The following is a 273,710-nucleotide window of genomic DNA, read 5'->3' as shown; positions in this document are numbered from 1 at the left end:
AGCCGGTAGGAGACAAAGAGCCCTTTGAAGTGCCTGGAGCTGTGAGTCAAGGGCTGTGGCCAGGGGGTGAGCTGTGCTCCTCAATCAGTGGCTTTATCCTCTATTTTCTGCCTTGTCTGGAGCTCCTCAGCTGGAAGCCAAGCCAGATGCCTGGCATTTTGGCTGACCAAGGGCTGCCACCCCTCCTTTCTTGGCATCGTGGCCCTCACCAGCAGCTCCCCCAGGGCCCTTTGTGTGGTGTGGGGCTCGGTTGGCATCTCGGCTTGGCCACGGGGGTGTTGTGTGGCTTGTCCTCCTCTGGCTGGATCCAGGGATTTCATCCTCCCTTGGCTGCAGGAAGGCAAGCAGGTCACTTCTTGTGACCTTCTTGCTGAGCCAAATATCAGGGCTTGGCTCCCACTGTGGCTGAGCACATCCAACCATTTCCTTCCCAGCTGAAAAAGACTTTCTGGGAATGAGTGGGGGGGGGGAAGAGAGAGAGATGCTTTCCACCTTCTCCTTCCCCAGAGCTCTAGGGAGTAGGTGGGTCTGGAAATACACCCCAAGGCCAGTGCCCCTACGTGGGTGCAGCCAGTTGATGCTGATCATGGATCCCACCCCCTGCTTCTGCTGTTGGAGCTTCATGGCCCTCCTGAGGGAAGCAGGAATCTGGGAGAAGGTGGTTTGCAAAGTGGGATGGCTTGGTGTTTCCAGGGTCAAGCATGTCACCACCCCAGGACAACAGACATGAGGTTCCTCTTGATGTAATTTCACAAGACAGGTCTCCAGGGAGAGCCCTGCCTTTTTGCTGAATGGTTCCTGATGGGAGCTGCCTGTTTACCAGGAAAAGGGGGAATGGAGAGCACACCCAGCCCTGCTCCCTCCTGGCTGCCTGGTACTGACCTCTTTGGTCTCATGGCCCATCTGGAGGGTGATGGGAGAAGGGAGCACTGGGAGGCTGGTGCTGAGCTGCTCCATGGGGTGGTGGGGAGGTGGGGAGGAACCCCAGGGAGATGGCAGGGACAGGAGGGGTTTTGGCTTTGGAGCAGAAGTTGGAATGAGGGTCCTGCTCTGAAGCAGCACGTGTTGTGGAAGCTCTCGGGCAAGCTGGGCTGGCGTTTGGCCACCGTGCCCGGGTGGCTGTGGCTGCTCCTGGCCAGATGTCCTGGAATTCCAGGCTGTTTGGTTCCCAGTGTCTGCTCCTGCCATCAGCCTGGCCTCCCAGCCTTGCTCTCCGTGGGCGGCAGATTCTCCTCCTGCTTCCACCGATGGGGGCCAAGAACAACACGTGCTGGTGGCAAAATGCCCAGGACTTCTCTGAACCCCCCCCTGGAGCCTCCCCACTGGTGATGGGCTCTGGGAGGATGGGAGCTCCAAGGCCTTCTGGAGGTGGGGACACAGAGGGAGAAGCAAAGAACGGGGCTGGGGAAGGCAAGCAGGAGGTAGGGCTGCTGGAAAGATGCAGGGTGGTAGGGAACAATCCAGGGGATTTATAGGATTTCCATCCCTGTGTGTCCAGCATCTCTCCAGCTCAAGCAGATTGTCCCCAGGGACCCCAGGACACAGTGAGGTTAAACACCAAGTTGGTGCCTTTGGAGCTGCAAGGGAAAGGCAGAGTCAAAAGCAGGATCTGCAGGGCCAGGGTGGGAGAAATGAGGAGAAATGGTCTTACAAAAATAAATAGTGTGGGTCACGTGAGTTACTGGGTTTCTTTCTGGAGGGCCTGAGTGTTTACATGAGGGTTTGGAGGATTGGCTGGGCTTCTTGCTCATGGAAAGGGTCCTGGAGGAGAGGCTGAGGTTGAGCTTGAGTTCATTAGGAGTTAGGTTGTCATTTGGGAGGCCCAGGGCTGTGATGTTCCTCTTGGATACATGGGGAGAGAGCAGACTCAGGACAAGAGGGTTTGTGGGGCTGCTTGGCTGATGACTTTGTGCCGTTAATTGGGTGTCTCTGGGTACTCTCTGCATCCTGAGACCCTGTGAGAGCTGCTGGTGGTTGGATCCAGCCTGAAGCTGTGCCCAGAGACTGGCCAGGCATCTTGAAGGATGTCTGGAGGTCCTGGCACAGGATGGTCCTTGCCCAGAGCTGGGGCTGTCACTGGTGGTGGAATTAAATGGAGGAAAAAAAGTACAACCGTGGCCCTGCTGGGGTGCAGACACTGCCTGCTGGAACACTCACTAAGGGGCTTTCAGAAAAAACCCTTCCTGCTTTTGGGATCCGGGCCCCAAAACCCCTTGAACATGGTTACCTTTGTCCAGGATACGTTGTGGAAGATCCCACCTGGATGCAGGTCATGTTGGTCTCTTTTTGTTATTAAAGTATGACCGACTGGACTGTTCTCAGTCTCCTCTTATCCCCTTCTCTCCCTGTTGGAATAAACCTCCTGCATTCCAGGAGCAGCCCCTGGCTCTGGGGAGCAGCTGGATTCCCACCCCCCACCCCCCACCTTCCCCGCACAGGGACCATCATCAGACACAACCAAACAAACAAACAGAAGTGATGGAGGAAACCAAAGCCCAGAGGGCAGAGACAGAAGGGATGGGGCACGGGCTGTGCTGCCAGGATATGGATTTCCTTCTCACATCTCCCAGGGGTGGTTGCTTGGTCAGTGGTAGCAAATGATCCCAAAGGGACTCTCGGTTTTCCAGAGGTTGCCAGGGAGGATCTGCCTGGGATCCACGGTTGCTCCTGGTTGTTGCATTGCTCCAGAAGGCTGAAGCCACAGGGCATGTCCCACACCCGTGGGCAGGTCTGGTTTGATGACCTCCCACCTCCAGCAGCATCTTTCCTTTTTGCTGTTGTTTTCTTGCCTGTCACTGGAAGCAAAGGTCTGGGCTGCTGCCTTTAATCTCCCAGGGGCAGACAGATTTATTGCTGACCTGTCCTCTGGTCTTGCCTCCTAACATCTGTGTTAACTCTTCCCTGGGCCATCAGGAGCAGACTTCCTGGTCCTGTGGAGCTGCAGCCCCGGGCAGATGGTTCTGAGCTGAGCTCAGAGGGGAGTGGATGGAGCTGAGTGTTTTGTCACGCTGGGTGGGAGGTCCCTGTTGTGGGGCAGGAGGGATTTATGGGCTGCTCCTCCAAGGATGTCCAGCACACGTGTCTGGTACTTTACACATCAGATTTGCCCACATTGTTGTCCCATTCACCCTGTCCCCTCCATATTTGCTTGTCAAGTCCCCAGGCTGGGTCTTCTGCCAAGAAGAAAGGAGATACTGCCCAGGGAAGCTGTGGCTGCCCCATCCCTGGCAGTGTTGAAGGGCAGGTTGGATGGGGCTTGGAGCAGCCTGGGCTGGTGGGAGGTGTCCCTGCCCATGCAGGGGGGTTGGAACTGGATTAACTTTCAGGTCCCTCTAACCCAAACCTGCTTCTATGTTATTCATGTTGCCACTATGAGAGCATGGATGGGTGGAGTAGATCAGCTCAGGTTTGGTCTCCAGAAGCCAACACAGCTGCTGAGTCCAAACACAATGTCAGCATCTCCCCAGGGAGGGTTTGCCTTGACAGTTTCTAGCTGATGCTCCTCCATGTGCAGGCAGGGAGGTGTTTCCATGGCTCTGGGAAGCCAGGCTGCCTCCTAGCAAAGCCCAGCTTTCCAGATGGAAAAACCCTGGGCTGCTCCCCAGTGATGCAGCTTTACTGGTTTTGGATACTGGGGGCACCTTCAAAGATCCCCACGAGTCCTGCCTGGGCTCATACACTCATTTCTCACCAGGTTTCTCCTTCTGCTGTGGAGGAGGGAGGGGAGCTTTCCCTTTACCCTGCTCGTTAGGTGACTGGTGTGATAATTGGGTCTAAATTGATTTGAACAATTTCCTGTAAGTCTCTAGGGAATAAATTTCCCTGATCAATGGATGCCACAAACAGTGGCTGGAAATCCTGCTGCCCTAAGCAGGGCTGGGAGGAGCTTCCTATTGACTCTGCCAAGCTTCTCTCTTGTCCCAGTTAATCCTCATCTGACCCAGGACCCTTGTTTTCCTGGTGGGAATGCTCCAGGCCATGGATCCCCATGATCTCATGAGTAGATCTAATGAGTAGTCTGGTTTTTGGGGAGAGGGGCTGGGGCTGGACACAAGAAATGGATCACACACTGGCTGTGCAACAGGAGTTTTTCCATCCTGCCTCTCCCATTGAAGGTAAAATCCAGAAAATCTCCCTTATGCAAAGCAAAAAGTGCAAGGAAAGATGTTTTTGGTACCTTTGTGGTTACTCCACACCCCAGAATGTCTCCCTGACCTTCCCCCCAGATCCCCTCTCCTTTTGGCTTGGCTTGCTGCTTTTTTTGCCCAGTCCCACGTGCAGGTTTGGGGAGTTTTCTCCCCCCTCAACTGTGGTCCTGGGGGGCTGAAGGGTTGCAAACCAGCCCTGAGATTTCCCAAGGATGTTTCCTGCCACCTCCAAGGTCCCCGTTTAAATCATTTAGAAACCAGAGACGGTTTTGGCTGCAAAATTCCCTTAGGACTCCCAAGTGCATCCCCACTGTCCCCAGCCTCTGCCAAACGAAGCCTTTTCTGAGCTCACTAGATCAGGGAGAGGATCTGGGGAAACATCCCTCCTGCAAAGCAAATGAATCCTATTCCATTTGCTGCTTTCAAACCCTGCCCCACTCAATCCAAACCTGCTCCCACCCCAGCTCAGACCCACAGCTGGAGATTTATTGGCTCTTGGGTGCAGCTCTCTCCTGTTCTGTGTCTTCCAGGGGTCCTTTTGCAATGATTTCTTGCCTTCACTTTCTCACCAGCTCTGCGGGTGGTGTTTACTAAGTGTATTTTAATGTCTTCACCTTTCACCTCCTGACTAGACAGGTATTGATCCGATATAGATCCTAGAAAAGGGGACAGGGAGCTGCCCTGGGCTGGGGAAAGGGGCTGGTGGCAGCTGGGGACGAGCCTGTGGCAAGGCTCAGAGAGGAGAAGACAACCAGCTCCTACACCTCATCCATGCATGGAAATGGTTCCAGGAGCCTGGAATTACAGAGGATGGCAGTGCTGCTGCTGGGGGCAGAAACCTGGGAGAGGAACTGGGTGCTTGGCTTCCCCCGTGGTGTCCAGCAGGACATGGCAGGGACGTTGATCCACAGAATAAATTTTGGATCCCATGGAAGCCCAGAGGTTGTGGCAAGCAAGTCCTTTGGGCTGCTGTGCTAATCCAACAGCAGCTCCTGGTGTTCATGGGATCCTGCACCGTCCCCTCCCTCCCCAGGCATGAACACTTGGGAAAACACACCCATGGAGCTGGTTTCTCTAAGTTTTTCCTGGGACCAGGGCCAACGTGTTACTGTGCCTCCAGGGAGCTCCTGGAGTTGTTCTCATGATTCCTTGGGCAGCTTTTCTAGGTGATTTTTTGGGCTGATGTGGGACGAAGGCTCCACATCCAGTGAGGCACTGGGACACAACCAGGAAGCACAGCCTGGGGAGGGGGGCTGTGCTGAGCCCAGGCCTGAAACTGGGAGCAAAGGGAGGTAAGAGGTAAAAGCTGAGATGGCCCAGCTGTTGCCTGCCATGCAGGGCTAATGTCACGGGGAAAAGGCATTTCTGGAGGGTCATGGGAGTGATTTTGTATCTGGACTCCTCAAGGGACAGGTGGAGGGGATGGGGACAGGCTCTTGGCAGCAGATTTTCACCTCCAGGTCCCCCCCAGCCCTCCCCCGTGTCTGACCAGCCAGCACAGCTGGGCTGTAGCCCCCAACACCCTTCCCACAACTTGTCAGAGCTAGGGAAACCTCCTGGCTCCTTTTCTGAGCGGTCTCAGCCCTTTCAGAGGTTCCTGTGGCCTCAGGACCCATCCTGGCTGCAGGGAGCTGGCAGGGAACGTGGAGAGCAAAGGGGCTGTGTGTCCCAAACCTGCATGATAACCCCCCCCCAAATAAATAGGATGCAGAAACCCAACGGAGCCAGGGTGGCAGAATGATGCTCCAGCAGGGACAGGACAGGCTGTCACCCCCTGGGTGTCCACGAGGCAGTTTCCCAAGGGGGTTAGATGGGGAGGGGGCCAGGGCAGCATCTCTGCAGACCCCTCAGGGAGCAGAGGGAGGGAGCACGACCTTCTCCAAAGAGCCTCCAAGCAGGAAAGAATCCCTGAAGCAAGCCCAGAGCTCCTATGGGGTTGCCTGCACCAAGATCCCCGTGGTCACCAGATCACCAAGATCACCATTTGTCCCCAGCTCCATTTCCCTCCCACCCCTTGCTCCAGATTTTCTCTCTTGTTGGGTGGGGGGTGGTGGGACAGACAAAGCAAAGCCCTGAGGTGGTGTGGGTGCACAGGCAGGGATGGAGGGTGGCCTGGCTTCAAGATCATCAAGAATGTTCTCCCTCTCGTTTATTTTTTTGGTAAACAGGATGCTGGGTTTCCATTTCACCCCCAAATCTTCCCAGAATGTGGCTGGTTGTTTTTTTTTATGGCAGCTTTTCTTTATTTGTGTCTTCCTTTCGTTGGGAACCAGAGAGTTTGCAGCTGACAGAAAACAGGGGAAGTGTCAGCTGCTAAAAACTGGAATTAGAAGTTGATGCAGGGACTTTTGCTGAAAACCTAAAACCTCCTCTCAAGGGAAAGTGAGGGGGGGGGGGGGGTGGAGGGAGCAGAGATGGAAAATGGGATAATATTTCCTCTTGTTCCCACTTGTGCTGGTGCTGGGCTTTGTGTGAGGGGAGGTGATGATTTACCCAGGGTGATCCCCAGGCTTGGGGGCCTGAGGGCTGATTTATGGAGCAGTAAAACTGAGCAGCCTTGTCTTCATCACGGGTCGGTGTTGGTTTAGTTGTTGATTATTTTTTTGCCCCCCCCCCCGAAAAGCCCATGGATGTTATCTGCCTTCCAGTAAACGTCCCAGCCCAGCAGAAAACTCCTCCTGGCTTCTTAGAGGCTTTGTCTTCCTGCAACATGTCATCCTGAACCCCCATTCCCACCATCCAACATCCAGCACAGACCCAGCCAGGGCCACGTTGCCAAAACCCACGTCCTGTCTGCAGGTCCCTGGGGATCCCCTGCCTGGGATGGGGTGTCCTGACACCCCCCTTGCAAATCCCAGGGGATGGGGAACGGATCCACATCCGTTCTCCTGCTCCAACCCCCCTCACCTGCATCCCCCCAGGACTCCCTCCAGTCCAGCCGGGAGCCAGCCAGGTGTGGCCAGAGCTTAATTGGTTTTAAATTGATGTGGGAGGTGGGGATGGGGAGAAGCTGGAAGGTTGAAAGGAATATTTTCTGGGAAGAAAAAGAGGGGAAAAAAAACCACAAAACGACCTTCTTGGTTTCTTTGGGAAACTCTTGCTGCATCCGGGGGGGAGAGGTGGGAAAGATCACATCAGTGAGGGGTAATAAAGCTGCTTTCCTCTCCTCCCCAGCCCAGGGAGGTGTGGCATTGATGAGGTGATGGGTTTAACCTGCTGCTTGCTCAGGTGAACCTTCTCCCATCCCAAATATCCCAAGAGAGCTGGTGGTTTTGGGCGGCAGGAGCAGGACTTGAGGAAGCCCCCTGGAGCTGCAGGCAGGTAGGGTGCAAAGCCCTGGGGTGTGGGTTCCTTGGGTCCTGTGCTAGTCAAGAGGGAAGGAAAGGCCAAAAAACCCCTCTGTAAAATCCTCCCCCAGCTGTGTGAGCACAGAGATGTCCTGGGGATGAGGTCCCACTCCTGGATTTTCCCGGGCTAAGTCCCTGCTGCTGGGGGTGGGGATGTGTGTTGCTGTTTATCACTTGAAGGCTCCTGGAGATGCTGCTTTGGGAAAAGCTGGGAATGCCAAGGAGCATCCCCACGGGGGCAGCAGGCAGCTGCTCTGCCGGGAAAGTGAAGGGAGCAGCAATTTTTGGGGGGTGCCACGAAGGTGTGGGGCAGGGGGAGGCTCCCAGGCTTTCCTGTGCTCCAGAGGAAAAGCAGGACTTGGCAGAAGGTGGGTCTTGCTCCCGTGGGGTGAGGAGGTATCTTGACTTGGATTAGAAATAGTGTGACCAGCAGAAGCTGAGAGGTGATTGTCCCCCTGTGCTCAGCACTGGTGAGGCCACAGCTGGAGTGTTGTGTCCAGTTTTGGGCACCTCAATTCCAGAGAGATCTCAAGGTGCTGGAGCGAGGACAGAGGAGGAGCTGGTGAAGGGCCTGGAGAACCAATCTGGTGAAGAACTCTTGAAGGAGCTGGGGATGTTTAGTCTGAGAAAGAGGAGGCTGAGGGGAGACCTTGTCTGAAAGGACGTGGTAGAGAGGTTGGTGCTGGTCCCTTCTCACAGGTCATTAGTGACAGAACAAGAGGGAAGGGCTTCAAGCTGCACCAGGGCAGGTTGAGGCTGGACATTGGGGAAAAGTTTTCAGAGGAAGAGTGGTCAGACCCTGGAACAGGCTGCCCAGGGAGGTGGTGGAGTCACCATCCCTGGGTGTGTTGAAGGGTCATTTGGATGTGGTGTTGGTGGAGCTGGTTTAGGGGAGAACTTTGTAGAGCAGGGGTGATGGTTGGACTGGGTGATCCCAAGGGGCTTTTCCAACCTGAAGAGTCTCATGATTCTCTGAGGGGTTTGTTTGACCAGAGCCAAGAGCCCAGCCCCAGCACCACGCTCACTTCCCAGCTGCTCTGGCCCCTTCCCTGGGGTGGCCCCAAAGGTTGGGATAAATCCCAACTCTGCTTCTCCTTGAGGGCTGATCCTGCTGCCAGCCAGGGCCTGAGCCCTGCCCAGCATCACCCCTTTTTTTCCACATGGCAACAAGACCCCGTGGGGACCTGGTGCCATCACCTCCCCGTGCACATCAAGCAAACGGAGAGGTTTTTAACTAACCCCATTGTGACAAAAATCTCAGGCTTGCCTCTGAAGGGAAGAGGCAGCTCTGGGGTGTGGGGGGGGAAGCCACCACTTCCCCATCCTCCCTAGAAATGCAGGAGCAGGTCGGGATCGTGATCCCCAACCCACCCCGCAGCCTCTTCCATGGCTGGAGGGGGTTTGGGGACAGGGATTTCTGTCACTTGAGCCATTTCTGAAGGGAGAAGAAGAGTGGCAGGGGACAAGAGGGCAGCAGGGCCGTGCCCTGGCCCAGGCTGGGAAGGATTTCTGTCAGAAGCATCACTGGCTTCGGGCGCACGTGTGTGAAACAACCCCCCCCAGCTGCTCCGTGCTCTGGCCGTTCAAGGCTGGGATGAGTCAGAGGGGAGAGATCTCTCCATTTAGATTAAAAAAAAAAAGAAGAAGATGAAGAAGGGGGGGGGGGGGGGGCGGAAAGGAGGTCGTTTTTCAAGTCCCTGCTTTTGTGGCCGCGGAAAACGCGGCGGGAGAAACACAAAACCATGTGAAAGTCGTTGAGGTTTCAGCTTTGTTATGAGCACGAAACTCAGACCAGATTTCTGCAGGGGTTGTTGCTGGGTTTGCTCCCCCCACCCCCGCAGCCTGGAAGCCACAGTTAGACCCTATTTATTTCTTTCCCCCCCCCCCCCTATTTATTCACCACAGCCTCCTCGCCTCCCTTCTATTTTTGGTGCCTTTCATTTAGCCAAAGAGCCAACTGAGTCACCTGACGGATGAAATATTTTCTTGATAAGACACTTTTTTCCCCTTTGTTTTGCTCCCTGAGGCTCCCACAAGGCTGGTCTGTCCCAGCCAGCTGCTGGTCCTCACAGAAACCTTTTCCTCCAACCAAACATTAGACAGCTGCTTCTCACTAGGGAATTCTTCAGAGGTGGATTATTTGTCATTCCTCAGCTTAATAATAATAAGCCATTAATGCATTTTTGTCATCCAATAAAGGAACAAAATGCTCCCATGTGTTTTGATAGTAAAGCTGATTTTCTGCACACATGCAGAGGGGGTTTGGGCTCTCCCTGGCCCAACTCAACACGCTCAACAGCTCCCACAGTGCCAAGTATTAAGTCTTATAATATGAGAGGGAGGGCCAGAAGTGTATTAAAACCACTGACTAACAAGCATATAAAGAAGATGTAAAAGGGAAAGGGAAAAGTGAACGTTTCCGACACGCCGGTGGCCGTGGGGATCCCCTCCTTTCCCCTCCTTAACCCCCCCTCTGACTTGTGCTTCCTGGGAATATTGCAAAAATATTTGGTTTTAATTCAGATGCTGTCCCAGGGGTGGGGGGATTTGTGGCTCTCAGTGCACGCTCGATGCTTTGCAGCCGTTGGGCTGGGGGCAGATGTGCTGCCCCAGATCCAGATGTGCTGCAGGGAGCTCTCCTCAGCTCTGGGGAATGTCTCTTGGGAACATCCTGAGGATCTCTGGGGAACAAACTTGTTCTTTGAGTCAGCTGTCCGGGCTCTGATGGGAAGAGACTGCTCTGCTGTGGTTCTGGAATCGCAGAATCATTGAAGTTGGAAAAGCACTCTGAGACCCAACCCAACCCCACATCTGAAGTGCCACATCTCTATGTTTTTTTGAACACCCCCAGGGATGGTGTCAATGCTTGACCACTCTTTTCAGTGAAGAAATTGTTCCCAATGTCCAATCTGAACCTTCGCTGGCACAACTTGAGGCTGTTTCCTCTTGTCCCATCATTTGTTCCTTGGGAGAAGAGACCAACCCCCCCCGGCTCCAACCTCATCTCAGGCAGTTGCAGAGCCAGAAGGTCTCCCCTCAGCCTCCTTGTCTCCAGGCTGAACACCCCTATATCCTTCAGCTGCTCTTCATAAGACTTGTGCTCCAGCCCCCCAGCACTGTTGCCCTTCCCTGGACATTCTCCAGCCCTTCAGCATCCTTCTTATCATGAGGCAGGAGTGGTGCGAGCCCAGTGCCAGCTCTTGGCAGCAGAAGTGGGACATTTTCCCCTTTGATGTTGTTGTTTCCAGGGCCCTGGAGCCAGGCAGGGGCTGAAGATGAGGGTTCACCCCACAGCTTGGTGTGAGGATGCACCTACAGCTGCTGTCAGCCCTGGACTGCAACACCATGGAACAGCTACAGCAGCCAGGATGGAGCCCAGAAGAGTCGCAGATCCCAGGTCAGCAGCTTTGCCAGGATGGAGGAGCCAGGGGTCAGGAGCCTGGAGGAGGGGTTTTGGAAGCCCCATCTTGAGTTCTTGCTCTGCCAGAAGTTTTTCTGCTTGACCTCATGTAAACCTCCCCAGGGCAGGAGCCCATCTCACAAGTTGGGGCGACGCGAAGACGCAGGTGAAAGTTCTGGGGGCAGAGCAGCCCCCTGAGTGCTGGCAGCTGAGCCTGTCTCCGTGATGCAGAACTTCAAACCAGAGGTCAAATTCACCCACACCACAACTGCTGGGCTGGAGGCAGCGTGTGAACTCAGCCCAGAGCCAGCACGGATGCCAAAATTCAGGCGACTCACTGCGCTTCAAGGAAATGAAAACTCCCTTTCTCCTGTCCTTGCTTATCCAAAGGCTCAGCTGGCTCTGTCTGCTGGGGGAATCAGCATTTGGAGCAGCCTTGGACCTTTGATTTGTTTCTTGCGGCTTCCTGTCCTGATGAGAAAGGCAAAGTTATTTTGGGAACCTCCTGAGTGAAACCCAAGAGGTGACCCGACCTCAGCAGGGTGGGCAGGAGCAGCAGGGGCAGCCAGAGACAATATTTCTCCTACCCGCAGGAGAGATGTTCTGGGGGCTCTTTTGCCTTTGATTCCTTCTCCCCGCTGCCTCTGGGTGCCACGAAGAGCAATTATCCTCTGCCATAAAAGCCTCCTTATTTCAGGGGACTTTCAGGAACTTCAAAGAAGGGGAATGTTTCTCTCGGGAACAAAGTGGTGGCTTCAGTGGGTTGTCAGGACTCTGATGAAAAGCCCCACCCGATGGACACTGCTGGGTGCTGGACTCTGCTCTGTCCTCAGCCCCTGGCTTCATTCAAAGCCCACATCCCCGGAGGAAGATGCTCCCTGGGCACTAATCCCACTCTGTGGGATTCCCTCCCCAACTGGGCTGAGACTGGGAGCATCAAAACTCACCTTGCATGGAGTGATGGAGGAGCCTGCAGGGATCTGCCATGTCTCCCAGTCCTCTGCCATGGCAGGGGCTGGTGGGGAGAGCACAGGAACACTCAGCTTTCCAGCTCCCTCTTCCCAGACAAACATTGCTCCTCCTGAGGAAAAAGCAGTGTGACCACAGCTGAGTTTGGCCAGGGCTCGGGATGTCAGAGCTCCCAGAGCTCCCTTGGGTCGATGCTTTTCCTTCCCTCCCCAGCCCCTGTTCTGAGCCTCCAACCCTGTGAAGAAATGACCTTTCCCAAAAGCCAAGGAATGTTGCTGTGGCCAGGGGATGCTTTTCATCCCATCCTGGCACCAAACCGGCCCTGGGCTGCTGCTGCAAAGCCTGAGCAGCACTTTTGGGCTGGTTTCTTGCAAACAGGAGGCTCTTCCCAGGTGCTGCAGGACTGCCAGGGGCAGGCAGAGCTCAGGGCTGGAGGGCACTGCTTGGCAGGGACAGAGCCATGGAGGAATGAGGGGTTTCACCACCACAGCAAACTCTCTGGGATGCAACCTGGGCTCCCAGGGCTCCCCCATTGCCAGGATCACCCAGATTTGGGCTGCTTGGCAAAGCCACTGAGCCCATTGTGGGGTGTAACCTCCCAAAGGAGCTCCCAGTTCATCCCCCAAATACAAAAGGGCAGCACAACTTGGAAAAGCTGTGCAAGGACCAGGTGAAGGGGAACAGCTTTGATTTTACTGAGTCTGGAGCTGCCTGGGTCTGTGCTGCCCCATACAATGACAGGAGGGAGTGGGTTGAGCTGCAAAGAGGCAGAAGGTACCAGAGGAACCCCCGGGTGCTGAAGGGCTGAGCCTTGTCTACCTGCTGGCTCTGATCTTATCGCACCAGGCAGCCTGCTTGGGGCAGGGGTTATCTCTGCTCTCCAGGCCCCTGGGGAGGAGATGAAAGGGCCGTGGGATGGGCTGTGGCCCTGCTCAGGGACCCCCAGCCCCCTGTCTCCAGCACCTTTGTCCATGGGGTAACTGTAGCCGGTGGGGGGGGCAGCCGGTGAGGGACGAGGCGGGTGGGATGGGTGTGATTTGGTAACTCAACCTCCCTGCTTTTCATCCAGACAAAGGAAGGAGGGGGGGGGATTCCAGCTGCCCAGGCTGGGATGACGGAGGGGAGGTGTGGAAAGGTGGGTGACTCACCTGGCCTCCCCTTCCTTCCCTTGGCATCCCCCCCTTTGGGTCCAGAGTGTCTCTGCTCCCACCACAGATGCCAGCAGGACCAGTAACCCCTGCGTGCGGCAGGGAAGGGGATGGAGCAGGGTTTTGTGCTGAGGCTCTGCAGCTTCCACCAGCCCAGACTCCCTGGACTCAGCCATCACTACTCCCCCAACCTCCAGAGTTTGGTCTCTACCCCCACATTCCCAAGCTGGACACCCTGTATTTTCCCAACATCCCTTTTTTCTCCCACATCTTGACTGGGGATTCACATCCGCTCCGAGGCTGAGCCCGGCGTGCTGGTCTTGGGGGTGGGGGAGACAGGGATGGGAAGGAGGTCTTGGCAGAAGCCCACAGACCCTTGTCGAGGATTTCTGGCACCTTTAACAAAGCTGCAATCTGCTAGTTGTCTGCATGCAGCCCCTGCTGAGCATCAGCTCCCAGCTCGTGCCTCGCTCGCCCAGACACACAGATGAGTGTGGGAACGGGGTGGGGGGTCCCCCATGTCCTGTTCTCCAGGGACAAAGGGGCTGCTGAGCAAAGCAAACCCTGCATGGAGAGACCATGGGCGTCTGCCCCGTTGCCCTCCCTGGCAACCAGACTGGTCTTAGCAAAGCCCTGGTGATGGCCATGTCTCCCCCCCCCCACTGTGATTTAACCTCTTGCAACTTGTTTTGGCCAAAAAGGCCCAGAGTTGATGACCCTGCAACAGATTTCCATAGCACAGGGTGCTCCCCAGATCTCCATATCCCTCTCTCCTGGTTTAAGCAGCTCCAAGACCTTCTGTCCTCCCTTAGAGGTGGAGATGTGTCCCTTTGGTTTCTCCATCCTGCCCTGTTCCAGCCCAGGGAGGGGGGACCCCAGGACCCACCTCAGGTTTTGCAGCAATCTGAGCTGCAAGAACCTCCCCTTAGGCTTGAGCAGAAGAGAAAGGTAACATAAGCAGGGGGGTGATGGGGGATCCCCCCCTGGAGCTGGTGATGGAGCCCAGCTGGCCCTGCTTGCTGCCCAGCCTGGGCAGGAGGCTGGTGGGGGAATGGGAAGGAAAAGGGGAGAGGGAAGAGGTGATAAGGTCAGGGACTGCTTGCTGGAGGGGATTAAAGGCTCAATTTTGAGTCAAGAGAAGGAAATTAGAATCAAATCAGCTTCTAGCGCCTGCTGGCAATCAGGGCAGGATTTATGGCTGGGGTGAGGTGGGTCAGAGTGTCCCACAGCTTCCCCTGAGGGTCCTGGTGGGTGACAAAGGGGGGGTGGGGTCCCCTCTTGCTCCTCTCCCACTGCTGTGGAAGGTGAGGGGACCCAAGGAAGGGTCTGTGCTGAAGGTGACCCCCAACTGTGAGGACTGATGGCTCCCTGCCACCTCTGGGCTTTGCAGAGCTCTTCAAGGATGGACCAACACGTCCTCGGCAGCACCTGGAGCTGTGGAAGGGGCAGGAGGTGGGGAAGGGAGGGTTGGAGGGTCTCAGATCTGGGCTGGGCATGGCCACCCCCAGCCCACCCTGTCCTGCAGGAGCTGGGTATGGCCATTGTGGGGGAGGTGGGGACCCCCTGAGACAGCAGGTGGGTGCTGAGAGCTGAATCCTGGCAGCTGAGGGTCGGTGGGAGAAATAAAACACCTCACCTTGCTGCTCCCATCTTGCCTCCTCTGACCTTCACACCTTCCCTCTCACCAAGCAGGCAGCTGTGCAAGCCCAGCACCACAGCCCCCCCCCCCCATCCCCCTTCTTCCCTGCTCCCTCCCTCCCCAAATCCCACATTTCCAAACCTTTCCTGACCCCATCCATCACTTCCCTCAACCTCCATCCTCTTCCTCCTCCCTCATTCCCCTCCCTTTCACTTTTTCCTCCCCGCAGCTTCAGCATCCCACCCAGAGGCTCCGGTCACTGCAGCATCCTCACCCCAGCAGGGGGGGGTCCTGTGGTTTTACCCTGCACCCCCCCCGGCCATGCTGTCCCCCCAGCACTACCACAGCGGGGTGGAAACGGGGGGCCTGGCAGGAACCGCCTGTAAAACGAGGAAAGTTAATCACGGAGATAATTGAAACCAGCGGCGGGGGCTGGAGAGCGAGCGGCTCCTTTCTGAGCCGGGGGGAGGGAGGGAGAGGGTGGGAAGCTGGGAGGCGGGGGGACACACACACACACACACGTCTTTAGGGGTTTGTGCTTTTTAAGCCAAGGAACAAACCCATCTGGTTGCACGGGCAGTTCCCAGGGAGCTTTTAGCCTGGGCTCCATCATCAAGGTTTCAATCCTTTCACTTCAAGTGTAAAATTGAGGCTCTCGGGAAGGAAACGGGTTGGTTGGCAGCTCACGGCTGGGGTGGTGCAGGCAGCCCTGCCCGGGGGGGGGGTCCCAGAGGCATTTGGCTGTGATTGACACCCCCCCCCCTCAGGGCAGTGTCTGCAGGGGCCAAATTTCTTTCTCCCCCAGCCCCGGGGAGCAGGATGGTGATGATTGCCCAGCTCACCCACCCTGGGTGCCCTTAACCTGGGTCCTCTTCAGAGAAGGGAGCTGGGGTGGAGGCAGCACATCAACCCCCCACCCCCAAAGACACTCCTGGGCACGGTACAGGACCATGACACCCATTGACACCCCCCTCACTTTTTATTCCTCTTCCAGCAGCACTTGTGGGAGCAGCAAAGGTGAAGGGGGGAGAGCAAAGGAGCATCTGGAGGGACCCCAGAGCCTGGGGTGGGGGGTGTGTGACAATGGGTTGTGTTCTCTCTCTCTCTCTCTCTCTGAGGGGGGGTCTGTGGGTGCTGATATCCCACCTCAGCTGGACATTTCCAGGGTGACTTTCTTCCCCTTCTCACTCATTTTCCCACCACCTCATTCCCTGGATTAACCCCCACCCAGCCCAGGTTTCCCCCACCCTGCTGGGGACCCTTGTGTGTGTCCCCCCCCCCCAACATCCAGCACCTGGTCCATCCCGTGAACGCTTCAGGTTTGCACCCAGTTTGAGCCCCTCCAAAAAAGATGTCATTTCAGTGCCTCTGACCTTGGGTCACTGGGGTGGGAGAGGGGCAGGAAGGACACACGTGTCCAGCGTGTCCTGGCACGTGCCTGGGATGCTGCTTCCCTGGGGCTGGTTTGGAAACACTCAGCTGGGGTTTGGGCTGGGGCTGCTGGTGGAATTTATCCACCCTCAGCTTCTGCCACTGGTTTACGCCTCTGGTTTTTCTGACCTTGTGTGCAAGTTGCCTTGGGTATTTTCCAGGGTTGGAGCTGAAAAGTGTCTCTCCAGGAAAAAAACAACAACCTGATTATTCCAGGCTGAAAAACAGGAGCAATCCAGAGATGGAACAAAAACCCTTCCAGCTATGGAGCCACACAAGGGAAATGGGGGGTGGGAGAATATGTGTGGGATGGATTTGAGCTTAAAGACAGGCTGGACCTGCAGGGAAGGAGCTTTTTCCTCCCTGCTCAGGAGCTGAGCAAACCCCTTGCAGCAGCTACTTCATTTTCACTCTTCAAGCTTGATGAATATTAGTGAGAATTGAGGGGTTTATTTTTCAGGAGGTTGGCGTGGTGGTCACCCAGCCCTGGGGGCAGAGGGGTCACAGAGTGATGGGGAGAGCTGGGAAGATGTGGCTGCACCAAGGTTTGCTCTGGTTTTGGAGGCCAGGCTGCAAAATGAACCAGGTCCTTCCTCAGCATCTGTCCAACGAGGGGATGTGTCCAGGGCTGGGAAGGGAGAAGATGCAGGAGGGTTTGGCCACTGTTTGCTGCCTTCCCACGGTTTGCCTGGCACCTGGCCCAGCCTCCCTAGTTAGAAAACCAGAAATCTGTATTTCTAAGGACCTAATCTGGCAGTTTTTGCAAACCTTGCTTTGTTCAGAACAGTCTCGTTTAGCATCTAATGAAAATTTTACTCCCTTTTTTTTGTTGTTGTTGTTTCTAAAACAAAGAGACACTTCCAACACCCAGCAGCTGGAGATGAAAAACAGAGCAACATAAAGCAACAATTAAATATTTATTTTCAAAATGAGTAATAAGCCAAACCTGGGAGCACAGATCTGAGGAGGATTTGTGTTCCTTCTGTTTTTCAGATGGGGAAAATGAGTCACCAACCAATGGCCAAGGGGAACTGATGAACTGGGAGGAATTGCATGGGGGGTTTTTTTTCACCTTTCAAGGGAATTAAAACCTCTTTACCATCCTTCTCAGCTTGGTTTTGCTCCCAAGTGGAGCAGGTTTCCCAAGACAAGGTTTACATGTTGACAAAGGGAGCAAAGGACCCTGGAAGCCTCCTCTGAAGCAGCAGTGTCCTGGCTGAAACCCATCTCTGGTGTGCCTGGGAATGAAAATGTCCCACATCTGCCCCATCCTCCCTTGGAAACAGGAGAAAGTCGATTCTTCCAGACCCCTTGGAGGCTTTTTCCTGCTCTCAGTGATTTTGTCTTCAGCTGCGTTTGGAAGGAAACCAACCCGACCACTTTCTCCCAGCCTCTCAAAATCATTCCCCCTTCCCCTTTCATATTCAAAGAAAGGAAATCATTAAAAGAGCAGGAAAATGAGCCTTTGGCAAGTTTCCTACTCAATTGCTCAGCACCACAGGGCTGTGCAGGACCTGAAGCCCTTCATGGGAGCAGGGTGGACTCTCAGGGAGCTGCTCTGACGTCTCCATGGGGGGAACTGGCCACTCCTGCTGCTCCCAGCTGGCAGTTTGATGTCTCTTTTCAAGAACAAACCCACAGCTCCAGACCCAGGTGGCTTCTTTTCAGCTTCAGATGAAGCCAAGCCCTCCACAGGAGCCTGCCTGGTGGCACTTTGCATCTGAGAGTGATGCTTGGAGGGAAACCCTGAGTGTTTTCCCTCATTTATCCTGCAGCTCACCTAGCTGGGGGGGGGGGGGGGGAGGTGTTCTTTTGGGGTTCCCTTTGCACCCTCATTCTTGTGTTGCTGTTGGAGATGAGTTTTCTCAGTATATTTGGGGCAACATCTCATCCCCCTGTGCCAGACCCGCTGTGCTGGGTCTTGCTGAGATGATTTAGTAGCAGTGACAGGAATTGCAGGTGCTTGGGGTGGGGGGACACACACCCACTGCCTTGTCCTGGCCACTGTGTCCCCTCTCACATTGTTCCCCTCGCTATCTTCCCCCCCCCCCCAACAGATGCAACCATTTGGGGCTGCTTGACCTCTCCCTGCTCCACCCAAGGAGGTCCCACCCATTAAAGCAAAGCCCCAGCAGCAGCTCTCAGGGGTTGCACCCAGCTCTGGTGAAGCAGCTTCACCTGGGGGAGACCTGGGGGGGGGGGAGGAGGAAGAAGAAGAGGAAGGAGAAGTAGAAGAAAAGGAGGAGGAAGGGCAGGGTTTTCCCTTCCCTCTCCTCCCCTGCCTGTCCCTGCTGGTGGTGGCAGAGCTGTCCCTCTGTCCCAGGTAAGTGAGGTGTGATCTCTCTCAGATGCATGAATTAGGGGTGGCTTTGAGTGAGGTGGCTGCAGGGGTTGGCTCTGGCACTGCTCAGGCATACTTGTCCCATGACAACCTGTGCCAGGACACCTGTGTCCCACTCCTCTGTGTCCCCTACCCCACATCGAGGTGTGGGGACACCCTGAGATGCAGGGACCTTTCTTCTCACCCCTGCCCTGCCTTGCCAGGCACCTGGATGTGTGGCCTCTGCCCTTTCCTCACCCTCTGGCTTGTCCCCTTGCCTTTTGGGCAAGGTTTATCCTGAGCCTGGGCCAGGTTGATGCTGAGCTTGGTTTATCCTGCCCCAAGCACAGCCCTGGTTTCTGCTCGAGCTCCTGGGTGCTGCAAGAGCATCCAAAGTTACTCAGGGTTTGGACCAAGCAGGTTTTCCCAGAGCCTGGTCAGCAGGGAAGTGTTACTGGGTTAAACCAGCACCTCCCAATCCTGGTTCAGCCCTAGCTCCTGGTCTGGGCCGTGGGGCTGGAAAAGGAGAAGAGCCAGGAGCAGGTGAACTGAGAATCACTGCCCTGCTGCTCTCCTGGGGGCTGTTACCTCCCACCTCCACCCCACGGGGCTCCGAGCAGCCCTTGTGCCCACACGGCAACCTCAGGGAAGGGCTGTTCCCCTCCCTGGCTCGTGGCCACCTCCCCAAGGCTCCTGGCTTTGCTCCTGACCTGCTTTCCATTATCTGGGAATGTGGCTCTCACCAGCATATGGGAGGCAGATTTTGCCTGGGGGGAGCAGAGGGGGGAGATGGGGCTGCTGGTGCTGCCCCCGTGTCTGGCTCAGGGCAGGTACCAGGGGGCTGCTTGTGGATCAGGGTCGTCTCCACGGGGTTTGGGAGTGAAGCATCTCCAAATCCCCCCTCCCTGCAGCCAGCTGTCCCCCTAAATCCAGGCCACATCACCAGGAGAACCTGCAAGAATGCTTTCTTGACTCTCTTCTGGAGGCAGACAGGGATGGGGCAGAAATCCAGGTGGGATTTGAGTTTGAGAGCTGCAGTTGGGCACTGTGAGCTGCTGGTTCCCTTGCAAAGCCCTTGCTGTTCCCAGCTTTATCCCTCCATGAAGGGAAGGTTCCAGCTCCCCAAAGGTGAACCAAAACCTTCTCAGTGCATCGTGGGGTTTGTTGTGCTTTTTTTTTTTTTTTTTTAATGTATTTTTCCTTTTTCTTGCTGACTGGTGAGTTGGTCTGAGACCTCCTGCTGGGGGTGGTGAGGGCTTTAGCAAATTGGTGGCTCTTTGCTGGAGGTGACAGTGGCCAGAGCGGGTGTGTGGGTCCAGCAGGGGTCTGTCCTCATGCTCCAGGCTGTCCCCCTTCCAACTCCCACCCCCCAGCCTGGGGGAGCCCCTCCAGAGCTCCTTACAGCAGATTCCAGATGAAGCAGGAGGCCACTCTCTCCCTCCCCAGGCTCCCATAAGGAAGGGGAAGGAAGTTTTCCAGGGCCCTTTCCTCAGCTCTGCTCTTCAGCAAACATCAGCCTCTTTTCCAGATCTTATTGCTCTTTATTCCCCTCCTTCTCCTGCACTGACCATAAATCAGGTTGTTCTCCCAAGGACCATCTAGTGCAGCTGATCCCACACATGAAGATCACCTCCCAAAGCTCCTTCTTTCCCTCTCCTCCCAGTCTGGGATGGGGGGGGGGGGGTGTGATGGGGAGGGGGGAGAAGATGCTCATTCCCACCCTTCCAGGTCCCTTCCTGGGTGCTGCAGGTAGGAACCCTTCAGCTCATCCTCACTGCCCAGCTCTGCTCCTCTTCTCCATCCCAGCTTCCCAAGGGAGGCTGAGGATCAAGAGGAAGCAGATTAACCCTAATGGATTGATTGCAGTTCTTTTCCCTTCTTTATTCTCACTGCTGTGCAGGAGCCTGGAAAAAAAAATAGGGAACGCTCCTCCTGTGTGTGCACACTCCTGGTCCTCATTATGTTTCCTGCTTGGAGGGACCCAGGCTGGCCTGAAATAAAAGCAGCTACATTTGAGCATCCTATTTCAGTCTCTTACAAGCTGTGATGTGTAAATACTTCTGTGTGCAAACCCACAGGCAAAATCCTGTGTGAAGCACCTTCAGCACCAGGTCCCTCACGTGTCCCTGAGGACATGGACCCTCCTCGGAGCCATCAGAAGCTCCTCGGGACAAGAGCCAACCTCTGCTTTGAGGGAAGCTTCACCTGTCACTGTTCCGGGGGGCTTTTCCCCTCAAATTGGGTTCCCCTTGTGACAATTTAGCATCAGAAATCCACTCTTTGTCTGAGCCCTCCAAGCCCTTCCTGGACTTGTCCTCACCTGAGTAAATCTCCCTGCATCTGGAGGTTCTTTTTGGGGTTTGGGAGGTTGATCCTGCACCTTGGGGTGCTGAGGGCAGCACCAGGGTGCAGAAACAGGGACCTTGTGCCCCAAACAGGAAATGCTTCAAAATAAGGGGATTTGAGCTTTTTAATGTTCTTCTACAGCAGTTGAAGGAACTTGGGGGGGCAGGAGGAAGAAGCTACCCTCCCTTCCTGGGTTTTTTCCCCAGCACAGAAGGTCTCTCCTGGGGTGCTATCCCAGGAAGCACATCAGGAGCATTGTGGGGGATGATCCCAGGAGCTGGGATGCTTCCCAGCACCACATCCCCTTGTGCAACCTCTGTCCCCAGCTGGGATGACTCCTGCCAAGCTCCCGACGCCGTGTTCCTGGCCGAGAGCTGAGTCTCCCAAGAAAATCCTCCCCCAACCAGATAAGCTCAGACTTCACATTCCTACCATGTATAAGGCTAAAATAGGAGGATGGGATGGGATGGGATGGGATGGGATGGGATGGGATGGGAGGAAGGAAGGAAGGGAGGGAGGGAGGAAGGGAGGGAGGGAGGGAGGAAGGGAGGGAGGGAGGAAGGAAGGGAGGGAGGGAGGAAGGAAGGGAGGGAGAGAGGAAGAGAGGAAGAGAAGAAGGAAGAGAGGAAGGAAGGGAGGGAGAGAGGAAGGGAGGAAGGAAGAGAGGAAGGAAGGGAGGGAGAGAGGAAGGGAGGAAGGAAGAGAGGAAGGAAGGGAGGGAGAGAGGAAGAAAGGAAGTGAAGAAGGAAGGAAGGAAGAGAGGAAGGAAGGGAGGGAGAGAGGAAGAGAGGAAGAGAAGAAGGAAGAGAGGAAGGAAGGGAGGGAGAGAGGGAGAGAGGAAGGAAGGAAGGAAGGAAGGAAGGAAGGAAGGAAGGAAGGAAGGAAGGAAGGAAGGAAGGAAGGAAGGAAGGAAGGAAGGAAGGAAGGAAGGAAGGAAGGAAGGAAGGAAGGAAGGAAGGAAGGAAGGAAGGAAGGAAGGAAGGAAGGAAGGAAGGAAAACCCACCCTTGAAGGCTTCAGGCCATCTTTCCAACCACGGAGTCACAAACCAAGCACACACCAACGTAGTGATGCTCTTTATTGGCATCCAACAGCTACACAGGACAGTGACCCCTCGCCCCCCACCTCATGCTGCTCACACCCCACCCACAAAGCCCCCAAACTTCCTTCTACGACGGTTATTTCTTCACCGTGAGACTTCCTAATCAATCAACACTGCTATGACAGGGGGGAGTGGAGAAACACACCTTCTTCACACAACAGAAACGTTAGAAAAGGACACACAACGTACCGACGAGCACTAACTTTGGCTTGGTTTTCCCTCCTTTTTTGTTTGTTTTTGTTTTTTTTACTTTGAATTTTCCTTCATTTCCTGCACCCAGGGATTTGAGGCATCCCCTGGCTTCTCTTTGGATGCTGAGTTTGTCTCCGTTCTCCTCAGCCCTGAGGAAATCCCTTTACTCTGGCAATTGAAACCTGAGACCGTAGCAATATTGTCCTGAAGAAAAAAACAATTCCCAGCTGGAAAGGTCCAGCCAGGTTGGCTTGTCAGGCTGAAGGGGGCAGTTTGGTTTGCTTTTCAGCTGGCCACTTTATTCCTGTTGCCCTTAGTTTGTATTTGAGTCACTTCCCCAAAAAAACCCAAAAGACTGATGGGAACAACCTGACAATAACCAACATTTAAAGTTATCCAAAAGGATCCCTGTGGATGGTTTGGTTTGGCAGGAGCTGGAGGCCCAGGTAGAGGTTTGCAAGCTGGAGTTGCCCACTGCAAGTGGGGTTGCAAATTTGGGGCAGTTTCCTTGGATTTTAGTGATGGGATTGGTTCAGGAGTTGGATGTTGGATTTGCAGCCCTGTCAAGGCCAAGTGTTTCTAACCAAGGGGTTTGGCCTGGGCAGCCAGTGGCCAAAGTTGCTCCTCCACAGGGATCTTTGCTCTTTCATTGCACTAGAGCAGGAGGCATCAAATATCCCGTCCTGGAGATCCAGATTCCACCTCTGCAGCACAGGAGGCAAAATTCCCAAAAGCTTTTGAAGGACCTGGGCACTCCAATCCTAGTGACACAGGCTCCAGTCCCTTGGGAAGTGCTGAGCTCTTCCTCCCAGCAGCTCCACTGGGAACAGCCAAATCCCTCCGTGTTCCCAGGTTCCTCCTGGACCTGCTGCAGTGATTTTGGGGTGTGCATCTGCATCCCCCTTGAGTCTTTAAGGCCAGAAACGAGGTGGGACCGAAGGCTTGGACCCCCAAATTGAGAGGAAGAGCAGAGGATCCAGGGTGGGCACCATCACCCCCCCCCAGATGTAGGAACATGGAGCAGTTAGTAAAATGACACAATATTATTTACAAGTCTTGCTTCTCTCCAGAAAGAGGGGAGGAAAATCACCTTCTGCCTGCAGGAAAAAGTTTCTGGCTGAATCCAGAGGCGAAGGGGGAGTCCAGAGCTGCAGAGGGATGTGGTCCTGGTGCTGAGCACCACCTCGCCTTGTGGTCCTGCCTCTGCAAACAGCTCGTGGTGCTCCAGGCAAGTGAGATGTCAAAGCTGTAGCTGAGTTGGGGAACGTCCCTCCAGGACTATGGTGGCAGCTCCTGGGGGGAACGGGGTGCTCAGCCACCCAGTGCTGCTCTCCAGCCATCACCCTTGGGTGAGCTGGGTGCTGGGTGAGGAGCTGATATGGCAAGGAAATGTACTTATAGCTCTGGAGGCATGGAGGTGCTGGGTGATGTCTTCTCCCCAGGGTTGCAGGAGGTGCTGGGGCCACCCAAGGTTGTCCATGGGGAGGCAGCTGGTGCACCAAGGGTGAGCAGCACTCACTCTGCACCCAGGTGGAGGTGAAGAGCCCGCAGGGGAGTTGGCAGGGGTGCTTCTGAGCCCCTCTTCACAGTGCTGGAGGAGAAGGAGCCCTTACAAGCAGGTTGTGGGGACCTCCAGCCCCGGCCAGGTCTGAGGGTGAGCAGGGACAGTGCCATGGTGGCAGGGTGGCTTTGCTCCTGGGTTGGTGCAGTGTGGGGACACTGGGACAAGGACAAGCAGAGCCCTTTTGCCGTGTCCCCACTGCGGGCAGGCACTTCTTCAGCCCTTGAGACCTCCAGAGTTCCCCCTGGAGCTCCAGCACTGGGGAGGTGGTGGCACCCGGACACCTGGTCCCCAGCATTTGGGTGGTCCCAGCCACTCCTCACCAGCTGCTGGCAGCCCTGGGGAGCATGCAGGGGAGGGGCTGCACCCCAAAAATTTCACAGTGTGGGTTGGGCTGCTGGAAGCCAAGTCCTTTCCCCCAGCTCGCCCACCCCCTTGGCACAGCCCAGCTGTAGGACCAGCCCCCTCCCCAGCTCCCAGTACAGCAACTCCAGTTCTCTCTCTGCCCAGCCCAGTCCTGCCCTGAGCCTGCAGATTTGGGGGAAGCAGCTGGATTTTTTTAGGGTGTTGGAGGGGAGCAGGAGACAGTGGCAGGGAGGGCCAAGGAGGAAGGGTGGGAGCAAGAGAAGAACTAGAGCCTCGAGGAGGAAGGAGAAGAAGCTGGAAGGGAGAGAGGACTGAGAGGTGCTGATCCCTGCGTCTGTCTGTCCGTCCTGGTGGGGCTGCCGAGGACCCCCCAGCAGCAGGTGGGCTTTGGGTGGCACTGAGCCCTGCACCCACCCTGCTCAGGGGCTGCTGGGGGCAGGCGTGGGGAGGGGGTGATACCCAAGCCGGGAGCTCAGTGCATACAGGACCGGGAACCGGGGGGACCTGGGGAGCCCCCGCTTCCTGCCCACCCTCCCCTGCAGGGCTCTCGGTGCCAGGGACGGGAGAGGCGAGGGGGTGAAGGGGAAGGGGGACCCAGGGGGGCCACCCCGGGCCACCCTTCAGACGGGGGAGGTGGCCGTGGACTCGCTGTACAAGCTCTCGGCGATGTCCCCGCGCTGGATCTTGCGCAGGGCGGCCAGCAGGACATCCAGGGTGGCCGTGTCCTTGGAGGACCAGTCAGCCAGGAGAGCCCGGGCAGGAGATTCCTCCCGGGTGAAGGAGTCTATGAGATCTTCTTTGTAGCCCAGCTCCCCAGCCAGCTGCCTCCACGTCTCCTCGACGGAGCTGCCCAGCAGCTTCTCCACCTCCTCCTGCTTGCTGGCTGGCAGGTTGGTGTAGAGGTTCCCATCTCCCTTGGGTGCTGGGAAGGAGGAAGAGGTGTTAAGCCCACCCTCTGGGCTGCCCCTTGCCCACCCTGCAGCAGCCAGCCGGCCCTACCTGGCCCCTGGGTGCTCTGGCTGGGTGGCTGCTGGTCGTGCAGGCTCTGGCTGTCCACCGAGATGCCACTGTCACTGTGCAGCTTCTCCCCCTCGGGTGAAGGTGTCTGGTTCACCGGGCGGTTGTTGGCCCCTTGCTTGTTCTGTTTGCAGTTGTTCCACCTGCAGGGAGAGCAGAGGGGAGGTGGCAGCCGGAGGTGACATCCCCCAGGCTGAGAGCAGGCGTGCTGCTTCGTCCCCTTTTCTTAGGGCCACTTTTCCCAGGAAGAAGCATTTCTCGTGCAGCCTCAACCTCCCCACGTGGCAGCTGGATCCATGGAGATCAGCATTCCCAGCTGCTGAGTGTGCCAAGCTCCTGAATTTTGCAAGAGAGCCGGGCAGGGTTCCCTCCTCCACGGAGCTGCTACAGAAATCACAGCTGTGCTGCCAGAGCTTGCAGGGGTTCCCGGGGCTGCCTGTGGGTGCCCCCCCACACCCTTGGGGTGCTTGGGGAGATGCTGAGCCAGCCCTGGCCTGCCCGGGGCCAGGTGCAATCCCAGGGATGAGCCGCTGAGCCTGATCAGCCACGATGGCTGCCCGGGGCGTGCCAGAACGAGCAGGGACCAGGGATTGCAGCGAGGGCTCCCCCACCCCGCTGCCATCTCCCTCTTCCACCCTTCACCACCTCATTTCTCAGGCATTTCTTGAAATCCACCCAACCCACCCACCCTTCCCCCCCTCCCCTTGTTGGTGACGGCTCCGGATGCAGGATCTCCAAGGGGGTGGGGGCACAGCCTGTTTCCCCCTACCCAAATCCTCTGCTGTGGTGTTACCTCGGGGGGTGTGTGTGTGTGTGTGTGTCCCCTCACCTTTTGAAAGCAATGTAGGCCACCAGCCCCACCACCACGGCTGCCAGGATGGAGCAGTAGACAGGGATGAGGTTGTCGGCCGTGCCGCGGCTGACGACGGGCTGGGAGCTGCCCATGATGGTGGTGACAGTGTCTGCCAGGGTGCTGGGCACCACGTCGGTGTTGAGGGGGTCCCTGGTGATGGGCTCGGGGCTGTCAGAGCCCACCAGAGATGGTGTGTGTGTTGTCCAGCGAGGGTGAAGGTCTGCCAGGCAGATGGGGGGGGAAGAAGGGAGGGTAATTAGCCACGCAGCTGGTGTGCTTTGTAAGGGGCTGTGGCAGTGAGCTGGTGCAGGGACAACGGTCTCTGCAAGGAACTTCTTCCAAAGGCTGTGGGGCTTGTGGAGGTGCCAGCTCTGCCCCATCCCCTTGTCCTTGCAACCCACCTTGTCCCCTGGCTCCAGACAGCACTGCCCTGCCTGGTCCCCAGGACAAGATGAAGCCATCCTCAACCCCAACACCTGATGGTGCCTGGTGGTGGCTGGACATGGATGTGGTAGATTCTGCTTTGCCAGCACGGGGGGCTGCTTGAGTCCTGCAGCTCTTCCCACAACCTTCAAGCTGCAGACCCAGCCCTGGGCTCCCATCCCAGGCACCAAAGCCCTGAGACATGGTCCGAGCTGCCTCCCACCCACGTCACATCTGCCCTGGGACCTGTGCAAGCCACCCCCAAACCTGGGTTTGTCCCTTTCCTGGCCCCTGCCTGTGCCCCCCAGCCCGGCCCCACTTGGGAGTCACCCTGTTCCCGCCGCACCCAGGCGTGTCCCGCCGATCCAGCAGATCTGTCTCATCTTGTCCCGGGAAAACGCTCTCCTGGCCCCTCCCTGGCTGCTTGCCTCCTCCCAACTCCCCCCGTGCCCCTCTCCAGGGGCTGTGCCGTGTCCCCCAGGGACGGAGCAGGTGGCAGGGCAGGGAGCTGGCACCTTGTGTCCCCCCAAACAGACCCCGCTGCCCTTCGGGCTGGCGCTGCCACGGCCGGCGGGGGCTGACAAAGCTGGCCCTGTGCTTCCCTGACTTCTGGCTCCATTTACTCAACCCTTTCCCGGGAGCTGTGCTGGCTGCCCCTGCGCTGTGACTCAGTGGTGGCCAGGACAAAGATCTTTTCTCCCTGGCTGGGCTCGGGGTCAGGGAACTGTGCTGCTGGTGCCACGGAGGGATGGGGGTGAGGGCTGGCGTGGTGGGGGGCTGCTCCCAGGAGAGATGGTCTCCCCTTTCCCTCGGGTACAGAACTCTCCTGGGCTGCAGGACCAGCTTTCCCCTGGCTCTTAAGGGGGGTGAATTCCCATCAGCTGCCAGGTTCCCCCTGGTTGAAGGCAGGGTGGTGGTGAGCATGGCATCTGAGACTGGTGAACCTCTTGGCTCCACTCGGTGTCCTTGGACACCAAAAGGAGGGCCCTGAAAAGGGCTGGGCAGGCTCTGGGGATGGACAAGGGAGACGAGGGCAAAGCCAAGTGCTCGCCCGGGGTCCTCTCCTCCGAGCAAAGGGGAACTGAGGCAGGAAGAATGACAGGAGCCCCAGCCATCCCGACAAGGCGCCGTTACCTCTGCACTCGGCGTCCGAGGTGGCCGTGCACTCCTTGACCAGCACCTCGTTGTCCTCGCAGGTGGTGCAGGGCAGGCAGGGGTCCACGAAGTTGGCTTCGCTGGAGAAGGTGCCCTCGGGACACTCCTCGCAGACCGTGTCCTGGGTGTCCCGGCAGGGGAACATGAGGCCGAAGCCCACCTGGCACACCCGGCACTCCTGGCAGCTCCCGCTGGCCTCGTCCTGGTAGTAGCCGTAGGCGCAGCGGCAGACGGCGTCGTCCGACTCCACGCAGGGGGCAGACATGCTCTGCAGCCCCACGCACTGCGTGCAGGGCTTGCAGGGCTCCGTGGCGCTCAGCGTGTCCGAGTAGGTGACGCCTGGCAGGGGACAGAGGAGGGGGTGAGCGGGTCCCACCGCTGTGTCCCCAGCCCCGGGGACACTTGGGTCCCCATCCCCAAACGGGGCCAGGCTGGGGAGATGGGCTTGTGAAGTGGCTGCTGGCTGGGACCAGCTCCCCTTTCACACTGCTCCTCTTACTGTTATTTCTTTCACTCTAAAATTAACTTTTGACATTATATGATTAACTACTCTTTATACTGCTGCTGATAATGCTAATTATTAATATTCATTAACTTCATAAATATTTACTACTAAAGTAAATATTAAATTTTTTTGTGCAAACAGACCCTAGGTCTTCTAAGTTTCTTGCCACCTAAAGCCTCTTAACTCCATAACCCCAGGAGTTATGGCCCAGGAGATTTATTAATAGGTATTTTACAATAGTCTGAGATCACAAGTAAATTAGACATCAGGAAGAAATTCTTCACCATGAGGGTAGGAAGGCCCTGGAAGAGCTTGTCCAGGGAAGCTGTGGCTGCCCCCTCCCTGGAGGTGTTGAAGGGCAGGTTGGATGGGGTTTGGAGCAACCTGGGCTGGTGGGAGGTGTCCCTGCCCATGCAGGGAGGTTGGAACTTGATGATCTTTAAGGTCCCTTCCAACCTTAAGCATTCCATGATTTTGCCCCCTCCTCATGGCCAGCAGGAGAGGTGTGTCCCCCTGCAGCCCCCCAGTGCCACCGAGCATCCCCCCAGGCTCCACTTCCCATGAACAGCTCCAAACTTTCTTGTTACAGAATCATTCTGGTTGGGAAAGACCTTTAAAATCATTGAGTCCAACCCTACCAGCCATTAACCCAACCCTACCAAGCCCAGTGCTCAAACTGTGCTCCCAAGCACCACATCAACACATCTCTTAAACACCTCCAGGGTTGGAGACTTGACCACTTCCCTGGGCAGCAATTCCCAGCTCCTTGGAGATCCAACCTTTGATCCATCTGGATGCTGCCCTCAACGAGTCCATCCCAGCACTTGGTGCCCGTGTCCCTGGGTGAGCATCCCTGCCCCCATCCCCATTTTCAACCTCCACCTTGTCCCCACGGGGCATCCCACAGCCATCCCTGCTCCCCCACCATCCGAAACACTTTCACCTCCACATCCTGCCCAGGGGGTCCCTGGAGTCATCACCGCCCTGTGCCCCCCTCCTCGGCCACGTGTCCCTGACACGGGGTGTGATGTGAACAGGAGGTTACAACACTAATTGCTGACTCTCCTCTGACCCCGGGGCTCCTTGCTCTCCGGTTTCATCCTGCAGGACTGACTCTACTGGAGAAATCAATCCTCCTCCCACAGCCCAGCCAGCCACCCCCGCTCCCTCTCCCTCTTCCCAAAGGTGTTTGAAGATATTTTTAGCCCGGGAAGCCGGGTCAGTTCCCATCCTGGAGGGCACAGCTGCTGTCCCTGCATCGGATGCTTCCCATCGATCCCCCCCTGAGCCTGAGCTGCTGCAACGCCCTGTCTTCCCTCGTCTGAAATGCCAGGGGAAAGTTGAGTCTCCTTGATGGAGAAGGTGTCATGGAGGTGGAGAACAATCCCTCCCCCAGCTCTGCTCCTCAGGAAGGCAACCCAGCCACGTGCTCATCTTTAGTGACCTGCCTGTTTCCCCGGGGATGATGGTGGGAGGTGGTAATTCCCACCCCCAGTGGCCTCCAGCCTCCCTGGGTGGCCAAGGAGACACCAAGCCATGGACCAGCTGGTTTTTTGGCTTCATTTTTGGCTGTTTTCCAGACAGAGGGGAAGAAAAAGCCCCGAGACCCCGGCAACGGGCAGGGTTAGAGGGATGGAGGCGCCATCCCAGCTGCTTTCCCACCTCACCTCAACCAAGCGGCAACAGCAGCACCATTGCCCCCCCAACATCTCCCTGTGTCTGAGGGTCCTGCTCTTCCCTCGGGGCCACCCCTGTGCCCTCCTGGGAACTGCAGGACCCCAGGGATGAACCCGCTCTGAGCTGCCACCTCGGCTGTTGGCAGGGGTGGGCAAACAGCCCCTGCCCCACTGCTTGCCCCCTTGCCTGGCTGCCAGAGCCCAGGCGGAGCAGCCCCGGGTCGGGCCTTGGCGTGAGCAGTTCCCATTAACCTGGGATTAACATTAATCCTTTGCATTATTCTGAATTATTGATAGGAGCCATTAAGAGTGGGGAAGTGGCCAGGAAAGGCATTCGGCTGAGTGGGCACATTTGCAGTGGCAGCAAGGTATCTGAGCTGAGCAATTACAGCTGAGATTCAAGCAGGGCCCCCCCCTCCCCTTCCTCCCTCCTGCCCGAAGCAATGGGAGCTGGCAGGAGAGGGAGAGGGGGGGGGGATAAATAAATCATGAGGCAGCAATCAGGGGGTGGCTGGCAAGGGGAAGGGTGAAGGAAAAGGATCACCAGTTTTAAAAAAGCAAGTGGCCATTTGGGCTAGGGCAGGGAGCAGCCCTGGGGGTGATGGTGGGGGGGGGGGGGGTGATTTGGTTGTGGTGAATTTTTACCAAAAAGAAAATAGAAACTAAAAAGAATTTGGCTGGTGAATTGGGAAGACATCCAAGGTGAGGGCTCGGAGGTAGCCTGGGGTGGAGGTGGGGCTGTGCCCACATTCCTCCCTTGGCAGGCAGGGTGCTCAGCTGGGACCAGCACCCAGGGCTGCTGGATGTGGCACCCAAAGGTCCCTTTCCCCATCCCTGCAAGGGCTGAGGATGGGGTTTGCAGGTCTCCTTCACTCCCCATCCCAGAAATCCTACTCTGGGCTCAGAGAAGAGCTGAGGGGAGCATTTGCATCCTCGCAGCACCTGCACCCATGGGTCACCCCCACCCAGCAGCTCCCAGCTGATGAACTCCTGGGGGTTGTTAGTCCGTGTTGCTATTGACAAAGAAATGAAAGGTTACAGCTGGGGCAGGGAGGGGAGTATAAAGCAGGAGGGTGCAAATTTCCTTTCCCTTCCCCCTCAGCTGCCAGAAAGAAATCAGGGAGACAAGCTACCCACCAGCCTGCAAGTGCAGGGAATGTGCAATAGGCTCATCTGAGCATCCTGGGGGTGGGAGTCTCTGGATTTCCAGCCTTGCACACCTGGGGCTGGAGCAGGACACCTCAGCCAGGTTCCCTGCAGGAAGGGCTGGATGGCTCAGTGGGTGCCCTGAAACCTCTCAGCAAGATGAGGAGGAGTGAGCCTGGTGGGGTTACCCTGCCCAGTAACCCTGAGGCTGCAACTGGAGGGGAGAAGAGGGGAGCTCAGCCTTCCTGACAGCCAGGCATGGGGAGGGGAAGGGCTGTTCATCGATTCTGCAGGAAAGCAGGGTATTTTTAGCATTGTCCTGACACTGCTCCGTGCTGGCTCTGCTTATACTGCTTCTCCCCCCTATCCTGACTTTACCTCCTCTTTCCTTCCCCCTCCCAGTTGCTCTGTCCCCTTCCCTCTCTCAAATCCCAACCCTGGAGGGATCTGGCTGGCACAGCTTTCCCTACAAATACTTGTCCTTAGGCCTTCAAAGGCTTTGCAGCAGTAAACGTGAAGGGCAGGTTGCTTATGCCTATCATGGCATTGTTTGAACAGCCAGGGCCTCATCTGCAAACATTTAAGCAGGTCTCCAGCACACGTCGCCGACCGACATTTATGAAGCATTTGACATAGGCAATGTGCCTGGAGCTGCCCAGGAGAAAGCCCTGCCCCTCTCTCCTGGGGGCTTGTGTGATTTGCTTCTCCCCTCTTAAACTTGCCCTTATTTTGCAGTTCATACAGGGTTTAAAAAAAAATTAAAGAGACAGAGGTGACTCACTGGGAGATCCCCTCGTGGCTGGATTGGAGACTGGTCAGTGTGGGAAAGGGGGGTTTATTTTTTTTGGAGGCAAATGTTGGGTGGGAGGCATCAGGAGGGGAATAATGCTGCATCCACGGTGGGGATTTTTCAGGGCAGACGATTTGGGGAAGTGCTGAAATTACTCCTGGTGTCAGTGTGGAGGTGGGTGGCACAGGAAGGCTGAGTGTGGGGTGGAGCTGAGCCATGCAAGGAAAGGTGGAAACAAGCAGCACAAATCATACCCAGGCAACACTTCCAGGGCAGAAAGAGGCTGCATGTGGGGTGTCCCTGCTAATGCTCATGGTCCCCACAGTCCCCCTGTGCCAGCCCTGTTGAGGTGCTCCACGGAGGGCAGCAGGTACTCACTGTCCAGGCAGGGCTCACAGACAGTCTGGTTGACCCCGCAGGGCTGCACCACCCCCTCTCCCACGTTGCAGGCTTTGCAGCACTCCCCGCTCGTCGTGTACATCTTGCTCAAGCACTCGTCCTTGGAGCCCCAGGCGGGTACCTGAGAGGGAAAACAAGGGCCAAAAGGTGACACTTGCTGGTGAATCTCCCTGCAAGGGGAGCTGGAGACGTTGCATCCAGGTAGGGTCCTGCTTTGGGGTGGACATCCCGTGTCCGGGCTAAAGGGAGCTCACGTTAAAGATGTTAAATTACTTTCTTATGCAACATTTGCTCATCAGGGAAGCCCCTGCTACAGCTGGAGGGATGTCAGGAAATTCCTGGTCTCCAAGGTCCAGGCTGGTGGGTATTTTGGGGAAAGATGTGGGCTTCTCTGCAGGGTTACAACATTGTCTGTTCTTGTTGCTCACCTCAGTCAGCTTCTCTCTGAGGATGCTTTGCCATCCTGAAGGGTTCAGCCCTTCCCAGGCCAGGGGAAGGCAGGGCAGTGCCTCCAGGCTGGTGGCAGAGAGACCCACCTGCCCCGGGGCAGGGTTTGGAGGGCTGGGGTGGCAGATTTGCACAAGGGGACTGGAAATCAGCCCCCGGGATGGAAATGAAGACTTTGAAGGGAGCACCCTGGGCTTCAGCAATGTTATTGTCTAATGGAGGTAAGTGACTCTGCTTATAAAACCTGTCATCACATATGGAAGCCATAAATATGCCATGAGCTGTGGGGTCAGAGCCTCCCTGCACTTGGCAGCATGGGGTGTGGGGTGCATTTGCAGGATGGCTGCTCCCCCAAACCCCCCTTGGCTGGGCTGCTGGGGCTCAGGAAGCCTCATTGCCTGGGTACAGGACTACCAGGACGCTCGGGGTGACCTGAGACCTTCCAAGACTCCTTTTGCTCCCTCTGCTCTCAGGCAGGTGGTTCTCCAAGGCTGGACCATCCCTTTTGCCATCCAACTCAGCCTGATTGATGGAAAGGGGAAGAAACTCAGCCAAAGCTTGGAGGAGCTTCCCCTCCCCGTGCATCTGGACGCCTCGTCAGCCAGTTGGCTGCCTCCTCGCACAATGCGGCGTTATGAACTCGCTGTGCAGCATCCGGCAGCATCCGGCCGGGCTGAGACAATGGAGCGCCAATTATAGGCATCTGAATGACAAAGTGCTCCAATTACCCTGCGCTGGAAAGCATGTGCTCTCCTCCCTGCTGCTGCTGCTTCGCCAGCCCAGGCTGGTAACCCGCTCCAGCTGGGCAGGCAGGAAGGTTCGGTGGGGTTTTGTTTTCTGTGTGTGTTTGGTTTGGGTTTGTTGTTTGTTTTTTTTTGGGGAGGGGGCTTCTCAGCACCCCAGAATCACAGCTGGGAAATGGGTTTGGGAGTGAGGAAGGGTTTGCAGCCGGGTTTGGCAGCCGGGGCTGAGAGCTCACCCTGCTGCCCCATCCCTTGACTTCCAGCGTGTCTCTTCGCCTTGGGCAGGGGTTTGTCCCCCTCCCCACCTCCCTGTGGGGGGGCTGAGGGAGCAGCCGAACGTGCCTTGCCATAAATAGTGCTGGGGAGGCTGGAGCAGCACAACTGGGACCAGAAGTCGCCAGCCCAGCTCTCCCAAGCCACCGGGAGCTGCCAGCAGCTCTGTGGGGACAGGTCCTGGCTTCCTCCGTGTGACACCCCAGCTGCTCCCCCCGGGGACACCCTCTGGCCATGTGTCCCTTCCCTCTAGGGCTACCAGGTCCCCCCCTCCCATGCTCTGAAATGCTGGAGAAAATGCAACTTCCAGTCCCAGGTGCTGCACCCCCCACACACACACTCCAGCCACATTTCCCCTTCAGTCCTGGGGTCCTGAGCACCGAAACCCCCAGGAAGATTAACACACTTAGAAGAGGGGGCACATGGTCTGCATTAGCCCACCGAAATGTGCATGTTATTAACACAACTCCTGTTGACAAAGCCGCAGGTATTAACACCATAAAGCATTTTGACAGCTGGACCAAGGAGGTGGGGCAGGGGCGGCGGGTGTGAGCAACACCTCTGGAAGCTTTTAATTGCTTTCTGAGTCGTGTCGGGTGAATGCTTTTCTTCCTTTTTTTTTTTTTTTCTTGCCCTAGCAGATGCCACTGGCTGAGGAGCTGGCCCGGGAGGGAGCTGTGGGGAGCAGGAGCTCATCAAGGCACCATTAGCTTCGGAGCCCTGACATAGAGAATACCTTGGAGCTGGGAAGGGAGGGGATGGTCCAGCTGGAGATGGGCCCGGCAGCAAGCCTGGATCCAACCTGCCCAACAGAAGGGCTCTGCCTCTCTTGGCACAACCCCCTGTCTAGGAAAGGCCAAACCCCTGGCTCCAAGTAGTCCCCAGACTTTGGGCAGCAGAGGAAGCCACGTCTGAGCTCTGTGGGTCCAGCCAGTCCTCAGCTCTGCCTCTTCCCACCGGAGCTGCTGGCCAAGCAGGACAGGTAAAGAGCAGCCACCACGGGGCTTGGAGTGGCCCTGGGGCTGTGGCCACAGCTGTGGCTGCACATCTGGACCTGCCCTGGTGAGGGCTCAGCAGAGCAGCCGGGCTCCCCCCAGCTCAGCAGGTGGATTTCAGAGGCTGGGGGGGGGATTCAGCCCCAAGGCAGCGGTTGTCCCGGCTGGGACTCAGCCCTGAGACAGGGGGAGGTGGGGGTGGCTGCAGGGATTCCGGAGCGGGGGGGGGCACCAAATCCCTGCTGCAGCAGGCACGGGGCTGCCCCAGGCAGGTAATTAATTCCCTTGGGGTGAAATGATTTGAATCCGTATGGCTGGGACAGCTCTTGCCTTGCCTGCCACCCTCCCACCGCCGTGAGCACCCCCAGAGGGGCTGGCCAGCCCGGTCCCGGGGTGTAGGGGGAAAGGAGACCCCCCCCCCCCTGCCCGGAGCAGCAGCTGCCCCTCTCCTCCCCGCTCTTCTGCTCCGTCTCTACATGAAACCGCTCAAGCGCCGGCTCTAATATCCTGCCCGAACGGTCTCCTGCTGCCTAATGACACCTCTGGGACCTCCATGAAATCCTCCCCCAATAAAAGCCCTGTTTCTGCCCCAGGTAGGTGGCTCCATCCCCATTATTCCACCCTGCTCCCGGTGTTTCCCTCTCTCCTGGCTCCCCCGTGCCCTCAAGTTTTGCCTCCGGCTGTGCCCGGGGAGGGGGCCCGTCACTCCGGGCGGGGAGTTTGGAGCTGGGAATGCCTAAGGGAGATTTTTGGGGATGTGGGAAGGCAAGACGTGAGGGCAGTGGCGTGTGGACGGCTCCTTTCCCCCCCCTCCCCTTCACCTCCCTCCTCACCTACTGCCTGAGCGCGCTCTCATCCTTTTTCCCTGAGTAGCTGGGATGACGGAGCGAGGGGCAGCGGGAGCAGGGGGGCTGCACACGCCATCCCTGTAAGGCTCCCATCACCACCCACCCCAAAGCCCCCTCCCTCCGCACCCAGCAGGGCTCTGTCCGGCACCCCCAGACCCCCCGCCCGGTTCTCCCCTCCAGCCCAGCTGCCCGGGGGGCCCCAGCCGAGCCCCGGGGACCTCCCAACCCCGCACCCTCAGGGCTCTCCATCCTGCTACACGTAGAACCCTCCCTGTCTGCCAGCCTGGTACCCCCGGGACCCTCCAAACACCCCTATGAGATGCCGTCGGGACTCGCCATCCCGGTACCCCCGGGATCTTCCAGCCCACCCGCTCCTGGTGCCTCCGGTACCCCCGGGGACTCTCTCCCCTCCCGCTCCCCTCGGGATGCGGCTGCACCCCCGCACTCACCGCCGGGAGCAGGAGCAGCAGCAGACCCAGGAGCCTGGCCATGGTGCGGGGGCGGCGGGGCCGGTGACCCCCCCCCCCCAGAGCTGGTGCACGGCCCGGCTGCCCTCCCTCTGCCGCCCGCCGCCTCGGCGGCAGCCAGAAAAGGGCTGCAAGTCCCTCCTCCTCCTCCTCCTCCTCCTCTCCGCCCCTGGAGCATCACGGCGAGCGGCCGAGTCAGCACCCTCCTCTGCCGGCACACAAAGCCCAGACCCCGATCCCGCCCCCAGCCCCCTCACCCTCCCAGGAAGCACTTTTGGGGGGTGCTTGGTCTCCATCCAGGCAGCTTTCTCCAGCCCTCAATTCTTCACACCCATCCATCCGTCTCCGTGCACCCTCCTCTGCTGTCCATCCGTCTGTCCATCCCCCTTTCTCCAGCCCCTCCAACACCCGTGTCTGTCTGTCTGTCCCTGCATTCCAGCTCTCTGCTGGCCACACTCTTTAGGATGGGTTTGTTAATGATATCGCAGCTCCAGGCAGGTCTGTGGCTGGGATGGGGTGACCAGCCCTCCTGCATGGGGCAAGGGACAACACCCCATGGGTGCCTGGCCTGGGGACACCCCCAGCACCCAGACCCCAAGATCTGTCACAGCCATCCAGGTGACAGGGAGAAGCCCCCAGCAGGGTGCACAGGGATGATGCTGTGGTGTCCAAGCTGTTTCCCCTCATCCTACACCCACCCTTGTCAGTACCACGCCCCCCCAAGACTGATGTCCTTTTGTTCCTAAAAAGCCCCTGGCTCCTCTGCCCCAGCACCTCCAGCTTCCCCCAGGAAGGCTCTGCCTGGCATCCTGCCCAGCCCACACCCCACCCTGATGGAAATGCTGGAAATGTCACGGCCTTTTCCTCACCCTGGCAAGGCCCCTGCCTTGATGTGCCAGCCCCAGAAACGCTCTTTGTGGGACTCACTGGAAGAATGAAGTGGAATTTCAGGCAGAATGGGTGAGGGAGGGCAGCTGGAAACTGCCCAGACGTGCTGTGCTGACCCTGGGGCAGCTCCTGTGGCTGGGGTGGAGGAGGGACACCTGCCCTCTCTGACTTTGTCCACTCCACAATGGATTTGGCTTTGTGTCCTGCCAATGCCAGGTATTTCCTCACCCCTTCAGGCTCTGCAGGTGCTTTTGGGGTTCCTCATCATGATGCTCAGTCCAGGTTTTGCCACCACTGCAGCCACTTGAGCCCCGACAGCCCCACAGGCTCCCTCGGGTCACACCTTTTCCCCCCAGTTCATCTGGATTTCCTCTCAAAAAGGGAATCATTCCCCTCCACTGAGCATACACAGCTGGCTGCTCCCAGTCAGTTTGTGCTGCTCCACCAGGAAGGGCTTGCAGGAAAGTCCCACATTGGCAGCCTGTGCCTTTCCATGAGGTTAAACCACAGCCAAAGCTGCTGTTTGTTCTCCGGCACGGAGCTGCGGGAACACACGTGTGAGCCACATGGTGAAGGGTTTGGTGGCCAGAAAGTCGTGCTGGGGCCAGGTGGGGATGGGGCTGGATGGGCCCGGGGGGCATGGAATGCACACCCACAGGTCGGGTGGGAAGGGATGAGCTGGGCACCCTGATGGCTGGGGATGGGGCAGAGCCTCCTGCGGGCGTGTGGTGGGGCTGGGCACAGTGGGGGGAGCAGCCTGGGTCTCCCACAACTAATTTGCTTTCCCCGTTCTGCTGGGGTGATCCCAGCTGCTTTCCTCAGCCCCTTGGATAAATCCTCCCACCCCGCAGGGATGTGGGATGTGTGTGTGTTTGTCCCCCCACTGCAGGATGCACTTGTCAGAGCTTGGGGCGAGAGGTTCCTGAGCCTCCTTTCCTGCCACCACCCCGAGCACAGACACTGCAGCAATGACCTGATGCCACCACGGGAGTCACCCCGGGGTGGTGAAGCCAAGTTCTGCAGACAGGGACAGCCCAGCTGGGCTGCAGCTGCACCCAGCTGGGCCAGCAGCCAGCAAAGGTAAGTGAAAACTTCTGCTCCCATCCCAACCCTCTGCGGCCCCTTTGGTGAAGGGACTCGCTTGAGCTTTTCATTAGTTCCCCTGCACGCTCTTTTGTTGTTGTTGTTCCTGTCCCCCCCCCCCAAAAAAAAAAGGGTTGTGGCCCTTTCCAGGCTCCATGAGATGATGAAGAGCTTCTTAACATTCTGCTGTTGCCTCTTGGAGGCAACTCAAAGGCTCCAGGGCTTTATTTGCTGGGGGAACACCCTTCTGGCTGTGGGTGGAAGGCAGCACTCTGCTGGATTGCAGCCCCCAAGGGCAACCAAAAGCTACACCCACCAGCTGCGTGACAGAGCGTGGCCAGTCAGACTCCCAGGGTGGCTCCTGGCTCTTGGGGGGACCCATCATTGTGTCTTGGTGATGCTGCTGGTCCTGCTCTGCCACGGCAGGATGGTGCTGCAGGGGCTGGCGTGGTGCTGGGCACTGGTAGAGCTGGGTTGGCCTCACTGAGAGCAGGTTGGTGGGTGGTTTGGCTGCAAAGCGCCTGTTTGTAGGCAGAAAAGGACTTTCTTGTTGGCTCCTGACCCCCCCTTTGGGCCTAGGGGAGGTCACACAAGGGTGGGGGGAGTGGGTTTTCCTGCCCGTGGGGCTGCTTGGCTGCTGGCACCTGAGGAGCATCATTGTTGCGTGCCATTGTGCCTTCCTGCCCCCTCAAAACAAGGAAGGTTTAATTAGCAAAAGCCCAATTACAGCTGGGTGAAATACTTCATGAAGTCCCTCTCCAGGACAGAGTGCTCAGCATCCTTGGAGCCACCTTTTCTCTTCTCCATTATCTTTCTCCAGGCTCATCCAACTCCTTCCCCGACCACTTCCAAAGGCCAGAGGGGTCTGAGCAGCCCCAGGTGATAATTCCCCCCTCTCCTCCCACCCCTGAATACCCCACCAGAGCCCCCCGAAACAGCACGAGTTAAACACTCAGTCTGAGCCTGCAAACTTTTCATTGATTTTACTAAAAAGCACAGGTAATTACTTTCCCGACAAAGACACTCACATGGTAATTGTAAGTTATAAATAACAATGAATAAATAATACACACTGGGAAAATATCATCCTGGCTGTTCACGGCCAGGGCTGAGAGCATAAATTAAAGAGCTGCAAGGAAAAGCCAAGGAGGAGCAAAAAAAAACCAACAAAGGCCCCAGTGACCATGGGCTGGGATCAGTTTTGGAGCAGGGGATGGGCCCTGGTGTGTGGCAGAGCCCAAGGAAGGCAGGGGGGGACCCTGCACTGCTGAGAAAAGTCCCTTGTGAGGGGGGTAAAGGGAGGAAATTTGGGGTGGAAATCAGACTCTGGGGTTGCTGCTGTTGACTTCAGTGACTTCACTTCCCTGGGAGCTGTTGGAGCTTCCCTTGGTGGGGCAGTTTCTGTGGGGTGGAGGGGAATTCATGGCAATAAGACACCTTTTAGGAAACTGATGCTAATTTTTTTTTTTTCAATGGGAAAAAAGGAAAAAGAGGAGCAGTAAGTGGTTTCGTTTGAAGTCTCTAGGCCAGCTGTGCTGAGAAATTTTCATCTTGGGACCACTTGGCAGGAGTGAAGCCCACGTCTAGAGAGCAGGAAGCTGAGGGCTCCCGTGGTCCTTGGGCTCCTGGTTCTCCTGGCAATCGATGGGATTTGGGCACTTTAAAAGCTTTTAAGGATGGAGTCCAAGGTCGGCTCTGGTGCAGCAGGCACCCGGGTGAGCTCTTTGCTCCCATCCTCTGCTTGGAACCTCTGCCAGCTCCCAAACCACCCATTTGTCCTCCGTGATGGAGGGATGGGAAGATCAGCTCCGTCTCCAACCGCGGTTTAAAACCTGCTGAGCATCTGCCCTGGCTGAGGAGCGAGTAGTAAATGCCAGTGGCTCCAGGCTCAGCTGCCCACGGCAGAGTTTGGCCATTCAGGGAAAAGTGCTCTCTTGATCCAGACAGCTGGGGAGGGACTGTCACCAAAACCAGCCCCTTTTCCTTCTCCAGCCTTGTGCTGAGCTTTGGCTGCAGCCTGTGAGCACTGGGGAGTGCTCAGAAAAAGCAGCACCTCTGTGAGGAGCTGTTCCCACAGGGATGGGGCTCAGTTGTTCCTACAGGGATGGGGCTTATTTATTCCCACTGGGAAGGGGGTTCAGCCAGACCACAGCATCCAAACCAGGCAGTGGGGATGTTGCCCTCCTGACTCAGAGAGGGAGTTGACACCTTTTCTAATGGTGGCCAAGCCAGGATCCAACCACAGCTTCAGCCCTGTGGGCTGCCAGGATGGATGCAGGGTGCTGGAGCAGGTGATGCTGGTGCAGGTGGATCAGGGAAGGATGAATTGTCAGTGTTGGGGATGTCCATGGCATCCGTGGGGTGGACTGAAGGACACGTGGGGCGTGTGGGTGGGTGCTTTGTGGATTGAGGCCCCCCTGGTGATGTTTAGGGGCTCCTGAGCAGGGATTTCTCTTGGGTTTTGACCCCCTGATAACCTCAAGGTGTGGATGTGACCCAAAACCTCTGCTGGGGGAAGACTCCAAGCACCCCAAAAGCCCATCTGTGGGGTGGGAGGGATCCAGCATTCCCCAAACTCACACAAAAAACTGACTTCCATGACCATCAAAGCGTCCCAAACCTGGTTTCAATCACACTCCTTGATTTCCACGCCTGTAATTTCTCCTAATGCCTCCCTCCATCCTCCCCCCCCCCTTTTCCCTCTTGCTGAGCCGTACCCTGACAGCTCCCAGCCTCCCTCCCTTCCCTTTTTTCTTTCTTTAACTGTCTTCCCAGCGTGATCCATCACCCTGGCTGCAGCAGGGGGGGATTCATGGGAGAGGCTGAGATGAATCTCTGGTTCCTTATAAGGCCCGAGCGAAGGAATCTCCGGCGAGCGGAGCCCACGATGTCCAGGAAACTCAATCCCTCCTCGGGACAGAGCCCCAGGAAAATCATAAGGCAGTAAAAATAGACCATGGTTTGCCTCCCCGAGAGAGAAAGAAGGTTTTACACAATTTAAAATAGCCCTGGCAAGACCAGGCAGGGGGGTGGAGAATAATGGCTCCTCGTGGCACGTATAATAAAGGACATAAATACGTCCAGGGCAGCAACGTTATCAATAATTTTCTGCTCAAGGTATTGATTGATTCCACATGCCAGGGGCAGGGCTGGCTTTCTTCTCACCAGCCTGGCTTTTGGGAACGGATTGATTCCTTTTTGTTGCTGATGGCTGAAGAATTCTGCTGTCAGGAGGAAAACGAGGGTCAGATCCGTGGTGGCATTGATGAGGATGGAGCAGGGCAGGGAGGGGGGGAAGAGGCAGGAGTGGGAAGGGGGATGGTTTGGGGCTGGTTTGTTTTTCCTTGGCTCCTGGCTGGGCTTTTTGGTAGCTGTATTTTTTTGAGTTGGGAAGTGTGATTGAAATGGCTTTCATGCTTAAGCAGTTGTGGAATGGGAACAGGATATAGAGTGGAATAGGAATAGGACATAGAATAGGAACAGAATATAGAATAGGAATAGATTAGGAGCAGGATAGGGAATATAGATTAGGAATAGGATATGGGACAGGGAATATAGATTAGGAATAGGATATAGGATAGGGAATATAGATTAGGAATAGGATATGGGATAGGGAATATAGATTAAGAATAGGATACAGGATAAGAATAGAATATAGAATATAGAATAGGCATAGAATATAGGATTAGACATAGGATAGGGAATATAGATTAGGAATAGGATATAGGATAGGAATAGGATATAGGATAAGGAATATAGATTAGGAATAGGATATAGGATAAGGAATGTAAATTAGGAATAGGATATAGAATAGGAATAGGATATAGGATAGGGAATATAGAATAGGAATAGAATATAGAATAGGATATAGATTAGGAATAGGATAGGGAATATAGTTTAGGAATAGGCTATAAAATAGAGAATATAGATTAAGAATAGGATATAGGATAGGGAATATAGATTAGGAATAGGATATAGAATAGCACATAGAATAGGAATAGGATATAGGATAAGAATAGAATATAGGATTAGATATAGGATAAGGAATATAGATTAGGAATAGGCTATAGAATAGGAATAGGGTATAGAATAGGAATAGGATATAGGATAGGGAATATAGAATAGGAATAGGATATAGGATAGGAATAGGATATAGGATATTTCCATTGGAAGGGACCTACAATGATCATCTACTCCCACTAGGAGATGCTTTCCCTACTGGTTTTCAGAGCACACATAACCCAGATAAGATCCAGCAGGTTTTTTGCCTCCTCCTTCCCTTCTCCCAGGATCTGGCTTGCACCAGGCAGGGATGGTATTAGTGGTTGTCCTAGAAGTATCACCTGGTAACTCTGCTGTGCCTCAGTTTCCCTGTGTTTGAAGCAGGGAAGCTGATCCCTGCCCCTCTCTGTGGTCTCTGGAGAGATCAGGTGTTTATCTTCCAAGTGCTCAGAGATACTGGGGCTCTACTTAGTAACTGGTGAAACTGGAAATGTTGACTTGCAGAACAGGGTGTTTTCTGCTGGGATAATGATGCTGGTGGTGTCAGCTAACGGGGAGGGTCTCTGGTGACCCCTGATGACCCCATTCCTCAGATCACAGTGTGGTTCCAACAGCCCCATCTCCCTGATGGATGGTCCTTTCCTGTCCCCTCCAGTGAGGGCAAAAGGTGCTGCCTGAGTCTCCCTGCTGGAATTTGGGGTGATTTGGGGCTTTTTCTGCCTGGGCTGGATCAAGGGATGCTCTTCTGCCCTGTGGGGCCAGGAGGGATGGATGCAGCTCTGCCTGTTGGTTCTCAGCAGCCCAAACCTTCACTTTCATTGAGGGGTATGGCTTTTTGGGAGCTGTTTGGCCACATTTCCCTTTGTTGCCTTTGTGCTCCAGTCCACGCTTGCCGTGGCAGACCCTTCCCATCCATCTCTTCATCCATCCATCCCTCCATCCATCCCACCACCCCTCCACCCATTCTTACACCTCCTTCATCCACCCATCCATCCATCCATCCTTCCACCCATTCATCCCTCCACCTTTCCATCCATCCATCCCTCCATCCATCCACCTCTCCATCCATCCCTCCATCCCTTCATCCACCTCTCCATCTATCTCTTCCTCCATCCATCCCTCCCTTCATCCCTCCACCCCTCCCTCCATCCCTCCCTCCATCCCTCCCTCCATCTCTTCATCCATCCATCCCTCCATCCCTTCATCCCTCCACCCCTCCCTCCATCCCTCCACCTGGCAGAGTGGACACGATGCTCTCCAGGATCCAGCACTTTCCTCCCACACCCACCCAATGCTCCCCTGGAGCTGAGGGGGAATTTGCTCCTTCCAGAGGTGCAGAGCTGTGCTCCTCACAGAGACACTGAAGGGGAGAAAAGGGAAGGAGAGGAGACCAGGCCTGCAAGTGCAGCCCGAGCTGCTGCTCAGAGATGCTGTCCCTATGGCAACCGCTTCCAGCAGCATCCTCTGCTTTTCATCTCCTCCTCTGCACATCTGTGCACAAAAGTGGGGCAGGAAACCCCCGGGGAGGGTGGAGGGGGCTGCTTGGGGGGGTGAAGATCAGCGGCCATGGCAGGGCTGTGAGGAGAGGTGGGGAACTGAGGGGGTTCTGTCTGGAGAACCCAGAGAGAGCCAGTTTGGAAGGGGCAGCAGAGCTGGGAGCTCCAGCCCCACATGCTGCTCCAGGAGATGCTGGATGGCCCAAACCATTCCCAACACCTCAGACAACCCCAAGAGGCTGGTTTGGAGACAACGTAGAGTTTAAGCCTTTGTGTCACCTGGGAGAGACCCCTCCCCTTGCTTTTCCCCTGAATTCCCCATTTCTCCAAAATCTCCCATCTTGAAGGGTCCTGAGGACCTTCACAGCCTGAGCTGATGACCAGCAATGGGCAGCACAGCCAGGAGCTGGGAAGCCCTGCAGGGTTTGAGCCCAGATGGATCAAATTAAGGAATTTGAAGGCAGATGAGAGACAGGAGATGATGCTGGGAGGGCAAAGCTATTGCACCTGATATAAAAACCTTCTCCCAGGGTCAGTGGGGTGTTGCTCCTGTTGTTGCTCTCCAGAAAACCCTCAAGCTCCTTGCTCTGTCTCACTGAAAGCTTTGAAGGTTGGAGCCTCAGAGCTGTGGTGGGTCCTTCCCAGGGCTCTGCTGGATGCATTAACCAGCAGAGATGTGGTTGGGGGAAACACATTTCCATCCATCTCCCTGCAGGAGAGCAGCTCCCACCAGCGCCCGGCAGCCAAGAGCACATCAAGGTGAAGGTCCCAGGAGTGAAATGGGGAGAAGGAGCTTCTCTGCACCTTCCAGGCTCCTTAAGATTCCTGTGGGGAGGAAACCTTCAAGGAGAATTCCTGCTCTCTGCTGAGGGAGGGAGTGGGCTGAAGGGGAAAGATGTGGGCAAAAGCGTCTGCTTTTCCCTGGGGAGTCTCCTCTGCTTGGCAGGAGGGTGGAGCAGGAGCTGGTGTCCCTGGGGAAATGCCAAACTGGGACTGGGGTGACTTCTTACAGGAGCAAAGTGGGTGCTTGAGGCTTCTTGTGTCCCAGCCATGTGGGATCTGGCAGAAGTGAGCCTGGAGGGTGAGCTGTAATGGGGGAGTGCAGTGCACTGGTGTGAGACTGGGCTGACTGGAACAGTGGGTGGGTACAGTGCACTGGTGTGACTGGGCTGACTGGGATGGTGGGTGGGCACAGTGCACTGGTGTGAGACTGGGCTGACTGGGATGGGGGAGTGCAGTGCACTGGTGTGACTGGGCTGACTGGGATGGTGGTTCCTGTCCCATGAGGCTGAGCCCTGCGTGGCTCTGGAGCAGGGGCTGGTGCAGTGACCACCTCCCCCCCCAACAACCCCATCCCTGGAGCCTCTTCCCAGCAGCCCTGATTGACTCAGAAGGGAGCTAATTTCCCAGTCTGTTGACATGATGAGGCAAACTAATTGCTTGCCTTCATTCCTTATGCAAATGAGCCAGCCGCCGGCCCTGGCAACAAAGCCCAGAGCATCTGGGGGGGTGTGGGGGGAGCTGTTGGGCTTCGTGTGCCACCTTCTGCTCACCCTGCACATCCAGCATCCATCCTTACCCTTTTCCTGCTGCCTACAGCTCTGTCCCCTGCTGGCCCAGCCCAGCTCCTGCCCCTCCAGCTCAATTAATGCAATTAAAAACGTTGGGGTTTTTCATCTAAGGAACCGTTTCCCCGCGGGTTTTGGGCAGGTTGGTGGGGTTTTCTGCCTGGGTTAGAGCAGAGCCCGGGAGGGAAGGGAAGGAAATCAGAGGCTGCAAACTTCTCGTGCTCTGGAAATCGGGTGAGAGCTTCAGAAAAGGTCAAATCAATGAGGATCAATCGGATGAGGATAATCTGATTGGGGTGAGCAGCTCTGGCTCCGCAGGGAAGCAGCAGTTCAGCCCCCCTGGAATTCTCCAAGGAAGTAAACAAGGCCAAGGGCAGGGAGGAAATTGGTCAAGGCAGTTTTATTCTGGCTTCTAGAAGAGTTTTAATGAGGTCCATAACGTGACAGTCATAGGGAAAGGCAGCTGGTGGCTGCAGTGGCAGGGTGGGAGAGCAGAAAATCCACCTGGGAGAAGCAGGGTGAGTTTTTTGGGGGAGCAGCTCCTGGGGTGCTTGGTGGACGTGGGGTGGTGGCTGAGGCAGATCCCCTGGGATGGTGACAAAGGGGCTGCAGCTCGGGGTGCCCATGGAGGTGGGTCCTCCCAGCACCTCTGGGTGTGCACCGAGGTTTGGTGAGCTGGAGGTGTCCTGTGCTGGGCAGGCAGGGGCTCTGCTGCTGCTGAGGGATGGGGAAACACGGATGCAGGAGCTTTGTTCCCAAAGCTGAGTCCATCACCAGGTGTGCGAGGACCTGACCCACACCCAAAGTCAGGATACTGGCTATAATTACCCACTCCTGTGCAGAAAAGGGAGCAGGGCAACAAAACTGCTGCTTTTACGCCCCAAACCATCAGAAACAACACGATTTCATCATTCCCACGCAGGGCTGTGAACCAAGCCCTGGCTTCCACCTCAAGTGACAGTGCTCAAAACCCCACCTGCTCCAAGAGCAGGAGAGCTGCTCGGCTGTAGGGGTCCCTCCAGCCTCCCGGTGGCGGGTTTATGATGCTAATTTCTCATGAATATGCTGATGGGACGCTAATATCCTGAGGACCATCAGTGTTTTCTCCCCAGTGCTCAAGGCTACAACCAAGAGAAGCTCTGGGCAGTGCTCCACTCCATCCCTTTCCTCTCCAGGCCAGACTCTTGGCTTCTTGGGGTGTGTTTTTTCTCTACTTGGAATCTCTTTGGTGGTGTTTGGTTTCTTTTCTAGTTCTTGCTGTTTCACTGTTATGTAAGCTCTTTTTTTTTTTTTTTTAATTTTCTGCACGTCCCTTATGTTCTTTTTTATGTGACATCCCCCCCACACCCCCCAAATTTTACTTCTTGCAATACCTGCCACCAGGATTGACCCCCTTCATCACCCACTGGGGGGGTTGCTCCAAGAGCTTCCCAGCCCCATCCTCACCGCTCGGGAAGAGCAGGGCTGGGATGCCCGGGTTGTGAGGCCGAACCTGCAGCCTCCCCGGGGACAACCCGAGATGTTCTGAGAGCAAACAAATCGTTATCCACCCCAAACTCCCCCCCCCCGTGTCGCCAAACGCCCTCCCGTGGGAGCGCTCAGCCCGCCCCGACGGCACAACAAACACGCCCGGGGGGGCAGGAGGAGCCGCCCTTCCCGGCGCTGCTTCGGTTCGGGGTTTTGGGGTGAATTTCGGCTGGAATGGGCTGAGCCGATTTCCAGGAAAACTGGGAGGTTTTGGGGGGGAAGCTGTGGAAATCTTCCTCCAGGAAACTGGGAGGTTTGGGGGGGGGGAAGCTGTGGAAATCTTCCTCCAGGAAACTGGGAGGTTTGGAGGAGAAGCTGGATTTTTTCCTACAGAAAAACTGGGGGGTTTGCGGGGGGGAAGCTGTGGAAGTTTTCCTCCAGGAAACTGGGGGGTTTGGGAGGAAGCTGTGGATTTTTTCCTCCAGGAAATGGAGGTTTGGGGGGAAGCTGTGGAAGTTTTCCTCCAGGAAAACTGGGAGGGTGGAGGGGGGGGAAGCTGTGGAAAACTTCCTCTAGGAAACTGGGAGGTTTGGGGGGAAGCTGTGGAAGTTTTGCTACAGGAAACTGGGAGGTTTAAGGGAGGAAGCTGTGGATTTTTTCCTCCAGGAAAACTGGGAGGTTTGGGGGGAAGCTGTGGATTTTTTCCTCCAGGAAATGGAGGTTTGAGGGGGGAAGCTGTGGAAGTTTTCCTCCAGGAAAACCGGGAGGTTTGGTGGGGGGAAGCTGTGGAAGTTTTCCTCTAGGAAACTGGGGGGTTTGGGGGGAAGCTGTGCAAGTTTTCCTCCAGGAAAACTGGGAGGTTCGGAGGAGAAGCTGTGGATTTTTTCCTCCAGGAAAACTGGGAGGTTTGGGGGGAAGCTGTGGATTTTTTCCTCCAGGAAATGGAGGTTTGAGGGGGGAAGCTGTGGAAGTTTTCCTCCAGGAAAACCGGGAGGTTTGGTGGGGGGGGGAAGCTGTGGAAATCTTCCTCTAGGAAACTGGGAGGTTTGGAGGAGAAGCTGTGCAAGTTTTCCTCCAGGAAAACTGGGGGGATTGGGGGGGAAGCTGTGCAAGTTTTGCTACAGGAAAACTGGGAATTCTGGGAGAGAAGCTGTGGAAGTTTTCCTACAGGAAACTGGAAGGTTTGGAGGAGAAGCTGTGCAAGTTTTCCTCCAGGAAACTGGGAGGTCTGAAGGAGAAGCTGTGGGTTTTTTCGTCCAGGAAAACTGGGAGGTTTGGGGGGGAAGCTGTGGAAGTTTTCCTCCTGGAAAACTGGGAGATCTGGGGTGAAAGCTGTGGAAATCTTCCTCCAGGAAAACTGGGGAGCTTGGGGGGGGAGCTGTGGAAGTTTTCCTCCAGGAAACCTGGGAGGTTTTTTGGGTGAAAAGCTCTCCGAGCTGGCAGGATGGAGAGGAGGAGGAGGAGGAAGAGGGTGGGATGCTGAAGTGAGGGGCGGTGGGTGAAGCTTGGGGGGCTCGGTTTGTGTGGGGCAGAGCTGGGAACGAGCATCTCGGCGTGTGGATTCAAGGCATTAACCCGAGCTCCTGCTTCACCTCCGGTGCTGCTCAGAGGGTACCAGCCCCTCGGGTGCCTTTCCCTGCACCCTGGGATGGCAGGGGGCAGGACCCACCTGCCGCGGGGGTAGCTGAGCCCTCGGGTCACCTCCTGCCCACTCCCAGCGGGGATGGGGGGGGCACAAACCCCCTTATTTTGCCCTCTGGGTCCTGCTGGCAGCCCCGGCTGGGGAAGGGATGGATGTGGCAGCCCCGGCTGGGGAAGGGATGGATGTGGCAGCCCCGGCTGGGGAAGGGATGGATGTGGCAGCCCCGGCTGAAACCTGAGCTGCGCCTCTGGCAGTGACTGATGTGCTGGGGTGGGGGGGGGGTGGGGGGGCTGCTGCTTTTGAAACTCTCCTTGTTTTAAAAGCATTACTGCTCCCTGGCTAATAAAGCGAGGGATTTGCTGAAGCCGCTTGAGGTCCCATTTTCTCTGGAACCCATTTCCACGGCATGAATCACCGAGTGGAATGAACTCAATTAGTTCAGACAAGAGGCAGGAGATAAATCAGGGTCCCATTAGGAAACCCTGAGGCTCATTTATGGCCTCGAGCGGCGCTGACTGTCTCCCTCCTCCCCCTGGGTTCAACCTGCTCCAGAGCAAGCCGAGGAGCAGGGGTGGGATCCCTGTTATCTTTCCCCGTGGTGGAAGGTGCACTGGAGTTATTCAACCAGCTCTCAGCCCTCGCCCTGCCCAGATGACCCAGATCTGGAGAAGTGGAGCAGCTTTCCTCACAGGGAGCTCATTCACCCTTTTGCTCATTCATCCATCCCAGGTTTCCTGCAAAGGAGAAGGCTGTAACCTTCCAAGAAATCTGGGCTGGGTCCTCCCTCATAGCAGCTCTTATCCTGGAGGCTTTGCCCTCTTAAATCCATGTCTAGGTGATGAGCTCCTTGGGTTGCATCCTGCTTCCCCTGCCTCAATCTCCAGGGTGCTTGTTGGGTGATGTAAGAGAGATCAGAGCTGGGCTGGGTGTTCTCCCTGAGCACCCACTGGTGGATGCTCTGGAACCAGGAAGATGAGCCTGAATTTGGTCTCTCTGACCCATCTTTTTCAGGGCTTCAAGGTTTTAAGGCAACCTGCAGTGAGGTTGCTGGGTGCTCAGTGTCTGCTCTGGAAGCTGCATCTCTCTACCCTGGGCATCAGACTGAGATGTTTCTATGAATAATGGAGCTTCTCTGCTCTGCTTCCAGTCAGCAGAGAGGGACAGGAACCTTCCAGGGACACTTTATATCTTAGATGAGCTGAATCATTGCCCAGGAAGAAAGAGGCACGTCCATCCCTTGCTGAGGGATCTTGAGGCAGCCAACAGCTCAGAGCAGCTCGGGAGGAGGATTTGTCTTGGAGCTCGTACCCAACTCCCCTTACATCCCTGAGCCAGGATTTTCCAGGGCAAGGAGAATGCTACAAACCTGCCCTTTGCTGTAGAGGCAGTAGGAAAGCCCTTGGAAAAGCCACTGGCTGGCTTGGAGCACTTGAGCCCCGGACCCAAACTTCTCCACAAGTGGTTTCCCTGGAGCAAAGGGCTGCCTGGGAAGCTCCTGGGAGGAGCTGCTCCTTCTACACTTGCTTTCCCTGGGAAGGTGCTTGTGTGTTGGGCCAAAACATCCCTGGTGATGGTGCAGGGCATTCCCAGCCCTCAGATGCTGCAGGTTGTGGTGGTTCCAGGGAGAGCAACTCTCCAGGCCCTGGAGGTGGTTTTGCTCTGGAGGTCCCTGCTTGACAAGAACCCAAGGAGCACTCATGGACTCCTTTGGAGAAGCCCTCCCAGGAGGGGGTGAGCAGGGAACTGCCAGCTCCCTTTGCAATGGGTGGAATAAAAAAAAAAATAGATGGTGCATTTGAACCAGCAGCTTCCTGGGATCTAATTACAAAGCATCCCATGCCCTGCCTCCTCACTGCAGCCCCAAGGCTCCTGGGTTGTGGAGGGAGGGAGGAAAGTTGCTGCCGGGAATGTTGCCACACAGGAGGAGTCCTTAGCTTTGCCTGAGGGGCCCTGGGACTGGATCAGTGAAGGGAACAAGCTGCTGTGGGGGTGGCCAGTGCCCCAGCAGCCCCCAGCCCCATCCTTCCATGGGGATGGGCTCCTCCAGGCTCCTGGCATCCCTCATCCAAGCCAGATCCCTGAGGCTGAGCCGGTGGGGTAAGGGAGGAACAGCCTGGAAAGCAGCTTTTCCTGGGACATCCTTTCTCTTTCCAAGAGGTGGATTTAAAACCAAACCACCTCTGCCCTCTGCTCGAACCTCCAAATTCTGAGTTTTCAGGCAGTTCTGGCTGGAGGTCTTTGCCAAGGATGAGGATGTGATGAGCTGTGTCAGGTCCTGTCTCTGCTGCTTGAGCACTTGGCTGGATGATTCTGCATAAACCACTCGCCCCAAACATGGTCCCTGCTCCCTGCTCTGCTTTTCTGATCTCCCCCTCGCTTGGTTTTCTCTCTGTCACTTGTTGTTCAGCTCTTGGAAAGCTTTGAATTATGATTCCTGCAGGTTGCTCTGGGTCAGAGGCAGCTGCTGGGCTGTGGGTTGTTCTTCTGCATCTTCTGCTCGTGGGAGGTTTCCTTGGGACAGCCAGGACAGGGAAACAGTGCCCAGGGCACAGGGGCTGGCAGGGTGGCTGTTGGTCTGTCTGCTGCTCCACTTCTGGGGCTCTGCACCAAGGGTCACCCCAGGAGTTTTGAACAGCTCCACTCTCAGTATTTATTGGCCCCCATCAAACCTGAAGGCCCTGGGGAGCAAATCTGGTGCAGTGCAGACTTCTGAGATGTCACCCAGGGAAATAACCCCCCAGCAGGGAGATTGCAGTTCCTGTCATGGCAAAAATTCCCTCTAGTCTTTCTCTTTTTTTTTTGCTTGTATTATTTACTTAGCAGCTTCTGTTTAAAGCTTTTTACAGTCTGTATCAAGAGGCTGGGAGATCCCTCTGCCTTGATGGCTGTCAGCATTCCCGGCTGGATCAGCTCCTGGAGCAGCTGCTCCCAGAGGTGGGAAGGTGTCTGGAGGGCTCAGCTTTGGTCTCTTCTCACCCAAAAGCCCATGGGTGGAGGGTGGGGGTCCCAGACCTGGCAGTGCTCATTAAACCTGCTCCCCAGCCATGTACCTGGAAGTGATGGGCTGGGAAAGAATGAGGGGTTGGGATGGGGGGGGGAAGGTCCCCCCCAGGGACTGCCTGTGACCGGGTCAGGACCATCATGCGGGTCCTGAGGGATGCCAGGACACTAATAACCCCCTAACACTGCCCAGCACCTGACCCAGCAGGATGTGGGGCCCCAGGACACACTTTTTTGGGGTGTTCAACATCTCCCTCCCCCCCCTCCAGCCCCTCTCCTGCAGGCTCAGGCTCCTTCCTGCCAGAGCGGGGAAAATGCTGCACGTGAAGGATCAGCTTGGGGAGAGGGGAGAGCAGAGGTCCCCACCATCCATCTAGCTAACTGGCAGCCACCACGAGGCTTAATTGAATTAAATGATTTAAGGATTTCCCCTTTGCTGCAGGGGAGGTGAGAAGAGCAGGTGCCTGGGAGCTGGAGGGTGGGGGATGCAGTTGTGTCCCAGCAAGGTCCTCAGGACGGGGAGGTTCTGCTGCAGCAGCTTCAAGGACAATTCACCCATCCCCTCCCTGCTCGCAGGCTGCTCATCCCCAGCCTGTCCCCACCTCCCCGTGCTGTGCTGGTGAAGGCTGAGCCCAGAGGGGACATGATGTCCAGCTGGTGTCTCCGGAGCAGTGAGTGGATGGATCCAGGTTTTCTCTGGGGCTGAGCTCCCCCCTCTCCCTCCCTGGGACCCACACAGCCCCCCGAGGTCTGGCTCCAATGAACTTCAAAGCCTCCTCCATGGGCAGCCATTAGCTGGAGTGGGGTTTTTTTCATCCCTGCTTCACGGTTGGATTCATTCTCTCTGCTCACGGCTGCCCTGGATCCTGTGGGGAAGGGGTGCCTGAGCTTTGGGGGGAGGGGGCAGCTGGGGACACCCCCTCCCACCTCACCCAGGGCAGCTTCACAGCTCAGCCCCTTCCAAAGCAAATGGGGGGACAGGGCAGGATGTGGCCTTGCCACGCGTGGCTGGACTTGGGGGGGCAGCAGGGAGTGACCCCATGGATGAGAGCACCGTGGGGAGGTGGGAACTGCAGGGGGGGGGATGTCTTCCCTGGAGCTCCTCTGGGTCCATCCGAGCTCAGCACCTTCCCAGCAGTGCAGGATCAGGCCATGCTTCTGCCCTCCTGGGCTTTGGGGATGTTTCAGGAGCAGCTTTTGGTTGACATGAACTTTGCTGCAGGGTTTGGGAACCCAGCTTGGGGGGGGGGGGGAGCTGAGCCCTGGGGGTTGCCGACCCCCCCCCCACTGCCCCAGCAGACCCCCCCCACTGCCCCAGCCAGCCCTTTCTCCCACAAAGAACTGGTTTTGTTTTTTTTTTCTGCATCTTTTCCCCACTGCCCTGTGATCCATCTGTGCACAGCTGAGTTCAGGCTGGATCCACACACCCACCCCCCCCAAACCCCCCCCCGAGGATGCCTCTTTCCCAGTATCCGTGAATTCAACATTACGTGTGTCAGCGGGGAATTTAGGGAGTCAATTGGCAGGCGGTTAAAGTGCATTGAAATTTGGGTGGATGGAGAAATAGGCAGCAAAAAGGTTTAATCTCCAAGAGCTGCCGCTTCTCAACGGTGCCAAGGAACGAAGAGGCTGGGAAAGAGCCGGGGGGGGGGGAAAAGTAGCACCTGGGGAGCGCTGGAGATGCATTTGGCAGAGAAAGCCCCGGGGCTTTTAGGAGCTGGAGGAGTTAAAGGGAAGGGCTGGAAGCGACGAGGCTGAGGGGGGGGGGGGGTGGCTGCCAAACCCCCCCCCCCACGGGCTGCCCTGCTGGGCTACTAAAGCCAGCGGTGGGGCAGGTTGTGCTGGTGGGCAAAGAGCAGGGGCTGGGCACCCCCCCGCACCTCCCCGATGAATAAAAGCCCCCCTCCCATGCCTGCGAGCCCCCCTAATGTCTGCAAGCCCCCCATGCCTGAGAGCCCCCTAATGTCTGCGAGCCCCCCATGCCTGAGAACCCCCCTAATGTCTGCAAGCCCCCCATGCCTATGAACCTCCCTCCCATGCCTGCGAGCCCCCCTAATGCCTGCAAGCCCCCCATGCCTGAGAACCCCCCTAATGTCTGCAAGCCCCCCATGCCTGCGAGCCCCCCTAATGCCTGCAAGCCCCCCATGCCTGTGAGCCCCCCATGCCTGCAAGCCCCCTCATGCCAGTGAAACCCCTTGATGCCTGGGATTCCACCTAATGCCTGTAAACCCCCCCCCCATGCCTGCAAACCCCCCCCCCCCATGCCTGTGAGCCCCCCTGATGCCTGCAACCCCCCCCCCATGCCTGTGAGCCCCCCTGATGCCTGCAAACCCCCCCATGCCTGTGAGTCCCCCCCCGTCTCTCTCTGCCAGCGCTGGGGGTCCCTGCCCTGCCTCACAGCGAGGGGCCCTGCGGTTTGTCTGTGCCCCCCCCGCAGGGCTCAGCCGGGGGGGCTGCCTGACCTCCCCGCCGGTTCGGGCTGGGTTCTTTTCACGGCAGCTTCCACAAAGCGCCGGATTGTTTCCTCTCGGCAGCCGCCAGCTCCTCTGAGCCGGGGGGAGTGGGGAAAAGGGGGGGGGGGGGGGGGCTTTTTTGTGTCTGTGTTGGTTTTTCCAGGGATGGCTCCTGGCCCCGTTGCCCACCCGACGGGTCCCCCGCGCAGCCCCGGGTGCTCAGTCGGTCGGGGTGAGGATGCTCTTTGGCTGGTACCGCTTCCCCCGGGGGGGACTGCAAATCTTGGGGGGGCTGCAGCTCAGCATCCCCCCCCGCCCCTCACCCACCCTTTCCCATCCCTCCTGCCCGGGCACGAGGAGGGGGGGAGGCTGGGGATGAGCTGACCTTGGCAGGGACGGTGTCAGGGACACGGTGACGGGATGTGCTCCCATCACCCCAGCCTGGGTGGTGAGAAGGGAATTCGACGACATCCATCGGGATCTAATGGATCCACCAGCTCGGAATAGCCTGACCGGGCTGGAGAAGCATCCGCCCGGGGTCACCCAGGCACGAGCGAGCACCTGGGACTAATTGCTCTAAATAAATGAGCAATTAAAGACATTACAGGAAGACTAAAAACATCCCAGACCTCCCTCTGACCTCTTCCCGGTTCCCCTGGAAGCAGCTTCCCCAGCCGGCAGGTCAGGGATGCTCAGCCCGGGTGTTCCCAGCGGGATGGGGGGCACTGGGGCTCCCCCCCCCCCGGGGGGCGGAAGGGGAGCGGGGCCGGGGGGCAGGAGGCCGGGGGGGCAGGGCCGAGCGGCCAGACTGAAGTGCTATTGTCCCAGGGGCGGATGGGGCAGGATTGATCCCGGCACGGAATGTTGGAGTGTTCCCCCCCCCCCCCTTCCCCACCCCGAGCTGGGGACAGCGATGGGGCTGGTGACATGTGGTAAATCTCAGCCCGGGACCAACCACATCCTCCTGGAACCTCCCCCCGCCCCACCCCACCCCCTCCACCTTCCTCTGAGCCATGGAAAAAGGACCAGGAGGGTTTTTCCTCCCTGGGGGCACCACAGAATCAGAGACACATACATACCCCTCCCCAAATCCTGGTCACATCACTCTCAGAACTGTAATTTTTCCTCTTTTTCTGCAAAAAAAACCAAACCCAAACCAACCCCAAACCCACCAGTGGGGACAACCCCAGGGGTGGCTCCTGCCCCTCCAGCAGAGTGTGGGAAGTGGCACAGAAATGTTGTGTGTACCCCCCCCCCCCGCTCAGGACAGCAGCTCCCACTGGCATCAGGGGGGTCCCTGAGATCCCAACCTTTGCCAGCCTGGGGTGACCCCCCCACACACATCTCTGGCCATGCCACAGCTTCCTGGGTGCTTTTGAGTGGGTGCAGCAGGTGAGGGTTGAGGGAGCTGTGAAGGAGCAAGGGGAGAAATGACCATGCCAGAAATGAGGGGGGGGGTTGGGTGTTATCTTGATGTCTGTGGGACCCCCTTAGTTCACCCTCAAGACCAGGGATTGAGAAGGTGTTAGTTAGAAGATGTTCTTCTGGCTTGGGAGAGGAGCAGTCGTGGGCACAAGGGGGAAAAACCCATCCTGGAACTGCTCCTCACCGAGTCATGGGGGATTAATGAGCAGCTAATGAGGAGGGACCAACCTCCTTAGCCCTCCTGCCTGCTCTGGGGGCTACAAGGTGGGTGGGTGGGTGTGGGGGGGATGCTGGGGATGCTGCAGCAGCATGCAAGCCTCGTTTGGGGGGGGTTGTACAGCTCTTAGCACCCCCAAAACTTTCCTTGAATTGAAATCTTCCCTGAAGTCCTGCAAATCCTCATCGTCAGGGGAAGGAGCAGGATGTGCTGGGGCTCAGGCTTCAGGTCAGTGCTGGTGTGGGATGGGGGGGGGTTCACTCCACCCAGGCTGGGCTTTACCTGCCCCCCAAAGCCCCCCTCACTCACTCACCCTCCCCAACACACTCCAGGAGCAGCCAATTTGCTTGGGAGGAAATAAAAAGGTAGGCAATTAAAAAGCTGGGAGCCACAACCAGAGAGGGTCAGTGGTTCACCTGCTAATGCAAGCAGATTTTGTTATGATTCATTAAGTCATTAACTCCCTTTTAATTGGAGCTCCTTGATGGAGATGCCATTTTACCTTTGCAGAGAAAATGGGAGTCGGGAGCAAAGAGAGGATGGGGAGACCCCCCCACACCCACCCAGGCAGCCCTGCATGCAGTGGGGAGCCCCCAGCCCCCCCTGGGGTTGTGTTTTAGTGCCAGAGCGTCCCATTTCCCTCGTGAGTTTGGTGGCAGACAATGGGAGGGGATAGGGAAGGGGTTGGGGAGCAACTGGAGGATGCAAGGAAAGTAAAGGGAGTTTTGGGGGGCTGTGGTTTCTTCCCTGGCCCGGCCCCAGCCTCCCTGGAGCTGCTGGAGAACAATTACCAGCCATTACAGCCTTCCCGGGAGCGGTGGGAGGCTTTAATGCAGCCGGTTTCAGCTGGCTGCTCCTTTCCACCGAGGAGGAAACGTTGTTAGGAGGCGATAAGCATCGAGAAGAGCCGAGAAACCCTGGTCCTGCTGCCCGCGGTGCTGCTGGGACCCCGGGGCGGCCAAGAGCCGGGATGTTCCAGCTCTCCCGGAGCCCGGGGTGGCTGCAGTTCCCCGCTGCACGGAGCTCAGCCCCGGGTTGTTCCCTGATGGCATTCGGGATAATCCTGCTGTGCTCTAAACCCTCCGGGATTTTCCGTTCTCCAAGCCCTGGCTGAGCCCAGAGCCTGCCTGGGGGTCCCAGCCCCACCACCCGAGGGGATTTGGTTCCCCAGGGCTAAGTCAGGTGAAGCTGCTTGACTGAAAGACAGACTCAATTTTCAGGCAGATTAATTAAACCGTATCAGGGGTCTGTGTGGACAGAGTTCAGAACAAAAACAGCCTTAATTCGATTTCTCTGACTTGCAAATCGTGGCAGGGAAGTCAGCTGAAATGACATTAAGGCTGTTTCCACTCTGAGCCGTGTCCTCGCAGGGGTTTTAATGTAGTTTAACTAATTTAATTTAAATGCTCATTGAGACTAACTGGGTTCTGTGCTGGGCTCGGGGCTGGAGCCGCCGGGGCTCAGGCTGGGACCTCCACGTGGGACTGGGCAGGTGGGAATGGGGCAGAAGCATCAGCCCTGGTCAAGGAGGGTGATTCTCCCCCTTTATTCAGCTCTCGTGAGACCCCACCTACAGTCCTGTGCCTGGTTCTGGAGCTCCCAACCTAAGAAGGACATGGAGCTCCTTGGAGAGAGGTCGGTGGAGGCCACGGAGATGATCCAAGGGCTGGAGCAGCTCTGGAGCCAGGCTGGGAGAGTTGGGGTGTTCAGCCTGGAGAAGAGAAGGCTCCAGGGAGACCTTAGAGCACCTTCCAGGGCCTGAAGGGGCTCCAGGAAAGCTGGGGAGGGGCTTGGGACAAGGGCAGGGAGGGATGGGATGAGGAGGGTTGGATGAAAACTGGAAGAGGGAGATTGAGGTGAGACATGAGGAGGGAATTCTTGAGTGTGAGGGTGGTGAGAGCCTGGCCCAGGTTGTCCAGGGAAGCTGTGGCTGCCCCATCCCTGGCAGTGTTGAAGGGCAGGTTGGATGGGGCTTGGAGCAGCCTGGGCTGGTGGGAGGTGTCCCTGCCCATGCAGGGGGTTGGATCCTGATCCTTCCAGCCCCAACCATCCCATGATTCTGTCATTTCTGCCATAAGCCACTGGATCCCCATGGATCAATCCCTGCCATCCCAGCCCCACATCCCAGGCTCACTGGCTGCTGAGCTGAGATTCTCTGCAGTTTGCAAACTTCATGCCATAAATTTTTCAGGGACAGGGCTGGCCAGGGAGGCCTGGTTGTGGAGGGCTGGAGAAGAGGAGGCTTTTTGTTCCCGTGCCGTGGTGGCCGGAGCTGGGCCGGGCTGCCCGGCCCCGGCTGCGCCGCTCGAGGACAATGAGCCACTTCTTGAAGCCATTGTTTCTCTGCCCCATGGAGGAATGTCCCCCTGAAACGTGGTGGATGGCAAGAGCCTGATCAAAAGACTCGAGGGAAGGGCACAGCTTGCAGCCCTGGGGACAGTGGGACCCTGACAGCAAGGTCTCAGCCTGGCAGTGTTTTGGGATGCACCTCCACAGCCACCTTCACCTCATTCCCCGGGGCACAGGGTGCTCCTGGTTGCTTTGGAGCTGCTCAGCTCCTTTTCTCCACCCCAAACCTGGAGACCCACCAGCCACCCCGGTTTTACACTGCATACCCCCCCCCCCCCCAAGCCCACAAAGCTGGGGATGGTCTCAGTGGGTGGCAGGGGGGACACGTCGGGTCCCTCGGTGTCACCAAGCAGCGTGTCAGCCTGAACCACCACCAGCAGCAGCCTTGCCTGAATCACCCACCAGATACTCCCCACACAAAGGACCCATTTTCCTCCACTTTCACCATGCGGGTGTCACCGGCTCCGACCCGGCGGCTCCCACCCTAAAAACCTGGGCCCTGGACCAAAAATCCCTGTTGCCATCAGCCTTTTTCCTTCTCTTCCTTTCCATCTTTTTGTTTGGCTTGTGGTTTTTGCCGTTGTTGTTGTTGCACGAATGGGAAACACTCGTTTTACGTGGCAAGACAAAGGGAAAAAGGGGCTGCACGAACCTGGCAGTGAAAGTGCCCAGGGGGGCAAAACCCTGCCCCCCAACTCCATCAATCCTGAGTTTTAAGGAAGGAATTGTGCCCCGTGTGGATCTCCTGGCAGAAGGGAATCAGTCTCTTGGCATCTCTAGCTGTGGCTGTGTCACCAATTAGGTTGTTGTGATTGGATTAGTGGAGAGAAACCTCCGGGGGGGGCAAAATCATCCCTGGGGGAAAGGGCCAGAGGCTGGTGGGGGTGAACTGGGATGGTGCTGGGCTCTGGAGGCTGATCCTGCTGGGTGGGCTGGAGGTGGATGCTCCTGGGGTTTATCCCTGAAGGGATGCAAGTGGCTGAGGGGGGTGGGGGGGAGGCAGGAGCACCCAAAATTCAGCTGCCTGCTCGCTGAGGGGAGGGGTTGTCAGGATCCTTTAGGAGTGCTGAGGGGTTTGGGGAGCAGTGGATGGCAAAGAAGGCCTGGTCCTGCTTGGGGGATCTTTTAGGGTTTGGCCATGGCTCCCTGAGAGACCCGTATTTCAGGGAGGGGGGTCCCTGGCAGGTCTGGCCAGCACCAAACACCTTCACCTTCATCCCGTTCCTCCTCAGCATCCGCTTCCCAGCGCTGCCGAGGCACAAAAGAGCTTTTGTGGCCTCAGAAGGAGCCTTGCCAGACACAGGACGGGGCTTCCACAGCACATCTGTCTGCACAGCTGGGCTGGGGACCCGGGGATGCCGCAGGGGACCCCAGAGGAGGTGACCTTCCCAGGCAGGAGCTGCCCCAGCGTGGCCGTCCTGGGATGCACACACAGGGTTGGAAGCACACACAGGGTTGGAAGCACACACAGGCAAGAGCTGAGGCTCAGGGCCATCAGCTGGGACCCTCCCTCATGTTTGGGGTCCCCACCTGTCACTCTGCTCCAAGGGAGCCAAGGAGGCTGCAGCACAGGAGCCTCCACCGCTGAGCAGCTCCGTGCCTCAGTTTCCCCACCTGGAGCAGGGCAGGGGAGGATGGGACCCTCCGAGCTGACAAGAGGGATGCTCCCTGATGTTTCCTGCTCTCCAGGACGGGGCTCTGCCCCGTTTTCCTCCGGAGACGGCGCCGGGCACGGCGCGGGGGTGATGAAGTCCCCTCGATCTCAGCGGTGTCACCTCAGAGGGGGAAACCCCACCCGGGAGGGTGCAGGGTGGGGACACGCGGAGGCGGCTTCGCTGCTGTCCCCCCGCCCCCCGGGCGGGAGCTTCATTTTTCTCCTTCCCCTCTTTTTCCGCCCCCCCCCCCCTTTTGCTCAGAATTCCCGGAGCGCTGCTTCCCTCTGGCGGCGCCGCCTCCCGGGCTTGCGGGGCCAACGCGGGGGGCTCCGGGGGTCCGGGAGGGGAGAAGGGCCCTTTGCGGGCAGCGGGCGGGGGGCTGCTCTGGGGGGGCTGCCTGGCTGCTCATGCCAAAGGGGACAAAGCGCGGGGGGGGGGGGGGGGCTGCGGAGTCCGGGGGGGTCTGAGGGGTCCAGGGGGGTCTGCGGGGTGCGGGGTCTGCGGGGTCCGGGGGGGTGTCTGCGGGGTCCGGGGGGTCTCCGGGGTCCGGGGGGTCTGAGAGGGTCTGCGGGGTCCGGGGGGGTCTCCGGGGTCCGGGGAGTCTGTGGGGTCTGAGAGGGTCTGCGGGGTCCGGGGGGGTGGCGGTCTGCGGGGTCCGGGGGGTCTGTGGGGTCTGGGAGGGTCTGCGGGGTCCGGGGGGTCTCCGGGGTCCGGGGGGTCTGGGAGGATCTGCGGGGTCCGGGGGGTCTGCGGGGTCCGGGAGGCAGGCGTGGGAAGGTTTTGGGGGACCCCGCTTGGATTTCCCGCCGCAGCCGCTGCCCGTCGGTGCAGGCAGGGCTGGGACAGGGCAGGTCCCGGCCCGTTCTCCGCTTCCCGAGGCCGGGGAGGGGCGGACACCGGGAGCCCGATCCCGAGCCCCCCACGTGTCTCCCCCACACCAGGACTACAGCTCCCAAGAGGCTCCGCGGGGCAGCGGCAGCCAATGGGAAGCGGCGTTGCTCCTCCAGCCGGCCGCCGCGGGGCATGCCGGGAGCTGTAGGCGTCCCGGCAGAGCGACGGGAGCGGCGGAACTACACATCCCAGAATGCCGCGCGGGAGCAGGACCAATCAGGAGCGAGAGTCTTGGCGCGGCGCGCAGGCGCGCTGGGGGCGGGAGGCCGCGGATTCATGTGGAGGTCAGGGGCGCTGCGGGAGCGGAGCGGGGGGCGCGGTACGTCCGGGACCGGGACTGGGACCGGGACCGGGTTCCAGGCCCCAGGCCCAGGCCCCCGAGCTGCGGCCTGCGGGCGGGAGCGGGGCCTGGGCTCACGGGCCGCCTGCCCGGGGGGCGAGAGGCCCTGGGGGGAGCGGCAGGCCCGGCAGGCCCGGCAGGGGAGGTGCGGGAGGCCCGGCAGGCCCGGCGGGGGAGGTGCGGGGAGCGGGAGGCGGCTGGGCCGTGCTGGAGGTGCCGAGGGTTCGCAGCGGGGGGGTCCGGGTGGTATCAAGGGGTTGGGGGGAGCTGTGGTGTGTGTGTGGGGGGGGGTGTCCCTAGAACCGTGGGGGTGCTGCGGGGTCTCGGGGGGTGCTGGAGGGAGGGCAGGGCTGGGGGACGCGCCCCCGTGCACGGAGGGGTAATCCTGGGCTCTGCAGGCTGCTGCAGCCGGGAAGGCCCCGGCTTTAACAAGCTCCTGGGTTTGTTTTGTGGGGTTGTTTGTTTGTTTGTTTTTTTCTTTCAGGAGGGACTTTTTAAAGGGGCTGGAAGTGAACGTGTGAAATGGCTGCGAAGGTGTTTGAGAGCCTTGGGAAGCTGGGCCTGGGCTTGGCTGTTGCAGGTGGAGTTGTCAATTCTGCTCTTTACAACGGTGAGTGGGAGAAGCTGAGCTCTCCCTTCCTGTCTTTTTGTTCCGCTCTGCGCTTGTGCTGCTAATGGCATTGGGGGAAAATGGACACAAAGCCTGTGTTCACCTCGTGTGTTGCACAAGGAAGAGATGTGGAAGGTCTTTTGTTAGTGATCTGCTGCCCCTGGGAGCAGATGGGGGAGCAGGAGTCACGGCTGCATCTTCTCTTGGCCTCCTTGCTCCAAATGATCCCGTTCACTTCCCTGCTCTCCTGTAGCAAAAGGCTTTAACTGCCCCTGTTCCCAGAGGAGGTTTTGGTGCTGTGCAGGTAGGATGGATGGCAGTGGTGAAACCATGCTTGAGGTGCTGTTTTCCTCTCTAGTTGATGCAGGCCACAGAGCTGTCATCTTTGACCGGTTCCGTGGGGTGCAGGACACAGTGGTAGGAGAAGGGACCCACTTCCTCATCCCCTGGGTGCAGAAACCCATCATCTTCGACTGCCGCTCCCGCCCCCGGAACATTCCTGTCATCACTGGCAGCAAAGGTGAGTGCTTGGACCTGGAGACCACCAGGGAACCAGATGCTCTGGTGATGATTTTTCTTCGGGATGTAGAGATTCCACGTGTCCCGAGTCCGTTTTGGCATAGAGTCAGGAATGGTTTGATCTGACTCGTTTTAGAACAGATGAGGGGACCTTCCTTCAGCCTGTAAATTGTGTCTTTAAACATCAAGTCTGTGTCCCTGCAGAAGGGCAAGTAATTCCCTGCACTGCAAAGAAATGGAAGCATAAATCTTATCCTAAGGAGGATTTGGATCCCAAGGTGAAAGGGGAAGGAAAAATAACTGTTTTCTGCTGGCAAAAAGAAGTCTGGATGAGCAGCTCTCCTGTGAGGACAGAATGAGGGAGTTGGGGTGTTCAGGCTGGAGAAGAGAAGGCTCCAGGGAGAGCTTAGAGCACCTTCCAGTGCCTGAAGGGGCTCCAGGAAAGATGGGGAGGGGCTTGGGACAAGGGCAGGAGGGATGGGATGAGGGGGATGGATGAAAACTGGAAGAGGGAGATTCAGGTGAGACATGATGAGGAAATTCTTCCCTGTGAGGGTGGTGAGAGCCTGGCCCAGGCTGCCCAGGGAAGCTGTGGCTGCCCCATCCCTGGCAGTGTTGAAGGGCAGGTTGGATGGGGCTTGGAGCAGCCTGGGCTGGTGGGAGGTGTCCCTGCCCATGCAGGGGGTTGGACTGGATGATCTTTGAGGTACTTTCCAGCCCAAACCATTCCATGATTCTGTGATTACTCTTATCCTAAGGAGGATTTGGATCCCAAGGTAAAAGGGGCAGTAAAAACATCTCTTCTCTGCTGGCAAAAAGAAGCCTGGATGTTTATGCTTTCTCATCCAGTTGCCCTGGAGAGGACAGCTTCAGGGTCTCTCCTGCCTCTGTGCCACTAACCTGTGACTCTTCTCCAGATCTGCAGAACGTGAACATCACGTTGCGGATCCTGTTCAGACCAGTGACCGCCCAGTTACCGCGGATTTTCACCAGTATTGGAGAGGACTATGATGAGCGTGTCCTGCCCTCGATCACAACTGAAATCCTCAAGTCTGTTGTGGTAAGAGCAGCCTGAGAACTGCTGGGATCTGCCAGGCATCCATCTTTCCTCTTTTCATCAGTGAGGGAAATGTCATGCCTCAGGTTCAGGCTTTTCTTTCTGCTCTCACGGGCCATCTAGTAAAGTTAATTGGAGCTTCACTAATTGTTTCTTGGTCATTCTGACTTGATTCACCTTGGATGATCTCTGGGTGGAAAGAGATTTCTTTGTTACCTGCTCTCAGCTGTTGGCTCTGCTCTTCAGGCTGGGAGTTGCAGTCATGGCACTGGGATTTTCACTTCTATAATCTTAGATTTCAGCTTCTCTCCATTTTCGGAAGCATTCCCTGGGGGGACTGCCAAAGAATCACTAACCATGTAGCCCAGTTGTGTGCTTTTTATGTTAAATGCTCAACTGGACAAGACAACCTCCTCTCCAGCTCACACTGACATTCCCAGTCATTCAGTCCTTCTCTTAAATGCCTGGGCAGCTCAGTCTTCACTAACTTTGGGAAGATAACTGGATTAACTCTGAGGCTTCTGGGGCAGAGGCATGTGGAGAATCTACCCCTTCTTGGAGCTTTCTTCTCACTGTTGCCCACCCTGATTCCAGGCTCGCTTTGATGCTGGAGAACTGATCACTCAGAGAGAGCTGGTTTCAAGGCAAGTTAGTGAAGATCTCACAGAGAGAGCAGCAACCTTTGGGCTCATTCTGGATGACGTGTCTTTGGTAAGAGTTTTCCCTCTTTGCTTTTTCTCTTTGGAGCATTTCCAGCTCAGAGCAGTAAAGAAGAGACTTGTTGGGTGGCCAGAGAAGGGTGGGTTGGAAGTTTGGACATGTGGGTTGTGTTCGTCTGGCTGCAGTTGCACGTGATGTAGCAGTCACAGCTCCAGTCAGTACCTCTGGCTTTGTCCCTGGCCTCCTGTGACCTTCAGCAAGCCCTTGAAGGCTCTGCTGGGCTGGCTTATTCTCAGGCTCCACTGTTGCAGGGCTTGTACCCTTCAAATGAAGAGCAAATGCTTCTCGTGGTGATGGAGGGGTCTTTAGAGAAGCCTGTGGGTCCAGAAGCACCCCAACACATAGGGAGAAAGTGAGGAGGCAGTGGGAAGATGCACTTTTGATACAAAGAATCCAAAATATCCACTTTTGATACATTTCCTACAAAGTATGAGATTTGCTCCTGGCAGTTCAAGGAGGGAGCTCTCTCCTCCCCCTCTGACCTCCCTACAAGCTTTGTTAACTAAAACTGTGCTTGTACATGCACCTCTTCCTCGCTTTTTTGGGAGTTTCCTGGAAAGCCTGCTTAGAGGAAAGAGCTCTTTCATGTAGCTTTGAAGTCTTTGAAGGAAGGTGACTTTGTTGCTGCAAAACCTGAGGTTTTGATTCTTTGTTTCTGGTGCTTTCCCGTGAGCACTGAGGGAAATTCACCTTTCCCCTCTCCCATCCCCGGAGCCTGCAGCTCTCCAAACAGCCTGGGGTTAACACTCCAGTGCATGATGGAGCAGGAAGGGTGTTGGGGGGCTTGGCAGGCAGGGGAGCTTCCCTGCTGTGGGAGAGGAGTGCTGGGCCAGCGGGTGGTGGTGGCAGGAGAGCGTGGTGTGGCACTGGAGGTACTGGTGTTACTGGTCTACTGGACTGGAGTTTCATTCATTCCCCCAAGAGCTGTGTGGATTGGGGCAGTGCTGCCCTGTCCTGTCAGCCCTGCAACCTTTGCTTGATTTCTGCCCTGCAGACCCATCTCACCTTTGGCAAAGAGTTCACAGAGGCAGTGGAAATGAAGCAAGTGGCCCAGCAAGAAGCAGAGAGAGCCAGATTCATTGTGGAAAAGGTACCTTGTCCTTCTGAAAAACCTGGATGCTTCCTGGTATCTCTTTTGTGTTCTAGTTTGCAGTGAGCATCTCACTCACTCATCCAGGAGACTGGGCAGGTTGAAAAAGTCACTTAGGGTCATAATGCTGACATGGTTCTCAGCTCTGGCATAGGATTGTTGGGTAGAGAAAGCCTAAGGTTGCCTTTCTGGGTCCTTTTTGATATTAATACCATGGCACTGTCTTACTGGAGTGCTGAAGAGAAATGTCTGCACAGAGGAGGAAACAGCACAGAGGAGAGAGTGTTGGTTAGAAATGGGGTTCAGGGTGGAGATTTCCAGCCCCAGTGATCCTGCTGTTTGTGAATTTTGAGAGGGTGAGCAGAACTTTCCATGGTGTTTGATATCATGGGGACAGGGGCCTGTGTCCCAGGAGTGCCACTACCTGCCTGCAGGATCACATAATCTGGGATTAACCTGGGAACTCGGGGAGCATCCCCAGAAATGATTTCATGTGGAAGTGCCCTGGTCCAGCTGAGAACACAGGCCTAGGAAGGCTGGAGGAACAGGCAGCTACACCCAGAGTTAATCCAGTGGATGCAGTAAGATACATGTAATCAGCCAGGATGATTAAATAGTAGAAGTGTTTATCTGACCTGGTTTTAACTCAGCTGAAGTTCTCAAATCTTTCATGGACAGTTTTCCACCAGGAGTGCCCATAGGTGGGTTAATGTTTCATGAGTGATAAGGCAATTTTGAGTTTATTTCTCAACTTTTTTTTTTTTTTTCCTCACAGTAGGCAGAAAAACAGTCTGACAGTATATAGCATTAAAATAAAATCACCTTCTGTCTTAGCTCTCCTACTGGGGAAAAGAACAGTAGGGTGATGAAGTGGGAATTTATGTTTGAAACATGGCAGTAGGATCTGGGGAGGGGCTTTTCACCAGAGAGGGTAGTGAGAGGACAAGTTGTAATGTGTTTAAGCTGAAAGAGGGGAGATTTAGGTTAGACATCAGGAGGAAATTCTTCACCATGAGGGTAGGAAGGCACTGGAATAGGTTGCCCTGAGACATCGTGGCTGCCCCCTCCCTGGAGGTGTTGAAGGCCAGGTTGGATGAGGCTTGTGCAGCCTGGTTTGGTGGAGGTGTCTCTGCTCACAGCAGGGAGGTTGGAACCTGATGATCCTGAAGGTCCCTGCCAGCCTTCCCCATTCTGTGACCTCCCTTTCGCTCTTGTTTTCTCTGCGCCTTATTCCCCTTCTCATCTGTTCCCTTCCAGGCTGAGCAGCAGAAGAAAGCAGCTGTCATTTCTGCTGAGGGAGACTCGAAAGCAGCTGAGCTGATTGCCAACTCTCTGGCCACGGCAGGGGATGGTTTGATCGAGCTGCGCAAGCTGGAGGCAGCCGAGGACATCGCCTACCAGCTCTCGCGGTCCCGCAACATCACCTACCTGCCCTCGGGACAGTCCGTGCTGCTCCAGCTGCCCCAGTGAGCCCTGCAGCCGTAGCTAGCTAGCCTGACCACCTCCACCCACCAGATCAGCCCTTTTCCAAAAGAATCTTTGTGATTTCCTGATTGATAAAAGCAGAGAAGATTTCAAAATCCACCCTTTTTTTTTTTTTTCTTTTTTTGAATTCCTAATCAAATAAACCTGAACACAGACCTGCATTCCTCCCGTCTGCGGTCAGAGCTGTGGCTCCACTGACCAGTAAGCTAGGTTTTGAGAATTGCCCCTTTCCAGGCAGTTTGAGCAACAGGAGCAGAGTTTACATCTGTTCCCTCCTGGGATAAACATGTAGCCCAGGTGTCTCCCTGAGCCCAGGAGAGCTGGATCCATCCGGTCTCACAGCGATGCTTCCGTGCCTTTAGGCTGGCTGAGCCAAGGTCCTCACAGACTTGCAGATCCTGGACTGTGGAACAGGGACACTTGGAGCTCACTCCTCAGCCAAGCCAGTCTTCTTCAAGTGTCAGCTGAGAGTAAGAGGACATCTCAGCCATGAGGACAGTGGCTCTGCTGTGCCCCTGTGAACATTGGCACTGACAGCTGGAGGCACAGGTGGAGTGAATCGCCGCTGGGGGTGAGACTAGCAGAGATCCACGTCATGCAGCAGGTGGAGTTCAGGCATGGAGGAGATAGTTCCACTGCAGGAAATAACTTCTCAGGTGCATGATGGCAATGGGACATCTCTACTTCTCCCCCTGCTGCCACACACTGATTTGTTGGCTGCCAGGTGCCTGGTTGTGCAGCGTTGAGTTTTTCATCAAGGTCAGTAGAAGTGGCTCTTGGCCTGTCACAAAAGAGCTCCTGGGACACAGGAGGGAGGACTCTGTGCTCCCAGCTCAGGCAGCCAGAGGTGGGCAGAATTCTCTTGTTACATCAGTGCTTTTTTATTTAGGGAACCTGAATCGTGAGGAGGATGTGATGGGTTTGAGATTGTATAGCCAGCCTTCAATAAATGTCACAGTCCCAAATGTAGTCGTGTGGGGTTGTTTGGTTGGTTTTTGATACCTCAGAAGAATGAGGGTTGGGTCAGTGGAGCAAGACATCTCATGCTGGTGCTAGGTAATGGGGATATAAGTCACTTAGCACAGGCAGGTGGGTCTTGCTCCTGACAAAAGCTTGAAATACGATTCTTAGGCAGAGTTCCTGCAACAAGATAAGCCTGGGAGTATCTTGAGGTTATTGTGAGGGCTTTTAATTGCTTTCTTTGCAGAGTTCAGGCTGTCACTTACTGCATGTACATGCTTTATCCGGGGTGTCTTTGATGCAACACTGAGCTGTTGGGAAGGAACTGGGTGTGTGCTGGACCAGGGACAGCCTGCAGGGAGCCTGAAATCTGCCAGAAGGTACCAGCCTGGCACACCCACCCCATCCTGCAGACAGGGGGCTTGTAGTGTTACCCCTGAGAAACACTCTGGGGAGGCTGTCCTCACTGCCCTGGGGCTGCAGAGCCCTCAGGAAAGCTGCAGTGGCTGCTGGGCTCTTTGAGTCCCAGGCTCTTTCTTTGGGTGGTTGCCCTCTCCTCTGGTGAAGTGCAAAGACTCTCCTGCTTTTTCTTCCAGGCAGAGAACACTCTTGCAGTGATGAGGTGCCTGAGCTTGCAAAATATTTTAAGCAGCTGAGCAGTCAGGTCCGTAACTCCTAAATAACTTCCAGACTTCTTCCCCTGCCAGTCTTTTTGTTCTTTATTCTCCTGGTTTACCACTTCAGACACTTCTAAGGAAGCTTCCACTTTTCCCCCAAGGCTTCTTTTAAAGCCCCTTCAGCATTTCCTGCGTTTCCCTCCCTTGGTTTCGTGCACCAGGTGTTGGGCTCAGAGCAGTGTGGCTGAAATCCCCTCTCAGCTCCTGTGGCTCTGCATTACCTCTCCCTCCAGTTCTGCCCTTTCAGTGGAGCGTGGAGTGTTTCCTGCTGCTTTTTGCTGTTAGTCTCTCTGGAGGAGGTGTCCGAGGCTCTAACAGTGGCCTCTGGGGCTGATTAATCACCATTTCCTTTGCTTTTTGGTGTAATTCTTTTTACAAATGTTCCCTGGCTGTTAACTGCCCCTTTACCCCTGCTCTGCCTCACTTAATGCCTAAAGCTGCCATGAACTCATCAGACTTCAAAGCTGCTCTTGAAGCTGGAGCTGCCTCGGTGTGTTCCAGCTGAACCCCTTGTTTATATTGTGTTTATAGCTGCTCTTCAACCTTCTCAACCACATGGTCTGGCTGGCTCCAGATGGGAAGGGTGACCCTAAAATCAGGATGTGGTTTTGTGTGGGCTGCACAGGGATAATGAGTGAGGGAACAACCTTCTGCTTGCTGGACAGATGCTGCTGTGAGCAGCAGTGAGTGAGCACTGCCTGGCATCCTCTGCCAAACTTCTCAGGTGCTGCCAGACTCCTTGATATAATAAAAAGTCCAGATTGTGTGGTGAAGGTCTGGCCTGCCTGGCATTCCTGGCTGAGGCTGGACTGGAGGGAGCAGAGAACTTTGCTTCCCAGGATGCTGGCACTGGCCTGGCAACGTTTGGGAGGTTGTTGGCAGGGTGTGAGCACTCGCTTTCAGTGCTCTGCTTGTCAGGGCAACAGAAAGAGCTCGGGGCTTGGGTAGCAGGAAGGCAGGCTGCCCTGGCTGCTCCCACAAACAGGCCGTCCCCACCCTCTGGCATTTCCAACCTTGTTGTTTTTCGTCATCCAGGAGCAAAAACTTGCTTGTGAAAGTGGAGTGCAGCCTGGGGTGGAGAAATGAGAGAGAGGGTCAAGGCATGTGGCTTTGTACTGAGGGCAGAGAGGGGACTTTCGTTGTGCAGGTCCCTGTCTGTCCCCGCAAGGACCCTGTGTCGATCAGCCTGGTGTCCTGAGCCTGTCACCTGCTGCTCTTCTGGCTCCCAGCCACGGGGCAGAGCTACTGCAAAGGCTCTTTGCAACTCTCACGCGTCCAAGGGTGCTGGAGATGCTCCAGCAATGGCAGATCTTCCCCCTTCAGCCTGTCCTTGGAGGCAGCAAAGGGCCTGTCATGTGCCCATGCCTGGAGGAGCAACCACTGTGGCACACTACTCCATGACCACCACCTGCCACACCTTTTGGGTAGGACACTTCAGCCCGAGGTAAGCTGGGATCACAGGTGGGAAGCGGTGGGATGATACCACTTCAAGGGAGGTGGAGAAACTTCAGGTATGTTTCTGTGAACAGAAAAGCCAGTGGACTCCTGCTCTGGCTGTTGGGCCTGGATTCCCACAGTCTGAAATGAAGTCTGGCTGACTGAAGGACTTCCTGCAGTTACGCCAGTTCTCAGTTGTGTTGGGATTTCTGCAGCTCAGTAGGAACTGCAGCCATGCTAAAGCTTTAGCTTTGGGGAGGGGAAGGCTTTCTGTGGTCAGTCGTTCTTCATTTTGCCACCTATTTCCACAAATTGGTGCTTTTACTGTATTTGACAACATCTAATCTCCTATTAAATTACTTAGAAATTCATTTGCTCCAGGGGTCGTTTTGTGGGTGAGGCTGTAGCTTTGCTGTTGACCACGAAGGATGCTGGTGAAGAAGTCACCTTTTCCAGAAGGGAAGATGAAGGCAAACAGGAAAGGTCACCTTTTCCAGAAGGGAAGGTGAAGGCAAACAGGAGATGTGGAGCCAAACAGCCAGGCTGCTCTCCCACCAGATGGCAGCAGCAATTCTGCTTGCTCCCCGGGAAAGGTAGCAGAGACCAAAGGGTGTCCGTCAGCCTCTGGTGGGGACAGATGAGTGGGGAGGTCACCCTGCCCTGGGCAGGGGACACAAGGACTGGGCTGTGGACAAGAGCAAACACAATAGCACAGTCTCCAGGTGAGGATGAGAAAGCACCAGCTGGCACAGGAGTGGGCTGACGGCAGTACCAGGTTCAGTCCCTGTGCCAGGCTGCCCTGGTACACCTCTGAGGCACATTCTGCCCTGCTGAGCAGCTCCAGCCCCAGGTTTAACTCCTCTAGCCTAAGGCAGCATCCCCTGCAGCAGTTGGGCCAGCCCTCTAGCTTCACTGAGACCAGCCAAACAAGCTTTTGTTCATGATAAACAAACAGGAAACTGCCTGATTTCCTTTGTGTGTTCACCCTCTCTCTCTCTGGTGCTCTTTCTACCTGTTTAATAGATAACCAGCCTACCTGACTTGTGAAGAGGGGCAGAAAGCAACCACACGGACAGGCACTCTGGAGCATCTGTAATTTGCAGCATTCCATGGAAATGGGCATCTATCTGCTCCCTAACAGCCATGGATGCACCAGGGCTGAAGCCTCTCCAGGTAAGGGTTTGTGATAATCTGTACCCTGCAGCAAGCTGGCAGCATGTCTGAAGTGGTGAGAGCAAGGGATAGGGAGGAGTTTCCTTATTGCTTCCTTTGTGCTGTTTATATCCAAGTGGATCTAGCAGAAAATGCCTGTCCTGAAACACAGAGGATGTGGTGGGGGGGGTGTGTGGAGGGAGAAAGATCTTGTGGAAACGGGTAGGAAATGTCCTAAGACAGGCTGGAGCTCAGCTTGGCTGGCAGATGGGGAGCAACTCTTAGTGCCAAATTTTGTTTAATTATCCCTTGCCTGGCACTAGGCAGCACTGGGGGCTGAGATGTTCCTTGTGTGCCTGTTTTTCATCAGCACAACTGCACTGACTTCAGTAAGTCCTGATTTACACTAGTAGATCAGGTTTACTCTGGGATGACTTGACTTGTGCTTTCATCTTCTACTTGGTGAAGTAGGGGAGGACTGTCCCAGGGAGAGAGAAATCAGTGATGGGGGACATGAAGTCTACTCTAGCTAGAGGATGGAGAACAAACTTCCAGAGGAAGTGAAGGAGCTGATGTCTTCAGAAAAATGCGGTAGAGAATTCTTTTAGCCATCCTGAGTTCACTTTCCCCATCCATAGAAGGTAATAAAAGATCTAAGGGGAAAGAACCTGGTGGAGCAGGCATCCAGTTCTTGCTGAACACATCCCCGGGAAGGAGAGGAAATAGAGAGGCTGGGAAGCTCCCATGGGAGGCTAAGCTCAACTGTCTAAACAGCATTTGGGGTTCCCCACTGTGGATCTACTGATCCAAAGCAAGTCAGAAACCTGCAGTGATTTATCCTGGATCTGACAAGGCAAAGCTGTACATGGGAAGTTGTGTCTGAGCACCAGGAGGGCAGTGCAGAAGGTGGAGTCAGTGGGAAACACCAGCTGCAAGATGTGTTGCCTGTGCTGCTAGGAGCAGGAAGGGCAGGAGGAGGCTAGGAAAGAGGGTGTGCAGGATGCCTCTGAAGCAGTAGTTAAAAATACTCAAGAGAGGCAAGAACAGGAAGGATGCAGAGGTTAAGCCTGAATAAGGTGAGTGTCCCAGAGACATGACTTCAAACGCCACTTTCAGGAGTATAAGTCTTGCAGTGCCCCTTCTGCAAAGCTGATAAAACCAGATCTGGTGCAGCTTTGTTTCTGTCCCTTACAGCATCTTCCTCCCCAGCTTTTTTTTTTGGCTGTTTTTCCAACCCAGAGGGAGGCTTCCACACAAAAAGGTAGACTGGAAGATTGGGGTTCTGGGAGTTTCCCTCACTCCCATCCTGCTCTTGTCCAACTACCATATCCCAGAATCTGTATTTTACTTCATTTATTTTTTTTTTTTTAAAAGAAGGCACAAAACCAAGATTCCCCACAGATAACTTTATTTTTTGTGGCATGATTTTTACGTAGAGGCTGATGGCTCTGATCATACAGTCACGTTAAACACCCTGCCCCCAGTACCCCAAAGTTTACAACCCACCCATGCATCTGCCAGACTTCTCTGTTAAAAAACTCTGTCACTGCTGCCCAACCCAGGCTGAGTTCAAGCCCTCAGTGCACCAGACCTTCAGCACCTAGGTGCTTGCTCTGCAGCACTAAAACACTTGTCAGGAAGAGCTGAGTGTGTTTTCTCAGAAGGGCAGAGTTAAAGATACTGGTACCACCAGTGAGCACCTCAGTCTGCAGTTGTGCTTCTCAGGTGTTTAGTCTGCCTGTACCCTCCTGCTGCCCTGAAGGTCTTATCTTGGGCACAAGGACATGCTGGTGGGTGTTAGCTCTGCAATATGATTTGGAGGCAGTTAATCTTTAATTGTAGCCTCACACTGAACTAGTAAAGGAGAAGAGAGAATGGGAACAGGAATTTCCTCTGCTTGAACTTCTACTTTGCTCTGTATAGTCTCAAAGCCCAGCACCTCTGCACTCAGTGGTGGTGGTTCCCTCAGACAGTGCAAGGCTTCCTGTGACAAGAGCTAGCAGGAAAACCCCTTTGTTTTCCTTTTGCTTCCTTTCCCATTGCTTGAGAGGATCCTGGATCCTGCAGGACATAGCAGGATACCTAAAAGATAAAGCATTAATCCCGAGAGTAAACTGGGTGGGTTGCAGACCAGGTCAGCAAGGTGTCAGCACCCTCTTCGTGCCTCAGTTTATCTCATCACCCTTGGCTTGTTTTCCTAGTGGGGCAGGGCCTGTTCTTTGCAGGGTCCTTGAGCAGCACCCGGCTTCAAGGGCCCTTCTCCCTCGGGGAAAGAGTCCCAGATTTCCCTCTCACAAGGTCCTCAGTGTCACATCATGCCTAGTTCAGGCTGTTCCCAAAACAGAAATGTTATGATGTGGAGGCCTCAGCAAAATATCAAGCATGCAGAGAAAGGCTTGTGCTGTTCTCCTTAGCCCTGCTTAGTGCCAGCCCTGCCACCAGCACTAACAACCCACCAAAAGTCACCTCTGACTGTGGGAAGGCAGGTAGGACTGCAGGAAGGCAAGGCAGCCCATCTCCCTGTTGACCAGAAAAAAAAGAGGGCTAGAAGAGCTGGTTCCCTGGTTGAAATGATGACAGCAGGAGTCTGGATGAAGCAGAGAGGCACTGCTGTGGGGCAAAGCCAAGAACTCCTGCAACTGGGCCCCATCTCCCAGCAGCACAGCTCATGGGGTCTGCAGGCCCCAGACTGAGCAGATATCTCCCTTACTAAAGGATTCCAGCCCTGCTTTGCTGCCTGAAAGCCACAGAAAATAACCAGAGCAGATGGCTCAGGGATTGCCCAGAACACCCAGCTTTGCAAAACCAAGAAGCCTGCCCACACCACAGGAAAATTAACTGATAAAAGTAAGAATTCACTTCTGTTTTATTTCCTCCCCCCCAAACTATTCTGCAGCTGGTGCTAGTGGTTATCCCCACCACAGAGCTACCTGCACCTCAACAATATTCTTACTTGTTAAGTTTGCTTTCTCAGCAAATCTAGAACATCTAGGCCTCTAGAACAAACAGTGAGGCAACACTGTGCTCTGCTGTGTCTGCAGCCCCTGGCCCAGCAAATTCTCATACTTTTATTGTACTTTTCATTCTGAAAGGTCCTAAGCTGCTTAGTAGAAAAAAAAATGACCTGGTTTCTAGGGAGGAACAATGTTACCTACTGCTGTATTGCTGCTACTTCTGGAGTGAGCTGCAAAGAGCTCCTTGCTGAACCACCACAGCACTTTAGGGAGGAAATGAAGATCTGTGTCACCTGTCCCTGACACAGTGAGGAGGACACACGAGGGCGTTTCCCACACTGGTTATACTCCAGAGAGAAGGGAAATGCCAGAGAGAGGGGTCACAGGAGCCACAGCATCTTCCTGAGCAGGGAACAAGATGCAGAAAGTTGCCTCTAGAAGTTATACAGCAGTGTGAAGGGAAAGCAGAGATGACAGCAGAGGAATCAGGGTTGATAAGGATCTGTGGCTGCCAGGCAGGTGTGTGCTGGGGAGCAGATCATGTGCAAGCAGAGGTGTGGGACTGTTGCTGCCTTTTGTTTGTTTCCCTCTACCTGGCCGACATGTCCTGTCATGTCAAAAGCTAGATCAAAGAGAGGGATGCAAACAGCTAAAACAGGCTTCCTTGTGGGAACAAGGCTGAGTGCCACAGCCAGCCTCTCAGCTGGATCCCTGGGAGCAGCACAAGGAGCTGTTACCCTCCAGTAGCCAGAGACCCCAGGAAGGAGGCCTGCTGGGTGCCCTGGGCATCCAGGAGCCAAACCACCCAGCGTGGCTAGGAAGAGTTCAGTCTCCTCTGCAACTGTCCCTTCCCTTGGCCACTGGTGATGGGCCATGAGGACACATGCTTTGGTTTTGTCATGTCAGAAGCCCTTCAGAGTTGATGGATATTTGCACTTGGCCCCCGATTTATTTCTTTTTTAAACGTTCTCTTTGCAGAGACGTGGTGGCCCCTGAGAAAGAGAGACTTAACACTTTTGATCTCTACACAGCTCTTATTTGGGGAGAATGAGATAACCCTTGCTGACATCATCTGAAGCTGAGTGTGCAAAGCATCAGGAAAGGCCCCTGCAATTGTCCCTGCATGAGGGAACCTCATGCTGCAGAAAGCCAGGTTTGAAAAGCACAGACTGCATCAGAGGGAATAACAGAACAGCCTGGGAGACCAAATGCTCTCCTCACATGCTGGAGGGAGAGATCATGAAGACTCTGGTCTGCTCTTGTCCCATGGACTGAACATCAGCAGTGGCTTTGCCTCTGTGGATGTTGAAATAGTTGATGGCTTCACTCCTCACCTGTGCTCCTTTGGACAAGAGCACCCACTGTTTTGCACCAGCTCTCAGTTGTTTCTCTGCTGAAATCCCACATTTAGAAGAGGGGCTCTGCCACTCATTGCTGTCTTGTCCATTCACCTCCCAAGAAAAAGCTCCCCAGCATTTTGATTCCTGCCCTTTTCAAGGCAGGAAATTGTACTACAAGGCACCCCTTTCACACACCCCTTTCACACACACACAGTTCACCACCAGCAGTGCCACATCCCCTGACATCCTCTCTTTTTCTCAAGAAGCTGCATTGCAAAAGGGTGTTGAGCTGAGATGGAGCAATGCCCATGCCCTCAATCCCCAGGGCTTCCTCTGGCTACCCCTTCCCTCCCAAGCTGTACATGACCCAGCAGAGATGAGAACAGCCTGGGGCCTGCTCTGAACTGGGCCAGCCAGTAACAGCTCCCATGGGACTGGTCAGAGCAAAGTGCTCCCTGCTCAGCTCCTTTCCCATGCCCCCACAGAAGGAGTTGCTGGGGCAAGGAAGAAATCTGACAACATCATTCTGATTCCACCACGGGGCTTCCCCAGCCTTGGTTGCCCCCTTTATTTGATCCTGAACTTCAACTCTGAAAGCCTCAAGCCCTGTGCTGCACAGGGAGCTCAAACCTGGGTTTAATGTTCAATAATCAAGAGCAGCTCAAACACACTGGTATGTAACATTACATTTCAGGGGGGGAAGGTGTATAGATTATTTTTTTTTTTTTTGCAGAACCTCAAATCAAGTGTCCTACAGTTAAGAGGAGGAATTTACAGCAGACAAAGCAGATGAGGTCACAAACCACAGGTAGAGAAGGGACTGTAGAGTAATGGATTTAAAAAAAGAGGGATTACAGTAGGAACACAAATCTGAGAATGGGCAAGTGGGAGCCAATGATCCGTGGCACAAGAGATGCCTGAAGTCCCGGGGAAGCAGCAACTGAAAAGGCTAGCAGCAGGGCTCATACCCTTCCCTCTTTTTCTGTTTCTGCTCCTCTTGCTAATTCTTTTACGGCTGCCAAACCCAAACCACAGCACTGCTCTTCCCTCCTACACAGTGCTCAGCAGTGGTTTTCAGGGCTATGGAGGTGGTACCACTGCAAAACGCTGTGCCAGCCTGGAAAGCAGCAGCCCTGCCCGACCCTCCCCACAGCCTTTGATGAGCCCCACACCTGCCGCCAGCAGGGAGCTCTACCAACCAAGAATATATTTTCACTTCTTGTCACCTCTCCCTCATCCATCAGGCCTGGGCCCTGCAGGTGGGTGTAATCAAGAAACCACAGGCCAGATTTAAATAGTTATTAGCATTTGAAGGGGAGAGGAAGGTTTGAACAAGTGGGAGCTGGGGTTTGGCACCAGAACAGAAGTGACCGACTCCTCTGGCTACTGTAAGTCAGACAGGCCCTCAGTGTTGAGGCCTTTTTATGGTCTTACCTGGCTCCTGAGGGGCAGCTCTGTCACCCTACGCGACACGCGGCCCTTCCAAGGCGCCCGCCATCCCGAGGCGACGCGGCGCGAAGCCTTCTCCCCCGTTTACCGGTGAGGAGCGGGGCCCGCGGGGCCTGGCGCCGGCCCGCCTCCCCGCCGCGCCTCCTCCCTCAGCTGCCGGCCAGGCCATGGGGAAGGCGGCCGCGGGGCGAGGCGTGGGCCCGGGGGGGGGTGAGCCGCAGCGCTCCGCCGCGGCTTGCCCGCCTCAGCTGGCTGTAATTAGGGCGGCCTCTCTAATTACCTCAGCGGAGTAACGGTCGGTTGCGGGGGGGGGGGGGGTGAGAGCACCCGCCGGGCCCCGCGCGCCGCCTCACCTGAGCCCCGCGCATGCGCAGCCGCCCCGCGCTTCACCTGCGCAGCCTGAGGTGGTTGAAGAGGGGATGATGGGGGGGGGGGGGGCAGCGAGAGGTGCGGGCGCGCATGCGCGGTCGGGCCCCCGCTCCCCTCAGCCTATGGCGGTCCCGTTACCCCCCCCCCCCCCCCCCCCGCTTCCCTCCCCACCGACCTCCGTCCGTGCCCGCCCCGCGCGCGCTCCCGCACAGGCCCGCGCACCCCCCCCCCCCCTCCCCTCTCCCTTTTCCCGGCGCCGTAACCACCTCCTCGGGGCGCGCCCCCGCGCGCGTGCGCGGCGGCGGAGTCGCGAGACTGGCGGCGGCGGCGGCGGCGGCCACGTAGCGCTGCGGCGGCGGCGGCGGCGGGAGGGCTGAGGGGAGCGGGAGCCGCGTCCGCTCCGGCGGGGCCTGGGCCGCCCCCCCCTCCCCCAGGCCAGCGTCTTGACTCGAGCGCCGCGGCTGAGGGGGCCGAGCGGAGGGGAGAGAGCGGAGAGGGAGGGCCCCGGCCGCCCTGCCCTCCGCCCTCCCGCCTCGCCTCCTCCACCCGCCCTCCGCCGCCTCGCCGGTGCACCCCCCACCCCCCCCCCGCCCTCCCCTCGCCGCCCGGCATGGAAGGCGGCGGGGGCGGCCCTGAGGGGATCGGCCTGGGTGAGTGTGAAACCGCCCGCTCGGCTTTGGGGATCCCCCTTTATTCCCCCCCCCCCCCTCTCTTCTCTTCGGGCCTGGCGGCAGCCGCCCAACGGCGCTAGGCCCGGCCCCGGGGGTGGGTGACGGAGGGAACCGGGCTTAGAGCCGCTTCCCGGCCTGGGAGGCTGCGGGGCTGGGAGGGGGGGGGAGGGAAGAGCCTGCAGCCCCTCGGGGGAGCGGGCAGAGCACCCCCCGGAGCGCGGGGGAGCAGCCGGGGGAGCCCGCCCCCCGGGAGGCGGGGAGCGGGCCGGGGGGCTGCGCACCCCCCTGGGAGGGGGCTGTGCCACCTGTCTGGGGGAGGGGACGGAGGGTGAGTTTGCACGAAGCGATGGGGGGGGGCGTGGGGATTAACAAACCCCGATATTGGGTGATTCTGTGCCGGCTGGGGCTGCGCTTGGCCCGTCTCTCCACACCTCCCTGCCTTTGCTTCCCGGGGGGCACGGGCAGCCCCGCTCCTGCCCCCCCTGCTCACGGGCTGGTGCCGCAGGGCACGGGCCGCGGTTGTTTGAGGAGGGTGTTAAAACACACTCGCTCCTGGGACTGGAGTTGTCACCCGGGGAGGTGAGGAGACGAAATGCTGCCTTCCCCCGCTAGCCGGCTCTGGGTCTAGGTGTGTGAGGGGAAGGCGAACACAACAACAAAAAATGAGCTGTTTTCTCTCTTCCTCAGCCTTTTTGCTTAGTTATCTTTCCTCTTCTTGCCCTCTGGACAGACGTTGTGGTATGTGCGTCCTAGGGGGCTGGTTTTTGGTTTGATTTTTAGCAACTTCGGGTCCTGGGGATGTCTTGTTAGAATGAAGAGAGATGCTTCGAGATCCTATTTCTCTGAGGTCTTAACAGTATTATGCAAGTATCTCGAATCACAGCGGAGCTGTGGCATCCCTGTGCGGTGGAAGTGATTGAAGTCAAAGCGAGGGAAGTTCTGTAGACATAAAGGATGTGAGGAATGTGCATTTTTATCTTTTCAGGGGATGACCTGAGCTGTATTGTTCTGGGAATGGCAACTGGCAAACGCTTTGTTGACAGTGGTGTGTGTGCGCGGTGAATCAAGAGGGTGATGGTGGGGTCTGTGTGTGCGGCTGAATAAAGGAGATGTGATGTGTGAGCATTTATTTGTGAAGGGTGGGCTGGCTGGTGCACCTTGATTTGTCACCCTGCTGACCCACTGCAGCTTGATTGTTGGTGTCTAGAACTTGGGTGCTCTTTTCTCTTGAGGTATCTGGGGTGTTTGAACAAAATGTGTTCTATGGATGCAGGACTGTGGGCACTGGTGTGGTTAAAAAGGCTGTGGAGTGGGAAAATCTCATAAAAACAACCTAATATCTTATTGTAACTGGTCATTTACATCCTCTACATAGACCTAGTGTTCTCATTGGTACCCACTTGAAACCCTCCATCCATCTATCCATCCATGCCTCCATCCCTACTTGAAAGCCTTTATCTACCTACCTACATGCAAGATGCATTTTTTTTTTCCTGCTTTAGAGAAAGGAATCAAGTCCTTGCAATATGGTAGTTGTGGTGAAGGGATGAAGAGTCCCATCCCTGCCCCAGGCAGCCAACACTTAAATTTAGCTGTTGATAATTCGTTTTGAGATACCAAGTAAGCTCAGTGAGTTGAGGGATAGTAATTTTGAAAGCTTTTTCAGAGAGTATGTGTTTGAAAGAAAGTGCAAAATCATGAAGACTGTTTATTTTTCTGACTAAGCAATTGCATGCAAAAAGGATGTCAGAGAATTAAGATTTTATTAATAATTTTATCCAGGATTTGTCTACTTCAGCATTTATTTGCAGTAAGTCAGATCAGTTGGAAAGATCAGTTCAGCAAACGTTTTGTGGCTTAGTATGTGTAAAAATACCTTCCAGATCTTTACATGATCCAAGGAAACTTAGTCATTATAGACAATTGTTCATTTGTTTTAAATAACTGAATTGATATTATTATTTCTTCTCCCCTCATACTGATACAGAATCTTGGATGTTTTCTGAAGGGTAAATTCTTGTTTTGTATGAATGGTTAGGTGCCTGTAGGAGTTAAATTATAAGAGCAGTTTGTCAGGCTCTATTGCAAGTGCAAGATATTGGGTTTTATTCTCCTTGCCAGAATCACAGAAGGCAGAAATTTCAGATGGAGAGGTGCAATTTCATAATCAAGATGGCAAGTATTTATATGTGCGATCAATTGGTGATAGATTAGACATACTGATCACACACCTGAAGGTGTGTGTGTGTAGGAACCACTTGGGAAGAGTCCTTGGAGTAGAAGGGCATTAAATAGGATGTTTTCAGTAAACAAGATCCCATCTTCCAGTCTTGATACCACATGCCTAATGGCAGAGGGGTGTATCAGCAGCATATTTGAGATAGGCACAGGTATATTTAAGGTGATTACAAAACTCCATGTCATCAGTGACCTATTTCTCTCCATGGCATGCTACATTATGCCTCATCAAAGAGTGAAATTCCTTCTAACCTCACAGAAAAAGAGAGAGATAATTGGGAGGAAGTACCAACTGATTGAGAAGATTGATACGTTCTCTAGAAACCTGATTCTGTGGATGATTATTCTATTAACATTTTATAACTGTTCTCTTGGTTAAATTCCTGCAGCACAGCTGATCTCTTAATGTATTGGGCTGTGAAGCTGCTCTCCCCCTGCAAGATCCAGATCTTGGCTTCTAAATGGAAGGTGAAATCAATTTCAGAGAACACAGTGTTGTTTTTTAAAACCAGTATTAATTTTATTTTTACCAAATATGTGCTGTTGGTCTTTTCAGGATCTTATGCTATCAAAGTTTGGGTTCTTTCCTCACAGGAGTTAGAAAAAAAAATGCAGATTTTGGTGGAAGTCATTTTATTATCATTAAGTTACACACTTCTAAAGATTGATGCAGTCAGTGAGCAGACACTGCCTGCAGTTGGCATCCCACTGTAATGTTCCTCAGCTGAGGAAACGTGGTTGAATTATTTTGGCTTTTTCCAAGAAGAAGAAGGTGTAGTTTTTAACCTGTTCTTTCTGTGGATCTAAATGCCTGACTTCCATCTCTTTCCCCTGTCAGTACTAGGCTTTGAAAAACTTTACAATAACTCGTGATTGTATCAAAAGTCTAAATAACTAACCTCTTTTAACTTAAGAGGTTGTTTTGTCTGGAAGTGACAAATTTTATGCCTTTATGAATATATAATAAAAATGATTTGGCCTTGAAGTTGCAAACTCTGTTTAAACACATACATTATAAGTGAGCAAAGTTATAGATCATCAAAGATGTATTAACATCTTTGCAGGATGTTAATTTTTAGTGTTTTGGGAAGTGGGGTTTGCTTGTCACTCTGAAGTAGAATTCATGTAGCTCTCCTAACTAGTGAAAGCACAACAGAGCTTCCCAGTTCAGCTGGAATACTCACTGTAGGCTACACCTCTAGCATCTGATTGCCAAATTACCTTCGCAAATGCTTCATTTTCCGAGTGATTTTAAATGGGTGATTTTAGGTTGCTCCTCCCTCCTGAAAAACAATTGCATGGGGAGTGAAACTCTGGCAGTAGCTCTGGTGCCAGCAGCTTAAACTCATTAACACGAGCAGCTTGCTTTAGTTTCCTTGACACTTTCAGACACCCTTCCCCGAGGAGGTTTCAGACCAGTAGTTTTCACTCTAGAGAAGCATTTAGCTGTGCTAAGCAACTACCCGCACTTTGTGCTCGTGTTGCTCTCTTGGTTGTGAGTTTAGAAGTTTTGAAACTTGATCCTTTCTGTGGAAAAGGGATTTTAGGAATGTAATAGGAAGGGCAGGTGGGCCTGCTCGAAGGCAGGTTGCTGAAGTCAGGCTCTGTATGAACATCTGAGACCAAACTTTTTCAAGCCAATTTCTTTCTGGCCCAGGTACTAAATAAAAAAAGTGAACAGAAAGTTTTTCAGCTGGAATTTTGGAGGAATATTTGTGGTACCTCTGCAGAGACAGATGGGCTGGTAGGATAAGGTAGTAAAGCTTTATTTTAGTTAATTTTTTTACAAGCAGAAAGTTTTCTCATTGCAAATTCGCAGACAAGCATCCATTGATCCACATACCTTCTTTTATGGGAATGTTGTACACAAAAAGTTGCAAATATTTGAGTTGGAGCACAGCTGAAACTTGCAGGTGCAGAAGGCTGCCTAGAACTTGGCTCTTCTTAGGGCTGACCAGTCTCCTGGAAGACAATAAAAATCTGTTCTGAACTCCACAGTTGTTTGCAGGTCGTGCTGATTGAAGCCCTTTTAGTGCTTATGTGATGAAAAGGGAATGATGGAATGTGTCTTAGTAGTGCTGTTTGGAGACAAGTTACATATGGTGACAACTGTGAATTTTAATGGTAGCAAGCAGATTATTTCTAATTTCTTTGCCTGATTGTTGGCAGTGGCCAGTGTCCCAACATGTAGCAAGTGGTGTCAACCAGCTGTGTCACTGTAATATTTCTGGATGTTTGCAGAACAGGAGTATTTATGTTTCCTGATTGATGCAGAGATTTTTTGCTACTTATGTTTTAAAGAAGAAACTCTTCTTGCTGCTCATCCTTCTGTAGGTTCTCTGCTTCTGTCCTTTCTAACAAGTTACATACAATGATGGCAGCTCTATCCTTAATTCCATTGACTTGCCCTGTTTTTCAGGCTAGCACATTTGAGGTGTTTTTCACAAATACTGGGGTGCTTTGCCATTTCTCAGTATATTTGGTAAGCTTTCTAACTGTAGTAAATTCTCCAAGTTGCCTGTTAAGTGACATGCACTGTGCTTAGATGTTCTAGCTGTGTGTCACCTTGAAGGACTTGCACTGAGAGGGGTTTTCCATGCACTGTGTGACACAAGGAGGCTCGACAGGATGACAATACTGGTTGTTGTGTATAGATGTGACTTCAGGAGTCTCTAGCAAGGACAGAAACATATTCTGGGAAATCTTCATTGCCTGTGTCACCTAATAGTAAAAGTGGCTGCTGAGAAACTCCAGTTTGCTTTACTGTAAATGTGCAGGTCTCGAGCCCTTCCTTCCACACTTAGGAGCTGCAGGACAAAAGCTGCTGGTCAGGATGAAGTGCTGTGCTGACTACAGGTGAAAGGTCTGAGAAAAAATTGTGTCCTGAACATAATTGCAACTTTTTTTGCCAGGGAGTTTTGTTTTAACACGTACCAGGTTGTGCTTTTCTTATTCCACCTGACCTTTCTGAATTCATTCCAGTGCTTCTGTTTTCCTGTTGGGTGTCCCCTCACCTTACTCTATTGCACTGTTTTCTACTGCCTTTTTAAAACTGGTTTCCTAAACCAGTCTGTTTTCTTTACCCTCCTTTGGATTTTCTCTAACCTGCTGATTTCCTGATGAAGGATCCCACCTTCTGCTCGTCTTGGATAGATTACCAAGCCTGCTGATGGTGCTTTAAAATCACTTAACACCATCTCTCCTGTGCCCAACTTCTATTATCCCACACTCACATTAAATTAAAGCACTTCAAATTCAGACAATGAGATGAAGTTAAAATTACCCCAATCTTTCTGAAATTCTTACCGAGATGCTATTCCCTGTCTTGCTTAGGAAGTTAAGTAGCTGTTGTTCCTTTTTCACATGTTCTCCCTCTCCTCCTGAAACCTGCTGGCTGCTAGAAAGACAAGATGTCATTGCTGAGATTTGGAATTTGGGTGGATTTGTGCACCACTGAGTAGATCCTGGAGTGGGTGCTGTGATACTTCATTCAGACCTTTTCCAAGATGCTGATTGGACTTGATACCTGTAGCTCTGACCCTGTTGTTCCTAAAGATAAATCTGTGGGTTTGCATGATACCATGTCAGTAAGGAGAAAAAACTCGGATCTAAGAATATTTTTCATAATCACTAAAAACTCATTTTGAAATGAAAGCATGAGCTACATAAAGGCAGAAGTAAATGGAGGAAAACTCATTTTTGTTACAGGTCCTTAAAAACACATTATTTTTTCAACCTCTGTTCTTCAGCAGAATCCTCAGATGTTTTCCACAAGTGTGTTCCTTCTGATTCTCTTACCATGCTATGTTATGGAAGGTGAAAGCCAGACTGCACCTGCAGAACAAATGGATTGTTTCAGGAAGCAAAATCTTGTCATGGGTGGTGCTGTTTGTGAAGCTGCCCAGTGAGCTGCTTCAGAGAACTGATCCAGCTGAATATTTATCCCCAGGAATGCTTTTTTTTTTTTTCCCCCCAGTCAGACCAATTTCCCAAGGCATCTCACCTTGCAACCATAAGAATACCAGCATTGGCATGTAAATAAGGACAGAGTGTGCTGCCTCCTCTGGCAGCCACACAGCTCAAGATCAGATTAAAATGAACAAGGCACTTTGGCCTTTACTGATAATTGTCCTCACTTTGCCCAGAGGAAATTTAAATACAAAGCAGAGATAAGATGGCCATAGCTGCATAATGAATTAGAGGAAAAAACTGGGTATAAAAAGCCACTGGGTCGGTGGGAAGAGTTATTTATGCTTGAGAACTGCAGCTGTAAAGCACGTGGAGGTTGAGCTGAGCTGTTGCTGTGGTTCAGTGGTTGGTTGATCACGCAGTGACTTGCTGAGCAGCTTTTATCTCCATGGGTAACTCTGGTGGCTTCAGGGAGAGCACTGGATGTGGTTCCTACTTGCAAAGGTAGAGTATGTGCAAACAGGAGCTCTGTTGGGGCATTGTTACTTGGTTAGCCTTTCTTAGAAGCTGATACATTTGTGTGTTGTTCAATGGGCTTTGTTAAATTATGTAAATATTATAAGAGCAAGACGGTCTGTTTTCCCAGAAGTTTACACTGGGCATCTAAAACAAACTCGGTGTGTAGTGTTTCAGGAGATTCAGGAGGTCAAAACAAGGCAGTAATTGGTGGTGGAAGATAACCCCAGTGAGTGGTTGTGCAGGGTTTGCAGGAGCGTTGTGACATTGTGCAGGGAGAAACACTCACAATGGTTCAGTTTTGGTGTTGGCACATTCAGGCTGTGTCAGCACTGGGTTACCTCAACTTCTGCTGGTGCTTTGTGTTTGCAGGAACACACGTGTCATCTCAGTGTGAGCCACAAGGTGAGCTGGCCTTGAGCCAAGCAGTGGTGGGTGATTTAATAGTTAAAAAGCTGATAGTTCTAAACCTGTAACTCTACAGGTGTGTTTTTGTGGGCAGCTTGAAATGGGGAGGGAGATGTTAAGAGAAGCCTGGGTCAGGAAAAGAAGCAACAGCTCCTTATGCTAATTCTCCATCAGCACAGCCATTCCCAGGGGTGGTGAGTCCATGGGCATCTGCCACTGGGCTGAGGGCAGTTGTGCAGCTGCTACAAGCTTTTTTGGTTGCTATGGAGGTTTTTACAAACTTGTTGCTGGCTCCAAAGTCAAAACTATCTAGTCTGTAAAGAGCTCGAAATGAAAAATGGAGAGGATCTTAAATGTATCTGTAAGGACATTCCAGTAATGAGAGGAGAACAAATGGTGTTCTAGAGAGATCAAATTCACACTTCCATGAAGCCAAAGATTTTGCTGTTTAAACTTTCTTTTTGTACTAAACACCACTCTCAGCAAAGTTCCAAAATATTTAGCAGGTTGGTTTTTTTTAAGGTAGACTGGAAATGAAACCAAACGTTTCTTAAAAACGACATTAACCTGGGACTGAGGGACTCTGTGTGTAACATCACAGCCTCAGCTCAGATGAGATGATTTTAAAGGTTCCACTGTTACAGTGTGAAAGGTGATTGAGGAGCACATTCTGTGCTGTGATGTGCAGTACAAGCTGCTCAACAAAAAGCTGTAAGCAAAAAATTGAATTATTGTAAGCAAAACATTGGTTGTGAGTTTTCTTAAACGGAAGCCTTCTGTAAAATACTCAATTTTACATGTTTCAAAGGACTCCTTCAGGGCTTGCTAGGAAAGGAGGTGAGTCTGTTCTAGATAGAAGAGTTTATTAATAATGCCAGATAGGTGCAGTCAGCTTAAACCAAGGGAAAACACCTTTATTCCAGAATAAATATCCAGGTGGAAGTTACACCTGTCAGCTTTACTGACCATTTACATATTTTGAAGCTCTCTCAGCTATCTCCTTCTACATATTCAAAGACACCGATACACATCGAGTGCCTCTCTTTCCACTCCCCCCCCCACTGTGGGAGAGGAAAAATGCTAACTTTGGGTAACAGATCTTGAAGAGAGATTTCCTTTTTGTTTTCACAGGGCTTTGTGTGCAGCTTGTATTGTTGGTGCCATCATTTGCAATCTTAAAGAAGGTAGTGATGGTTAATAGTGTCATCACTGTGACTAAAAATTGTCAGTTTAAAATCTCAGTGCAGTTTTTACTAGTTTACCAGCTAGGTGAGCAGATAATAATGAAAGCAAGAGGTTTTTAAAGCAGAGGGGAATCTGGCAAGATGAAAACTAGGCAATAAACAGTGATTTGGAACAAAGAGTGGGCTAATGGGTGAAACAATTGCCCTTCAGTAGCTGGCAGTGGGTAGTTTTGAACTTCTGGCACATGTTTTTGATGACTATACACATTTGAAGGGACAGATCATCTGTTAGTGTGGTCATAGAAAGCTTTTTTGCTTCATATGTGTCTTCAAGTTATGAAACAATTACAGAGGAGTAATTTTTGGAAGGGGTATAGATGTGAGTGGCTACTGCTAAGTGGCAACTACCTGGTTTTGCTTTAATATTGCTCTTTTTTTTTTCTTGCATTGAAAGATACAGACAAGACAACGATAGATGTGAATATAAGGAAGGTCCTAATTCAGTCTCAGGTGTATAATTTTTATAAATGTAAGTAGCAGGAAAGGCTTAAACTTTTAATCTGGGTGTATACAATGTTGCACTAGAACGTCTTTCAAGGTGGGTTTGCCAAGAAAAAGAGGAATGTTGAGGTTTATGGCTGTTATATCTAAAACTAGTGGATAGCCAAGGGAAATCCTTCAGCTTCTTGCAAAAGTTGAGGGATTATAATGCTGCTGAATTCCAAAATGGCAACTTGTGAAACTGTTTTCTCTGGAGGTAATGCTTGAAAAAAATCCAGATTCACAGTTCTGGAAATCACTGGTTTGAAAGCCTTTGTCCCTCAAACCAGATTTCTAGATCCAGCCAGATCATTAATCTGAAGAAATGGAAAAATCCTGAAGGATTTTTTATCGTAGCTTTTATGTTTTAGCTGCAGGATAGGATAGAAGGCATTTTTTTCTGGAATTGGAAATACGATCTGCTTCATTTTCCATTAGGCTGTTAAATACTTAAGAGGCAAATAGCCAGCTCCATACAGTGAAAATATGTTGCCTGCTGAGTGAGCAAGATACCTAGAATGGATTATTTAGGAACGGTCAAAAAAAAAAAACCACCCCAAAACGTGGAAGGTGGGGACAGTCCAGGTGCTAGACCTGCATCTCCAGGCTCTCCTGTGCCACCCTGTCCAGCATGCGTCTGCCTGGACCTTTCCTTTGAGGACTGGGCAGTATTTATTCACTCTCCAGTCTTTTGTTTCCCTGCCAAGACTCCCTGCAATATTCCAGTTGCTGCCAGCGTTGTTAGTTTTTATGATGTGCGTGTCAGTTTGCTGAGTTGTACCAAGACTAATCCATTGGAGACAGAGATGCCCAAATATGTGGCTCAGCTTTAATCTCACCAAAGTACAAGCCACGTCCCATTTTATCTCTCTTTTTTTTCTTTTTAAGATGATTTGATGGGAAAATCTGTTGCAAGTGAATTTCGAGCTTGCAGCGAAAAGAGCCTTGTGATGTTTCTGGTTTTCACAGAACGGTCCCAGGAATTGTGTCTCAAATGCTTCTTTCCAACTATCCTCTTGCCACCCTATTCCCGAATCCAGTGTCAGCTGTGCAGAGTTGTCCTTCTGGTACAGTAGATAGGTTTACTCTTCCCTCCTTCCCTTTGGAGCTCTACTAAGTGTGAACCTATCCCAGATACCATCTCTTAGGTGGGTGTTCCAAGCTGTCCCTTTGGCAGGTGACAGAATAGCTGTTAGTAGCAATTAGTCTTTGTATTTTGCATTTCCAGGCAGGCTGAGTACTGACCCATGGAAATGCAGAACCTCTGAGGATGTGCTAACTGCTCTGGCTTGGGCTGAAACTTCCCACTTAAGAACCTATTTCCAGTTCTTTTGGCCTAGAAAGCAGCTGAGATGCACAAGAAAAGAGTGATTGTACCACGATATAAATAATTCCCTCTTGTGTTCTAGCCCTGATTGCTCGCTGCTGACATGATGTAACTTGGACCAGATGTGCTTTCCCACTGGCTGGGGATTGCTGGGAATTGCTGGGTTTGGGTGCTATTCTGTTTCATGCACCTGTTCTTCAAACTGTGCAAGTATATTGAATCTTAAATGTTTTATTTTTTTTTTTCATGTGCTCTGAAGTATTACAAATGCATTGAGCTGTCACAGCACCATTTGAGTCAAAACACTTTGGATTTTCACACTCCAATCTCCAGGCATTTCTTGCTAAGGTGTTGTTCAGAATCCAGGTTACCTCAGGGTTTCGTAGAGCAGAGCTGTAGTTTTTTTTTGTCCTGAATTTTCCCCCCCAAATATTACATATTTCAACTAATAACTGACAACAATGGGAGAAAGCATTACAGGGTTGCTATTTTTAGGAAATACACTGCAGAACTTCGTGCTGGGCAGAGTGCTGAAAGGTGTGTCTGTGCACTTAAATTTGGGTTTTCTGATGCATTTTCTTGTACTTCTGCCCTCCCTGATGATTTAAATTGCACAACAGATAACGCTGATTAATAATAGAAGCTAAGTGGAAAATCACAGTCTTGTTTACCTCTACGTGTATGCTTACCAGAATGATGCATTTTCTTACCAGCCTTTCAAAATAAATAAATACACGAGCTGGTTTATCATAGTTCTAGTACTTTTTTAGCCCTATCCTTGGAAGTGTTGAAGGGCAGGTTGGATGGGGCTTGGAGCAACCTGGGCTGGTGGGAGGTGTCCCTGCCCATGCAGGGGGCTGGATCTGGATGATGTTGAAGGTCCCTTCCAACCCAAACCCTTCTATGATGAGTAGAAGGGAAGCAGGCAAGGGGGCCTACTGGAAAGCTGGGGAGGGGCTTCTCACCAGAGAGGGCAGTGATAGGACAAGGGTGATTGTTTTAAACTGAGAGACGGGAGATTTAGGTTAAGACATCAGGAAGAAATTCTTCACCTGCTGGTGCTGGAACAGGTTGCCCAGGGAGGGTTATGGCTGCCCCCACCCTGGAGGTGTTCAAGGCCAGGTTGGATGAGGCTTGTGCAGCCTGGGCTGGTGGGAGGTGTCTCTGCTCGTAGCAGGGAGGTTGGAATCTGATGGTCTTTAAGGTCCCTTCCAACCTGAACCATTCAATGATCCTATGATGACAAGTTTTGGTTGGAAATCTGGGTGGTAGCCAGACTGCACCATGTCCCAGGTTTGGCATCATGTTGGAGCAGTATTTAGTCAAGCCCTCCACCTGCAGCCACTGCCTTCCTCCTGTTCTGAGTGTGGTTTCTTCAACAGCCACCTGATGAGTTGGAAATTGGCACATTATCTTCAAGAACGTTCATTATTTATTTATGCACACGTTTGTTTCACCACTTGCAAATCTGGTTGCCCCAGGACTTGGTGGAGCTGCTGCATTGTACCTTCAACCAGAAGACATCCAGGCTCCTTAAAAACTTCAGATTGTTAGTGCATGTGCAAAATGACACTGCCTTTAATTATAACCCGGTTATAATGGTTTTTCTTAACTTTTTCTAACTGCAGTCTGAGAGAAATTGTGTCCTGTAGAGAAGAAATTTCAGATTTCAAGATGGTCAGACTTTCTCCTTGAACTTGGTTTCCTGTGTGGTCTGTACAGCCACATGGCAGAGGGGGCAACCTCTTCATGCCCAGTGATGCCTCTTGATTGTCTCCAGTTGCAAGCTGCTGTTGAACTGAGCTCTGTCTGCCCTTAAACTGAAGAGAGGAAGAAAAAGTAGTTTGAGGGGGGGGGGTGTCTGGTGTGAAGTTGTAGTTGTAAAGGAAGTGTGCAAATGTTGTGATGCTTGTGCAAGGTGTGTGGTGTTCCAGTGCTGCAGGGCTGGCTGGAGCTCGGGTGTCCCCACGTTTGGGGCTCTGTGCTTCAGGAGGAGTCATTTTCTCTTGATGTCTCCTGAGCTATATTAAGGTTCTGAGCACCACTAACTCCACCAAGTTGGAAGTGAAATCTGCTACAAGCAGCTTGTAAACAGGAACAGCATTATCATTGTGTGCCTTTCTGGAGAGGCTGTGTTCTAACAATGAAATAATGGCTAATAAATTACTGCCATTCCAGTGGTGGACATGGACTATTGCAATCTCCTCTTTCACAATCATAGAACCACGGAATGGTTCAGGTTGGAAGGGACCTTAAAGATCATCTAGACCCAAATTCCCTTGCATGAGCAGGGACACCTCCCACCAGCCCAAGTTGCTCCAAGCCCCATCCAACCTGGCTTTTCATGGAAGCAGTAGGGGAGCTGCAGGAAAGCCCCAAGCTCTTACCCTTCCTCCTCTTTTTCCTCACAATATGTGCAAAACTTTTGTGGCAGATGCCACTGATTTGTGAACTGAGGCAGGGGTATTTTTTTAAAGGAATTTTCTGGCTGTCTGGGGGGGAACTTCCAGATGTTAACTAAGTAATAAATTGATACAGTGCTGTCTTTGTGTCAGCAGACAAGCCACCCTTGTGCTTGCAGTCCTCCTAGACTTGCCAATCTACAGCAGAGTGAATTGGACCAGCGCCTGTCCATTCTCAGAGCTAATATTGATAACTTTTCTATGGACAGCAATTAAACTGGTTAAAAATACAATAAAATACAAAAAAATTAGGCCACTGTTTCTTGACCAGGAGTGGCAGGGTCACAGCTGGTTGTGGAGTGTCCCCAAGTGTCTCTTGTGTCCTTTGATGGGAGCCACCAGCAGCATCTCAGCAGGAGGAATGAGCAGTGGAGTGGCCATGGGAGTGACTCTGCAGCCACCTCACTTCTTACAAAGGCTGGAAGAAGCAGTGGTTTTCTTTACATCCATGTCTGCTTCTGGTGGACACTTGCCAGGAGTCAGAGTGTAAGTCCTTGGCACAGGTTGGATTAAAGTGAGACAGCCAGACTGTCAAACTGGTCCCTCTCCAGGGGCAAACAGAGGAAATGGCATTTCATGGAATCACAGAATGATTTGGATTGGAAGTGTGGGAAACTGTTCTTTTCTTCCCCACATAAGTCTAAACAAACCTTAAAGATAATCTAGATCCAAGCCCCTGCATGGGCAGGGACACCTCCCACCAGCCCAGGCTGCTCCAAGCCCCATCCAACCTGCCCTTCAACACTGCCAGGGATGGGGCAGCCACAGCTTCCCTGGGCAACCTGGGCCAGGGTCTCACCACCCTCACAGCAAAGAATTTCCTCCTCATGTCTCACCTCAATCTCCCCTCTTCCAGTTTAAAGCTATCATTCCTTGTACCATCACTACACACCCTTATAAAAAAATCCCTCCCCAGCTTTCTTGTAGGCCCTTCAGCTACTGGAGTCATCCATCTATCCATCCATCCATCCTCAGCATCTGCCCTGCACCTTTAGGAAAGGCAGCCAGTCCCTCCAAGCTGATATAGCTGGAGAAGCTGCTTCTGTATTTCCGCTCACAAACAATTTTTAAAGGAAAATCCAGCCCAGTTTTATGGGATCAAAGCATTACTCACATCCCAAGAGCTTTTTCTGGGCAGATGACACCACGTCCCTGCAGCCTGAGCACCAGAGTTCCAGCACATTCAAATCTTCCAACACTGCAGAATGTTGAAATACTCTTTTTTACATATCTTGCCATCACTTCACCCCTGCTCGTTTAAGGAATATTCTCTGTAATAACCCACTTTGTATGAACACAGTACCACTTCAAATAAAAACAACAAAGGGGCACAGTCTGAGTTATCAAAGCTATTTGGTCTTAAAACCACTTCACTCTGCAGCATCAGGAACCTGCTTTCACTTTGAACACACCGCCTGCTACCCTCAAGGGACCCACAACTTTCTAACAACATCATTTAACAGTCAAACAGCTGGTAGAGCCAAGATTTCCTTTCCACATTTAATGCAAACAATGCACTGTTAGACTGCTGACAGTTGAGAGACAGTAGTTTATATCCTGCCCAAAATATTTTAATACAAGATTTACTTTCCTGAAGTTTCTAATCCCATATGTAAGAAAGCAGCATTTGGGTGTTTTTTATTTTGTTAATAAGTGGTTTTTTTAAGGTGAATCTGTGTTTTTGAAGCTGCTAAACAGCTTGAGCTCACAAAATGGATTTCAGAAGGGAGCAATACAGGTTCTGATTAAAATGTAAAAAGGACAGACAGTTTTCAAAGCCATTTTTGAAGACTATTCAGACATAAAGCTGAGGAATAACTGCTTTATGAGCATAGGATGAACCTGTAACAGACTGAGAGAGTTGGGGTGTTCAGCTGGGAGAAGAGAAGGCTCCAGGGAGACCTGAGAGCACCTTCCAGTGCCTGAAGGGGCTCCAGGAAAGCTGGGGAGGGGCTTGGGACAAGGGCAGGGAGGGATGGGATGAGGGGGATGGATGGAAACTGGGAGAGGGAGATTGAGGTGAGACATGAGGAGGAAATTCTGGAGTGTGGTGAGACCCTGGCCCAGGTTGCCCAGGGAAGCTGTGGCTGCCCCATCCCTGGCAGTGTTGAAGGGCAGGTTGGATGGGGCTTGGAGCAGCCTGGGCTGGTGGGAGGTGTCCCTGCCCATGCAGGGGGTTGGATCTAGATGATCTTGAAGGTCCCTTCCAACCCAAACCGTTCTGTGATTCCATGAGGTACATCCAACATCCAGGAACCCAAGATCACACAAGAAAGGCTTGCAAGCCTCCGGATGTTGAAGACTCAAACCAAGAAAGAAGTACAAACAACTTGCAGACAAACTGTAGGTGGAGGAAGCATGTGCATGTGGGAGCAGCACTTCACACAATGCTTTCGCTGCTTCTAAAGAAAAACCACATTTCTTCATGTTATCTGTACTAAAAATAGAACAATTTCTAGCAGACAGAGCGAGCACAATCACCTGCCCCAGTGCAGAGTCAATAAATGCCTTGAGATCAGCACAGATCAGGTGCAACAACGAGATGTTACATTTTACAAGGGCTTGTTGTGAGAGGACAAGGGGGAATGGATTCAAACTGGGAGAGGGAGATTGAGGTGAGACATGAGGAGGAAATTCTTGAGTGTGAGGGTGGTGAGAGCCTGGCCCAGGTTGCCCAGGGAAGCTGTGGCTGCCCCATCCCTGGCAGTGTTGAAGGGCAGGTTGGATCTAGATGATCTTTAAGGTCCCTTCCAACCCAAACCAGTCTGGGATTCTGTGGGTTCAGTATGTGCAGGGGGTGAAGGTGAAGCTTCCTTTTCAAGTCAGGTTTTGTGCTGTTTCTGGCTCTCCAGCACCATTCTGGTGGCCATCCTGATTTACTCATGCAGCTTGTGAGAGAAGCAGAACGTGGTGAGGAAATAACCAGGTATCATTTTCTAGATGACAGTGATTTTTCTGAGCTTCTAAATAATGAAATTAATTTGTTATCAGAAAAGCTGAACTGCACTTCATCATGCCCACTGCTTTCTAGGAGCCTTCCTAGGTAGCAGGTTGTTAATTTTTGCTTTCAATCACACCAACCAGTTTATTTTCTTGTTTACCAGCTTTTCCAGCTGAATACTACTTGTGATCACCAGTCAGTGCTAACAGCCCCTCTCCCTGTTCCCTGGCCCAGCTGGGTCTTGACCCTCATCTTCCTACCTCATCTCTGGATTTGAGAATCTGGGAGATGAGACCCTGCTGAGGATGGAGCAGGAATAGACCCCCCTGTTGTGGTCTGGGAGTCTTGTCTGCAGGTTTCTCTGCCAGGCATCTCCACGGTTCTTTATTCGGAAATATTGCAGAACTCCAGAAGCTGTTTAATTAACTTGAAGCTGGTAATTGGACAACTGGCTTTGAGTCAGTCATTACCAGTTATCTGTCAGTCACTTTCCCCACTTGTGACACGTTTCCTTTGTGTCACTTCACAAAGATGGTGAGGCAAGTTTCAATCTTAATTTTAAAACTCACCAAAACAATTAGTGGGTTCATCTCCTGTTCGACTTAATTGCTTCAAAAGGGGAGATTCCTGGTGGAAGAAAACTATCATCTATAAATGGGATCAAAACACGTTTGGATGGAAGTCACTGCATTTGCAGTGTGGAGTTTTAACTCATTTCAATGTGGAAAGAAATTGATCAGAGAAATCCATGTTTCTAATACTCCTTTGGGTTTATTTTATTGTTGGGGGGTGTGTGTGTGTTTAATTGTTGTTCCAAAAAATGCTAATGATAAAAATGACCATACAGTTCTGCAAAATCCAGGTGTTTTATGCCTGTCTTCTACACTTAGCCCAAGCTTTGTAGCCTCAAAGAAATTTTCAAACCCTGGTGGTGGGAAATCCAATTTTCTTCACATTTGGTGTCTCAATCCATCAATTTTCTGTAGGGCCCCTCTCTGTGCTCCAGTCATGGGATGTTTCTTGGGATCTGTCCTTAATTCTTCTCTTCTGCACCCTCTAGTCACAGGTTTAGCTCTTTGTTTAGCTCTTGTTTGGTCAGGAGTTCAGTGTGTTTCTGGCTTGATCTGCACAGCCTGAAATCTTGGCTTGATGTTGCAATGCTCTGCTACCAAAATGTCCTTGTGCTGGTGAAAAATAGATGTGAGAGCTCGATTACTTGGATTCATTAGGGATCACATGGCATTTTTATGTTGGTTTTGTTTTTTTGCAAGAGGAAGTAATGGTGTCCTGGTCAAATTCCAACTTGGATGACTGCAAGTGAAATTTAGATGGGCAAATGTAATATTGTTTGGCTGCTGCATTGAGGAGTGAGTAGCTGGGGAGAATGAGACAAAAGAAAAAGTGCCTTAAATCAAGAGGCTGCATGAGGGATCTCTGAGGTGGAAAGAAGCAGGGGACATGGTGTTCTTAATCTGATTTAGTGCTGCGAGTTGAAAATGTCTCCATTGAAATTCTTCATGCATATCTACCTTAATGGAGTGTTGTTCAGTATAGTATGTCTGCTTGCTGGGTAAGGATGGGCTCCCCTTGGGAGATCCAGAAGGAGAAGAGGGATTGCTCTGGAATTGTGCACCTGGTTTGATGGAGAGCTATGTGGGAGTGGAGCAGAGTCTTGGGGAGAAGCACGGATCAGCATCTTGGCCCAGGGTGAGGCAGGTGGTCTCTGGCAGGGGGAGAATATTCACTTTGACCTAAACAGCATGATGACCATAGCTGAGGACATAACTGAGGGTCTAGTACTAGTTCTGGTCCCTGCAAAAAGTGCTCTTCTTTGCACCTAACTACCAGTTGTACTTGAGGTGGTGCTACAGGACAGTCCACCCCAGCAGACAGAGCTCATGGGTAGTGCACCCCGTACTTTATCCCAGTTGTATCAACTCAAAACCAATTTGCTTGAAGATCTTAGTGGTTTGGGGTCTTTTAATTGACGTTGTTTTCTCTGTTGTCTTTTATAGATAAAATGGTCACCGGTTCTTTGGCAACTTTCTTCAGAAGATTAATTACCACTGCTCTGCTCCTGCCATAACCCCAGGATTCTGTGACCTACACCTCAGTGCTAAACACCAGCAGAGAATCAGATTCTGTTCATTCTGTGTAGATGGAACAGGCGTCGGTCTTGAGAGCCCAGCCTGATTGACAGCTGCTTGCTTGCTTTTTCTGGGATGAAAGGTGCTCCATGAATCAGGGCCCCCCAAATGAGTCAAACAGCCAGTTCTTGCCAACAGTTGGTTGAAAACTGCGCCGCGCATGTAGCAGGGATGGCGCAAGAGGACGGTCGCCGTGGTCAAGTGCCACCCACCTTTTATCATGGTGCCAGCCAGGAACTTGATCTGTCCACCAAAGTGTACAAGAGGGAGTCAGGAAGCCCTTACTCGGTGCTGGTGGACAGCAAAATGAGTAAACCACATCTCCATGAGAGAGAGGAGCAGCCGTATTTCAGGGAGAACAGAGCGGTAGGAGAGGTCCGGGCTGTGAAAGAAGATAGAGAAAACTCTGACGACTCTGAGGAGGAGGAAGAGGAGGAAGATGAAGTGACTTACAAAAGGGAGCAGATTATAGTAGAGGTAAACCTTAACAACCAAACCTTAAATGTATCAAAAGGGGAGAAGGGTGTCTCCTCCCAGTCCAAAGAGACTGCTGTTCTTAAGACCAGCAGTGAGGAAGAGGAGGGTGACAGTGGGGAAGAGGCCACTGAAGACAGTAATGATTATGAGGAAAATGAGGGGCAGAAGAAAAAGGAGAAAAGAGTGGAAAAAGTTAGTGTTGCACAAAGGAGAACAAGGAGAGCTGCATCTGCTGCAGCAGCCACAACTTCCCCACCACCCAGAGCTACAAGGGGTCGTAGAAAGAGTGTGGAGCCCCCCAAGCGTAAGAAGAAAGCTGCAAAGGAGCCCAAGGCACCTGTGCAGAAATCAAAGTGTGAAGAGAAGGAGACTTTAACCTGTGAGAAGTGCCCCAGGGTGTTTAACACACGCTGGTACCTGGAGAAGCACATGAACGTCACTCACAGGCGCATGCAGATCTGCGACAAATGTGGGAAGAAATTTGTTCTAGAAAGTGAGCTGTCCCTTCACCAGCAAACAGACTGTGAAAAAAATATCCAGGTAGGTTTGCTCACCTGCTTGCCAGATTTCCATACCTTCTGTCGTGCCCTGGATACTACAGCTAGTGGACACTTCAGAGGGGGAAATCTTTTGCGCAGACCAGGTTCTGACCCAGACCTTGTCTCTACGTATCAACACTTTGGTGTCTTCCCAAGGAAGTAAAATGCAGGGAACAGAGTGTCCGACTGCCAACTGCTTTAGTTACTCTAGTATTTAACCAGGAGTTGGGGAAAACCAAAGCTGCTTTACCCATGTCAGACTCCAGAGCCGCTGGCCTGAACACAAGTGCATTTGCAGTGAAGTCCTTTGACAGGATAAACCCTCCTCCTCCAGGTGCTGAGCACCTGCAGCTGTCACTAGCCTTAAAGTTCAGAGTGTTTCAGTGCCCTGAAACTCAGCCTCAGAGTGTGTCCAGGTAAGGTTTCAAGGGAGAGTGGAATTGTGACACTTTGCTGGAATTGGAACTGTCTAAATTACTGTAGAGGCAAGCAGGTGAGAAGGAAACTAGTGAAGTCAGGATTTGGACGCAGGATTTGAACTCGTCTTAAGATGTAACCTTTTAAAATCCTACTGAGAGAATTACAAGTAATTAACGTGTGTGTATGGAAGCATATCAGTTCAGCAAGTAAATCTGTTCATGGGCCTGCCCTTTTCTCAGTGCAAAAAGCTCAGTAAATCTCACTGCTACATAAAGATCTCTGGTCTTTCTCAACAGAAGATTTGCAGCTTTTAATTTTATACAACAATGGAAGCCTGTGTTGTAATAGAACCATTTTAAAGTTTAAGTTGTGGAAAGAGTTTCAGAGTTTCTGATTCATCTGTGGTTTGTTCTTTGCTCATAGGCATCTATGTTCTCATGTAACTGGGGGCTCTGTTGTTTTATCTGCTGATTGGAACGTGCCTTTTTTGCCTTGTTAAACTGGGCCCAGCATTACCACCTACTTCTGAAATAATCCCACTGCCAGCATGAAGCAGCTTGAGTTCCATTTTTTTGTGCAGCTGAAATGTTGAGGCTTTGTAGAGCAATGAGTTTTGTGGGGTTTTTTTTGGTCTGTCCAGTGAGTTTTACCAGAAAGATTTAATTTTTTGTTTGCTTAAATGTTAAACTGAGTTGGTATTTAATTCCCTCTGTGTGGGAGACAGTTGAAATATTTATTGTAATTCCTCTTTGCTGTGATACTCAAATGCAGCTGGATGTAACACTGTGTTATTTCTCCTTATGTTTCAGCTCATAGGAGGAAGACTGAAGGAAGGAGTAAAATGTAATGAGTTCTTGAGCATAGTTAGTAAAATGCATAAACATTTCAGGGTGTCCTTGCAGATTTTGAAATAAGTACTTAAAGTTGAGTGTAGCAGAGAACATGAAAATGTAAATTTAAGGAATACCCAAGCATCCAGGTGGCTTATTCACAGCATAAAATCTTTTGCCTTTAAACAGGAACTCATTAATAGTTTGAAGGTGTGGTCTGGAATGGAGAAGTGTCCTTTAATCTGTGCCCACACGTGCTTCTCAGAGTTTACATTCCTCTGTCCAAAAGTGACAGGAAAAGAAGAAATTGATTGTAGAAATAGTGGTTTATATCCAGGACCAGGAGAAAAAGGTCCAGAAACGTCCCTAAATATTTCTAGTGCCAGAGCAACTTGTTGCCTTCAAGTTCTCTGTATAAGCAGATATTTTTTGGTCTGTCCTGGTGTTTGGGATGTGTTTCACAGTTGCCTGCTCATTTGGTTTTGTTACACTTGGCAAAAGGAGTAAGGGGGTATGAAGCTTTTACATGAACGTAGGGTTTGACATGTCAAGGGGGATATGGAGCTTTGTGTAGGGGAAAAAAACCACAATTAATTCATTATTTAAGTGGTAATTGAACTGATAAACAGCTCAGAACTGAAACAGAACTGATAAACTAGATTGTCATCGAAGTGTTGGAATGTATCAGGTTTTCCAGGTAACTTCTGGTTTTCATCCTTGCAAAATTAGCACCTTCACACAGTTTCTTTTGTCACCTTAGGCTCTCTCTGGAGTTGCTCTCAATATTAGTGATTTAAATTGCTGCTGATTGTCAATTAAATTGTAGGCTGACCACTTCAGGGGCTCACTGAACCTTGCACCAAAGGATTTTTTGGATGATTCTCAGCATTGCTTTACTCTCCAGAGGTTCCCCCCTTCCAAGGATTATGGTTTGCTCCTGACTTGCCTCCAAGTAGGTGCTTTTAGAGGCAGAGGCTCCTCTTGGAGTCAGCACAGTGTAGCAGAGTTTCCAGCCTACAAAGATTCTCAGGAGCTGTGGAAGCAGCAGGACTTGGCTGTACAGAGAAGAAACAATGAACAGCCCTCCTGACTTTGGGGGAAGGAGGGCAATGGAGATGTCCCCAAAACCCCAAACACCCCATCAGCCAGCAAAAAATAACAGGCCACAATTTCTTCCTCTTTGAAGATGAAAATGATTTGGTATCTGCGTGTATGTGGCTGCTGTCAAGTTGTACAACAATTTTTCTGGAGTTTTCAAAACTGTACAAGGATCTATTTTATCAAGTCTTTAACAAGAGTTTGTAACAATTGGGAAAAGGAAGCCTGTGGATCCTGCTCATCACTGACCACCTGGACATTTCAGAGTAGCTGTGGGAAGAGAATCAAACGTGGTTTGCATATTGTCATTTTAGACCTACAGTGCTACTGATAGATACAAATGAAGAGTTAGAACATGAAAGAATGAGATGACAACTCAGTGAGCTGTGTACCAGGCTGCATGGACAAGAGCTGCAAGTTGGAAGCTGTCTTCTGTGAGGAGCTACAAGGATGAGAGGGCTTTGACCAGTTCCTGGACTGTTGGAAGTTGGGAGCTCACAGTGCTCCTGGAAGATGTGAAGATGGGTTTAAGGCAACTTGGTGGTGTTGGCCTCCTCCACCTCTTATGGCTTCTTCCCACACTAGTGGTTTGGATTCCCCCCACACCAGTGAAGGTGTCCTCTCTGTGTCAGCTCCTTGAGGGCTTCATCCTGCTGGGTCTGCAGTTGTGGTTTGGAAATCAGTTACTGCAGTGGCTGTGATGCTCCTCAGGTGGCACCAGCATGCAGTGTGTGAACATCCTCTCTAATCCTGCTTGATCTGGCTTTTCTTAGTGTGAGTGTTTCAAGTGTCGAGCAGTAGATGTAAGCTGAAGTGCAGTCTGAGACAGGATACACCTTTTTGACTTGTTTTGGCCTTATTTTTGTCATGCAAGAGGAAGATCCATGGCTTTAACTCCACAAACTTGAACCACTGAACCTTTCTAATTGAAACTTCTTTCTATTTATCCCCTTCCATCCAGTGCGTTTCCTGTAATAAATCATTCAAGAAGCTCTGGTCCCTCCATGAACACACCAAGATTGTCCATGGATATGCAGAAAAGAAATTCTCTTGTGAGATCTGTGAAAAAAAGTTCTACACCATGGCCCACGTGCGGAAACACATGGTTGGTGAGTTAGTGATCAGTTCTGCCTCTTCATGTGTCTTGGTGATTCTTGACTCATAATTGCTGCTTTGAGGAGGAAAACAAGGCAAATTCACTTGCCTGAGCTTTCGTAGCAAAAAGTTCAAGTCTGTAGTGCTGGGCAGCAGGTAAAATATGTTTACACATGTATATATACTTGAAAGGTGTTTGGTGTTAGTAATTTTCTTGCTGAGATTGGAGGGGAAAATTGGTTAAAGAACTGTTTGCATTTGAATGACCCTCTCTAATGTACTGTTGTGTTGTTACAGCACACACAAAGGACATGCCATTTACATGTGAAACCTGTGGAAAATCATTCAAACGCAGCATGTCTCTCAAAGTACATTCCCTACAGCATTCTGGAGAGAAACCTTTCAGATGTGAGGTGAGGCAGCAGCTGGTGATATGTTTAGATACTGCAGCATAAGGTGTAAAATTAGTAACGCTGTCATCAGGGAATGGAGGGGGAAACTGAATTGACTGACTTGGGAATGAGGTGCAGTTTCATAAACATTTGGGGAAAGATGTGTGAAGGGCACAGCAGGAGTGCAGCTGGCAGCCAGCTGAGGTGTCTGTGGTTTGCTTTGGCTGCTGGCTGTCATGTTTTTCTCAATGAGTACACACTAGAGCCTAGTTTTCCCTCAGTGTTCATAGCAAAGCCCAATGCAAATGAGGTTAATCCTCCCTGTCTTGTCCAGGGACTTGAAACAGAAGTGGTGGCAGTGAAAATAATTTCTGCTTGATATTCAGCTGGGGGGAAAAAAAATATTGTTCTTCCTCCTGGAGATGTAAGGCAGTGAGCTGAACTGGCATTTCTTAAACCAAGTGTGTGTGTGTTGGGATGGGGGAGAGTCTCTCATGGGTGAATTCACTTGTGTTTATGATGTAATTTTATGCTTGTCCTCAGGAAGGTGACAGTATGGGACAGACTGACCCAGTCGTGTGTCTGTCACCATCATCATCATAGAATGGTTTGGGTTGGAAGGGACCTTAAAGATCATCCAGATCCAACCCCCTGTGTGGGCAGGGACACCTCCCACCAGCCCAGGCTGCTCCAAGCCCCATCCAACCTGCCCTTCAAGACTGCCAGGGATGGGGCAGCCACAGCTTCCCTGGGCAACCTGGGCCAGGGTCTCACCACCCTCACACCCAAGAATTTCCTCCTCATGTCTCACCTAAATCTCCCCTCTTCCAGTTTTAATCCATCCCCTTTGTCCTCTCCCTCCCTGCCCTTGTCCCAAGTCCCTCCCCAGCTTTCCTGCAGGCCCCTTCTGATGGGGATGCCCGTGGGTACCACATGATGGAGGCAGAGTGGTTGGTTGCAGAGCCCTTTCTGTTGCCAGGGCAGGTCTGGTGGCTCACCCTGTCCCAAAGAGGGACACAACTCCCACTGGACATATAGTTAGTATAGAATCCCAGACTGGTTTTGGTTGGAAGGGACCTTAAAGATCATCCAGTTCCAACCCCGTGCGTGGTGGTAGTGCAGCCAGGCTTGGGGAGAAGACTCCTGCAGGGAGTCTTTCCTTAGTCTTTCCTTTTCTTTCCTTAGGGAAAGAAACTTCCTGATACCAGTAAATACCAGCTGGAAACAGCCTGGCCTGCTGCAAAACAAGCCCAGAGCTGCTGTTGCTATGGCTGAGAGAGCAGAGTCCTCTAGTGGAGACATGCTGTAGTCAGCAGAGATCACTGGCAAAGCTGCCAAACCTCCAACCAGGACCTTGAGCCAACAGAAGCACTTTTCTGCTGGCAGAACCGTGTCTCTGCTAGGCTTTGCCACCAGCTGTGTCCACTAGAGGTTGTGGTTGTTCCACACTCCTTGCCAAGTGCCCCAGACCTTTCAGTACCCACCAAATGCTGCTCTCCAGAAAGAACTGAAATTTTCCCTTTGCCAGAGGGTCTGAACTAGTGTTCAGGTATTCTTTTCTCCTTCCCATAGTACATTTGAGTGCTGTCCCATGGCTGTATTACTTCCTGGGTATTATGGGCTGCTTTTTTTCTGTTGCAGAACTGTGATGAGAGGTTTCAGTACAAGTACCAGCTGCGTTCCCACATGAGCATCCACATTGGGCACAAACAGTTCATGTGCCAGTGGTGTGGCAAGGACTTCAACATGAAACAGTACTTTGATGAGCACATGAAAACACACACTGGTAAGGACTGAATCAAGAAAAGCACAAGTATAAAACTTGATACAGCTTTGCTGCACTTCCAGCTGTATTCCCTTCCTTGGAGTTTGGAAGCAAAACTGTTACCCAACCTAGAAAATCAGACAGGAGGGGTTAATTCATTACCTTGCTGTTAAATCATAGAATCACAGAATGGTGAAGGCTGGCAGGGACATTAAAGATCATCAGGTTCCAACCTCCCTGCTATGAGCAGGGACACCTCCCACCAGACCAGGCTGCACAAGCCTCATCCAACCTGGTCTTGAACACCTGCATGGAGGGGGCATCAACAACCTCCCTGGGCAACCTTTTCTGGTGCTTTCCTACCCTCATGGTGAAGAATTTCTTCCTGATGTCACACCTAAATCTTCCCTCTTCCAGTTTAAAACCATCACCCCTTATCCCCTCTCTCCCTGCCCTTGTCCCACGTCCCTCCCCAGCTTTCCTGCAGCCCCTTCAGGCACTGGAAGGTGCTCTCAGGTCTCCCTGGAGCCTTCTCTTCTCCAGGCTGAACACCCCAACTCTCCCAGCCTGTCTCCAGAGCAGAGCTGCTCCAGCCCTCCCATCATCTTTGTGGCCCTTCTCTGGACCCTTTCCAACAGCTCCATGTCTTTCTTGTGCTGAGGGCTCCAGAGCTGTATGTGATATTCCAGGTGTGGTCTCACCAGAGCAGAGTAGAGAGGCAGAATCACCTCCCTCACCCTGCTGGGACTGGATCTGACTGTCTTTAGTCCTGTGATTCGCTGTGGGGGTGAAATGGGAGGTTAGGATTACTTTCTTTGGTCTGAAGGATCCCCTTGCCAAAGCCTTATAAAAGGTTGTTTCATGCATCAAAATCCAAAGGTGAGAGGATTTCATAAAGGCTGAGGACGTCCCTGAGCAGCCGTTCTCTGAAGGGATCGGTCGCGGTAGCGTTTGCAGGATGCAGTTAGTTTGCCTCAGTATGAAGGAAGTCCTGGCAGATGTCCCGTGCCTAACTGGTGGCTGTGTCTGTGCGTGGCAGGAGAGAAGCCCTTTATCTGTGAAATCTGTGGGAAGAGCTTCACCAGCCGCCCCAACATGAAGAGGCACCGCAGGACTCACACCGGGGAGAAGCCCTATCCCTGCGACGTCTGCGGCCAGCGCTTCCGCTTCTCCAACATGCTGAAGGCACACAAGGAGAAGTGCTTCCGTGTCACCAGCCCCGTCAACGTGTCGACTGCTGTCCAGATCCCACTCTCCACCACTTCTCCTGCCACCACAGTCCCTGCTGTGGTCAACGCACCCACCACCCCGACTCCACCCATCAACCTGAACCCAGTGAGCACGCTCCCTCCGCGCCCCATCCCCCACCCCTATTCACACCTTCACCTACACCCTCATCCTCACCATCCACACCACCTCCCAGTCCCCCCGGTTCCTCATTTGCCTCCCCCTCCAGCTCTTTTTAAGAGTGAGCCTTTAAATCACAGAGGCCAGAGTGAGGACAGCTTTCTGCGACACCTGGCAGAAAAAAACAGTTCAGCACAGCACCACTAACCTCTCTGCTTCCAGCCAGCTATTTTTCCCATTTTATGCACATGGAAACATGGAAGTACAGAGGGGTTAGTTGGTGAGGATCTTTGTCTTTCTCTTAGCCCCAGCAGATGGGCCTAATTTTTCCCTCCAGTCAGTTAACAAACAAGGAAATCCTGTTCTGGATCAGCAGAGCTCCCGTGACCCTGGGAACCAACAGGACTCCGACCCACGTTGCTTGCGTTTTCCTGGTGACTTTTCCAAATTTCAGATACTGAGACTTGTGGAATTTTATAATTTCATATCAGCTGATGAGGTATGCTTGCTTTTATATCCTGGACTTCTCCTCAAAGAGGAGACAGGCCTGGTTTTCTTTGTACTAATCGGGAAGGCTGTGAGATTAATACAGAGCATTAATTGTATCACTGTGTATGGTAATGGATTCCTTTCAGCTTTTTTGGTGCTGGCTTTGGAGTGAGCCAACCACCTATCACAGTATATTTGAGCATTATAAAAGAAAGACAAAAAAATGTTTTCTTGTTTGTGTAGCTCTCCTAACACACTCTTTATTTTACTACAGAAATTATTTTAGAGGTTTTTTGTATAGACCTATTTAGTAGTCTGTTTCTAAAATGAAATGTATTTCAATAAGCGGTGTAATTTTTTCAGTGTAGCTGGACCTATGTTGTATAATAGATAAATTTTTATAATCATCAAAAATGTGATTCTTTAAAAGATGCATATAGCTTCTATAGTTAAAGTTATTCTTACAACCATACGACTTAAAAGGTGCTTCAGAGAAGAAAGGAACCCAAGAGGTCTCTGGAAAGGTTGCCTCAAAAATGATGTTGATTTCAGAACATTTACGTAATTTATTTGAGTAGGGCTGCTTTTTTTTTTTTAATTATTATTATTATTTTCTTTTAACCTGATGTTTCCCTTTTCACAGTTTCTCTTGAGCTTTTTTTTGGATGATTGGGATACTGTATTCCTGATCCCTACAGGTTTAGTTCAGTTGGAGTCAGGTATGAGATGGGTTAGAAAGGGAGTCCCTGGGATGTGGGGACCCAGTGGTTTGGGAAGTCCCAGGAGGAGGAGAGATCTGACAGCAGAGAGGAAATCCAGGGGCTCAGATCAGCCAAGCATCTCTCCTCCCTGGGTGGGGAGAGCTGGCTTTTTAAGCTGGGGATCATATCAAATGCTGCTCTTTGGATTGCTTTGTGGAATTGTGAGGAGGGGGGAATCAAGGGAGATCACAAACGTGTTTCTGACCGGTTGATGAGAAGAGTGAGAAGTCTGGATGAATCCATGGTGTTTCAGGTGCATGGTTAAGAAAATGCTTGTGGTACCACGTGGAGATCCATCCCATAAATGTAATGAGCATCAAGTTATGGGATGGTTTGTAGGGGCTGGAGTCATCAGAGCTTTGCAGTTGTTGGAGAGGAAACTTTGAACTGTAGGCACGTCACTGTTTCATAATCCTGAGAGGCAGTGAGGGGGAAATGACAAGTCAGTGCAGGGATGGTGGGCTGGAATGCCAAATCTATCTGTTTTAACCAGTGAGTAGCTGTTATTTTTTCACATTTGTATTTCTCTTCAGCTAAAACTAAATATAGCAGCATTATGCAAACTAGGAACTTGTTGCCACCTTCATTGAAGAGAGAGGCCCAAGGCAATGTACTGTAAGTCTCCTTTTCCTTACAATTCCTACTCTTCTGTGCTGCTTTTTTTTTTTTTTTTTAGTTAAATCCCACCAAACTGTCTATCCAGAGATCCTCACAGGCAGATGTCAAAACTTAACTGCCCTGCTTGGTAATGAACTGGGCTTTTGTGACTTAATGGGATGCATTTTTTGTCCAAGATAGCAAAAAAAAAAAAAAAAAAAAGGTGGATATTCTGCCTAGCATTACTTCCTCAAGGTTTAATGCTGTTAAGCACTGTGTTTTGAAACACCACGTCCTCTGTCTGTTGAGAATTAGCTCCTTAGTTGATGTTTTTCACCATTTTCTACCACCTAATCATTCATGTTGGTTTTATTCATAACAAGCATAGGAAACTGTAGGAACCAGAAAGGGCAGTTTTGGCCCAACAAACCTACTCATTTTGGAGCTGAAACCCCTTCCAGCATTCCTGAGAAATAAAATTATGGGTTTGAAATGTTTTCTCTAGAATATTTATATACAGCCTCTTACCTTCTAGAAGGAAAAAAAAAAAAACACAAAACCACCAAAAAATAAAACACAATAAAAGCCAGCTATGAAAAGGAATTTACACTCATGATGGTGACTTGTCTTTTACTGTGGCTGGTCTGCCCCAGAGGTTCTGTGCATTCCACCTCACATTTGCAACCTACAGTTTCTGTTGTGCCACTATTTTATGGTCAGGCCTGTTATTCAATGATTTTTAAATGCTAAAAAAAGAAAAAAATATTCATAATAATAATTAATAATAATTCTTGGTAAATCAATTGTATTCCAGTTTTGCAAGATGATTTTTCTTCTCAATAAATTTACAGTATTAGGCTGCTATTCAGAGTTTTAAAATCTGGGACAGTTTGGTTTTTTTTCTATACAGTTCATAGCAATGATTCATCTTGTATGATTTCTTTTTTGCCTTCCAAGACTTAAGAACTTCCTTTCTGTGGAAGCTTAAACTATGTAACCCACTTCACAGTCATAATATGACATAATGTCACCAAATCTCCTCCTTATCTGGGGCAAACGTATGGAAAGCTGACACACTGGTCTGAAAATGTTGCAGTGTGGTGTCTTGGGAAGTACCTATTTCAGCAAGGGAAGGGAAATGGTCCTTGGAAAAGGCAGGAAATCCAAGAGATATGCTGTGGCTTCCCACTCCTGCTGAGATTTGCATTGACCTGCAGAGTTTGCAGAAGGGTGTGCTCAGTTGTGTTTACTACTTTCTGCCTTTGCTGACAAACTGAGCAGAGTGGTTTGGATCAGCTTTGTTGGTTTTAATATGAAAGGGTTGGTTTGTGTTGCTAAAATCCTTCCTTCAAAAAGAGCAGTTCCATCAACTTTGGGTTGGCTTTGAATTGTTTCTGGAAAATAAATTCTCTTTATTTTTTTTTCCCCCTGAAGATATCCTACAGTCTAGGGCAGAGTCTTGACTGATTTTTTAATTAATTAACATTGCCATTTTTAAGGAGGGAGATCCACCAGGATGAACCCACCATCAGGAGCTCAGCATTCCAAGGTGAGCAGTTTAAAGGGCAGCATCTTTGGAGAAGCTTGAACTGCACTTCAACCCAAAAGTGCCTTATCCTTTACTAAAGGCATCAGCTGTCGGAGCTTGTTTGTTCAGTGTGTTATCTCAGACTAACTCACCTTCCTGGTTAAAGGTGTGGTGATCATTTGTTTTGGCATTGTCACCCCTGTCTGAATTACTGACTCTCCTGTTTACACAGACACTTCTTAAATGGCCTGATGTGTGTTGCTGTGCACATCAGAAGTTGCAGTCATCCACCCTGTGTTCCCAGCCAAGTCTTAAATGATGGACTTGATTTTCCAAGAGTCCTTTCAGCTGAATTTAGGCTTTTATCCTTGGGAGATGAGTTTATATCTTAACAGCTCAGGCCATCTGGGTGGTTTTGCCCTGTTGTGTCTCTTGAGATACTTGAATTTACTACAGCCAGGAGGAGGTGGAGCTCAGGGAATGCAGTTTAAAAGGTGGTGCTTCCCTTGGACTCTTTGAGTCTGTTTCAACCAAGTAAGTGACTTCTTACCCAAGTTTACTTCTGAGCTGAAAGTACCAATATTTTTATCATGCTTTTGCCTGTTTCTTTGCATGATAATGATGAATGGTGTGACCATGAGTGGTTCTCAAGGAGCATTTTTGTAGGAGTTTGAGGTACAGACTGTGGTGGGGGCTGTTGGTGCAAACAGTGCTGTGGTGTTGTCTCTTGTTGGGTTGATTATTCCTTGCAGACTGTGATGGGGATGTGCCTTTGATGTGAACAGGATAAAGCATGAAGCAACTTGCAGTGAGAGGCCCTCCAAAACACTAAAAAAGTGTCAAAACTTTTTTCACTCTTGGGACTTGGAGCTCAGGGTCGTAAGATGTTTAAATGGTGATTTTATGGTTTCATATTTGTGTTGACTGACAGTATTTAAAAACAAGCAGGCATCATGTGTAGCTCAGCAAGGCTTTTTCTTTACCCATTGGCAAGGAACATCCCACTTGTCAATAGGAGATGAATCAGGTGTGGTCTTTAAACCTGGGGGACATGGAGGTGAATTAAATAAACACCCATTTTCATGACAAAATGAACTGACAGGTTTTGCAGCCTATTCTGTCCTACACTGTGATTAAGATCTGAGTGATTCTTAATGAAAAACCCTCTTCTATCTTACCTGTTGCTGAACTTCAAGCTCTACTGTTTTCCAGGAGTGATTATAAAAGTTCTTCAGATCTCTGTCCTTAATGTCTCATTAGGGGTTTTTTTAATGGGCATGTAATTTTATTGCTATTATTATTGGGGGGGGGATTGCATAGGATGTTCTGCTGAGCAGAAAACTCATGTAGAGTTGAAGCCTGGATGTGATCTCTGCACCCTGGTTGGAAAAGTGTACAGTGGAGCTCTGTGGGCTTGTTGGAATCAATGAACACATGTCTTTGGGGAGTGATATTTTATGTTAAAAACAGTGTGCCTGGCAGTGTGTATTCTGAGTAATGAGAACCTTATCAGGCACTGCTTTTAATAATTAAGAATTGCTGTTGGACTTTTCAGAAGGCAACATCATTATCACCCCTTTGGTTCAGAACTGATAAATACCTCCCTGGACTGTCTAGTCAGTCTTCAGGTACTTCAAAAGCAGAAAATTGACATTGAAAATGAAGGACTGTAAAATGGTTTCACTTCTTTACAGCTGAAATTTGAAAGCAGAAAAAGTTAAATGTGCAAGTTTTGATGTGGGCATCAAGATTTAAAGAGTCTCTCATAACTCACCACTTGGCAGCTTCCATCAAGTGGCTCTGTCTTGTACCAGGATGGTTTTACTTGCAGTTTGACAACATTTTTATACAGTATCACCATTTTTTGATTTATTTTGTAGAATGTTCTTGTCAGTTCACAGGGGCTGTTCTCTTCAAAGGGTGCAGGTGGGGAGGAAGCAACCCTCATTTTCCCAGGGCTCCTGTGCCTGTCAGTGAAACCTGATGATTTTTCCTGGAGATTTAAGGATGTTCAAGGCTGGAATTAAGCTCAAATTAGTAACTTCCACTGTTTTCACAGCAGTTTTTGAAGCAGCCTGGCACTAAGAACTTGCATTGTCTTGCTGGCCTTGGGAGGTATAGATTAATTACCTCTTATATTTTGATCTTAGCCTATTAACTGTGCTAAAAAATAAATTGCATAATAAATTCTAAGTATATTGGAGACATGGCAGAAGAATTAAATCCACCTCTAAGGAGAGAGGAATTCCAAAGGAAGGGAAGCATCTGCATTCCCTGTAGACACTAGAAAAAAGTCTACCTTAGAGGTTCACAGATGCCTTTAATAAAGATCTTTATCCTGGCAGCAGCAAAATCATTTTGCAGCTTTTTAAGCTTCTAATGGAATTCTGAATAAGAAATGAGAATGACATAAGTTTCAGAGCTGCTTTCTGACCCACCAAGATCATTTCTGCTTGAACTGACCCGTTCAAATCGTTGCTGGTGCTTAAGAAAAAGTTTCTTGGGCATCACCCTCTGCTCTCAGAAAGAAATCTGCTCTCTTTTTCTTTTTTTTGGACAATGCTGCATTCTTCTGTCCCATGATCTGTGCCTTTGAAAATGAGGATCAAGATTTAGAAGGGATTTAGTGGTTTGGGGTTTTGGGTTGGTTTTTTTACCTCTTGAAAAATTGGCTTGTCCTCGTATTGGGTTTTTTTTTTTTGCAATTAATCCTCTTGCTTTCTTATCTGTTGCTGCTTTTACAGATGGGAGTTAGCAAGTATCTTCTGATGCAATTTCTTGGAATATTGGGAATAGCTGCCTGTGTACTGAGTCTTCCATGGATGTGTTGGGCAGTGTTGGCCATCTCTGGGTGCTGGGAGCTCTGTCCACAAGCACTGCAGGCAGAGGAAGCTCCCCAAGAGCAGCAGCTGCTCTAGATGTTTGCAGCAGGGCCTTTCATGTCACCATATCCCTAAATATTTCTCCCACCTGTGTCTTGCTGATCCCTCTAACGTAGCATGAAGATGGGTACGTGTCACTTGTCCTTGCATTTCTAATTCTGATGTTCCTTTCCATGGTCTGAGGCTCTTCACCACATGCTGAAGCATTGCAGGGAGCAGTTCATAGAACCATAGAATGTTGGGGTTCTTTTTGTTCCTGTATCTCTTATAAATGCACAGAAGAAACAGACTTGATGGGAATTCTTTTCTGTAGGAAAGCAGGAAGTTCTTCAGGTGAGCTGCAAGAGAATTGCATTTCCTTGCTGGTTTAGAATGGAAGATGTAAGAACAAGACCATGGTAAGAGCAGCAATTTTGCATCTCCTTGCTCTGTATTATGGTCCAACTGGGAAGAAAAAAAAAGGCTGTTGGGACAGTGTTGAGAAAGGAAGTGTTGAAGGGCAGGTTGGATGGGGCTTGGAGCAACCTGGGCTGGTGGGAGGTGTCCCTGCCCATGCAGGGGGTTGGATCTGGATGATGTTGAAGGTCCCTTCCAACCCAAACCATTCCATGATTCTATGAAATGCAGCCTGTCTCAGGGTGGGGGGTTTTTTTCCCCTCCTAACACAGCTGCAATTTGAAAACCAAATGATTTGTGAAAAGCAAAGCTTTGAGGAGTTCTGCTTCACCCTGCCTGACCTGCTGCTGGCCCTGAGCCTTCGTGCCGAGAGGGATTTGGGGATGTTGCACTTTTTATTCCTCAACCTGCCATTCCCAAATCAGTTGTGGGAAGTTTGGAGGAGTTTTGGTGTGTGTAGGGCTTGGGGTGTTGGTTGGTTGGTTGGTTTGGGTGGTGGTGTTTTTTGTTTTGTTCTATTGCAGGGATAACTAATTAGTGCCATTTCTTGCCTAACATGAGAAGGTTATGAAAACGAGTTGTTGCTCCTTTTGAAAGTCATAACAGAGCATGTTTCTCAGAGTGCAGAGGAATGATTTTTTCCCCCCTACAACGGAAAGTTGCATAACATGTTAAAAGAAGGGGGAAGGATGGGCATGGGGGGAGCTAAAATTTCCCAACTTCCTGCTTTCTCCATTGGAGTCGGTGTGTTTGGGATTTAAGGAGAGCTGCTGCTAGCAAGAAGTACAAGGAATTAGTAGAGTGGAGTCAAGAGGACCTACAACGTGGACCTCAAACTGCTGACAGCCCCATGGTACTGACCTGAAGAAACCAGCAAGGAGCTGGAATTGTTGCTTGTATCAGACTTCTTGCTTATTTGACCTGAACAAGAGTGTGTGTGTGTTTGGGCTGGTTGTGTTTACAACCCTAATTTTGCAACGCCATCTCCAGATTGCCTCACTCTGCTTTTGCAGCCTGAGAGGAACAGAATCACGGAATGGTTTGGGTTGGAAGAACACCTTAAAGATCATCTAGATCCAACCCCCCTGCATGGGCAGGTTGCTCAGAGGTGACTGGTACTGGGAGGTAACTTTCCCATCTCAGCCATTCCCCTGTGCTGCTGCCACGGGCTGCACGTTCCTGGGGGACACGTGAGTCAAAAACTATGGGATGTGTTGTGTTCATGGCTGTGAATGGTGAGCTGCAAAATAATCCTTGCAAGCCTGCCCTGGCACGTCTGGGAACTTGCAAGACGAAAGACTCAGACAACATGTTACAAAACAGTTCCCAGTTGGGCTTTTCAAGCAGGAATTCAACCTCCCTTCTTCCCTGAGTGACTTGATGCAGGGCAGTGAATTCAAGTGTTGCTTGTGTCCTTTGCCTGTGTTATGGGTTTGCTTTCATCTGTGTGCTGCCAACTCTCAGCCTCCCTCCTGCACCCTCTGAGAATGATTGAATACCTTGACCAGAAAGACAACTTTCTGTGTGTGCTTTGGTAAAACCAGGAAGTCTATTAGGAAAGAACTGTTGTAAAAGAGAACTTGCTATTTAAGGGTTTCCACTGGTGGTTACTTGTGTGTCTCTGCTTGAGCAGCCTGTGGGGTTAAATTTAGTGTCTTACTGTCAGATGAGTAAATATCCCTGTTTTGTAGATGTGGAACTGAGAGACCTGACATTCTGAGGGCAAGAGGCAGCTGGGGTCAGGGCCCTGTGTTATTTCTGATCCAGACTGCTGCCCTAACCACGGGGTCACCATTTCCCTTCTCAGTTCTTTTTAGATATTCTGCATAATTTCATTGCTTAAGGGTTTTTTTTTCAGACAGTGGATAGTGGATATTAGGAAAAAAAGGATAAGAATCTGTCACCTTTGTGGTTACATTGAAGCTGCTCTGTACAGGCCAAAAGCCATGAATGCAAGAAATAGCAACTGGGAAATCTTCACTCATCTCACTTTGTGTTTCATAGAATCCCAGACTGGTTTGGGCTGGAAGGGACCTTAAAGATCATCCAGATCCAACCCCCTGCATGGGCAGGGACACCTCCCACCAGCCCAGGCTGCTCCAAGCCCCATCCAACCTGCCCTTCAACACTGCCAGGGATGGGGCAGCCACAGCTTCCCTGGGCAACCTGGGCCAGGGTCTCACCACCCTCACAGCAAAGAATTTCTTCCTCAGGTCCAACCTCAATCTCCCCTCTTCCAGTTTTAATCAATCCCCCTTGTCCTCTCCCTCCCTGCCCTTGTCCCAAGCCCCTCCCCAGCTTTCCTGGAGCCCCTTCAGGCACTGGAAGGTGCTCTAAGGTCTCCCTGGAGCCTTCTCTTCTCCAGGCTGAACACCCCAACTCTCCCAGCCTGGCTCCAGAGCAGAGCTGCTCCAGCCCTCCCAGCATCTCCGTGGCCTCCTCTGGACCTCAGTTTCTGCTCACTTAGAACACAACCAGTGTTTCAACTGGAGATGTCCCAGAATAACAATACACAAAATCACTTCAGACTGAGAAGTGATTCCTTCCCAGTAACCAAGTGATCGGGGTTGGAAGGGACCTCTGGAGATCATCCTTTCCAAGACAAGCCCAAGAATGAAGGTATCAGCTTTCTGTTAAGCCTTAGGGATCATTAATAGTCCAGAGGTCTTATGACACTTGAAATTAATGCCCAGGTCCTGTTCAAGCTGTGGTTTGGCAGCTCTGCTCCTTGCATAACCCCCGTGGTTCCAGCCCTGCCTGTCACCTGCACCTCCTGCTGCAGAGCAGTTCCTGGTGGGTGCTGAAAGAGAACACAGCCTGTGTCCAGGGAGAGGTTGGGGGGGACGTGGGCTCTGGGTCCCAGGGCTGGAGGGAGGAGCAGTGCCCTGGGGAACACCAAGGAAGCAGTTCTTCAGCTGCCCCTCCATGCAGGTTTGCCCTGGAATATGATTCCTCAGCCATCACCAAGGAAATCAGGGAGTGTGTCAGAACATACTACTTGACCCAGAGTTGAAGACTTTGGGCCCCTTTCTTTGGGTATTGGGTTATTTAGGGTTGGTTAATTCATAGAGAAATCCCCACTTGGCCTGAAATGTTGCCTCATGTTCTGTGAACATCTCAGCTTTCTGTCACTACCAGGAGAGACTGGATTTTATTGCAGTGTCTCATGGATTTTAATGTTCTCATTTGGGGGATATATTTTCCTGGACTACAGGAACCCACCCACCCTGCTCAGTGGTTAAAAATCCACAGGAACAACATCAGATTGTCACAGCAGGTAACTTCAGGGGGGTGCATTAATTTAAGCTAATGTAACTTGTGACGTTTGTCACTGGCACAAGCTCTTGGCTTTTCCCCTCCTGCAGAGGGGAATTAATGTGTGCCCAGAGGGGACACACTGAACCTGTGTGTCCTTTGTGTCCAGGAGGGGACAGATTAAACCTGGGTGTCCTTTGTGTCCAGGAGGGGACAGATTAAACCTGGGTGTCTTTTATGTTTAGGAGGGGACACATTAAACCTGTGTGTCCTTCATTTCCAGGAGGGGACAGATTAAACCTGTGTGTCCTCCCTGTCCAGGAGGGGACACATTGAACCTGTGTGTCCTTCATTTCCAGGAGGGGACACATTGAACCTGTGTGTCCTCCCTGTCCAGGAGGATTCACATTAAACCTGTGTGTCCTTCCTTTCCAGGAGGGGACACATTGAGCCTGTGTGTCCTCCCTGTTCAGGAGGGGACAGATTAAACCTGGGTGTCCTTTGTGTCCAGGAGGGGACAGATTAAACCTGTGTGTCCTTCCTTTCCAGGAGGGGACACATTGAACCTGTGTGTCCTCCCTGTCCAGGAGGGGACAGATCTGCAGGAGGAGCAGTTTGTGCAGGATTAGCCAGGAGGTGGCAGTGGAGCCGGTGGAAGCAGCAGATGAAGTGGCTGAAGGAAGGCAGTTTGCTCCTCTCAGGGTTGTCGGGCTTGGAATCTGAGCTTGGATTGACTTCCTGAATTAGGAAACCTTCCCAGTTTGCACGTTTCTGGTTAATTGCTGGTTTGACCCCTCCAGTTTTCCCGTTGCTGATGAATCATGTGTTTCCCTCACGAGTCCCTGAACGCTGCGAGTCCACCTTGCAGGGACTTCATTGTGGCTCCTGCCAAGCAGGAGGGTCTGAGCTCGTTTATTGATTGCTCTGAGACAGAACCCAGAGAGTTTTGCCCTCAGAAATATGCTCAGCAACCCCAGGCTGCAGGGAGAGATCCGTCACCTCTGCCAGTGTCTCCAGGAGCTGTTGTGATGATGGGTGACAGTTGTTACATGGGATGACTGGCAAGGAGAAGGAGGATTTTTAGGCTTGGTTTCTGACAGAGTAGACAGGGCTGGAAGTTCCATGAGAAAGAGGAGGATTCCCAGCTCAAGGAGTGCAATGTGGTTTTGAAAGTGGGCTGCAGCTCCTGAGAGCTCTGCTCCCCAGTGTGGTGGGGTGAGAGCAGCCAGAACCACTGGGCTGCAGTCAGGGTTACCTCTGTGTCCCTTGTGCTGCTTCAGGAGAAGCTCATCCCACCTGATAAAAAGCCTTGACTTCTCTCCTGTGTTTTCTGGTTTCTACATGTTCTGTAGAACAGAATATATAAAATACTTCCTGACAGGTGGTGGCCTCACCACTCCTTTGCTTCTTTCTTCCTCAATGACAGTTTAGCAGTAAATACAAACCTGAAGCCCAGGATGAACTCAGGGAGGGCTCAGCTTGGGCTGGTGTAGCCCACACTGGGCAAAGGTGGCCACTTTGGGTGTCACCTGTCCTGATTCCTGCAGCAGAAGTGGGTGCATGGGAAGGCCTCCCCACCGAGATGAAGGGATTTGCTGTCTGCCTGGAATCATGGAGTGGTTAAGCTTGGAAAGGACCTCAAAGATAATCAAGGATCCATCCCCCTGCATGGGCAGGGACACCTCCCACCATTCCAGGCTGCTCCAAGCCCCATCCAACCTGCCCTTCAACACTGCCAGGGATGGGGCAGCCACAGCTTCCCTGGGCAACCTCTTCCAATGCCTTCCTACCCTCGTGGTAAATAATTGATTCCTAATATCTAATCCAAATCTCCCCTCTTGCTTGTTAGTTCTTGAGGCTTTTCCTGACACCTTACAAATATTATTCAGCCACTAAAAATTAATTCCTGTAAAAGAAAGAGGGTTGGTTAGAGGATGTTGTGTTGAGGAGATGGCATGAGGGGAGGAGCTGTGACTGAAGGTTCCTTAGGGATTAGTTCTCCTTGGGAATGAAGGGAAGTTGGGGTTTTACTCTGAGCTTCCCCAAAATGTGTACTGCAGACCATGGGAGGAGGTTTGACACAGGAACATGGGAATTTTCCACCTCAACATCAGGAAAAACTCCCAAGGATGACAGGGCCCTGGGACAGGCTGCCCAGAGAGGTGGTGGAGTCTCCTTTTCTGGAGACTTCCAAGACCCATCTGGATGTGTTTTTATGTGACCTGCCCTGGGTGTTCCCCCTCTGGCAGAGGGTTGGACTTGATCTTCAGAGGTCCCTTCCAACCCCCACCTTCCCGTGATTCTGTTGCTTGGGTGGCCAGATGGGTTTCATGGAGGCTACTGAACTGGTCTCAGCTTGCATGTGCTGCAGGATGGAAACAGAGACAGACAGACAGACAGACAGACAGGCTACGTGGACATGGTGAGCTCAGGGCTGCTCGTTCCCACTTGTGGGTGGAAAAAACCAGGAGGGCCAGACCTGGAGGGAAGGAAGCACCGAGTGTGTTTCTTGTAGCACGAGGCTGTTCCACCCATTGTGGGGAGCCCGTGTGCTCCCGAGGCTGCTCCTCTATTCAGGGCTTGCCAAGAGCCAGCACTGTCCTCACTTGCCCTCCAGGATTCTTTAACAGTGGAAAATCACTGGGATACAGGAGCACCCTGGCCTGACTCCTCTGTCTGGGATGGAATGGTCTTTGCCCCCCTGCTTTTCCGTGGGAAGGAGGGAGAGAAGGCAGCAGGGAATTTGCCCTCTCGAGTTTCCCACTTGTGACCCACCCATAAATCCCTGGAATGGTGGCTCCTGGCATTCCCAGCTTGGAAAGGGGGGGGGGGGGGGAGAATGTGAAGGGAGAAGCAGCCCAACCCACGTGGTGTGGAGGAAATGGGCAAAAGCCAAAATGTTTTGGGAGTCAATAGATGATAAAATATTTCCTTGATCAAGCAGGAGATGTTTCCTTGATGTTTCCCAGGAGAGGTGGGAGAAGAAAGGTCTGTGTCCTGGAACGAGGGCTGTGCTCTGTGCTGTTCCAAGGCCTGGGAACAGCCACCGTTTGGTTGCAGAAATGCTCTGGAACCAAATTTTGCCCCCAAAATGGGGAAACTTCAGAGCACGGAGGGCGATGCCGGGAGCCCGGGCAACGTGGCATTCCCTGGAGCAGCCACCACGGGGGGGGAACACAGCCCTGGTCCAGCCCACGGGAACCCTGGATTTTTGCAAACCTTGAAGTTTTGGTCACGTCCTTCCATTCTTAGCCACTTTTTAATGAAAAAGCAAGAGAAAACCCCACCTCTGGTGGTCTCTTAATGACATGTTTTTAAGGCCCTGCTCCTGCATCCCCGCCCTGCCCACACCCTCTGCCTCCAGCCTTTGAACAAACTGCCTTTTTTAATCAGCACAGGCAACACCAGCACTAATTAGACACCCTGGGACACCACAGATACCACGGACACACCCCCCCCCCAGGAGCCCAGGGGAGGGTTGTGGGGTGTGGACACCCCAGCTGGGGCTGCCCTGTGGATGTGCTTGGCTGGGCACCCTGCAATTCGGTGTCCGGGGGCTGAGCCAGCACCTCCAATTAGCCCCAGCACCTCCAATTAGCCCCAGCACCTCAAATTAACGAACCCCAGCACCTCCCTCCCGCCCCCCCCCCAACCCTCAGCTGGGGGGACAGTGGCTCCGGGGACCAGGACTTTGAGGGGGTCGCTGCCCCCTTGGCTGCGTTTTGGGGAGAACTTGTGCCTTTTTCTTGCTCGGAGCCTCCAGGTGCCCCCTTGGGCTGGGGGGGGGCGGCCCCTTGTTTTGGGGTGAATCCCCCCCCCCCCAAAGCGGCTAAATTACCGAAATGGATAAATTAGCTCTTTTTTTTTGGGGGGGAGGGAGGAGAAAAGCGGGGGTTGTGGGTTAATTCCCGGGGGGCTGGGGGGGGGGGGCGGGCACGGAGCGGTTACCGGCTCCCCCTCCCTCGCGGGATGGGGGCGGGGCTAGGGTAGGCCCCGCCCCTTTTGCCGTGCGCGGCCGCGCCTCCCATTGGCTGCCCGGGCGGTGACGTCACGCGCTGCGGTTGTTCCGCCGAGTCGCGCCGCGGCTCCGGTTGCGTCGCCTTAAAGGGGCCGCGCTGGCGGCAGCCCCGGCAGCCGCGCCGGCCCCAGCGCCCCGCGCTGCCGCTGCCCGGCCCCTGCTCACGGCCGAGACACCCCCCCCCCGCCCCCCGGCTCCTATTCACGGCCGAGACCCCCGAGCTGCTTCCGCCTTCCATCGGCACCGGCTGCACCGGGCGCTCCCGGGAGGTTCTGACCCGGTAAGGAGGCTCCGGGGGCTGCTCCAGCGTGAGGCTGGACCGGGGCGGCCGGTAGCGGGAGGTGCCGACCTGCCAGGAGGCTCCGAGACCCGGTGTACCGGCTGTCGATCCCGGGAAATGCCGATCCCATAGAGCCGGGACCGGGAGGTACCGATCCGGTGGGACCCTGCGGGGACCGGGGCTGCTGGTGCCGGTACCGGGAGGTACCGATCCGGTGGGACCCTGCGGGGACCGGGGCTGCTGGTGCCGGTACCGGGAGGCACCGATCCGGTAGGACCCTGCGGGGACTGGGGCTGCCGGTACCGGGAGGCACCGATCCGGTAGGACCCTGCGGGGACCGGGGCTGCTGGTGCCGGTACCGGGAGGTACCGATCCGGTAGGACCCTGCGGGGACCGGGGCTGCTGGTGCCGGTACCGGGAGGTGCCAACCGAGCAGGAGCCTCCGAGCACCGGCCGTGCATGAGTCAGCCCCGTTTGGGCTGCCTCCGGTACCGGGAGGACCCGCAGAGCAGCCGGATAGCGGGCAGGGATCCCGCTCCCGGGGCCGGTACCGGCACCGCAGCCACCTCGGGGGGGGATCCCGGCACCACCGGGAGCTGGTCCCGGTACCCGGGAGAACCGGAGCCCGCGGGCTGCGTGCGCGGAGCCGGGACCCGGGGCTGGGTTCCCACCAACCAACCAGCCTCCAAACCCGGCGGCTGCCGGCGCAGCCTTTTGGGGCCAAAAAACACCTATTTGGGGTTGTTGGGGTTTTTTTTGCCCTGCGGAGCCGAGACCCCCGGGAGCCCCGAGACCCCCGGGAGCCCCGAGACCCCCGGGAGCCCCGAGACCCCCGGGAGCCCCGGGCAGCGCTTTCCTGGGAGGGCAAAGAAACGGCAGGAAAAGAAAAGAAACCGGTAAATCCCGTAACCCGAGGTGACCTGCCCCGGGGAGAAGGGGGTTCCCCTTTCTCGGGGGGGGGGTTTGGGGTGAAGCAGGAGCCGTGGGGCAGGAGGAGGGGTGAGGAGCCAGCGAGGGGGGGGCAGGGGTGACCCCGGTTCTGCTCCTGGGGGGGGGTTGGTGTTGATTTTCCTTCAGCCCCGGGGCGGGAAGGGCTTTTATTCCCGGTGAAATTCCCTCCGGAGCCCCCTCTCTTGTGCCTGATGTTGCCAGAGGGAGGTTTTTTTCCCCCTCCTTGGAGAGGGAGGGGTTTTTTTTTCCCCCTCCTTGGCATTCAGACCAGCAGGACTCGTGTCCTTTTCCTCTGAACCCTGCAGGGTGGACCAAGGTATTTCCCAAAGATCAGAGGTTGAATTTGGAGGGTTTGGGGGTGTTTTTTTGTAAAGGAAAACAACAACCCCAACGTGTTGTACAGACCAGAAACGTCAGGTGGTTTTTAAGGCTAAAAATGTACAAAGCAGGCAAGAGCACAGGGAGGGTAGAGGATCAAAAACCAGCCCAGGGTGGGGGGCTGTGCCTGCCTGTTGGGAATTCCCCCCCCCTGTGCTCCCCAAGTTCCTGGCTCCGGGATGAGGGGCTGGTTCCCCATCCCTGCTCGCCTGGGTGGGATGGGGGCTGGAAGAGGGGCCCGATCCTGTGGTGGGGCTTGGATGCAGAGCAGGATGCTGCTCCTCTCTGGAATTTGTCCTGGATTTGTCCTGTCCTGCAGGACAGGATGAACCCAGCCTTGTGCACAACACTCAGCTCTGCAGGGATATCTAGGGAGATAAGGAAGGGCTGTGAATATTCCTGAGCTTCAGCCCTTCCTACCTGAGCCACCTGGGGACAGGAAGATCCTGGGGATGGCTGGAGGTATTGCCAGAGGTGGTGGTGGGGGAAAAACCCAACCACATTGAGATTTGGGGCATAAACCATCCTGGGAAATGACCCTCATGGTGAACCCAGCAGCTCTGACAGGGATATTTTGATCCTCATCCCAAATGGGGTTTGTTTAAGCCTTTGTGTTTGATTCCTCAGCAGATACCTGGGGTTTATTTTCTGGTTTGGCTTTCAGGCCTTGCCTAGAGTTAGGAATCATGGCCCCTTTCTCTGCTCTTGTGGAGGGAATCCCTTGTTTTGCAGAGGGTGGACACAGCCCCATTCCAGGGAAGCAGCCTTTGGGGGAATCATCCCTGGGCAGAAATAGCTCTGCTGGGAACAGGGACATTCCCTACCTGGGCTGGAGCCCTGTGTCCATGGGCACTGCTGGCTCCTGGCTGGCTTTGCCAGGGTCATTCAGAGCTGGGACAACTGGAGAAGTATTTTATCCCTCATCTCCCCTCCTGTGTGGGGCAGAGTCGGGGTCTGAGCTGCATCTCCTCAGCTGGAGAGGCTGAACGGGGCTTCATCCACTTCCTGAGTTACTCCTCATGCTGGTCTCTCCCTTTATCATAAAGGGGAAAAAACATTCCATGGGGGAAGGGTGAGATCTCCCCAACAGCCCCTGGAGGTGAGAAGTCCCATCCTGGACCTTTTTTCATTAAAAAAAAACCAAAACAACCCACCCTGGCTTAGATCTTTCATTTCTCCTTTGCATAAAAATGGAACGTGTCAGTACAATTCATGGCAGGGAGGGCTGAGAGCAGAGGGCAGCTCTTGCAGAATCGTGGCAGGGATGCTCCAGTCTCCTGGGGGCAGGAATTGTCCACGCTGACTTCATGGATTAGTGTTTTCCTTAAAAAAAACCCACAAAACTACCCTTCAGGAAATGATCCCGTGGCCCTTCCATGAGGGGGAAGCAGCTCCGGGGCACTTGGCTCTGGGATACTGGGGCAAGGAGCTGGTAGAGCGACTGGTTTTGTTTTCCAGCTGTTGGGAGAAGCTGGATTTATCCCCACTGGGGTTGTTGGTGCCCTTGGTGGTCCAGGGGACGTGGGGAGAGGAGCTTGCAGGGTTGAGGACAAGTTGATGTCAGATCAGGGTGGGTGCTGCTGCTTCTGAGCCCCTGCTGGTCAGCTCGTGAAGGAGGCAGAGCTAAAAGAAGCCCCAGAATGACCCAAACTGGCTTTTCCTCCCACTCCGAGGTCAGTTTTTTATGTCCATAACAAAGTGGTGATTCAGGAGAGGTGGCCTGGGAGGTGTTTGGGGAATCTCAGCTGAGAAGGGACTGTAGATGGCACGAAGTTCAGGGCTGTGGTTGACCTCATCTGCCCCACATAGGTGCTCTTCACCCTTTCCTGCCTTGCCAAATGCAAAGCCCAGGAGAGCTTTTTGGGGAGGCAGCTCCCAAAGTCCCCAGCATCCCTTGGAGCATCCCTTGGAGCTGCCTGTCATGCCCAGTGTCCGTGGGGATCACCAGCCATTCCAGGGCTGTCCCCCTGTTGCCACCACATCAGGACCACAGGCTTCATTTTCCCACCACTGACACCTCTTTACAATAGGATGAAAAAAAAATAATTACAATTCCTCTTTCATGTTTAATTCTATTTTTTTTTTCCCCCTCTTTCTCTTGGTTTGGCCCTGAAAACTGGTGCCCAATCCCACCCCCAGGCTGGCTGGAGCCTGTAAACCACCAGCTTTTGATGGATGCTTCTACCCAGAAAGAATTAGCTTCTTGGTGTGAAGGTTTCCCAAAAAAAAAGGCTCTTTTGACAAAGATTTCAACCTGGGGTTTCATTTTGGTGCCTGTTCCCTTTGCAGCAGGGACCCTCGGAGGCACAGGAGTGGTTTATTCTTTTAGCAGAGTCATGAATTGCACTTGTGCCCAAAATAGTTTGATCTGGGCTTCAAACCAGACCAATCCCCTCCACAAATCACCTGTGGTGGAAAAACTCTTCCTGTTGTCAGGCTGCCAAAAAAAAACAACCCCCAACCCAACCCAATACTGAAGTCCTCCTCGTCCCAGCAAAGCCCAGTTAAAATTTCCTGGATCCCAGGGTCTTATTTCTCCCACTAAGCATCCGCCCGAGTTTCCAGCCAGGTTTGGCTGCGAAGTTGAGGGGTTTTATTTTGAGGTTTCCCAACTTGTTCTCATCACCTCGGACCACAAGAGGTCGGTAAAATTCAGGAGACAACCCGAGCTCTGTGTTTGCTCCGGGGCAAGAGGCTGGGACATCCTCCCCGGAGCTGCTTGGGCACCTGGTTTCATTCCAGGATAATTACTCTGTTAAAAAAAAAAAAAACAAAACACCCCAAACTAATTATACTGGGGAAAAAAATCAGGGATATTCGGGGCATGTGTTGCTGGGGTTTGTTGCTGAGCTGTTCTGGTCCTTGCACGCTCAGGGGGAATTAAGAGGGATGAGGAGAATTAAAACAGGCTCTGCCTTCTCCCCAGAGGTTCCTCCAGTTCCTCCGTTTCTGGTCCAAAATATCCCAAGCTCGGGCTCTGCTGCAGTGCGGGGGGGGGGGGGAAATATTCAAGGAATTAACCAAACTGCCCCTTTTTTTTTGTGTGTGTGTGTGTGTGGTTGGCAGCCCGGCGAGCCCCAGGGATGTCCTCACCATGAGAAGGTGCTGCCAGGGCGTGGGGCTGCCATGCCTGTTTAAGGTCAGTGACATTCTCAACCCTCTTGGTCTTCTCTCAACGGGGTTGTCCCCTCTTTTTCTCAGGGGCAGGGAGCAGGAATCCCTGGGGTCCCATCCTGCAAACTTCTGGACGGGAGCAGCTGGGAGGTGAGCGGGTGCTGGTGGGACTGGGGGGGGGGGGGCTTCAGTTATTGAGGGTGGGTTTGTGGGTGCAAAGAGGGGGAGGGAGGATGTGGTGACCAAGTGGGTCGATTCTTTTGGGTTTAGAAGAGGGGAGGAGGCAGCTCTTGAGTCATTCCAGGTTGCTCGGGGAGCCCAAACTAGGGGGAAACTGGAGCAGAAAAATAAATTGACCTGCAAAATGGTTTCCTCTGTTGGGAAGAGCCAGACTGGTCCTGGCAGCAAGAGGGGCCTGCAGGGACACCAAGCCCATAGCAGAGGTGGGACAGGAGCTGGTTGGGGATTAAACCTGAGGACCCTCCCAGCACAAAGGGCCCCCAGGCACAGCCTGTCCCCGGGTCCCCCCCAGCCCAGTGACCTTCTCAACTGCAGGAACAGGATTAGGGGTGAGGAAATGAGCTCTTGATAGGCAGGATAAACGCCTTAGGGCTGGGGCTGGGGATGTCAGCAGGGAATTAATCCCCCCCCCAGTGGGCTGATAAGCCTCCTGGGGGACAAGGGAGGCAGGGAGCTCTGCGGGGCTGGCAGCTCTTTGCTGCTCTGGTGGCCACCACCAAGCAAAGTGCCTTGAACTAACGGCTGGGTGTTGCCCTCCCGCCTGGCAGGGTGTTGGGATGGCCAGCCCCAGGCCTCCCAAGTTCCTCCTGGTCTTTGACTTCGACGAGACCATCATCAACGAGAACAGTGACGACTCCATCACCCGGGCCTTGCCGGGGCAGGAGCTCCCGGAGAGCATCCGCCAGACCTTCCGGGAGGGCTTCTACAACGAGTACATGCAGCGTGTCCTGGCCTACATGGGGGACCAGGGGGTCAAGATGGGGGACTTCAAGACTGTCTACGAGAACATCCCCCTCTCCCCTGGCATGCCCGAGCTCTTCCAGTTCCTCTCCAAGAACCACGAGCTCTTCGAGATCATCCTCATCTCTGATGCCAACATGTTTGGCATCGAGTGCAGCCTGAGGGCAGCTGGTTTCTACTCCCTCTTCCGTAAGATCTTCAGCAACCCATCCAGCTTTGACAAGAGGGGGTACTTCACCTTGGGGCCCTACCACAGCCACAAGTGCCTTGACTGCCCGGGCAACATGTGCAAACGCAAAATCCTCACGGAATACCTGGCAGAGAGAGCCCAGGAGGAGGTGGAGTTTGAGAGGGTCTTCTACGTGGGAGATGGTGCCAATGACTTCTGCCCTTCCGTGGCTTTGACTTCATCTGACGTGGCTTTCCCACGGAAGGGCTACCCCATGCACAGGATGACCCAGGAGATGGAGAAGAAGCAACCTGGAGCCTTCCAAGCCACCGTGGTCCCCTGGGAATCAGCCGCAGAAGTTGCCCGCCACCTCCAGGAGGTCCTCAAGAAGAAGTGCTGAGGGTGGCTTGGGAAAGACTTGCTTCCCATGAGCAGCTGGGAAAGAAGAAGCTTGGGGGGTGGAGGTGTGTGTGTGGGGGGTCACATCCTGCACCTCCTGCTGGCTCAGCCCCTCTCCTGGGTTGCTTCCCTGCCTTTCCTCTCCCAGCTCCTTTCTCCCTGGCAATTAAAGCACTTTCTCTAGGTCCTTCCTTCTCCTGCCACGTTGAGTTGAAGCCTTCTCTATGCAGCTCGGACATCTGCCCAGTATTTGGCAACACTGATGAGGACTTACTTTTAATTGATGGGTTGGGTTTTTTTTTTTCTCTTTCCTCTCCCTTTGGACCTGACAAGAGCAATTCCTGCCAGCCCAGCAGCCCCAGGGGCTGGGCCCTGCACGTGCTTCCTCCTGCCTTCATCCCCCTCACCTCCTCCAGCCAGGAGCTGCCTGCTGGTCCCCTCAACCTGATGTTCCTTTGCCTCTTTGGGAGGGCAACTGGGAATATAAACTGGAAATCTGCCCTGGGGCTCCCTGATTTACCCTCCACACCCAGGGCAGCCCCTGGCTCAGCTGCTGAGCCTCACAAGGGACTTCATTGTCCCTTGAGACTTGATGCTCTGAAAAAAAACCCACCTAAAGTGAGGGACAGGAAACCTTAGGGGGGGGAGGAGGGTAAAAGACCAGCCCTGTAGTGCCCATCCCCAGCCTCTTGCCCAGGGAAGGGGCACAGTAGCTGCATCCTGCTGTGGGGAGGAGGACCTGCCCTGGGCACCCACCTCCATCCTCTGCTTCTGCTTCCAGGGCAAAATGTGTGTCCCTCCCCACCCAACCAACTCGTGACCCCGGGTTCCTCCTCACCCTGAGCCAGTCCTGCTCATCCCCTCGTGTTTGCTGCATCGTGTGGACTCCCCTTTTATCCAGGGGGGGTAGAATTCCCCCCCCCCCCCTTTCTCCATGACCTGGTGGAGAGGTGCCAAACCTTCCCACGGGGGGGGTCTGGTGCTGTAGCACTTCTCCTGCCATCAGGTCCCCAGAGGCCAAACCAACCCCTCCTGACTTCCATGTCCAGTATTAATTGCCCCTTTTAATTGCACTCTGCATGGGGGGGGAGGGATCCTACAGTATTCACTGCTCTCTGGTGTTGGCTTCTCCTGGATTTATCCACAGCCTTACTGACCCCTCAGGGTGGCTCGTGTCTCCTCCAAAGTGCAGAACCCCTGAGCAGCAAGGAAATGAACCAAAGCAGCCCCGAATTGTTCCTCCTCTATTTCATTCCCCCCCCCCCTTCCTTTATTCTTCCTCCTCCAGACCCTGTTCAACTGTGTGGAACTTAAAAGCCATGGAATTAAAAAATAACACTAATAATACATATATATGTACATAGATATCTCTATATTGCAGCTGAAACAAGTTGTTTGTAGCCAGGACATAAACCTGGGTGTGAAATGGCTCCGAGGGGCAGATCCGTGTCGTGTCTCTTCTTGGGCTGCTGAAAAGGGGGAGATGGTGGGGGGGGGGGGAGCAGAATGGGGCCAGACTGCAAGTCATGCTCTGCAGGGGACCCTCTTGGTGCAGGGTTGGGCCCTGGCTCGTCCCCTGCTGCATCATCTTGCCCCTGGGGCCATGGCTGGGTGCTGCTCTCCTTGTCCCTCTGGGTGATGGGCTCCATGTCCTCACGCTCTGCTTCGAGCCTCTCTCTCCTCACCAGCTGCTGAACCTTTTAGGTTTTGGGTTTTTTTTTTTGGGCCAGAACTGGCAAAAAGAAAATTGAAAGAAGAGGGGCCAGGCAGGGGTTGCTGAAGGCACTGGAGGCCACCAAACCACCAGGGGAGGGACAGTGGGTGATGGTCAAAGGCAGAGCGGAGCAGGATGCGGCCAAGCTGGGTGGGTGATCCGGGCTGGGGGGGGTCCTGGGGAAGGTGGGGAGGGGGCTGTGCCCACCCCCCCTTCACCTCAGATGGGCTCCACGTAATTGCCAGGGAAGAACCCAGCAGCCTCGGCCATGACCCCCTCGCACCAGCCGTCCGAGTAGCGGCGCGTGACGAAGAGGAGGGTGCCGGGTGGGAAGGAGAGCTCGTTGTCCTTCTGCCGTGCGTAGGGGTAGAGGGTCACCACTGCCAGGGGAAGGAGGGGGGGGGGCTGTGGTCACCCCTGCGAGGGACAGGCCACCACCAGGAAGGGCTGGAGAAGGGGACATGAGCAGACCAGGACATTGCTCCCCCCATCCCAGCCCTGGGACACCACAGACACCCCCCCCCCAGGAGCCCAGGGGAGGGGTTTTGGGGTGTGGACACCCCAGCTGGGGCTGCCCTGGGGATGTGCTTGGCTGGGCACCCTGCAATTCGGTGTCTGGGGGCTGAGCCAGCACCTCCAATTAGCCCCAGCACCTCCAATTAGCCCCAGCACCTCCAATTAACAAACCCCAGCACCTCAAATTAACCAACCCCAGCACCTCCCGCCCCCCCCAACCCTCAGCTGGGGGGACAGTGGCTCTGGGGACCAGGAATTTGAGGGGGTCGCTGCCCTCTTGGCTGCGTTTTGGGGAGAACTTGTGCCTTTTTCTTGCTCAGAACCTCCAGGTGCCCCCCCCCGGCCCCTTGTTTTGGGGCGAATCCCCCCCAAAGCAGCTAAATGACCAAAAGGGACAATGCTGGGGTTCAAGTGGGGGATTCGGTGCCAGGGGCTCAAGCAGGAGCAGCAGAGGAGAGGTGTGGTGGGCTTCACCTCACCTTTCTCCAAGTAGGTCTGTGGGGCCCAGGGGGGATCCTCTGCAGGGGGCGGAGGCGGCGGCAGAGCCAGGTCCTCCGAGGTGGGCAAAGCTGGTGGTGGTGGTGGCTCCAGCTCAGCAGGGGCTGCAAAACATCCTCAACATCAATGGGGGGGTGAAGGGCTCCATGGGGGAGGGCAGAGGCCACACGCAGCCTCCACATCCCCCACTCACACCCCCCCCTGGACCACCAGGAACTCACCTGGAGCCACGAGGTCCGGTGGGGGCACAGCCAGGTCCCCTGGTGGTGGTGGGGGCAGGTCCCCAGGGAGAGGGGGGGGGTGGTGGGATGGTGGCCTCAGGTGGTGGGGGTGGCAGCAGGGGTGGGGTGAGGACATCATCACCAGGAGCTGCCAGGGCCCCACTCGAGCTGGGGGTGGAGAAGAAGTGGGGTCAGGGTTTGGGGGGGAACACCAGGCTTTGGCCCCACCCCATGCCAGGGCAGGGTGCCACTTGCTGTGGTCAGCGTGGGCAGGACACCCCAGCACTCGTGTCTGCCCCCCACAAACAGGCCCTTTCCCCACCCTGTGCCTCAGTTTCCCATCGAGGAGCTTCCCTGGAACACGAGGTTGCCCTGCAGACCAGCACTGCCCGGGGCACAGAACCTCCTGCTCCCAAACCCCCTGGTTTTTCATCAAAACCCTTTTCCAGCAGAACCTCCCAGAGCAGTGGGGTGACACTGGCTGCCCTGGGCTCTCCAGGCCACCCCCCTCTGCTTCCTAAAGGTCCTCCCGAGCCCCCCGGGCAGCACCAGTACCTGATGGAGACCAGGGAGGAGGTGGAGGAGGCTGCAGAGACCTTGCCCTCAGGAACCACGGGTGGCTGGATGGGCTCGGGGACACGGGCACTTCTCCTGTGGGCAGAGCAGCCACTGAGCCCCTATCGTGGCCACTGAGCCCCCATCAAGACCACTGAGCCCCCATCGTGGCCACTGAGCCCCCATCAAGACCAGTGAGCCCCCATCCTGGCCACTGAGCCCCCATCCTGGCCACTGAGACCCCTTCAATGGCCACTGAGCCCCCATTGTGGCCACTGAGCCCCCATCAATGGCCACTGAGCCCCCATCCTGGCCACTGAGCCCCCATCCTGGTCACTGAGCCTCCATCCTGGTCACTGAGCCCCCATCAATGGCCACTGAGCCCCCATCCTGGCCACTGAGCCCCCATCAATGGCCACTGAGCCCCCTTTGTGGCCACTGAGCCCCCATTGTGGTCACTGAGCCTCCATCCTGGTCACTGAGCCACCATCAATGGCCACTGAGCCCCCTTTGTGGCCGCTGAGCCCCCATCCTGGCCACTGAGACCCCTTCAATGGCCACTGAGCCCCCATCAATGGCCACTGAGCCCCCATCGTGGCCACTGAGCCCCCATCGAGACCACTGAGCCCCCATCCTGGCCACTGAGCCCCCATCAAGACCAGTGAGCCCCCATCCTGGCCACTGAGACCCCTTCAATGGCCACTGAGCCCCCATCAATGGCCACTGAGTCCCCATCAATGGCCACTGAGCCCCCATCCTGGCCACTGAGCCCCCTTTGTGGCCACTGAGCCCCCACCAAGACCACTGAGCCTCCATCCTGGCCACTGAGCCCCCATCAATGGCCACTGAGCCCCCTTTGTGGCCACTGAGCCCCCTTTGTGGCCACTGACGCCCCCAGCCCGCCCACCCCGGGGCTGGGACCCCGCTCCCTGCCCAGCCCCCTGGCACACCCCGCGGCTCCCGCTGGGCCACCCAGGGAGGCTCAGCACCCCCCCCCACAACCCCCACAACCCCCCCCCCCAGCTCCCGCCCCCTCCTCACCCCAGGGTCCCCGCAGCCGCCGCCTTGGTGCCCTTGCGAGCCAGGGTGCCGGTGCGGGACAGCTGCGTGCGGTGCTCCTGCGGGGACAGGGACACGCGGGGACACCATGGGCAGGGGCAGCACATCATCCCCCCCCCCCCCTCCCCTCACCTCACCTCCCCACCCCCCCAAAATAAAAGCTCATGGCACCCCAGGGGGCTGAGCCCCCCCCCGGGCAGCAGCAGCAGCCGCACCCCGAGCTCTGCCCCTCGCCCCCCCCGTGGGAGCAGCAGAGAGGAAGGAGCCGCGGGGGCGGCTGCCACCGTGGGAACCGTGTCCCCGGTGTCACCACTTCCCCCTCCCACCCCCCCCACCCCTGAGGGCCCAGGAGGCTGAACCCCCACCCCCCCCGTCCCCACCCCCAACTCTGGGCACCTTCTTCCTGTGCGGGAGGTTTCGGTGCTGGGGGGGGGGGGGAGGGGGAAGTGTCACAGCTCAGCCCCCGCGTGCCTCAGTTTCCCTCTGCTGGGTCAGACCATGTCTTCCCCCCCCCCCTCCTGGGAGCTGAGCCCCCCTGCGGGATGAGGCCCCACCCCCCTCCCTCCCCGTGGGCTGTGGGGCACGGACAGACCCCACTTCTCCATCCAGGAAGGGGCTGAGCCCACCCGTGCACCCATCAGTGCAACAGAGGGGACATCAGGGACCAAGAAAGCCCATCCCAGCCCCCCAACCCCGTGGGGCACCGTCCTTGCCCTGGGCTGACCTTAATGCCGTGGCCAATGTCATCCAGGACGCTGAAGTTGAGGGGTTTCCTGTAGTAGGGCTCCAGGCAGGGGGGGCTGGGGGGGGAGATGATCTTCTGGTAGGGTGGGAACCTCTTGCTGATGGTCAACGAGCCAATCTCCCGGCGAGACACCTTCTCCTTGTGCATGTCAACCCTCTGTGGACATGACACCGTCCCCACCAGCCCATCCCAGGTCCTGCCCACCTCCTGCTGCCCCCTCCCAAGTCCCACCACCCTTCCCGACCCCTTCTCCCTGCCTGGATGGAAGGGGTGTCAGGGAAGGATCAGGATTGAGCCTCCAGGCCTGGCTGAAGCCACAGGGGCAGGTCCTGCTCTGCTCCATCACAGCAGGGCCAATGATGGCCTCGATGCCACCAGAGCAGAGCTGGCCCTTCCTGAAGCAGGACAGAGGGGGACAGGGCAGCGGCAGGGGGATGTGTCAGCCTCGGTCGCCCATGAGCTGTTTTCCTGCTGCTTCCAGCATGGTCACAGGTTCCCATCCCCTCCCGCAGCTGGAAAAGCTCCAGGCAGCTTCCAAGGGCCAGGAAGAGGGCGGGTGACCAGGGGACTCTGCACCAGTGTCCCTAAGCTCTGGGAGGACAGGGAGCCCAGCGAGGGGAAAGCTCCAAGGCCAACTCTCTGAGCCTCATCACTCCACATTGGCTCCTCTGAGGTCTCCTGGGCAGTTCCCACTCTCCCACTCCATCGGGATTTACAAGCACCCAGACTGGGAGAACACCCCAGAGATCAGTTTCCCAGCCCCAGATGGACCTGACCCCCCCGTGCTGCGTTGGGTGTGACCCCCAGCACCACCCAAGGAGATGGTCTTGCATCTCCACTGCAAGGTGGTGCTACGAGGAGGGTGACAGGCCCTTGAAGCTGTGGGGACCAAGGGTCTTCAGCCCCTTCCAGCTGCCCAAACCCCCTTTCCCAGGACCTCAACCCCACCACGTGCCATCACCAAACCAAGGATGGGCTCACCTGGGCCACGCAGCCAACCTCGGCCTCCACCTTGCGCAGCTGGGCAGCCTGCAGGTCCAGCAGCTGGAGGAAGGTGGTGGCCAGGCTGCTGACCTGGTAGGTGACACTGGCCAGGGACTGTGTGCTCAGGGCCATCGTCTCCTCCAGCGCCTTCCGCTTGTCACTCGCCTGGAGCGGGGGGAAACCAGTGTGAGGGTGGGGAGACCCTGGAACAGGTTGCCCAGGGAAGCTGTGGCTGCCCCATCCCTGGCAGTGCTGAAGGGCAGGTTGGATGGGGCTTGGAGCAGCCTGGGCTGGTGGGAGGTGTCCCTGCCCATGCAGGGGGTTGGATCTAGATGATCTTTAAGGTCCCTCCAACCCAACCCAGTCTATGGTTCAATGATTCTATGCTGAGCAGCCACTGCTGCCCCACATCTTCACGCCGGAGTCACAGGGTAGCTGAGATGTTTCCTTCTGCTTTCCAAATGCATCAAACTTCCTCCAGGTCCACCAGCAGGACACATGGACACCCCTCAGGGAGCAGCACTTGGCTTTTCCAGGCCCTGGGGGACTCACTGGGATTCCTCCCTGAGTGCCTGGCTCAGCCCGCTGGGAGCCTTGGGGACAACCAGCTGTGCCACCAGCCATGCAGTGACACGTGAGAGTGACACAGTGACAGTGTCTCAGTTCTCTGAAGAGTTCAGCACATTTCCCCTTCAGCTCCACCAGCCCCCTGGGAGCAGCCTCGGGGTTGGGCTCAAGCCAGCAAGGCCACCAAGATGGGCTCTGCAAAGCACCCAGGGACCCTCTGGCCAAGACACCCTCCCCAGCAAACAGGGCCTGAACAAGCCTTTCCCCTCCTATTTCATCCTAAAAAATCCTGCAGCCACCCCCTCCCCCTACCTTCCTTCCGAGGGTTTCAGGCAGGAGGAGGAGGAGGAGGGAAGGTGACAGCAGCAGAGCTTCATGCTTGCTCTGCATGTGCAGACACCCAGCTCCCCTCTGCCCTGCCAGGAGGCACCTCTGACACTCTGGGGACAGCCCAAGTGGGGCTGCTGTCCCTGGGCACCCCCTCCCAGGGCTTTTCTGAAGGCACCAAACCCCTAGAGGACTCCCCATCCCAAACCCCACCGAGAGCTGAGCAGAAAAGCTGCTGTGGATCAAGAGGGGAAACTGAGGCACGAGGCAAAACCCACCCCCCAGCAGAGCTGGGGAGGAAGCAAACAAGGATACACAGGGTCCCGGCTCCAGGGGCAGAACCTTCACCATCACCCACCCCTCTGGGACCACCACCTCACCTGGGCACCCCAGCTGTGTCCCCAGCATCCCACCCAGCCCCAAACCCACCGTGTGTGTCCCCCCCCCCTCCACTCCCGGAGCCGTCCCGATCCCCCTCACCTGCAGGTAGTTGCTCTCGCAATAGTCGGCGACCCTGTGGAGGTTGTCGTGCTGGTCTCTCAGGACCTGGCGACCCTCGGGGATGTCCCGCAGCTGCGGGGGCTCCAGCTCCGACATCGCGCCGGGCTCTGCTCCCACTTCCTCCCGCTGCCGCCGGCGCCGGGTCCTGCAGCCGCGGGCGGAGCTGACGCCGGAGCCGCGGGCGCCGCGGTGTCCCCGTCCCTCCCCCCCAGGGACACCCCAGGGGCACGGAGACCACCCCGGCCACCCTGGGGACCCTTCCGAGAAGCTACAAGAGGCGTGGAAGGAAATACCGGGGGTCGCGGGCAGCGGGGGCTAGTGTAGCCCCAGCCCCGCGGGGGGAACGTCTTGTTGGGGAGGGGGCTGCCCCGTCCCCCCGGTGTGGTTGGGGAAGTGGGGTCACCCCAGAGGGGCAGGGGATGAGGGTGGCTGTGAAGGATGTGAAGCATGGGGGGGAAATGGTGCGGGGTGGGGGAGCCAAAAAAACACCCCGACGCCCCCGATCTGTGCCACCTGCACCGGCAGCGCGGTGAGGCGGGCTCGGGCACGTCCAGGGAAGCGGGTTCCCTTCCCTTCGCCTTTATCAGCCCGGCAGGGGATGCAGCCCAGGGCAGTGTCCCCGCTGCCAGGTCCCCTCCTCGCTGGAAAAGCCCCGTTTCTCCCCCCCCGGGGCATCGCCGCGACCACCCGGACCTCGCTGGGCTCAGGGAACAGAGGGATGTGACAAGTGACCCCGCTCGGGACAGCGTGTCCTTCTCCGTGCTTTGCTAAGGACGTTTCACATCCCCACGGGTGAGGGCAGGAAATTCCCACTTCTCCGGTGCTTGGAAATCCCCCTCCACCCTCTCCTCCTCCTCCTCCCACAGACGCTTCCTCGGGCCGCCCCGGGCGGGCTCAGCCCCAGTGTCTGCACCAGCCCGACAAGGGAGCAAACCCCACGTTTAGGGCTTGGTCCTTCCTGAGCCCGCGGCCCCACCAGCACAAGGATGAGGGAAATGATGAATTTCCTCCAGCCTCTCACACCCTGCAGGACCAAGAGCCACCAGAGCTGCTCCCGGCCCCCGAGGAGCCTGTGCCCCAGCCCCTGGAGGTCCCCTTGCCCCAGCTCCCTTCCTCTCCATCCCATCCAAAACTCCAGGAGAGCTGCTCTGATTCCCACTGGGGTCAATCCCTCTGTCCCAAGCAGGGCAAGACCCAGACACCAGGACCTCAAGGGCTTCCCATTTGCCCCAGTCATCCATCCCAATTCCCCTCCCCACCCTTCATCCCCCATCCTCACCCTCCCTGATTACCCCAGGGGTTTGAGGCTAATGCCCAACACCTGACCAGCTTATGTTCCTGATTCCATTATCAGCTTAAGGACCAAAGACATCTGCTCCCCACGTCCCTCCCAGAGAGCTGGAGGAGTCTTCAAGCCCTGAGCAAGACAGCAAAGGCTCAGTCGACAGCATCTCCCCTCGGATGGATCTCTGAGCACCTCCAGCACTGAGAGGGGCAGCCCCTCGTCCCCAGAGGTGAGTGGTTTCTCTCTCTCCAGGAACAAAAGGCACCGTGGGGTCCACCTGGTTGGGATGGCACCTTTTCTGGGGTTGGTGGCACAGCTGAGCTGGGGCTTTTGGCTCCTCAGACTCTGCCAGGAGCTGTGGAGTCGGTGGGGACAGAAGCCCTGGGCACACAGCCCACGGGAGCAGCTGCAGAAAACCAGCAGGGGCTGGGACACCCCAGTCTGACACCTTCCAAAGCAGGGCCAAGGCACCTTGAAGCTGAACCACATGGACTTTTTTTTTAATTGAAAAGGTTGTGGACAGGCTTTGAAAGCCAAGGTTTCACACGGGAACAGATCTCAGCAGCTCTGTGGGAATCTCACATAAGCCTCGGAAGGGCTTTTGTGAAAAAAATAAAAGAGCTGGGCTTTTCCAACCCCCATGGCCCCAAAAATCCTTCTGTCCCAGCCAGCAGCACCTCTGGTTGCAAACAGGTGAGTTCACAGCCATGAAGGTGCCTGAATCCATGTTAACACTTACCTGAGGGGGCGAAAAGCACAAGATAAACATAGAAATATATATTTAGCTCCTTAGAAAACCTGCAAAGATCCTCTTGCCCCAGGCACAGGACACCAGTCAGGAAGGTCTTGCTTGCAGACCAGGTTCTCCTCCAGCCTGGAGGCAGCAGATTTTCTCCAAGCTGAACTGTCCACCTCGTATCTTGGGGAAACCACCTCTGTGACAGCAAAGGCCTCTTTGAAAACCAGGCTGGAGGCTCCTCCAGTGCCCTCAGACTGCATCTGTCCCTTGCTGTGCCTGCTGAGAACAAGCAAACAAAAACCTGGTCACAGCAGATGTTACAAGAAGGGGTTTGAAAGGTGCCTCCTGCTGGGGGTTGTGGTGGTTTTGTTTGGTTTGTCTGAGTCTATTTCTGACCATGGGGGTAGCTGAGACTTCAGTGGTGTTTGCAATGCTGTTAGGGGAGAAGCAATAGCCCTGAGGTGCTTTAGGAGAAGCCCAGCTACACACTAAAAACAAGGAGCTTCCCTGTGGTTTCAGGCCAAAATGGCCCAGGACATGACAGAGAAGGAGCTGCTGAAGATGGAGCTGGATCAGCTGAAGAAGGAGGTGAAGAACGAGAGGCAGATGGTGAGTTTTTCCACCCAAAATGCCAAGGGGAGTTTTTCCCAATCTGACCTGATCCTGCTGCAAAGGGAAAGAACCACAACCCCTTGAAATTAAACCTCAAGCACAGGCAGAAGCAAACGTCCCCCTGGGGCTTAGCCCTGTATCCCAGAGCCCAGCCCTGCACCCAGCAAGGTGCCCATAGCACCCCGGGGATGCCCTCAGGGACAGCCCACACCAGGTGGGATGTTCATGGCCATGATTCCCATCTCTGGGGCTGGCAGGAACCCCAGGAGCACAGCTCTGCAGGGAGGATTCCACCCCATCACCCACACCCAGTGTCTCCTTCCTTGCCAGGTCTCCAAGACAGCCAAAGAGCTCAAGGACTACATCGAGTCCATGGCGGGTGAGGACCCGCTGCTGAAAGGAATCCCTGAGGACAAGAACCCCTTCAAGGAGAAGGGTGGCTGCACAATCAGCTGACACCCCGCTGCTGTCCCCACCGGGCACGGGGACACTCCTGAGTGCAAGCCAAGACTCTCAGAAACCTGCTTTCCCTGTAGTCTGACCTCGTCACTGGGGAGTCCAGACCCCAAGACCAAAGCCTAGAGCATCGAAAGGACACCAAGAGACAGGAAAAAAACCAAGGCAATAAATGCACCCACTGCCCGTGGAGATGAGGCTCAGCAGCCTCAGCAGCTTCTGTGCTTTCACAGCTGATTTCCATTTGGTTTCCTCCTGCAAGCAAAGCTTCTGCATTTAGTTTTTGGGGTGTTTTTAGCAGCCAGCAGCAAACTGGGCTGCACTGAAACCACTGAGCTGTGGCTGCTCTGACTTCTCCCCACAGCTGAGCCCTCTACTGCTGCAGAAAAACCTCCCAGCAGGGCCTGGCTCAAGCTGGTGCCTCTTGGTGCCTCAGTTTCCCCATCTGGCACAGGAGGGCAATACCCACCCAGCTGCTCTGAGGACTCTGAAGTTTTAAATCTATTTCCATGCCACCAACCATCCCCTCCCCCCCGGCTGATGACCACCTCTACCCACCACAGCTCCCACCCAGCAGGCATGGAGAGCCAGGGGATGGTCAGAGCAGGGCTGGGTGGGCTTCACCAGCACGGGAAGGAGCCAGGCACCTTGTTCAAACCTTCACCCTGCTGCTTTGCTCCTTGCTTCCTCTCCTGGGAGAGCAAGCCCAGGGCTGTCAGGTCCTGCCTGCCACTGTGGTGGCTCCAAGTGCTGCTTCTGCTGCCCCACCAGCTCCTCTCCACTGCTGCAGGCCAGCAGGGAGGGGCAGCCAGGGGCTGCAGACACTTCCCACCATGTCCCACCACTGCCAGGGATGACGTGGAGAAAGCAGCTTAGGGGGCAGCAGCTCCTTGAAGCATGACAAGGCTCATCAAGCCCTAAGCCATGATCCTTCTTGATCCTTCTTCTCCCAAGGGCAGCTTCTTCTGGTTTTTTTTCTTCCCTAGGACAAATTTCATCCCCTGCTTGATAGGAAAAACAAAAAGCACATCAGCTGGGGCACAGGAGGGTGACCCTTTGGGGAAGATTTGTGGGGTTTGGGGGTGTTTTTCAAATCCATTACAACCAAATATTATCTTTGGGAAAACTCTCCCAAACTTCTCCCAGATGGTCAACCCCAAACAAACAAAAAGCAGCAGCAGCAATTTTTTAACTTCTGGGAATCCCTCAGGTCCCAGCCCTGCCAACAGGTTGTCCCCATCCTGCTTCATGCTACCCCACCTCCCAACATCACAGCAGCCCTTGGACCCAGGGGGAACCTTCCCCAAAAGCTCAGCCAGCTTCTGCTCCCAGGTTAGACTCATCCCAGGGCAGATGTGGACACCACAAAGGCTGCAAACTCAAGGCTGGAACACACACTCTTCCACCCTCTGGGTCTACCACGATGCCAGTGGCTGCTGCAGCTCCAGGAGGGTGTGGAGACGGGCCTGGGAAGAGTTTCAATGTTATTTTTGCAGGGAAACTGCTTTCGGCCCCACCGGGAGCAGCGTTTTCCTGCCTTCCAGCCCATTCCCTTGGGTGATGGGCTGGCCCTGCTCAGCACCACGTCCATGGGGCAGACGGGGAAGTCCTTGGGGGGGGGGGGTTCCCCCTGGCACTTCAGCCCGAGATGCCCCCAGGGCAGGGATTCCCTGGCAGAGAAGATGGACACAAGGAAGAGGCTTTTCCTCAGGCTGGACAGCCCCACCGCTCCCCCCGCAGCCAGTACCTGCGCTCCATGTACCTCCCCAGCCAAGAAAAAAAAGAGACAAAAAATAAAGCTGGTTTTGTCCTTTCTCGCAGACGCTCAATAAACCCGACAGCTCCATCCGAGGCCTCTTGTCTTCCTTGCGGCAACCAAGGGCCGGCGGCCCCAAGGAGAGCGGCTCCCCCCAAGCCCAGGGTGCCCCTAATCCGGCGCCAGAGCCGGACACCGCGGGGCACAAGGGGATTGACCCCGTTAAACGCCTGGAAACTTGCGTCAGAAGCCGCTAAGCCGCTGCTGAAGGGATTCGGGACGCTTCTGGCCTCAACGGTGGCTTAAGACAGGGCCGGGCCTTGAGGGGCCGCTGGGCCTTGAGGGGCCGCTGGGCCTTGAGGGGCCGCTGGGCCTTGAGGGGCCGCTGGGCCTTGAGGGGGGTTCTCCGGGCCCTGGGGGGAGTTCTCCGGGCCCTGGGGGGAGTTCGCCGGGCCCTGGGGGGAGTTCGCCGGGCCCTGGTGGGGGGGGGGTGTTCGCCGAGGCCTTTTTGGGGTCGCTCACCCGTGTCCCCCAAAGACAAACCCGCTCCCCGCGGGGCCGCTGCGCTCTGAGGCGGCTGAGGCGCTTGCCGCTACACTATAAAAGCTTGGGAGGCGGGGCGGAGGGAGCCTTCAGCCAATAGCAGAGCGAGAAGGTAAGAGTGTCAGCCCTCACGGCCAATCAGCGAAGGCAGCTGGGGGACTGAGGGCAGTACACCAGCGTCTCCGCGCATGCGCAGTGATGAACCGCCCCCCCCCCCCAGCACAAAATGGAGCCGCGGAGAGCGCGGTGCGGGCAGGGGGGAGCGCGGTCTGTGACACACACCGGTGTGATCCCCGCCGAATCCCGCTTCGCAGCCGCTTCACCGGCGCGGAGGAGGGAGCAGAGGGGCGGAAATAAATAAATTTAAAAAAAAACCATAAAACAACCCCCACCAAAAAAAAAAGCAAACAGGAGGTCCCACCGAGATTTGAACTCGGATCGCTGGATTCAAAGTCCAGAGTGCTAACCATTACACCATGGGACCGCTGCGGCTGGTGCGGCACGCGGCTCCCTCAGGTTCTTCCCCATCGCCCACGCGTGACATTCACCCCCTCCCCCGTATCGGTCACATCCCGGTTGATTCCCCCCCACGACCCGTGACAACGGGATTCTGCGGCCCACCCCCTCCGCTGGTGTGGCCCGGGCGCGGCGCGGCTGCAGCCCCCGCGGATGGGACCGTCCCGGGTTTGACGTGGGCGTGGGGTGGGGATAATCCCGCGTGTCCCCGCCTCGCGCAGCCTCCGGGCCCACCCGCGGGCGGGGAGGGGGGGGGGGTGGTTCAAGGGCACCGAGAGCGACCGGTGGGTTAGGTGGGTCCCCGGGTCGCAGCACCCGTGATATCGCTGTACCCCGTGGGGGGGGGGGGGGTTGCCAGGGGGTCCATCCCTTCCTCCCGACCCCCCCACCAGAGAGAAAATGAGATTAATTCCTCCCGCAAACCCTATGAAACCGCGCTACCGGCGCCGTGGACAGGCCGGAGCATCCTCCGGGATGTCCCCGAGCTTCACTGCTGCCACCCCCAGGCCTTGTCCCCACCCTTCAAAAACCTGTTTCTCCCTTTATTGATCTACTTTTTTCTTCTATTTCCCCCTTATTTATCTATTTTATCTTCTATCTCCCCTTTATTTATGTCTTTCCCCCTCTATTCCTCTCTTTCTCTCTCTATTTCTCTATTTTTCCTTCGTTTTTTCCTCTGTTCCCCTATTTCTTCTCTATTCTCCCCTTTATTTCTTAATTTCTTCCCTATTCTCCCCTTTATTTGTTTTTACCCCCATTTACCCTTTATTTCTCTCAATTTTTTCTCTATTTCCTCTTTATTTTCTCTCAGTTTTTCTCTATTTCCCCTTTTACTTCCCTATTTCCCCCCATTCCCCTTTCATTTCCCTCTATTTCCCCCCCATTTCCCTCTTTCCCATTTCCTCTTTCATTTCCCTCTATTTCCCCCCAATTTCCTCTTTCACTTCCCTCTATTTCCCCCATCCCCTTGATTCTGTTTCCCCCCATTCCCCTTTTATTTTCCTCTATTTCCCCTTTATTTCTATTCTCCTCCCATTCCCATTTTTCCCACCACTCCTTTATTTCCCCATTTTTCCATTTCCCCTTTTATTTCTCTAGTCCCCCCTTTTATTTCTCTATTCCCCCCCCCTTTATTTCTCCATTTCCCCCTTTTATTTCTCTATTCCCCCTCTTTTATTTCTCTATTTCTGCCTTTTGTCTCCATTTCCCCCCTTTATTTCTCCATCTTCCCCCTTTTATTTCTCCATTTACCCCTTTTATTCCTCCATTCCTCTTTTATTTCTTTCCCCTTTTATTTCTCCATTTCCCCCCTTTTATTTTCTCCATCTCCCCCTTTTATTCCTCCATCTCCCCCCTTTTATTCCTCCATCTCCCCCCTTTTATTTTCTCCATCTCCCCCCTTTTATTCCTCCATCTCCCCCCTTTTATTCCTCCATCTCCCCCCTTTTATTTCTCCATTCCCCCCTTTTACCACCCCCTCCCCCCTTCAACTCTATAAAAACACACAAACACCACTGAATTCTTGGTTTTTTTTGCTTGTTTGTTTCCTTTTTGTCACTGTTTTTGTTTTTGTGGTGCTTTTTTTTCTTTCTTTCTTTTTCCTCTTTATTTCTCAGAATGAAGCAGTGGGCAAAGCAGCTGGTGGCAAAAACAAAAAAAGAAATCAAAAGAAGAAAAACCTTCCAACCTCCAGAAGAGAAACGGAGCCCACCTCCAGCCCCAATCCCAGCTCCACATCCATCCATAATCCCAAATTCCACTTCCATCCCCATCCCCAACCCCAAGCCAACAAAACCACCTCAACTTGAGGGGATCAGGGAAGACCAGAAGAAGGAAAGAGAAGGGAAAGGAGGGGGGAAGAGAAAGAAAATCAGCTGAAAAGAGGAAAAACGTCACAGGAAAATAGAATTATTATTATTATGAGCAGCCTGAAGTGATCTTCTTGGGTGAAGCAGCACCCTTGGGTGCACCCACCTTGTGGAGGAGTTGGTGGGTGCTCCTGGTGTCGGGGTGCAATGATTTGGCTCCATCCCCCCCACACTTTGTGCTGCCATCAACCTGCTGCCCTTGTCCTGTCCCCCCCAAACACAATTAAAATGCCACTGGAATTAAAAACAAACAAAAAAGATGAACCCATTGACTCTGATTAACTCCAGAAAAACAAAAAAACAAAAAAAAAAAAAGGAAAAAAGAAAATAAAAAAAGGCAAGGGAGGAGGATGGAGGGAAAAAGTCAAAATATCCACGTTCCAAAAAACAAAGAAATGGAAGTTTGTGCACAAAAAAATATATATATAAATCAGTCACAACCAAATATTTTGGACTGCTGAGGTCTGGAGCTTTGATAACTGATGCACTATAAAGTGAAAAGGAAAGTCCATAAATTCTATTTTTTTCAAGAGCATTTTTCTTTGGAAGGAAAAAAAAAAAAAAAAGAGAGTAATCGTTTTTTTTTCATTTTTTTTTTTGTTCATTATTTTTATTTCTCCCCTAAACTACAGCACATGGAGTCGCCACTACCTAGGTTTTATTTTTTTTGTTGTTTTTTTTTTTAAATCTATTGTCAACTAAGAGGTAGATAAACAAAAATGAATTGGTTATATAGAAGGTCGTGCCCCTGGGTGGGAGGTGGGGGGGGGGGGACGTTGAGGGTCTCCACGGGCACCGGGATCTCCGGGAAACCTGGAGCTTCCCGGGGGATTTCAGCTCCTCTGGATCCCCCTCTCAAAATTGCCAAAGTTTCAATCCTGCCACGGGAGGGCAGTGGGATGGGTGGGAGTTACAGTTGAGGGACAGGTTTCCTCTTGGAATCAAGGGATTTGGTCCCGAGCTGAAGCTGGAGACACTTGGAACGAACCGACGCGATGAGCTGCCGAGTAACCAGCCCTCCCACCAATTATGGCTGTTTCAAGGGTTAATTTCTGCCCTGATTCTGCTCAATCCCGTTCATTTCCCAGGACGATGGGAGAACCCAGTGAGCCCAGTGCCATTCCCTGCCTCCCATCCCTGGGAATCCTCTGCCCAGGGTCGTGCTCCAGATCAGCCCTTCCCTGCCCTGACAACTTTGGCCAAACTCCTTCCTTCGTGTTGCTTTGCAGGGACCATTTCCCAAAGGGGTCCCCCCCTCAAAAAAGAAAAAAAAGGCTTCGTTTCTGGCCTATGTCCCAACTTCTGGGGCTGAAACGATTCATTAAATTATTATGTTAAGCAAAAAAAACCCCCAAACCAACCAAAAACCAACCAGAAATCCCTTTCCCTGCTGATCTGTGGCACCCAAATCCTGCCCACAGTTCAGCTCTGCTCTGCTGGTGGGAAGGGGCTGCTGCTGTGGTCTGGTGGAACATCCCATCATAGCCTGGTGGAGCATCCCACCATGGTCCAGAAGAGCATCCCACCATGGCCTGGTGGAACATCCCATCATAGCCTGGTGGAACATCCCACCACAGCCTGGTGGAGAATCCCACCACCATGATCTGGTGGAACATCCCACTACCATGGCCTGGTGGAACATCCCACCACAGTCCAGCAGAGCATCCCACTACCACGCCCTGCCCAAGCACCCCACCACCGTGCCCCACCACCACTCAAGAGGTATCCATCCATCTTCCAACAAATAAAACCCCTCACCAATCCCATCACGTGCAGTGAAGCAGCAGGGATCAAACTCCCCATCCCAGTCAGCCCGGTGTCGATTTCCCAAGGGGTCCAACTCAACCACCCTTCCTCACCAGCTCCTCTTCCTCCTCCACCCTGCAGATCTCCCCAAAAACTGTCTCCCCACCAGCTGGGAGGGTGGCTGCTGAACTGGAAATGGGGGGGGGGCTGAGGCTGGATCCTGCAGCAGGGGGGACCCCCCAACCTGTCCCTCGGGTGTCCCCACCAGCTCTGAGGTAGTTTGCACGTGTAGGTTCCCAGCTCTCAGCACCTGCACGGCCCCCAAAAATGAAGATACTGGTTAAAAAAAATCAAATCAAAGAATAAATTCATGATTGAAGAGCCTCTGGCTGGTTTGGCCCCACTCTGGGTTCTCATCTGCAATCACAAATGAGCAAAAAAGGAAAGAAAATTAAAAGAAATATAAAAAAAAACCCCAAAGAACACTAAAAAAAAAAACAACCCCAAATAAACCCACACAAAAACCACCTTAAAATAAGAAGAAAAAAGGCTGATTCAACCAAACGGGGACACATCCCTCCCCTCCCCACACGTCACCAACATGGAGCCATCCTCAGGCATCCCAAAATAATTCCAGCCTTATCAGTTCTTGCCCAAAAGCACTTCCCAAAAGTGGGAAGCTCGTGGTTCCACCTCCAACCAAGCACCTTGAAGCCTCCCAAGCTCCAGTGCTGCCCCTCCCCTGCTCCCAGAGCAAATCCAACCCCCAATCCCACAGCCACCAGGAGCCAGCACTTTTTCCAAGGGTGCTTCAGTTATTTCCATGCCCTTCCAGGAGGGAAAAAAAAAAACCCACATCACCAAAACCCACCACGTTTCCCAGGATCACACCCATTTCACCCCAAACGAAAGAAAACGCCACGACGGGGGGGAGGGGGAAAAAAGAGAGAAATTAAAAATGACCAAATGAAAACAACCCCAAATCGTGAGAACATGAAAAAAAAAATTAAAACAATTAAAATTTTCAGTTACTAAATTCTCTGAGAAACATCAAAGTTCCCAAAACAGCCTCGTGGTGTGTGGACCTGCAGGGGACAGGGAGGGAAGCCCAACATCCATCAAAAGAAATGCAATTAATTCAATGTTTTCAACTGACTTATGTAATGAGTCTGAGTTTCTGATCTTGGGTTTTGTTTCAGAGTCTAGAAAACACTCAAAATCGAGCTAGAAATTAAAGAAGGGTCATTTTTTTTTTCCCCCCTGGCACTGATAAACTATCTAAATTTCACTGATTTTTTTTCTCTTTTTTTTTTGCCTTTTTATTTTTTTGTCTTTAATGCACTAAAAAAAAAAATAATAATAAGAAGAAAAACCAACCCCAAAACCTAATGCCCAGGAAACACAAAATGCAGCTGAGAGGCAGTTTCTTTGCAATATTTACACTGGATTTTCCCCCTGGTTTGACCCTATAAAAACCCTTCCAGCTTCAGCAGCTGGGAGGGAACACGGCCCCGACCCCCACGGATGCTCTTAGAGGCCAGGAAAGCCTCAGAGCTTGGAAGAGAAGGAACAATGAACAGGGATTTGGGATTCTTTTGGTTCTCTTTTTCTCCAGCTGGATGGCAAAAGAAGAGCCTGATAAAATGAAAATGAGGAGAACCCCCCCCAAGGTCGAGTCTCTCCGGAGCGCGGCGGCTCGTTCCGGCGACGCTTTACCTGGGATACAGCACAAAGGAAGCACCAAGTGCTCCCCCAGATGGGAGTTTGTTCCTCCTCACACCAACCCCGGGAGGCAAGAGAGAGCAGCATCAAGCCCAGCGAGGGGAAACTGAGGCACCATGAAGTGGTTTCCTTACTTGCTTTCCTTTTTCCCCCACGGCAGGAGGGAAAACCAGCAGCACGAAACCGTTTTATCCCCCTTCCCTTCTCCTGCATTCCCTGCTCCAACTTCAAAAGCCACATCCCTCCTCACCCCCCAGACAGGGACAGGTCTAGAGAGCAGCCACCCCCCCTGGATGGGGCAGAGCTGGGGCTGCTCCTTGTCCACTGGGGTGGAAAAAATTAAAATCAACCCCCAGAACCCCGATTAGTTCTTCCTATGATAAAAACAAGGCAGAGAGGAGCCGATGGTGCTGCTCACCCCTCCAGGAGGAGGTTTCCTCTAAATTACTTCTTTATTCTGGTGCAAAGAGACTGGAGGAGCTAGGGAGGGGCTGGGGATCCTTTCTGCTTGATTTGGGATCCACTCAAATTTATCTTTTTATCCTGCTTTTCCATTCCAGGGCTCGTTCGTGTCTCCTGCCACCCAGCTCGGGCTGGGAATCCTACTTTATCCCACTTCCCCTCTTTCCAGCTCCTCAAGCTCGGCTCCAGAGAAAGACAGGAGATGCTCAGAGGAGTCTTCCTTACTGCAAATCACTTTATATAAATAATTTCCCTTGGGAAAACAAAGATTCCCACCAAAAATAATAATTAAGTACCGATCACTCCAAGGTAGCGGGACCGGCTCGGGGAGGAAAAAGCATCAAAGGTTTCCCTGAATCATCAGATTTTAGGTCAAGATCTCACTGCAACAACCAGATCAACAGGACCAGAGGGGGGTGCTGGGGGTGGGATTTGGGGTTTTGTTTGTTTTTTGTTTTGTTTGTTTGTTCTTTTATCCCTCAGTGATACAGTTTGAACCAGTTATATCAAAAACGCTTGCTGTCGGAAGAGACCATTATAATCACCGATGTCTGAATACACTGTTCTGTGCAAGGCTGGAAAACAGCAAAAGGGGGAAAAAAAAAACCAAGGAGAGCCAGAGGTTTCAAGTCATTAAAAAGCCCGTTTTTTTTCCCCCCAGGACAAAGGCCAAGCTTCCTTAAAAAAACCACTCCAAAATATTCAAAGAAAAGGAGGAAAACCCCCTCGTGGAAGCTCCTCTCCCACCACCCCGAGGGGCAGGAGGTGCCAGCTGGCTGCTGCCAACCCAAATTTTGCTCCTTTCACCCCAAATTTATAGGAAAAAGTGTTGTTCAGTGAGAACTCAATCCCACCTTCCTCAGCCAGCCCAGAATTTGGGGGGGGGGGGGGGTTGGAGAGACATGGGGCGGTGGGACAGCAGCTCCCACCGCTCCCAAATTCATGTTAGCACCACTGAGCATTTTCTATTTTTAAACTATCATTCAAAAAAGAAAAAGGTCTTTTTTTTTTCCTCCAGGCACAGTGAAAAAAACAGCAAATGGGACTTAAAAAATCAACCCTGTGAACCTTTTAGAGCAGGAAGAGGTTCGAGCTTGTGGTCCCTCAGGGCTGGATTCCTCCTCTTTCTCTCCTCCACGTGTTTATATGAAAAAAAAATTTCTCCCCTTTTTTTTTTTTTCCCCCTTCTTCTTTTCCCTGTTAAATTGCTTTTCCTCGGTAAAACGGAGGCAAAAAACTCTGTAAAAATATTTAAAACAGCATCATAGTGGAGAAGATGGTTCGACGCTGCCTCCGTGGCAACACGAGAGGCTGGTTCATTTGGGTTGTGGGATATATATATAAATATAGATTTTATATAGATATATATATAGAGATATATGGCTTCCAAGTGTTTGATACAAAAAAACCAAAATAATCACCTGAGCTGGTGTGGTTTAAATACCAGCAAACCCCTTGTGCCCCACTTTGCATAGTCAACACTGCCCAGGAGTCCAATCCTGACATCCCAGGAGTGGAAGATTTTTTGATCCCAAAGCTCTTAAATAAGTTGATGGAGTTGGATTGAATAATAATAATAATAATTAAAAAAAGCCTTTCAGCCAGTGGCAGGTTTGGGTTGGGATTTTCGTTGCAATTTGATTACAAAGAGATATTTTAAAAAAGAAGGAAATGAAGGAGCTGGGTTTTTTTCCCCCAATTGAAATATTGAGCGGGATCCAATTTGTCTGAGGTCTTGAAAGAGTGGTGACATCTGACAGCTCTTGGGTTGTGCTGAAGTTCATCAACTGGCTTGAAAAGGCCAAAAAAATAATAAAAAAAAAGAAAGAATGAAAATTCATAATGGATGATTAATAATGAATGCTGCCATCTTTTCCACTATGCCTGCAATTCCTGTCGTTCTCCATAGAGAGCTCATAACACTTGGTTACCTGCACATAACTCCTGGCTCATAAGAAATTATGAAACTTAACTTCTCTTTTCATTAAAAAAATAAAATATTCAAGACTATCAGCTTTTATATAAAATATCAGCAAGCCACCCAAAAAAAAAAAAAAAAAAAAAAAAAAAGAAAGAAAATCAATTGCTGAGGTAACTTCATACCTTGAGGTAGTTTTTTTTTTTCCTTTTCTCTTCTTTTTTTTCTTTTTTTCCTCTTTTTTTCCTTATTTTTTGCTTTTTTTTTTTTTTTTTCCCTCTCTCATTGATCACGCTCACAGCAATTCCTGCCTTTCCTCCCCCACCTCTCCCTGGTGTTGCAATGGTTGAAAGGCCAGTAACTGCTGCTCGAGTTCCCTCACCGAGGAACTTCCCACCTTCCTGATGCTGCATTTGGCTTCCAAGGCCTGGTCTCCACTTTGGAAAAGCAACAAGTAGAAGCACCAAGGTGAGTTTGCCTCCAAATTCCCTCCTTTTAGCCCCAAATTCTCCCACCCAGGGGGGTTCCCCCGAGGTTTCTTGGTGGGTGCAGGATCCACCATCACCCCTCTCCCCTAAAATCCATCAAATATTGCTTGGATTGTGAATTTTTTCCACCCTCCCGCTCCGATTTGCAGGGAAATCAGCATCAATCCCAACTTTTGCTTGGATTTGCTGCAGAGAAACACAGAGGCAAGACCTTTCCCCTGCCTGGAAGAGGTGATGGCAGCAGTTACTGTCCCTTCCAAATACCCCATAGTAAAAACAAATCCTTAAAATCTATCTCAAATATAAAAACCCACGTAAGAGTGACGGGAATCAGTGACCATTTCACATTGGTTTTGACTCATCTATTTGGTATCAATTCTTCTCACTGCAGAAAGGAGGGTGGTGGGTTGGTTGTTGGGTTGTGTTTGTTTTTTTTTTTAAATGATGATTTTATAGTTTGGTTTGTTTGTGGGTTGTTGTGTTTGTCATCTTCGTTTAGAAAAGAAACTAAGAAAAATGGGCCAAGAATCTTCTTTCCCCGCTTCGAGAGGTTTGGAGATGAGGGGGGGTAAGACACAACTTGCCCCCCAAATTGGCACCTCCCCACTTTGCTGCTAAAAAAAAAAAATCCCCTGGGTTGTTTTCTGGAAAATCCTTAGATTCCTCCATGGTTCTGATGGGATTTGGGGGCACAAAACCCCCCCAAAATGGGCATAAAACTGGCCCTGGATCAGTGGCAAAGCTGAGTTCCCCGTGGCTGAGCATCCCTCCACTGCCCCACCCCCCAAAAAAAAAACATCCTGCATGGATTTACCTCCCAAAATCTGATTATAAAATGAAAATTCATTTAATTTTCCATCAAGCAGGGGCTTCTTTGCCTTTTTTTTTTTTTTTGGTGGTGTTTCATGCTGTTTTTTTGAAGGGAGGAGGGCAAAGCCAAAGCCCCCTTTTCCTCACCCCTTCCCCTCCTGGGATAATTTGTCACATCTCTAGGCTGGGTTGTCACCTCCACGGTGGGAAAAATGGTCCTGTGTCCCATCCTGCCATTATTTCATAGGCTACAAAATAATAATTAAAGATTAAAAACCCTAAAAATTAAAAAAAAAAGCCCCAAACAACAGAAATTTAAAAAATAATCATCATTCTTTCTTCGACCGAAAACGAAAAGAAACGTTGAAGCAAGTGAAAAGAAAAACAAACCCCAAATTATCCTGGAAAATCAAAGAGGTGGGTTTTTTTTTTTCTCCAGGTTTCTCAAGATTCCCAAGACACTGCACTGCAGGCAGCACAGGCAGGAGGAATCCTGCCCTCCCACCTGTGTTGGATCAGGGGTTGGAATGGTGCTGAGCTCCCAAGGGACCCAAATCCATTTGGTGCCAACGTGGTGGGGTGGTTTCTTTTTCTAACCATTTCCTTTCTAGCCCTGCAATGGATCCCAGGGCCAGGAAAGCTGCTGGGATTGCTCTTTTCCAAGATAAAAAAAAATAATAATAATAATAAAAAAAGAGACGTAAATGAAAAGGCTCCAAAAAGGTTGGATGTTCCTGGGGGTGAATTTCCACCAGGAGTGGGGAGGGAGGGGTCAGGGAGACACGGCCACTGGGTACCTGGCTGGGATGATGGGACCTCCAAGGGCTACTTAAATGATGAGAGGGCAACTGCTGCCCCCCCAGAGGGGCTGGTGGGACCCCAACCTTGGCCTGGCAGCACCTCTTGCTTCATTTAAGTAGCTCGTCCTGGCAGGTGGAGCTAAAAATGGATCCAAATTATTCATTTTTTTAAAAATCTGTTTTGTTTCGTTTTGTTTTTTGAACCCTAAGTCGATCAAACTGCCTTGAAATCTGGTTCAGGTAATTAAGATCATTAGCATCTGTCTACGGTAACTGATTCCCAGCCACTCTTTAAGCCCCAGCACTGGCTTGTTCCATGTTTCACGTTGGGGTTGGAGCTGCTCTTCTCATTTCCTCCTCGCTTGTGTCTGGCTGCTCTGTCCCTTCTGGTGCTGCTGCTTCACCTGGGCCAGGATGTCTCGGATCTTGCGTTGAGCCATCTGAGAAGAACAAAGGGGGGAAGCTGGGGGTGACCCTGGAGGGGACACGAGGGGTGGTGAGAACCCCTCCTGGGTGAGGGAAATGGTTTTGCATGTTGTGAGTGAGGCTGCAGAGCTGGGCAGGGCTGGGGGAAGCTGCTCCCGGGGATCCTTCTGTGGCCTGTTGTCAGTGTGGTGTCCTCCAGAAGCTGGGTTAGGGAGGTCATGCACTGCCATTGCCAGCACCCATGGGGAAGGGTGCCACACCATCAGCCTGGAAAAGGCTCCAGGGAGACCTTAGAGCACCTTCCAGGGCCTGAAGGGGCTCCAGAAAAGCTGGGGAGGGGCTTGGGACAAGGGCAGGGAGGGATGGGAGGAGGGGGAAGGGATTAAAACTGGAAAAGGGGAGATTAGGTGAGACATGAGGAGGAAATTCTTGGGTGTGAGGGTGGTGAGAGCCTGGCCCAGGTTGCCCAGGGAAGCTGTGGCTGCCCCATCCCTGGCAGTGTTGAAGGGCAGGTTGGATGGGGCTTGGAGCAGCCTGGGCTGCTGGGAGATGTTCCTGTCCACGCAGGGGTTGGATCTGGGTGATCTTTAAGGTCCCTTCCAACCCAAACCGCTTTAGGATTCTATGATATGATCACCCCCTGCTGCAACCACCACCAGCCAGGCCTGGAAGAAACTCCCACAGGAAGATGCACGCGTGGACACAACCCTAACGTGAGCCAGCAGAGAATCCACTAGTGCTCATGCAGGAGCTGCCTGGGCAGTACCTGGCTGGCATAGAAGTGCCCGATGATCTTCACAATGACCTGCTCGTTCTCATCAGGGGTCTGGTCCCGTGGCACCACCACCTCTGCTGCCGTCAGGTTCTGCAGCTCATTGACCTGCGGGGCAGAGACCCCCCCCCTGGTCAGGCTGTGTGGGAAGGACAAGCCCCTCAGGGAAAACCCAGCCAGGGTGACCCAGAAACCTGTCCCCGTGATGTCCACAGGCAGTGGTGTGAAGCAGAACCCTCCCAGGGATGTCCCCTGCCCAGGGATGCCCCCACCAGCACTGCTGCTCCTTACAGTCTTGCCCCCCTTGCCGATGACCCTGCCCGCGGCCGAGGCGGGCACCCGGATGTGTGTCTCCAGCTTCACTTCTTCCTTCGGTCCAAAGAAGTTCTCCTCCTTCAGCTTCCCATAAATCCTGCCTTGTGCCTGTGGAGGGGAGAGAGCGTGGAGTGAGGCACCAGCCAGGATGTCCTGCCTCAGCATGTCATCATAGAATGGGTTGGAAGGACCTTAAAGATCATCTAGATCCAACCCCCTGCATGGGCAGGGACACCTCCCACCAGCCCAGGCTGCTCCAAGCCCCATCCAACCTGCCCTTCAACACTGCCAGGGATGGGGCAGCCACAGCTTCCCTGGGCAACCTGGGCCAGGCTCTCACCACCCTCACAGCAAAGAATTCCCTCCTCATGTCCAATCTAAAGTTCCCCTCTTCCAGTTTTAATCCATTCCCTCTCGTCCCACCCTTCCCTGACCTTATAAAAAGTCCCTCCCACCAGCCCAGTGGGTCTCCATCCCCAGGATGGGACAGCATCCCATCAAATCCCAGTTTCTTGGGGTTCCAACCCAACTCAGCCCCTGGGAGAGCTGATGCTGGGTCTCCCCATCTGCAGACCACGCTGAAAACTGGGGCTCACACCACCCTGCTCCTCCCTCCCCAACAACGTGGGGTGGCCCAGAGGGGCACCCCCGAACCCCCCACGTGGTGAGGGCAGCACAGGAGGAACCTTGAACTGAGCTTCTGGAGGGCCTGTGATCACAACCATGCGCACTTTGGAGTCCGGTGTCTCTGGAGGGGCGATCTGGAGATGGGAAGAGAGATGGTGGCCGTGGTGGGACCAGCAGGGGCAGGGAGCTGCCCACGCCCTCCCCTCCCAATGCGCTGCAGGATCGGGCACCCCCAACCCGACTGTTTAGGTTTTGCAGGTGGTTTCTGCTGGTTTAGGTTTTCAGGAGGTGCTGGTGGAGCTGGGGGTCCCCAGCAAGGAGACCCTACCTTGATGGAGGCGCTGGCGAACCGGGAGAGCTGCTTGATGTGCTGCCCCTTCTTGCCGATGATGGCACCGACGGCCTGGGCGGGGATGAAGACGTGCACGGTCTCCTGCTCTGGGGGCTGTGGGGGACAACACCGACAGGCAGGTCTCAGTGTCACCACAGGCTCCAAATCCCCTCCCAAGTGACCCCCACACTTCTCCCAAAGGTGCAAGGCAAGGAGCCACCACCAGCCCTGGTGGGGGGCTGAGCACCTTTCTCTCCACCGCGTCCCCAGAAGTTTAGGAGACCAAGCAGGTCTTGAGAAGACCAGATCTTGAACCCACGCTGGACCTGGCAGCAAGGGGTGCTGAAGACGTAAGTCTGACCATCACCAGGGTCTTCTCCATGCAGGGGAGATCCCCAAGCTGGAAGCAGGAGCAGTTTGAGCTGGCTGGTGTTCACCTACCATGAAGGAGCTGTACGGTGCGGCCCCGGAGACGCTGCTGGGTGGAGGAGGCACCGCGTTGGAGGAGGCAGGGAAGAGACCAACCGCAGCCAGGTTAAGGCCAGGGATGAGGTGAGATTGTAACTGAGGGCGAGAGGAGAGAAAGGCTCGTTTGTTTTCATCCAGGCCACCTTCTAGAGAGCTCCTGCCAGCTGAGGTGCAGGGCAGGACCAAACCCCACTCACGCTCATGGCGGCCACGTCGTTCTCGTAGGCTTCCCTCACTTTCTTCATGATCTCCTGCTCTGCTCTGCAGCAGTTCTCAATGGAGCCCTTCACTGTGATGGTCCTCTCAGGGTTGTACAGAGTCAGGTCCTGCAAGCTGATAGGAAAGGCAGCATCAGCACCCTGCCCCACCAGCGCCCTGCTCCTCAGGTCCTTCTCATGGGGGTTACTGGGGTGCTGGGGACAAGGGGTGGCACTGCCACCGTGTGCCACAGGAGGGACCAGCATCGTGGTTTGCACTGGGAAGTCCACTCTGCTTTCACCCATAAAGATGGCTGAAGAGTAAAATCTGAGAAGGGATGGGGAGGGGACACCAAAGGGATAAAGAGGGGACACCAAAGGGACGAGGAGGGGACACCAAAGGGAATAAAGAAAATATAAAGCCAAGATTTCTCAAGACATCTTTGGGGAGCAGGAGGCAAGCATCCCTGCCCACTCTCATCATACTCCCTGTCACCTCATCCTCCCCACCCACCCCACCCCAAGGAAGGTCCACCCCGGTTCCCCCAAAGGGATCAAGGAGCCTTACGATGAGATGGTGATTTTTGTCTCCGTGTCCTGCTCCACTTTCTTCAGGTTTCGCCCTTCTTTGCCGATCAGGCGCCCCACAAAGTTGTTATGGGCCAAGATCTTCAGAGGGACCTCATCAGCCCTTGGGAGAGGAATGGGTAAAAAAAAAAGCAACCAACATGAAGGATGACTGTGGTCAGAAGAGGAGGGGCTGGGTGTGGAGGGACAGGGGGAAGCTCAAGGGAACCAGTCCCACATGGGAGCGTTGGGGTGGTGCCAGAGCCCAGGGAAGAGCTGTTGATGGGACACATGTGCATGGAAAACCAGGGGGGGGAGGAACCTTACGTCTTGGTGTCCTTCGCCTCCTTCTGCATGATCTCCAAGATCATCTTGCAGGCAGCAGAGCAGCCCTCGGGGGTGGAGTGGATGCTGATGGCTTTCTCTGCAGCTCCTGCGTTTTCTTTCCGGTGCACGTCGATCCTGCAAGAAGGGGATGGGGTGGGATGGGAGAGCAGCTCTGGGGCTTCCTGGCTGCTCCACTCCCCTCATCCCCGTGGACCATCTTGGAGATCACGCTCCAGTGTGAGGTGAGATGCACCCAGGGAAGGAGAGGGGAATGAATTCTGGGCTCCACACTCGATGTGGACGCAGTGGCCAGGAGCTCAAATCCCAGAAATCCAAATAAGGCTCCAGCATCTATTTATTTTAAGCAACACGGGGGATCAAGTGGTGGAACAAGCAGGTGCCTGGGGGATGGGCTGGGCTGTCCATCACTGCAGGTCTTAGCTCAGACCTTCCTTGGGAGACAAGGGCTGTAGGCAACACAAACTCGGGGGCCAAATGCAAGGGCAGGTGGGTGAGGCTCAAGAGGCTGGAGTTACAGGAGAGTGGCTGAAGCAGGGACCTCCTGTCCTGTCCCTTCCCGTCCTGTCCCACCCAGGGTGGCCCCAGCAAAGGGAGATCCATGGGGAAGTGCAGCCAGGAAAACCTGGCTGGGGCAGGCATGGGAGGGTGGCTCTTGGAAGACACATCACCCTGTACAGAGAGCTGGAGGGGCCTCAAATCGAATCAGATAATCACAGAGTGGTTTGGGTTGGAAGGGACCTTAAAGATCATCTAGATCCAACCCCCTGCATGGGCAGGGACACTTCCCACCAGCCCAGGCTGCTCCAAGTCCCATCCAACCTGCCCTTCAACACTGCCAGGGATGGGGCAGCCACAGCTTCCCTGGGCAACCTGGGCCAGGGTCTCCCCACCCTCACAGGGAAGAATTTCCTCCTCATGTCTCACCTCAATCTCCCTCTTCCAGTTTTCATCCATCCCCCTCATCCCATCCCTCCCTGCCCTTGTCCCAAGCCCCTCCCCAGCTTTCCTGGAGCCCCTTCAGGCACTGGAAGCTGCTCTAAGGTCTCCCTGGAGCCTTCTCCTCTCCAGGCTGAACACCCCCACTCCCTCAGCCCCAGCCCCTCAGCCCCCACGCTGCTCAAGGAGCTACAAACCAACTGGTGGGAGAAGCGACTCACTTGGACTGCGTCTGCTTGGTGATGTTCCTGATGGTGGCTCCTTCCTTGCCAATGATGGCCCCGACGTACTGGGTGGGCACCAGGAGGCGAAGGGGGATGTCCACGGGCTGCTGCTTGACCGGAGCCCCCGCGCTGACGGGGGAGCCCTGCCTGGGAGCCCCCCGGGCCCCAAAACCGCCCCGGCGCCCGTTCTCCGGCCCCGGCAGGGACTGCTCGTCAGGGATGTAGGAGACCTTCAGGGCATGGTTCTCCAGCTGGTGGCCGTTCAGCTTCATGATGGCTCTGGAAGGGGAGAAGGGGTTGGGGTGGGTTGTCCCTCTCCTGGCAGGCTCTCATACAAGAGCATCAGCACCACCCAAAAGGGGCAGAGCCCTGGAGGAGGAACATCCAGCAAGGAGAGGTTGGAAGGGAGGAAGAGAGGTCAGAGTTGCCACGGGGAGTCACAGGCTCATCAGGGTTGAAAGGGACCTCTGAAAAGTCATCCAGTCAGCCCTGCGAGAGCAGGGTCACCTACAGCTTATCCCACAGGAACACACCCAGGCTTGGGATGTCTCCAGAGAAGGAGCCTCCACAGCCTCTCTGGGCAGCCTGTCCCAGGGCTTTGCCACCCTCACAGCAAAGAAGTTTTTCCTTAATGTTTAACTTGACCCTCCTGTGCTCCAGTCTGTGCCCATTTCCCCTTGTCCTGTCACTGGACACGGCAGGAAAAAGATTGCCCCATCCTCCTGGTACCCTCCCGGGACCTGGCAGGACCTTCCAGCCACCCTGCACAGGCCAAAGGATTTTAAGGAGAACCTCTCCAAGCACCCAGGGGAGAGGACGGGAGCCATGGGTGCTGGATGGGAGGGTGCAGGGAGCAACTCCCACAGCTCCATCTTAGGATCTTTGGCTGCTCTTTCCCAATCCCTCTCCCGGCTGGGATTTCAGGGATTGCACGAGCTGAAGGTTGTCGCTAGATGGGGCTGGTAGCAAGAGCAAAACCACCAACGCTCCACACCTTCCAACCTCCCCTTCCAACCTCCCCGGCTTCCTAGCAAGAAAACCAAACCTGCAGCTCTCCTGAAAGTGGTTAGCGACTCAAAAAACAACAACAACCAAACCAACAACAACCCAGAAACCCAAAAAAAAAAAAATCCCAAACCCTAAAACGGGCTGAACTGAGACTTCCCCTGCAGGATGCAAAGGGACCAGAGAAAGATGCTCCGTGAAGCACACGTGTCCCTGCAGGAGAAAAACAAACAGCAGGGGAGAAGGGCTGCAGATGGGCAGGGAAAAACCACCTGCACAAAACTCTTCTGCTGGGGCTTTCCCAGGGGGAAAGGAACTGAAATGATTCTGAAAATAATGAATGAAGAATGACAGTATTTGGGGTGTAAGTGGCAAGGCTGGTGTGTGGATGGATGAGGGATGGGAGGACAAACCAGGACAAACCCCTTGTTGGGCTCCACAGGTAGAACCTGCCCTGAGTTATTGCGAAATAAAACTAGAGGGTGGTTCCCCCGTGGAGGTTTGTGGTGGGTTTAATGAAGATCAGTCATTTGGAAGCCTTGGTGGAGTGACAACAGGCCCCAGGGACACAGGCACAGCCGTGGTGGCCACGGTTGAGACATGTTCTCCTCAGGGAACCTCCCCAGATAAACACCTATTGATCCATCCCCGTGCTCCTCCTGACTTCCCTCCAAGAGAAGTGCTGATCCCACCCCTTCTCCAGCATTCCAGAGCCCTTCGTTAGACCAAAAGGAAAACTGAACAAACCACTGAAAAGCCAATTCATTTTCCATTTGAGTCTGATCTTCCCCGAGCAGGATGAGGAGCTGCAAGTCCCCCAACAACACCCTAATCAGCCAGAGAGGACGAATGTTCCCTGGCACCCACCAGCTCCTACAACATTTGGTCTCATTGTTACTTCTTCTGGAGACAAAAACTCCTGAGATCATGGAAGTACAAGAAAATCTCCACTTTTCCTTATGCAAAAAGGGATGGTTCTCCTCTTGGAGCTGCAGAGAAAAGCCTGAACACACAGATGTCCCCAGAGGGACCTTCACCTGAAGGTGAAGGAAACCAGAGCTGAGGGAAGGTGTCCTCAAAGGTTTGCTGCATTTTTTAGCCAAAATTGAGGCGTTCTGGGGTAACCTGACCCCCAGCACGTGGGGAAGGGGCTGGAACTGCAGCAGGGAGGGTGGCCTGAGCTCCCAGGGGACAAGGGGCACTCACTGCCTGGTTTGCTCCCGGTTGGCGTAGGTGACGTTGACCACGGCGGTTTCACTGTCCGTGTTCACTGGGAGAAGAGAAAGGGGCAGAAATGAGAGGGGCACCACGGACACCAAGGCTCCCCAACACCCAAAAAAAAAAAAAAAAAAGGAAAAAGCTGAGCCACCCCCCTCGGATGAGCCCCCGCTGGGATGAATCCCTACTGGGACTTCCCAAGGATTTGGAAATGTTTTTCTCCTGCCAGGGAGAAAGTGTCCGAGGCCACGTGGGAGCCACCCCGGGCAGCCCCGACCCTCCTGCCTCACTGAGAGGATCCTGATCCTTCCTGGTTCTCTGCAGCAAAGCCACCACAGCCACCTCCACCCCACCATGGACTCACAGGCTGGTCTGGGTTGGAAGGGACCTCAAAGATCATCTAGATCCAACCCCCTGCATGGGCAGGGACACCTCCCACCAGCCCAGGCTGCTCCAAGCCCCATCCAACCTGCCCTTCAACACTGCCAGGGATGGGGCAGCCACAGCTTCCCTGGGCAACCCGGGCCAGGGTCTCACCACCCTCACAGCAAAGAATTTCCTCCTCATGTCTCACCTCAATCTCCCTCTCCCAGTTTTCATCCATCCTCCTCATCCCATCCCTCCCTGCCCTTGTCCCAAGTCCCTCCCCATCTTTCCTGGAGCCCCTTCAGGCACTGGAAGCTGCTCTAAGGTCTCCCTGGATCCTCCTCGTCTCCAGGCTGAACACCCCAGCTCTCTCAGCCTGTCTCCAGGGCTTCCACCCCTCAGCTCTCCAGGAGCTCCATGTCCTTCCTGTATTGGAGACCCCAGAACTGGACACAGCACTGTGGGGGGGGTCTCATGAGAGTGGAGCAGAGGGGAAAAATCCCCTCCCCTGACCACCCATCACTCACTGGAGCCTGGAGACAGTCCCAGGAGCTCCTCCAAACCCTCCTTTACATTTCCAGAAGGTTTACAGCAACGCTACTCTGATGAAACATCCCAGGGATGACATTAAACCTCCTGTCTCCACTGATGGCCATGAGAGGTTGAAATAAAACCTGCCAGAGTGGAGACACACAGTCCCCACCAGCACCTTCCCCTGAAGCAGCTGCCAAAGGGCACTCACGGGTGTGGTGAGAATGATGCTGACCTGGCACCCAAAGGAGGGACACCCAAAGCCACCCACAGGACTCATCTTTTAGCAACAGGGAACAACAAAAAAAAATACCCTCAGTGACCAGGCTGAGACATCCTGACACCTTTAGCTGTGGCTTCTGCTGACAAAGGAATACCACAAGTTCATCCTCACCCTCCTCTCCCCCCAAAAAAAATAGCTGGGGCAGAAAGTTTCTGAGATCCAGCTTCTTTCTTTCAGTCCTACCTTGCTCACAGTTTTCTACGGTGCCATACTGGGCCAGCAAACCATCCAGAACCTGGGAAAGGGAGGAGAAAAAAACACCCACTTGACACTGGTACCATCAGAACAGACCTGGGAAAGACAATCCAACAATTGCAGCTTCCCAGGGGTTAAGGTTTCAGAAGCAATTAGATGAAGGAAGGTCCTGCCTGCCCTTGGATGCTGGACCAAGGGCTCTTGGAGCCAGATGAGGGGGAGGAAAGAATTGGGGAAAAGTCCCAGCAGTTGGTGGGATGAAAGGATCCATTTTGTCCCTTGTTCTATAGATAAACCATAGAACTCTGAGGTTTTTTGTTGGTGTTGCTTATGATGCTTCTACCAGTTGGATTTACTCCTGGGAAGGAGGAGGAATAAGCTACATGGATGCAAAGGCTGAGTGGAATTAGACCCAATTCATAACAAATTAAAAAAAATAATAATAAAAGAGAAAGGGACATGAATCCTAAAACCTGGGGAGGGGGGAAATGAGTCCTTAAATCTGCTCCAGACTCCTCCACTTGCTCCTCTTACCTCCCATCGCAGCTGGGGGGGGATGTTTCGGATTTGAATTTTCCGGCTCCTGAAAGAAATCCAAGAAGGAGTTTAAAAAAGCAGCTTCGGTGTCCGAAACGCAGCCGTTCTGCCTTCTACTGTTGCCCGTTGATGTATCTCATTAAGCTTTGCCCATTTCCACACACTGCTGGGGTTTTCTGGTGGCTTTTGGCTAATTACAGCCCGGCCGCTCGGTGCTGGATTTACGCCGGCAGCTTCACCAAGAACCAGATGCCAAAATTCCCCCTGATTCTGCAGGTTGGAGCCTTAGCACGGGCACAGCTGGAAAGGAAGAGCCTTTTCCCACCTTAAATAGGATTAGAAAGCCAAAAGGGACCTCAAACCTGCCCTCCTGCACCGGAGGCACAAAGAGACAACCCTTGGGATGTCACCAACCGCTGGTGGGACCTGCTGAAGAGCTCCAGCTGGAGATGTCCCTGCTTCTTGTGGGGAGGTTAGACTAGATGACCTTTAGAGGTCCCTTCCAACCCAAGACCTTCTATCATTCGTCACCACCACTTTCCAAACCAGCTGAATTTTATCCAGGGAGATCAAGGCACAGGTATCTCAGCTCCACCACCCGAGATGGTTTTGGGCTGCTCCTCCACTCACATTACTTTCCTCTTTTTTTTTTTCCTGGGCTCTTCCTAACCTCACTTTTCTCAGAATAGAAACTCTTTTTTCAATTCTGATGCCAAATTTACCCCGGGGGGGGGGGGAGGGTGGGTGCTGTGGTCCCCCTGCAGCTGCTGCAGACAGCTGAGAGCAGCCACAGGCTCCTCCAACACCACCACCACGTGCTGCCAGGACACCCCAAGAGCCCCAACACCTTTAGGTGCCCCAGGCTTTGAAAGCTGCAGCTCTGTGGGTGCAACCTCCAGGGCCAACCCCCATGGATGGCTGGTTCTTTCCCCTCCACCCCAGCCACCGCTGGCCTCTTGTTTTTCAGGAATAACCAAAACTACTGAATTTTAAGATGTCTAAAGCAAAAGAAGATCAACGCCCTGGCAGGCAGTGGGTAAACAGCAGGTAAACACCCTCAGACCTGCTCGTCACAGGCCCAGGTTTCAAATTCAAAGTATAAACTCATGATATAACCCACACACACACAAAAAAAAAAAAGAGAGAAAATGAGATTCCAGATCCTTATCTCCTCATTCCACAACTTCAGAAGGTGGCTCGGCTCATTTGTCAATGAGAAATGGCCCAAAGCCACCAGGAGCATTTAGCCACACAGGGAAATAAATATTCCTCCTCCTTGGCCCCTTCATCCTGGCAGGTAAAAGCAGCTGCCTTGAGCAGCCCCTCTGATCCCTGCTGTGGATTCAAACCCACCCACAGGGATCAAAATCCCCAAAAGGGCTGGTTGGGCCAGTTGGTTTCAAACAGAACTGATGTTCCCCAAAGCCACCAGAGATTTCCCCAAGATTCAGACCGGAGGGATGGGATGGCCCATCCCTCTCTCCCCTCTAGAAATCAAAATGAAGCTCAAAAACACCCACAAAGACAAGAGGTTTTCAGTTCTCCCACCAGCTCAGCCCCTGGGAAGGCTCCAAAATCATAGAATCCCAGACTGGTTTGGGTGGGAAGGGACGTCAAAGATCATCTAGATCCAACCCCCCTGCATGGGCAGGGACACCTCCCACCAGCCCAGGTTGCTCCAAGCCCCATCCAACCTGCCCTTCAACACTGCCAGGGATGGGGCAGCCACAGCTTCCCTGGACAACCTGGGCCAGGCTCTCACCACCTGAAGAATTTACTCCTGTCTCACCTCAATCTCCCTCTTCCAGTTTGAATCCATCCCCCCTCATCCTCTCGCTACAAACCCTTGCAAACAGGGCTTGTGGCCCCATTGGATATTAAATGTATTAGATATAGATTAGATGTGTTAAAAAGACCAAATACCCATTTTTGTTGCTACTACAGAGGCAAACCAGGTGGATGGAGGAAAAGAAACCACCCCAAAATCACAGCATGTTGGGGGGGCCTGCAGGAAGCAGAGGGGGGGACACACCAGGCTCTGAAACCAGAGCTCTCGTTTCCATGCTAACCCACATCCCAAAACCAATGGGGGTGGAGGGGGGGGGAAAGAGATTAAGAAACTCAGAATGCAAAGAATGTCAGAGTCCAGGGAGGGTCAAAAGGATTTGAAGTGATAGAGGAAACCCCCTCTAGGTCTCCCCCTGCCCACCCCAGCCACGGAAAACTTCTCCAGATAGGGACAAGCATCTGCACGGGCAGAGCATGTGTTGGGCACCTACGTGACCAGAATCCAACGTGCTATGGAGAGAAAAGAGCCATTTATGTCCTGGCACTGTCATTCTGCTGGTGGCATCTAATTTTCTCCCCACCCACTAGAAGAAAAAAAAACAACAAACCAACAACAAAATAAAAATGTAATTAAAATAGAAAGAATCAGATCTGCTCCTTCCCCCAGCTCTGCCCGGGCAGAGCATCATCCACAGCCGGGCAAGGAGAAGGGGATGCTCTGAGCCTCTCTGGGGCTGCTGTGCTTTTATGAATATGTTAATTAATGGGTAATTCCTCCCATCGTGACCAGCCCACTGGGATTACTCCCCACTCCTAAGGGCCTCCAGCACTGACAGGTATTAGATCCCCCCCCAGGTCACGCTCAGAGGGGCTTTTCTCAGCCCAAGCGGGGGAGCGCCCAGAGCAGGATCCCACAACATCCTGGGACAAGCCAGCACCCTCCAGTACTTGACTCCTGGCCCATCTCCAAGGGTGCCCATCCTGCCTGGGGAGGGAGGAATCGGGGCCACATCCATCCCCCTCTCAGTGTTGCCCCACGATGGGTGGAAACCTCCCACTCCGAGCGGCGGCTCCTGCTGGAATCCGGCTCCGCCGGAGCGCTCGGCAGCAGCTGGAATTACAGGGGAAGTCACCAATAAATAAACCCCACGATTTGCTGTGCTAGAAGCAGGTCCCGCCGTGTGTAAATCCTCCTCACAATCCACCACTCCCTGCACCCCCAAACGTGACAGCCCAGCTCTGCCCACCCCCACCTCCCACCAGACCTTCACTCCACAGGAACAAACTCCGGTGATTCCCTGCCTTCTCATCCACGCTGTACCAAAGGTGGGAGCTCCTCCCTGCCACGCTTCCCAAGGGCTCTCACACCTCCTGCTCACCCTCAGCTGCCAAGCAGGACTGGTGCTTGTGCCCCTCAGGATGCTCCAGGCAAGCCCCAGTATCTCCAGCCCACGGGAGAAGACAATGGGCCGGGATGCTGCTCGTCCGACGCCAAAGGCAAACCCAGACCCTTCAGGTGAGTCAGAGACTCACCAGCCTGGTAAAGAAAAATGTCTGTTTGCAAAGTCCACTCACTGGTGGGTTTGGTTTGCTTCGTTCTTTAAAAAGAAGGAAGAAAAAAAAAACAAAACCTGGGGATGGAGAGAGGAGGGTGAAGAGCTGCAGGGGAGAGGAACTCTGGATCCCAGGGATGGACCCTCCTCCTGCTCCGACGGTGCTGTTTGTGAGAACGGGGTTGCAGTTCACTACTTCCATCCCCCGGTCCTCAAAAACCTGCCCAGCAGCCCCACGTGGATCTGCTGGATCTCCTGCCCAACCAGGAGGCAAAGCAGGACCTTGGAAATCTGCTGATGCCCTCGGTAAACCCTCCCAGCTACGGGTTGGGCTCACTGGGAAAAAAAACCCACCCCCACGGTGCATCTGGATTGTAGCAGGAGGCTGCACGGGGCCCTCAGCACGGAGCCACACCCCTGGGAAGCATCTCAGGTCAGTCCCTTGTTACCCCTGAGCCCTGGAAGCACCAAGATCTGCTCCGTCAAAGGCTTTCCTTGGGTTTTCCTTCAACCAGGGCTTTAAAGAGCTCAACACGCTGAGAGGTTAATCCTCGCTGGGGTAGGGGGGGAAGCAAAGAGATGGAGCAAAGTGCCCGGGAGAGAAGGGAGCATCCAGGAGAGGGACTGAGGATCCAGCACCCCCAGGTGCCAGGGGATGTCTCATTCTCACAGCGACACCGTGGGGGTCAAACCTGAAACGAAGGAGGGGGAATCCCTTCTCCGGAGGGGAACACCAAGGTGAAAGAGGGAAGAGTGGCAGCCAAGGAAAACCCTGCTCGTTCCGAAAACACCCACTGCTGGTCTCCGACAGCCCTGGAGCCAGATGGAAACTGCTCCACGTGCCTCCCAGCTCCTGGAGCTGCGCACCCTCGGGTGCCCAGGGCAGCAGCACCCAGGCACCCATCCCTGCAGCAACATTCCCAGCAAACCCCCGATCAGGCAGAACCAGCATGAAGAATCCCAGATCAGGTTGGCGTTGTGTTTGTTTTCTGTTGTTTGGGGTTGTGTGGGTATTTTTTTATTATTATTTTTTCTTTGGTAGTTTGGCTTTTAATGTTTAAATCTCCCTGGGAAACACCCAAGAGCAGACTCGGCCGCCAGCATCCCCCCCTCCCCTCCCCTCACCCCTTGATGCATCCCCAGGGATCGCCCTCCAGAGGGTGGCCAGAGCCTCCCACTTAATTAAGAATCTGCTGGTAATTCCCTGGAACGGACTGGCATGATGGCAGGGACCCAAGAAAGGGGCACTAGCTAGTTAGGAACAGGCAGCCTGGCCGGGGGCCAGCGGGAGGCTGGGGGGGGCTGCCTCCGGATGGCAAAGCAGCACCAGCACAAGCCAGGCCTGCTCCAGGGTTCCCCTCCTGTTTCCTGAGCATCCCGGGAAGTTTTCCAGGTGATGCTTCGGCAGGGAAGAGCTGATGTCCCCTGCCTCTGGTGAGGAGCCCCAGCTGCCACCTCCTCCTGATCAAACAGGTCCCAGCTGAGACCTGAGCTGCTCCCTCCCAGCATGGAATGGCAGGATGAGGATGGAGAGTCCAAGGGGTGAGGGGGGCAAGAGAAGAGGGGGGCAAGAGGGTGCAGGATGCTCAGGTCACCCCGACTGTTGCTTTCTGAGCATTTAACACCCACCAGCATTCCCTGTGCTCTGCAGGGGATGGACACTCAACCACCACAGGCTCTCCCAGGCTCACCTTTAGGGAGCAACAACAACCCCCCAGGCAGGGGTTACCCCCCCAAGGGAGCAGCCCCACAGCATGCTTGTCTCCACCACAGCCAGCCCCACGGATCTCCTTCCTCTTCCCCCACTGGTCCAGGTTTTGTTCCAACAACTGGATTTCTCTTTAGTTGCTCTATTGAACATCTGCTCGACCCACCCTAAGCACCCCGTCAGGAGCTGCTGGCCCCTCTGCCCCCACTTCTCTGCATTAGAATCATGGAGTTGTTTTGGTTGGAAAAGCCCTTTCAGATCATCAAAACCAACCACTGACCCAGCACTGCCACCAAATCCAGGTGTGAGCAGATGAGGATCAGGCTCTGCAGTCACACTGGAGCCAGACACCCATCAGACCCTCTCCATGGGGTGCTGGGCTACAGCACCTCTCTTACATCTTTCATCTCCTGGACCTTCTCCATCCCACACCACGCACTTCTCAGAGCAGAGGTGACCAATGGAACCAAGATGTTGAAGGACCAAGTGCCAGTGGCAGAGAACAGCCAAGCTCTGGGCTCTCCCCAACCCCATCCCAGCTTTCTCCTACCAAAACCATTTATGCAGCTCCTCAGGGCAGGAGGAGCCAAAGCCCCAGACATGGGGGGACCTACTAGAACTGAACAACATTAATGATGGCTTTTCAATCAAATGCAAATGTTATGCAAATCTGGGGGCTGAAAACACAGTGCATCCCTGATTCAATTAACAGCATTTCATTTATCTAGTTAGGCTTTGATTCAGGAAAGCACTTAATCCTGCGCTTAATGTGTTGTTGTTGTTTTTTTTAATGTTTCAAACATTTTTCAATAGGAAAATGGGGTTGCTAAGACACAAACGTTGCCAGGGGGACTCGGAGAAAAGTTGTAGCTGAAATTACTCCTTTTCCCTTAAAAATGGCCAGGTTTTCCATTGGCCAGCATCTCCAGGAAGCAGGAATATTCTCCCTGCGCTCCCTTCATCGACAAGGAACCAAAAGCACAGAATGGTGGAATGGTTTGGGTTGGAAGGGACCTTAAAGATCATCTAGATCCAACCCCCTGCATGGGCAGGGACACCTCCCACCAGCCCAGGTTGCTCCAAGCCCCATCCAACCTGCCCTTCAACACTGCCAGGGATGGGGCAGCCACAGCTTCCCTGGGCAACCTGGGCCAGGCTCTCACCACCCTCACACTCCAGAATTTCCTCCTCATGTCTCACCTCAATCTCCCTCTTCCAGTTTCAATCCATCCCCCTCATCCCATCCCTCCCTGCCCTTGTCCCAAGCTCCTCCCCAGCTTTCCTGGAGCCCCTTCAGGCACTGGAAGCTGCTCTAAGGGAAAGGAGAGGTACCTGCTGGAAGCCCCACAGCAGATCCCTCAGAGCACAAGCCAGCACCATCCACCTGCTCAAATGGGATCCACCTGCACTTCACCCCTGATTTGCCACCTTTTGCATTGCCCCCCAAGCCAACACCTCCCTCTGCTTCCCCACAACTGCCGAGCAGGTCCAGACAAGCACACCTTCTCCCACCAGATCTCACCTCAAAGTCATCAGTTCAACTGTCTCTTAAACTCTTAACACCCTTCCTTTGCAGGGGTGGCTGCTGGGAAAGAGATTCAGAGGTGGAACCAAAGGAAGAGGAGATTGAGAAAGAGATATGCAAGTATGTCTAACGACAAGATCAAAGCAGCAGAAAGAAAAGCTGAGAGAGAATCAGGTTTGTCCTCTGAAGAGGAACAACCCAAGAGGCCCCTCCTGAGGAGATCAGGCCAAGCCAACAAAGACTTTTGGCTTCTTGCAGTTGGTTCACAGGAGTGAACCAGATAATGGGATTTTGGAGAAACAGGGACACATCCTCCACACAAGTCTGATACAGACCCACTTGCCTTGGCTAGTAGTGATCTCTGGCAAGCAAGTATGACATGATTAATCCTTTCCACCAATCATCTCACCAACCAGAACTTGATCTTGGGCTAATAAATCTGCCTAATTGGTTTCTCTCCATTAGCTCTTTTTCAGAACTGCTTTGTACAGAGAGAATCACATCTAATAATTGCTGAGATTTGTCCAGGGAGCTCCTGAGAAGCTGTCTGTGACCATCCCTTTGAAAACGGGGATGAGTTCTCCAAGGCTTTCAGAAGAGCTGCTGCATCTCAGGTGCAGAAGAAAGAGACCAGTTGGTGTCCAGAGTTGGAAAAATGCTCAGTCTTACATTCCTACCTCTACAAACGTGCTGTGCTGCCTTTCATTCCTCACTTTCCCCACTGATCCCAGGTAGGAGCACACACATGGAGAACACACATGTCCACACGTGATGGCCTCTGAGCAGAGGTGCACCCTGGGTGCTTCAAAAGATGCAAGAAACCCCCAAGAACTCTCAAAAAACCCTTCAAATCACCCAGAGGAAGACTCACTCCAATCATCCCCCAGATCTGCAGCGAGTCCTTGTCAAGGTCAATACATCAAGTACCTGTGGACAGGACAAGTTTAACAGGAAGTCATAGAGAGGAGAGATGGATGAGTTTTCTCCAACACATCCATTTTGCATTATCTTCCCTTTTTTTTATATAATTTGCTGGTGGGTTGCCAGGTATTGAAAGGCTCTTCCTGATGCTCTTGAACATCCCCCAAAGCCAAGCCCAGGTAGACTCAGTGGGTTCCCACCACCAACCCCAAGCCCCAGTGGGACAGGCTGCCCCCGACAGGGCAGAACACACCAGTTGCCCTCCCAGAGCCAGGGGGCAGCTCCATCCCACTGTGACCCAGATCTTCACCCCTGAAGGAAAAATCTGAAACTCCAGTTCCCAAACTGACCTTCATCAAACCTGACCCCCCCCCAAGCTGGCACCAGCAGGACCATGAACACACCAACAAACGTGATGCTTAAAGGCAAATTTTCTTGCAGACCATCATGAGTGGAGGGGGTGGCAGAAGTGGGACTTGTTCCTCACCCCATCTTTCACCCACAGACCTCAAAGCACTTCAGACACCATCACTTCAGAGGACAGCAACAACCTCTGAGGCAAGAACCTCAGGTTTTATGGCATACTGGTGTCACTGTAAGGATAAATCAAGCAGATGGCATTGGAAAATGGTTGCTAAGGCAGGTGGGCAAGGGAGAACAGTGTCACCTGCATGTCCTCAAAGAGGACAACTCCACGTGGCTGTTAGGAAGAGGACAAGGAAGATGAGGAGGACAAGAGGGAGGTGGAGGAGAGGGGGCAGGAGGAAAAGGTTGAGGCTTGGGTGAGAGGGGGAAGGAGCTGGAGAACAGCAGAGATGGAGCTTTTCTACTCCACTGCCCTTCACCTCATTCCAGAAAGCACAGCCATGGAAAGCCCACCTTGGCACGTGCAAAGCCCAAGCCAACAGGCACCAAACAAACCCAAAGCACCAGCAGGGAAACCCAGCACAAAGCTGCCTCAACATCTCCTCTGGATCGTTTTCCCCCCAACACGAACTCCCCTCAGCCAAGCCCGTGTCCTCCCTCCTCTCTGCCTTCCACAAACACTCACACGGCCCAGTTTCACTGGCACAACCATCAGCAAAAAGCAGCTTTCAAAGTCACAGGAACAAGTCTTTGGGGAAACTAAATATAAAACTTGCAAATCTTCATGGGGGGGGGGCAGGGACAATAACACGGGGTGGATAAAAACCCACCAGGGGAAGCTCTTCTTTCAAGCCAGAACTTTTACAAAGTCACAAATATTCTCTCTCTCTCTCTCTCCCTTCCCCAGGTCTAGATCACATATAAAACTCCCAGCCAATTTGCATCTCTGCTGTAAGCAAGAAGGAGGAGGCTACAGATGTCAGAGAAGCTGGTTGCATTATTAGTTCAGCTGTGACTGAACGCCAAACAATGACTACAGAAAGTTCATATAAAGTTGTATATTTAGGCTCCAATTCAGCACAAGCCTCATCTTACCACTGAAGCAGCCCCCTTCACTTCAGAAGGAAGGCTTCCCTCTTCAAGACCACGTCCTTAGGAGCCTTGTGAATCCCAGCCCCTAAAAGCACAGCATTTATAGGAGGTTCTTGGCTCCTCATTTAGTTACACCCCAACAAACAGCTCCAGAAAACCCAACAGCAGCCACAAGCTCTTCTGCCTTAGAGAGGTTCCAGTTCCCTTTCAGGCTTGGTTCATTCCCCCCAATTTGTTTGCAAATACTTTTTTTGCCAGAGGCTTGAACCACAGGAGATCCCAGAACGCACCTGAATGTCTTCACACCAAAGAAAATCCATAGATTTGCATATATGTGTATGTGTGTATATGTATATACACACGACTGCTCACTCAGGGGATCAAGTCTGCTTGGATGGGACCAGTTTTAGGCCAGGAATAACGTGGGTAAGATTGCTAGGGCTGGTTGGAAGGCAGAACCACAGAGCTCATCCCACCCAGCAGCATTTGCCCTCAAGGAGGCTGAGCTTCCTGACACCTCACAGCTATCCACTGCTATTCCTTGGATTCCTTAATCTTGTTTAACTACAGGCTCTTCTCTGAAGGTCCCAACCCCCAGTGTTGGATCATGTAGAAGGTGAAGCAGAGCCAGGGGTGATACATGGTGGAGAACAAGAGTGAGGAGGGCAGAAGGGAGCATCCCAGGTATCACTCCATGTGCATCCCACATCCTTCCCCTCATCCACAGCTCCCAATCCCTTCTCCATGCCCACTGCCCCAGTCCCCAGAGGGTTTGACCAGCCTCTGCCCACAAACACCAAACCCAACAGCTCTCCAAGCTGCCAAGAGCTAAAATATAGGGGGACAAGTAACTCCTCAGGACCTGCCAGCTCATGTCCCCAACATCCATCCCCTCCTTTGGGCCCCTCTGCAGCAGCAGGGAAGAGAGGAGCAGAACCTGGGGAGGGAACAGCAACTGCTGAACCCTCCTGGTTGGCAGCTGGAGGATCCACATCTCAGGAAGTACGAGGGAATCCCGACAGTGGGACTCCTCCAGAGCGCTCAGCCCACCAGGCACCGATCGCTTCTGGAAACAGAGCTTTTATTTACACACTTAAATGCAGGTTGGAAAAATCTGGCTCCAATTGTGGGTGAAAACCCGGACCTGAGAGCCTTTTCTTTTTTTTTTTTTAAAAAAAAGTAAAATTGTCATTATTATTCTCTTTTATTTGGCTCCAGATCACAATTCTCCCACCTCTTTCACACTCCGGTCCAGGAAGCTGCTCCCCCCGGGATCTCTTGCTTTTAAACTTGGTAAAAAAGAAATTCAAAAAAACCATAAAAACGAAAGCGGGACCTTTGTGGGAGTCAAAACTGTCTCTTTTTTTTTTTTTTTTGGTCCAAATCTCTTTCCCTGTGATCTCAAGTGCTGGTCACACACGGCAACACCCCGGGACCGGGCGGGATCCGCGTCCCGGCGTGCGCCGTGTGGAGCCCTGCCAGCTCCCGCTGCTCCGGGCAGCTCCTGCTGCTTTGGTGACACGAGGATCCTGTTCAGAGCACCCCAAACTCATACCAGGTGGATCGCTCTTAAAAAGAAAACCCTGGACCTTCTTTCTGTCAGAGATGCCCGGGAATTAGGGGGTTATTTCCGCACAGCGTTTCGCTCCGGACGGAGCGGACAATTACGGTAGCCAGGAAAGTGTGAAATTTCAGCTCTGCCCATGTCAGGGCTCCCAAGTGTCAGTTACAATAAAATAAATGACCCATTTCCTGATGGATCGTGAGGGCTCCTCCGAGACAGATGGACAGATTTGCTTTTTTAATGTTTATTTTCTCTTTGCCCCCCCCCTCCCCTTCCCGACGGGAAGGCTGCGCTCTCCCCGGCTCCTTCGCGCCAGGAGGTGGAGCAGGGATGTTCCCACCAGGGCCACTCCAGCTGCTCCCATCTCTGTCCCCGCTGATGTCCCTGCTCCCTCCTGCCGGGCTCTGCCACCTCCTGGCCCCTCATCTCCAGCCACAACCCCCACAAAGTGTCCCCCCATCTTTTTGGGGTTTAGGAGCCTCCTCGGGGAAGCTCCCGCGCAGGAAGGCAGCTGGAGCAGGCTCGACTCCAGGGAGTGACACAGGGAAGAGGAATCACTTCCAAAAAGCACTTCCCAACCCACCCAGGTTCCCCAAAAGCCCCCCTTCCATACAGACACTGACACCCCAAAGCTGCAGAGGTACCAACAAGCAGCCAGCTTTGCTCCTGGTGCTCCCAAAACGAAGCCAGACCCCAGGGAAGGGGACATCATTTGGGCTGTGGCCCCTCTGGAAAGCACTGGCAGGAGTCAGGAATGGGCTACAGGACCCCAACCCTCACCAGACCCTCTCCACACAGTCCCATCCTTTGCCAGCTTCATCCAGAGGAGAAAACTGAGCAGGATTCAATTAAACCTTTTTTTTTTTTCCCCCCTTCTAAATCTATGCACTTTAGCAGCAAAAACAGCTCCAGCATCTTCAAGAGCAGGTTATGGGCACTGGACCTAAACTGATGGGGAACTGGTTTCCACTGCCATTCAGCAGGTTATCCCAGCAGAAGTGCATACTGGTTTTAAGAAAACCAACTTAAAACAAGCACCTCACATTCACTTCCCCACAGCTTCCCAGGGGCACTTCCAAGGCTGGAGTGGTGGGAAACCTCCAGCCTGCTTTGGTCTGAGATATCTCCCCTCAGCTCTGGGCAAGACTCAGATGGGAAGGGACCTCCTGAAGCCACCTTGGCCAAGCCCAGTGTTCACCCAGCCCGTCCCCTCTGCAGGGACACGAGTCTTGATGCCACCTTGGGCAGAACATCTCACAGTTCACCAGCAAACAAGCAAGGAGGAGAGGACAGAGGGACAGAGACAAGTCCAACCCTCCAGCACCTCTTGCAGAAACAAGGAAAAACTTCCAGCTGAGACCCCTGCAACCCCCTCCAGCTCCACAACCTCCAGGATAAACTTGCAACTTTTTCAGGGAAACCCCAGCAAAGATTCCTGAGCTGAATTCCCCACAGGGTTCACACATTTACTGGTAATGAGCAGCCAACCTGGGAAGGCAGCTGGGATAAAACACTCCACATCTCTGGAGTGGGAAACACCCCCTGGGGTTGGGCTTCTTGTTTCCTAAGAAAGAGGTTAAGAAAAACCTTCCTGGGGAGCAGATATTCCACAACTGCCTCTGCAACACTCCTGGTGCCTCTTCCTACAGCAGATAAAAGCCACCTCAAACGGATGCAGGACCAGGCAGGACATCAGCCCCATCACTGATCCATTCTTCTCCTGTGCCACTTGTTTTCTTTCCTAAACTTTGCTGGCCAAGTGCATTATATTACCCCCTCAGGTACTCAGTGCTGGACCCTCTCAGATCATTTCTCTGCTTCAAACTAGGCAGAAGAAGAATTTAAAGGTGCACCCACCCACAGACCAGCCTGGCAGTGAGGACAGGCAGAGCTTGCAAACTCCTTCTGCCAGTTCCTTCCCACTATCCCCAGTTTATCAGGGTGTGTCCAGCAGCTGGGAATCCCCCCCTCAACCCCAAACCCAGAGAAGCAGCTGGTACTGCTGCTCAGAAAGGGGGATTTAGGAGCACACATCCTCACTTCAGTTCTTTAACTACCTCTGGTCACAGTGAAAATTTAAAGAGTTTTCACCTAAAATATTTGAAAAGCTGGTGAAAAAGAACAAAAACCCCAAAGAAAACCCAAAAAGTCTCTGTAACCTCTTTAAAAAGCTTTTCTTCAGAACAAACCTGCAACCTTCAAGTGTCAGGCTCCCCAATTTTTCAGTTTCCTCCTACTTTTCCCCTTAATTTTCAGGATGGGGGAGACACCAGCAGCCCCAGGGCTTCCCTGCACGGCTGCTTTTAGGCTCCCACTTCTCCCCATCAAAAACTGTGGTAGAAAAATCAGCAGCACCATTAAAAGCAGCTGAAGAAAAAACCCCACCCACCCCACTTTACACCTGCCATTCCTAAACCCTGCAAATCTGGAAGGCAGAGAGAAGGTAGGGGCTGGAGCTGGGGACCCCAGCAGGAAAAAGGGGCTGGAGATGTTTCTCCTACAAACCCTTGAGCCACCCTGAGCAGCCTGAACCCTCCCCAGACCTTCCCAGTAACTCTGGAAAAGATTAACACTGCTAGGGGCTTGGACTGGGGGTGGCCAGAAATCTCCATATAGACATTTCATATTTTTTTGGGGTCTTTTCTTTTAATTCTGGAAGGTCTCAGTTTTCAAAGCGAGAACTTTAACCCCAGCTTCCCTTCACCATATCTCTGTTTGCTTGATTTTTAACCCAAAAGGCAAAGATAGAAACCAATTCAACTGGAAAAGTGAATTCAGCCCCAGCAATGGCCACTGAGGTTTCTCTAAGGAATTAAATTGATCCTGTTCCTTTGGAATTCCAGCTCTTCACAAAAGGCACCTACACGGGACGGGCTCTGTCTTTGACAGGTTCCAAACTTGAGGCTACAGAGTTTATCATTTAATTGGAATTTCTTGGACATATTTGCCAGTCATGGCTCCTACGTGGACAAGGGGAAATAAAGGCATTTCTCTCACTTGTAAATTGATAAATAAATTCTCTCTCTCTCTCCCAGGTGTGTTAAAATGGATTCAATTACCTCTGTTTTAAACCTCACAGATGAAATTTACTGACAAATTACTCATGGCCAATTTAATGACCAATTATTTCTAATTTTTCTAGCTGGGAATCATCAAAAAGGTATTCATTTCCAAAGGACTAGAGTTCTCAGGGGTGTAAAATCAAGAGCCAAGAGCTCTCTGCTCAGAGCTGGGGGCTCACAAAACCAAAGCAAAGCTGCAGATTATCACCCCCTTTTTTGGGGTAATCAAATAAAGCAGTAACAAACCAAATCTAATTAAAACTCCTCAGAAACGAGCCCTCATCCTGCCTTTCCATTCCCAAGCCCTGCCTTAAACAAGGAGGTTGCTATTTTATTTTTAAATTCAACTACAACTTGTCACCCAGACCTGTTTGAAAGGGGAAAAGAATGAGCTCGGGACTGGATTAAAAGCAGATTTTTTGTTGCAGCATTCAAGAGTGTCTTCATTTTAATGGAGAAGAATCTCTTTTTTCAGTGCCATTTTCAGAGAATCCAAACATCAGGGGGGAGAAAGGCACTTTTTGGGGATCAACACTGACAAAAGAAAGAAACCCCACTCCCTGGTCTCCACCATTGCCCAAGATTTCGTTACGAACAATTAATTGCACCATTTTTTTTTTTTGCCCAGGCAAAAGGAACATTTCTTCAGTGGGGAACAAAGATTGAAAAAGGGAACTAAAATGCAAGGATTTGTTTCTGATTTCCCCACCCCACACCTCTGCACGACACCCTCCAGTCGTGACCAACACTTCACTTCCCACCTCCACTCGGGAACACGCGGACCCTCTAAACCTCCAACTTGGGAATGACCTGGATTTTAAAACACCCTTTTGGGTTTTAAGTCCGTGAGCTGTTATCAACCCAACTCCCTCTTTCCCCCCCTCCCCTCCCCAATTGCTTGGTTTCATTCTCTCTGGTCGACTCACTTCCACATTCCTCATATTTGGAATGTCTGCTTGATGGATTCACTTTTTTCCCCCCCTCACCCCTCCTCCTCCCCTTCATTCATTCATGCTTTCGACCCCATCAACTTCAGGCTTTTCAGCTCCAACCCCCTCAAACCAACTCTTCATCTGCAGGAGGAAAAGTGAATTATTCCTTTTCCTCAAAGAATCTTTTTGAACCTTCCAAAGAACGAAACATGCGACGATTTTTAAGATTATTTCTTCCCTTTTTTGCATCCTCTTCAGTTTCCCCAAGACTTTCTATCAGCAAAGTTCCAGGGGAAAAAAAACAAAACACCCAAAAAACCAACAAATAACTCCCAAAAAGACACTTTAAACAAATCTAAACCAACTTTAAAACTCAGGATTTTTTCATGAAACGAAATATTTATCAACAGTGACTTTTCTTTAGTCTTAATGCTCCTCAAGCATTTCATTAAAATGGTTCCCCGTGATCATCAACATAATTTAAGTGTTATTTGAAGAATCACTGTAATTAAACAACTCTAAATCAGTTTCTCCTTCTTGGGTATTTTGCTGCAGCAGCCACACACTCCAAGCCCTTTTTCTTGTGCCACATTAACACCTGCAGGATTTTTTAACTCATTTCCACGACGGGTTTTGGAGACAGGAGATTTTATTTTTCATTTTAAAAAATAAAATAAAAGAAGGAAACACACCAACAGGAGGGATTTCTTTCCCATTTCACCAGCCACATTCGTTTCTAAAAATCACCCCCAAGCACTTTCTCCCGAGTTCCCTCAACAAGGAGAAAACACAGCCCCCAAAAACCCAATATTTTGGGATTTTTCTGAACTCTCTGGGAAAGGCACCAACGCTCAGTGACTTGTTTTCCCACATTTCTAAAGGGTGAAAAAAAAAAAAGAAAAGGATGATATCAGGCTCTGGGGGGGTGTGGGGGGAAGGGGGGAGGCTGGTTGGTTTAGATCCCACCAAACCCATCGGATTTTGTCCTCCCCGCTCACACTTAATTAACCATTTCCTGTTCCATGTGCTTTTGAAACTGGAAAATCCAGTCTTTTAAAAAACAAGCAGAAAGGAAAGAAGGATTCCAAACAAAACGAGGCAGCCCCCCCCCCAGTCATCATCATCATCATCTCCAGGGCTTGGGAGGGTTTGAGGGGGGTGTGGGGGGTGTGGAGGGACACACAAAAGCCACCAAATAACCCCCCCCAAAATCTCCAACCTGCCAAGTTCACCAGCAAGAGTCCAAAAGTTGCCTTTCCTTGGTGGGTTTTGGGTTTGTTTGGTTTTTTTCCCCCTTTCCCACCCAGAAACACAAACGACTTCCCCAAAAGTGAGACAAAGTAACCGCGGGCACTTCAGAGACCAAACCCCCTCAACCCCCCCCAAAAAAAACAAACCCCAAACCCGCAGCCAACGCGGCTCCCACCCCTCCAAAAGCAGCACCCGGGAAAGGGAGGGAGGCTCATTTTAAACACCCCCCCAAAAAAAAAATAAGGGAGTTTATCAGCTCAATCCGAGCAGAGCGTGTTGGAAGGAGATGCGGGATTATTTTCCTTCCACCTATTGTAAAATTCCAACACCCCCCCCCCCCGGGTTCCTTTGAATTGCAGACACCAAAGAAATATTCCTGGTTTGCAATGAATCCCTTGTGGGGGATGAGAGCTGCTCCCCACAACCTATCGATTAACCAGCAGCACAAGGAATAATAGGAGTAGCAGTAGGAATAAGAAGAACAGGGATACTGTGTTTTTTTGGAGTGTTACCATGTTTCCCTCCACGCTGCAATTACTTTCCCAATAATCCCCCCCCCCCTTTGCTCGTTGATAACCAAGCCCCAAGCACTATTGATCACCACGAGGGGCTTAAAAAAAACCCCAAAACGCCCCAGCAAAACACCACATCCTCATCATTAGAATGATAACAATAAAAAATTCGACTAGGAGGTGATTAAATGGATTATTCGTGGGTTTTCCACCCCTCTCCTCGGAGGAGCCTGTTGTGGCCGCGACCGAGGGTGGGGAAGTTCAGCAGCCCCTCAAAGTGGGGCCAAGGGTGGGGGGGGTGTGACCGGAAAGAAAAGAAACAAAAAGGGGTCCCACCACTCAAAAAAAATAATCAGGTTTGGTCAAGAGGTGAAGGAGCTGGGAGAGTTTGGGGAGGAAGAGTTGGCTTCACCTCCTCCCGCTGCGCAACCGCTTCGTCACGTGGGCGACGCGGGTTTGGGGCTTCATGATCCAACGTGGACTGTTTGGGCTTGGGGACTAAGTGGTCCAAGTAGCTTCTCCCTGAGCTGGAAGGGGGAGGTCGAGGGAAAGGAAGGTGGCCCCTAAAAAATTGTCAAAAAGCAGGAAAACAGAAGGAACTCTTCGTATTTCAGCCCTCACCCCCCCAAACAAGGGGCTGCTCCGGCGTCCGGCGCCAACAACAAAGGGCCAAGAAGATGGAGAGGGCAGGGCTGGGCAAGGCCAGTTGGTGGGAGAAGCTGTTGGGCAGGTAGATGGAATACACCAGGAGAAAAAAAGAAAAAGAAAAAGGCAGGTTTTTTGCCCCAAAATAAAAGTTGCTGGTTGGCAGGAGCTAGGCCAGCACCCCGTGCTCAGCGGGTTTTAAATCCCTCCCCGGCGTAGCAGGGTGAGCCCAGCCCCATGGTGGTTATTTTCCTGTTCTTTAAGTCCTCACCATTCAATCCCAGGCAATTTCATGGCTTTCATATTTTTTGGTTTAATTTTTTACATTTTTTTCTCTTTTTTTTTTTCGATTTTTCCTGTTTCAAGCTTACAGTTCTCTCGGGAAACAAAAGATTTCCCCCCCCCCCCGTTTCCCAGCAGAAGAGCCAAGAGCAAGGCTGGGAAATTCTTCCAGTGCCACAAGTTTGAAAAATCCCAACTCCAAACCAACCTCAACAACCATCCATCACCTTGGGGCAGCTGCTGGAGAGTTGTTTCTTATTTTTTTTTTAATAAATAAAATAAAAAGAAGAAACAAACCCCCCCACCCCACCCACCCCAAACAACTACTCGCTCCTAGAGGAAGTTTTCTTTTTCAACAAACAAACCAACCAAAAAAACCCAAACCCAAACAAAACAACCACCAAAATAAAGACGAGGTTGATCCTCAAAACTGCCTCTCGGTTGGGGGAACGGATCTCAAACCAAACGACCAACATCTCCAATTTCACATGCACATATTTGGGTGTCATTTTTTTGGGCCTCCTTTAATATTTTCATTCTTTTCCTTACTCAAACATACATTTTTGGAATATCAATTTTTTTAAAAAAAAGACATGAAAACACTATTATTACCTTTGCTTTTTAGGTACCGAGTGCTCAATCTCTAGCTGTTTTCCATGAAGCTCCACTTTCCCTAAAAACAAAAATGTGGCTGGTTTTGAAAATCTGGGTGGAGTGGTCAGAAAAGCTTTGGATAACAAACTATCACGTGAAAACCTCACCATTTCATTTCAATTACGACCACCAACTACTCCCAAAATACATTTTCCGATCCCTTTCCAAGAGCATTTGATTAAAATAGAAGCCTGGCTTCAAATGGGAAACACTGGGAGGGAGTGGTGAGTCTGGACAATGTTCCTTAGGAATCTTTAATTCCTTAGTTCATCCCTTCTTTGAGCGGAAAGAAAACGAGGGATGATATTTTTGAGCCCAATTTTGGGCTTTTCTTTCGTTTTGCCTCGTTTCATCCCTTCAAGAAGTCCCTTCTTCAGGGCAGATTTCTTCCCTTTCCTTCCCCCCCGCCCCCCCAATTAAAAGGCTCAAAAAATTCGAACTCCATGACAGAAATGGATTTCTCTTTGCAAATGGAGTGGGTTGCTTTGCTGCTGGGTGATGATGATGATTTTCTTTTTTAATTATGATTATTTTGTATTTTTTTTTTGATTATTATTATTTTCCGAAGGGGGAGAAAAAGGGAAAAACCCGGCGGGAGGAGCAGGGAACCCAAACCGAGCTGGGGAGGGGGGAAAAATAAAAAGAAAGAAGGTTCCATTCCCATATTTTTCAAATTCTCTTGCTTCCCGGGGAGCTTTTTTCCTCTCCCTACGAGCAGCATGGCGACCTTCGCGCTCCTCCACACATCACATGCCCCAGGAAACCCAGTTTCAAATCAAAATGGCCAAAGTCCCAACCCACCCGTCCCTACCGCCACGGGACCCCCACGTCCAACCCCGCCGGGGCGGCCGCCCCGCAACCCTCGGGGGGGGGGGGGGTCGAGGAAAGTGGGGGGCTGTGTGTGTGTGTGGGGGTGACCCACTCTTCCCCCCCCCTCCCAACACTGCTTTTTTATATATATTTGGGGGGAGAAGGAGGAAAAACGGGGTCCCACCCCACCTTCCCAGCTTCGACGGGGCGCAAGGAAGCAAAGGGGGGGGCCCCCCATGTTTTGGGGGTTGTTTTTTATTTAACGGGGAGGGCGGGAGGTTGGGGGAGGTGGGGGGGGGTCTTCAGCTCTCTCCGGGGAAGGGGTGAAGGAGGAAGAGGGCGGGGAGGGAAGGCGAGATAAGGCGTCGCTTACCCGAAAAAGTTTCGATGGCTTTCATGGCCCACTGCTCGTCGGGGCAGTCCACAAAGGCATAACCGGACTTGACCAGGAACTGCCCGCTGAAGGAGATCTTGTGGTCGTTGAAGACTTTCTCCAAGTCGGCCGGAGTCACGTTCTCGTTTAGGTTCCCGATGTAAAGCTTGTTCATGGTGGCGGTGGCAGAAAACGGGGGGCGGCGGCGCGTCGGGGCTCCCGGGGGGGCTCCACCGTGTGCCCGCGCCGTCGGGCTCCGGCCGCGCTTTGCCGCCCCAAAGCCGGCCCGGGGGGGGGGTTTGGCGGCTCGATTTATTTTTAAAACACACCCCCCTCTCCCTACGCCCCCCCCCCCCCCTTTTTCTTTTCTATTTTTTGCTCCTTTTTTATGGCTTTTTTTGGCTTCCCCCCCCCCTCCCTCTCCCTCTCTCTCTCTCTCTCTCTGGGCTGGGGGGCGGCGGCTGGTGCTGGAGGAAGGGGAGGGGGTTTCCTAAAGGTGGGGGGCGGCTCCGGCGGGTGGTGGTGGTGGCGGGTAAGGGCGGTGGCGCCGGTTGGGGTTGATGGGGGGGGGTGGGGGCGGGGGGGGTGGTAGCCCCCAAGTCGTCGGAGTGGCACTGGAGTGTCACCGGACGCCTCTCGGCAGCCCCGGGCACCGCCTCTAAATAAAACCGACCTGGAAAATGAGTGAAAATGTTTGCGGGAGGAGGAAGCCACGTGGTGATGCGGGAGGGCCCGGCCCCCCGGGGGGAGGGGCTGAGGGGGGCGGGGGTGAGGAGGAGGGGGTGGGGGGGGGGCGTGAAGGAGAAGCGAGGGGGGGGGGGGTGTGGGAGGAAAGGGGGCGGCCGCCACTTAGTTATTTATTTTCATTTCAATACTACGTTATTTATCTCCACGCACAGACACACACCCCCGAGCTGGGGGGGGGTTGTGTGTGTGTGGGGGGGGGGTTCATCCCTTCCCCGTCCCGTGTGGGTGTCTCTGTGTGTGTCTGTGTGTCTGTCCCCTCCTCCTCCACCGCCCAGCCCCGTCCCGTCGGAGGCACTTTCCCATCTGCTGCAGCCCCCCCGCCCCCACCCCAACCCCTCCCCCCACCCCAGCCCCTCCCCCCACTCCCTTTCCCCCGGTGCCTCAATGAGATTTTTTTTTTTTCCTCTCTCTTTCTGGGTGTAAAAAACTTCGGCATCAAAGGGGCCGGGAGGTCCCTTGGCGCCAGGGGATTGGGGGGGGTGGGGTGGGTAAAGGAGGGGGGGGAACCAAAACAGCCAGCCCACCCCCCCTTGGGGGTTGGTCCGGCCCGTCAGGGCTGCTGGGGGAGCCCCCTGGGGTTGGGGGGGGGGGGTTATTGTCCCCAGCATTGTTTTAAGCCCTTCATGTGCAGCCCCGCGGAAGCCTTCGGGGAAGGGGGCGGGGGTGGGGTAGGGGGGTTGGGGGGGGGGCTCCTCCCGGCACAAAAGGGCCCCACGGTGGAGGAGGGTCGTTCCCCGACGGGGCTGGGAAGCAGGACGGGGAGGGAAGAGGTTGGTTGGGGGTTGGGGGGGGGGGGGGTCGCCCCGTCGGCAAAGCGGCGTGTGCGGAGCCGAGTGTGTGTGTGTGTGTCCGTGTGTCCGTCCCCCCGCCCCTTCCCCTTTTCCCTCCCCGCCTGCCTTTTCTGGAGACTTTTATTTTTAGGCTCAAGATGGGTTGAAAATAGCAGCGAGGCCCCCCCCCACGCTCCCCCTCCTTCCACAATCACCCACCCCAACCCCCCCCCCAAGCTCCCCCGTTTTCCTGCCTCCTCGACGGGGCGGGCGGGGGAGCCCCCAATGTTCGGGGTTTGGGGGGGGGGGGGGGGGGCTCGGCCCGGGATGCTGCCGGGTTGGGAAGGGGCGGGGGCTGCTTCTGCTCCCCCCAGACCCCCCCCCCCACCCCCGACACGTCCCTCCCCTCCCTTCTCTTCCCTCCCTCCCGCCGCGCTGCAAGTAGAGGCACGGACCGGCCCCTCCGCGCCCGCAATTAACTGCAACGCGCCCCGGGAAAACCGGCTCCCGCCTGCCCCGCCCAGCTCTGACCTCCTCCCCACCTCCCCCCCACCCACCAACCGACCCGGGAAAAATGAAAAAATCATCATGAAAAAAAAAAACAAAACCCAACAAAACCCCGACCGGACCAATTTCGCCCATCGAGGGAAAGGCTGAGCTGAGAGCTCCGCGGGCGCGGCTCTTCCCGGGCAGCTCCGCGTTCCCTGCGCGCTTCCCTTCCCTCCCCCCCTCCCCAAAACCCCCCCACCGCCTTTCGGGGTGCCCGCGCTGTGGGTCCTCGGGCCGTTTGGGGGTTCCCTCGGTGCTGCGCAGACGTGAGGGGCTGGGTCCTCCTGCTAAGGAAATGTTTGTTAGGAGCTCAATAGATACCTATTTATATATATATTTAATTCTTTTGCTCCCGACTGAGGAAGAGCCAGGCGGAGAAATGGTTAGTAAATAAATTTGAAACAACTCCGGAATCAGAAGTTGTATAAAACTTAAGGAATAGATGCTCCTGCAGGACACTGGGACCTGCTCCGGGCTCCAGCTTCCCGGGAAACTCATTATAATTCATTATAAAAATCCTGGGAAATGGTCATTTCAAGTGAAAAAAACCAAAAAGCTTTTAGCTTCCCCTCCTGTGTCCGATCCGTTCTGTTATCCCGGGATTTTTGCCTTAAAACCATGTGGATGCTGCTCACCAGGGGGAGGTTTGGTTCCCATCCTTCCAGCCGCCTTCCTGGGCTCTCCTGGAAGTACCAAACCAGTGGAACCAGAAGCAGTTCCCCAGGTTTCCAGGGTGGAATCCAAGCTCCAAAGTCACAGGTGAAAAGAAGGATGAAACGGGGAAAAGAAATTTCCTGCAGTTGAAACAAAAATAAAAATAAAAATAAAAATAAATTAAAATCAACTTCAAAACTTCCCGGGCTGGAAACTTTTTTAACTTGGACCTTCCCCCTCAACCACAGTTGAAACAAACCCCCCTGCCCTCGGCTTCAGATCTAGTTCTAATCTTGACCAGAACACTTTTGTTGTTGCTTTTATTGGTTTCTCCAATCCCTTCCCCATGTAACATAATCCTGGGCAGGAGTGATAGGAAGGGAAGCGGGTTAAAAACCAAAATAAATAGGTGGGGGGGGGGAAAGGGGTGGGGGGGGAGGAAAAAAAGGGGGGGGAGGAAAAGGGGAGGAAAAAAGGGGGGAAAGGAAAAGGGGGAAGAAAGGGAGGAAGGAGGGGGGAAAAAAGGGGGGAAGGAGGAAAATGGGGGGAAAAAAGGGGAAAGGAAGGATAAAGCAAAAAGGGGGAGAAAAGAGAAAAAAGGGGGAAAGGAAAAAAGGGGGAGGGAAGGAAAAAAGGGGAGGGGGGGGACGGGAGGGTGGGGAAAGGGGGGAAAATGCAAACAAAGAGGGAAGTCTTCAATTTAGATCTGAAACAAGAAAAGCCATCAGTCAACCTCCTTCCCTGGCTGGAGCATTCCAGATGCAAGGTATTTAGGGAATGCAAACAGCAGAGCCTTAATCATTGATCTGCTGGGGGGGTAAGAGAGCTGCCCCCAGCCCTCTGCGGGGGCTGGGGGCACAGGGCTGCTCCCCAACCCCCAAAACCTGCTCCCCCAACCCCAAAACCTGCTCCCAAACCCCAAAACCTGCTCCCCAACCCCTACAACCTGCTCCCCAAACCCCAAAACTTGCTTCCCCAAACCCCAAAAACTGCCCCAGCTGAGGCAAAACCAGCTCTGCAAACCTCCCCCCCCAGAAAAAAAGGAAACCAGTTCCCTCCTTCCTGATTTCAATGTTACCAGCAACTGCAACAGGAATCCAAGGGGATTTCTGGAGGCAGGGAAAAGCTGAGGAAAAGTTTGCACCCCCGGGAATGTCACTTGGAAAAGCCTCTCTGGCCTTTTTCCTCCCCCAGGATTTTTTCTCCATGGAGGTTGTAGCTTTAAAAATCCCTCCGAGGGGCTGATTTTTAATGGTTTGGTGGGAGTTTACAAACATTTCCAAATTTTACTGCCCCATCATCATAAAGCTGCTGCTGATTTAACACACAAAATCTGATTTGGGCAAAAATTGGGGTGTTTTGGTTTTCTTCTTTATTTTTTTCTTTATTTTATTTTTTTCTTCTTTATTTTTTTCTTCATTTTATTTTTTCTTCATTTTATTTTTCTCTTCATTTTATTTTTTCTTCATTTTATTTTTCTCTTCATTTTATTTTTCTCTTCATTTTATTTTTTCTTCATTTTATTTTTCTCTTCATTTTATTTTTTTCTTCATTTTATTTTTTTCTTCTTTATTTTTTTTAAAGAGATTTAAATCTTTGAATCAGGCAGAAATGGTCTAAATGAATTTTTACAATTTATCCACAAGCACCAAGAATTCTTGTTGCAGCTGAAGAGTTGGGGGAAATTTCTTAAGGGAGGAGGCTGAAGTTGGGAGGTAAATAATGCAGCTAAAAATGGACTGAAAGGGGGATTTGATACAAGGGGGTAATTCCTGCAGGTTGCTGAAGTGTTGTTGATCTGAGGCAGAACATCTGTAAAATAGAAATAATTTTCATGTCAGTAAACAAGAACAATGTGTTCTGTTATTTTTCTGGTTAGTTAATATTAGAATATTTATTTAATTTGTTGTTGTTGTTGTTTTCTGTGTGTGTTTTGGTTGGTTTTTTTAAATCTCTGGTCATATCACTAGTATTTAATTTAGGCAACATCAAAGAAACCCCAGAAACTTGGAATAAATCTTCACTTTTGGGAAGTTTCAAAATTAGGATTATCTAGTCAATATGGGCTGAAAGTTTTGAGTATCATAAACAACTTGTAGGGGGGGAGGGAAATAAGAATTTTGTTTTCAAAGAATCTGTTTCAACCCAATCTCAACCAGCAGAAATAATCTGAGCAAGCCTGTCCTCAAAATAGAGGTGAGAATTCAACAGAATAAAGGAGAGTGAGGGTTAGAGTAGGGAAATATTTCCTTGTCCTTAAGTGGAATCCCAGTTTAAACCCCCTTTTGTTCAGTTTTTATGATGTGGAAAATATTCCTGACTGGAAAAAGCAGCTCATATCTAAGAAGATCCAGTTGATTAAAGCTCCTGTTGATCAGTTTGTTAAGAATTAAACTTGCTCTGAAGGGGATCGTTTGCTTTAAAACCAAATTAAGGTTTGGAGTGGATGATTAGGAATTCCCTGGTTCTCTCTGTGCTGGGAATATCATCTTGGCATTTAAGTGATGGTTTGTTGGAGCTGAGGAGCATCCAAGGAAGGGGCTGAGAGGTGGGAAATGCCCCTTTGCTCCCTGGAGGGTGAGAGGCTGAGAAGCAGCAAGAGCTGAAGGTGGAAATGGTTAAACCTGCTCAAAGATCTGCCCGTTCCCTAAACATTTCAGTGCTTCAGTTCAAAACAAAGCAAATACTGCAAGAAACCCTGCCTTCCAAATCAGCTCCCATCCTGAGAAATCCTTTCGTTCTGCTCCTAAAAAGCTGGAGCCTCTTAGAAAACGAACCCAAGAGAAAACCACAACCAAACAACCCTTTGCTGCTTTGCAGTTTCGGGGCTCCCAGCAGGGCAGGGTGCTCAGCTCAGCTCTGAGCTGGGGCTGGTTGAGCTTCCCTGGAAACAAAAAAAAAACCAACCCCGGATTCTCCGTTAGGATTTGGGAACACAGGGAGAAACCTTCACATTTCCAGCAGCCCAAGGTGCTTTGCATCAATTTATTTTTCCCCCCCCCTACACTGGAGCCGGTTCTGTTTGGGTTCTTCTGTCCCTTCCTTGAAGACAAATGTCAGATTCCAAACAGGAGGAAAAGAAAATGCTCCTTGGGATGATGAGCCCTGTGATGCTGTTGCTCAGACAGTCCCTTTCACTTCCAACGTTTCCCCCCCCCCCCCCCCCCCCCCAAAGGAATATGCCCCCACCCCTTCAGAGCAGAACTTTCTCACCTGTCAGTTCAGTTTTTCTTCTTCCAAACCCACCAGGAGCAGCTGGACAGATCCTGGAGCAGCCATTTCCCCTCCGGGGGGCTGGGGGAAGTGAGGGAAGAAAGTTTTTGGTCTTGGCACAAGGATAAACTCACCCAAAGCAACGGAGAACACATCGTGGGGGATGGATCCTGCCGTAGCTGAACTCCCCTTGACCTTAGTTCAAGTCGAAGCTGCTCTTTTGAACCCCCCTCCAAACATTTGCAGCACTTCTAAAGCACAGATGAAGTGTTTTCCTTGCAGGAACTGTAGGTATTTGTATCAGATTTCCTCCAAGTCTGAAACAAATGCCTTTAGATCCCATTTATGCTCCACCAGCACAAATTTGGGGGCCCTAGAATTTCGAGGCACCACCGAACCCCCCCCCCCTCCCCAAAGTCCAGCAGGTTCTCCAGCACTCCCTGCTTTTCATCCCTCCACTTTTTAACCCCCCCTGCAGCAGGAGAAACAAAAGGCTCAGCCGTTAATACCATCATTTCTTTCTCTTTTTTTTTTCCCCCCAACCTAATTCTTTTCTACCCCAAACAAGTGTTTCCCTGGGGGGTGGGAAAGCTGCAGGGCAGCCCTTGCCTGGTGTCTGGGGCACTTTCAGAAAACCAGAGGTCATTTCACAATGTGGAAACCTTGACCCAAACCCCACAGCCAGCACGGCTGGGCTGCTGGAAGGGTGGTGGTAGGAGAGCAGCAAGAGCAGGAGATGGAAATAATTCCACGTTACTGACCCAGCCACTTGGGCAGGCTCCTTGCCGTGGACTGGGCTGTCTAGTTTCTTGTCCTGCTGGTACATACTTGGGATTTAGCAGGACTGATTATTTCCTTTCCTTTCCTGCAGCTCCACTGCTCTAATCTCCCTGGCTGGTTAGTTCTGAACTCTGCCTTTGCTTGAAGGGGGCAGGAAGGGTGGGTTTCACCTGAAGATGAAGAAGGTGAAGTGCTGGCAGGGTGAAGCAGGGGTAGTTTTGGTGCTAGAGCAAGTCCAGATCACCTCTCCAACCTCTGGAAGCAGAGACCGTGCTCACTACACTGAGATAAAAACCAGAAATGAAGAGATTTTGATGTGCAATTCAGGGGTTCAAAGAAATCTTCCCCCCACAGATGTCACAGGTGCTGCCGTGGGCTTTTTGTTCCAGCAGTTGATGTCCTGGAGGTCCCTGCTCCTGGGGGGTACAACAAGGATTTCAGAAAAGAAAGAAACAAACAGCAAGAAGTCCAGATTCCCCGTGTTTTGTGGTTCCCATTGGGAGTTGTGAGGGTTTTTCCCCTCCTCCCCCCCCCCAAAAAAAAAGACCTGTGAATGAGGAAGGGTCTGCAACCACCACCCCCGTGAGCTGAACTGATGGGCAACAACCACGGGAGGCCCTGGGGTTTGTTTGCTGGGGCGTTTAAAAACATCTCGGGGCTTTTCCCGGGGTGAAAAAAAAAAACCCTGTCCCGTTCCCGGGAGCACTGGGCGGGGGGGGGAAGGCAGGTCTGAAGGTAAAAGATTCCCTGGAAATCCTCCAGCCTGTCACCCCTGTCCCCGAGCAGCTCAATGACAGCGCTGGGGGTTGAGGAGCAGGGTGAGATGAGGAGGCAGGAGAACCCTGGTTTCCTTCCGCTGGAGCCAAAGCTGCTTTTCAAAGCTGCTTTTTTCCCCCCCCCTCCCCACGTTTTGGGAAGTCTGAGCCTCCCGGCAAAGCCCTGGCACCCGGGGTCGGGTGCGTGGTTTCCCCTCCCGCCAGCACCGGGAGAGGCAGGAGGTGCCACACGGTGGCCGAGGCTGCGAAAGGGGCGGTGGGATCCAGGGAAGGGAGAGGAAGAAGGTGGACACGGGTCTGGGGGGTCAGGGCTTGGGGGAAAGGAAACCCAGCTTCAGGACTTGCAAAGCTGTGACGGGATGAGTGAGAATGAAGCATGGAAGTTACCTCCTCCACCTGATGCTGCTGGTGTTTTAGGGAGAGAAATGAGCTCCCAGGAAAAGCTCGGAGCCTTCGCCAGCAGGGGAGCTCATTTAAGAACAGAATCAGCCCTGAATCAGGATCAGAATTTAAAGGATACTCCCCTGCCTGTGATTTCAAGGGTTGAAAAGCTTAGAAGTCCCTCCTTCCTCTCTCCCTGTGGTTTGAGGAGCAGAGCAAGTGCTGACACTGATTGATCCCAGCTGGATACAACTGGGAACCTCAGGTCAGACTAATCCTTGCACCCAAAATGCAGCAGAAGGTGCTGGTTGCACCTGGGACTGGCAGCACCTGAAGTCCAGCCCTGGCAGAGCTGGGGTGTCTGGAGTGGTGCCCCGAGGAGAAACCAAGGAGCCCTGCTCCAGAGGGAAAATCTTCCTCTCTGAATCCACCAGGAACGGGAGAGAGGAGCCAGTTGTGCAGTGGAAGGGGAGATGTTGGAGCTGCACCCTCAGAAACGCCTTGGGAAGTCTGTAGCCTTGGCACTGCTGAGAAGTTTTGGGAACAAATCAGGCTCGTCCATTCTGAAGGATCTGAGCTGGCTGGGAGCAGGGGAGGGGAGGGATGGCCTCCTGAGGTCACCTCAAGCCCTGTTTTCCATGATTACAGGGACGGCTGCTACTTGAAATGCTTTGTAATCCAAGTTGCCCTTGAGATGTTTCGGTGTCTCAGAGCACAAGGACCGTTCCAGCGGCGCAGCTGAGATCTTCCCAGCACATTCCCCAGTTCCTGAAACACCAGCTCCTGCAGGCAGGGAGAGCAGGGAAGAGCAGGGCAGGATGAAGCAGGGCAGGATGAAGCAGGGCAGGATGAAGCAGGGCAGCCCCAGCTCCCCTGTTTAATTTTCACGGGGACAAATGGCACAGGCGGGTGAAGCCTCAAGCGTCCCCTGCCCTGAGCTGGAGGTTGTGAAAGGATTGTAGGATCAGGGAGCAGACACAGACAGTGCTCCCAGGGGCTGTCATGGCTGCGATGGGTTGAGGAGAAAGAAGAGCAAGGTTTGCATTGGTCATTAGCCCCTCTCTTACCCTGGAAAAGTTGGGGACAAGGCCCTTCCTTAGGGCAGCTGCACCTCCCGCGCGTGCAGAGCTCCAGCATTTCAGGCAGTGGATGTTTCATGTCTCATTTCCACTCACAGACAGAAGGAAATGCAGCCAGTGCCCCTCCTGCCTTTGGGAATCACTCCTGTACACCTGGTTTGGGGTTTTTTTATTATTATTATTTTTTAATATTATTATTTTTCTTGTTTAGCTTCTTGGAAAGTTTGCAAGACTTTTTCGAGGGCCGCTGCTGCCCAGACTGCACCCCCAGCAGATGCCCTGAAACAGCCCTGACTGTGAACCCTGGGTCAACGTTTATAATGTTGCTGGATGTTTCTTTCCCTCTATTAACTTTATATCCTCCTTAATGAGAGGAAAACAAACAGGTTCCACTTTGGAGAAGCAAGATCCGGGAGCTGGCGGGGAGCGAAGTGCCCAGAATACATATCATAAAGTAATGATTCCATTTTATTGATAAGCAACTGTGCTAGGAGTGTAAATTGGTTCCTTGTAACTAATATAGTGCCTCATTTATTACAGCAGGCACCAAGTTTCTGCATGGGTGAAGAGCTTTTGGGGAGCATGGTGTGCTGCTGGAGGACCAAGCCATGGGCAGCTCCTCTGGAGGTTTAATTACTCCCTAATGGCTCTGAACTCTTTATCTACCCTGACAATGTCCTTCTTAAGGCAGTGGGGAGGGAAAAGTTGTTGCTGGAGAGGCTGGTTGTGCTGGGAAGGGTCATAAGAGCCTTGGGCAGTGCTGGGGAAGGTGGACATGGTTTGTTCCACGCTCTCCTGGTGCAGGAAAAGAGGTGGTGGTGGAAGGGCCCGTGTGGGACAGTGTGTCCCAGCAGCACTTGTCAGAAGAGCAGGAAAAGCCACTTTTTAGAAGGGAGCTGCCAAATGGATAAACTTTCCATGGAGACATGTTCATCACCAGGCTGGATCTTGGGGTGGCTGGGACAAGGGGCACTGGGAGCACTGGGAGCACTGGGAGCACAGAGAAACCCCCTCCCACACCAAACCCACCAGCTCCGTCGTTCCTGCAGCTCCTCTCAGGGCTGCTCCTCACTCCACCCTCGCAACCAGAAATCCTGCTTCTTTCCCACACAAATCCCTGCTGTAGCTGAGCCAGCACAAACCTGGGAGGACACACAGACACAGTCACACACACAGACACAGTCACACACACAGACACAGTCACACACACAGACACAGTCACACACACGGACACAGTCACACACACAGACACAGTCACACACACGGACACAGTCACACACACAGACACAGTCACGCAGACACAGACACACACAAAGTCACACAAAGACACATACAGGCACAGTCACACAGACACACACACAGTCACACACAGACACAGACAGTCACACACAGACACACACAGTCACACACACAGTCACACACTGACACACACAGTCACACACAGACACAGATACACACACACACAGTCACACACAGACACAGTCACACAGACACATAGAGACACACACAGTCACACACACACTGACACAGTCACACACACAGAGACACACACACAGACACACACTGACACACACAGTCACACTGACACACACAGAAACAGTCACACACAGACACACACAGTCACACACTGACACACAGAGTCACACACTGACACACTGACACACAGTCACACACAGACAGACACACACTGACACACACAGACCCACACACAGACACACAGTCACACACACAGACAGACACACACACACACACAGAGACACACACAGACACACACACACACACACAGACACACACAGTCACACACACAGCCAGACTCACAGCCGCAGGTCCCTGCTCCAGCCAGGTGAGCAGGGTTACTGCTCGGAGCAGCTCTGCTCAACTCCACCAAAAGCCAAGCCAAGCCAGAAGCCAGAAGCCAGGCTGGCAGCCCCCAGGGGAGGGCTGGCCCTGGGACAACCTCCTGCAGAGAGCTCAGGCTGCTGGGGGAACCCAGTGTGCTGGGGCCCTGCTCTGCCTGCAGCAGAGCCAGGCTCTGCTCCACCTCCAGTCCCGCAGCAGGTTGAAACTGGGTGGGATGGAAGTTCCAGAGCTGCCCCTGAAGAGGATCTCTGCATCCAAATGGCACAAACCCAGCTCTCCCAGGGGAAGCAGGGCAGGGCAGACACCAGGGGGAACATCTCACCCAGCATGTAGGAAGAGGATTTGCCCCTTGGATCCTGATGGCACCGTTGAACATCTGCAGAACATCTGCTCCGCTGCAGCCAGCTGTGCAAGGGCAGGGTGAGGTGGTGGCCTCACTGACCCGTGTCCCCAGCAGCTGTGAAGCCACAGGGAAACACTCCAGCACTCACTGGGAGCAGGAACAGCCCCAATGGGTGCTCAGCTCCAGGCTGACCCAGCTGCTCTCCCCGCTGGGCCACCACCCTCCAGCTCACTAACCAATGTTGCCCCCCTCTCTCCCACTAGTTTCCTGTCTGCCACTCTCCATCCCAAGTTTTCTCCCCCTGGAGCACACATCTGGGGGGGTTAGAGGTTGTTTTCAGCATCAGGCTCTCCCCAGGGGCTGCAGACCACAGCTGGGATGCCCAGACTTGATGGGGACAAAAAATAACCAGGGTGGGAGCTCCTGGTTTTAGCAAAGTTATTCCTCCTGTAAGAAAGAGAAGGAGCACGTGGGATCCAAGCTGGAACTTGGAAAAGCTGGAAATTGAGGACATTTTTACCATGGAAAGAGGTGCTGCCTGGAATTAAGGCTCAGACTGCTGCCATATGCATCACACCCATCAACCCGTGCTCATTCTTGATCTCTTGCTATACTAAGGTTTAATTGCCATTAATGTAAACATATTTTAAAAGGTTATTTTCCTGCTCTGGAGGTCAATGGAGCTAATGAAGCAGCTCTAAGTGGGTTTGAATTGCTTTGCTGAGGTGCTTGATTTCCTGTTTACCTCCTGGAAGTGGGTTTGGTCCCACACAGTCAGTGTATATAAAAGCCCTGCAGGGTCTCCTCTGAGCACCAAAACTGGTTGAAATCCTCCAGGCAGCTTCAGAGAAGCAGGAAGGTAAGAAACTCTATGTCAGTCTCTCTTTTGAACCTTTTCTTACTCTTTTTTGTTTTCCCACCCCCTAAGAGAAGGGTGGGAGTGAGGAGTGTTGGGCAGAGGCAGGAACAGCCTGGACCTTTGGCTGAGTTTTTGCCCCAGATGGTCCCAGAATGGTTGTTTTCTTGGCAGCTTTGGCAAGAAAAGCCCTCAGCAGCGTGTGAGTTGGGTGGTAAAGGGAAACACAGTTATCCCAGGGGAGGATTCAGCACATGGGAAACGTCAGGCTGGGATTTGCACCCTCTCCCATGTGCTGCACAGGGAGGCGAGGAGAAACTGGTGCTCAGCTGCTTTTTGGGATCTCCCAGCTGTGAATAAAACAGGGCTCAGGCTGTTCCACAGCAGGCAGTACCAGCACAGGGAGACCTTCGTCATGCAAAGATCATCCACCAGTTGCTCCTCGTTTTGTGAAGGAGTGAAAAAATGAGGATGCAAAGAGGGATGAGAGCAAACCAGGCTGGGCTGGGAGAGCTGGGTGGCTCTCACAGTGTCACGCAGGCAGAGCAGCTTTTCCAACTCAAAAAAAAATGGTTTTTCCCAAGAGTGGCTGAAAACATGAACTGCTTTTCCTCCCTCTTTGGGTAAACCCTGCAGAGCAGTTACTGCCCTTGCTTGAAGTGAAGGTTCCAATCCGTTTCCTCTCCTAGGGCCAGAAAGAATTCCTCTCAGCAGAACAATATCCTGGCACAACTTGGCTATTTTCAGTCCCATCCCTGTGCCCACCATTTTCTCACCAATCCACGAGATGAAAAGCAAAGAAGGGGGAAATCATGAGCCTTTTCCCCCCCCTGTTCTCATTTAAAATATCCCTCAGCTTTTTGTACAGTGGAATTCACTTCTGCTGTTCACGTGCTCCGTAACGATTTGTCTTTTATTGCTTTAAGTAGTTCAGGGACTTTGCCAGTGCCCAGAGCATCACACCTTTGCTTTTACCAGCATTCCTCAGAGCTGGATGTAGCTGAGATGTTGCAACCCATTTAGTATTTTTCTCACTTCCCAGGGAGGGCTGAAAACACTTGTCAGAGTTGCCACAACTTTCCAGAAATCATTTCTTAAAAAGCCTCCATTCCAAACAACACCCAAACTTGCAGCTTCTCCCTCTCCTAAACAATAATTGGGCTGTTGTAAGAGTGCAAATAACTACTCAGAGGAGTGGAGTTCTCTCAGTGTGTGAGTAAATCTTTGAAGGATGGGACGCCCGAGTCCTGACCTAGACCTTTTCCTTTGGGTGCCTCAGTTATTCCTGTGGCAAAAAGAGTTTCCAGAAATAGCTAAAACAAAGAGTGAGGTGAGGGACAAGATGATCTATCTGTGAGCCACGATCAAAACCATTTTTGCCAAGAGTTTGGAGAGCTGGAATGGTAATGAAAAGAGCTCAGATGTCCACGGGCTGCTGAGCTGAACGTGGATGTGAGGATGAGGAACAACTTGAAACTAAACAATCTTGGAATCTGATCCTGTCACTGGCCATGGGGTGTTTTGTCATCACTGGTATTCCCTGACTCTGCCTCCAGTCCCTTCATTCAGCGTTATCCATCCTGATGGAAAACCTGCCAGAAATTAGATCAGGCTCCTAAATCCAACAGGGCTGGTGTGGGATAAGCAGGATGTCCTGGAGACTGAACTGCCTGATCCAACGCCCAGTCCTGCTCCCATCCTGGGGGTTGAAGTGACCCTTGAAGCACAATGAGGTACCCACAGGGTCAGCTTGTAAACGGGGAGGAGACAAAGCCCTTTCCTCCAGGAATGTGACACCCACGATGGATTTGATGGTTACAATAAAAGTATAAGGAAGGAGCATGAAAAGACACCAGGGTGGGAAGGAGCGTTGGGATTGAGAAGGTGGGAAGGGCAGAGAGAGGCTCTGTAGGGCACCAGGGCTGAAGAAACACATTTACAAGCACAGGCACGTGCCCACCCACCCCCCATCCCTCTGGATTCACTGTCCTGTCACTCGTGTGTGTGTCCCATGTCCCACAGGGGCTGGACATCCCAGCTTTGGAACAGAGGAACCGGCCAAGAAAATGTTGTCTCTCAAAGTTCTCTCTCTGCTCCTCGCTTCTCTGGGCTTTGTTTTGATGGAAGAGAACGTCTCAGAGTAAGTGTTTTGGGAAGTTCACACCTCAGAGTAAATGTTTTGGGTCTCAGGGTAAGTGTTTTGGGAAGCTCAAGTCTCAGGGTAAATGTTTTGGGTCTCAGGGCAAATGTTTTGGGAAGCTCAAGGTGTATTTTGAGCCTTTTCCAGCTCCTCTGCTGGAGGTAAATGGCATCTTGGTAAGTAGGTGAGAACATGAGTCCTGAGGTAGATCTCAGATAACAGAGACAGCCAAGCATAGAGATGAGCAGGAGATAAGGTAGAGATCAAACTGAAGCCCTCAGCCCTTGAGCCAGAGCCAGTAACTCCCAAGTTTTCCCTACAAAATTCATGGCTCTGGGTTAGGAGGAACAAGCTGGAAGTCAACCAGGAGGAGAAGAAGGTTGGCTGAGAAGTAGGAACAAGATGTAATAATCTCACCTGAACAAGGCTGGGGGGCATCCAGGGTTTGGAAGCTTCTAAAAATAGGCCCAGTGAGATAAAGCAGGTAGATAATCAAGACTTCTCCTCTCTTTCCCTGACTCCTGCTACAAAATTTCCAAACTACCACCTGGGCAGATCCAAAAGAATCCTTATTTGAGCAGGAGAAGCTGCTGCAGTCCCAGATAATAGCACTGGGGAAAAAGGATGAGCCTTGAAATCCTTTGTTAAAAGTGGAAGAGGGAGGATTTAGTTGAGATATGAGGAGGAAATTCTTGGCTGTGAGGGTGGGGAGAGCCTGGCCCAGGTTGCCCAGGGAAGCTGTGGCTGCCCCATCCCTGGCAGTGTTGAAGGGCAGGTTGGATGGGGCTTGGAGCAGCCTGGGCTGCTGGGAGGTGTCCCTGCCCATGCAGGGGGTTGGATCTAGATGATTTCTAAGGTCCCTTCCAACCCAGACCATTCTATGATGAGTTTAGGGAGCCACCCACGATGCCTAGATCCGTGCAGACACCAAGGGCAGCCCTTGCCTCTCCCCTGAGCTCTGGAGGACCCGGCAGGTTCCCTTCCCCCAGGTGAGCAGCTCCCGGAGGGGCAGCCCCAGCACCCTCGCTGCTTCAGCTCAGAGCTCCAGCCCAGGCAGGGAAACCCCCCGAGTCCAGGCTCTCAGCGAACACCCCCAGCTCATCCCCTGCACCCGGAGGAGGGTGAGAAGGGAGGGCAGAGCTCTCTGGCAGCCCGGGCAGAGCGGCGGGGCCGAGTTCCCGCTGCCCTCGGGGCTCCCGCCGTGTCTCTGCTCTCCCCCCAGCGCCAGTACCAGGGCTCCCAGTGCCCGACCAGTCCAAAGACGCTACTCTGAAGCCACCCTGGCCAGCGACTACAGCCGCACGATGGACAACATGCTGAAGAAGGACTTTGTGGAGTGGTTACTGGCCAGACGGGAGAAGAAAAGCGAGTAAGTGCAGCGACTTCCCGAGCTCCTCCAACCCCAACTCGCAGCTTGTCCTCAGCCAGGCACCCAGGGAATGGTCTCCCAAGGGAAGGGCTGGGTTCCCCTACCCTGGACAGTTTTAAATCTCAGCTTGACAGGGCGCTGAGCCACCTCGTACCAACCAGAGGAGCACCTAGAGAGGTTGGACCTGATGATCCTCGAGGTCCCTTCCGACCTGGCATCCTAGGATTTCCATGAGCTGGTGGCTCCAGAAGGCGGCAGAGCCGAGGATCTATTTCTTGGACTGACTCAGGGACTCTCCAGGGAGCTGCTTTTCTATTTTCCTTTGCTTTTTCTAAGCCTTCCAAGTGTTTCTGGGCAGTCGGCACAGCAGAACCATCCCTCTCCTCCCGCCTTCTTCCCCGGCTGCTGGTAGAGCGGGAGGGAGCTGGGGGGTTTTTTTTTGGTGGAAAAGCAGCATTTTGGCACCCTCTTGTGGCATCCCAGCCTGATTCCTTCCCGTTTCGCCTCCCCAGCAACGTGATGGAGCCACACAAGAGAGAAGCTGAGCCCCGAGGAGCAGCTGAGACCGGCCAAAGGTTGGACTTGAGCAGCCGGGAAGGCAAAGATTTCCTCGCCCGGCTTCTGAAAGCCAAGAAAAACCAGAGGTGAGATGGGAAGACAGGAAATCTGGTGGCGGGCTCCACAAAACGTTTCGTTTTGGAAGGCAATTTTTCAGGGCAGGAAGCCCCAGGGATGGTGTCTGACAGGGAGAGGGGTTTGAAGTCCAGGAGGAAATGTCACCCTTTGTGATTCTCTCTGGAGGGAGGGAGGAAAAGAACCAAGGGCAAAAGGAGCCCCTCTCGTTTAGAAATCCTCACCAACGGGGGGAAAAAAACCATAGATGAGTCAGGTCTTGGTTTGTTTTGCAAAGATCAGCAGAGCCTCCTCAAACCCCAGAGCTCTGATAAGGCCCCAGGGACAGGGCTGAAGCTCTTCCCCTCCTCCAGGAGTCAAAACCAAGAGCTTTGACCTAAGAAAACAAAGCCCTCTCAAAAAGAAACACGTTTTGGTTCCATCAAACCCACCCACAAAAGGGGGAGGGGAGAAAAAAAAACCCCACAACCTCACAACCTTCATTCCTGCTCTCAGCACCTCGACCAGTTCAATTGGCAAGTATTGAATGAATTAAATCTTTTCAAGATGTAAATTTTCAAGCATTTTTTAAATGAAACAAACCATTTCTTTCCTCCCATCGTTGCTGGAAGTTTTTCTTTTGGGAAAAGTTCAGCATGAAACCCAGCAAGGGAGATGCCTGCCTGAGCCAGGAGGAATCTCCCAGTTGATTTCTGAGCTGTCTTGGGTTCTTTTAAAGAGCAAATCATCTTAAAATCCTCCAGGTGATGGGAGTGATGGTGATAGGAGCTCGTTGGGAACAGGTAGAAGGTTGAGGGAGCCCATCTGGAGCAGCTCAGTTGGGATTCATCCAACTGTGAGGGTGTTTGTGTCTCTGCTTGGTGCTGTGTCAGCACACCCAGAGCCTGGCAAGAGCCTGTTCCACCTCCCCCCCCCAGCCTCAGCTTGTGGCACAAATGTTCCCCCCCAAAAAAAGCCAATTAGACACAGGAATCTAAAGAAAAAAATAAATAAATCTGGGGCACTTTCTACATTTGAAAACCAACCAAACCAACCCCACCAATAAATGAGGGATGAATTTCTTCAAGGTGAAGGGGATTTTGCCAAATGGTTGTTGCTCATTCCCTAAAATGGTGGGAAAAGGGGGGGGGAAAAGCACTTACCACAAACAATCTGCATCCTTCAGGCACAATCCCAGTGTCTTCTGGCCAAAAAAAGATGGAATTTCTAACTGGGAGAGTCACCCAAGGCAAGAATCCAGGGGCAGCTGTTGTGTTTTTACAACCTCTGGATGGAAAGAGCTTTGGGATCAGGGGGTGGGGGTGACCCGGGGTGGGGGAAATGAGCAGAGTTGTGGTTCACAGAGGTGCCTCAGCCCCAGAAATGCCTCAGCCCCAGAAAATCAGCCAACTGGGAACTGCCAGTCAGATGGAAAAAGAGAAAAAAATCAAAGCCACGAGGGCTTGGAGGGATCTGGGGAGGTCACTCAGTCTGACCTCTGCTCCCAGGCAGGATCAAAACTGCCCCAAACTGTTCCTGACAGATGTTTGTCTAACCTGTTCTGAGGGGGGGGGAGGAGGAGGGAAAGCTTTGATGCTGGGGATTAATCAGCCTGATTCCTTTCAGTTTTCCTTCTTTCTTTCTAAAAAAAAAAGTTGCTTTCTGGAATCTCTTTTAATTGCAAATTAAAAAAAAAAACCAAAATAATGGGACTTGTCTCCTCCGTGGAGACAAAGACTTTTCTTTGTGAGGCTGGAGCTGCTGCTTCACCCACCTTCTTTGTTTGGGTGCCTCTTGGGTCTGAGAGGAGGTGGGTGCAGGGGAGGGGGGGGTCACTGGCCCCTTCCTCCTCATCCCCCAAGCCTGACAGACACATTCCCATGCCAAGATCAAGGCACTGCTGTCTGTGAGGGTCTCACCACCTCAAAAAGAGGTGGGGTTTTTATTTTTTTGGGGGGGGGGTTATCCAAGCTATTTGGAGACAAGGAAAATAAAACATCCCTGTGGACTTGAGGGGACTGGGAGCTGAGGTTGTTAGACCCTGCACCTGGGTTGTTGTGTCTCCTCTGACTTTATGGCCTGGCCCATCTCCTGCAGTTTCACCTCCCTGGAAGGCTCAGAAGGTTTGCAGGATGTTTGGAGGCAGGAGTTCCTGAGCTGGCTGCTGGGTGAGCTCTGCACGCCCAGGTGAGTGGCTGCTCCCCCCAGTCCTCTCCTCACAAACATCCCTCCAGGCCCTTCCCCAGCCCTTGGCCCCAAAGGGACCTGCTGCAGGGCCCCCAGCAGGATCATCTGAGGGACCTGCTGACCCAGCTCAGCTGGGTGGGAGCAGAGAGCTCTGGGCAGTTTGGTTCTGCAAAAGCATCTTAGAATCACAGAAGGGCCTGGGTGGGAAGGGACCTTCAAGATCATCCAGATCCAACCCCTGCATGGGCAGGGACACCTCCCACCAGCCCAGGCTGCTCCAAGCCCCATCCAACCTGCCCTTCAACACTGCCAGGGATGGGGCAGCCACAGCTTCCCTGGGCAACCTGGGCCAGGCTCTCACCACCCTCACAGCAAAGAATTTCCTCCTCTTGTCTCACCTCAATCTCCCTCTCCCAGTTTTAATCCATCCCCCTTGTCCTCTCCCTCCCTGCCCTTGTCCCAAGTCCCTCCCCAGCTTTTCTGGAGCCCCTGCAGGTATTGGAAGGTGCTTTCAAGTCTCCCCCAAAGTCTTCTCTTCTCCAACAAAGATGGGGGGAACACAAATGTCAAGCAATGTCTGTCTGGAGAAGGGAGGGCAGTGAATCCTTCCCTCCTTTTTAATGAGAAAAGGAGGTGGTGCCTTTCCTGTGTGCTGCTGTGGAAGGTTCTGGGGAGAAAGAGAAGAAACCAGGATGCAAAAGGTGCAGGGGAGGGTCCTGGAGGGAATGACAAACCCATCCTGAGCTTGGCAAAGGAAGGCAGAGAGAGACCAAGTCACCTGCTGTTAAGAACAAAACAACAAAGGAAAGAGCTGTTTATGCTGGTGGCAAAAATTGGCTCAGGAACAGAAAGGGATGAAGTGGGTGAATAGATGGAGGAAGAAGAGGCAGCTCTGGGACAACAACCCCAATGTGAGCAGGGGGGGGGGCAGCCAGCAGGGAAACCAGCCCCCAGGGAGCTCACCCTGCAGGGAAACACTCACCTGCTCCTCTCTTCTCTCACCAGCTGCTTTCACCCAGAACTTGGAGGTTCTTGCTGTGAGATCCTTCACTCCATCTACATCTTGCTGTGAAAATGGATCTGAAAGGATCAGGGGAGGGCTGGGGGGGGGGGGGGGTTGGAGAAGGGGAAAAATTTCTGCCTCGTTTCCTACGGAAGCCAAATGAAAATGGGTGAAGTGCAGGAATTTAGAGACCCTGGAACAGGCTGCCCAGGGAAGCTGTGGCTGCCCCAGCCCTGGCAGGGTTGAAGGGCAGGTTGGATGGGGCCTGGAGCAGCCTGGGCTGGTGGGAGGTGTCCCTGCCTGTGCAGGTGGAACTAGATGATCTTTGAGGTCCCTTCCAACCCAAACCATTCCATGATTCCAGGATAATTTATGTTTATTTTCTCTCCCACTCCTGCTCTATCAGGACCGTGTGACTCCAGCTCCTTCCCAAGCAGCTCCCTCTTCATTCCACCAAGACACGTGAGAAGGAGGAAAAGGCCTGATCACCCTGTTCCCTTCACTCTCTCTTCTGCAAACAGGAGCAATAAAGAGTTTTTGAAGCTGAAACGAGACCCAGAAGCACCCGAGCTGGGGAGGGGCCAGAAAACACTGCTAAAAACCCCCAAAGTGCCCTTCTGAACAAGGCTCCCCTGCGCTCCCTGGGGGGGGGCCCCAATTTACCTCCATGGGGGGGGGGGACACCCTTACCCAAACTGGGGGCTCCCCCCCCGTGAGGGACACTGAAACCCCTCCAGTGATGCCCCCCTTGGGGGGGGGGGCTCCCCCTCCCACCACAAAGGAGACCCAACCCCAAGGACTTACCTCCATCGAGGGCGGGGGGGTCACCCTCACCCAAAGTGGGGCTCCCCCCACCTCGGGGGGGGCACTGAAACCCCTCCCGTGGGGGTTAAACCCCCCCCCCCCTTGGGGGGGACCCCCACCCACAGAGGGGGCCCCAAAAGCGGCTTCTCCTCCCTCCCCCCCCCCAGGGGGGCCCGACCCCCAACAGGGTCTCCCCCAACACACAGACCCCAGACCCCCCCCAAAAGACCCTCGGGGGGTGTGACCGGGGGGGGGGTCCCCACGCCCTGCGCTGCCCGTCGCGGGGAGATGACGTCAGGCGGCGGGGGGGGGGGGGTGTGTGACGTCAGGCGGGGATGACGCCATCAGAGCGCGGCGCGGCGGGGCCGGGATGCACCGGCGGGGGGTGGGAGCGGGCGCCGTCGCCAAGAAGAAGCTGGCGGAGGTGAGAGGGGGCGCCAGGCCCTTGGGAGGGGGGACCGGGGGTGTCAGACCCGTGGGAGGGGGGACCGGGACCTACCGGGATCACAGTGGGGGGAGGTACCGGGAGGTGCCGGACCCCGCCGGTGCCGGCTGGGATCACGGCTCCGGTGGGGGGGGGAAGGTGCCGGGCTCGCTGTACAGCCGGTCCCGCCGCTCACGTCCCCACCGAGCCCGGTACCTGCCCCCCCGGTACCTCCCCCCTAGTACCTCCCCCCTAGTACCTCCCCCCTAGTACCTCCCCCCGGTACCTGCCCCCCCGGTACCTGCCCCCCCGGTACCTGCCCCCCCGGTACCTCCCCCCGCTACCTCCCCCCCGGTACCTGCCCCCGGTACCCCCCCCGGTACCTGCCCCCCGGTACCTGCCCCCCCGGTGCCCCCCCCCCCCGGTACCCCCCCCGGTACTTCCCCCCAGGTACCCCCCCCCCCCGGTACCTGCCCCCCTGGTACTTCCCCCCAGGTACCCCCCCCCCGTACCTCCCCCCCGGTACCTGCCCCCCGGTACCTGCCCCCCGGTACCCCCCCCGGTACCCCCCCCCGGTACCTCCCTGCCCGCCCGGGGCACCGGCTCCTCCCGCCTCCCCCGTCCCTGGGGAGCTCTCCCCTCGCGCTGCTCCCCCCGGCGGCTCCACCGGCGCCGTTTCCCTCCCGCAGGCCAAGTACAAGGAGCGCGGGACGGTCCTGGCCGAAGACCAGCTGGCCCAGGTGGGAAGGAGCCGGGCTGTGACCCCCCTGGGCTTTGCTTCCCCCCCTGCCCCAGCCCCCGGGGCACCGCCGGGCAGGGGGGGGGGGCAGGATGGCACCCGGGGAGCTGCCTCCCCCCCCCGGGAGGCTCTGCCTCCCTTCCCGAGGCCTCAGCAGCCTTTCAGCTCTGTCGATCAGTTCCTGACCCCCCCCTCTTTCTGAGGTTCCCTCTTGGGTGGGGGCTGCCCTGGGTCTTGTCTCCACCGATGCTGGTTTGGATTTCAAGTGTGTGTGTGTGTTGGGGGGGGGTGGAATCCTTGATGGGCTGGAGTGGCTTTTAGCAGGTCCTTGAAGCCCCCTGGGGGGGGTGGGTGGCACATCAGAGACCCGAGTGGTCCTTGAGGACCTGCACTCCCATCATGGGATGGTTTGGGTTGGGAGGGACCTTCAAGATCACCCATTTCCAACCCCCCTGCGTGGGCAGGGACACCTCCCACCAGCCCAGGCTGCTCCAAGTGGCCTGGGTGGAGCTGGAGGGCCCCCCCCCGGGGGCTCAAATGCCTCTCCAGGAAGTCCTTAGTGGCTTCTCATTTTCTTTCTTTCTTTTCTCAAGCCACAGGGAGAGGGGAAATTAAAGCCACAAAACCCTAGATCCAAACAACGTGAAGGATCAGGCTGTGGAGGGGGGGAAAAGGGAAGAAAGGCAGGGCTTGGGGTGAGGCTTTGCATGGGCAGCAGGGACCACTGAGCCCCCCCTGCTCCACCCTCAGGTGCTTTTCAAGACAAATGAGACTCTTCTTAGTAGAGGAATTTTTGCTGCTTTGACTCTTGATTCTCTACAGAACTTCACAGAAGCATCAGGATGGTTGGACTGGGTGATCTTAAGAGTCATGGAATGGTTTGGGTCGGAAGGGACCTTAAAGCTCATCTAGATCCAACCCCCTGCATGGGCAGGGACACCTCCCACCAGCCCAGGCTGCTCCAAGCCCCATCCAACCTGCCCTTCAACACTGCCAGGGATGGGGCAGCCACAGCTTCCCTGGGCAACCTGGGCCAGGCTCTCACCCCCCTCACAGGGCAGAATTCCTTCTCTGCAATTCTCTTGCAGATGTCCAAGCAGCTGGACATGTTTAAGACCAACCTGGAAGAGTTTGCCAGCAAACACAAGCAAGAGATCCGCAAAAACCCCGAGTTCCGGGTGCAGTTCCAGGACATGTGTGCCACCATTGGAGTGGATCCTCTGGCATGTGAGGAACAGGCCCCAGGGTGAAGGGCTGAGGGTTCACCTCTCTGCTCCTTGAGGAGAGCTGAGGGTGGATTTTTGTTTCATTCCTGGGATTTATGGATCAGTGTGATGGAACTCTGGGTGTTATTCACTTCAGGGGTGGGAGAAAATGGGTGGGGATAAGGAAAAGAGAGGCTGTTTATTGACAGGTGTGGGTCCTCCCAGCCAGGATGGGCCTGTGAGCAGCCTTCCTGACAGCAGGAATTGTTACAGAAGGATATTTTTGCCAGTGGTTCCATCACTTTCCCCTTCCTTTCTCACTTTGCAGCTGGGAAAGGATTCTGGGCAGAGATGCTGGGAGTTGGAGACTTTTACTACGAGCTGGGTGTGCAGATCATTGAGGTTTGCCTGGCTCTGAAACACAGGAATGGAGGTGAGGATCCCACCCTCTCTAGGAGATGCAACGAGGGGGGAATTTCCTTTTCCCTGTGGGAACTGAGTCACACATCTGTGTTGTGTCCTCTGCTGGGTTTCACAAATTCCTGCCAGTGGCAGTTTTCATTGTCCTGTTCCAGTTCCACGCTGGGAATCAATCACCTTCCTTGATTCCCACAGAAATCAACCAACTCTGCCCTTTCTAGTTAACAAAACTAAGAATTGGAAGTATCAGGGGGAAGGAGCAGGGATCAGTGAGAATCCTAAAGGAGCAGGACACTTGAGGAGTTCCAGCTTGGAGCCTGGTGGCAGGAAGTGTCTCCAGAGGGTCACCAGAGCTGGAACACCAGTGATCAGTGCCTCGTGGGATGATGGTGGATGTTCCTCACTCCAGAAGGGCAGTCTGAGATCAGGAATGAGCTACAACAAAGCTACTGGAAGCTGATACACTTGTGGGAGAAGGCACAGCTGGGGACAGAAGTGACCTGATGCTCCTCTCAGCCCTCCTGGGAGCAGTGACCAGCCCCAGGAACATGGAAGGCAGGGCTGGGCCAGTGGCAGCTGCACAAAGGGCCTTGCTGGAGTCATTTGGTTGCTCTGCAATGATGCTTTTCTGTCCCCTCTCCTTGCCTCCTAGGTCTGATAACACTGGAAGAGCTTCACCAGCAGGTGCTGAAGGGAAGGGGGAAGTTTGCTCAGGATGTCAGCCAGTGAGTGTCTGTGTCCTACAGAAACAGGGGAATTGTGGCATTTGGGAAAAGAAAAGGAGGTGACTGAGTTAGTTGGACTCCAGATGTGCCTTCTAGCAATGGAGCCCCTTCCCCATGGGCCAGCATGACTTCATGTCATGAAGCAGCAGGGTCCTTTCTGTGGCAGCACCCAGGACTGTTGCCTTGAGCTGGAGACAATCAGCCCCCCAGCCCCACTGCCACAGGCTGCTGAAGCTGCTCTGCTCTCCTGAGCTGGAAGGAAGGGGCTGATCCATGTCATGACAGCAGCAGGTTTTAGGACACAGCTCACCCTGGTCACTAACTGGGGCTTGAATCTTAGTTCAGCACTTGCAGCTCAGCTGCTCCAAGTGTGTCCCCAATCCAAGGGGGGCACACGTGTGCCAGCTAATTCCAAATTGCTTCCTAAAAAGCTGATGCAGCTGTTGAGGAAACTGCAGCAAGGCCCAAGGAGCTATGACTGCTCTTGGCTCCTGCACATCAAGTCTTGTCCATGTCCAGAACATCATGTGCAGCTGGAAGCTCTTGCTGTAAAGCCTTGCCTTGCCCTCTGCTCCTCAGGGATGATCTCCTTCGTGCCATCAAGAAACTGAAGGTCTTGGGGAATGGCTTTGGGATTATCCCTGTTGGTGGAACATACCTGATCCAGTCTGTCCCAGCTGAACTCAACATGGATCACACTGTGGTGCTGCAGCTGGCAGAGGTACTGAGCCAGGCTTTAAGACAGAACCACCTTGAAAAGAACCTTATTGCTTCCATGAGAGGGAACTGTGACTAGACCAGGCCTGTCCATGTTCTGCTAAGCTCTGGGCTCCAGTCTGGACTGTCAGCACACACAGGGTTTCTCCTCTCGTTGCAGAAAAAGGGCTTTGTGACTGTCAGTGAGATCAAGTCCAGCCTCAAGTGGGAGACAGAACGTGCAAAGCAAGTGCTGGTACGTGGGAGGGTCTCCAGGGGAGTGCAGAGCCAGGGCAGGGGGCAAACAGGCACTGGGGATCAGGGAATCATGGAATGGTTGGGGTTGGAGGGACCTCAAAGATCATCCAGATCCAACCCCCTGCATGGACAGGGACACCTCCCACCAGCCCAGGCTGCTCCAAGCCCCATCCAACCTGCCCTTCAACACTGCCAGGGATGGGGCAGCCACAGCTTCCCTGGGCAACCTGGGCCAGGCTCTCACCACCCTCACAGGGAAGAATTTCCTCCTCTTGTCTCACCTAATCTCCAGCCAAACTTGACTCTGGTTAGCTCAGGTCCAACAGAAACATGTAGGGCACAGCTGGATGTCCCAACTGTATTTCTCCCAGTCAAGTAAAAATTGTAGCCCAAGTTCTACACCCTCCCTCACCCCAGAATAAATGTGGGGTCAGGCCTGTGAATGGTTTCTCAGCCTTTAACAGAACCCCAGAACTGTTCTGGTTGAAAAAGACCTTGAAGATCATGGAGTCCAACCATAACCTAATTGTTCCAACCATTAACCAAACTCAACCAAGTCCAGTGCTTAAACCACATCCCTCAGCACCACATCTACATGTTTCTTAACACCTCCAGGGATGGAGACTCAACAGCCTCCCTGGGCAGCCTGTTCCAGTGTTTAATCACCCTTCCAGTTCAGTTTCACTCACAGTTTCCACTCTGTTTGTGCAGGAACACTTGCTGAAGGAAGGGATGGCCTGGCTGGACACGCAGGCAGTGGGAGAAGCCCAGTACTGGCTGCCTGCTCTCTTCACAGAGCTCTACTCTCAGGAAATCACTCCAGAGGAAGCCAAGGAGGCAATTCCTTGACTGCTACACATCCTGTGCCTGTACAGAACTCTTCTTGGGCTGTTATTTGCATATCACCTGAAACACAGGGACAGCAGACTTGAAATAAACGTTTTATAGAAGTGTCTAGCTTGAGAGGTGTGACAGGACTCACTCCTAATTGCTGACCTCTGCACTTGCTGCTGTTGGGGGTGGCAATGTCCCTTATCATTACAGCCCAAAGGTGACCTTGTTACAGTGAAAGGAAAATTATCTTAATAGTTATATTGGAATCATGGGATGGTTTGGGTGGGAAGGGACCTCAAAGATCATCCAGATCCAACCCCCTGCATGGGCAGGGACACCTCCCACCAGCCCAGGTTGCTCCAAGCCCCATCCAACCTGCCCTTCAACACTGCCAGGGATGGGGCAGCCACAGCTTCCCTGGGCAACCTGGGCCAGGGTCTCACCACCCTCACAGCAAAGAATTTCCTCCTCTTGTCTCACCTCAATCTCCCTCTTCCAGTTTTCATCTATTCCCCCTCAGCCCATCCCTCCCTGCCCTTGTCCCAAGCCCCTCCCCAGCTTTCCTGGAGCCCCTTCAGGCACTGGAAGCTGCTCTAAGGTCTCCCTGGAGCCTTCTCTTCTCCAGGCTGAACACCCCAACTCTCCCAGCCTGGCTCCAGAGCTGCTCCAGCCCTCCCATCATCTCCATGCCCTCCTCTGGCCTCTTTCCAGGAGCTCCACATCCTTCTTACACTGGGGGCTCCAACTACAATCTTGCAGGATGCAAACATGACAGTGACACTGAGCAACTGGTGTGCAGTCCTCTCTGCTCTGTGAGTTGTTGTTCCACTAAGGAGTTAAGTACCACAGTCTGGATTCTGCCAAAACAAACTTTATTGCACAAAAAAAAAAACAAACCAAAAAAAAAAAACAAACCCAAAAACAAAACAAAGGAGAAAATCTTATGTACAATAGTATATAAACAAGGTATCTTAAGAGTGACTCTTGTGCATATATTTTCAACTCAATTGGGTCTAAAAATCTAAAACATCTGCCTAGAGCAGTCAGTTGAGGATTGTCACTTGGAAATGGAAACATTCAGAAATGGCAGGACAGACAATATTAGAGCTATAAAACTAACACTTCTCTCTGACAGCCACATGCTCGTGATGTGAGTAGTGTCCACAATAAGGCATCTTCCTGTTCTGGTGGTGGGTGGGAACGCCACATGCAGCACAAAGAGATGTCAGAGCCAGCCCTGCCCGGGGGAGGCAGCAGAGCCACAGCTCTGCCCACGACAAGGGGACAAACAAGGTGACATTTACAGTGGGACTTGGAGGAGGAGAGAGCTCAGGACCTGTGGGGACAACCCCCCCCACCTCACCCCGAGAGCCCAGGGCCAGGTGAGCAGCTCTCAGCTCTCATCTAGGGGGTGTGGGTCCTGGGGCTGTTCAGTTTTCCCTGGAGGGGAGACAGAGGTGAAAGCCTAAATTAAGCCAATGACAGACCAGGGGGGGGTTGCTAAAGGGAACAAAAGGTTCCCGAGTTGTTCCATGGCACCTGAAGTCAGAAATTCCCCACAATTCAGCAATGTTCCCACCTTCCAGAGGTGTGCAGGCTTGGAGGTCTGCAGGAGGTGATAGAAATCAAACCCCCAGAGACTGAAAAAAGAAGCCCAGTGCCCTTCTGGGCAGCACACAGCAGGGGGCTTGTGGCCCCTCAGCTTGTTTTAGAACAGGGATGACTGCCTTGGAAGTTCTCCCACCACCCTCAGGAGGCTGAAACCAGGCCCAGCTGGTGGGAAGGTGTGGAAAGAAACAAGGAGAGGGCCAAGGACAATGTGCAACTTTGTGCTTAGCTTTCTAGCAAAGCTCCCATACAAATAATCATTACCAAAAGAAAAAATAATAATTAAAAAAAAAAAAAAAGTAGGTTAAGCTTTTTCATCAACACAACTGCTCCAATCAATCATCCCCAGGCTCATGTACCTGGAGAAACTGGGTGTTTCACCTCCAGCAAACTTTAGATGCATCTCCAGGGTGGTGGCACTCACAGCCACCTCCCCCAGAGGCCAAGAAAAGCTGCTCTTGGAATCCTTCAAAACACCCAAGTGTGGAACTTCACAACCCTCAGCTGAGGCCAAGTTTGGCAAAGGGATTTTGTCACTGACAAGGTGGCCACCCCTGAAGAGCTTCACCCAGAAACAGTGGCTGCCTCGGCCAGAATTGCCCCTTGTTCCAGTGCTTCCATCTGCTGGATCAAGGCAGCAGCAGGGAGTGAGGAGGCAGGAAGGGGAAGGGAGGAGAATAAAAATACTCCAGTGAGTACAGAGGTGGAAAGCTCAGAGTTCTTCAGTGAAGGAAACAAAACAGCTCTGCTCAGAGCAGCCAGGATAAAGTCTCTCTAGAATGCTAAATTCAAATCAACTCCTTCAAAAAAATAATACACAAACTAGACTTAATTTTTAAGTGCTCCCCCCATCTCTGACCAAAGATTTTTTCCTCACCCTCCCTTCCCCAAAACACCAGGATGAACATTCCTGCACTTGAATCCTGGAGTTTCCACTTTTCATCTGCCCCTTTTGCACCTGGAGTCTCAGTGGATCAAGTCACCCAGGGCTTGGGTAAAGCTTTGAGCAAGGAGCCCAGATTCCACCACTGCTCTTTTATCTTTGGTCTGTCTAGAACAGTGTCTAGAAGAAAGCCAACAGGCAGGTGGGCTCCACAGAGCAGAGAGGCTCCAGCTCTCCCATCCCACACCAAAAGGTTTCACCTCAGGCACAGGCTGCCTGGGTCCCTCTCACCCTCTGGCCTCCAAGGGCTCCCACAGCTCCAGCTCCAGGTTCAGCAGAGCCCCAGGGAAGGGCTCACTGGCTGGGAACAGAAAAGCTGTCAAGAGGATTCTCAGTCTAGATCTTATTCTTTAATCAAATGAAGAAAAAAAAAAACCCAAACAAACAAAAAAAACCCCAAAACCAACCAGTGTGGGTGTTTCAAAAAAAAAAAAGAGATCACCTGATGCCACATGCTCCAGCTTTCTAGGATAGTTAAGTACCTTTTAAGAGTAGCCTGTCACAAGCTTGGCTTTGTCTAGCATGAAGTCTTCTCGTTCAGCATTATCCACCAGAGCAGCCCAAGGAGACACAAGATATCCTGGAGGTTTCTCCACTCTGGCATGGGTTTGGTTGTCCAGTCTGTCAGGGGTTCTCTAGGGTGTGAAGACAGAACATCCCCATGGCTTGGCCTCTCCACTGGGAACACAGCTCTAAGCTTTAGAGCAACCCTGAGTGTCTGTCTCTGTCTCAGAGGAGCTGCTCTCAGAGTCTATTTCTGTGCTCTCCTGCTGGTGTTTCTCCTGCACCTTCTGCCGGATTCCCTGCAAACGCACGAGTAGGGACTGGTAGTCAAAGTGGCCTCGTTTTTCACCAAAAGGATCCTGGAAGAAACCAGACATAATCATAGAATGGTTAAGATCATCTAGATCCAACCCCCTGCATGGGCAGGGACACCTCCCACCAGCCCAGGTTGCTCCAAGCCCCATCCAACCTGCCCTTCAACACTGCCAGGGCTGGGGCAGCCACAGCTTCCCTGGGCAACCTCTTCCAGTGCTGCTTTTATCCCCATCCCAGGTGGGGGACACATTGTCAGGGCTGTACAAGGTGGGGGTGGAGCTTACACTGTCCCATCTGGTGGGAATCTTTGCTACAAGCCAACACGTGGCCCCAGAGTTAAGGAGAACAACACATCTGGCAGGCACTCCACTGGTACTGAGTGGTACTGAGCCTGGAGTGACTGGATTTTCAGTCCAGGGGCAGAGGAGCCAACGTTGCTGTGTCTCCAGCTGGTTGTGCTCAGGCCTCCTGCACCTCTGTTTACAAGTGAGCAGAAACCAAACCAGTTACTGCCTCTGGGGACTGGACACAACACACTCCCAGGCCACAAACCCATGAGGAAAGCAACTGAGCTCTGGTTCCTTGAAGAGGAAACAAGAGGAGGCCAGACCTCACACTCCTCTCCTGTCACCAAACTTCACTACACAGCCTGCAGCTCAGTGCTCTGCAGGCACAGACCTTCCCTATGGGAAGTTCTCACTCCCAACATCAACTTCTCCTGCTCAGCTGATGAATGACACAGCCAGGGAAGGCACTGATGGGAAAAGAGGGCTCAAAGACACAAGAGCATTAAATCAGCCACCTCCATCTTTCCTTAGCAGTGGAATTTCTCAATGAGTCAGAGAAGAGGTGGCTGGTGAGGGAGGAAGACACATCTGTTGATATGCAAATAGCTTGGTAATCTATTCTTTTAAAGTCTGCTCTCCTGCAGAAACCAGCTCCTGTCTTCAACCTGCCCAGATGTGTCTGCCATTCTGTCACTCTTCCCACACCCCTTCCTCCTCCAGTAACTTCTGGCTCAGTCAGCCCCTTGCAACCTCCTCTGACAGGACAAGGAGCCTCAGAGGAAAGTTCCTACCTGCTGAATGAGCAAAGGAAGCTCAGAAAGAGAGAAACTCCAGCAGTGACCCAACAGGAAAGCACTGCAGTGGAGTTCAGGTGCCACCAGAGGTGGGTAACCAGCACGTGCCATCCCTGCCAAACACCAAACCCACAGGAAAGCAAAACGTGTTGGTTCCACTGCTGGAAGAAGCACCTCCTTGCCTGGAGAGCAGCTCTGAGAAGTCTACCAGCCTTGAAAACACACTCTGAGCTTGGGGAAGGCAGGGGTTTATCCACAGGAGCACCTCAGGCTTCAGTTTCATGGAACATGCAGCTCACAGAAATGCTCCAGACCCACCCCACGTCCCCCTGTGAGCTGCACATTGTTGCCTGTCACTAAGCAGGCACCCTCAGCTAAGGAGTGTGTTCTAAGCAAGAAAATGCTCTGCCACCCACCTGCATTGTCTGGCCCTGGAGATACAGCCTCTCTTTACACACCCCTTCATAGAAGTCATAGTATTCCATGAAGGATTTTTCCATCACGCCCCTGAACACAAGGAGAGAGGAACCAGTCAGCACCAAACGAGTGTCACACCAGTGACAGGGTCACCTCATCCCACTCCACTCCAGCTCAGCTCACTGCTGTGGACCCTGTCCCACACAACCAGCAGGACCTGGAGCAGGATGAGCCCCAGCACCACTGCAGCTGAGATCCTGCACGTCTCTCCACAACAGCTGCCCCCTTCCCTCCCCTCCCATCTGGGGTTATTTTTTTCCCCACAAAACAAAGCCCATTTATTCCCCAGCAGAAGCCAGAGGGTGCAGGCCCTGGGCACATGAACACAGCCCTTGTAAACCCAGGCCCAGCTCCTGAGCACCACGCAGATGCAGCCACCCCCTCTCCAAGGGAAACTACCCACCCCGGGGAGAGCTCAAAAGACCTTCCCTGAAGCAACCCTCAGGATTTCAGGAGGGGCAGCCCGAGTTTATTTCCCTTCCCCACCTCCACTTTCTGCTGTTCCCTCCTTTCCATACCTCAGTGGCTCAGGACAGGGACACTTTCCCTCCAGCATGTCACACACTGCCACCCGGATGGTCTCGTGCCGAATGCACTCGTTGTAGTTCTTGCTGTCCCCTGGGTGCCTCTCCTGGAAATAGAATTTGGGCCAGTGAGTCCACAGGACTGCACAGGGCCTGAGGGATTTCACTGGTGCCCAGTCCCACCAGGGCTGTGTCTGTCCTGTGTCTGCTCAGCTCATTCATACTGCAGGGGAAAAGCTATTGCTGCGAGATTGTCCCCGTCTCCAGAGCCTCCGACTCCCAGAGGATGGAGAGGGCAGCACAGAAACCTGCCTCTCCACAGGCTGCTGGAGACCAGGAGAACCTGAGCAGTTTGGTTCCTGTGTGACCATATGTCCCAAGGAAGCCATTCCAGGAGTCAGGTAGCAGAGAAAAGAAGAGCTGCCCCATCTCCCCTTCTCAAATGCCTCTTGTTCTTCTGCTCCCCTACACGTGTGTGAGTCTCTGATCAGAGCTGCCTGGGAACTGCCCCTCCAGCTCTGACCAGAAGAACCTGGGAAAGAGCCAAGGGACATAACCTACTTTTGTTACCATTTCCAGAATGGGATTTGCCACCAGGAGGGAAGAATCACAGAATGGTTTGGGTGGGAAGGGACCTTAAAGCTCATCCAGTCCCAACCCCCTGCATGGGCAGGGACACCTCCCACCAGCCCAGGCTGCTCCAAGCCCCATCCAACCTGCCCTTCAACACTGCCAGGGATGGGGCAGCCACAGCTTCCCTGGGCAACCTGGGCCAGGCTCTCACCACCTCACAGCAAAGAATTTCCTCCTCATGTCTCACCTCAACCTCCCTCTTCCAGTCTTCATCCATCCCCCCTTGCCCTCTCCCTCCCTGCCCTTGTCCCAAGCCCCTCCCCAGCTTTCCTGGAGCCCCTTCAGGCACTGGAAGCTGCTCTAAGGTCTCCCTGGAGCCTTCTCTTCTCCAGGCTGAACACCCCAGCTCTCCCAGCCTGGCTCCAGAGCAGAGCTGCTCCAGCCCTCCCAGCATCTCCGTGGATTCTGGACTTGCTCCAGGAGAGCCCAACAGCTGCAGAACCAGAGATGATCCACCCCCAAGCTCTCACCTGCTCAAAGCCTGGCTCGTTGTGATAAGGGTTCTCAGTCATCAGAGACTGGATGGAGATGAGGACTGAAGAGATACTCTGTGCTGGGCTCCACGCTGGCCCGGTCCAGGTGCTGAGGCATTAAAACAGAAAAGCACCAGTTAACAAGGCAGGACTGGCCCAGTCAGCACCAACCCTCCAGCTACCAAAGCTCCTGGAGCTTGGGACACCCCATCCACACCTCACAGACAGGAGCAAAAACAGCTGCTGCAGAGAGCACTGGGCACTGTGAGAGCTGTCAGGGTCAAAGTCGGGTGTTCTCTCAACCAAATGAGAACTTGAGCAAGACAAGAGGGGCTGGTGAACTTCATTGCTAACTCACCCAGGGCATCACCCATGAGCTGAGAAGGAACATCCCTGAGCACTTCACAGGGCACCTTAAAGCTGAAGCAAAGATCCCCCCCAGCAGCCTGGGGCAGCAGCAGCTTCCAGCAGTGCCACCACTCAAACCCAGCTCCTCTTCTGAACTAAAATCTGGCTTCCAAGCCCCCAGGCCATCACTGGTGCAGCCTGTGACACAACCACCCAGCACCAGCATGGCTGGCAAGGCCCTCAGGGTGCTCTGCTGCAGGAAGAAGCTGCTCCTTTGACACACAGAGGGTGGCAAAACCCTTGGCACAGAACAGCACGGGCTGCTCTGCTGCTTGACCTCCACATCCTAGTTCCAGACACAGCCCTGTCTCCCTGTGAGCTGAACCAGGATGTGCTGACCCACAAATGCTCTTCCTAAATCCCTTCCCTGGCAGCTCCCTCTGTGCTTCCCATTCCTGCTGAGCCCAAGGCTCTCTGGTCACTTCCACAGGTCACCTTCCATGCCAGGGCTACAACTGCAGGAGCAGCCAGGGAGCTGGGGGGGGTGGTCAGAGCCCCGAGATACAGACAAGCCCAACACACCCCAGGGCTCTGCAGGTGTCAGCAGGGTCACCAGGGTTGGAAGGGACCTCTGGAGATCATCTCGTCCAGTCCCTGCTAGAGCAGGGTCACCTACAGCAGATCCCCCAGGAACACACCCAGGCAGGTTTGGGATGTCTCCAGAGAAGGAGCCTCCACAGCCTCTCTGGGCAGCCTGTCCTGGGCTCTGTCACTCTCATAGTAAAGAACTTTTTCCTTAATGTTTAATTTGACCCTCCTGTGCTCCAGTCTGTGCCCATTTCCCCTTCTCCTGTCACTGGGCACTGTGGAAAAGAGTCTGGCCCATCCTCCTGACACCCCCTGGAGATACTGATCCCACCAGTGAGATCCCCCCTCAAGCTCCTCCTCTCCAGGCTGATCAGCCCCAGCTCCCTCAGCCTTTAGAGCACCCAGAGCTCCCTGATCAGGAAGCTCCTGTGCTGAGGATGGGGTTTCCCAGCACAGAGCACCTCTCCACCAGCCCTGGGCCAGGATCTGGGAGCTGATGGGGATCAGCTACTAGGACCAATGTTGGTGGGAGTGGCCCAGGCACAGCAGTGCAGGAACCATCCCAGCCAGGCTGACCAGAACCTCACACTCCAGAATTTCCTCCTCATGTCTCACCTCAACCTCCCTCTTCCAGTTTTCATCCATCCCCCTCATCCCATCCCTCCCTGCCCTTGTCCCAAGCCCCTCCCCAGCTTTCCTGGAGCCCCTTCAGGCACTGGAAGCTGCTCTAAGGTCTCCCTGGAGCCTTCTCTTCTCCAGGCTGAACACCCCAACTCTCCCAGCCTGGCTCCAGAGCTGCTCCAGCCCTGGGATCATCTCTGTGGCCTCCTCTGGCCTCTCTCCAGGAGCTCCACCTCCTTTTTCTCTTGGGGGCTCCAGAACTGGGACCCAGTTCTCCAGACGTGGTCTCACGAGAGCAGAGTAAAGGGGCAGAGTCACCTCCCTGGCCCTGCTGATGCCCCAGAGCCCAGGCCACGGGTGATTTCTGGGCTGCCACCTCATCTTGGGAGCCCTTTCCCCAGGGAGGTTCTGTGATGGGAGGTGCACCCAGAGCAGGTGTCCGGGGTGAGACGAGGTGCACGGGGTGTGGGGAAGGCCACGTGAGGCAGCCCCAGCCTGGCAGCCACCTCCTGCCTCCCCAGCCAAGCAGCCCCAGGGCCCCCTCCTTACCCCAGGATACTCAGGCAGACTTTCCCATTGCGGTAGAAGTTGGGGTTAAACCTCACTGTGTTATTGCCTGTTGTCATCAGTTTGACCCGGGGTGGGTGGATGGGATAATCTGGAGGACAGCGAAACAGGAACAAGAAGAAACCCCCTTCATAAGGCGTGTCAAAGGGGCCTGTGATCAAGGCATGAATCTGGAAAACAAAAGCCCACCTTGGGCACCACTTCACAAACCAGCCAGCTCCCCCCCCCACCCCCACCCCCAACCCTCCAGAGAACCAAGGAACCTCCAAGCCAGGCCCAAGGGGGGGGGGATCCCTCCCTTCCCCTCCTTCCCAATCCCCTCCCTTCCCCTCCTTCCCAATCCCCTCCCTCCCTGCCAGGCTCCACGGGCAAAAAGCAGGTTTCCAAGGGCAGCTTTGGCTGGAATCCACCACAGCTGCCTCCCAACCATCATCTACACCAGCCTGAACTGCAGCTCAGCTGCTGAGCTCTGCTTAAAAAGAACAAAACAACAACAAAAAGGAGTAAGATTTCCAGTGATGGGGGGGGGGGGAAATAAAAATCTAGATTCATTTGAGAAGGAAAAAAAACCCCTTAACATTCAGAATTTCTGCCCAAACTAGAGCATCCCTCCTTTTTTTATTATTATTAGTATTTTATGGGCTCCTGCTGATTTGGTTTTATTACAACAAATCCCTCCCTCTCCTCTGCCAGGATCTGAATTTAAAACCCTTGTCTCTCTGTGCTAATTACCCCTCAAAGATCCCAAATGTGCCCCAGGAAACCTGCTCCCTTTGGGCTAGTAAGGAAGCTCAGCCCCCCCAGGGATCCAAACCTCCTTGTTAATCATCTGCTCCTCTCCCCAGGATCCCAGGGCAAAGCCCCAGGGCTGGTGTTTCACACCCCACTTCTCCCTTGGGAAGGGCATTTGGGCACTTCCAGCTTCCCAGGCTGAGGGAAAGGCAGAGGGAAATGCCCCGGGGGGGGGCTGTGCACAGACACCCCCTTTGTGCTGCCTCCAAAACCCCAAGGCAGGCAGGCAGGCACTGGCAGGGGGACAGTTTGGGAATCTGGGGGAATGTGGAGGATGCCCTGTTCATCAGAGATAAAATCCCAAGTGTCCTCACACACACACTCAGCTCTCAAAGCAGCCCAGCCAGGCCAGGGGACACAACTGGCTCCTCCTGCCCTTCTTCTCCAGCCAAGAAACACCCTGGTGGGTCAGGAACCTCCCCTGAGCAACTTCTGCCTCCCAGCTCCTTGTGTTCCCTCTGATATCATCACTGGAAATTCCCAGTCCTGGAAAGCCCCCAAGGGCCAGGAGGGGCAGGAGTGGGGCAGGAGGCAGCAGCCCTGGCTGCTGTGGCCCCAGGGAGCAGCTCTGCTGGAGGGGACATGGGGAGTCAGACCTGCAGGTGACCCTGGAACCTGGGAGAAGAAGCCAGGACCCGGGTGCAAGGACACAAACACCTCCAGCTTCCACCAGTGGATTATAGACACCCCAGCACTGGTTAATGGACACATCTCCAGCCTCTCTGAGAAGTCCTCCATGGCCAAGGGCTTTCCCTGGAGCTCTCTCTTCTTTGAGCTGCTCTGTTGGTTTCTTTTCAAGCACCAGTAGGATGAAAAGAGCTGGTTCAGCACCCCACTGCTTCCCAGGACCACTGAGGCACCTGTGGAAGCTCCTCAGATCCCTGGGATGGTGTCTCTCCACAGAGCCAGTTTCCTGGAGGACCTGCTCCCATTTCAAATGCAGCCCATCTCCACCTCACCAAGGAAAACTGGAGCCTCTGGCAAGACTCCCCCTGAGTTCTCCCACTTGGGCAACCTCTGAGAGCAGCCACCAACAGCACCACACTGAGAGCTGTGAAGCTGAACCAGCTCCCAGTCTTCTCTTACCTTGGTCATGTCGTGGGGATCAGGCACAACAAACATTCCCGGGGGTGGCTCCTTGTAAATGGACATGATGTCCCTGGACAAAGGAAACAGGGATTAGGCAGGATCTCCCTGCTTGTTCAGCAGCCCTTGAGGCACCCAAGGTTCTAGGTGACAAATCCCTGTGTGGATGCAGAGGGAGGGACAGACTTCTGAGGTGGAAACTTGTAAGGACACTTCTCCTTTGCCTCTGTTTTCTGGTTGGGCTCCTTCAACTTCTCCCCACAAAGAACTGGGACGTTTCCAGAGCCCAAGCAGCACTCCAGGAATCCATGCAGAAGCCACCAGACCAAGGGAAACCTCCACCACCTTGGGACTGTACCACAGATCATCAACTTCAACCACAACCTTCCCCTGAGGGCAGCACTGAAAAGCTGTCTTGGGTGAAAGTTGGGGTTGGAAGGGTGACTTCTCCCTCCCTGGGTTTTCCCTCATCACACTCAGACTATTTACAGGATCCCAGCCATTTGTTTGCCCCCAACATTCCATGATTCAGCTGCCTCTGAGGATGTTTCTGCTCTGACAAACTGGGGTTTGATCTTGAAGAGCACTGAGGATGCACAGACACACACACACAGCTTGGGCACGAGGGCCTTGTTTCCTCAGGAACGTGGCCTAAATTCACTGCAAAGCAGTAAATCACCTACAAGTCTGGGCAGTTCACAGATCAGCAGAATGGTTCCTGCTCCCTTCGATCCCCAAAAAACCTCCCCTCCCATCAGGGGAGCTGTGCTGAGCTCCAGGACCATCTCCCACTCATCCTTCCCATCTGGAAGCTCCGAGATGTTCCAGGGGGAGAGCAAGAGGAGGAGAGGACCTCACCCTCCTGCCTACCCAGATGGAGTCAGAGCTTCTGGTCTCTGGGTTGGAAAGTGCCCAAATCTTTGGTGCCATCTTTGGAAGCTGTGACACGAGCTCCAGAAGAAGGGATGAGCAAGAGCCTGGCAGGCACCAACACTTGCTCCCGAGGAAGAGGAAGGGCTGGTTGGAACAGTGCCAGCCTTTCCCTAGCAAGGCAAGAGGGGGATTTGCTCCTGGGATCAAAAGGGAGGGACCAGATGAGCCTTTCAAGGGTCAGGGGAGGGACAGGATCATCCCAGGCAGGTTTTAGGAGAAAAACATCCCAACTCCAGAGCTGCTGGGAGATGGAGAAGCAGCTCCTCTCCTCAGCCACCCATGGCAGGAGCAGCCTCAGCCCCGTGAGACCAGGAGCTCTGGTGCCAGGGTCCCCAGCAGCAGCAGCAGATGGAGACAGAGCCCTGGATGGGGACACAGGGGCCTGAGCCTCCAGCCTCACCCAAACCGCTGGGAAAGCCCCCAGGACAGCGGGGGCCGGATTTGTCCCCAGGAAAACCTCGGGACACGGGGGGGGGGGGGGGGGAGCGGGGGCTGTTCCCAGGAAAGCCCCAGGGTGGGGGCTGGAGGAGGGGGCTCCGTCCCCGGGCCTGCAGGCTGGGGAGGGGACAGGGGGGCCCGGGAGGGGGGACAGGGGGGCCCGGGATGGGGGGACAGGGGGGCCCGGGATGGGGGGACAGGGGGGCCCGGGAGGGGGGACACGGGGCCCGGGGGGCAGTTACCGGCGCAGGGGCACCGGGGACGAGCCCAGCGCCTCCGCCGCGCTACGAGCCCCGGCCCCGCGCAGCCCCCCGGGGTTCCCCAGCCCGTTAGGGCCCGGGGGAGACCCCCGGGGACGGCGGAGGGGAGGAGCGGAGCCACGTCCCGGGTGGGTCCCGGGTGGGTCCCGGGGCAGCGCGACCCCCTCTCACCGTTTGATCCGCAGGAGACAGGCCGGGCTGGGCCGCTCGCTGTCCCAGTCCCCGCTCAGCGTGGGGTCCCAGAAAGCCGAGTGCGTGAGGAGCGCGGCCCCCGCCGCCGCCGCCGCCGCCGCGATGGGGGCCCCGCCGCCCCCCGGGGGGACCCCGCTCCCCGGGCCGGCAGCGCCGAAACCCGCTGCCGCCCACAGCTCGGCGGGGATGAAGACCCCGGGGCTCCCCGCGCCGCCGGGCGGGCCGGCCGAGGCGCTGCCGCCGCCCCCCCCCCGCCGCCAGCACCGCCGGGGCCGCCTCCTCCGCCGCCGGGCTCTCCGCCATTCCGGGGAACGCCGCTTCCGGGACTCCGCGCCACCGAGTCCGCCGGACAGAGCGGCCCCCGCCGCGCCTCCCCTGCCCCCAGCGCCGGCCAGAGCGCCGCCTCGCCCCGCCCACTACCGGCGCAAACTCCGCCCCCCGTGACCACCGAGGAACGGCCCCGCGGCCAGAGCGTCCCTCCCACCGAGAGGCCGCAGGGCGGGGTAGAGCGTACCGCTGGGAGTAGCGCGCCCCCCTGCGGCGCGGAGGCCTCGCGGGGCCGGTTTGGGGATTGTTTTTGGGGGGGAAAAAGCCCAGTTTGGGGGCGGGGAACGCGCCTCAGCCCCGCGGCTCAGCTCCGCCTCTGCCTGCCCTGCCAGGACCCCCCACCTCTGCCTCTGCCCTGCCAGGACCCCCAGCTCTGCCCTGCCAGGACCCCCCAGCTCTGCCCTGCCCTGCCAGGACCCCCCATCTTTGCCTCTGCCCTGCCAGGACCCTCCAGCTCTGCCCTGCCAGGACCCCCCAGCTCTGCCCTGCCAGGACCCCCAGCTCTGCCCTGCCCTGCCAGGACCCCCCAGCTCTGCCTCTTCCCTGCCAGGACCCCCCATCTCTGCCTCTGCCCTGCCAGGACCCCCCACCTCTGCCCTGCCAGGACACCCAGCTCTGCCCTGCCAGGATCCCCCCAGCTCTGCCCTGCCAGGACACCCAGCTCTGCCCTGCCAGGATCCCCCCAGCTCTGCCCTGCCCTGCCAGGACCCCCCAGCTCTGCCCTGCCAGGACCCCCAGCTCTGCCCTGCCAGGACCCCCCAGGTCTGCCTCTTCCCTGCCAGGATCCCCCCAGCTCTGCCCTGCCAGGACCCCCCAGCTCTGCCCTGCCAGGACCATCCAGCTCTGCCTCTTCCCTGCCAGGACCCCCCACCTCTGCCTCTGCCCTGCCAGGACCCCCCACCTCTGCCTCTGCCCTGCCAGGACCCCCCAGCTCTGCCCTGCCAGGACCTCTCAGCTCTGCCCTGCCAGGACCATCCCAGCTCTGCCCTGCCAGGACCCCCCAGCTCTGCCCCACCTGCCCGTGACCACAAACCGGGGGTTTCAGTTCCCGGGGCTCGGCAGCTGCAGGTGTGAGGGGCAGGAGGTGTAACCAGCCCAGCGCAGCTCACAGCTCCAACCTGCCACCAGCCCCCCCCCGAGAGGGTCCCCCACACCCGGGGTCACCCCCACGGGGTCACAGGCTTGTCCCCAGGAGCCAGCCTGGCTGCAGACGAAGGATCTTCCCTCTCCAGCTCCCCCAGAGCCTCCCTCGAGTTCTTCAGAGCCACGTTTCTCCAAGAAGTCCCAGAAAAGGGTTTTTTTCCAGGAGCCTGGTTCCCCTCAGCCCCTTCCCCGGGCAGTGACCACAGCTGGAGGAGCAGAGCTGTCCCTGCCCCCGGGGGGGGGGGGTCACACACACCCCCTTAACCCCCTGCAGAGGCTTTAAGAGCAGCTGCATTAATTAACTGAACCCCCAAAACAGATAAACCAGCTCCCCCTCCTCAGAGGCCCAGATCTCACCACCAGCTCCAAGGCAGCTTAGATTTTAGAACTTCTCCTCCCTAGTGACCTCCAGCCTCTGCCACAGCTCAAACATGTCACTGCTGGGGGGGGGGGGGAGAAAGAAAAGAGAGAAACAGAACTCGGCTCTGGTCCTGGGTGTTTTGAGGAGGCACCTGAATAGCTTGGAAGCAGCTCTTCTTTGTGAGAGAAAATCCAGCCCTTCCCTCGGCCCCTTTTGTTGTGCAAAGCACAGGAAGGAGGTTCAGGTGCAAAAAACCAAAAGGTGCCAGAGCATCCCCAGCAGCAGCAGGTGGTGAAAAACACTTTGGCAGCTCATCTGGAAGGGAAGTTGTGGCTGCCCCATCCCTGGCAGTGTTGAAGGGCAGGTTGGATGGGCCTTGGAGCAGCCTGGGCTGGTGGGAGGTGTCCCTGCCCATGCAGGGGGTTGGATCTAGATGATCTTGAAGGTCCCTTCCAACTCAAACCATCCCATAATTCTATGATTTGCGTGACCAGGGCAATGCTTGCTGGTTTTTTTCCCAAGGATTTGAGCTGTTGAAGGACAACCTCTTCTATTATCCCAACTTCACCCTCTTTTCCTCCTCTCCCACCACCCATTTTGTGACCCCTTCTCTTCAGTGTCCCTCGGGTTGGGACCTTCAACCCACACACCAGCTCCTCCCAAGTCCTTCCCCATCTCCAGAACACAAGGAAAATAAAAATCAGGAAAATAAAATAAAGCCACCAGTTTTATTTAGAGAAATCTTTTCTTTAATTGTCAGTCTGGAACGCTGTGGTGGAAGCAGACTCAGCCCAGAGAGGACAGAAGGGTGGAAGCTGCAGCCAGGCCCAGGAGATGTCACATAGCAAAGAGGATGAGGAATGCCACCATCAAACAGAAGAGCCCCATGGCCTCGGAGAGGGCAAAGCCCAGGATGGCATAGGAGAAGAGCTGCTGCTTGAGGGATGGATTCCTGCATGTGGGACACGGGGGGGGGGAACCAGAGAGAGAAGGAAGGGGGTGGGAAAGGGATCCACAGTGAGAAAAACAACCCAAGCTGAGTCAGATCACAGCAAACCAGGAGAACGTCACATAAACCTTGGATTTCCAGGGCCTGGAGGGGCTTCAGGGAAGCTGGGGAGGGGGTTTCACCAGAGGGGGTGGTGAGAGGAGATTGGGGAATGGACTGAAACTGGAGGAGGGGGGATTTAGGTTGAACATAAGGAGGAAATTCTTCCCTGTGAGGGTGGTGAGAGCCTGGCCCAGGTTGCCCAGGGAAGCTGTGGCTGCCCCATCCCTGGCAGTGTTGAAGGGCAGGTTGGATGGGGCTTGGAGCAGCCTGGGCTGGTGGGAGGTGTCCCTGCCCATGCAGGGGGTTGGGACTGGATCATCTTTAAGGTCCCTTCCAACCCAAACCATCCCATGATTCTATAAGACAGAGTGGAGCTGGACATTCCCAAGAAAGCTCCACTCCAGGCAGTGCTGGGGAGGAGCTGGGGACAACTCCAGGTGACAGCACAGCTCACTCACCTGGCATAGCCAATGATCAAGCTGCCAAACACTGTCCCAATCCCTGCTCCAGACCCTGCCACCCCCACGGTGGCAGCCCCAGCCCCGATGAACTTGGCAGCCGTGTCGATGTCCCGGGACACGGAGCTGGTCTGGAAAGCACGGCGGGACAGCTCGGGGGGGGACACTGCAGCAGGCTGGGGGACACAGGAGGAACAACAAGGTCCTGGTGAGGGGACAGCAAAGGGCTACAGAGATGATGTGGGGGGAACTGGGAGATGTGTGATGAGGAAAGGCTGAGGGACTGGGGGGCTTTGCAGGTTGGGGAAGAGAGGGGGGGTCTTATCAATCCTCCGTGGGTGGGGGTCAGGATGGGGCCAGGATTCCTTCAGGATGGGGCCAGTGATAGGACAAGAGGTCACGGGCACAAAGTGGGACTCAGGAAGTTCCAACTAAACAAACTTCTTTGCCTGTGAGGGTGGCAGAGCCCAGAGAACAGGCTGCCCAGGGAGGTGGTGGAGGCTCCATGTCTGGAGACTTCCCAAACCCACCCGGATCCTGTGGGATCTGTTCTAGGGGATCCTGCTCTAGATGATCTCCAGAGGGCCCTTCCAACCCCAAACATTCTGTGATATTTTTAATCATCAATAGAAGTGTTTAATCAAATGTGATCACAATTTATGCTCTAATTGAGGCAGAGCAAGGTCAGCCAAGCTTGCCAAGCCCTGACGGATCTGGGCGAGGAGCTGTCTCTCCACACTAGCCATCCTCTTGCCACTTCCTCCTCCATCTCAGGAGGAACCACCCCATGTCCTGCAGAAATCCAGGAGCCCGTTTCAGAATCCACCACCTGAGAGTCTCACCTGTAGAGTCTGAAGCTCAGGTCTGCTGAAAACTGAGACTGAGACTGGCCTGGCCAGGGCCCGGGAGCAGCAGCGGAGCTGGGGGGAAACACAGCATGAATTCCTGGAGCTGGATGCACCCACACCAATCCTCAGGGAAGAGGAGTTGTTTTATGAAAAAACAGTCTCAGGAATCTTTTTTCAACCCCTCCCCAAGAATGGAAGCAAGACTCAAAAGCAGAGACACATGGAGGATACTTCTATTCCAGCCAGCTGGACTCAGCCCACGAGCAGCAGCCCCACAGAGCCCCCCAGGCAGCACAGGAGGACTCGGGGCTTCCAACCAGCTCAGTCCCTGCTCCAATTCCAGGCATTTTCTTCCCAATTCATGCCATGAAAGAAGAGGGGTGACTGAGGATCCCTGGGACAACCAGGCAGCTGAGCTGCAGAGAAGCCCTGGGGGCTGCAGCTCCTTGCACATCTCCCAAGATGGTGGGGATCACCCTCCGGTCACCAGAGGTGACCTTGTTTTCCCTCCGTGCTAAACCCACAGCCCAACAAACCCCACGGGATCCCCCCCTCAGCTGAGGGTGTCCCGGCCACTCTTTTAACCCAAGCACCCCCAAGACTGGCTCCACAACCCTCCACCCCCACTATTATTCCACTCCTCTGGAAGGCAACCGAAGAACACAGCTGCCTTACCAGAGCTGGGGAGCTGAGGAGAGCCACGGGAGCCTGCATTGTGCTTCACCTCCTGCCAACAAAATAAAAACAGCGGGGAAATCACTGAGGAACTGCAAAGCCCAACACTTCCCCCCCACCACCACCACCACCCACCATCCCGGGGCTCACACCACCCCCTGCGGCCGGTCTCCCGGAGGCTTTTCCTCCCTGCCCCACGCTGAGCTCCATCCCCCCCTCCCCGTTCGGGGCCCTTTCCTCCCCCGTTCCTCCCCGTTCGGGGCTCTTTCCTCCCCGTTCACCCCCCTTTGGGGCCCTTTCCTCCCCCGTTCACCCCCCTTTGGGTCCCTTTCCTCCCCGTTCACCCCCCTTTGGGGCCCTTTCCTCCCCGTTCGGGGCCCTTTCCTCCCCGTTCCGGGCCCTTTCCTCCCCCGTTCCTCCCCCTTTGGGGCCCTTTCCTCCCCGTTCCTCCCCGTTCGGGTCCCTTTCCTCCCCGTTCACCCCCCTTTGGGTCCCTTCCCTCCCTCCCCTCACTCTTTACATCCCAAAAACAACGACTCGCGGGACTCAAACGAGCTTCTCCAACTCCCGGCAAACCCATGGGGCGCAAAACCCGCCGTTTCAACCTCCCGGCGAAGGGCACGACCCGGGACCGGCGGCCGCGCAGGCCCGAGGTCGCCCCCTCCTCCCCCTCCCCCCCCCCTCCCGCGGTTGCCGGGTGGTCGCGGGGCGGCGGGGAGGGGCCCGGGGCTGGGCCCGGGGCCGGGCCCACCTGCTCGGGCTCCGCTCGGGGCTGAAGCGGCGGCGGCGTCTGGGAGAGCAACGCGGCGCCCCCGCCCCGCTCACCTTGCCGTGTCCCCCCCGCGTCCTCCGCGCCGATTGGCTGCCGCGCGGCACCCCCGCCGCAACATCCGCTCCTCCCATTGGCGGAAAAGCCCCCGAGGACCCTCCCGCCAACATCCGGGAGAGCGGGGAGGGAGGGGCGGTGTCGCCGCGCCGCTTCTGATTGGTTGGGCGGTATCACGGCGCTCGCTGATTGGTTGGAGGTCTGGAGGTCTTCCAGGAGGACCATCGGGGCTACCATAGAGTGGGGACGGGCCTGGCCGCCCTCTGCTCCTCCTTTAGATTTTGATCTAAAATATCGTTTAAACTCTTTCTTGTGGTTTCCTGACGCGCCCGGTTCAGCCTCGGGGACGCTGTACGTGTGGCTGCAGCCGAGGTTTGGCGGCCCCGGGGGCCCGGGCCGGGGGTTGGGGGGGGGAGTCTCCGGTGCAAGGCCCGGACCTGCCCCCCGGGACCGGGACCGGGACCGGGACCGGCTGCCTCGGGCCCCGGGAAGCGCCCTCGGGCTGAGCCCGGGGCCGGTGGGGCCTCCTCAGGGGCGGGTGTCCCGCCCAGTGGGGTGTCCCGGAGGAGGAGAGTGACCTGGGGGGTCGGAGGAGGAGGAGAGGGACCTGCTCCCCACGGTCGGTACCGGGACTTGAGGCTCGTGTTTTCCCCAACCCCTTCAGCTCTTCTGCACCCGGATGGTCCAGGACAACCGGGCTGCGCGGCCCCTCCCCGCCCCGCCACCCGAGCGAAGGACAAACCCGCAGCGAACTCCCAGTCCCGGCAGCCGCCCCGGGAGGGGGCAGGTCCCGGGGGGGGGGGGCTGCACGGAGCGGGGGCTCCGCCTTTTCCTGCTCCTCCCGCTCCTCCCGGCCCCGCAGGTTTCCAGCCGCGCCTCTGGGTGAGTGGGGCGCAGAGAACGGGGTCCGGTACATCCCTCCCGGGGGGGTGATATCCGTGTCCCCCTCCCCGCCCCCCCCGGGGGTCGTACGGGAGGTTCGGGTAAGGCGGGGTGTGGGGGGGGGGGGTGGGGGCGGCCCCGCTGCCCAGCGGAGGAGCCGCTTTCACTTTCGTTTCGCCGTGTCGGGGCTGCCGCCGGGGTTGGGGGGGAACCCCCCCGGGGCCGCTCCCCGCACCCCGATCTAACGGGAAGCGGAGCCGGGCCCCTTCCCGCCGCGGCTCGGAGCGTGTCCCCGTGTCCCGCCGCCTCAGCCGGGAAGGGGAATCCCGGGGTGTTTCTTTCCCCCGCATCTTCGGGGCGCTGCAGGTTCATCCATGTGGGAAACGGGAACGAGGAAAGAAAAGGGGAAAGTTCCCGGAGGGAGGCGAGGCCGGGGGCACCGGGGGGTAATGACACCTCGTTAATTAGGACCCCCCGTTGATTACTGACCTTCCCCCCCCCCCCCGGGGTGGCCGTTCCTGCCCCCTCGGACCCGCCTCTCCCTGCGCTGCTGCCCCACGAGCTGTTGGGGAACGGAAATCCCAGCGGGAATAAAATATCCTCCCTTCTCTGCTTCCCACCGTGTTTGCCGGGAAGGGAACTGCCCCCCCCCCGGCACACTCTGCACGGGGCGTTTTCCTTCAACATCACAAGGATTTTCCCCCAAACCAGTGGATATTTTGTTTGCAGCAGAACTCGATGTTTTGCTCCCTCCAGACACTGACTCTTTGTTCTCTTTGCGAGTTACTTTGAAGCCTTTTGGCAGCAGGAGCTGCTGGCCTGCTCTGGAGCAAGGGTTTGGGTGCTGCACTGAGGTTTATTTTCCTGAGAAGGCTGAGAATTAGTGATGCAGAGCATGAGGGATTCCTTCTGGCTCTGGTGCTCAAGCAGAATTTCACAAGTAAATGGAACAAAGAGGCCTGGAGCAGCTCTGGAGCCAGGCTGGGAGAGTTGGGGTGTTCAGCCTGGAGAGGAGAAGGCTCCAGGGAGACCTTAGAGCACCTTCCAGGGCCTGAAGGGGCTCCAGGAAAGCTGGGGAGGGGCTTGGGACAAGGGCAGGGAGGGATGGGATGAAGAGGAATGGATGAAAACTGGAAGAGGGAGATTGAGGTTGGACATGAGGAGGAAATTCTTCCCTGTGAGGGTGGTGAGAGCCTGGCCCAGGTTGCCCAGGGAAGCTGTGGCTGCCCCATCCCTGGCAGTGTTGAAGGGCAGGTTGGATGGAGCTTAGAGCAACCTGGGCTGGTGGGAGGTGTCCCTGCCCATGCAGGGAGGTTGGATCTAGATGATCTTGAAGGTCTCTCCAAGCATTCCATGATTCTATGACCTGAAATGCTCCAGCAGGGTGGTTGTTCAGGATGAACTTTCCCTCTGTTCTGAGCTCAGTCCTTGCTCACTGCTGCTGTCCCTGGGATCAGCTGAGAAGCTCCTGCTTTGCATTCCTGGGATGGAATTGCCCAGGATTGGCAGCAGGGTTTTCTAGGCACTGCTCTGCCCCTTGACAGATGGCCAGGGCTGCAGCCTGTGAGGCAGAGCAGCAAAGAGGGTGATTGAAGGTCCTGTCTCCAGCCCTGTCTCAACTCCTGGCAGCTTGGGGACACTTTTGATGGATGCCCCCAGCACAGATTGATGTGGGCAGTGTGTGATTTGCAGCCTCCCAGCTCACCGAGGGCTTTCTGTGGGGATACCACATGGAGGAGCTTTCCTTTGTTGACCCTGCTGTCAGGCAATATATTCCACTCCACCCTGAGAATCATCTTGCAGTTCCAGCCCAGAGGTCACGAGGAGCCAGGCTAGAAGAGCCTCGTGACACAGGCTGGGGACACAGAGCCACGACCAGCTGCCTCACCAGGAGCTCCTCTGTTTGGGCTCTGCCATGGGAGCAGAACTTAGCAAGGTACCTCTTCCCTGGGAGCCAGGAAGTTGGAGATGAAAGATGCTGGGTTTGGAGGCCGAGTCGTTGCCTTGGATTGGGATGTGGAAAGGGAGGAAGGAGGCTGAGTTGGCTCAGCAGCACCATGGGGGGGCTTGTGTGTCCTCACCATTGTGGGGGGGCTTGTGTCTCCCCACCAGGAGGGGGGTCTTGTGTCTTCCCACAGGCAGCCTGTGAATGGGGGGTGTCTTTGTGCTGGGGCTGCACCAGTCCTGGAGCCCCTTACACCAGAGATTGTAATGGTGCTGGGTTTGTCTTCTGCTGCCACTGGAGCATTTCACTGAGGCAGCAGAAGCTGGGTTCTTCTCCAGCAAGGTGCAAGTCTCCAGATTTCAGAAGAGCTGATGCACCCCCACGCTGACTGCACCTGCTGGGGATGTGCCTGGAGTGTCAAACCACAGGAAAGCCAGGATGGGAGGGACAGCCAGTGTTCCAGCCAGGCCCTTCAAGTGTGGGATCCCACCAGCAGGCACGTGTGCTCCTGCTGCTGGAGGGCACTGACCTGTAGGACAGTCAGGTCTGGTTCCTGGGGTCTCTCCCACACAGGAGGGAGGCAGCCTGGGAGCACCAGGCACTGAGGAAGCAGTGATCAGGAGTGAAGACTCCATCTGCAAGGTGCTGTGGGTGTCAGGAGCAGCCTGGCCACAGCAGCAGGGACCCCAGGGAGCTCCTCAGCCTTGCTAAAACACCTCAGGGTGTCCATGGGGGGGTTTGGACCTCACAGCTACACGGTTCCCAAGCTGTAGCTCTTCATACCCTTCATGGACACAGCTGTGTTGGCAGCATCTGAGGATGAGCTCATCCCCTCCTTGTTTCTTCTTGCAGACTTCCACGATGGACGAGGCCTCAGACGAGCCTCCCACATCTGCTGTCCTCTTAGACAGCTGCCACTTCTCCCAGGTGGTCTTCAACAACGTGGAGAAGTTTTATGTCCCTGGGGCAGACGTGACCTGTTGTTACACCCTGACACAGAGCATCATCCCTCGGGGGAAGGACTGGGTGGGCATCTTCAGGGTGAGTGGACACAGTGGAACCAGACGTGCCAAGGCCAGGGAAGCAGCAGCAGCAGAAACAAACAGTTCAGGCCTTGGTAGAGCTGGGTTGGGGCATTTTTTTTTGCAGTAATAACTTTGTGTGATGAGTATCTGGTGCCTGAAGGGGCTCCAGGAAGGGTGGGGAGGAACTCTGGGCAAGGGCAGGGAGGGAGAGAACAAGGGGGGATGGATTAAAACTGGAAGAGGGAGATTGAGGTGAGACATGAGGAGGAAATTCTTTGCTGTGAGGGTGGTGAGAGCCTGGTCCAGGTTGCCCAGGGAAGCTGTGGCTGCCCCATCCCTGGCAGTGTTGAAGGGCAGGTTGGATGGGGCTTGGAGCAACCTGGGCTGGTGGGAGGTGTCTCTGCCCATGCAGGGGGTTGGAACTGGATGATCTTGAAGGTCCCTCCAACCCAACCCATTCCATGATTCTCTGATTCTGATCCTTGTTGTGCCCAGGGGCAAAGTGCCAGATCTGTTGTGACCTGAGCAGCTTCAAGGCTGACCAAGCACCCTCATTATCCCCTCGTGCTCAGGCCACAGCTCTTAGAAGCCAAGATATCAATGCAAAAATCCTCCCAGTGATCAGTGTGGAAATACAGTCCTGTTACCAAGGAAGAACCACGGGCTGGGTGATCCCATGGAACCATTTTGCTGTTGCAGGTGGGATGGAAAACAACCCGGGAGTATTACACCTTCCTGTGGGCTCCTCTGCCCAGTGACCCCCACAGTGACACCCCCGTGCAGCAGCAGATCCAGTTCAAGGGTGAGTCTGAAGCTCAGGTGACTCTCCATGGGCACCCACAGGCACCCAGCCCTCAGCTCCCACTTTGCTGGAGTCATTAGCTTAGTTAGCCTCTGATAAGCACTAGCAATGCATTGGAAGTGACAGGACAGCTGCAGGGCTGTGCTTTGGGAGGCTTATTTCAAACCCCATCAGAAATGACAGCATTTTGGTGCTAAGTTCTGCCATCCTGGCTGCTGATGTTTGTGTTCTTGTCACTGGCACAAGGAATTGCAACCCTGGAGCAGGATGTCTGAGGGAGGAGAGGCTGTTTAGTCTGGAGAAGAGAAGACTGAGAGGGGATTTTGTTGATGTTCCCAAGTATCTGCAGGGTGGGTGGCAGGAAGGAGAGGCCAGAATCTGTGAGAGGACAAGGGGCAACAGACACCAACTGGAACATGGGAACTTCCACCTCAGCATGAGGAAAAAGTTCTTTAAGGGTGACAGAGCCCTGGGACAGGCTGCCCAGAGAGGTGGTGGAGTCTCCTTTTCTGGAGACTTCCAAGACCCATCTGGACATGTTCCTGTGTGACCTGCCCCAGGGGATCCTGCTCTGGCAGGGGTTGGACTCCATCATCTCCGGAGGTCCCTTCCAACCCCCACCTTCCTGTGATTCCATGTCTGAGTTGCCTGAGGGTCTCACTTGCTGTTAAGAGGTGGATCATGAGGAGCTGCCTGCCATGGTTGGTTGTGTTTGTCTGCAGCTTATTACCTGCCCAAGGATGATGAGTATTACCAGTTCTGCTACGTGGACCAGGATGGGGTGGTCCGGGGAGCCAGTGTGCCTTTCCAGTTCAGAGCAGAGACTGAGGATGACATCCTGGTGGTTACCACACAGGTACCTCCCCCTGCCTTCTCCTTCCCCTGTTTTCTTGGCCTGTGCTCACTGCTCACATGGAGTGATCCATTAAATCAGATGCCAAGTGTGAACTCAGCAGACTAGGATTCTATTCTTGGCTTTGCTCCTGACCTGTCACACATTTGGGCAGCCTCTTTTTCTCTGCCTGCCATTCATCACTTTAATTGTGAGCTCTTTGTAGCAGGGAGCAACTCAATACATGGTGTTTCAGGGCATTTTGACTATTTTTAAATTAAAATGTAATTTTTATGGACACAGCCTGCCATGAAGACAGGCTGGGAGAGTTGGGGTGTTCAGCCTGGAGAAGAGAAGGCTCCAGGGAGACCTTAGAGCACCTTCCAGTGCCTGAAGGGGCTCCAGGAAAGCTGGGGAGGGGCTTGGGACAAGGGCAGGGAGGGATGGGATGAGTTATGACCAAAAGAACTTTGTTGCTTGCCAGGGAGAAGTGGAAGAGATTGAGCTACAAAACAAAAATCTACGTCAAGAAAACGAGGAGCTGAAAGCAAGTTGTGCCAGTCTCCAGAGCCAGAACATCCACCTGCAGGAGGAGGTCACCAAGGCACAGGTAAACAACAACAAAAAGTAGTATATTTAAGTCAGAAGCTTTAACTGAGAAAGATTAAAAGGGACTGAGCCAGGTCTTGTTCCACTGTGTGATTCCAGGAGGAAATCAAAGAGAGTTCTCCCCATATCACCTGTTTAATCCGTTACCAAATCACACCCCAGCTCCACTGTGATAAGAATAATCATGATGAACAAGAGACATTTTCAGACACAGATGTTAGGAAAGAGATGGGGAGTGTTCAAAAAGGTTTTGTAGGCTGTGCTGAAATCACATTTTTATTCTCTTTTCCTCCTCCTTTTGAGGGCAGACACTGGAACAGGTTGTCCAGGGAGGTTCTGGAAGCCCCATCCCTGGCAGTGTTGAAGGGCAGGTTGGATGGGGCTTGGTGCAGCCTGGGCTGGTGGGAGGTGTCCCTGCCCATGCAGGGGGTGGGACTGGATGGTCTTTGAGGTGCCTTCCAACACAAACCAGTCCATGATTCAGTTTTGCACAGGACTAAATATAAATGAAATGGGGTCTGAGGGAGTAGTCAGGATGCAGAGATTTCCCTCCTTCAGATGGGATGCTTGGAAATGTTGCATTTGAGGGATTTTGCAGTTCCAGTGCAGAGCAAGACTATTGCTTGGGTCCCATTCATCTCCTATCGACCTCATTCTGCTTTTCAGGAGCTGCAGAAGAGTCTGGAGTCCCTAAGGAGCAACACAGAGAAACTGGAGCTGGAGGTGAATTCCCTGAAAAAGGAAAATAAACATCTGAAGGAGCTGGATGGCTGCAGAGAGGCAGAACTGCAGCAGTAAGTGTATTTCCAGCCTGGTTCAACTCAGGATTTCCTGTAAGCACCTTGCCTTTATGGATTAGATTTCCATCCCTGAAAGTGTGGTGTGTTTTGGTTTGCTCTGAATAGACTCAAAGAGCAAATTCAGACCGTGAGCTCTGACAAGGAACGTCTGGAGAGCAGCCTGAAGGCAGCCCTGGAGCAGATGGACCAGCTGCAGGTAGCACAGACACAGCTGCCCTCTCTTGCTTCCCTCTGACAGAGCACTGAGCAAATAGCTGGGGTGTGAGTTTCTCTTTTGATTACCTAGGAAAATGTCAGCCTTTGATAGGGTTTGACACCCAAGAAATCTGTGTTCTGGAAGGGAGGGTAGAAGGGGATGTGCTAAGAGAAACTGTAAGGATTTTATTCCCTAAAAACTTCCCCTTTGCATGCTCAGTCAGTTGACCAAAATCAGACTGTTGTTTCCCTCCTGCTAGAGGCAGAAAACATTTCTGTTTTGAAAAACATTCTGAAATTATGTTCAGTACTTGGGTGCAAAACAAGACTTGGAGCTAGAAGGTCTGTGAAGGGAGAGGGTTGACTGAAAATAGCTCTGTTGTTAGGTCTGGGACATGGGAGACCCAGAGGATGGGTTAATCACCCAGCTGTGGAGTCTCTGGTTTTCTCTTGGTTCTTCCCAGTGTCATGTTGAACCTTAGAAAGCTCCTCTGAGAAACTCTTGAGTGAATATGGTGTGAATATTCCTGAATCTGAGTGAATATTGTGAATATTAACACATCAGCTCCTGTATGTATCCCCACGGAGCTGCTCTCAGTTTGTACCAAGGTTTTAAAGGAAAAATATTTGCAGGAAAAAATGTGAAGCAGCTTTGCTTTCTGCAGCAAAAGGGGCTCCTCACTCAGAGCTGGTTGTTGCCACTCTCTGGCCACCCTTCTTTCTGCCCAGTCTCAGGTGTCTAGTTATGAGAAGGAGGTGGAGAACCTGGCTCGTGTGGACCGTGAGAAGACGGAGCAGCTGGAAGGTTTAAAGGAGGAGAATCAGCAGTTACGGGTGGTTGGAGCTCAGCAGGTAGAGTCTTCCTGGATGGAACCAGGGGGGAGAGGCTGAGGCATCCTTGGCAGTGAGCAGGTACAAACAGTGCTCAGTCTTCTGATAGAGAATCATGGAATGGGTTGGGTTGGAAGAAACCTTCAAGATCATCCAGCTCCAAGCCCCCTGCATGGGCAGGGACACCTCCCACCAGCCCAGGTTGCTCCAAGCCCCATCCAACCTGCCCTTCAACACTGCCAGGGATGGGGCAGCCACAGCTTCCCTGGGCAACCTGGGCCAGGCTCTCACCACCCTCACACTCCAGAATTTCCTCCTCATGTCTCACCTCAATCTTCCCTCTCCCAATTTTCATCCATCCCCCCTTGCCCTCTCACTCCCTGCCCTTGTCCAAAGTCCCTCCCCAGCTTTCCTATATGACAATCTTATGATGATCATGAGGAAGCCATGGCAGAAAGAGCAGCATTTCCTTCTGCTGCTGAAACCATCACTGGTGTGACCGAGGCCATCACATCACCTTCAGCCTGTTGTCCTGAGTGACCTTCTAAAGGTGCTTCTCTCCTCTCTGTGCTACTCAGGAAGCTTGTGGAGGTTTCTACTGTGGCATCGAAAATGAGATGCCTAAAATAGATGATGTGATTGCCTCTGCTGTGATGCCAAATGTTCAGGATTCTTAGAGAGATGCTTTGAGGATGACTGCAGCACCCCCAGGTGCTCTCTCTATCTTGTCTCATTGACTGATTTAATTCAAGAGTCAGCTACAAGTTTCATTCCTAAGGATGTGCTGCCTGTCGAGCATCACTGCAGATCCCACAGCACCAGGAAACCTGGCAGACATGGATCACTCTCACTTGTCAGGGTAGATTTTTCACCTGTCTGAGCTCCTTTTCTTCAGCCTCCCTCTTTCTTTGTCCTGTCACATGTCCCCTTCAGAGGCCACATGTCCTCTCACGTGTGGTAATGAAAATGAGTGTGAGTGGTGACAGGGACATACCCTGGGTGACAAGCTAGGACATGGTGAGACTGCCACTGAGAGTGAAGGGTTGGTTGTTGGTAATAAATGCAGCAGGAGGCAGTGGGTATGTGACAGCTCCAGTGCTTGGACCTGTCACTGGTTTATTTCCCAGGACTTCCCAAATATCACTCTTCCTTCATAGCAACAAACCCGTGACCTACTGAAAGAACTGGAGGAGCAGAAGCGTTTGTGTCAGGTTCTGCAGGCACAAAAGAAGGCAGCTGATGAGGAAAATCAGGTGAGAAGCTGGCACAACTGCCCTGCCTTTCTCCTGCACTCACCATGGCACCAGTCTCTCAGTCCAGTGTCCAGTTCCATTAACCCTTCTCCCAGACGTGTCACTGATGGTGCCTGCAGGTGGACTGGGTGTCTGCAGGCACCTACAGGTGACTCTGGGTGTTCACTCACAGAAGGTTGTTGCTGCTAAATCTGTGCAACCCATGAGGAAGGGTCCAAAAATTTGCACTTTTCCCCCCACACCCCCCCAAATAGACTGGGGTACCCATAATGGCACGAGGATTTCCAAAAAGTCCTAATGTTGGCTTAATTCTGACCACACTGACATGAAGGGACTTGTTCCAATGGACACAGCCTTTTGGTTCAGCCTGAGCAGTGACTGCTCAGTTTTGTTCCTCACTCTGCATGACTTCAGGACAATCTTCTGCCTTTTGAAGTATGTTATTCTGCTGTGATCATCTTGTCTGCCTTTCTCAACAGGCCCCAAAACAAGATCTTTGCCCTTCCTTCCCTCACTTGCACATTTGCTCAAGCAGGACTAACCCTGAGCTATCTAAAAGAAGCTCAGAGCAACTTTGGTTCTGATACAAGAGGATCTTCTGTTAGTGCCAAGGATGACTTTTCTCTGCAATGTTCTCCTGAGCTTTTGGAAATCCATTCTGCCTTTCTGTCCCTTTGCAGAACCTGCGGGAAGAGAATGATGTGCTCCTGAGGCATCTCTCACAGCCCACAGAGGCTTCTCCCTTCTCTGTTGCTTCACAAGCTCAAGCTCCAATCCCAGCTCCAGGAGCAGGAGACCTCCTGTTTGGAAATCCATATGGTGGTGAGATTACTTGGCATTCTGTCTGGGACCACAAACACATGGCAGTTGGAGTCTGAGGGAATTATCCCAACTGGAATGCTGTAGAAAAGACATTATTAGCAGCACCTCTGGGCAGCTCTGCATGTGTGCAGATGACTTGGCAGCTGCAAAATGTTGCCAGGTGTAAGAGCTGAGTGAAGGGATCAGCTGTCTGTGCATTTTCTGCCAAGAGAGACAACCATTAGCTGGTTTATTCAGCTGGGAGACAGCTAGTTCTGTGCCTTCTGTCCAGTTGCCACAGTCCCAGGTATAGAGGTTTAGCTCCAGAGCCACAGGCTCACGTTTCAAGAATCACTTGTTATCAGCATATTCAATTCTTCATCAATTTCTTGTGGTTAAATTGACTTCTTCTTTTTCCAGCTGCAGGAGCAAACCTGGGGGCAGGAGCTGCAGAAGTGGTGAGTAACGTGGACACAACTGGAGAGGAACAGGGCATTTATGGACATCTTAGTGGTTTGAAAGAAAAAGCTCCAAGTTCTGCTCTGTAACCAATTGTCTGCATGAGGGTTTAGTCCTGGGAAAACAGCACAGAATGAAATGGAGCCACGTGAGTTAAATGTGTTAAGGAAGAGGAAGAAAACTCTTGACCTTACTCTTTAAGGACCAGCTCTTGGCAGCATCTGATGTCAGAATGAGCAGCATGCAGCTGCTAAATGCCTTATTTCATCTTGGAGACATGGGCTGTGCTGTGGAGGATGGAAAGTTAAAGTACCTCTCAGGAGCTCTTGACTTTCAAGTGCTATTTACAGAAGCCTGGAGGCATTTGGAAGCTTGAGAGTGTTCCAAGTCAGACAGATTTGTCCACAAGTGATCATACCTGGCTGCTAAACTTTTTCTTCTCTTTCAGTCTGATTTTTTTCAACTGACTTCATTTGCTTTGTACTTCAGGCTTCCATAAGGAAGTGCCCCATGTGCAATGAAGTCTTTCCTGAAGAAATTGAAGCAAGTCAGTTTGAGGCCCATGTGCAGAGTCACCTCCTGGAGTGCCCACTCTGCAGCGAGACCTTCGAGGAGGCCAATCAGCAGGTGTTTGATGACCACCTTTTTTGTCATCGCCTGGAATAATCCTGAATTTCTACCTGCTCAGTAGAATAGGTGACAGAGGCTGCAGTAGAGAATAGACCACAAATCACTGAATAGGCTTAAATTCATGCCAGCATCACTCAGGCAAGGCTGAGGATGCCACCGGGACCGTCACCCCGAGCTTTCGTGCACTTGAGCAACACAGAAATCAGGTCAGACATCCACATCCTGCAACTGAATCACCATCACCAAACTGAAGTCCTCTCTCTTGGATTAGATGCTTTTCAAACCAGTTACAAATCCTATAATTAATTCAGGAGAAGGTGGTACCAGTTCTTTAGAACTTGGCCACGTAGCTGGTCACTCAGGATCCGAGGGATGGGATGTGGTGCAGCAGTTTGCTGGACCAGGCTGATCCATCTCCACTAGAATGGTTTGATCCTTTAATGTAGCCCTGTGATTGCTAACCAAAGACCCAGAAACATCCTCTCATCTTTTAGGATCACACACCTCCAGCCCTGCTCAGCCTCTGGAATGCAGAATTAATTCTGAATTGGTTAAAAAGTCTAAAAACACATCAGCTGTTGTAAAAGAAGTGAAAGAAACGTGTTTGTCAAGAGCCTGAGTGTGTCAGAGCAGGCAGCACAGCTCATTCTAGGGTGAGGCTTGTGCACTGTTTCTCCATCCATCTCAGGATGAGGAAAACCTGGAATTCCTGAGACAGGCAAGGCCAGCATGGCCTGGAGCCCACAGGAAAGCAGTAGCTGAGTTGTCTCAGCAGCACAGAGGGTAACTGGTTTCTCAGTCAGAAACTGGTCACCCTCATTTCATGAAAATGAAGGGTTTGGATTATTCCTCTTTCATGTTTCTAAGCCTTCTTGATTTAACAAGAAGAGCCTGTTCTCAACCCAAAACATTGTGATTGAAACCTAAGTGCCTTAGGCTGCTGCAATGCTTCCTGCACAGATCACAGTTGGTATTTTTATTTCTGCTTTGGGGTTTTCAGTTTAGGATTAACCAGTTCTTTTCTGTGCAAGCACCAGTGGGTAAAGTTTTCTTCTCCAGCTGCATCAGGCTGTGTTTCCTGCTGCATATCTGAAGCAATAGTAAATCCTAAGAAGTTTACACAGAGTTTTAAGAATTTTAACAAAGACTTTAAAATGTTGGAGTGGTTCAGTGCCACACACAACAACTTTTTATCAGTCTAGATTTAAATAGAGTATTTCTGCCTCGGGTTGTACTGTCTTGCTAAGCATTATTTAAAAAAAACTATAACAGAAAATAACCACGAAGAAAGATAAAGGCTATATGAAAAAAAATATTTGAAAAAGATGTCTCTGTCTGTTCATTCTTAAAGAAATAAATTCATGGAATGATTTGGGTTGGAAGGGACCTTAAAGATCATCTAGATCCAGCCCCCTGCATGGGCAGGGACACCTCCCACCAGCCCAGGCTGCTCCAAGCCCCATCCAACCTGCCCTTCAACACTGCCAGGGATGGGGCAGCCACAGCTTCCCTGGGCAACCTGGGCCAGGCTCTCACCACCCTCACAGTCTGGAGGAGCTGGTGGGGTTTAAGGGAGCCGTTTGCAGGCTTTCAGTTCCCTGCTGAAGTTTCTAACAAAGTACTTAATTAAGCACCTCCCTGAATAACTTTGAGCCACGACCTGGTATCCCTAAGGGTAGTGAGACTGTTTGTTTAACAGGAAGCACCTATTGAACTGCCTGATCCTCCCTGGCTCCTCCCAGCACGGAATATGTCCCAAAGGCCAAAGGATGATGTGGGATAAGAAGAATGAACCAGAGCAGTAAAAGGAGCTGGGTAGGATCTGTTTGTTTACAGCCCCTCCCAGCAGTGCTGATCTCAAAACCTGAGCCTGGCTGAATTTGGATACACCCAGTATCTATACTTCATCTTTCCCAAGGCCTGGAGGAAAAGCTGAAAAGCTCCTCACTCTGGGCAAGAAAATATTTTGGAAAAACCTCAGTTCTGCACACGTTTTGACACTCTTGATTACTGCAGTACCCCTCAACATTCCTGGCCCAGCTTTCTCCCAATGTTGACAATCAAACATTCCATCAAAACAAGGCTCATTTTTAACTGGCCACTTGTTTCCTCAGGAAAAGCCCCATTGTTTTGCAAGAAAACTCTTCCCCCCTCCCTCAACCTTTTCCTGTTTGTCCTCATTCTAAATCACATTTGTCTTCCTACTGCTTTTCTGTCTGATCTTGACAGCAGCAGAGCAAACATGGAGACAAAAGGAATTTCTATGCAACCCCTGGAAGTTCACCCAGATTCCAGTTACCAGGTATTTTTCCTCTCTGCACTGTTGCTGGTACTGGCTTTAGGAGACTGCAACCTAACCCCAAACCTGGTCACCTGGGGTTGGAGTTATGTCACAATGATACCAGTGTCCTTGATAATGCCAAGTGTGGGTGCCCCTGAATTCCCTCTCCATCCCTTTTCCATCTCATTTTCCACTTGCCTGTTACTATCATTTCTACAAATTGTAGAATCCCAGACTGGTTTGGGTTGGAAGGGACCTTAAAGATCATCCAGATCCAACCCCCTGCATGGGCAGGGACACCTCCCACCAGCCCAGGTTGCTCCAAGCCCCATCCAACCTGCCCTTCAACACTGCCAGGGATGGGGCAGCCACAGCTTCCCTGGGCAACCTGGGCCAGGCTCTCACCACCCTCACAGCAAAGAATTTCCTCCTCATGTCTCACCTCAATCTCCCTCTTCCAGTTTTAGTTAATTCCCCCTTGCCCTCTCCCTCCTGCCCTTGTCCCAAGCCCCTCCCCAGCTTTCCTGGAGCCCCTTCAGGCACTGGAAGCTGCTCTAAGGTCTCCCTGGAGCCTTCTCTTCTCCAGGCTGAACACCCCAACTCTCCCAGCCTGGCTCCAGAGCAGAGCTGCTCCAGCCCTCCCAGCATCTCCGTGGCCTCCTCTGGACCCTCTCCAACATGTCGCTGTCTCCCCGGTGCTGAGGGCTGCAGGGCTGCACTCAGGTGCAGTCTCACCTCTCTCTACCACTTTAGCTGCAGCCTCGGAGCCCGTTCCGAGGCGCTGGGACTCGGGCGGCGCGGTGACCGGCAGGGGGGGTCAGACCGCCCCAACCTCCCCGCGATCCTGCCTTTCCCAAGCGTTTTCAGGTATGTCCTTTGGGGGTTTTTTTATAACAGGGGCACAGATTCAGGCCACACACTTCGGCCCGATGCAGGTCAGACTTTCCCCATGGCGGGCAACCAGGGACCAATTTACCCCTCAGCACAAATTGCATCATCTAATTTTTTTCTGACCGAGTTTTCATTTCCCTCGTAATTTACAGGGTTATTGATGTCACTGCTGCATTTTAGCCTTTGGAATGAGAAGAGGTTGCAATCCTATCTCCGTTTTATGGTTTAATACAGAAGTAGCTCAAATGGCTGATAATTAGATACACTTTGGATGGGATCCAATTTTACACCCAGATCATCCAGATCCAACCCCCTGCATGGGCAGGGACACCTCCCAATGGACCAGGTTGCTCCAAGCCCCATCCAACCTGCCCTTCAACACTGCCAAGGAGGAGAAATGTTCCCACATTTCTATTTTACACAAAATTACCATTGTCTTTTTTTGCTTAAAACCAGCTCCAGAGGCTCCTTCCAGCCAGTCTATGCTCTAAATCACCTGGATGGGTGGAGCTTGAAATTATGGAAGGGCAAGTCCATGGGAATTGCAGGAGGTGCCTGGAAGGTTGGTAAGGAAAAGGACAGAGAAAATAGGAAGAGGGGAAGGAAGGACTTGCTTTTCATGACTTAAAATCATGTTCCAAGGCAGAGCAGCATTTCCTGTTCCCTCATCCAGACAAACCCACCCAGCCTCTTCTCCCTCTTCCTGGTCCTTTTGCTTCTCCCTCATTTTTGTCAGACACGTTGCCTTCCTCTTCCCAGGAGCTGGTTCTTCCCTTGGGCTTTCTCTCCCATTCACACAGACACATTTTGAACATATTTCTCCCCATCCATTTTCCAATTAGCAGGGAAGTTCCTGTCTGTGTAAGATGCAAACTACAGGGTAACTTCTCTCAGCTCCAAGGACACGGTCCTAACTGTGATCACAGAGGGCATCAAAAACCAACGGATGCCAGTTTGTTTCACAGGGAAGATCATCATTTTTCCTGGGAAAAGGTATTTTTGGTGTAGAAAAAAGAGACTGGCCACAAAGGGAGGGAGGTACAGATTCCAGATTCCCAAACTGTTTCAGCTCTGGAAGTCAGTGTCTGAAAGGATGCTGAAATAATGGACTGGGACTCAGCTTCTCTCAGGAAGTGATTCCCAATTGGACAGCCACGGTCCCCTTGAACAGCCTCCTTCCTCCACTCCTTCTTCTTCCTGGTCATCTCCCCATGTCTTCTTTCTTTTTCTTGCAAGACCTGGACCCTCAGGATCATCTCTCTCCTCCAAAATGACAGTGCTGAGGGCTGGGGTGTGGAAAAGGGGGAGGTGGGAGGCACAGAGCATGGTCCATCTGGCAGTTGCTGCCTCTCCCTGCCTGGGGAGCTGCTGCTGCTGCCGCTTCTCTTCACCTTAATGAGGCTCCCGTGGAGACCAGGGGAAGCTGAGAGGACATAAAAAGATTCCTGACAAAAGGAATGTAAACAGACAAGACTGCAGGTGAACAAAGGAGGAAAAGGGTGTACAAGCAGCAACTGGGTGGTCACACTCGGTACTCCACTTGCTAGTTTAAGACACAACAGAAGAGATGGAGAATTCTTCCCAGCAGCATCATGCACAGCCTGAGTTGAAGTGTTTTGATCACCCAAGTCCTTACTGGAGGGATCAGCCCTGTAGTGAGTGGTGGAGCTTCTGTAGTTGGCAGGTTGATGACAGGAAGGGAGCAGAGAAAGGAATGGGGGAAAAAAATATCCTAACACAACCCTTAGAGTGCCACCCTGGTGTGGGTGGGGCAGCTCAGAGGAATCCCCCCAAAATGAAGATATCCCAGTGATGCAGAGGGGCTTTTTGTTTTGCTCTGGAGATCCAGGCTGACCTATTCCTGCTTGCACAGGAGTCAAGGAGTCCCTTTATCTCTAGTACAAATAAGAGAGTGCTCAGTGGGTCTATAACGGCAGGAAACCAAACGCTGCCATTTATCACCCTCTTTGTTCTGAATTAAATCACCACGTGAAATGCAGGGAAGACTCAAACCTTTATTGTTTTGTTGGGGAAGGGATTGGGCCCCAGAATTACATCAGTTGTTTTCTCTAAACACCTATTAGCCTCCTCCATTATACTAACAGAACTGGTTTCCATCCTCTGGCTCATTTATTCCAACCCAGCATTATTGAAGTGAATGGGGTCTAGGCCCTGGATATTAGAAGAGCTGTTGGTCGACTCATAAATAACAAGTTGTCAAGGATTTTAATGGAAACCCTTGGAGTGCTGTAAATCTGTGCAGTTCTGCCTGCATCCCCCTCCCTCATTTCCATCACAATATCACTCCGGTGGGACTGCAGCTTGCAGCATGTGCCAGGCAGCAAAGATTGGGAGGACACGGGGGAGGGAGAGGGGGGAAAAATTAAAAAATCAAAAAAATCAAAAAGCCGGAGATGAAATGAGGGGGTTTGGAACAGTTGGTGCTGCGGAAGCATCTGCTGGGTGGGCAGTTTTGGGAGTCACCTGGAGAGGGGAAAGGGTTATTCATCCAGGGGGACTGGAGAGGGGGATAACAGAGCCAGGGATGCTTGTGGAATAAAGAGGGATGTGTTGCAGTTTACATCTCGCTCCGTTGGGCTGTGAAGCAGTAAATCTGGGCAAGAAGAGGGTTTTGTTAGGTTCTGATCACCACCTAAGTGGTAGAGTCAGTGCACAGGCTGCATAGGCTGTCTCTTGCTGTTGGTCAAAGAGGAGCTTCCTTTTCCTGATGAATTTTTTTAACCTTCCCAGCCAGTCCCAAGTACCTCCAGTGAAAATCAAACACCACGTCCTGATCCAGAGCACAATGTTTCTGCAGTTCCCTGGATCTGGCCAGAAACTGGGTCACTACAAAGTAATCCCCCCAAATACCAGTGTCTCAGCTGCCTGCTCAGATTGCAGCACCCTGCTGCATGAACACTACAGCCTTCTAGGAAGGTGCTCCAGCTCACTCCTCCATTCTCTGTTGGAAATATTATGGACTATATCATGATGGGCACAGCCATGCTGGTGCCCACCCTGCTCACAAAGTAGAGGCAACTGCACAGGACCCTGTTTAAGAGGTCATCTGGGACCTCTGCCACCCAGGGAGCCAGAGCTCATTAAAATCTGTATTCAAGGTCAGTTTAGGTGTAAATGGAGCCTTATCCCTTGGCTTATTACATAATATAAATAAAAAACAACATTGGTGACAAAGCTTTTGCTGGCTGCAGAGTGCCCAGGGCTTGTAGTCTAATATAATTACTTGTCTGGCTCTTGAGAGTCTAAAATACAGCAAAGCCATCCTAAATTAATTACTTCAAACACAGCTTCTTTCACATTTCAACCTCCCCTGACAAGCACTGAAGAAGCAGGTCTGATGAGACCTTCTACAGAACATAATTAAATCTTACCCCTCTCTCTCAGCCAGGGAAACAGTTCCACAGACATGAAGGAATTTGGCTAAAGCCACTCAGAAAATTTGTGGCATAATCCTCCCCCCACCCCCTCCTCCTCCAGATTTAACATTAATTTGGAGGAAGGCTGAACAGCACCAGAAATGAGAGCCAAGGTGGAGGAAAAAAACAAAATAAAATGGATGGCTGCCAAAAGGGATTGATGCCCTTCAGACTCCAGGGAGTTTTTAACCCTTCCCAATGGTTTCCCCAGCCTGGTGGGGTTCATCAGGCTGTACTTCTCTACTGATCCATAAGAGATTTGCCAGTGGGAGCAGCTGCTTCCAGAGTGAGTTGATAACTCGAGCCCTCAGGCACTTACATCTGGATGTCTCATCCCCTGCCTGCTTCCCTTCCCCAGGAACAGGATGAGACTGGAATACTGCACGTTGTTACAATGTGTATCCCCGTGGGGCCTTGGTCACGATGACAGCATCTAAAATGCAACCAGAAACAAACAGTGGCAATGAAAAGGACCCAAACCAAACCAGTCAGCCTGAAGATTCTGCACGGCTTTTGACACTACATTTCCTATTGATAATAATTTGCAGTTTTCTAAGCCAGTGTGGTTAATTCCTTTTTTTTTTTTTTTTTTTAATAACAGTGATAATGTTTTTGAGAGCAGCTGCTGCACGTTTTGTAGTACAGCTGAGAGAGCCATATGGATTTTTAATTCCTAAGAGTTATTACTTGGTTGGAGCAGCGTGTGTGAACCCACGCCTGCCTTAATGGAGTCATTAAGACTTGACAATCCCTCCTTAAAGAGGGCTATTGTTAGGGCAGATCTACTCCAAAATGTGGGCAAGGTTTGGAAGAAACCTCTTCATCACCTAAACCAGAGCACATCAGGCTTTTGGGGGTTTTTTTAGGCAGCTCAGTGGTTTTTATGCCTTTAGGAAGTCCCTTCTCTGTCAGTGTCATTTTAAAGGCCTGTCTTGTGTCCTTGGAGAGCTGTACCCCAAAAGTGTGCCTTGAGGTGTGATTGTTGCTTTACACTGGTGGGTGTCCCAACAAATCAGGCAAAATGGGGGCACTCAAACTTTCTTGCAAGCTGCTTACTAGAAGACCACTCTGCTCTTAAAGGAAAAAAAAAAAGTAAGAGACTACTGAGTTACAATCCTAACACATCTTTTGGAAGACACATTAACTTTGAAAGAGATATTAAATAATATTTCTCAGTCAGCTCTTCTAAGACAACCTCTAAACAAGAGATTCTTGCACTTCACCCTTAAATATGTGGCCCAGACAGAAGACAAACTAATTCTTTAGTCTCAGTAAAAACTCCAATCCTTGTGTTTACAAGCACCAGAAGAGAAAAAGATGCTGCTTTAATGTAGGAGCTGTGTATACCTATATATCATTTGGATGCATCATACTGAGTATGCCTCAGATTGCTGAAATAAATCTAAAGGAGCTCACTGGATCTTTAATTCTACAGAAAATGTTGGAAAACTGTTAGCCTTATGACACGTATCGGGATTGTAAAATCTGAAATGAATTCTAGTAAATCTGCTGGTGGCTGCCATGGAAATGGAGCAGGTTAGTTTAAAGGAATCAGCACAAAAAATGTTGAATCCAAGGTTTTTGTGTGCATCGAACAATTAGCTTAGAACAACCTGCTCAGTTTTTAGCCATCTCAGTCTGTTTCCATGGCAGCAAGAACTGAATTCATAAAACTGTTGCAAATTCTGGCTGTAAATGGTGCTGCCCATGGTGTCAGCAGCACCAACAGACCTCAGAGTCTTATGTTCAGCTTCCTGAAACTGGTATATGCTGTTTGTTTGAATTTAGGATTCTTCTTGTGCTGTTTTAAAGATCTAAGACAAGGTCGCCCCAGGACCTGTGCACTATCATCAGTCCAGAGCTAGGGCAGCACTAACAGAGCTGGTGCAAATCAAGCTTGAAACTTTTGGCTGTTTAAAACTAAGTCATGGGATGGTTTGGGTTGGAAGGGACCTTAAAGATGATCCAGTTCCAACCCCCCTGCATGGGCAGGGACACCTCCCACCAGCCCAGGCTGCTCCAAGCCCCATCCAACCTGCCCTTCAACACTGCCAGGGATGGGGCAGCCACAGCTTCCCTGGGCAACCTGGGCCAGGCTCTCCCCACCCTCACAGGGAAGAATTCCCTCCTCATCCAACCTAGACCTCCTCTCTTCCAGTTTTGATCCATTTTCCCTCATCCTCTCCCTACAAGCCCTTGAAAAACATCCCCCCTCAGCTTTCCCCCAGACCCCAGCAGCGTGGAATCTCACGATGTTTACTGCCTCGCTAATTAAACCTCGACTGGGAAGCTCCTGTACGCTCACTGTTGCTTCTAGATCAACGTTTGGCTCTGCCCAGGCCTTCCCTGCTCCCCCTGAAGCCGCTCTGGGCCTCACACCCACTCACCAGCCTCACCTGCAGGCCCCTACGACTGCGTATTTGAAAATTGCCGGCTGGAAGCGGCGCCCTGCGCTGCCAGCCCTCCGCACGAAGCCTGCAGGCTGGAAGGGAGCCGGGTTATGAGGTGGGGATCGGTTCTCCGTCCCACGATCCCGCCCGGCCATGAGGGGCCGTGAGCCATCCCGCCCTCCCCTCACCAGCCCCTCCTCACAACACCGCCCGGGGCCCTCATGAATATTCACATCACCCCCCGCCCTCGCAGCTCTGATTGGCTGTGGCCCTTCAAGAGAAGCCACGCCCCCCTCGGCCAGGCGGGGCGGTTGGTTTGGGGGCGGGAAAGGAGGCGCATGCGCAACGGCGGCCCAACCATAGCAACATCTCCCCCCCTCCCCTCGATGTTGTTATCCAATCAGAGACCTCCCTGTCCGTTTGGCCCAATGGAGCGGCGAGACGTTAATAAGGAGGCGGGGCTTAAGGGCGGTTAGCCGGGTTTTGGCCAATCAGGAGCCTGCTCCTCTCAGCCGGTGTGGCGGGTCCCGCCCCGCCGCGTCGTTACCTCAGCGGCTCGGCGGGGCGGGAGGTGGCGGCGGCTGCTGCCCCCGGGCTCCCCGGGGCTCCTGCTCCCCTGGGGCTCCTGCCCCTCGGTGCCATGCCCTCCACGCCATACGACGTCCCCCTGCCCCGCAGCTCAGCGGTGCCGCCGGGCCCGGTGAGAGCAGCTGTGTGAGGGGAATGGCTGTCTTCTTAAAGGCCGCTGCGGGCCTGTCCCCGCCTGGGGAGCCTCCCCCTGACCTTGAGTTAAAGTCCCGTGTGACGAGTGCGGGGGTGAAACCTTGAGTGGGGGGAAAAAAGGGGCCTCGAAAGTTGCGCTGTGGCCGCAGATGGGCCGGTTGGGTCACAGAGCAAGGAGGGAGCGTTGGATGGCTTCCCCACCCGAGAGAGGTAAGAAATGCTAGCATAACTGTGTGTAATCGAGCCCGAAAGGCCTAGTAAATACACATTTTCACAGGGGTCACAGCGCTGTTTTAACATACCACTTGAATTGCTGGAAATAAAAAAGCTTCAGTCTCCGTTTGTCTTGCCTTGCACAAAGCTTGGCAGCCTGGCTCGGAATTCCCTCGGTGCTGGAGCTGCTTCCAGACGTGTGTCACCAGCCAGAGCCTTCCTTTACTGGCCCCCGAGTGTCTCCTGTTGTTCTAACTCTTGCTCTTTGTGGGTATCCACTATCCCTAATGTTTAATCTTGCTGAAGGACTGGCTTGTGATCACCACACATAATTCTCTCCTCGTGACTGAAGTTAGGCAAGAAGTCAAAACTTAATCCGTCTGGGAGCTCTTGCCAGTACTTTCTGGATTCGTGCCTTGAGAGGAGAACATGGAGAAGCACTGGAAATGGCCCCGTTCCCAACCCAAAGAAAGCATTATTCAGGGTTGTATTCCAGGAATCTTTGTTTTTCACCACTCAGAAATATCAATTGAGCCATTTGTCCCAGCAGTTATTGCTGGCTAGCACAAAGCTTCTGAAACAGTAAGAAATGGTCGGTTTCTGTGGTAGTAATTTATGACTAATTGCCCAGATTATCATCTAAAGCAGGCAGTTGGTAAATAATATATGCCCAGTGAGCAAAAGCAATCCACCTTGATTGATGGCCCAGGTCTAATTGAACGGTGATTCTACAGCTCCCTCTGAATTCAAACAGAGAGTTTGAAACTACAAATCTTAATTTTCTTGAAGCTGCTTCTACTCTTCAGGGTGTGGAGCTGCTCTTGGTCACAGTTTTTGGGGAGAAAGAGACAGTGAGGAGTGAATAGCATGCTGGACAGATTATCATCTAAAGCAGGCAGTTGGTAAATAATATATGCCCAGTGAGCAAAAGCAATCCACCTTGATTGATGGCCCAGGTCTAATTGAACGGTGATTCTACAGCTCCCTCTGAATTCAAACAGAGAGTTTGAAACTACAAATCTTAATTTTCTTGAAGCTGCTTCTACTCTTCAGGGTGTGGAGCTGCTCTTGGTCACAGTTTTTGGGGAGAAAGAGACAGTGAGGAGTGAATAGCATGCTGGACAGATTATCATCTAAAGCAGGCAGTTGGTAAATAATATATGCCCAGTGAGCAAAAGCAATCCACCTTGATTGATGGCCCAGGTCTAATTGAACGGTGATTCTACAGCTCCCTCTGAATTCAAACAGAGAGTTTGAAACTACAAATCTTAATTTTCTTGAAGCTGCTTCTACTCTTCAGGGTGTGGAGCTGCTCTTGGTCACAGTTTTTGGGGAGAAAGAGACAGTGAGGAGTGAATAGCATGCTGGACAGATTATTCCACCTCAACAAATCAGCTAATGGAAATTAAAACTACTCAAGGTCTTGTTAGTATGAGCTGGCTAAGCTATATGCAAATTATGATCCCTTTTGGGATTGTTGTTGTGTGTTTTTTTTTTCAATCAAAAAGGCAAAGATCAAAATATTTGGTTGATGGCTTTTGTTTGTTTGTTTGTTTGTTTTTCCCTGGACTTCTTTCCCTGAGCAGGGTTGTCAAGCTCTTCCAAAAATAATTCAACTTCTTTCTCAGTGTCTTTAAGGGCTTGTAGTGAGAGGACAAGGGGTGATGGGTTAAAACTGGAAGAAAGGAGATTGAGGTGAGACCTGAGGAGGAAATTCTGGAGTGTGAGGATGGTGAGACCCTGGAACAGGTTGCCCAGGGAAGCTGTGGCTGCCCCATCCCTGGCAGTGTTGAAGGGCAGGTTGGATGGGGCTTGGAGCAGCCTGGGCTGGTGGGAGGTGTCCCTGCCCATGCAGGGGGTTGGATCTAGGTGATCTTGAAGGTCTCTCCAACCCAAGCCATCCTGTGATCCTGTAACTGATGTCCTGGTGACACCCTGTGACCCTCTGAGGATGTTCCTCTATCATGTTTTGTTACCTCAGCATCCCCTGACCCTTTGCATAACAGCTTGGTAAGTAAACAAGCCTCTTAGCAGGAGTTCATGACAGTTCAATACATCACAACCAGAAAAATCTTAATGCTTCCACTGTCCAAAGCATCTTTCTCTTGAGAATCTCTGAGCACTTCATAAATACCAGTAATTCATCTTGGTAGGATCTGAGTGCCATAAATAAAATTATGCATGAGGTATTGAAGCAGCTTCTGTGGCAGAATACAGCAAGGGTTGTATTTATCCAGCTCAGGGCTGCATGCAAGTTTTGGCACAGTTGGTACATCTATAAATACATACCTAATTAACTTTCTGTATCATTCTGGTATTATTATTCATGAAGCATTATTGTGGGGGAAAAAAATAGTTATTAAAAAAAGATATCTTGGGTGGAAAAACGGATCCTAAATGCAAAGATATTCCTTTTTTCTTCTTTCTGAAAAGATGTTGTGGCTGGAAAAGTTTCTGGTGTGCAGTTCTGGATCATTCCAACCCAGAATTAGCTCTGCTAATAAGTGGTTGTAGAATGGGGCCTGGCTGAGGAAGAGGGTTCATCTTCCATTGAAACTGCTGATTTCTCAGAAGTGATGGAATTGGAATGCTGATGAGATTGCAGTGAAGTGAAATTGAAACTGTTGAGCCTCATTTATTGGGTTCTTTAGAGTAATGGGATCAGTATAAGGCTGATCATATTTAGTGCCATTAAATCTTCTGTGCTTAATTAAGATGCTTTGTACATTATGCAGTGTGACCAGGATCATGTAGAGAGGAAGGGAGGAGGCTAATACCTTTCTAACCCTGCATCTTGTTCATTCATTTACAGGATAATGTATGCATGCAGCTGACAAATTATTCCATTAACAAGAACAGAGCTAATTCTGCTGGAGAAAAAGACACTGGGAGGAAGAGGTAAAAAGGAGAGAAGCTTTCTAAGCTGCTCCCAGAGGGCGAGTGTTTACCTTCTCTTGTACATCTTCAGGTGCTTGACAGAAGTCTCAGAGCATCTCTTTGTGCTTCCCCAGTGCACACTATGTTTTGCTGCTGAATAAATCAAGTGAAGCAACTCAGATAAGTCACAGAAATGAACACAAACACTGAGAAGCAAACTCCAGAGAGGAATTTGTGCTCCAGCTTGACAGCAGACATTGTTGTTTTTTTTCCATTTGGTCTGAAGTGCTTGCCTGCTTTTCCTAGCTACTCCAATTTGGCTAATATTATCTCTCCCTCCAAACTTTGCTTGTAATCTTAAATCACCGTGCTCTGACCATTCCACATCTTCACTGTATTTGTTATCTTTGTCAGCCACAATGAGCAGTTTTATATTAGTTTCCCCAGACATCATATTTTTCCTGTTGCACACATTTCTCTAGCATGGTTCCTTCTGTGTTCTTTCTTTGGAAATAAATCAGCTGCTGTGGTTGTGCAAGGTGTAACTCTCAAAAGGTGATCCAGGAGTTTACATTGCTTCTTTACATTTTCCTGCTTAAATCCTTTCCTGTTCTAAGAAATGGGATTGCTCTAACTCAGTAATAGCTTGAGCAACAGAAGTTTCTAGGCATGAAAAGGGTTATAATTATATCAAAAAGCAGTACACAGATGGAGCTGTTGCAATAGAAGGTAGAAAAACACCCATTTGCTTTGGGTGTATTTGGATTTGTTATCAAAGTTTTCAGGATTCCAGCTTTTCTAGGCAACTGCCCACTTCTAGTAACTGCTGCAGAAAGGGGCTGCCATCCCAGCCAGAGGTGGCTGCATGTACCAGATGTGATTATTAAATAGCTATGAAACAGAATGGTCAGAACTCCTCCCCCGTCACACCAGGGTGCTGCTCACTTTGGAAAGTGCAGCTTTGATACTTGAGTCACAAATCCAAGCTCAAGTTGCCTGGGGTAGGAACCCTGCTAAAAGCGTCTCTTGGATCCTGCAGCATTATCATGTATTAATTGGTTCCTTCCCTTTCCCTTGCCCTTCCCCTTGCCCTCTCCCTCTTCCCCTTCCCCTTCCCCTTTCTCCCCCCTTTTCCCTTTCCCTTCCCCCCCCCCACACTTTCCCTTTCCCCCCCCTTTCCTTTTCCTTTTCCTTTTCACTTCTCCCCCTTCCCCTTCCCTTTCTTGTTTTATTTTATTTCATTTCTTTTCTTTCCAGCCTGGGCTGCTACCATCAGCCTCTTCCTTACCACCAGTTCGGGCTGTTCCAGCTCGTCCCAGCGCTCCCGCAGGGTCCCGCAGCCGCTGGCTGATGCGTGGCCGGCAGAGGGGGATCGACTACACCGAATCACTGGGAAAACGGGAACTGTGCTCCCGGTCACACGCCTGCAGGAGTCCTCAGCTTTGTGGGCAGCTTCACTCCGGTTCTTTGCTCACAGGAGCCTTTCAGAGCTCTCCCTTATCCTCGGTGGAAGCTACTGGGTAGTGGAAGGGTCAGACTGGGGCTCCCAGAGAGCAGCAGGTTCATGCCAGTTCCTCCCAGCACACACCGGGTTGGTACCAGCTCTACAATCAACCCGAGGCTGTAATTTCAACCAGAGAGTGTTTCCCTCCTTGCAGTACGTGTCTAAACCACCTGCCATCCCTCTGCCCAGAACAGCCTGGATAAGAAGGCCTTTTTTTCCAGCTTGGGTGACTTGTAACCAAACCCTTGTCAAGAACAGCAGCAAAACTCCACAGTTCCTGGGCCACCTCTGAACTTGGGTGCTGGGATGGATGCATCCTCCAGGGATGGGGCACCCACAACCCCCCTGGGCAACCTGTTCCACCCCCTCACTACCTTCATGGTGAAGAATTTCTTCCTGATGTCTCACCTAAATCTCCCCTCTTCCAGTTTAAAACCATCACCCCTTCTCCTCTCGCTGACCTCTCTGGTGAAGCAGAGGAGTGGAAGCTACAAATAAATTTGAGGCCAAAGGAAGAGGAGAAGAAAGAAGATGGTAATACCTCTCTGGCCAAGAACTGTCACCTTCCAGGAGTGTTCTCCACAGAAAGGATGCTAACCAGCCAGGAGGGATGTGCATTCAGTGAAAAAGGTTGTGTTTCAGAGAAAAAGGTTGTGTTTCAGTGGGGCACATCACTTCCCAGGTTTGGCTTCACACTGGAGCAAGGGGAGATGTGAGTTACTCAGCAGGTGATTTTTCTTCCCTCTGACTCAGCATTGTACCCTCAGCACACTGTTTGTGGGCAAAGCATGGGGAGAGCAAGAGGTTCCTAATTTTAATTTGGAAGTGATTTAGGAATGAAGGATTGAGCACTGTTAAGAGGGGAACTGATTTGCTTTGTGTGCTAGATGATTAATCAGCAATATTCAGTGTATGAAAACTGTCTCTGCAGTGATGTATTGACTTGGTAGAAGCTCTAGCTGGAAGGGAAGACCTTGAAGGTGCCATTTTCTGCTGCCTTTCTTTGACCATCGTGTCATTGTCGTTACTGGAAACAATTCAGGATAAATATCCTGACAGAAAGAGGATTTTTGGGATCTGGTTTGCAGGTTTTTCAGCATGGGTTTAATAGAATCTGTGGGAGGAATGTCACAAGCTGGGGGGGAAGGGTTTTCTTTCTGTCCCTGTGTGATTTCAGTCCATCTCCAGAGCATGGATGTGTCCTGCAGCCCTGCAGTAGCAGTGTGGAGTGGCTGGTCTCAGTTTTCATCTGATTTGAGGCAAAAAGGCCTCCTGTATCTGACAAATTGCTTCAGTGGAGAAGGAGGTTTCTTTTTCAAGGGCAATTTCCAAAAATGTACATTTATTTACTGCACATGAACAAAACTGTAGAGAAGGAAACACTGTCCCCACCCAAAGCCCTCACAACATCTGCCCTGATAAAAGAAGGATTTGGGGCTGTTGGTTGTTTCTCTTCCAGCAACAGAACAAATCTAATCCAGTGCCTCATTCTGCCTGATCTTCATCCCTGTGCCCTGAGCCTGCTGCTGTTCATTGTGCCAGGGTGGGGCTCAGCACTTCTGCTTTGAGCTTCACCTGTGGAACTACAGGAGGAAAATGCTGTTGTTTTGTTGTGAGAGTTGTTGTCTGCTTCAGAGGCAGTTACAAGTGCTGTCCAGCTGTTTTCTGTTCAATGGTTTCAGGTCAAAGTCACTGCAGGAAGGTGGAGAGTGAGCAGCTGACTGAGCAGAGGATGAAAACCTCTGCCCCAGCAGAACAGCAACATAACCCAATATTAAAAGGTGAGCAGCTGGGCACAAGGATGAAGATCGGGCAGAATGAAGCACTGGATTAGATTTGTTCTGTCTTCATGTGATGCCATCCTCACTTTTTTCCTAGCTCATTTTTAACAGCAGCCAATTCTGTAACACAGCCTGAGCTGCTGTTCTGCATTTCCCTGACCTCAGCAGTGCTGCCCCCAGAATGAATTTAGTCCCTACCATCAATCTACTTCTGAATCAGCTCCTTATCCGAGCTATTTAGCCTTGGGAGACAGATGTGTCTGCTTTAGGGAAGATAATTCCAATGCAGGGCATTGATAAAATAGTAGTCTTTTCCTATATTTTAATAGAAGTTTTGGTAGAAATGAAGGAACCTACTGGAAGACTGTTCCTATGTAAAAATGCAGTCCAAGGAAGGTGGCTGGAAACCACCACGGATTTGACACAGAGTTATTCAGGTCACTGTGGGAAGGATTATGTGAGCCTGGAAAGTGGTCATGAATTGCCTCCTTGCTCTTTTTCTAGCACCTAGATAATCAGCACCCTGATTCACTGCCCTGTGATACCCACATGGTGGAAGGAGAGGTGAGAGATCTGCCTGCAGGTGGAGGGAGAAATTCCAGGTTTTTTTCAGAGACTAAATACTGGAATAATATTTGAGTATAAAAGAGAAGGGAGAAGCACTCGTTCAGCTTAAGGACCAAAGGTTGTGAGGCAGCAAGCAAAGCAAGTAGTACCTTTTTCTTTTGTCCTTTCAGTTCTGGAACGAAATGTAGAGTAAGAAATGAAACGTGGCAGATTAGAAACACTGTCTGGACAAAGCATCCTTGGGAAAACATGGTTATGGCAAAATTGTGGGTAAGGAAACTGAGGCACAGAGCTTGCTGCAGGTTGGCAGAGGTGATCATCTGTGCTACTGGACCTCTCTGGAGCTTCTTCTGTGGCCCACAGGGTGAGGAACAGAACCAAATCTCGCTCTCTCCATAGTGGAGTGGAGAGTTTTGATAGCTTCAGCCTGGTTTGGGTTCCTGCTCCAGCTGTTTGATATATTCAGGTCATCAAACACTTCCTTTAATTCTGAAAAAAAATAATTTCACTGAAATATTCTTCTTCCAAGGCATCTCTTTCAGTAGCAGAATCTCAATAAATGAGGCTTTGTGACTATAAAAGGAAGTTTCTTCATTGTCTTGTGTCACTTTGGAGAAAGAAAAAGGATACAGAACTAATTCTTTCCTTTTCTTGGTCTAACAATTACATCAGTTTAGGTATTAAAATGGACAGATGTGGAAATACAGACAGGAAGCAGCAAATCAAAGCAGTGAGTTTCGGAAGAACTGGACTTTGGGAAGTGCTTCAGTGTTCTCTGTGCAGCCCTGAGCAGGGAATGAGGACAGGGTGGGATGTCCTTGGGATCAAGTGCACTGGGAATGCACGTTTTATTTAACAGCTGAAATGGAATCTGGCCATTTCTGGCTTCTACCTGAATACCAAATACTAAAAACCTGTCCCAAACTGTTAGTCCTTTGCAAGCCCCCAGCACATAATACCACAGATTGTTAATACTCCTGAAAAAAATCAATGAATCCAATTAAGTGACCAAAATGAGAGTCAGACTCCTTTAAAAATCTGATCACGAGAGACTATAGAAACTGCACCTTTTTATTTAAGTTGAGGAAAACCAGCCAAGCTCATGTTCCACACACACACACAAATAAGCCACTGTCCTCCTGGTCTGGCTGCAAAGCACATTTTCAATAAGTTTATGCTCTAACAAGCTGTATCAGTTTCATCTCAGTAGATCTGATGGTTATTGAACAGTGTTCAATGTTCTGGAGGGTGCCAGGCACATAATTGTTTTTACAACACTGTAAAATGAATCAGACTGAAATTAGTGTCACTCAGCAGAATCACTTCCCTTCCCTTTAAATTACTTCATCTGGGAGTTAATCAAAAAGAAAATGAAGTTTTGACAGTGCCCTTCAGCTAAGGGCAAGCACAGGTTCAGTTGTCTCCACTTCATTTGGCTTGGGAAGGAATGTTTCACATCAGCTGCACTTGCACTCACTTCCCTGCTGCTCAGCAGGATGGTGCTGCCTTCCCAGCTCTTCCCACTGAGAAGTCGAGTTGGCAAAGGAAGCTGATGCCAGCTTTTCATTTCAGCTCCTGTGAAATGTGAGCTAGCAAAGAGGAGCTGCAGGAAAGCGAGGGGGAAATGGGGATTTTTGTGGGGAAGGTCCCAGGAATAGCCTGACAGCTTGAGGTGTTCTAAAGCACAGAGAGAATCTCACCCCTCCTCTGAGCTGGGGAGCTGAGGAGGTGCAACCAGCTCATATAACTCAAATAGACCACTGGGTACAAATATCAAACACCATCTCCTGGATTTCTCTGGGATAAATTGGCTCCTTGCTGAGATCAACCCAACCTCCTTTGTTCTGCCCACTTTGAATTGTGTCTATTGGAAGCAATTCCAGTAAATCTCTCTGCCTTGAAGGCATCCAGGTCTCACTGTATGTGACTATTGCTTTGTTCTGATCGTTCACTGGAGCAGGTTTATTATTTTTCACTCCATCATATTTTGTATGCACGCAGGTTTGGGTGGCATTTATTAGTAGTTTGTTTCTCAAACAACGTCTGGCTGATGAGTTATATCAATAACAGCTGGGCAAAGTAAGATGATCATGGGCTATAATTATTATATACAGCAATACTGTCAGCTAAAGGCTCTGAGAAATTATCCAGGCTAGAGGATAGCTGGAGTTTCAATAGTGCATAATCCCTTTGCAACAATACAATTATGCAAAATGAGATTAAAGGGTTTATCTGCATGTGAAAATTGCATCAGTTTCCATTCATATTGCTTTTCAGCTGGTGCAGATAATATTCCTCCTCTGGTGGCTTCATTTCAAGAGGAAAACAAGCCCCAGCTTCTACCTTTCCAGCTTCTCTGAAGGAAATGGTGCATTGGGGCTGTTTTGGTCCTTTTGGGTTGCATTCAGAGAGCCCTTCCTTAGCTAACAGGCCTGCTAAAGTGAAGCTGCTGCTCCTCCTCTGTCCTACATGAGTTAACTCAGTTTTAATACAGTCCCAGCACAACCATGAGCTGTTCCAGTCCAGCACAAGCCCCGGGAATAACCTGCTGCAGGAGCAGGGCAGGACACTCAGGATACACCCACCTACCAAATGGAAATGGGAGCTTAGCAGGAGAAGACAACCCCAGCCCAGCTTTAGTACAAATAACAACAGAGACAAAAACAGAAGAACTGAGGCTTAACAACAGGTCAGGAGCCAAAACATTTGCTCAGCATCTTTCAAGGGCCTGCAATTCCAGCTGCCAGCCTGTGTAGGAAGGTGCAGGTCCCTGCTTGTGAGCAGGGAGGAGCTGTGCTGCTCCCAAGGCACATCGCCTCTGTTGGGAGCATGAGATTGGGATTTAATTAGTTCCAGTGCATATGGGACAGCTTCTTTCATTACAACATATATCTGAAGATTTATATTCTCACAGAGACAGGGAGGGATGTTGCTTGTGGAGTGCCCTGACTCCTTCCTGCTGAAACTGCTCTAGATTTCCTACCCTACAGCACAGCCAGAAGAGGCACCATGTCTGAAATCCCTGGGTTATTTACCCAAGGCACCATGTCTGAAGTCCCTGGGTTATTTTACCCAAGAAGTGTAGAGGTCAAGGAGAGCCAATACAGATTTTTTAGAATATCCAAGATAAAACCCCTTTGTCTTTAGGAAGGACACCAGCACCTTTAGGAAGGACACCAGCACCTTTAAGAAGGGTTCCAGCACCTTTAGGAAGGACACCAGCACCTTTAATGAGGGTTCCAGCATCTTTAGGGAGGTTCCAGCACCTTTAGGAAGGACACCAGCACCTTTAGGGAGGATTCCAGCACCTTTAATGAAGGTTCCAGCACCTTTAGGGAGGGTTCCAGCACCTTAGGAAGGACACCAGCACCTTTAGGAAGGACACCAGCACCTTAGGAAGGACACCAGCACCTTTAGGGAGGACACCAGCACCTCAGGAAGGACACCAGCACCTTTAGGGAGGACACCAGCACCTTTAGGAAGGACACCAGCACCTTTAGGGAGGACACCAGCACCTTTAGGAAGGATACCATCTCTTACAGGCTGAGGAAAATATCTTCTCTACAAGGACTGAAAAAGGGGGAGCTCAAGAGAAGAGATCACAGTACACCAGCCATGAGGAAACAATATTTACTCGTTAATCTCTTTCCTTAAGCAACAACTGATAGTGTTTCTGACACGTGTTCAGTAATGAAAGGAAAATAGGAAGCCACTGATGGCAAAGTCACACACCCTGCTTTTAACAGCCGGGGCCTGGGCTCAGAAATACTTGATTACATGAAGTCACACGGGTGGTAACATTGCTCACAACCACCCAGGACCAGCAAGCAGCATTTATTGGTGCTGGCATTCATCAAAATGATCCAGCACTGCCTGATGTCTTGTGGTACGTGACGAGTCAGCAGGAGAAGTTGTACATAATGACAGTGGAAAGGCAGCAGGAATTGGGAACCATCTGTCAGACGGGTGCTTGGGAAGGGCTCTGATGTGGTGTTCATGCTACACGAGGAGGGAGAGCCCAGATCTGCCTCTTCTGCTGGTGAATGTGACACGATGTGGGCACAGGTATTAGAAAGTCCCCATTATTTTGGCAATGGGAAGAGGATGAATGACCAGACACAGTCTCCTGCTGCATGGGAGCACAAATATATACACCTGGTCTGCATCTTTTGCTGTAAAAATCCTGGCCTGGATGATGTTGGAAGGACATTTGTCCAAGGGAAGGACTCAAAATGTTTTTTGAAGGACTTTGTAGGGTGGCAGTGAATAACTCTGGCACGGAGAAGCTTTTATTTTGCTTTGGAAATGCACATTATGCCCCAATGGTGTTTATCAGCAGCAAGGATTGGACTGAAATGAGGAGGAAGAACATAGTCTGAGACCAGCAAAATGCTGGGGAGAGGTTCTCCAGGGAGGCTGGGAGATATCCCTGCAGGGATGGCTCTGTGCTTGGAGTATATGAAACCCACAGCTCCTCTGGAAATGTTGGTGCAGGGTTTAAAGATTTTTAAGAATACTGTGCAGGCTAAAAAAACCAGCAACAACAATAAAAAAACCCAAAATAAACAAACAAGCAACCAAAATCACACACAAAAAAACCCACAAAAAAACCAGCAAACAAACAAAAACCCCCACAAAAAAACCCACATCAAAATTCTGAAAAATGGGGATTTTTTTTGAGTGGAAATAATCATCTGTAGGCAGCTCCAAACAGGGCATAAACCCCTGGCACAGAAAAATGGCCCTGGGAAAGGGAATTGTACCAGTCGATGGGAACAGGGGCAAAAATAACTTAGAGCAGAGAGAAATAAATGGTCGAAAAATGTATCCTCTGCACGTGGCTTTCCTAGCACCACGCACGTGGGGTGGGTTTTTTTATTAATGAGTGTAATTCATTTTATACACCCTGATTGTTTGATAATGAAGAAAGAAAATCGCTTCCTCTTGCTGGGGATCGCCTGGAAATTCAAACGTGAGAAGGTAGAAACCAGGTGGGAAAAGGTCGCTGAAAGATCCCTGATTCCGTTTCCATCCATGTTCCACGAGGACAGGAATGATTCACCAGGGAAAGTTTCTAATTTTTCCAACCAGACCCCGGGGTTCACGTCCGGGATCACAACGAACCCCGGATCCCGCAGGATAAATTTACCGGGAAGACGAAAAAGGGAAGAAAATGAAACTGAAATCAACCCCAGCGTAGCGGTGATCCCAGCCGAGTCGTTCCCAAACAAACCTCTCCTTCGTTTCGTGGCTGTTTTGGCATCTTCGGGGGCCTCTTGGGGGCACCTTCAGGTTTGGTTTCTTTTTAATAATCCCGGTAATTCACGTAAAACGAAGCAGTTACCGTCGCGGCTGGGAAGTCGATGCCTTTGTCAGCCCAGGAGGGAGGAGAGGAGCCGGTTATTAGGGGGTACTGGCAGATCCCCCCCCCCTGCCAGCACCTTTTCCCACCCTGGGGAGGGTTTGGGGGAGACGAGTAGAACCCCCCAAAACCCAGCGAGGGTTACCAGGAGCCCCGGGGGAGCCACAAAGTCAGTGGCACCAAAATGGGAGAGGAAAAACCAACCGTTTTCCCAGGAGAGAGAAAGAAAAAAACCCAACAGGTAGCGCTGGAATATTACAGGGGGGGAGGAAGGGAACCCCCCCCCTTCCTTCGGGGATAGAATAATTCAGGAAACATGGGGGCTAAGTGGGAAAACAAGTTTAAGAAAAAATCGTTACCAATTTTGTAATTATTTACCCCGTTTCCAGTGATATCTCAGGATTTTGCTGTTGGAGTTTTGAGGCGTGTTTGGGGGGGGGGGTTGTTGGGTTTGGGGGTTGTTTTTTTCCAGTGTTGCAGGCACTAAGAAACTAAGGGAAGGATTAAGGAGGAACTTTCCCCATCGGCTGAAGGAAATGCCACAAATAAAATGTTTATTTGTGACTTTTGTAACACGGTTCTCTCCAAGCCCGGGGTGATGCCCTGCCCGGACTGGGTCTTTCCTTACAGGTATTAAATAAAAATACCACCGGGGAGTTATTTTGTTAATGATGATCATAATAATAACGTATTGATATTATTAATTTTATCAATATTGTTGTTGCTGGATCAATGCTAACCAGCTTAAGGATTGATGTCAATATTTATTTGTATGCTTAATAATACAATACATGGATAAATGAGCTCTCAGGGAAATTATCAAAGGGATCTCGGGTCTTGGTTATAATTAGAGTGTCTTAATTACTATATCTGCATGGGCCAGGGTGGAAAGCAGCAGTTTTCCCCCCGTGGGAAGCTCCGTGTTTTGCTCCGTGTCCCGAACACCGGGAAAACCGACAAGTGCAGGGAGAGGAACCGGGAGGGAAACGGGTCCGGGGGGGTCTCTGGGCCGGACCGAATCGATCCCAGTTCGGGTTTTAAAAGGTATTCGGTCCAAAAAAAAAAATAAAATAAATAAATAAAAAGAAATTAAAGATCGATGGAAATCTGGCCGTGGAAATCGTTCCGCCTGGTTCGCAGCACAACTCGCCCGAGGTGGTTTTTTGCACCGCAGCGGTGGAGGGAAAATACAAGGAATTTCCTGGCTTTTTTTTTTTTTTTTTTTTTTTAAGGAAAACGAGGGAAAGAAGCTGAGGGCATCGATGCTCAAGTTGGCAGGAGGTCTGAGCTGTGCCACGTCCCAGCTGCTCGGCCACGGTCCTTATTTATCAGCAGGACGTTAAGAAGAGTGAATATTAAACCCTCTCTCCTGCTCGGAGGCGATGGAGACTGGAATTCCGGAGCCTCCACCGGCTCTGCTCAGTGCCTGGATTTATTTATCAGAAGCGTAGGCAGGGACAGGCACCTTTTCTTTAACTTCAGCTGCCCTAAACTTTTCAGAGTTGTTGTGTTGTGTTTTTTTTCAGCTATTTTCGAATCGACAGAAATTTCTTCCTCTGCCGCCCCGACCCGAGCTCCTGGTCCAGCTCCTCCCGGGGTTTGCTGAAACCTGCGGGGTTTGAGCCGTGTCTGCCTCCAAACGGCCTGAAATGCCTGGAAAACCCCCTTTCACCCCCAAAACCGGCGGGGCTGGAGAGGGGAGCCCCAGTCCCTGCCTGCAAGGATGGAAAAAAACGGGGAGGAAAAGGGATTACAAACGCCGGACTGGGATAAGGGGGGGTTTCTCCGTTTGGAAAAGGATGGAATGATGTTTCTGCTGAGCAGAATACAAAGCCCAGACCTTGTCCTTCCTGTGAACCAACAATCCCGCCATTGTGTTCACGCGTGGGATTTCGTGTAGTCTGGCACTTGTAAACAAACGATTCGCTCACCCGTCCGCTAATACGTGACGCTGTTGGTTTGTGGTTGTTTGTTGTTTGTTTGGGGTTGGGTTTTTTTTTTTTCCCCACCGTTCTGCCAAGTAACGTTCGGTGTCTAATTGATTCACAGCAGCGCATTTATTCCCCCAACGAAATCGATTCGGCATCAGCTGCCTGGAAATCACAGCCGGGAACGTGTCGCGGGGACGCTGCGAATCCAGGGAATACCTGGATTTGGGTATCGCCTTCCATCTGAGGCTGTAAAGCTGTTCGGGTCTTCGAACCCCTGGAGCCCCCCAGGCCCCCGTTGCAGCCCGGGAGGGAGGTGGGAGATCATTGAGGGTCTCCCCCCCCAGGAAGGGAGGTGGGAGATCATTGAGGGTCTCCCCCCCAGGAAGGGAGGTGGGAGATCATTGACGGTATCTCCCCCGAGAAGGGAGGTGGGAGATCCCTGAGGGTCTCCCCCCCGGGAAGGGAGGTGGGAGATCCCTGAGGGTCTCCCCCCCAGGAAGGGAGGTGGGAGATCACTGAGGGTCTCCCCCCCCAGGAAGGGAGGTGGGAGATCATTGAGGGTCTCCCCCCCGGGAAGGGAGGTGGGAGATCACTGAGGGTATCTCCCCCGGGAAGGGAGGTGGGAGATCACTGAGGGTCTCCCCCCTGGGCCGCCTCCTTCCCTCCCCCCGCACCCTCCTCTGCCCCTCCTCACCGGCCACCGCCCCTGCAATAAGGAAGGGGGCGGGGGGGGAAAAAGGCGACCTTTGGAACCCCCGTCCCCGCTTCCAACCCCCTCCTTCCCTGGGCACCCGCCCACGCCCGGCGGGGACCCAGAGCCGGGGCGGACCCGGCGCTCGGGGTGCCCCGGGGGGGGCAGATCCGGGGGCACCCACCGGGCTCCTTGCCCGGCTCTCGGCCCCCCCATGGGCCCCGCGGAGAGGAGTGAGGTAGAAGTTGGGGAAGAGATGGGAAGGGAAGGCTGGGGAAGAGCAGCCACCAGCGGGGATGCTCGAGGGGGGGGGCTTGGCAACCCACCCCCTCTGATTTACCGCGCACCTCCCCGGGAGGGGTGAGCGGGGGAGGTGAAGGAAAGCAGGGCAGTGCTAGGGAAGAGGAGGAGCTCTGGGGACCCAGTTTGGCCTCAGAGTGTTTCTAGCAATTGACCGACTCAGGTTGTGCTCTCAAACCTTTCCTATCCCTGGGACTATCCCCTCAAATTGATTTCCTGTCCCCTCAAACTGATTTCCTATCCCCTCAAACAGATTCAAGGGCTGAGGGGGGACAGGGAGGAGCCCCTGCTCTCAATCCTTGAGCTTCTGAACAAGTAAAATTGTCTCAAATCGCATTAAAACCCAGCAGGAGAGGGAATCTCACTCCCTGTCCCCCATGGTGCTGCATGATGCTCTCCCTGCAGTACAGGTGGAGAAAAGCCCAAGATTCTGCTGGGAAAGCAGCAATGCTGTACCCTGGACACCTCCGTGGGACATTGTCACAGTGTGGTCACCCTCAGGAGGCTCATAATGGTTGAATTAGATGACTTTAAAGGTCTTTTCCAACCAAAACGGTTCTGTGATTCCATATTCCCGATATTTTACATGCTCTGAAGACTTTAGCCCCAAAGGCCTGGGGAGGTTTTTCCATGAATAACAGGAGGCCCAATTCCCATTTCAGTGGTCACCACAGGCCTGGGGACCTCAGCTACCATCCTGCTGGCCTGAGCACCCCTGTGGCCAGCCTGGAGCTGGAGCAGCCATCACTCATCTTGCCTTGATTTATGATCCAGCCTTCTGAGCTCAGTGAGACTCCCCTGAGCCCAAGGCATGAATCCGGGTCTGGCCCCTGGTGGAAATCAACATATTGGTGGCTCTGTCCAAAAGACAATGGTCTTGTGTTTGGATTTCTGCCCTAGGAAGAAATCTGTCATCTCCCAGTGAGACAGAAAAGAGCAATAACCCAGGGAGTGCAGTGGAGCTGTGCAGGAGCAGAGGCACCATCCAGCTTACAGATTTATCCACGGGTTTATGATACCAAGGAAGGGGATTCCTCTGGTTCCCACCTCCAGGCTGCCCCATGCCCCAGGTACCCAGCAGTGACCCACCTGGTGCAGGCTCCTGCCCTGGCTGGACACCACCAGATTCACCTTCTGCAGAGCACATTCTGGAGAACAGGCCTCAAAAATCCTCCTGCTCCCACCCAAAATGTGGCTCACCTCCAGCCCTTCCATGCACATGCTCAAGCCATGGCCCCTCACAGGCTGCCCACAAGACCCCCACCCAGCTGCAGGCTCCCACCAGCCATGGAAGAGAGCAGTAGGGAAGAGCAAAGGATCCTGATGGCTCCTTGGGAATTAAACATCAAAAGCAGGGTTTAAAAGCCAAGCACAAATCAAGTCCCCTTTTTCTCCCACAACAGCTGAAATCAATGGCTTTAGCTGAGCAGGAACTTGGGGAACACAGAGTTAGTCCCTGATGTGCTGCCAGGCTCAGGGCCGACAGGGAAATGTGCTCAGGGCAAAGGGCTGGGTGGGATAGATGGGATGGATGGGATGCACGTCCAGTGGGGTGTGGAGAGGGTGTGCAGAGAGGCACATTTTGCTGTGTTTAAAGAAAGGCAGGCTGAAGAAGGAGGAAGTCTGGGTTACACACAGAGCAGGGACACCCCCCTGCATTTATGTGGCTGTTCCCAGGTCAAGGATGTGCAAATCTGCAGCAGACAGAGACATAAAACACAAACATTTTCTGTAACACATTTGTATTTTGCCTCTCTGTTCCATGGCAGGAGTATTTGATCCATAAGCTGAACCAAGGCCACATCCCCTTCTCTTCCCCAGGCTTCTGCTTGGTGGGCAAAACCGTCACCAGCTCCCACCACACTTCTTTCCCCACCCCCAGAGGTAGGAATTGGGTCAGGGTTGGTCCCCTTTGAGGTTTCATCCTTCCCAGGGTGTGGATTTGGGGCTGGGGGAAGCCAGGGCTGGAGAGGAGGATGCAGGAGGTGGGAATGGAGCTCTTGGAAGGGCATTTTCAGTGGAGTGGGTGGGTTTGGGGCTGGGAGTGGGGGGCAATGACAGCTGTGGCCTTCAGGGAGCCACCAGGGTGTCTCATTTTCCGTTTTGGTGGAGAGGAGGGAGGGACCCAAAGTGGAGGTTTCAGGTGGAACAAGCTCGGGAGGAACACACCATCCACACACCATCCAGGCGGCTCCAAACGGAAACTGAACGGCAAGGAAGGAGCCCGGGGAGGGGAGTCAAACCCTGGGAAGTGCAGAGGTGGCCAGAGCCGGGTTCAACAAAACACCCCGAGTTTGAAATCACCCACATATTCACACACACACACACAAAAAAAAAGGAAAAAAGAAAAAGAAGGAGGGGGGAGGATGCCAGAAGTGTGGTGCAATGATTGTGGCGCCGGGGCTTCAGCGCAGAGCAGGGATAAAAAGAGTAAAGAGAAGTCAGGCCAGGCTCTCTGTTCCCATGCCAGCTGATTTGTTCAAAGGATCCACCAGAAATGCGCTATAAAGTACAGATTCTGGCCCTCCAGGCATCAGGGAGAGAAATATTCGCACCTACATCCCGGGCTTCCGGGGATGCCTGTGGGGTGGGAAAGGAGGGGCGGGTGGAGGAGAGGGGAGAGCAAAATAAAAGGGAGGGGGAAAAAAAAAGAAGAAATAAAAGATCAAAATGTTGGGCTTTATTTGATTTCTTCATTTTTTTTTTTTTTTTCTCCCCAGAAATATTGCCAAAATCAGAAACCAAAGAGCTGGGCTCCCTTCCAGACCCAGAATTCATTTTTCCAGCAATTGATTATTTCCAAACGTTAAGTCTTTAAGTAGTTCCAATTTCCCCTTCAAACTGATTTGAGGTCTGAGTTGGTTTTGAGGTTGTTTTGTTGGTTTTTTTTTTCCCCTTGCCTTTTGTAAAGACAGCCTCAAATTCAATTGCTTAAAGCAAATATAAAAATCACGGACTATTTCCAAGTTATTCTAAAGCTTTTGGGGATTCCAGATGGCATAAAAATCCAATTATTCCTATCGAGAATATAATAATATAATAGATGCGAACTAGTACGAGCATTTGATAATTTTAAGCCCCATCATCGAGAGGATAAACTGGTGAAAGAAATAATATTTGCTCATTGGAAAAAAAAAATAAAAATAGCCGCTCCTCTGGCTTTATTGTGTCCTTAAATATTCTACTGGATTTTCCGCCTGAAATTGTCAGAGATGGGGAATCTTAAGGTCCGTTTGGAAGCCGCATTTTAATCTATTTCCGCGGCAAATCCTGCTCGAAAATTTCCGCCCGTTTCAGAAAGGAGACGAGCTGGAGGGAGGCACGAGGTGCGCTGCCATTTCGGAAAGCGGGAACGCCTCTAAAGAAATAAGCCGAAGTCCAAGAGGGGTTTTTTTTTTGGGGGGGGGGGGGGTGAAAAAGGCGAATTCCTGCCCTTCGGCTGCTCCTGCCGGCGCAGCATCCGCGGGGGCTGCGGGGGTCGCTCCGGCTGCTGCCACCCCCCCTTCCCGGCCTGCCCGAGGAGGCTCCGGGAAAAGGAATCAAATCCTATTTCCACAAATCATATTTCTATAAATCGGGGGTTCTCTTCCCTCTTTTTTTTTTTTTTTTGGGTGCGCTCCGGGCGCTTCTTCCAGTAGATCCCGCTCTATTTTTTTTTTAATTCTTCTTATTAATTTTATTTCATTTTATTTTTCCTCCCCGCTCGGATTTTAAAACAATGAACTAAAATGAAAATAAAGGGACAAAAACTACCAGGAAAATCCGCAGCGAGTCGCTCTGTCCGGGAATCCCGCTCCGAGCTCAACCCGGGACATCTCGGGACCTTCTCCCTGCGAAGCCACCGCGAGGGTCGAGTTGTCCCCAAGGACGAGGGGGAGGGGGTCGGGACAAGAAGAGGGGGGGGAGGCGGCGGGACCGGAGCAGCCCCGACGGTCACAGCGAAGCCCCGAAGTCAACAAGCTCTTAACTTTCAACTTGGCCTTGACCTCCGGATTGAGCCCGACCTTTCCGTGGTGAGACGCGGGGGAGCTGCGGCCCCCTCGGCAAACACTCGCCCACCCGTCGTGGCCCCGGTTTTGGGGCTGCTTGAAAGCAAACGGGGAGAGGGCAGGAGCGGAGGAGAAGAAAAAAAGGGCATCAAAGAAGGAGCGCAGTCGTTAAACTACGGAAAGGGGAAGAAAGGAGCTTTGAAATCGGAAAGGTGAAGGCTAGGAAAAAACAACTGGGATTTTTTAGGTTTGAAAAGAATCATCCTTGGTCAAACTCCGGGATTTTCAAAGGACGAAAAGGAGCGAGGAGTGGAGATCAGGCTTCGCCATGGGGTTTATTTCTGTCCCTGGGTAAAAGGAGACGGGATGAGGGAGCGGATCTCGCCCAGACAGCTCAGGGCAAAGCCCCCGCAGATGATGGGAGCTGGAAGGAGCCGTGTTTGGGGGGGTGGGGAGGGGAAGCTGCCCCCCACAGCTAACCGGGCCTTTTGCCCGCCTGGGTGAGCTTCTCAATCATCACTCCAACCCTTACTTTTTGTCGGGATTTCTGTCTCTATGTATCAAACCCTGTCGCGGCTGCTCTGGGCTTTGGTGGCCCGAAGACGTGGCAGGAGGAGAATTCTGATGGCGATTTGATAATGAGAAGGCAGAAATATCTCGAGGCATGAGCTTCAGCTGCCTTTGGAGAAATTCCGGCAAAGCTTTGCCTCAGGCAAGGCCTTTTGGGGAGAGCCAGAGAGAAAAAGGAGCTAGAAACGCCGCTGTGTGTTTGTACCATGTGTACAAACAATTAAAAACACGCGTACCTGAATAATTAATTAGCACGCACACAGGCACAGGCCTCAATGTATTTACCCCAAAGTTTTCCAGGCCCATTTAATTCCTCCTTGCCACGTCAGTCTGTCTTTCCCCCTTTCCACCAGTCTCTCCACCTGCCCACTGCTCCCGGACCCCAAAGGGGCCCTTCTGTGTTATTTTTCCCCTCCTCATTTCCAAACTCTTTCCCTTTGGGATGCCTCCCAGCCGGGGTCCAGCCTGAGCTGCAGACCCAGCCCAGGGCCACAGCAGCGCCCTGCGTGGGAATTGCTGTGCACAAGCAGATTGCTTCCCTTCCTCCCTTTGTAGTTGTTTGGTCTGGGTTTTTTTTCGGGGTGCCAGGGATCCCCTTTTCCCTCTTTCCTTGCCTTTTGAGGCCATGCCCCGTCCCTCTCCCGAAGGATACACATTTCAGCCTTTTGAAGCTGAAAATGATGGGGTGGGGGGATTATGCGACGACGTGTGCGGGATAAAAACCCCGAGCAGAGGCAGAGAGAGAGCCCGAGGGTCTTCTCCCCAGGGAGGGGGAGAAGCCCCCGGACCTGCACAGGAAGAAGGGGCCACCCAGGAAAAAAAAAAAAAAAAAAAAAGGGGGGGGGGGGAAATAATAAAAGGTGGTTTTAATCTGAACCCGGATTTTTCCACCGGGGACTGCTCCTCCGCGCCGTTCATGATCCTCCCTCCCCTTCCCCTCCCCTCGCCCCCCCCCCCCCCATCCCTCCCCCCGTCTCTGCCCCTTATTTTTTTTGGCAAGATGCAGCTCAAGAGGCGCCTCCCGTGTACCCGCCTGTCACGTGCAGGGGGGGGTGGCCTTCCCCCCCTCCTCCTCCCATGACAATAAAAGTATTTTCGCAATTTCTGCAGCCAGGGTTTATTAGAGCCGGAGGTGTTGGTTTGTTTTTTGTTGTTTTTAGTTCCCCCCCCCCCCCACCTCCCTCCTTCTCCGTCCTTTTCCCCCCGAGCAGCAGCCAATGAGGCAGCCCCCGGCCGTTGCGTCAGGGCAGCCCGGCGGGGAAAGGCAGCTCTCGGCAGCTCTCAGCCTTTTAAAAAGATCCGGGGACCCCCCTCGGGCAGTGCCCGGGTGCTGCCGAGCAGGCTCTCCCCATGCCCCGGCCCCAGAGCCGCCCCCCATGCAGCCCCCGGAGCCCCGCGGCCCCCCGGGCCTCGAGGGGCTCCTGGCAGCCGGCGGCTTCGCAGGCGGCCAGGGCAGGGGGCTGCTGCCTCCTCCTCCTCCCCCCCCCTGCCCTCGGCGGCCCTTCGCCTCCCCCCGGGATGAACCCCGGGGGTTACACGACGGAGGGACCGGCCGAGCCCCCCAAACCGTGTCCCGCCGCCCCTCCGCCGCCTCCGGCCGCCCCGCCGGGTCCCGCCGCCTCCGCCCCGCTGCCCTACGGATACTTCGGCAGCGGTTACTACTCCTGTCGCGTCTCCCGCAGCGCCCTGAAAACCGGCCCGGCCCAGGGCCCCTTCCCCGCCGAGAAATACCTGGATCCCCCCGCGGCCAGCGAGGATTTCCAAAGCCGCCCCGCCGAGTTCGCCTTCTACCCCGGCTACGGGGCCCCCTACCAGCCCGTGGCCGGTTACCTGGACGTGTCGGTGGTACCGGGGTTGGGCGGCCCGGGGGAGGCCCGACATGAGACTCTGCTGCCCGTGGACGGTTACCACCAGCCGTGGGCTCTGGGAGGCGGCTGGAGCAGCCAGATGTGCTGCCCCAAAGAGCAGGGGCAGGCCGGGTACCTCCTGAAATCCGCCTTTGCAGGTAAAGACCCTGTGCTGGGGCTGGAAGGGGGGAATGGGGGGGGTTGTGTGGGTCCATCGTGCGGGGGTGGGAAGGAGACTGAGGTTTGAAAATCATGTTTGGGAGCTGCTCTTGCCATCCAGGAGCACTTGCTAGAGAGGTAGCCCAAATTACCCAGCGAGTAGGTTTCATAAAATAATGATTTTGATGAACACCTCCCTCTGCAATTCATCGCCCTCGGAACAGGGAGGGGAACTGCGATACTGTCGGGGTTCAGCTGGTGATACTATCCGGGTTCAGATAAGATCCCGCAGCCCGGCAGCAGCACCGGGAATCGGGGCTGCTTTAGAGGGGCCGGGGGTGGGCAGGGTCCCCACTGTGCAGGGCCCTGGACCGCGGGGACCCTTCCCACTCCGCGCTTGGGGGTTGAACTTGCCCCTGGCCCTGCAACAACCCGCGGTGAAACCGCGCAGCGAGTACGCGGGACTTAGCGCGGATCCCACCCACGTGGGTATTTTACCAATACCTGGGTTTCTCCCCGGCAAAATCATCCTAAATTCGGGGGAGGACACCAAGATTTAAGTATCAATTGGGATAATATTTCACTTAAATATCTTTAAATATCAGGGAGGCTGGAGGGAAGAAATAGGGTGGCACGGAAAGAGGGTGCTGCTTGCAAGGGAAAGGTGACGGGAGGTGGGTGCAGGAGGGGTGTCGGGGTGAGTGGGGACCCCCCCCGGCTCCCCTCAGCCCGGTCTCTCCCCACGGTCAGACTCCGCTGGGCAGTTGCCCCCCGACGGCTGCTCCTTCCGCCGGGGCCGCAAGAAGAGGGTCCCGTACAGCAAAGGGCAGCTGAAGGAGCTGGAGAAGGAGTACGCCAGCAGCAAGTTCATCACCCGCGACAAGAGGAGGAAGATCTCGGCCGCCACCAACCTCACGGAGCGACAGATCACCATCTGGTTCCAGAACCGGCGGGTGAAAGAGAAAAAAGTCGTCGCCAAAATTAAAACCACCACCACCAGCAGCAGCAGCAGCAGCACCCCGTGAGGACACGGCCACCCCAAGCCCCGATGGGGTCCTCGTCCGTGTGTGTGTGTGTGTCCCCTCCTCCCCGGGGGGATTGTCTCTGGCACCATCAGGAGCAGGAGCGAGCGGCAGCCGGGACGGGTTGAACCGTCCCCGCGGTCGGGGCAGCGCTGGGATCCGCTCCTCGCCTCTCCCGGGGGGGTGAGACCCCTCCCCAAAGGAGGGGGAAGGGGGAAGGTGCCCCTTCCCTGCCCTCTTTGCACCCAGAGGACCCTGTACAGTTCGCTCTCGCCTTACGACGCCGCTGCCACCTCGTGCTCCCTCCGTCTCCCGCCGCTCCCTCCGAGGGCACCAACGAGTAACAAAAATAATTCTAATTAATTGCATTAATTAAGCCAAATACGCAACTCCCCGCGTGCTGCGGAGGAGGACTCGGGAGGGGGTTGTTCACAGGGAATTTGGTCTTTAAAAAACGAAAGCCCGTATTTCTAGTAAGAAAAAAATATATAAATCAATCTCCTTAATTCAGGCGGAATTGATGAAAATGCGCGTCCAAGGGAGAATAAATTTAATCCGGGGGTGTTGTATAGAAACACACGTGAATTATTGCGGGGGGGGGGGGGGTTGCGGGGATGTACAGTATATGTACCCGTAGGCACACAGTTATGAAGGCACGTCCTGGTTTTTTTTGTGTTTGGTTTTGTTTTTTTTCTTTGCGCGGTTATATATTAAAAATATCCACCCATGTATGCACAGGCAGGTATTTAGCAATACGCTTTCTTTCCCCTTTTCTCATCTATTTGTGTTGGTGTGTTTATATATCCCCCAGCTCCCCAAACCTATGCACGTATACACGCAATATAGTCCTGGATGTGCGGATATAAATATATATACTCCGATAAAAATGTATATACACGTGTTTGTATACGTACATATAGACATAATTATATGTATGTCCTTGCCTATATTTTGATACAGGTAAATGCGATTCGTATCGTCCCATACGCGCTTTTCTTTGTGCTGATCGACGTGGATTTGTACGCACATTTTTTTCCCTCCTGTTAATCCCGAATTTAGAGCGATCCGTTTGTAGCATGTGCTGAGATAATCCCCGTGTAACACTGAGTGAGCTTGGCTAATAGCGAGAAACGCCGGCATCCTTTTCAACCAGAATAAACAGGGTGAAAGGAAACCCACTCAAACACGCGCTTTTCTCTGCTTTTTTTTCGGGCTATTTCCAGCTTTTTCCATGTTTTTTTTTGGGGGGTTCCGGGCAGCGACGGGGTCTCCTCGGCAGCCTGTAAACCTGCCTCTAAACCCCCCAAGAAAAAAGCCTCTCAGACGGTGAATAAACTCCAAAAACACCGTTAGGGCAACCAAAAAATCTCCTTTATTTTTATCCCCCCCCCCGCCTTTTCTTTCTTTTAGAAATTCGAAACATCCCACCGGCCGCGTGCCCTAAATTCTACTTTTAAATAGTGAATTTGTTCTTGTTTCGTAACATTTATTCAGTGTTTTCAGGCTTGGGAGGCTCCGGCTCCCGGAGGGTTTTGTTTTTTCCGGGTTTGTTCCCTTTCCCCCCCACTTTTTGGGCCCGCGCTCTGCAGTGGGTGCGGAGGGCACCCCAGGGTGCTGCTTTTCCCCTCCCTTCGTGGGTGTCACGCCTCCTGTGACGTCACGCGTGACGCCACGACCTCCGGGGAGGGGAACCAGCCAATGGGGTTCAGGGGGAGCGTTCCCACCTGTGACGTAAGCGGGGGCGGTGGGATTGACGTCATCAGTCTCCCCCCCACTCCCCATAGGCGGGGCAACCGTCGGGGCTGCGGGAACCTCCCCTCCGGGCCACAAAAAAACCCGAAAAACCCCAAAATAACAGGGAAAAAAGGGGCGATATGACCAGTCTGAGCGCAGGAAACCGCGCGGCTCCGCCCGTGCGGAACTCGGAGCCGGCTGCAGGTCCCCGGGCTCGCCTGGAACGCTTCTCCAGCCCCTGGGTCCTCCCGCAGGGACTGGTCACACTTTGCTCTTCCCCAACCGGGTTCTGCTCTGAATGAATCGACTTTGAACCAATTCGGGGTTGGTTTTTTTCCCTTAATTTCGGGAGGATCCCGGCCCTGAGTCCCGGAGGCACCGGCCGGACCCGCCGCTCCTCCCGCGGCTGGGAATGTTTGGCTTTCCCGAATGGAAGGGTGGATAAAAAGCTCAAAATCCGCTTTTCTTCCCCGTGTTACCAATAATGAACCTTCTCGCCCGGATTTCTGTGTGTCTGTAGAGGCTGCAGAGCTTTATCCGACAGGAGGAAACCCCTGCAATGTCCCTCAAAGAAAAGCAAACAATCCGACAAAATAGAAATGATTCGAGCAAAGAATAAAAAATAGAAAGAAATAAAAAGAAAGAAAAATAAATAAAAAGAAGAAGAAATAAAAAGAAATAAGAAATAAGGAAAAAGAAGAAGAAATAAAAAGAAATAAGAAATAAGGAAAAATAAAATAAGAAAAAATAATTTGAAAAATAAGGAAAAAATTAAAATTAAAATTAATTTTTCACAAGTTAAAATAAAAAAATAAAATAAAATAAAATAAAATAAAATAAAATAAAATAAAATAAAATAAAATAAAATAAAATAAAATAAAACAGTCTGGCCCGGATCTCAGTGTAACTGAGTGTAACCCGGTTTGGAAAGGGTCTCTCCCCTTCGAGCTCCCCTCTATGGCACGTTAAGGGTTAATCCTTTTAGCGAGCTGTTTCTTTTCCCCATCTGGTTTTTCCCCTTTCCAGGGATCTTCCCCCCCCCATGTCCCCAGACTTGCTCTGGAATGGCTGGAAATCCCCAGACACCTCCAGCCCGATTAGGATCCCCCCCCAACCAGTGGGAAACTGGGCCGAAACTGGGAGATGTGCCCCCCCCCCTGCCCCCCAGTCCCTGTCCTCAGCTTCAGCCCCAAACCCGGGGCGGAAAATGCAGATGGAAAGGGGAGGAGGAGAGTCTCGGGGAGAGCTGTAAAACCTTTACACGGCGGCCTCAGCAAAGGGCGAGAAAGGCCCGACATCCTCGTAAAACGCCGGGAAGGAGCCGCTGCCGGGGGGCGCCGGGCCAGGTGAAGGGTCCTCCCCCTCCCCTTTGCCGTTGAACTTGAAGCTCAGAAAACCTGGGACAGAGCAGCCCCAAATCCTGAGATAGAGCAGCATAAAACTTGAGGCAGAGCAGCTCAAAACCTGGGGCAGAGAAGCCTGAAATCTGGGGCAGAACAGTCCTGGGAGGTCCCCATGTTGGAGGGACCCTGGGGTGGGTTTAGTTAAAAAAATGAGTTTAAATCGGTGTCACTGGAGAGGCACCTTCATCTTCTCTGCCCCGAGCTGGGCACACACCACATCGGCATCCTTCTTCTCTTCTTCTCTTCTCCTCTCTTCTCTTCTCTTCTCCTCTCTTCTCTTCTCTTCTCTTCTCTTCTCTTCTCTTCTCTTCTCTTCTCTTCTCTTCTCTTCTCTTCTCTTCTCTTCTCTTCTCTTCTCTTCTCTTCTCTTCTCTTCTCTTCTCTTCTCTTCTCTTCTCTTCTCTTCTCTTCTCTTCTCTTCTCTTCTCTTCTCTTCTCTTCTCTTCTCTTCTCTTCTCTTCTCTTCTCTTCTCCTCTCTCTTTCTTCCCTCTTTCTCCCTTCCTCTATTTTCCCCCTAAATCCAATTAAAACCTACCAAAGACCCACAAGGAAGCAGAAACAGTGGGATCACCTCTCCGAGTCCTTCCTTCACGCCTCCCCCCTTTTTCCCCAGCCTTTGACTCCTTTCTTTTGTTCAAGTTCATGCCCACTGCACAAAGTGTCTGGCCTGCTTTTTTTTTTTTTTTCCCCTCCTTTCCCCCTTCAAAGGATTTTGTCATTGAACTTGAGCCCACGTTGTAAACATTCTTGGGTCTTACAAGCATCTTGACGGGATGTCATTAACAGGGACCTCAGACTGCTCTGTCTTCTGCTTCTCCTGCAGCTGAATCAAAGGTACTTTTATTTTTACATCCTCACTCCATTTGTTGCCCAATCTGAGCCCCAAAATAAAACCCAGTAGAAAAGGGAGCTTTGCCTCTCCCCCCCCATCACTTTCTTTTAACTTTTAGTGACATTTTAATATTTCCAAACCTGGGACAACTTGGTTTCTTCCTGCACAGCCCCGTGTCATTTTAGCCCTGCAAACAACACAGGAAAACTCCTCCTTGTAGTTACATCCCATAAACCTAAAATGAAATTCCCTGCTCTAATGCACTGCCAGGGAAATGCCTTTTCCACATATTACAGTGTCACGCTCGGAACAAAGGGAAAACAGAATGAAATTTCTACAGGAATCGTTATCTTCCTCTGCTGGATGCCTTAATTGCTTTCTGTAAAATTAAAAAAAAATCATAAAAAATGAAAATAAAAACACCAAGCAAGTTTATTGTCGGTGCTCAGCCCCGCACTGGTGGCTCTCACGCCACTCTGGAAGTGCCACTGGGATGAAATACTCCCTAAACAGCAGCCGAAAAGCTCTTTTTTGGGTGGAGTTTCTGCTCCGATCTGCGGAAATAAGCGCCCAAAGGAGAACCGTTTCCATTTTCCGAGGTGAAATGGAACGCGGGCACGGCTGGCTCAGGGGTTTTGTTCATTCCCACTCCAAACCATTTCATTCCCACCGCAGAGAACCGTGTGCTGAATGTTAATGTCCACGGGAAGGCTCTGAAATGTCCGCATTATGGATCCGTCTGCGATTTTTCTGTGGCGACCAAAAGACAAAAAAACCCGGCTCTTCTCCCTGCCTTTCAAGCACCCTTTTGTCTTTATTCTGATGACTCAAAATTGAGGCTTTTCCCCTTTTTTTCTCCCCTTTTTTCCCCCCCGCCGCTGCCCATTTATACCTCGCTGCATCCCTCAGCCTCCATCACCCTCTTGGGCATCAATTTGAGGGCAAAAAAAAGGCAAGAAAGCGGCGATTCCTTCTACTCGTGGCCGGGCAGGAGAAACCAGAGCCCGGAGGAGAAACAAGAAGGGGGAAAAAAAAAAAACCATTTGTTCTGTCCCACAAAGATTTGGAGGTTACATCGCAGCGGGGCCGCCCCTAGGGCGGGCTACGGGAGGGGGAAAAAAATCACTTTTAAAGCCCAATTTTACCTAAAAAGAGAAAAATCTTGGCTCCACCCGAGCTCGCCTGGCAAGTGTCTCCTGTCCCCGCTCAGTAAGGTGCGGCTGGATGTATTTTTTCCCTACCTGCAGGGTTGGTTTTGTCCCTAAACACCCGAAGGTAAAAGAGATTTATACATTTTCAATAGGATACACCCACTTGCTTCTAATTTTTGTAAGCAAATAAGCAAGCCTGTCTGTGCAGCACAGGAAGGGCACCACTGAGTAAAGAAAAACGTGGGGAAATCAGTTTGATTCTGGGATTCTGTGTCAGTCCGGATGGGGTTTTGTACAGGGAAGGAGAGAAAATCCCGCGGTGCTTATCTTGGGTTGTATCAAGCAACAAATGCAATCGAATTAAAGGATCTATTGGTTTTTTAAGGCCATTAATTGCTGAGTGATGCGAGGGGGGTTGAGGCACTGAGGGACAGGACACTGGTGTGAACCATGGCCAGAAGAAACCCGGGTCCCACCCGGGTCACCTTGCAGGGACCATTGATTTGATTTATCAAAACTCATCTCCAACCCCAAATGGTTCTGGCAAAGCCCTGAAACCATCAAGGTCCCATCCTGGGTCTATGAGCCAGAAACCAGGTCCTGGCTAGAATATCAAAAGTGAAAGGGAATGAGGTGTGGAAATACCAGGGACAAGCCTGGAGAGAAGGAGCCGAGACCGAGATTACGGCTACACAAAGACACCAGAAATGGACACTGAGTTTGGGTTTTCCTGTTTGCTTCCCACCGAAATGCACCCAAATGCTGGAGAGGGATGAATCAGGAAGCTAAGACAGGTCTGTGTTTGCATGGGCAGGTTGCAGCAGTGCTCAATAATTTATTCATTAAAAAATGTAACCTGGACTCAGGGCTTCATTTCCTCATTTTAGCAGGATACGTGAGTGAGACACAGGAGTTTATTCTGACCAGAAACCAGCCAGCTTCCAAGCACCTCGTGGGACATGTGGCTTCTAAGGTTGTCCTCAAGCATCTCAAGCAGCTGCCATCATCGTGGTGGTCGTGGGTGTAAATAACCAGGGTTGCTGGGATGGTTATTGCTCCCCTGAAGGGCTGGTAGTGGACCAGGGAAAGGAGGAAAACAATTCTGGCCTGGGCAATGCCATCAGGGAAAGGCCAGTTGGAGGAAATCTCATCCTGAAGAAAGGAAAATAAACCGTATTTCATGTCTTCAAACTGCTATTTACCTTTGTCTTGCCTGAATGAATGAAGTGACATCAAATAATTTCCTTCTGCTTTAGCAGTCCCTGGCTCAGGTGCCCCTTCGCACAGTCACATCCACACACACACTCAAGAGAACATCTCTTCTCCAGCTGATCTGGAACAGACAGAAGGATGGCATTGGCTTTCCCGGAATAAGTGAGCCTTATTCTTTTCTCACAGATTTTGGGTTTTGCCGTTTGTCACATGAAATGGGAGAGGCAGGAAATGGCACGTAGCTCAACTCTGTTGTTGCCATTTCTGCTGCACTGTGGGGCTGTCAGGGTTGGGAGATCTGGGAGCAGCTGCTTCCAGCTTTAGCCCAGGGCAGAAGACCTAAACATGCACCCAAAAAACTGGGAGCTGGGCTGAGGTGCAGCTCGCTTGGGCTTGTTGAGCACACACAGGACCAGGCTGAACCTTTTCTTCTCCCCTCTCCCCATCCCTCTCCTCAGCTCCCGGGCTTATGCTGAGATAAATCAATAGCAATTCCCCTAAAGTGCATCAGCAAAGCTTAAAGTTCAAAGCAATCTCCTTAAGTTCAGAGGAGACTCAATTGCTTCATTCACATTTGTCAGGGATGAAGTGAAGCCTTTCTGCAGAGTGAGCCATTATTTGATGTCACCTTCTTGCAGCTTCTCCTGATTGTCCCTCCACAGCATCCCTGGGTTGACACTGAAGCAACGACCCAGTGCTGCAGATCCACCAGGAATGGAGCTGCTGCTTTCTCCCTGACATCCCTGCTCCCACAGTGGATTTCTCTGTCCCACGCAAGCTGTGGCCTATGGAGACAATGTCCTTCAGATGGACAAGAGATTTGTCACCTGCAGTCACTGATGGAGTGACTGCTCTTGTGTCCTTCCATACCTGCACCCAGAAGTGGTCCCCACAGGCCTGGGAAGATGAGCTGAGAAAGAAGTGGGAATTCGTGGCTTCACGACCTGTTCTCTTCATCCACTCAGATATTTTGCTTTGGTGGAAGAAGAGGGATTTGGTCCTGGCTTTTGGACACCCAGAAATATGGAACAAAGGGAAGTAGGATGAGATTAACTCCGGGGAGGTCACTGAGTCTGATGCATTTGGGACCTGCTGGGACCCACTGCCCACCAACCAGCAGCACCCAGAGCACACAGGCAGCAAACCCAGCACCCTCAGACATCCATGACCTCCTCTTTGTGCCAGGGATTTCCAGGCTGTGACTGTCCTTCTTCCCTCTCCTCCCTCCAATGTGAACTTCCTTCCATTTCCCAGATGCTCCTTTTTTTCAACCCTGGAGAATATTTTTTAGCCCAAAACGTTTCCTCACCTCCAAATCTGAAACCCTTCATGGCAAACACATCGCAGCCTGCTGGGTCCTGGTCCCCCAGCAGCACCAGTGACTGAACTGGGCTGCCTACAGGGACCATTTGCTGAGTTAATGGTTCTACTGGTGTTGTGCAGACACAAAGCACAGCTCAGTTTTGAAGCCAAATGCTTTTCCCATCTCATCATCTGTGATATTCCTCAAGAGTCTGCAGGAACTTTTGGATGCTGGTGCTGAGAATACACAAGCCCCCTGTTTCAGGGCACCACATCCAGCCAAACCACAGGTTTTTTGGCTGATTTATATGTACTTTTAATTTTTAATACACCTTAGTACTTTCACCTATATGTAAAAAAACAGCCATAGAGAGTTTAATCATTAGAAACAATATGTAAACTGATGTGCTTGATTAAATTTAACAATGTGTGTAAAGCCATAAAGGCCAGTGCTGACCTAGAGGAGACAGGCAGGTGCTTCTTGTTAAAATTCCTCTGCTGAATTACATGGCAGGTTGGGGTGAGTTTCCTGTCATTTGAAGGCTCACCCTTTTTGCAACAACCATCTATCTCCTTCAGATTATAAACCAGTGCTTAACATCTCTCTATTTCTTGAACACACTTTCCAATAATGACTTTTTCTTTCCTTTTAAATATATCAGCCTATCCCAGAACTCAAGCTTGTTTTCCTGAAAAGACCTGCTCCTCACAGAGATGGCCCTAAACAATTTGTTTGGTTCTCTGCCTCCAAGAAGTCAGGCACTGCCATTCAGCACTGAGATTGTTGCAGTGTCACCTTCCAGAACCAAGAGGAGCAATTTTTCCACCTCCAGCCCTTCACACCAGTGGGTTTTCCCAGCCACGAGACCTTCCTTGCCCAGCCCTGGGACCTTCCTCCTCACTGATGTTAAAAGAGAAAGTGCTTCTGTACAAAGGGATGAAAGGAGCCCTGAGGTGTTGCAGCTCCCCAGACGTGAGGTTTTTCCAGGCAAAGGAAGGTCCGTGGTATTTTTACAGGAGACCCTGGTTAATCTAGGTTGCTGTCTCTGATAAAGGCTGTTGTTTTTCTGTTCCTATTTTCATCAGCTCCCTCCCTCCTCAGCCCCCAGTGCCCCATCCCTTAGGAGGGTTTTCAAAGAACTGCCAAGGTTTGTACACAGCAGCAGACGTGCCCCAGGTACAGACTCCCCAGCAGAGCAAAGAACCCGCACCTAAAGAATTGTTTACATTAAAATCACACACCTTCAGCTTTATGGTACCTTCTGGCTCTGTCTGCAGCCGGGGCAGGAGATGCAGGCAGGGGGCGTTTAGGTGCACCCTGCACAGCCCATCGCCCTGCCAGGGGAAAGGGAAGGAACCTGAGCGCTGGTCTTACTGGCCAGATGGGCTGGGAATGGTTGGAGCCAAACCTCGGCTCTGCTGGCAGGGGAGGAAGAGGGTGATGAGACCCCCAGGGCTGGGAATCTTAGCTGGGGCTTCTAGAGGAACCTCAGGGAAATCAGTGTGTGTTTTTAACTGGAGATCAGAGAGATTCTGCTCTCAGCCTTATCGCTTTGTTCTCATTAACAAATGGGTTTTTCCTCCACAGTGACTCAGCTCAGGGACAAAGCTCATTCCTACAGCCCTGAACAGTCCCAGTTCTGAGAGGAAAGGGAGAGTCAGGCATAATGAGCCCTTCTCTGTGCCCTGAGGCTGGAGAGCCTGGGCTGAGGTGTGAGCACACTTTCCTCTGTGGTTCAGTTTATTCTGCTTTACCCCTTCGGTCTGAATTTGGCCACATTTTGGACAACCAGCACCTGGGGACTGCAGTTCTCCTACCCCACCTGCATGGTGCTTTCCATGCCCTGGTAGCCAAGCCCCCAGCACCGTAGAACAGTGGAAACAGGATTTTCCAACACAAACCATTGACCCACCCTCGATTTTTGTTACTTCTGCTTTCCCACTTGCTCTGCTTTTTGTTGTTGTTGTTGCTAAATCTAACTCTGAGCCTAAGCCTGAGCTGCTGGTGTTGGGACACCAGCCACCCAGTTTCCTTTCCCTCTCCCAAGTCCCCCATCACCATCACTCCGCAGAGGATGTGAAATCTGGAATGAGATTCCAGGGCTCCTAGCCTCCCTTCCTGCTGATGCAGCTCTCTTTATTGCCAGTCCCATGTCCTTTCTTGGAGCACTTTTGGCAGTCTTTTCCTACATCTGTGCTCAACCATCATTCAGGCACATTCCACTAAACCTAGGGTTCCACAAACGCATGAAACTATGGGATATGTAGGGAGCAGAGCTGGAAATGCACTGGAGGATTTCAGGATTTGTCACATCCCACCTCTGCCACCACCTTCCTCTTGTGTTCCACATCTCAAGGTCCCACAAAGAGGTAAAACAGTTGAATTAGGACAACTCAAGTAAATGATTGGAGGTTTGGAATCTGACTGGAGCAATTCTTTATCAAAATACTTCCCAGAACCAAACCAGTTCTTCCCCTTCCCACCCAAGTTTTAGAAGAGAAGACAAAAATAAACGTTGGCTTGTCTCTCTCGTCTCAGCATGAATTCAAAGCCCAAGACTGAGTGCTTGAAATAAAACCCCCAATATTTGGTTTGCATTTGGTTTATGGCTTCTGCTGTAAAGGAATTAATGTATTTCAGAAGACCCAAGAGCCCAGTGGTTTGGGTGCTACCCTGGGACTTGAGAGGTTTGAGTTGCACTTCTGGCTTTACCATCATCTCTTCTTTTATTTCCACCTCTTACAGCCATCGTAAACGACGTGGAGATCCCTGTGGAGCTTTGCTGTTATTTCGAGTCCAAATTGCAAAGAAATCCTCTCAGGGCCTAGCTCAGCACCTGGCAGCAAGCCAGAAGCACCAGGAAATACGGCAAACCTGTGGGGTCCTCTGGCCAACAGCAGAGTTTGGAAAAGGCTCCTGAGAACAGGAGGCACTTGAGTCGATCTGCTGGAGCACGAAGATCAGCTGCACGATGGATCTGACTGCCAAGAGCCTCAAGGACCATCCACCTCGGAGGGCCTGCTCTCTCCCCAGATGTGAAGTCCCCTCTTTGAACTGTTCCCTTTAACCAGCCTCCAAAACCCACCTTTCTCAAACCCTCCTCTCTCAGACCTCAGGAGGAAAAGGCCAGTTTGATGGTGGCTCTTCTTGGCTGGTCAGGCTGACGTGGGGCAAGGTCACAGGTGCCTGAGAAGCAACCACAGACCTCAGCAAAACCCCTGGGGAGATCAGGGCTGATTTTCTAGACACAGACTCTATGAGAAACACACTTTATTTCCACCTCTGCTCCAGGAGAGTCTCTGCCTCGGTTCGTTGCAGCCCTGAGCTGAGCTGCATCGCTGGTGTGAGCAGTGCAGGGGTGCTGGGTCTGCCAGCCCCAACCTCCAGCTCCTGGTGGCTTCACATCCCCACTCAGATGTCTGGTCAACTCTGAGAATTGTCCTGCACGGAAGGAAGGATAAATTAATCAGGAATTAGGGATCTCTGCTCAGCCAGATCTATTAGTTTGTTTTTTTATTCCTGTCTCCCTGTTTGGTGTTTAAAAAATTAAAAGGATCCAGCACAGTCACTGGGAGAGCTTTTCCTCCTTTTTATTTCTTTGGGTAGCTTGTTTTTTAGGTTGTGTTTGTTTGTTTGTGCTGTTGTTTTGTTCTACTTTTCGTTTTGCTGCAAGTATCACACAGAAGTGGGACAGGAAGTGAGACACCCAGAGGATTCGAGGGGATCTGTGGTTTCACCAGTTTCTCTGCTCTCTCCCCTCGTGCTCCTCCCAATCTCCCTGCCATGCTGGAGCATTTCTCACCCTTGTTTCTCCCTCCACCATCGAACCCTCTGCAGAAACCTCGGGCTTCTCTCCACGGTGGAGCCCTGGGGTGATGTGCAGGGCTGAGTCCACCCGAGCCCACCCCAAGGGCCTGTGCCCCCTCCCAGGCTCTGTCCGGAGGGCACTTGTGTGTTTCTGGCCCTTTTCACCTCTCGGGAAGTGAAATTCAATCCAATAACGTTTGGGATAGAAATCAGGGTCCCTTCCCCACCAGAGACCCCGTGTGTGTGGGGACTAAAGGGGGGTTCAAGCCCCCCAGATGACCCTGTGCTGAGAGGGGGCGGCTTATGGAGGGGGGGTCTGAATCTCATCCCAGGGATAAAACTGCTGAGAATTCAGGGGTTGGAGCAGCGAACCCTTCCCTGCCCGACCCGGGACCCCCCTCCCCGCTTCCCCCCCCCGCCGCGGTTCAGTTTGCTCGGTGCCAGAGGGGAAATTTATCGCCTCCCGAACAAGGAGATGGATATTTCGGTGACAAACTCTGACTTTCTCGTCTCGACCCCCCTCCGGAAAAGGCTCCAGAGACGTTTTCCAGTAAATCCCGATGCTTCGCTTTCCAACCGGCAGGAACCGTAAATCCCCTTCCTCCCCGGCTCCGCGGCCGCGCAAGGAAAACACGGAAAGGGGGGGGAATCTTTTCCCTGAAAGAAGCCAGGAAAAGGGAAAGAGGTTGGGGATGATCGGTTAATAAATGAAACAATTCCACCCCCTCCCCCGTGCCCCCGAGAGCCTTGGGTGCAGCCCGGCTTGCCGCTGGGTGCCCCGGATCCCCCCTTGGGGGCTCATGGATTAATATTCAGGGTAATCTCTGCAAATCCCGGTCCCGGGGCTCGTCCCCAGGCTGAGATTGTCCGACGGCA

General features: G+C 52.9%; 13 protein-coding genes, 5 long non-coding RNA genes and 1 other non-coding gene across 29 annotated transcripts; 11 read left to right on the top strand and 8 right to left on the bottom strand.

Annotated features, from left to right (window-relative positions):
- Positions 1-24,512: 24,512 nt before the first annotated feature.
- Positions 24,513-33,043, bottom strand: NGFR (nerve growth factor receptor). Its single transcript, XM_051640086.1, has 6 exons — positions 33,003-33,043; positions 31,912-32,171; positions 27,396-27,755; positions 25,815-26,058; positions 24,968-25,128; positions 24,513-24,890 (listed from the first exon to the last, which is right to left on the bottom strand). The coding sequence occupies exons 1-6, from the start codon at positions 33,041-33,043 to the stop codon at positions 24,589-24,591; spliced, it is 1,368 nt and encodes a 455-aa protein (XP_051496046.1). The 3' UTR covers positions 24,513-24,588.
- A 1,765-nt stretch (positions 33,044-34,808) lies between these two features.
- LOC127394497 (uncharacterized) lies at positions 34,809-40,763 on the top strand. Its single transcript, XR_007891635.1, has 3 exons — positions 34,809-34,983; positions 37,483-37,673; positions 38,497-40,763. It is a non-coding gene; the product is annotated as an uncharacterized LOC127394497 (long non-coding RNA).
- Positions 40,764-60,053: 19,290 nt separating this feature from the next.
- PHB1 (prohibitin 1) lies at positions 60,054-66,631 on the top strand. 2 transcript variants are annotated; one of them, XM_051640450.1, is made up of 7 exons: positions 60,054-60,125; positions 60,666-60,791; positions 61,150-61,311; positions 62,228-62,370; positions 62,962-63,078; positions 64,082-64,177; positions 65,435-66,631. In XM_051640450.1, the coding sequence occupies exons 2-7, from the start codon at positions 60,704-60,706 to the stop codon at positions 65,645-65,647; spliced, it is 819 nt and encodes a 272-aa protein (XP_051496410.1). In that variant the 5' UTR covers positions 60,054-60,125; positions 60,666-60,703; the 3' UTR covers positions 65,648-66,631. The 2 variants fall into 2 exon arrangements, with proteins under 2 accessions (XP_051496410.1, XP_051496411.1); XM_051640451.1 differs by having other exon boundaries at positions 60,105-60,160.
- Positions 66,632-67,945: 1,314 nt separating this feature from the next.
- On the top strand, positions 67,946-73,894 carry LOC127394500 (uncharacterized). Its single transcript, XR_007891638.1, has 3 exons — positions 67,946-68,743; positions 69,760-69,909; positions 73,821-73,894. It is a non-coding gene; the product is annotated as an uncharacterized LOC127394500 (long non-coding RNA).
- A 943-nt stretch (positions 73,895-74,837) lies between these two features.
- On the top strand, positions 74,838-105,076 carry ZNF652 (zinc finger protein 652). 3 transcript variants are annotated; one of them, XM_051640377.1, is made up of 6 exons: positions 74,838-74,855; positions 94,212-95,360; positions 98,669-98,816; positions 99,100-99,215; positions 100,836-100,980; positions 101,999-105,076. In XM_051640377.1, the coding sequence occupies exons 2-6, from the start codon at positions 94,452-94,454 to the stop codon at positions 102,511-102,513; spliced, it is 1,833 nt and encodes a 610-aa protein (XP_051496337.1). In that variant the 5' UTR covers positions 74,838-74,855; positions 94,212-94,451; the 3' UTR covers positions 102,514-105,076. The 3 variants fall into 3 exon arrangements, with proteins under 3 accessions (XP_051496337.1, XP_051496336.1, XP_051496338.1); XM_051640376.1 differs by lacking the exon at positions 74,838-74,855 and adding an exon at positions 76,331-76,650; XM_051640378.1 differs by lacking the exon at positions 74,838-74,855 and adding an exon at positions 77,230-77,250.
- An 11,244-nt stretch (positions 105,077-116,320) lies between these two features.
- PHOSPHO1 (phosphoethanolamine/phosphocholine phosphatase 1) lies at positions 116,321-123,853 on the top strand. Of its 2 annotated transcripts, none has more exons than XM_051640454.1 (3): positions 116,321-116,512; positions 120,908-120,980; positions 121,744-123,853. In XM_051640454.1, exons 2-3 carry the CDS (start codon positions 120,936-120,938, stop codon positions 122,503-122,505), a joined length of 807 nt encoding a protein of 268 aa, XP_051496414.1. In that variant the 5' UTR covers positions 116,321-116,512; positions 120,908-120,935; the 3' UTR covers positions 122,506-123,853. The 2 variants fall into 2 exon arrangements, with proteins under 2 accessions (XP_051496414.1, XP_051496415.1); XM_051640455.1 differs by lacking the exon at positions 116,321-116,512 and adding an exon at positions 116,555-116,659.
- A 4-nt stretch (positions 123,854-123,857) lies between these two features.
- On the bottom strand, positions 123,858-130,321 carry ABI3 (ABI family member 3). Its single transcript, XM_051640421.1, is given in 9 exon segments — positions 123,858-124,598; positions 125,214-125,336; positions 125,454-125,532; positions 125,534-125,621; positions 126,009-126,104; positions 127,050-127,126; positions 127,792-127,968; positions 128,794-128,961; positions 130,171-130,321. Coding segments are annotated over 9 exon segments (1,086 nt in total). The 5' UTR covers positions 130,288-130,321; the 3' UTR covers positions 123,858-124,437.
- Positions 130,322-131,664: 1,343 nt separating this feature from the next.
- On the top strand, positions 131,665-133,381 carry GNGT2 (G protein subunit gamma transducin 2). The gene is made up of 3 exons (XM_051640497.1): positions 131,665-131,705; positions 132,735-132,824; positions 133,158-133,381. The coding sequence occupies exons 2-3, from the start codon at positions 132,741-132,743 to the stop codon at positions 133,281-133,283; spliced, it is 210 nt and encodes a 69-aa protein (XP_051496457.1). The 5' UTR covers positions 131,665-131,705; positions 132,735-132,740; the 3' UTR covers positions 133,284-133,381.
- A 2,613-nt stretch (positions 133,382-135,994) lies between these two features.
- On the bottom strand, positions 135,995-136,066 carry TRNAQ-UUG (transfer RNA glutamine (anticodon UUG)). Its single transcript has one exon. It is a non-coding gene; the product is annotated as a tRNA-Gln (tRNA).
- A 10,053-nt stretch (positions 136,067-146,119) lies between these two features.
- Positions 146,120-174,563, bottom strand: IGF2BP1 (insulin like growth factor 2 mRNA binding protein 1). 2 transcript variants are annotated; one of them, XM_051640382.1, is made up of 15 exons: positions 174,297-174,563; positions 173,072-173,132; positions 155,256-155,304; positions 154,710-154,761; positions 153,335-153,398; positions 151,121-151,402; positions 149,943-150,077; positions 149,617-149,739; positions 149,049-149,184; positions 148,825-148,947; positions 148,381-148,497; positions 148,112-148,186; positions 147,402-147,533; positions 147,105-147,218; positions 146,120-146,352 (listed from the first exon to the last, which is right to left on the bottom strand). In XM_051640382.1, exons 1-15 carry the CDS (start codon positions 174,469-174,471, stop codon positions 146,260-146,262), a joined length of 1,731 nt encoding a protein of 576 aa, XP_051496342.1. In that variant the 5' UTR covers positions 174,472-174,563; the 3' UTR covers positions 146,120-146,259. The 2 variants fall into 2 exon arrangements, with proteins under 2 accessions (XP_051496342.1, XP_051496343.1); XM_051640383.1 differs by lacking the exons at positions 149,943-150,077; positions 151,121-151,402 and having other exon boundaries at positions 146,260-146,352; positions 174,297-174,471.
- Positions 174,564-188,370: 13,807 nt separating this feature from the next.
- Positions 188,371-192,616, top strand: GIP (gastric inhibitory polypeptide). Its single transcript, XM_051640491.1, has 4 exons — positions 188,371-188,444; positions 189,667-189,813; positions 190,326-190,457; positions 192,523-192,616. The coding sequence occupies exons 1-4, from the start codon at positions 188,371-188,373 to the stop codon at positions 192,614-192,616; spliced, it is 447 nt and encodes a 148-aa protein (XP_051496451.1).
- A 576-nt stretch (positions 192,617-193,192) lies between these two features.
- LOC127394502 (uncharacterized) lies at positions 193,193-194,241 on the bottom strand. Its single transcript, XR_007891640.1, has 2 exons — positions 193,595-194,241; positions 193,193-193,393 (listed from the first exon to the last, which is right to left on the bottom strand). It is a non-coding gene; the product is annotated as an uncharacterized LOC127394502 (long non-coding RNA).
- A 523-nt stretch (positions 194,242-194,764) lies between these two features.
- Positions 194,765-199,849, top strand: SNF8 (SNF8 subunit of ESCRT-II). Of its 3 annotated transcripts, XM_051640440.1 has the most exons (8): positions 194,765-194,843; positions 195,533-195,583; positions 196,671-196,809; positions 197,116-197,220; positions 197,860-197,932; positions 198,512-198,653; positions 198,810-198,884; positions 199,598-199,849. In XM_051640440.1, the coding sequence occupies exons 1-8, from the start codon at positions 194,790-194,792 to the stop codon at positions 199,733-199,735; spliced, it is 777 nt and encodes a 258-aa protein (XP_051496400.1). In that variant the 5' UTR covers positions 194,765-194,789; the 3' UTR covers positions 199,736-199,849. The 3 variants fall into 3 exon arrangements, with proteins under 3 accessions (XP_051496400.1, XP_051496398.1, XP_051496399.1); XM_051640438.1 differs by lacking the exons at positions 194,765-194,843; positions 195,533-195,583 and having other exon boundaries at positions 195,590-196,809; XM_051640439.1 differs by lacking the exons at positions 194,765-194,843; positions 195,533-195,583; positions 198,810-198,884 and having other exon boundaries at positions 195,590-196,809.
- Positions 199,850-200,571: 722 nt separating this feature from the next.
- Positions 200,572-212,477, bottom strand: UBE2Z (ubiquitin conjugating enzyme E2 Z). The gene is given in 8 exon segments (XM_051640425.1): positions 200,572-203,134; positions 204,588-204,678; positions 205,167-205,279; positions 206,276-206,387; positions 208,385-208,572; positions 210,281-210,353; positions 212,083-212,354; positions 212,356-212,477. Coding segments are annotated over 8 exon segments (1,071 nt in total). The 5' UTR covers positions 212,407-212,477; the 3' UTR covers positions 200,572-202,963.
- Positions 212,478-214,643: 2,166 nt separating this feature from the next.
- ATP5MC1 (ATP synthase membrane subunit c locus 1) lies at positions 214,644-217,856 on the bottom strand. 2 transcript variants are annotated; one of them, XM_051640490.1, is made up of 5 exons: positions 217,792-217,856; positions 216,967-217,018; positions 216,286-216,363; positions 215,444-215,619; positions 214,644-214,886 (listed from the first exon to the last, which is right to left on the bottom strand). In XM_051640490.1, the coding sequence occupies exons 2-5, from the start codon at positions 217,003-217,005 to the stop codon at positions 214,772-214,774; spliced, it is 408 nt and encodes a 135-aa protein (XP_051496450.1). In that variant the 5' UTR covers positions 217,006-217,018; positions 217,792-217,856; the 3' UTR covers positions 214,644-214,771. The 2 variants fall into 2 exon arrangements, with proteins under 2 accessions (XP_051496450.1, XP_051496449.1); XM_051640489.1 differs by having other exon boundaries at positions 217,718-217,811.
- A 360-nt stretch (positions 217,857-218,216) lies between these two features.
- Positions 218,217-230,180, top strand: CALCOCO2 (calcium binding and coiled-coil domain 2). 3 transcript variants are annotated; one of them, XM_051640393.1, is made up of 12 exons: positions 218,217-218,674; positions 221,472-221,660; positions 222,344-222,446; positions 223,169-223,302; positions 223,763-223,888; positions 224,554-224,681; positions 224,793-224,883; positions 225,612-225,734; positions 226,871-226,966; positions 227,647-227,788; positions 228,188-228,225; positions 228,716-230,180. In XM_051640393.1, the coding sequence occupies exons 2-12, from the start codon at positions 221,481-221,483 to the stop codon at positions 228,890-228,892; spliced, it is 1,338 nt and encodes a 445-aa protein (XP_051496353.1). In that variant the 5' UTR covers positions 218,217-218,674; positions 221,472-221,480; the 3' UTR covers positions 228,893-230,180. The 3 variants fall into 3 exon arrangements, with proteins under 3 accessions (XP_051496353.1, XP_051496354.1, XP_051496352.1); XM_051640394.1 differs by lacking the exon at positions 218,217-218,674 and adding an exon at positions 218,702-218,775; XM_051640392.1 differs by lacking the exon at positions 218,217-218,674 and adding an exon at positions 219,988-220,610.
- Positions 230,181-234,029: 3,849 nt separating this feature from the next.
- Positions 234,030-238,033, bottom strand: LOC127394499 (uncharacterized). The gene is made up of 3 exons (XR_007891637.1): positions 237,862-238,033; positions 235,785-235,898; positions 234,030-234,642 (listed from the first exon to the last, which is right to left on the bottom strand). It is a non-coding gene; the product is annotated as an uncharacterized LOC127394499 (long non-coding RNA).
- Positions 238,034-238,402: 369 nt separating this feature from the next.
- On the top strand, positions 238,403-246,101 carry LOC127394494 (uncharacterized). Its single transcript, XR_007891632.1, has 3 exons — positions 238,403-238,788; positions 241,604-241,689; positions 242,926-246,101. It is a non-coding gene; the product is annotated as an uncharacterized LOC127394494 (long non-coding RNA).
- A 13,638-nt stretch (positions 246,102-259,739) lies between these two features.
- Positions 259,740-261,361, top strand: HOXB13 (homeobox B13; the record flags this gene model as incomplete). The annotated part of the gene is given in 3 exon segments (XM_051640084.1): positions 259,740-259,832; positions 259,834-260,368; positions 261,120-261,361. Coding segments are annotated over 3 exon segments (870 nt in total), but the record flags the coding sequence as incomplete, so codon positions are not given.
- Positions 261,362-273,710: the final 12,349 nt, after the last annotated feature.

This window comes from Apus apus, chromosome 25 (genome assembly GCF_020740795.1).
Source record: "Apus apus isolate bApuApu2 chromosome 25, bApuApu2.pri.cur, whole genome shotgun sequence".
NCBI lineage: Eukaryota > Metazoa > Chordata > Aves > Apodiformes > Apodidae > Apus > Apus apus.
This window is presented reverse-complemented; position numbering and strand designations above follow the sequence as displayed.

What these genes read in the sequence shown, in the direction of transcription:
- PHB1 (XM_051640450.1), top strand. Translation starts at nt 60,704, where the DNA reads ATGGCTGCGAAGGTGTTTGAGAGCCTTGGGAAGCTGGGCCTGGGCTTG. An exon ending in CAATTCTGCTCTTTACAACG is followed by an intron (nt 60,792 to 61,149) that starts GTGAGTGGGAGA and finishes TTTCCTCTCTAG; the next exon opens with TTGATGCAGGCCACAGAGCT. An exon ending in CCAGATTCATTGTGGAAAAG is followed by an intron (nt 64,178 to 65,434) that starts GTACCTTGTCCT and finishes GTTCCCTTCCAG; the next exon opens with GCTGAGCAGCAGAAGAAAGC.
- NGFR (XM_051640086.1), bottom strand. Translation starts at nt 33,043, where the DNA reads ATGCTGCCGGATGCTGCACAGCGAGTTCATAACGCCGCATT. An exon ending in CTCGGACGCCGAGTGCAGAG is followed by an intron (nt 26,059 to 27,395) that starts GTAACGGCGCCT and finishes TCTGCCTGGCAG; the next exon opens with ACCTTCACCCTCGCTGGACA. An exon ending in CCAGAGCACCCAGGGGCCAG is followed by an intron (nt 24,891 to 24,967) that starts GTAGGGCCGGCT and finishes CCTCCTTCCCAG; the next exon opens with CACCCAAGGGAGATGGGAAC.
- SNF8 (XM_051640438.1), top strand. Translation starts at nt 196,425, where the DNA reads ATGGTTGGACTGGGTGATCTTAAGAGTCATGGAATGGTTTGGGTCGGA. An exon ending in TTTGCTCAGGATGTCAGCCA is followed by an intron (nt 197,933 to 198,511) that starts GTGAGTGTCTGT and finishes TCTGCTCCTCAG; the next exon opens with GGATGATCTCCTTCGTGCCA. An exon ending in AACGTGCAAAGCAAGTGCTG is followed by an intron (nt 198,885 to 199,597) that starts GTACGTGGGAGG and finishes CTGTTTGTGCAG; the next exon opens with GAACACTTGCTGAAGGAAGG.
- ZNF652 (XM_051640377.1), top strand. Translation starts at nt 94,452, where the DNA reads ATGAGTCAAACAGCCAGTTCTTGCCAACAGTTGGTTGAAAACTGCGCC. An exon ending in ACTGTGAAAAAAATATCCAG is followed by an intron (nt 95,361 to 98,668) that starts GTAGGTTTGCTC and finishes CCTTCCATCCAG; the next exon opens with TGCGTTTCCTGTAATAAATC. An exon ending in CGTGCGGAAACACATGGTTG is followed by an intron (nt 98,817 to 99,099) that starts GTGAGTTAGTGA and finishes GTGTTGTTACAG; the next exon opens with CACACACAAAGGACATGCCA.
- IGF2BP1 (XM_051640382.1), bottom strand. Translation starts at nt 174,471, where the DNA reads ATGAACAAGCTTTACATCGGGAACCTAAACGAGAACGTGACTCCGGCC. An exon ending in CCCCCCAGCTGCGATGGGAG is followed by an intron (nt 154,762 to 155,255) that starts GTAAGAGGAGCA and finishes TCCCTTTCCCAG; the next exon opens with GTTCTGGATGGTTTGCTGGC. An exon ending in ACCAAGCAGACGCAGTCCAA is followed by an intron (nt 150,078 to 151,120) that starts GTGAGTCGCTTC and finishes CCCTTCTTGCAG; the next exon opens with GATCGACGTGCACCGGAAAG.
- GNGT2 (XM_051640497.1), top strand. Translation starts at nt 132,741, where the DNA reads ATGGCCCAGGACATGACAGAGAAGGAGCTGCTGAAGATGGAGCTGGAT. An exon ending in TGAAGAACGAGAGGCAGATG is followed by an intron (nt 132,825 to 133,157) that starts GTGAGTTTTTCC and finishes CTTCCTTGCCAG; the next exon opens with GTCTCCAAGACAGCCAAAGA.
- GIP (XM_051640491.1), top strand. Translation starts at nt 188,371, where the DNA reads ATGTTGTCTCTCAAAGTTCTCTCTCTGCTCCTCGCTTCTCTGGGCTTT. An exon ending in ATGGAAGAGAACGTCTCAGA is followed by an intron (nt 188,445 to 189,666) that starts GTAAGTGTTTTG and finishes CTCTCCCCCCAG; the next exon opens with CGCCAGTACCAGGGCTCCCA. An exon ending in AGACGGGAGAAGAAAAGCGA is followed by an intron (nt 189,814 to 190,325) that starts GTAAGTGCAGCG and finishes TCGCCTCCCCAG; the next exon opens with CAACGTGATGGAGCCACACA.
- PHOSPHO1 (XM_051640454.1), top strand. Translation starts at nt 120,936, where the DNA reads ATGAGAAGGTGCTGCCAGGGCGTGGGGCTGCCATGCCTGTTTAAG. An exon ending in GGCTGCCATGCCTGTTTAAG is followed by an intron (nt 120,981 to 121,743) that starts GTCAGTGACATT and finishes CCCGCCTGGCAG; the next exon opens with GGTGTTGGGATGGCCAGCCC.
- CALCOCO2 (XM_051640392.1), top strand. Translation starts at nt 220,590, where the DNA reads ATGGGAGCAGAACTTAGCAAG. An exon ending in TGGGAGCAGAACTTAGCAAG is followed by an intron (nt 220,611 to 221,471) that starts GTACCTCTTCCC and finishes TTCTTCTTGCAG; the next exon opens with ACTTCCACGATGGACGAGGC. An exon ending in AGAGAGGCAGAACTGCAGCA is followed by an intron (nt 224,682 to 224,792) that starts GTAAGTGTATTT and finishes TGCTCTGAATAG; the next exon opens with ACTCAAAGAGCAAATTCAGA.
- ATP5MC1 (XM_051640490.1), bottom strand. Translation starts at nt 217,005, where the DNA reads ATGCAGGCTCCCGTGGCTCTCCTCAGCTCCCCAGCTCTG. An exon ending in CTGAGCTTCAGACTCTACAG is followed by an intron (nt 215,620 to 216,285) that starts GTGAGACTCTCA and finishes TGTGTCCCCCAG; the next exon opens with CCTGCTGCAGTGTCCCCCCC. An exon ending in TTGATCATTGGCTATGCCAG is followed by an intron (nt 214,887 to 215,443) that starts GTGAGTGAGCTG and finishes TCCCACATGCAG; the next exon opens with GAATCCATCCCTCAAGCAGC.